Consider the following 288,358-nt stretch of genomic DNA (forward strand, 5'->3'; position numbering starts at 1 on the left):
TCCTGTGTCCCCTGCATTGGCAGGCAGATTCTTTACCACTGAGGCTGGGAAGCACCTGTCACTGCCTGATAAGATCAATTTCCTCAACACTCCAGGGGGCACTTGTGGTAAGGAATCTGCCTGCAACTATAGGAGACCCAAGAAATGCAGGTTTCATTCCTGGGTCAGGAAGATCCCCTGGAAGAGGAAATAGCAACCCACTCCAGTATTCCTGCCTGGAAAATCCCATCCTCTGTCCATGGGGTCCCAAAAAGTCGTCAAGATTGAACACACACACCCCTAAGACCTCAGGCACAGGAAGACTCTATTCACAGCCTGTTATAGACTCATGCTTGGCCAGTGGCCCGGAGCTCCTTGAGCTTCCATGTGCAGGAGAGACTCCTGAAGTTACTGCTGAGCTGCTCATCCTGTACAGTTCCCAGGATTTCCCTCCCAGCAAGCCACACCTTGGGACTCAGGCTCAGGTTTGTGATGAACTAAGGCTGTGGTGGTTTAGTCACTAAGTCATGTCCGACTCTTGTGAATCCATGGCCTGCTAGGCTCCTTTGTCCATATGGGATTCTTCAGGCAAGAATACTGGAATGGGTTGCCATTTCCTGCTCTAGGGGATTTTTCTGAACCAGGGATTGAACCTTGCACCTTCTGTATTGGCAAGGAGATTCTCTACCACCAGAGCCACCAGGGAAGCCCAACTAGGCTGGGCTGGTATGAACCTCCAAGGACAATTGTGTTATACTGAACATCACCACCAGGGGGGCAGAAGAATCCATGTATCCAGGTGAGCAGCGTGGAAAGGCCATGGAATGAGGGGCCAGGAAGACCTCTCAGCGGGCAAGAGGTATCACAGGCCCCCACCTCACCAACCTCATCTACACCCTAGACACAGAAGTACACACTCCTGCTCCTACAGAATCACCTGATTTGTTTACTCTCTTCCTCGTCCAGATAGAATCCTTATAGCTTAAACATGGCAAAGGCTTGTGGTTTGTAAAATCACCAGGGGAGCTCTGTAAACCCCAGTGCTGAAGCCTCATCTCAGTTAAATCAGAATCTCGGGAGAAGGAAGGCAGAAGGCAACGCTTTTTAAAACCCCACAGATAATTCCACCCTGCAGCCAAGAGAAGACCTCTGTTAGAAGCAAAAGATCTCATTTCTTCCCAAATGGCAGCGGCTTTCATTGCTAGAAAACGTTTGTCACTCAGACTTGTCTGACTCTTTGGAACTCCATGGACTATCAGTTCAGTTCAGTTCAGTCACTCAGTTGTGCCTGACTTTTTGCGACCCCATGAATTGCAGCACACCAGCACGTCATCCACCAGAATTCCATGGAATTCTACAGGTAAGAATACTGAAGTGGGTTGCCTATTCCCTTCCCAAGGGGATCTTCCCAATCCAGAGATCAAACCCGGGTCTCCTCCATTGCAGGCCAATTCTTTACCATCCGAGTCACCAGGAAAACCAAAGATGGCTTGATTTCTTCCTACTTTGTTACTGACCCTCCCCAGTCAGACCCAAATGGGGGGGCTGGGCGTCCTTTAACCAGGTTTGTGTGTGTGCTTAGTCACTCAGTCATTTCTGACTCTTTGTGACCCCATGGACTGCACCCCTCCAGGCTCCTCTGTCAGTGGGATTTCCCAGGCAAGAATATTGGAGTGGGTTGCCATTTCAAGGGATCTTCCTGACCCAGGGATCAACGTGAGTCTCCTGCACTGGCAGGCAGGTTCTTTACTGCTGAGCCACCTGGGAAGCCCCTCTGCCAGGTGTGGCTTGTCCCAATAGAATGTGCTCTAGAGGACACACTCACTCCTAAAAGCACTCCTGGGACTGCTGTGTGTGATTCCTGTCAGGTGGGGGATTGAGGGGTTCTCACAGGACAGTCTCAGCTGTGCTGCTCGTGGCTCCAGGTCATAATGCTGGGTCAGCATCTCTGCACATGGCCCCTTTGCCACCATCCTGAATCACAGAGCTGGGCTCAGTGTATCTGCACTCGGCCCTGGGGCCGCCATCTTGAATCACAGTGCCGAGCACAGAGACACACGGCCCTCAGAGCTGAGGTGTCAGCGCAGCCTTTTCACACCAGGGAGTCTCGTCTGAAGGGCCACATGTGAGGCTTCTGCACGAGGTGCCCTGTGAGCAAGTGAAACAAGACTCAGCACAAAGGGAGAGAAAAAAGGTGACACTTTATTTCATTATCCAGATTCTACTTTTACTCCCAGGGAATTGATGGGCTTTGTCAGTGACTGTTCCATTACAGCCCAGCCTCCCTGAATATTAAAGGCCCCAGCTTACCTTTAATGTGTGTTTCCTTTGTTACCTGTGGAGATAATCTTGATGAAGAGAAAGAGACCAATTTCTCTCTATGCCTGAAGGTTCAATAGGAAACGTATTGATATAATCAGTTTTGTTTTCTTTAATGCATAAGGTAACTCCCTCTTGGCTGGGGCTTGATGTTGCGCCTGAAATAAGTGGGAGTCCCTGGTGCCCTTCATGTGAGGAAGACAACCTGGTATTGCCTAAATGGGAAAGGGAAGGACGTAGACATCAGGGTACACATAGAACCCTGTGTAACCCCATATACAGATATGGACTTCAAGATGACAGGCTAAGATGGCCTTGTCACTATAGAAACAATGTGTCCATGCTGTTGAGACAGGAAGGAAGAGGGGCACATATATTGAGAAAAACAGGATCCCACAGAAACTGGCTTGAACCAGCTAATCAAGATGGTGTTGACCGTGGTCTGGTCTCTGATCCTGCATTATAACACTAAAAGTCACTTACCTCTCACCATGGCTGGTGCTGTGATAGTTCAAAGGCTGACCATAGAAGGCCAAAAAGTGATACTGAAGGGGTGGGGGGCATCTGGCTGCTCTCGGCTCAAAAGCCAATAAACAGACCAGGTTGGTGGAAAAGAACTTTATTTTAGATGCCAGTATATATAAGTGGTGGGAGGGTGGGCACCTGTCCAAAGTCTGACTGTCCCCACTGTTGATAGTGGACAAGAGCTTTTATAGACAGGGAGAGGGCTATGAGTATAAAGAGCAGAGTCAGTGCTGACAGTCATCTTGAAATTAGTTATTGGTGGTCTGACCAGCGTCACCTTGATTGTTTTAAGTACAGCTAATCTTCAGTTTTCTGTGATTGTGGTTTTCAGTCTGTCAAGATTGCCAGGAGAAATATCAATCACCTCAGATATGCAGATGACATCACCCTTATGGCAGAAAGTGAAGAAGAACTAAAGAGCCTCTTGATGAAAGTGAAAGAGGAGAGTGAAAAAGTTGGCTTAAAGCTCAACATTCAGAAAACTAAGATCATGGCATCCTGTCCCATCACTTCAAGGCAAATAGATGGGGAAACAGTGGAAACAGTGACAGATTTTATTTTCTTGGGCTCCAAGTCACTGCAGATCATGACTGCAGTCATTAAATTAAAAGACCCTTGCTCCTTGGAAGAAATGTTATGACCAACCTAGACAGCCTATTATAAAGGAGAGACGTTAATTTGCCAACAAATTAACATCTAGTCAAAGCTATGGTTTATCTATTAGTCATGTATGGATGTGAGAGTTGGATTATAAAGAAAGCTGAGTGCTGAAGAATTTAAGCTTTTGAACTGCGGTGTTGGAGAAGACTCTTGAGAGTCCCTTGGACAGCAAGTAAATCCAACCAGTCCATCCTAAAGGTAATCAGTCCTGAATATTCATTGGAAGGACTGATATTGAAGCTGAAACTCCAATACTTTGGCCAGCTGATGCAAAGAACTGACTCATTTGAAAAGACCCTGATGCTGGGCAAGATTGAAGGCAGGAGCAGAAGGGAATGACAGAGGATGAGATGGTTGGATGGCATCACTGACTCAATGGACATGAGTTTGAGTAAACTCTGGGAGTTGGTGATGGACAGGAAGGCCTGGTGTGTTGCAGCCCATGGGGTCACAAAGAGTCGGACATGACTCAGTGACTGAACTGAACCAGTTCTCATACTATAAGACACAACTGTGTCCCACAATTAAGTCAATTCTGACGCTGTCTGCCTGGAGTTTTTGCTAGACCTTGTATAGGTCAAGGACCCAGTCCCACAATACTACCCCTTCTTCTCAACTTCAGAAGCCAGTGGTGAGTCTAGGTGGTTACCTGTTTTTCTTACAGACTGATCACAAATCAGGCTTCCCATAACCTCCTCCTTGGGTTTGGTAATTTTCTAGAGTGGCTTACAGCTCAGGAAAACAGCTTACTCAACTAGATCACTAGTGTATTATAAAAGGATTCAACTGCAGAACTGCCAGATGGAAGAGATGCAGAGAGCAAGGTAGGGGGAGGGGCAGGGGCTTCCAGGCCTCTCCAGGTGAGTCGCCCTCCCCGCACCTGCACAGGTTCACTAGCCGGGAAGCTCTGTGAACCCCATCCTATTGGTTTTTTTATTGAGGCTTCATAGAAGCATACTTTAGGCAAGACTGGTTAAAGCATTGGCCATTGGTAGTTCAACTGTTTCCAGTCCCTCTCCACCCTGAATGTGGAGGGTGGGGCTGAAAGCGCCAACCCTTTAATCAGGTGTTTGGTTTTTCTGACAAACAGATGAATTCACTAAAACTCAGGTGTAGTTGAAAGGGGCCTGTTATAATTTTCAAAAGACACTTTTTCACTCTTACCTTAGAGCACCTAAGGGTTTTAGGAGTTCTGTACCAGCAACATCATGAAGACTAAATACATATTCTAATTATAAGTCACAACATCACAGTCTTCAAGGTTCATCCACGCTGCGGCGTGTGTCAGAATTTCCTTCCTTTTTAAGGCTGAGTGATATTTCATTGTATGTTTATACCACACTTTATTCATTCCAGAAATATTTCTTTGAATGCATTTATTTTCTTCATATATATTCATATGAGGTTCATGTATGGGAAAAACATCTGAAGTTATTCATTTCCCTCTTGAACTCATACCTGCTTATTGGCTGATTCAAAATTTATTTATTTGAGGGATAAACAAAGTTAACCTTGACTTCTTGCTTATGTACTTTTCTCTGTGCATCAGTTCACTGCTGAGTAACTGTCCTTCATGCCAGGAGAAGGATGTGCTGTGGTCTTTCCTTTTCCCTCCTCTTATCAAAACAGGATTCCTCAGGGCCAGCCTAGCAGTAGAACAGGCACTGGGGAGCCTGTGGCTGTCATCTCAGTAGCCTGGCAGCTTTGTGCCCGTCATCTGTGCTCACCTCCACTGACCAGTACTGGCCACTAGCTCAGGGTATCCGCGGTGGGGTGGGGTCTCTCCCAGGAAGGCCACCCAGGGTCCTGCTCCATTCCAGTTGGAGACCTTCCCACAGCGCCCTTGTTTGCTCCTGATGAGGGCAGCGTGCCTGGAGGGCAGACTGCTATCTCCTTCTGCCAGCTTTCTCTGGTCTTCACCACAGCTGAGGGGCGTTTCTGTTGCAGCCTGCCCCTCCTTCTCCATCTTCTGGGTGGGGACCCGAGCTCAGAGCACGCCTTCTGGTAGACTTTGCAGCCCAGGGCGGGAACGAGGGCGCCTAGGGTCCTGCTCCCCGCGCCCTGCGGTTCCCCCACCGCCTCCATCAGCGGCGCCTGCGGCCTCGCCTCTCACCTGCGTGTGGCCCCCGGTTGCCCCCCACCCCACGCCCCCGGCCCGCGCGGGTCCAAGCTGGCAAGATGCGGCCGGTGTCCCTGGAGGAGAAGCCCAACCCATTGCAGGACGCGAACTTCTGCTCCCGGCTGTTCTCCTGGTGAGAGCCCGCCTGGGCTGAGACACCGCGCCCCCTCAGGGCCAGTGCCTGACGCTGCTGCGCCTTGCAGGGGCTGAGGGTCGAGGGTCAGGGCGAGGGAGCGCTTTCCGATGGCTGCTTGTAGCGAGTGGGGTCTCCCCACGCCGGCCGCGGGGGTCCCCGTCTGCGCCCTCTGGGTGAGGCTGCGGGAAGGGGTAGCAGGAACGGGAAGAAGGACCTGGTGGCAGGGCGCAGGGTCTCTGTGCCTTGCAGCTCACTGCCCAGTGAGCGTCTTTAGTTCCTGGGAGCAGGAGGGGCAGAGGGAGCAGGAGGCAGGGAGGCTGAGAACCCAGGGTGCCCAGGGGGGTCACCGCCAGCGAGAGAAGGACCGGACCCCGCACGCCATCCTTAGCCGACTTCCCCAGTACAGCTCTGGATTCATAGTTCTGAACTAATTCTTACTTTCCCCGCTAAGCAAACAGCTCTGAACAGCTTCCTTTATCTAATTAGTGCTTTGCTCCTGTTGCCATCTTCCAATAATGTCCCCTCCTTTCCCCACATTCCTTAGGTGACAGCTGAGTCCAACTGCACTGGGTTCCCTTGTCCCTGTGTCTGTGACCATGTCTCCCTGCCTCCCTCTTTCTCTCCGTGTGCATCTCTCACTGTGCATCCTGGTATCTAGTTGTGACACATTTCATGTGTGTAAGAACGCTGTTTTTTATTTAATGAACGGAGACATGATTCTTGAACCCATTTTGCTTTTACCTGGGATACACTGAGAAGACTGGAGGATGTATTTGACCAACCCCTTACCTAACTGTGAATGTCTCTGCTTCCACCTTTGAGAGTCACCCTGGGAATGGGGTCCCTGAAGCCTATGGGGTCTTATCTGCATCTCTAGCCTTTCCAGAAGCAGTGCATGGTCTTGATGCAGGTGGTCCTGCCCAGGAGTCCTCTGGTCCTGAAACCACTGAAGGGTCCCTGGGCTGGGAGGAAACTCACAGATGAGAAGGGGCTCAGAGAGATGAAGCTCTTAACTGAAGTTTTCCATCTGGTAGCTGCTGCTGCTCCTACTGCCAAGTCGCTTCAGTCATGTCCAACTCTATGCGACCCCATAGACAGCAGCCCACCAGGCTCCCCCATCCCTGGGATTCTCCAGGCAAGAACACTGGAGTGGGTTGCCATTTCTTTCTCCAATGCATGAAAGTGAAAAGTGAAAGTGAAGTTGCTCAGTCGTGTCTGACTCTTAGTGACCCCATGGACTGCAGCTAACCAGGCTCCTCCAGCCATGGGATTTTCCAAGAGTACTGGAGTGGGGTGCCATTGCCTTCTCCACCATCTGGTAGCTTGGACCACTAACTAGGTGGGGTGGAACCTTTGGGTTTAATCACACTTGAGTGATTATTATATCTTTTGTTCCTGGACCCTAAACCTTCATCTTTCCCACACATTCTGGTATTTCCTTTGTTGTTATGTGGGAGGGACTTGGGGATCCCCAGGAAACAGAAACTCCTGTGCATGTTTTGATGGTGGTGTATTCAGTGTGTGTGGCTACATCTCTTAGCCGTTTGATAGCCCTTAAGGAAAGAGGGTCAAGAACGAAAAATATGGGTGTGGGATTCCTTGTTGACTCAATGGTAAAGAATTCGCCTGCCATAGCAGGAGCCCAGGAGACGTGGGTTTGATCTCTGGGTGGGGAAGATCCCCTGAAGGAGGAAATGGCAATCCACTTTGGTATTCTTGCCTGAGAAATCCCATGGACAGAGGAGCCTGGCAGGCAATAGTCCATGGGGTTGCAAAAGAGTTGGATATGACTGAGTGACTAAATAGCAACAACTGTAAATGATCCCAAAGTAGAGACACCTCTCCTTAACTTCAGGCAGGGCAAGGAACTCTCCAGGGATGTTCTATTTGTGGATTTTCAAAAGGTGTGTGTATAGAAATGGGAAGATGAGGACTTCTCATTGATTTGGGTAGACCCCCATTTCCAATTTTCCTGCTGAATTGGAAGAAGCTAGTACCTCTTATTTCACATGTGAAGTCACTTAAGCAGAGAGTTTGAGTAATTTTTTTAAACTTTATTTTATATTGGAGTATAGCCAATTTACAATGTTATGATAGTCTCATGTGGACAGGAAATGGACTCCATCATAGTTGCTCAGTTGTGTCTGACTCTTCACGACCCATGGACTGCAGCCTACCAGGCTCTTCTGTCCATGGGATTTTCCTGGCAAGAGTACTGGAGTGGGGTGGCATGGCCTTCTCCGATACATGTATGCATTCTCCCCCAAATTCTAAGAGTTTGAGTAACTTGTCTGCATCACACAGCTTAATAGCGAAAGTTGGACCCCAAATCATGAGTCTGGCTCCTGAGTTTGTATCGTCCTTTATGTAACTGCTATTCTGAGCTGCTTCTTTTTGGATACTTGTTCTTAAATGCAGGGAGAAAGCAAATGCAAACACACCTTTGATCTTGTAGGCAGGAGTTTCTCAAGGGAAGTTCTTAAAGTTCTTGATGTTGGAGATGATGCTCGTGAAACATCTTTATAATCAAGCTTTAGGGCAGCTGTTCTCAGAGTATGGCTCTCAGACCTGCGGCATCCTTGTCACCTGGGAGCTTGTTAGAAATGTAAATCTTATCAAGTCCTTTAAGACCAATTCTGTAAATTTAGAAATGGTGGGGGTGGGGTTAAACAAGCTCCAGGTGATTTTGACGGAAGGTGGAGGCTGGCTTCTGCTTTAAGCCTCTCCTCCCACTGGCATTGTTCCTTCAGTGCTAACTTTTAAAAGGGGTCCAGACTTTGTGAAGTTAATTGGTGACCACAATTGCCATCCTGTTTGCAAAGTCTGAGGTACCCTTGTGATTTCCTTGTGTCCCCCACTCACTGTCCTGGGAAAGTTGAAATGAGCCCAGGCAGGAAGTGCTGCCCAGAGACAAGGCCCACCTTGTAGAGAAACTGAGTTTTCATCTTCTCATAGGGTGTTTGCTTCTCTTCTCACATTTTATCTGCTTTCTCAACTTGTAAATGATGCCAGTAACTAGCTTACTGACTTTATACAAATGACCACACTGAGATTTTAGTGTTTTCACAGCACAGGTAGGACTGAGAGTTTAAGAGAAAGAATACATTTTGACTATTGGTAATTGTGGATCATGGAAAAAGGAAGAGAGTTCCAGAAAAACATCTATTTCTGCTTTGTTGACTATGCCAAAGCCTTTGACTGTGTGGATCACAATAAACTGTGGGAAATTCTGAAAGAGATGGGGATACCAGACCACCTGACCTGCCTCTTGAGAAATCTGTATGCAGGTCAGGAAGCAACAGTTAGAATTGGACATGGAACAACAGACTGGCTCCAAATAGGAAAAGGAGTACGTCAAGGCTGTATATTGTCACCCTGCTTATTTAACTTATATGCAGAGTACATCATGAGAAATGCTGGGCTGGAAGAAACACAAGCTGGAATCAAGATTGCTGGGAGAAATATCAATAACCTCAGATATGCAGATGACACCACCCTTATGGCAGAAAGTGAAGAGGAACTAAAACGCCTCTTGATGAAAGTGAAAGTGGAGAGTGAAAACATTGGCTTAAAGCTCAACATTCAGAAAACAAAGATCATGGCATCCAGTCCCATCACTTCATGGGAAATAGATGGGGAAACAGTGGAAACAGTGTCAGACTTTCTTTTTCTGCGCTCCAAAATCACTTTAGATGGTGACTGCAGCCATGAAATTAAAAGACGCTTACTCCTTGGAAGGAAAGTTATGACCAACCTAGATAGCATATTCAAAAGCAGAGACATTACTTTGCCAACAAAGGTCCATCTAGTCAAGGCTATGGTTTTCCCTGTGGTAATGTATGGATGTGAGAGTTGGACTGTGAAGAAGGCTAAGTGCCAAAGAATTGGTGCTTCTGAACTGTGGTGTTGGAGAAGACTCTTGAGAGTCCCTTGGACTGCAAGGAGATCCAACCAGTCCATTCTGAAGGAGATCAGCCCTGGGATTTCTTTGGAAGGAATGATGCTAAAGCTGAAACTCCAGTACTTTGGCCACCTTATGCGAAGGGTTGACTCATTGGAAAAGACTGATGCTGGGAGGGATTGGTGGCAGGAGGAGAAGGGGATGACAGAGGATGAGATGGCTGGATGGTGTCACTGACTCAATGGACATGAGTCTGAGTGAACTCCAGGAGTTGGTGATGGACAGGGAGGCCTGGCATGCTGCGATTCATTGGGTCGCAAAGAGTCGGACATGACTGAGCGACTGAACTGAACTGAATTGTGAATTTTAGTAAAGAATATATATATATATATATTTTCTATTTCTATAAAAAACTTAAAACTATAGAAGAAGAAGGGCCTCCCAGATAGGTTGCACAGAGGTAAAGAATCTACCTGCCAGTGCAGGAGACACAAGAGAGGCAGGTTTGATTCTTGGGTTAGAAAGATACCCCTGTGTAAAAAATGGCAACCCACACCATTATTGTTGCATAGAGAATCCCATGGACTGAGGAGCCTAGTGGGCTACAGTCCATAGAGTCGCAAAGAGTTGGACATAACTGAGCACATACAAGAAGAAAGGAATAAGGATTTGTTTTTATTAGCCAGGTCTACCTGCTGATATTTTGGTTATTTCTCAGTCTTTCCCCTAGAATATCTACACATGCACAAATTTTTTTTTTTAATTAAAATTATAGTTCATGATTTTTTAGACTTGATTTTTATTGGAGTAAGTTGCTTAACCATGTTGTGTTAGTTATGCACCACAATGAGACACCAACTCACACATGGGGAAAAAAAGGAAGAAACAATAGTGTTGGCAAGGATGTGGAGAAACTGGAACCCTGCACACTGATGGCAGGGTTGTAAAATGTGTATCACAAAGGACAAACATTTTATAATTTGATTTACATGAAGTCCTCAGAGCAGTCAAATTCAAAGAGAACATCACCTTGTTGTTGCCAAGGGCTGGGGGTAAGGGAAGTAGAGTTAGTGTTTGATGGCACACCGGTACAGGATGAAGAGAGTTCTGGAAACTGGTTGCACAGTAATGTGAAGATAGTTACCAATAATGAACCATGTGCTTGAAAAATTGTCAATATGGTAAATTTTATATTGTGTCCATTTTCCACAGTTTTAAAAAGCTTAATACAAAACAAAAATGGTACCTGATGTGCCTCATTTGGAAGTGTTCCTGTGTTAGAGTCTAGATTTTGCCATTTCCTGGTTATATGACTGTGAACCAGCCAGATAACCTCTCAGTATGGCCTCAGGAAAGTACGGAGAAGACCTGGAGAGAACACCTCCCTGGGATGCTGAGAGGGTCAGTGATGCTCTGAACAGGGCAAAGTCCCCCCAGACAAAGAGCAGTCATCACCACCACAGAGTGCAAATCCCATGTGGTTCCCAGTAGAAAGCCTCTGATAACTTTGATAGATGAGGTTACAACAACAGCAGCCCCCAACAGGAAGAAGAGAGACTCCTCTCCTTTCCTGGCAAGGACACAGGCAATGAAAACCCATGGACTCTGTAGGAGCCCTCCCAACCTCCTCTTCCCCTCTGTAAAAGTGCTCTCCAGCCCTGGCACTTTGGGGACTTACACTTGGCTCTGCACAAATGCAGACCTCAAACTGCCATCCTCTGCTGATTCTGAATAAGCCCATCTTTGCTGAAGAAATATCTGACAGTCTGTTTGTTTCAGGTCAACAGACGGTAGGGAATCAACACACTGGGGGACCCATGGAAGACTCTGGGCAGAAAATTATTCACTTGATACCTCTGAAAGGATACTAGTCTCAGGCTGATCAGGTGCAGAACAACAAAGACCAAAAAAATCAAGAGTAAACTACATAAGATAAATTTAAATTTGTTAGGCAGTTTGTTTTGTTGTAAGGACATATCAGTAAATTTGACTGTACCTTTGGGATGTTCTATTTCTTGCTTGAGGCTCTGGTTATTGTATAAAATTACCAAAACTCATCAAGCTAAACATTCATTGGGAACAGGTCAAGGTCAGAGAAAGAGCCCTGGAGAGCTCACCCAGCCTCCATCTACAACATGTGGATTTCTGACTGTTAATGAACAATAACAGATGGTATTCTGAAAATGGTGCAAAGAATCATAGTTTGAAATTAAACATTTCTATCTATTCACAATCGATAGTTACTGAGGGCCTAGCAGGACCAACCTCCCTAAATCATCTCAGCACTCGGCCAGTTCACATCCCCCCTCATGTCATCAGCTTCTCTGAAAAGTGTCTCCAGGGAGTCTGTCTTGATACCAGACAGTTTTCACATCCACACTCCCTTTGCAAGGGGACAGTTCACTGAGATGTGGCCAGTGTCAGGGGAGCAAGGATTTAACAGCTTCCTGATGGGCCAAGTGCATCTAGTCCAAGACCCTGCCCCAGCCTCATCACTGGGGACAGGTCCTGCACTCACCCCCAACCTGCTGGCCTCTGGGACGAGGCTGGAGAGAAATACAGAGCTCACCCCAGAGGCTGCAGTGAGGACAGAGTCTCAAGGAATTAGACAATCCAGTCCCCAGCTGGACACGCTTCATTAACTGTGCTTCTTATTTCCAATAGTGAGGAATAAGAAAAATTCAGTAAACCATAATGGGAGAATGGACTGTTTTAAGAAAAAATGGGGCCTATCCTATATCAAAAACTAAAAAAAAAAAAAAAAAAAGGAAAAATTCTAGCTGCCTTTACTGTTAGAAATAAAATAAGAAAAAAGCTATAATAAACACAGAGATTTAGATGATGTAAGGATATACTACAGAAGACATACTACAAAAGCAGCAGGAGAAATGAAAAAGAAAAGCTTGATTTTATTTAATGATATATAATTTAAAACCTCTAAAGAACAAATGAAAATCTGAAAAAGTATTATATGCACTACTACAAGTTATTTCAAAAATATAAATACTCTATAGAAAATATATTAATAGACATTTGAAGAAAGACAAATGATCAAGAGACATAAGTGTTCCATCTTTATGAATCAAATGGCAACCCACTCTTGTATTTTTTCCTGGAAAACCCCATGGACAGAGGAGTCTGACAAGCTACAGTCCATGGGTTTGCAAAGAGTGGAACAGGACTGAATGACTAAGCACGCATAAGTCAAATAAATTCAAATTAAAACTCTCTGAATTATTTTTAACTTTAGGCCCAGAAAAACTGTAATTCAGGTACTCAAACTGCTGCTACTGCTAAGTTGCTTCAGTTGTGTCCAACTCTGTGCAACCCCAGAGACAACAGCCCACCAGGCTCCCCCATCCCTGGGATTCTCCAGGCAAGAACACTGGAGTGGGTTGCCATTTCCTTCTCCAATGCATGAAAGTGAAAAGTGAAAGTGAAAAGTGAAAGGTACTCAAAGGTGACAATGAAATAAGCTCACAAACAACTGTTAAGAGGGCAGATTGGTCTGAACCTAATGGAAAAGAATTCAGCCCTTCACTAATTATTCTACTTCTGGGAATTTGGAAAAAGGAAAGATGCACCAAAATATATGGTCATAGATGTGCATCACATCCTAATTATACATTTTAATTAAATACCACATTTTGACAGAAACAGACTCTCAGACTTTAGAGAACGAACTTATGGTTGCCAGGGAGAGTGAAGGGGGAAAGGGATAGTTAGAGAGTTTAGTAGGGACATGTATATACCGCTGTATTTAGGATGGATAACCAACAAGGGCCTACTGTGTATTTAGGATGGATAACCAACAAGGGCCTACTGTATAGCACAGGGAACTGCTCAATGTTATGTGGCAGCCTGAATGGGAGAGGGGTTTGAGGGAGAATGATACATGTGTATGTACGGCTCAGTCCCTTTGCTGTCCTCCTGAAACTATCATGTTGGCCATTGGATATGCTCCTATACAAAATAAAAAGTTTAATTAAAAAATAAATGCCATGTTTTGCACATTAGATAATGCTCTAAATAAATGTTAAACTTTCCCATCAAAAGTTGGGAAGGAATCTGGATCCAAAGATATTTTGATGTTGAGTATCTTTTCCTCTTCAAGCAGAATTTTAAAGAGAATCTTTTGTGGGCTTCCCCTGTGGCTCAGATAAAGGTAAAAAAATCTGCCTGGAATGCAGGAGAACCTGGTTTAATCCCTGGGTCAGAAGGATCCCCTGGAGAAGGGAATGGCTACCCACTCCAGTATTCTTGCCTAGAGAATTCTGTGGACAGACCATGGGGTCCCAAAGAGTCAGACACAACTGAGTGACTAATACTTTTACTTTGGGGGCAGGGTGTCATCATCTCGGTAAGTCCCAGTGCTAATTCCCTGAGCATTTTCTGTAGGGGACAAGTGTGGAATAAATCACCTAACATGTTTCAAACGTGCTTAGTGGTTAAGCTCCTAGATGTACACTGTTGTTTTGGAAGGAAACTGAGACCTAGAGATGTTAAAGGTCATGGAGCTGCTGAACTGGAGTGGAGATGTGGAGCACAGGACAGCTGAGGCCCTGGGTGCTCAGCACCACTGCTGAGACTAGAGTCCAGTCTTCTGACTCCTGGACTGGGGTTCTTTAGGGGTGCCAAGTTACCCTGATTAGCAAAATCTGAAGTTCAGTCTATCTTATCGCTTCTTTAATGAGTCATGGATATTCATACTTCAACAAATAGTTCTTAAGCATCTGTACCTGTGTTGTCCTGGGAATAACAGGAGAGAAGAAACGTAATCTCTGTTGTTGCTATTATTCAGTCATTCAGCTGTGTCTGACTCAGCGACCCCATGGACCAGCACACGAGGCTTCCTTGTCCTTTACTCTTTCCCATAGTTTGCTCAAGTTCATGTCCATTGAGTTGGTGATGTCATCTAACCATCTCATCTTCTGCTCTCCTCTTCTCCTTTTGCCTTCAATCTTTCCCAGCATCTGGGTCTTTTCCAATCAGTCAGCTGTTTGCACCAGGTTGGCCAAAGTATTGGAACTTCAGATCAGGCCTTCCAATGAATATTCAGGGTTGATTTCCTTTAGGACTGACTGGTTTGATCTCTATCCATGGGTTATTATGGTCTGGCCTTGGAAATTTCCTTACCCTGGCAAAATCAGTAAAATGGTGTTTACCTATGGGCCGTCTCTGCATTCTAACTATTATCATTTAAATAATGCATAATCAATCTGAATAGGTTTTTTTGGTGAGATCATCTGTACAGTTACTGGTTTTTTCCCTTTATAATAAATACTTGCAGAGTGATAAGTTGAGATTATGTAAATATCATCTTTTGCTTCAAACTTTCAGCCAGTTTTTAATTTCCATTGATGATTTTCTTGACTTGATTGTTCTTTTTTAATTTTTTTTGAATTGTTAAACATTTTTATTGTCCAGACTTATAACTTTATGGGACATGCAGGATAAAAAAGTGTAAAATATCAGTAAGCATATAAAATTTCAGCAGTCTTTTGGACCAGCACTTGATTTGCACATGGGACTAAGCATCTGTCTAGAATAGACATGTCTTGGGACACATATTTTACAGATTGACTCACAAAACAATTTCCCAAGGGCTTTTCCTAATGTAAAGATAAAAAATATCTTACACTTGAAAATTATTCAGTACAGTACATTTTCAGTTATGTACATAGCTTAAAATAACTGATTACTCCTTTTATGTTTGTTGGATTTGTTTGCAAGAGCTTTCATTTCTCTCCTGTTTACGAAGCAGTACGGATTCATGGATTCTTTCATTATTTACTGGGTTAAGGTTCATTGCCATTTGTTTGTCTTGATGCTCTAAGTATCTCAGATTTGTTTAGCAAGAGCCATTCAAGCTTCTCTGTCCTTCTACACATCCTCATGATTCCTTGAGCACTTTCTTATTTTATGGCACAGGATGTCCCAGACCCATCTTGGACTTTCTCTGCCTGTTGATCTTGTCCTGTAGACAGTGAGGCTTTTGCTGGGATTGCCTGGGGCTCTGCTCACCAGGGCTCGTACTAGCTATGAGCAGCCCCCACAGAAATTCTCCTTTTACAGTCAGTGTTGTGGCTGGACTGGCCCTTGTGGTTCTTAGGATTGTGAGACACATCTCAGCAACAACCAACCATCAGCGAACTTTGAAATGCCAAGGTGTATCACTCACATGCCCTGGAGGGTACAAGGCACCTCTGGGGTGACACAGCGAGGTTCTGGGTGGAGAGAGAGGGAGAGCTCCTGAGCAAGCTTGGACTTGGGATTCTGCCTTTTTGAAGTTAAGAATGGGGTGTCTAGGATTTTAAAGGTTCACTCTTTATTAATGAATTAAAAAAATAAGAGCGGGAATTAAAGTGCGGGAAGGGAGAAGCAAGCAGTCAGTGAGATGGTCTGTTATCAGGTCAACCAGAGCTTTCTGAAAGAGGGAACTTCACGGGTGGGGTGGCCTGGCTCTTTATCTCGTTGTGTAGCTGTTATGTGTTCACTGGAGATGGATGTCTTTGACATGGATGTCTCCAAAGCTTCATGACAGGCACTTATATCGCTGTTAAAAAACAAAAAACAAAAAACCAGAATTATCAGTGCTGACACACACAGCCCCAACCTTGGAACCAGTCATTTCTTCATTTGGTTCCTTTTTGGGAAAAAGGATATTAAAAAGCCAAGACCTGGGTGAAGGGGGCCAAAAGACACAAACTTCCACTGTAAAATAAGTTATACAGTAGGATTAACTATAGTCACCAGACTGCACGTTACATCCTCGTGAAAGTGAAAGTCCCTCTGTCATGTCCGACTCTTTGCAACCCCATGGACTATACATTTCATGGAATTCCCGCCTACAACGCGAGAGACCCGAGTTTGATCCCTGGGTTGGGAAGATCCCCTGAAGAAGGGAAAGGCTACCCATTCCAGTATTCTGGCCTAGAAAATTCCATGAACTCCATAGTCGACCGGGTCGCAAAGAGTTGGACACGACTGAGCAACTTTCACTTTCATGAAGGTGTAATATCCAGTCTGGTGACTATAGTTAATCCTACTGTATTGAATACTTGAAAGGTGATAAGAGAGTAGACCTTAAAAGTCCTTCCCACAAGAAAAAAATCGTAATTGTGTATGTTAAACAAAACCCCCAGAAAGTGGGGCTGGAATGCTCTTTGCTACCAGTGTGTCATTGCTTCTGGGGCCTCTCAGCCTACAGAATTAGGGAGTGTGTATGTGTCTGTGTGTGAGTGTGTAAATACATGTCTAATTATTAACAAAGCCCATCACTGTAGGATTCTAATTAGAGCTGTGTAATTTAGATATGTCATTGTCCTCTTACTTTTTAACAGGTGGCTAAACCCCTTGTTTAAAATTGGTTATGAACGGAAATTAAAACAAGATGACTTGTACTCAGTGCTTCCAGAAGATCGCTCCCAGCGCCTTGGAGAAGAGCTGCAAGGGTGAGCACAGGCAGCAGGGAGAAGGAGAGGGACAGTGAGAATTTCCACATGGGGCTAAAAGTGTGTGTGTTGGGGGGTGTGCTTTGTCTTCCACTGTGTTCTCTGGAGCCTTCTCCCCTGACACTGCACACACACCTCCTCAGGCTGACCCCAGGCTTAGCCCACTTTGGAGGCTGGGGGAGCCCATGTTCCCTGTGCACCTGTGGACATGGAGGGAGCCCGAAGCTATGGCCCTGGAGGCTGAGCTCTGTCCCTGGAGGTGGGGCCCCTGGAGGAGGGTGTCTGCCCCCATGAGCTGCTCATGATCTGTGAGTCCAGCAAAGCTTGGCAGAAACTTGTTTTCTGAGACTGGGACTTTTCCCTCAAAACCTGGTCTGGTGCTTTTACTGGTGCTTCAGTCTACACTGCTCATCCTTCAGGCGCCCTGTGACCCATTAGCCAGCATCTATGGGGCAGCTGCAAAGCGCCCTGTAGTGAAGGCTTGTCTTCTGCTCTGCCCTCTCCCCTGTTTTACCTGTAGCAGGGCTCTTCTTCACTGTGCTCTGTTTCTCATCGCAGGTACTGGGATCGAGAAATTTTGAGAGCCCAGAAAGACGCACGGGAGCCTTCTTTAATGAAAACAATCGTCAAGTGTTACTGGAAATTATATTTTGCTTTGGGACTACTTATATTTCTTGAGGTAAAAGTTTTTACTTAACTGTGCATTAACTTCTCAGTGTATGCAGATCAGTACTGAGATGGATGAGATGGGGACAAGAGAGGACAGAGCTTTCTTGTCTGAAGTTAAAACTTCTCTGTGAATCAGGATGTAGTTCAGCGGTTGTATTTACTTTTAGAATGGACAGGTGCTTAAAAACAAATTCTCCAGGGGATTACTATTGGGTTGGCAGAAAAATTCTTTCAGATTTCCCATAACAGCTTTTGGCAAAACTTGAATGAACTTTTTGCTAAGGCGATATTTTTCTTTTAACCAGTTAAAACATAGTATTGTGGAAGGATGGCACTGACATTTTATACCATACTAGGACATTGTTAGTGCTCAGTAAATGATATAAATGCTAAAAGTGATCCTTGAGAAAAAGAAGATCCTACAACCTCAAGGAATATTTGCCTCCTGGTTTGGAGGAAGTAAACTTGGACCTGAGCTGAAAACCTAAGACATTTTATAGTCACTCAGCAAGCAATTGTTAGCTTGCCCAGGACACATCTGAAAAATGCTCTCCCAAGAAGGGATCATTACCTCTCCCATTCCAGTGGAACAGGACCCGGGGCCCTTCATCTGGGCAGGAGCTGCCAGAGCTCCAAGAGCACACCATTCCCTGGGCTGCTCCCTCCCCATGGGCCAAGTCATCCAGGTCAGAGACCCCTGTGGGGAGGAGCTCCAGCTTCACCATGAATCGTGGAGAATCCATGCACCATCTGTGCTGGTTTCAGTCCTGACTGTTGAGGTGGTTTGGTGTTTGAAAGGAGTGTCTTAGTATCCTGGCATTGGCAGAGGGTCTAGGAGAGGATGTGCAGGAGAAAACCAAAGGCAGAAAGCTGTGAGGTCAGTGACCTCCATGACCCTGAACATCCTGGGTCAAGATCCCCCAGTGAAACAGTCCACCTGGGGACACAGTGCCATCAGCGCCCTGTTCTGGCTGAGCCTGCTGGAGGTCTGCTGCAGACCCCCCTGGGTGGCTTGTGCTTTCCGTGGTCCCTTAGTGCTGCCTTAGGGACACGGGTGGCGTGTGAGTGTGTGAGGGCAGGAGGGATGGAAGATGCAGTTGCTGTGAAAGGGGTGTTTTAGGTGGAGAAGGTGTGAGCTGTCATCAGTCCATTGTGTTGGGGGTGAGGTGGGGGGCCAAGTGGTTTAAAGGTGGGTGGCATGGCTCTTATTTAAAGGCTGTGTTGTACTGAAGGGCACTGCGGGCAGTGGGCAGGTGGGCAAGTGAAGTCTGACGCACACAACTGGAGAGACAGAATCTGTCAGCTCCCAGGTGACTGGGTGGTCCTGGGAGATGGAGTTCTTGTTGATGACAAAGATGGGTTGACCATTGTGCCAGAGGGTGGGGCAGGTGTGTGGGGCAGAGTGCCACCTTAGACAGGGCTCTGGCCACCGAGATGCTGCAGTGCCTTGTGAAGGGCGTGCTCGAGTGTTTATTTCAAAGTTGTCCAGCCCTAGTAACACTTCCTGCTGCGGATCCAGGAAGGCCAGGCCTGGGGCCTGTGTCAGGTGTCAGTTGGTAGAGCCCCAGCCCCTGGGGCTGGTTGTGGGGTGGTCATGGCAGAGAAGTGGGGAGTCGAGGACCTTGAAAACAAGGTCATTTCAAGGGAGCTCATGCTCTGTAGTACTAGAAGTTCCAGTAGCAGTAACAGGGGCTCCTACTCAGTACTCATGGTGGTGGCAGCAGCAGTAGGAACAATGGTAAGTACTCAAAATACGTTATGTATCAGGAACTGCTGTGGGCACGGTATGTGTAATATCACTCTTATTCTTTGGGCTAACTCAATGAAGTTGTAGGTTTCATTTTACCCCCATTTTAGAAGAGAGGACTCTAAGTCCAAGTAGTTACATAGGATGCCCCTGGTCACACGGAGCATAAAGAACAAATTGAGGTTCCACTTCGGGTACTCTGACTTATGAGCCTGTTCACCTCAATGCCTGAGAGCTCATCCAGGGTCAGAAAGGCTTGTCTTTAGAGCTTTGTATTCATAGTGTCAGACACATGCATCCTGAATATTGTCTAAAGATAATAAATAGGATGCTAAGAACTTCCTGGAGCAGGAAGTCAGATTTGGGATCATAAATGAGGGTAGAGTTCAGGTGACCATGTCGCCTGGGTGCCAGATTTGACTAGACTGTTGATGCTAGAAGCAACATCATGCTGTGTTCAGATAGACCAGGAACCCTTTAACCTTGCCCTCATTACCATCCCTAAGTGGTGATAATTTTAGATAGCAGAATATCTAAACTCAGCTCAGGACTCTCTAAAACATGGACACATTACTTTTGACCTCCTGCCCTCTTTTAATTCCTCTGGTGCACAGAACGACTCATGGGTTACCCATGGTTCCCAGACAGTGCTGTGACCCACCATAGCGCAGGCACTCCTGGCAGCATCAGTGGGAAGAGGCAGGGTGAAACCAGTCTAGGGTGAGGCTTTAAGGGTTAGGATTTCAAAGTGTGAAACCTCTGTCCTGTGAGAATTGAGGAGTGCCCATAATGCTTGGAGAAGCAAGTACCAGGCTAATGTTCAACCTGGAGCATGTGCAGGTCACCCCTAATTAGAACAGAACAGCCATCGAGTTCCTAGCATGCCTGGCCCCTGTGTGTACTTTCATGGGGATCTTGGGTGAGGAGAAGGAGAACAGGTCTCTGCCTGCTTGGGGCCCTCAGGGTGGAGAGGAGTATCCTAAAGACTCTTTCTGGACCAGAGACACAGAGACCACCCCCCAGGTCATCAGGGCTTCTCTCTGAGAGATGAGGTGTCCACTTGCTGGTGTGTAAATGGGGTTACCTTGAAGTGCCAACAAAGGTCCATCTAGTCAAGGCTATGGTTTTTCCAGTAGTCATGTATGGATGTGGGATTTGGACGGTGAAGAAAGCTGAGTGTCGAAGAACTGATGCTTTTGAACTGTGGTGTTGGAGAAGACTCTTGAGAGTCCCTTGGACTGCAAGAAGATCCAACCAGTCCATCCTAAAGGATATTAGTCTTAGGTATTCATTGGAAGGACTGATGTTGAAGCTGAAACTCTAGTACTTTGGCCACTTCATGTGAAGTTGACTCATTGGAAAAGACCCTAATGCTGGGAAGGATTGGGGGCAGGAGGAGAAGGGGATGACAGAGGATGAGATGGCTGGATGGCATCACTGACTCAATGGACATGGGTTTGGGTAAACTCCGGGAGTTGGTGATGAACAGGGAGGCCTGGCATGCTGCGGTCCATGGGGTTGCAAAGAGTCAGACATGACTGAGTAACTGAACTGAACTGAAGAGCCTCAGTGGTTTCACTCACTCCCTACCCTGAGTGGGGAGGAGTGACCAGGGTTTATGTCCTCTTTGTGGGAACCTTAGAAATGGCTGGCCTTGTCTAATCACTGACCTTTGTCCAAGGCCACTTTTGCTGGTTGTGTCGGTTTTAGGTAGAGGCTATAGGAAGGCACATATTTGTGTAAATCTTCACTTGGGAGCTCAACTGATGGGCAGGGAGTAAGCAGAATCCTCTGTGTTCCAAAGTGAGCTTTGTGCCTGGACTCAGGGCTGGTTCCCCCAAGAGCTGGGTGGTCTTCGCATTTATTTCCCAACCCTTTCTTCCATGTGTCCCTCACTTCTGCTTAACCCGGGAGGCTGAGGAGTGGCTGCTAGTGGCAGAGATACTGTGAGCTCAAAGCAACCACCAAGGATCACGCAGCAAGGGAGAGGAGGAGGGGGCATTGAGCCAAGCAGACAGGGACCTGCAGAGCAGACCTGCTGTGTGCACCCTGCTGGTTCCTGAGAGCGTAGCATTAGCCATTAGGTGTCAGTAATATCCACAGTGAAGACCTTGAGACATATATGAGGGTGGTACTTTTCAATTCATTAAAGAAAAAAAAAAACAAAAAACACTGTATTTTTACTGTCTCATTGAAAACTTTTTTTAAAAAATTGAAGGATGATTGACTTAAAATATTATATTAGTTTCTAGTGTATAGCATAGTAATTCAATATTATTTTTACATTATAAAATGATCACCCTGATCAGTCTAGTTACCCTCTGTCACCATACAAAGTTATTCTAGTGTTATTGACTGTATTTCCTATGTTGTAAATTACATACCCATAACTGGAAATTTGTGCCTCTTCATCTCCCTCACCTATTTCACTCATTCTCCAATCCCCCTCAATCCATTATCTTTAATAAGTCAAGGAAATAGGTGACTCCATTAAAAAGATTACTTTCATAATGGTGACAAATTCAAAATTCTGCTTAGAAGTGAAACTTTTAATTACTGTACAGGAAAGTTGGCTTCTAGAAGTGACTTTTCTTAAGAGTTCTTGTTCTGCCATGATGGCCTGTAAACAGCAGTGAGTTTTCTAAGCCCTTTGTGAAACAGCCTCTGCCATTAAGAATAGAATAGGTCTCTTCCCAGGACTCCTGTCTTTTGTGCAAACTGTAGAAATCTTTGCTAATTTTTCACTTTCTGGTGTGATGAGAAGGTTCTGATTTATGGTTACACAAAAGAAGCTGTGCATCTTTAAGTACAAATTTGGCCCAGCCCTGGAATCTCCATTTCTCCAAGCAGCCATGTCTCCTTCTCATGGGAAATGGTATTTAGAAACTATGGTCTGGGCACTAGGGGTGTTCACTGCTGTTGAGTTGGCTATTGTTTCTCAGCTTTTTCACTGGACAAAGATATTATACATTTTTTGTAGTAAACAGACCTTGAGTTTATATGGATATTTCCAGTTGAAGTCAGATTCAGGGCAGTAGTGCTTGTACTTTATCTTTTTACTCTTAGATTGGTATCTCTTTTCCTCTCATCATCTTTTCTCTTTTCTGCCATGCCTAATGGTGGCTCAGATGGTAAAGAGTCTCCCTGCAGTGTGGGAGACCTGGGTTCTATCCTTGGGTTGGGAAGGTGCCCTTGAGGAGGGCATGGCAACCCACTCCAGTATTCTTGCCTGAAAAATTTCAAGGATAGAGGAGTCTGGCAGGCTATAGTTCCTGGGGCCACAAAGAGTCAGACACGACTGAGCAACTTCAGCGAATCCCAGTTCTCAATGATACTGACATAATTATTCATTTAAAAATCTTATAATATCAACACTATTAACCATAATGTGACTTTTGAAAGCATATTGTTGTTGTTGTTGTTGTTGCTGTTCATATTGTTCTTAGATAGGCATATCACACAGGGAATGTGTTTTCAATTTTTTTTTAAACCACTTTTAACAGTTCTTTATTGTATAACTGCCAGAGAAGGCAATGGCACCCCACTCCAGTACTCTTGCCTGGAAAATCCCATGGACAGAGGAGCCTGATGGGTTGCAGTCCATGGGGTCACTAAGAGTGAGACGTGACTGAGCGACTTCACTTTCACTTTTCACTTTTTTACTTTCATGCATTGGAGAAGGAAATGGCGACCCACTCCAGTGTTCTTGCCTGAAGATTGCCAGGGACGTAGGAACCTGGTGGGCTGCCGTCTCTGGGGTCACACAGAGTCGGACACGACTGAAGCGACTTAGCAGCAGCAGCAACATTGTATAACTGCCAACCTACTGGATGGATATAGTTTTTGTTTTATTTTACTCTGAAATTTTATGAATTGATTTTGAAAACTTCATTGTTTTATAATTATAATTCTGTATAATGTTTTCACAATTCCAAAGTCAAATCAACAGAAGAGGCTATTTTTAAAGAAGACGGGTATCCTTGTTCCATACTAATTCTTCTCCCTCATTAGATATAACATTAAAAATTTGATTCATATTTTAATTTTGTAAATACTTATTTTATAAACATTTATTTTTTTCCCGTGTTTCGAATGAAAGGTCTGAATTTCATATTTGGAGTCTCAAGAATTTGGGTTCATAAGGAATTTTCTTAGAAGTATGATATGTAACACGGAACTCAGCATAAAACCTTCTGTGGTACTTGTAAGTCCTTCAAAGCAGGTTCATGGCTCCTCGAGGCCCAGATGCCATGATGATGCAGGATAATAGCAGATGTTTCCATGGGATGAGATTCTACATCCAGAATCTTCCAGGCAGAGGGAACTTCAGGGTCCATCCTTAATCAGTTGACCTAACCCAGTTTCTGGAGGCTTGGCTTTAGGCCTCAGAGTGCTCTTAACCCCTCCTAGGTGATGCTAAGGTACAGTCAGGATGAAGACCACTGTGTCAGGAGGAGTAAAGTTATATTTAGCATCCTAATGTTATTATTTTCCCAGATTCACTGATTTTCATCCTTAGCTCTGGATCTGTCTCAGCTCCGCTGTTTGTCACCTGTTCTCCCATTTCTGAAGGTAAATTGCCCCTTCATTTTTCCCACAAGCTCATTTTTCCTGCTTATATATTTCACTCAAGCATTTTTTCTTTGTCTGATATAGCTTGTTTCTGTTTTCTGTGTTTTTTAATTTTTCTTGTGAAGCAGAATTGGTGGAGTTGGGTAAGAAACCTTTTAAGTATGTGTGGAAATGTAATGGAGAAACTATAATGAGTAGGGAAATTTTAGCACTTAATCCTGTGAGAAGTTCCCCTAAGAAGCAGGAAATGGGGCCCAAAGTCAAGTGCTTTCAGGAGGCTGAATACCAAGGACTCTACCAAGAAATGTCTGCCCCAGAGACTCTCAGATTCTTGTAGAACCTTTATCAAATGTTGTATTATAATAGACTCTTTTAAAAAATCTTTCATGATTTCATAGTTGTGAAGAATTCCTATGAAGATGTAATAACTCTATTCTGAATTGGTTTGTGGAAAGAATATTCACAAATCAAACTTAGACTGATGTTAAAGATGAAGAGTTTGAGGGAACAACTTTTGATCTTGTGCCTGTTTATCCAGAACGTTTTAATTTGGTTAGTTTCAAGTTTGATAGGGAATATTTTCTCAGCTGTTTTATTCCTCACTAGTTGAGGATTAGTATCCAGAATAGACAGAAGAGTAGAAGCTATAGGCCATGGACTGGCATTACTCCTTAGTGAGGCTGTTTGCTCACCTGGATTATTAAAGACTGTCTCTCAGCAGATAAACCCAGACACTTAGGCAGTAATGACCTGCCTTTATTTTGCACTCTTTTTTGCTGAATTTCTTGCATTTATTAGTATTCTTTTAGATGGGTGATATTACTCCTTATTCCTCCTGTAATTGAAATGATATTAGGATCAAATAGATGAGTAACAGACAGCTGAGTAACACCCAACAAAGGTCCATCTAGTCAAAGCTGTGGTTTTCCAGTAGTTATGTATGGATGTGAGAGTTGGACTATAAAGAAAGCTGAGCACTGAAGAATTGATGCTTTTGAACTGTGGTGTTGGAGAAGACTCTTGAGAGTCCCTTGGACTGCAAGGAGATCCAACCAGTCTATCCTAAAGGAAATCCATCCTGAATATTCATTGGAAGGACTGATGCTGAAGCTGAACTCTAATATTTTGGCCACCTGTTACGAAGAACTGACTCATTTGAAAAGACCCTGATGCTGGGAAAGATTGAAGGCAGGAGGAGAAGGGGATGACAGAGGATGAGATAGGTGGATGACATCACCGACATCAGTTTGAGCAGGCTTAAGGGTTGGTGATAGAAAGGGAAGCCTGGCAAGCTGTAGTCCATGGGGTCACAAAGAGTTGGACATGACTGAGAGACTGAACTGAACAGACAGCAGTGATTTCCAAAGAGAATCACAGTTTTAGGGCATTTTGGGATGGCAGGTGTTACCACTGGGCTTCTGGTGGAGAGCCCCAGGTTTGTAGCCTGCAGCACTGGGCTTCCCTTGATCATATCTGGGCTGGGACTGCCATGTGTAGTTTGACTTTTTGCTTCTCTGTATAAGTCTCCAGACTTCTATCTCAGTAAACTGTATCAACAGTGTGTTTTACAATCTATGAGGGGCTCTTCTTAAGCTCTTAGTGCCTCCAGGGGTGAATGATGAGGCTTCCTAGAAATGTAACATTGAGCCTTTGTGTTCTTGAGAACTGGTCATCTTCCTCTGATATGGTCATCTTACTCATAATTCTTCCAATAAAGAGTCTTCTCTTCTCTGGAGTAGATGAAAGCTCCTATGACCTTGTGGGAGGTAAGGCAGGTATTAAGGCCTGTGAACATGTGCGTGTAGAACAAGACAGACGTTTAGGACTTCAGTGTCACATCCTTTTGAGAGATGGAGTCAGCTTTCTGTAAATAATCTGATCAGGCACTAGTTAGTTGAGCAGAAAATGCTTTTTAGTTATGCTTTGTGATTTGAGTTTGGGATTCTTCTCCTTCTCTTCCTCTTGTGGGTTCCTCAACATTTTACAGACAGAAGAGAGCTATCAAAAACAAACCTGTCAGGGGACTTCCCTGGTGGTCCAGTGGTTAAGAGTCTGCCTTCCAATGCAGGGGTCACGGGTTTGATCCTTGATCGCGGAACTAAGATATCACATGCCTCAGGGCAACTATGCTAGCGCTTTCCAACTAGAGAAGCCTGCACACTGCAATGAAGACCCAACGCAGCAAAAAAAGAAAAAAAAAATAGGTTTGTGTTGGAGATTTCTTGGTGGATGATGTTTTACTGTCGAGTAGACCAGTTAAAGTTGATAGAGATCAAATCTAGACATTAATTGAGATTGATTGAGAACAATCAATGTTATGTCCTGTGGGAGATAGCCAACATACTCAAAATATCCAAAAAAAAAAAAAACCCTTGAAAGTCATTTCACCATCTTGGTTATATTAATCACTTTGATGCTTGGTTTCCACCTAAGTTAAGCGAGGGAAAAAAGGAAAAATCTTCTTGACTGTTATTTCTGCATGCAATTCTCTACTGAAATGTAACTGTTAAAAAAATGCTCCTTTTTAAAAACAAATTGTGATGGGCAATGAAAAGTGGATACTGTACACTAATGTGGAATGAAAGATATCACTGGGTAAGTGAAATGAACCACCACCAACCACACCAAAGTACAGTCTTCATCAAGAGAAGGTGGTGTGTATATGGTGGGACTGGAAGGGAGTCCTCTATTATGACCTCCTTCCAGAAAACCAAACAGTTAATTCCAATGAGTACTTCTCCCAGTTAGGCGAACTTAAAGCAGCACTTGATGAAATGTGTTGGAGTTATTCAACAGAAAATGAATCATCTTCCATCAGGATAATGTAAGACCGCATGTTTCTTTGATGACCAGGCAAAAACTGTTACAGCTTGGCTTGGAAGTTCTGACTCAACTGCCATATTCACCAGACACTGCTCCTTCGGGTTTCTGTTTATTTTGTTTTTTACAAAATTCTCTTAATGAAAAAAGATTTAATTCCCAGGAAGACTGTAAAAGGCACCTGAAATCGTTCTTTGCTCAAAAAGATATAAAGTTTTGGGAAGATGGAATTATCAGGTTTCCTGAAAAATGGCAGGAGATAGTGGAACAGAATTTTGAATACGTTGTTCAACAAAGTTCTTGGTGAAAATGAAAAATGTGTCTTTTACTTAAAAACTGAAAGAACTTGTTGGGCAACCCAATACTAAGGCTTTATTGTCTTTGAATGTAAGATTTTGACTTATGTTAAAACTGTTGTCTGCTTGTCTTACTGGAGAGAGTAGATCTGTGTATTTTTCTTTTAGGTTAGCCATGAATGTAGCATTTTGTTAAGATGGCTTTTTAACATGCTAACAATAAAAGTACAGCTTGTGTTAAGAAAAACTGGCATGACTTGTATTTCTAATTAAGGCTTTTTTTCTTTCAGGAAGGCACCAAAGTAGTTCTGCCCATATTTTTGGGCAAAATTATTAGTTATGTCGAAAACTATGATCCCGACAATTCTGCCGCTTTGCACGAAGCCTATGGCTACGCGGCGGGGCTGAGCGCCTGCGTGCTCGTGTGGGCCGTTCTGCACCACTTGTGCTTCTACCACATGCAGCGCGTGGGCATGAGGCTGAGAGTAGCGGTGTGCCGTATGATCTACCGCAAGGTGAGTGTCGCTCGGTACCACAGTGTGTTCCTCTCCTGAAGCATCAGGAACATTTAGTTCTCTGTAAATTAAACATCTTGTAACTGGGATAATTTACACCTTCCTAGAGAAGCTTGCTATTTGCATCAGGCCAATTTTGTTGTTGTCATTTAAGTAAAATTTACCAGTAAATAATGAAAAGTTTTGTACTGAGATCGGGTCAGAGCTGCCTTTGATAAATTTTATCCACAGGTTTTTATGTAATATCCACGCAGCTTGTAATGGAATCTAATTAAAAAATAAGTATAAGAAGTGTCAAGTTGGTTTTCAGTGTTTTCATGCCTTAATCTTGTAGCTGTATTTGTGGCAATTTGTTGTTCATTAAGACCATCTTTTACATCAACTTTGTATTTAAAAGTAAACTTCATTGATCGGATTTATGAAATTAAATCTAGGAGCACAAAATGTATTTGAGAAAGGGAATGATTATATGTTTAAATGACCCATCTAGACATATTGAATGTAATTGTGTGAACTAAAGAAAAATATAAATGGAATCCATGCCAAACATAGATTCTCTCGCTATATTCTATAGCTATGATTTTTTATAATGGTATTAAAGAATAGAGCTGAATGTTGGGATGAAACTTGAAATCTTATGCAGCTTTTAGTAATTTTGGTGGGAATTTGTTGCTATTCATTCAAGTTATTTTCTTAATTCAATATTTCCTTTTTCTTTAGTATGCATTTTAGCACTTTTAATAAGACCTGACTTGGTGTGTTCAGTAATTTTGTGTTGAGAATCGCCATGGAATTATTCTATAGTTTAACCTAGTCTTAAGTAGTTTAAAAGAATTAAGGATTTTAGCTGTTTTCACAAGGGAATTGCCACAGTGTTAAGAACTGAAGGGCTCTATATAAAGTTGACCCTGCATATCTCTTTGCCCTGGGCTGTTCGTTTTTTTCTAGGAAAAAAATTTTATTTAGCTGTATTTTATTCTTGAAATTTGCTGAGAGAATAGATTTTAAGTGTTCTCACCACACACACAGAAGAATAACTATGTGCGATGATGGGTTCGTTCATTTGTTTTCCTACTGTAACCATTTCCCAATGTTTATTTACATCAAAACATCAAATTGCACATAGTAAATATATTTAATTTTATTACAAATGAGTAAAATCCTCAATGAAAGCTAAAACCAGGCGATTTAAATGAAAATTATTGATTCTTTTCCTATTTGTTACTTATCTAGAGCTCCTATTTCTTGGAAATACATTACTGGGGAAAATGTAGAATGTCTTCTCCCATCTTTGCTTGAGCAGACTCTTGTTAAATCTCGGGACTGTGTGGACTCAGAGGCCTGGCATCTCACTGTCTGTGTTTGGCACATGAGCCCAGTTTCTCCTTGGGTAACATATCTTCCAGTTAAGGGTCTTCATTGTCAGCCTTCATCATTTTTGTTATTCTCTTGCACCTTCTGCCATTTAGTAGACAAATACTCAGATGTCCCCACAAATTAGCTAGATGTTCATCTTTCCAGATCATACTTAGCTCCCATAAGTATGCAGGAAATTTCACCAGAACTGCAGTGTGAAAACCTTAAGTTAGATTTGAGATGATGGTTTAGTCAAACAAAGCTCTTTCTTTGCTGCACAAGTGAGCCACTGTCCTGGTTTTTTCCCTCTTCCCGCTAACACTTTGGAATGTCTCCTTTGGGGAATCTGATCTGACCTTGTATGTTGCTTATGGGAATGTAAACATCTCCCAAAGTGTTCATTTACTGGCTTAATTAGCCTAAAACAATTGTTTCTTTACAAAGTCAGAAACTGTATACATAACCTGAAATTCCAGAAACATGGGAATTTCCTCGTGCACAGCCTTACATGTAGATTTCTACTGAGATGCAGAAATAAGACCCTTCTTGCAGGTCACAGCTGGACCGATTCTTTAGGGTAAACCTGGTGCTGCCGAGCGGCTCTGAAAGGCCCCTGTGAACGTCTGTGGTTCATGCTGAGGCCCTGCCTCCTGATGCCTGGTCCTGAGAAGAAATCAGGTCGGGTGTTGGAAATGGAATGGCTGCTAAGCTCAGAGTCATAGTTTGTAATTTTAAACAGGTATCATATATAGTGGAGAAGGAAATGGCAACCCACTCTAGTATTCTTGTTTGAGGAATTTCATGGACAGAGGAGCCTGGAGGGCTACAATCCATAGGGTCACAAAGAATCAAACGTGACTGAGCGACTAGTACACACATCATATATAAGATGACTTGTCATTTATTTACCTTTCTGCAGCTTTGATAAAATTGCTTTTGGCTTTGGTTCATTCATTTTAAAAAATTGTGGTAAAATATACACAACATAAAATTTACCATTTTAACTGTTTTTAAGTGCACCGTTTGGTGACATTAAGTACATTCACATTCTTGTGCAGCCATCACCACTCTGCATCTCCAGAATTTTTTCTCCTTCCCATACTGAACCTCTGCACTCATTAAACCCTAACTCCCCAGTCCCTGCCTCTTAGTCATTATCCTTCTACTGCTTCTTTCTATGAATTTTACTCCTCTAGGTCCCTCATATAAGTGAAATCATACAATGTTTGTCATTTTATTTATGCCATGTAAGTACACTGTCTTTAAGATTCATCTGTCTTGGAACAAATGTCAGAATTTAAGTCCTTTTTAAAGATCGAATCATATTCTTTTACATGTATATACAACATTGTATGTATCCATTCATCTGTTAGTGGACATTTGAGTTGTTTCTACCTTTTGACTATTGTACATAGTGCTGCTATGAACATGGTGCACAAATAATCAGTTCAAGTTTATGCTTTAATTTGAATACATTCTCAGAAGTGAAATTGCTTTACTATATGTTAATTTCATGTTTGGTCTTTTGAGGAACTGCCATAGTCTCTTCCATTGTGGCTGTATCAATTTTAACTTGAGGACTAAATGGAACATTTTTATGAACCATGACATTTTGTTTGGATCGATGGCTACAGCTGGTGGTCTGTTGAAACAGCTCAAGGTGGTCTGTTCCGATTCCTCAGATCTCTAGGGAATTTTTCAGAGCCTTTTATCAAATGAAGGAATTATACAGCATAGGCTGTGCTTTTTGTCAAGTCAGCAGACTGGCATTAAGAACATAGGTTCCTCACAGGATTAGTGTTTTGAATATTATACTGGTTAGTTTTAGAATGAGGAAATTAATACCAAAGTGTTTAAATGATGTCACACCTCGTATTAATCTCTTTCCTTGAGGCAGGCTCTCCACTCTCATCTTGTTGTTGTTGTTCAGGCACTCAGTCCTGTCCAGCTCTTTGTGACCCCGTGGACTGCAGCACACCACCCTTCCCTGTCCTTCAGTGTCTCCTGGAGTTTGCTCAAACTCATGTCCATTGAGTCAGGGATGCCATTCAACCATCTCATCCTCTGTTGTTCCCTCTTCTTCCTGCCCTCAATCTTTCCCAGCATCAGGGTCTTTTCCAGTTTGTCAACTCTTGGCATCAGTTGGCCAAAGTATTGGAGCTCTAGCTTCAGTATCTGTCCTTCCAGTGAATATTCAGGGTTGATTTTCTTTAGGATTGAGTGGTTGAATCTCCTAGCTATCCAAGGGACTCTCAAGAGTCTTCTCCAACACCACATTTCAAAAGCATTAATTCTTTGGTGCTCAGCCTTCTTTATGGTCCAACTGTCACATCTGTACAGGCCACTGAAAAGACCATAGCTTTGACTATATGGACCATTGTTGGCATAGTGATGTCTCCGCTTTTTAATATGCTGTCTAGTTTTTGGCTCAAAATTGCTTTGGTTGATCCCTAAGTCTATATCTATATTTCTTTATCCTTCAGGCAGGTCCAGGTTCACTGAGAAACAGGGTAGAGGGTTTTGCTTCTGTCTCCTGCTCCTCCCTTTGCTGTCCTTGTGGGCAGGGCTGGCGCCACATTGAATCATCAAAGGATGAACAAGTGTCCCTAGAGCCCTGCTTTCAGGCATCATACTGCTCATCCTGACACCACACAAGACCCCATGAAAATACAGTCCATTTTGCTATGTTCTCAGACTGACTTGGTATCAGTGCAGAAATCTGATTCTCTATATCTTTCTCTCATTTCAGTCACTTCATCTGAGTAGCTCAGCCATGGGGAAGACCACCACAGGCCAAATAGTCAACCTGCTGTCCAACGATGTGAACAGGTTTGATCAGGTAAGCTGCCTGAGGGATCCTCTTCCATTCCCTATCGTTCTCACTGGATTTAGCTTATTGGGATGCCAGGTGCCAGGGTTTGGTGTCAGCCAGGGTTCGGTTGAGGACATAAGACAAGGGTTCTCTTTATTCAATGCTTATTTTCTGTGTGCAGCTTAGATGTGATAATATGTGTTGTCCTGTAGATGAGGGTTTTATTTTTCTGACATTGTCTGTAACATACCTTAGTAATAGACAGGCAGCAGTGTTCTTGCCCAGCTTGGTTAGTATTCCTAGGGGTCCTCCTGGAGTGGCCCTTCTTGGTACATGGTGTTGGTGTTGCGGGATTGTCTTCCTCCTCCTCTGGATGATGTAGGCCTGGTGGGAAGGGATTGTTCTTTCTGTGTGCCCTGTACAGTGCCTGCTGCCTAGGGAGCCTTTGAGGAATATGCCAAGTGTGTGGTCCCCAGTCAGACACAGCCTCCTCTCTGCTGTCCCATCGTACCCATTTCACACTTACTTTATGAATAAATCATGTTACCCAGAGTGTTGTAGCTGTTGGTCAGATCTGTATAGACCACTTCTCTTTCCTGGATGATCCTGACCTTTAAGTCTGGGGGCTTCCCTTGTGGCTCAGGTGGTAAAGAGTCTGCCTGCAATGCAGGAGGCCTGGTTTCTATCTCTGGGTCAGGAGATTCCCTGGTGAAGGAAATGGCAATCCACTGTAGCATTCTTGCCTGGGAAAATCCCATGGACAGAGAAGCTTGGTGGGCTACAATCCATGGAGTTGCAAATTGGGCATGACTAAGAGACTAACACTTTCACTTCTCCTTCAATTATTTATTCATTAAGCATGATGTAAGGCCTCTACTTAATTTGAAGGTGAATAAGCATTAATTTCTGCACTGGAAAGGCCACAGCCTGTCTGGAAGGTAAATGCACAAGTAGATATCGGAGAGTGTGGTAGGTACCATAATATAGGCTTTTCTATGGAGATGGGGGCTGAATTTTGGGACAGAGAGAGTTTGGGGAAGCCCTGAGCTCATCTGTGTTGTGGACAAAATCAACATCTTCCTTCAGTGCTACTGGTCGGGTTCTCCCTGGCACGTCCCTGAGGCTGGCCCTGTGCTGCCCCAGAACAGCATCATCTGGGGGGGACACTTGGATTTCTGCTTCATCATGAGGTATAAAACTCACTGATATCATTTCTGTTTAGATTCCTGCCTGTTTCTTTAGAACAGATTGTTCTACACGTTGTTCTTATTGGTTTTGATTTTATATAGTTCTAAGAAGGCTTTGTGTTTCTCTTCTAAGGTTACAATGTTCTTGCACTATCTGTGGGTGGGGCCACTGCAGGCTATCGCAGTGACTGCCCTGCTCTGGATGGAAATAGGAATATCTTGTCTTGCTGGGATGGCGGTTCTCATTATTCTTCTGCTTTTGCAAAGCTGTGTTGGAAATTCGTTCTCGTCACTCAGGTAAGAGAAACACTGGTTTAAAAACTAGGTGATATGTGCTTGGTAACATTCACCATTTGCTCGATGCTTCTCTTCAAAAACAAAACCAATGCCTTTTCTAGTCTCTTCTTTATGTGGATTGTAGGGCCTTCAGGCTTCGTCAGTGGAGGCTCCAGCCCTAAGCTGAAGGCTTATCGTGAAGAGGGAAAGGTGACGGCGCTCACTGGCTCCTTCCAGCACCATACCTGTATAAGTCGAGTGTCCTTGAGCAGAATTTACCTATATTGAAGTTATTTAAGTATTATTAAATAGTAACAATCCTATATGCTCAAGTTTAGCTGCATGTATTTTTGTTATGCAATTTTCAGGTATCTATGTTCATGTCTTGGTTTTAATTCAGTGTTTCCATTAACTTATATGAGCCTCAAGGACAAGGTCAATCTTAGTTAACTTTGTCTTTATACAGCCACACAGTCCCAGCAGCATATGTGATAGAACAGTGGCTGGTGATGAAGGGCCTAATGGTGATGATATAGACCTGAAGCAGGTCCCAGAGGGTTGGAGGTGGGTCATTGTCCAGGTTGTCAGGTGATGGGGGTATTGTGCTGTTTGAAGGTTTTTTTTCTTCTTTTTTTTTTGGTGACTTTACATGTGATATTTTTGTCTATTTTAAATTCCCTTTCCTGTCTTGCTGTGGAGAGATGTTTCTTACCCTTCGAGGCCCTGTTGCAGTGCTGCCAGGTCTCCTTTCCCAGTGGAATTAACAGCCCGATCTTTTCTGCTCACTGGCACTTCATTCCTATTTTATTACCACACAGACACTGTCTTCCCGTTAGATTCAGTGTCTTTTTGCTTTCCCTGCCCAACTGCGACCTTAGGTGGAGAGTTCGTACCTGACTTACTTCAGGTCTTCCTCAGCCAGTACTGTGAGTTCTCCAAGTTACTCCTTGAATTGGACTGAATGGTTGACTTCCTAGAAGTCTTTTTCTCCATTTGCACTTTGAGAAGGACCTGCCTGTGATGTCAGCACAGAAGAGCTGTAGGGTATCATGGATCCCTGGTCCCTCCCTGTGCCCCCTGCTGCTGCTGAGGAAAGTTGGGCTGTGGTCACTATGGCTCATCTCACGTCTGTCCCCTCAGGAGTAAGACTGCAGCTCTCACAGACGACAGGATCAGGACCATGAGCGAAGTCATAACTGGCATCAGAACAGTAAAAATGAATGCTTGGGAAAAGTCATTTATAGACCTTATTACCAGACTGAGAAGGTAAGTTTTTGTATGTATCACACCATATTTTTTACTTTCCCCCCTGCTTTTACAGACTGAAATTAAAAGTCTTACCACTTTTCACATGAAGATGAGCTTAAATACTATGAATCCACACCTCACATGTGGCAGGCGGGTTAAGTGAAAGAGGGGAGATGTCATTTTAATCTGCTGTTCCATTTATGATCTTCTTAAAGGCAAAATTACATATGCTTCTGAAGTCAAACAGTCAATAAACACATGAAAAAAATGTTCAACATCACTCTTTATTAGAGAAATGCAAATCAAAACTACAATGAAGTATCACCTCACACTGGTAGGAGTGGCCATCAAGAAAACATCTACAAACAATACCCTTTTGCTCTGTGGTGGGAGTGCAACTTGGCACAGCTATTATGGACAACAGTATGGAGATTCCTTAGAAAACTAGGAATAAGGCTACATATGACCCAGCCACCCCACTACTGGGCATATGCCCTGAAAAAACCAGAATTCAAAAAGACACATGTACCTCAGTGCTCATTGCAGCACTATTTACAATAGCCAGGACATGTGCTTCCAGAGGGGCCATGGTGCCTGCCTCTGTTTGATGTCTTGGTGTCTCACAATTTTGGGGTGTCTTATTCTCTTCCCCCACAAGTTCATGAGCTCCTGGAGGGGATGGACTGTGTCTTTCTGTCATCATTGGGGAGCCCCACCCAGGACTTGTGGTTATGAATGCTTGTTGAATGAATATTCAAACCCAGTCTGATTGACCCACAGTGTTTAAAAGGGTGACAGGAAGCCTCTGCTTAGTTGGAAGAGTGAAGCAGTGATGAAGTGTGTGGTCCTGGTGTCGGGATGGAGCCCTGGAGGTGGACTTGGATATCGATGCTTCTTTTAAAACCTATTCCGTTCTCTCTTTTCCAGGAAGGAAATTTCCAAGATTCTGGAAAGTTCCTACCTTCGGGGCATGAATTTGGCATCATTTTTCACTGTGAGCAAAATCATGATTTTTGTCACCTTCATCACCAATGAGCTCCTTGACAACCTGATCACAGCCAGCCAAGTGTTTGTGGTGGTGATGCTGTTTGAGGCTCTGCGGTTCTCGAGCACCCTCTACTTCCCCATGGCTGTTGAGAAGGTGTCAGAGGCCATTGTCAGCATCCGAAGAATCAAGGTTTGGGGACAAATAACTTTTTAAAGTTATAGGCAGATTTTACCTAAAATAGCTCCTTTATGTGGTCTCACTGTGTGCCAGTTAGGTGATAGTTAACTCTCCCAGTGCCAAAGCTGGCAGACTTCCCAGAATGTTGTAGGTACTCTCTTCTTTTATTAGGTAGAGTGTGTTACAGATATCCTAAGACTGGTTCTCATGTAGGGCCAGTAGTATATATAGATAGCAGTGGCACAGGGCTCTTGTGTAGTGATGCCTACAAAGTGACTAAAATGTCTAAAAGCAGGAGAAGCAAGCAGATTGCATCTCCTGTGCTGACTCCAATGACTAGGCAGTGACTGCACAGTCCTGGGGTACAGAGTTCCTCTCTGGGCTGGGAGGGGAGGAACTTGCTGAAAGCTCCATGCTGCTTGGACAGGAAGAGTGGCCTCAGATTCACTTAATTCTCTGTGTTCAAAAATGAGTTCTTTCCTCCACAGATGTTTTGCTTGTTGGTGTCTGAACCTGCCTTTTGTTTCTGCCTTTTCATCCCTGCACCCTTTTAATTACTGCTTAATCCTCTCTCTAACTGCCCTCTGCTTTTCAAATTTGTAATTACCACCATTATGTGAACTAAGAACTTCTACATGCATGAAATGGATTTAGAAAGGCATAGGAACCAGAGATCAAGTTGCTAACATCCATTGGATCATAGGAAAAGCAAGATAATTCCAGAAAAGCATGTACTTCTCCTTCTTTGAATACACTAAAGTCTTTGACTGTGTGGATCACAATGAACTGTGGAAAATCCTGAACGAGATGGGAATACCAGACCATCTTACCTGTCTCCTGAGAAAACTGTATTCAGGTCAAGAAACAACAGTTAGAACCGTTGCTGGAACAGGAATGGAACAAAGACTGGTTTCAAATTGGTAAAGGAGTATGTTAAGGCTGTATATTGTCACCTTCTCTCAAGGCTCAGTCAATAAAGAATCTGCCTGCAATGCAGGAAGCCAGGGTTTGATCTCTGTGTTGGGAAGATCCCCTGGAGAAGGGCCTGATAACCCACTCCAGTGTTCTTGCCTGGAGAATTGCCATGGACAGAGGAGCCTGGAGGGCTACAATCCATGGGGTCCCTAAGAGTCAGACACGACCAAAGCAACTAAGCACAGCACAGCATATCAAGACTGTTTATTGTCACCTTGCTTATTTAACTTATATTCAGAGTATATCATGTGAAATGCCAGGCTGGATGAAGCTCAAGCTGGAATCAAGATTGCCAGGAGAAATATCAATAACCTCAGATATGCAGATGACACCACTTTAATGGCAGAAAGTGAAGACAACTAAAAACCTCTTGATGAAAGTGAAAGAGGAGAGCAAAAAAGTTGGCTTAAAGCTCAACATTCAGAAAACTAAACTCATGACATCTGGTCCCATCACTTCATTGCAACATATGGGAAAACAATGGAAGCAGTGACAGATTTTATTTCCTTGGGCTCTAAAATCACTGTAGATGGTGACTGCAGCCATGAAATTAAAAGACACTTGCTCCTTGGAAGAAAAGCTGTGACAAACCTAGACAGCATTATTAAAAACCAGAGACATTATTTGCTGACAAAAGTCCGTATAGTCAAAGCTATAATTTTTTCAATAGTAATGGACAGATGTGAGAGTTGGACCATAAAGAAGACTGAGTGCCAAATAATTGATGCTTTGGAATTGTGGTACTGGAGAAGACTCTTGAGAGTCCCTTGGGCTGCAAAGATTTCAAACCAGTCAACCCTAAAGGAAATCAAATCCCAAGTACTCAGTGGAAGGACTGATGCTGAAGCTGAAGCTGAAGCTCCAATACTTGGCCACCTAATGCTTAGAGCCGACTCACTGGAAAAGACCCTGATGCTTTTTGAAGATTGAAGGCAGGAGGAGGCAGCAACAGAGGATGAGATGGTTAGATAGCGTCACTGACTCAGTCAGCATGAATTTGAGCAAACTCTTGGAGATAGTAAAGGACAGGGGAGCCTGGCGTGCTGCAGTCCATGGGGCTGCAAAGAGTTAGACACTACTTGATGACTGAACTGCAACAAATGCAGTATATTATATGATTTTATTAATATATACCATGAGGTGTAATAACAATAAATATTATTCCATATGTTATTTAGTATGTTCTGATGTGAACTAATACTTTAAGTACAGTTGGTAAAACATTATTTAGATTGTACAAAGGTTTTTATTGCAAATCCCAGGAAAGCAGTTGTTTTTATTTGTGCTTTCTTCCACAGTTTAACAATCTGTTTTTTTGTTTGTTTGTTTTGTTTTCTGTAGAATTTTCTATTACTTGATGAGATACCAGAGCTCCATCCTCAGCAGCCATCGGATGGTGAAAGGATGGTGGACATGCAAGATTTCACTGCTTTTTGGGATGAGGTAACAAGTCCTCCATTCCAGGATTCTGACTTCTAACAGACAACTGTGACATGGATTTACTGGAGAATTTTTAGATTTTATGCGTGGTGTAAACTGTGACTTGCTCATTTACTGAAAGTATGTTTTAAAAATTCTCAAAATTGGGACTAAAGTTGTATCTAATGGAGATTAAGTATAAAATCAACCTAAGACCTTTGACTTATTGCTTGCTCTCTATCTCATTTTCAAGAGAGTTTTCAAAGTATTAGCACCTTTTGAACTTAAAGTACATACATTTGTAATGTTCGCATTTATAGGAATGGACAGAAAATGCTGCAGTGTAGAATGGGTTAATTGCACAACTGGTTGTTTAAGAGGCTTTGGGGAGTTAGTGTACAATTTTGCCTTGATTATCAGATCACATTATTAAACATAGAGTGAAGCTGTGATCTGGATTTTGGCTGAGGTAGGGTGGGGGCTCCCCCATCCTGAGCTTCTGGATGATTCTGTACACTTTGTTGGCAGCCAGGGGCAGGAGGAGACAGCAGGTGGGCATAATGAGCACCAGTGATTCCCAGTTAAAGGATTGCACTTGATGACAAGTTGACAGAGTTGTTGACAAGATGATGACAAGCTGGTGGTTTCCAACACTTGGTTTATTTGTTAGTTGCAGGCAAAGAGAAAAAACAACCGGGTCTGGTCTCAAGAAGCTGTCAGTATTGCATACCCAGAGCAGCCCCTTTACCAATGGAAATGCTCCCCTCACCCCAGGTTTCATGGTCCTCTGTGCTCACCCTCCTGCATCAGTGTGGATTAGTCAGGAAAACTCAATCCCACAATGGGAGAGGGAGTTCCATGCAGGGAGTTAGTTACGTAGGTGATAAAAGAGGGAGGAAAAATTAGAAAGGGTTAAACAGTGGTGCATGAGACAACCCAGAGATTAGCAATGGCAGGAAGCTGCCCTCACGTCCAGCGCTGGAGGGACTCAGGGAGGTGGCACCTCCACCACAGGGTCCACCTTCCAGAGCAGAGCCCAGGAGCCGGGCTGTCAGAGTGGGGACCACAGAACATGGGTCCTAACTGTAGACTCACCCTGTCTTTCATGCCTGTGACTCTGTGGTGCCTCCTGCATTGTGTTCACCTGCTTCTGACTCAGCACCTGCCTTCCCCACCATCGACACAGTGGTTTGTTCCCAGATACATGAAACCACATCCCTGCACCTTCTGTCCATGGAAACTCACACACGGTGCCTGACCTTCCCTGATGGTTTCTCCTACCTTAATATAGTAGATTTATCTCCTGCTTGGTGTTTCTCGGCATAGTGCTCTTGAAGCATTTATAGAAAGCACCACTAAAATTCCATTTTAAAGGCTACTCTATGTGAATGCTAACACATCCTTTATATGACTCATTAGCAGATTTCTTTTTTTCCCAGTAAACACATAGATTTATTTTATCATTTATTTATTTTTTGTAGATTTATTTTAAATCAGTTTGATATATGATGCAGATTGGTTCTGTAGTTTTTAATGAACTGAAATAAAAGTATCTATGTACAACAGTATCTGCCTGTGCAACAGATATCTGTAAGGTAAAATAAAGGATTTTAGTTGTACTACAGTCTATGTGAAAAAATCAGGTGAAAAATCTGAAAAGGTTTCTATATACCCTCTAGAATAAAAAAAAAATCAAATTATTAATAACTCAAGGTACTAAACTGCTAAAGGAAGAGGAGCAAGGCCTTGAGGCTTTTCTTGTACACTCTAATTCCATATTATGGTTTTGTCAGAGCAGCATTCAGAATTACAGGAGAGGCTTCATCAGCTACATTTTCACAGAAATAGCTACAGTGTTAACATTACTATGTGGCAAGGTGTTCCTGTCTACCTAAATGACAATGATGCCATTGCAGCTAATATTTACCACTTTGGGAGAAGGGAAATTCTATGTATTCTCAACTGAATCTTGTATCTTATAGCACTCACTTAAATCTAACACTCATCGCACTATTGTGAGGTACCTAGCTGCTAAGTTGCTTCAGTCGTGTCCGACTCTGTGTGACCCCAGAGACAGCAGCCCACCAGGCTCCCTGTTACTACTGACGGAAACACAAAAATGTAAGCCTGCCTTTCCCCAGAAACCTCTGAAGCCAGAGATTTTAAACAATTAAGGCCCTTGAAAACACTAGGGATATGTACAGATTTGCAACAAAAAGAAACTCTAGCTGTACCAGCAAGTAATGAAGAAATAGTAAATCTTCATTTTATGAACCTTTAATTATCTAAATGTAAGGAAATTTGGCTTAAGAAATGGACAAAAGCAATTTGTCATTTCTTACCATAAAATATTGAAAACCAAGTGCTAAATTCAACCACTATAGATTAAAGAAACTAAAACAAAAAAGCCTTAGTAATTGGAGCCTTAATGAGCAAAAGCTCATTTTAAATTGGTTTGAGCCCTTGAACTAATCCTGTGTGTCAAAGTCAGGGAAGAGGGATCCCTCTAAACCTGAAAAAACTAGTGCTTTATAAGGAAACTAAAGAAATGAAAGTATGCATGTTATCACATCACAGGAATTGAAACTGGTAAAGGATGGGAGAGAAGAAAGAAAAAGTATGATCTGTTTACCCAGGGCAATCATCATTAAAAATCCACAGTAATCTGACCAACTTAATTTTTTCTGAAATTACACTGCTCACATTTACTGTGTTAAAACTTAAAATGATTGTCTAATTAAACAGTAAATGATTCTAAAACAACTTCTTTCTTGCCTCATAGAAGTTACTTTTCAAGAAAGCTTGGTGGAAATCTTTTTAAGGCACAACAGTGTTAGGATAATTTTTTAAAGTACAGAGGAAAATAAACTTAAATCAACTTTATACTTTTTATTAGCCATAAGAAAACTTTTGGGTGGTTCAATAGATGAAGGCTTTTGACTTTGCATAAAATCGTTTAAGTCACTTGGGTTTTGAATAAAATAGGGATGTTTTCAATTAAATGCTAACACTTAAGTATCTTAAAGCAGGTTTTTTACTGCCCACATCAACAGTTACATCCTCAGACCAACTTTTTCCTTCTTTAATGTGAAATATCGAATCACCAAAATTTTAGGTTAAGTTTACCTTTCAGGCTGTCTTTAAGGCACTGTTTTTTAATTTCTCAAACATATAAGGTGCTTTACAAGTATGAACAATATGCTGCTATACTTTACTATTTTTCTTGTTTCTATGTAGAATAACTGTTATTAAGCACAGAATTTTGCTCTAAGGCTACTAAATTTATAAATCTATTCCACTTTGGAAATGATAGCCAACAATGCACCTGATTGATGCTGCTTCAGCATATTCTTCTGAATTCTGGTCACTAAACTACATCCTGAGTTCACATAAAAATAACGCAGCTTTCAGGCTTTAAAATGACAACATTTAAACTGTCAAGAGAGTCATGAGGTTGTTTGCACAGGACAGTGTTTTCCATCGCTTACAGAGTCACAGCTGACACGTCAAGAAGAGAGAACCAGTACCACAGCAGCAGTCATTTAAGGTAAAAGAAGACACAAGGATTCATGCAGAATGTTTTAAATATTCCCTTGAACAAAGTGATTTAACTGATTCTTCTTCAAGGGTGATGCTCATATGGGAACAATTAAGGGTAGTAGAATAACATCTTCCACATGGGACATATTGAAATAAAATATTGTTTCAGTTAGTTACACACCAGTCCTTGTTAATTTAGCAGGTCTGTTTTCACAGTGTAGTAGTTTTGTTTTTTAGATCTGTAGAATTTATAGAGAAAGAAAATGACACCCTGCACACCCAAGATGAAGACATTTTCTCCCAAGAAACTGGATGTGTCAAAGGCAGACTTTGGCACAGGTTGGGAGGTCAGAGTTACAGTGGCGTTAGTTGTACTTGACATGGTCGCTGTGGTGGGAGCTGAGGAAGGGAAGGCAGAGTTGTGGTTTTAGAATTGGTTGGCGATGCTTGGCAGTGGGCACAGAACAGAATTCAGCACCTGGCAGTCACTAATGTTGAGTTATCTGAACAGTAGCTTTTACCTTTCATTTTTTCCCAAAGAAGTTAGTATTAGCAACCTTAGCATCAAAACAGGAAACACAGCTATTGTGGTTTCCCAGATTTCTGGTGCTGAAGAGGTGCCTCTGAGGAGTGGCGGTACTGGGGCTCTCGTGGTGATGCTCAGTAAAGCCGGGCTGTAGTCACGTCAGGGCCAGGGGGGTGCCCTGAGCCGGTCATCACACAGGGTGTGGCCAGGCAGCCTGCAGCCCAGGGCAGCGGGTGGGAGAGCCTGGACATGGCGTCCTCCATGCAGAAGTTCAAGTGGACCTGGGGCGCCCAACGCTGTCTGTCCTTCTGTCCCCTGCACCCTCCCCCCACAGTGTGTGCAGGTATCCACTGAATTGCTTTTGTGTCAAACTATGCAGCATTTTAAAATGAACTATCTTGTTCTTTTAAGAGCTTAATAACATGGTCACAGACTTCTGTGTAAATTGCACTGTAGTCCAGAACACCCTGTTCTGTGGCCCTGACCTTGCCTATGGAAGGACTGTGCCCCTTGCTGGGGTCATTAGTAATTAGGGCTGTCAGGTTAGGTCATGGGTGAGAGAGCCCTCAGAGGGGAAGGGGAAGACATTGGGGTTTTGGAGAGAAGCTGAGTCTGAATGAAGCCCCTGCTGGGCTGGGAGGCAGGAGACAGATGTGAGCTCTGTAACCTGTTCCCCTAGACAGCCAGTTGGGCAGGTGGGGGCAGGTCTCAGGGACCCAGGTCTCATTCATGGAATGATGGAACTTGATCTCAATCTTTATGCTTTAAAATAAATAGTCCCAGGACTTCTCTGGTGGCCCAGTGGTTAAGAATCCACCTTCCAGTGCAGGGGATGTGGGTTCCACCCCTGGTGAAGAAATAAGATCTCACATGCTATGGAGTAATTAAGCCCACACACTGCAACAAAGACCCAGAGCAGCCAAAATAAGAAAAATGGTCCTGTGGGAGCCTGCGGATCTCATGGGACCGGGATTTCGAATTGCGTCTGCACAGAGTCCAGGTTCAGATGATAATCCTTGAGTCAGTGTCCCCCAACCTGGATAACCAGTGGGGGAGGGTACCCAGCAGCCAACGACTGTTGAGTGCTGCCCGCTTCTGGTCACCGCGGAGCAGTGCCGGATCCTGAAGCCTGAACAGGGAGGGAACCCTGTCTGGCCCTGACAGATGGTTCAATTCAGTTGAGTCGCTCAGTTGTGTCCAACTCTTTGCGACCCCATGGACTGCAGCACACCAGGCTTCCCTGTCCATCACCAACTTCCAGAGCTTACTCAACCTCATGTCTATCGAGTCAGTGATGCCATCCAACCATCTCATCCTCTGTTATCCCCCTTCTCCTCCCACCTTCAATCTTTCCCAGCATCAGGGTCTTTTCAAATGATTCATTTCTTTGCATCAGGTGGCCAAACTATTGGAGTTTCAGCTTCAGCATCACTCCTTCCAGTGAATATTCAGGGCTGATTTCCTTTAGGATGGACTGGTTGGATCTCCGTGCTGTCCAAGGGACTCTCAAGAGTCTTCTCCAACACCACAGTTCAAAAGCATCAATTCTTTGGCGCTCAGCTTTCTTTGTAGTCCAACTCTCACATCCATACATGACTCCTGGAAAAATCATAGCTTTGACTAGATGGACCTTTGTTGGTAAAATAATGTCTCTGATTTTTAATATGCTGTGTAGGTTGGTCATAGCTTTTCTTCGAAGGAGCAAGCATCTTTTAATTTCATGGCTGCAGTCACCATCTGCAGTGATTTTGGAGCTCCAAAAATAAAGTCTGTCACTGTTTCCATTGTTTCTCCATCTATTTCCCATGAAGTGATGGGGCCAGATGCCATGATCTTAGTTTTCTGAATGTTGAGTTTTAAGCCAGCTTTTTCCACTCTCCTCTTTCACTTTCATCAAGAGGCTCTTTAGTTCTTCTTCACTTTCTGCCATAAGGGTGGTGTCATCTGCATATCTGAGGTTATTGATATTTTTCCCGGCAGTCTTGATTCCAGTTTGTGCTTCATCCAGCCTGGCATTTCGCTTGAAATGACAGACTGATGGGCTGCAATAGGAAGCTGATGTTTGTAGGTGGTTCACTATTTTGTAGTCATAACTGAGTGAAAAGTATTAAAATAGGAATCCCAAGCGTCAGGCAGGAAGAAAGGAGTGGAGAAGCTTAAAAAGCTTAAAAAATATTTCTCCTGTATTAAAATCTAGCTTCTTGTTGATAATTTGTCATTCCCGAAATCTGAAGCTATTTTTTTTAGTGATGAAAAATCATTGTCATTATTTTAGTATGTGAATGTTGTATAATCAGTTCAGTTCTTTCCAGAAAATATTTTCAGTTTGAAGATTATCCAGATTTTTAATCCAGACTCTGTGCTTTTAGTCTTTAGGGCATTTTACTTAATCAGGTGTAACTACTATTTTTTTTTTTCTTGACACAGCAGTTAAAGGCAATTTTATTAACACTTTGAATATGTAGACACACACACACACACCCTTAAGTCTACCAGGAATACAACCTGTGATTGGCTTGATGAGTACTTTGTTCTTCTCCCTCACATTGGAACGAGTGTACCTTCATGTTTTATGTTTTTCTTATAGTACAAGTACTTTATTGCTCCTATTTAGCCAGGACAGGTAATGCATGTAAGACGTAGGAAACTGAGGCTTTATCACTTTATCCCATAATGTCATAATTAATTTCTTTATTCCCCAATTTTTGTTGTTGGTGGTGCTACATTAGAGCTCTCATTAAATGAGAGCTTTGACTGTTACTTATAAGAATTAATTTACCAAGAGAGTGACTTCTTCATATAAAGTGCCCCTTTGCTTGCTGAGCATTACTGAGATTCATTCTATATCTAATGAAAATGGATTGTGGAGATTTCAAATTATTTATTGAAGGGCTAGGCACACCAGGTACTTATGCTGCCACCTTGTGGATTAATGAGATAGACAGTTAAAACCAAGGGTCATGATGAAAACTTGAAAAGGAAGTGAAAGTGTTAGCCTTTCAGTTGTGTCCAACTTTTTGCGACCCCACCGACTATAGCCCGCCAGGCTCCTCTGTCCCTGATATTCTCCAGGCAAGAATACTGGAATAGGTTTCCATTCTCTTCTCCAGGGGATCTTTCCGACCCAGGGATCGAATCCAGATCTCCTACATTGCAGGCAGATTCTTTACAATCTGAGCCACATGATTAAAAACCTCCCACACTGAATATTGTATTAAGTACATTATTTTAATAAACTAGTGTGCATCCTTCAGTTTGCATTTCAGGCAGGTGCTTTGTCATCTCTGCTATTTAAAATCTGTGGGTGTCTAGAGCTGTGTCCGGAAATCTGGTAAAAGAAGGAGCCTTCCTAAAGGCAGCTAAAACTTCTTCAACACCCTAAAGAGATAGGATTGGATGAAAAGGCCTCTTGGGCATAGTATATTGAAACAGGAAGGAGAAAAATGTTGGTTAATGTTAGCATATCAATAACTATTACATTATTTTCTCTGTTTTCTAAAGTAAGGTATGTGTTACTTTATTGAAATGGGTACATTTTTATAAACTTTAATTTGCAGGAATCAGAAACCCCAACTCTACGAGGCCTTTCCTTTACTGTCAGACCCGGTGAACTGTTAGCTGTGGTTGGACCCGTGGGAGCAGGAAAGGTAAGTTGTGATGCCCTTGATGCAACACCACAGCCCCTGTTAAATTCTCAAGAGTGGAACCTGGAGCTGAGTGTGACACAGTTTGAATTGGCTGTATCTAGAATGGTGTTTCTCTAGGTGTGTTCCATGCAATATTAGTTTTGTGAGAAGGTTTCATGGCCACATAAACCTGGATAAATGCACACTGTATTTTCCTTATTGGTGCTTCATGTTGCACAGTTGGGAACTGGTGTCAGGAATTTGGACGTCTCAGTGAAGGAGATTATTTATGTGACAGCTGTTCAGGTTGGATAGAGACAATGGGGGCTTCTTTTTGTCACGGTGACCCCTCCAGGAATTCTGGAGGTGGTAAAAGCTCTTCTGGGAAGCTCTGAGCATTTCCTCATGTGACTTGACTTGGTCCCATCAGTGCACATGTAGTGAAGGTGCAGCCACTTGCTGGAGATAAAGGTACAGACTTGAGCAAGATCCCAACTCTGCCTTTCAGAGGCAACCAAGTTCCAGGGCAAGACAGATACACAGGCAGGTTATTTCAGCCCAGTGTGGTGAGTACTCTGATGGTGTGGACACGGATATGTCATTTCTGTGTGTTACAGGAGATTTGAAGGGCATGTGTAGTTACACTTAGTGTTCTGTGTTTTGTATGACAAAATATAGGAACCTAAATGTGGGATGTGTACAGGAGAGGGTGATTTCCTCCATGAAGGGCTTTTAAAATGTTTATTGTTTTTAATTGGAGAATAATCGCTTTACAATATTGTGTTGGTTTCTGCCATACATCAACATGAATCAACAGCCATAGGTATACAGATGTTTCCTCTCTCTTGAATCTCTTTCCCACCTCTCACCCTGTCCTACCACCCTAGGTTGTTGCAGAGCACAGGATTTGAGCTCCCTGGGCATGATGGACTTCTATTGTTCAAATACAACTAGCTCAGAGTTCTTTTAAATAATAATCTTTGGATATAGTCTTCACACAAAGCTTTAAGTTTTTTTTAAAAAATATATTTTAAAATTTACTTGGTTGCATTGGGTCTTGGTTGCAGTGCATGGGGTCTCTAATTGTGGCATGTGGGCTGAGTTTCCCTGGGGCATGTGGGATCTTAGTTCCCTGACCAGGGGACCAGGGATCTGACCAGAGCCTCTGTCATTGGAAGGTGGATTCTTCTTCTTCTTTTTTTTTTCAGTGTTTATATTCTGAATGTAGTTATTATTTTTTTAACTTTTTATTTTATACTGGGTTGTAGCCAGTTAACAATGTTCTGATAGTTTCAGGTGAACAGTGAAGGGTGTATGTCAGCCATGCATATACATGTATCCATTCTTCCCCAAACTCCCCTCCCATCCAGACTGCCATGTAACATTGAATAGAATTCCATGAGCGATAGAGTAGGTCCCTGCTGGTGATCCATTTCAAATACAGCAGTGTGTACCTGTCCATCCTGAACTCCCAAACTGTGCCTTCCACCCATCCTGGAAGGCGGATTCTTAATCACTGGACCACCAGGGAAATCCCCACATAACTTTTTTCTTGTTGCAAATTACGTTTATTGATGATAACTTTATATAATTTACTCCCTATATTTGATGTTACAAACTTTAGGGTCTTTGAGATAGGCAGGATCCTTGTATGTAATTGGCATAAACCCCGAAATTTGAGCTCTCTTAATTGCTTTTATGATTTCTTTTTGTTTGTTCCCACAAAGACCTGTTATATGCCTTCCATAAATGCATCCAGTAAATGGAGAAATAAACTGGGATAAAAGCTGTAGATTCTTATGATCTACACATTTTTCATACAAGATACATTTTTTCAGAGGCTCCTTATAAGGATTTTCCATTGGGATAGGCAGGTCCCTGTTGCTGGTTACCTGTTTATATTGTGAACAACTTCTCCACAGCACTGCATGAATCCCAGGATTTATGAGGCAGACAACAGCTGTTGTAAAACGTGTCAACTTTCTCTTCCCTAGCCCACTGCAAAGAGCTACCATAGCAGCCATGGTTCCTTGCTCCTCTCCTCCCCACACTGCTTTTTAAGAAAAAGTATTTGTCAAGTAAAAGATACCCAGATGCAAGAACAACTGCATTAAACATCAGATACAGAAAGTACACATCATGCTGGTCTGCTCTGCTAGTGAAAGATGTTAAACATTCTTAGTCTTTGCTGAGTAGAGCACTTCATTTGGGGGAAACTCTGGCAGAGTGGATTGTTACAGTATTAACATTCCTTACCAACCTTTAGTCTACGTTGACCAATAGTGCTGTTTTCCACTTTTTCCTGCAACTTCCAGAGCTATACTTTATCCTGTTCTGATATCATTGATCAAGCACCAGGGTGGGGTCCGCTGTGCTGTGGGGCATGTTAAATCCTGAGTGCTGCCTGTTCATACATGTGTGTTGCCTTCTGTTTCAGTCCTCACTATTACATGCTGTGCTGGGGGAGCTGCCCCCCAGACAGGGGAAGGTCAGCGTGCACGGGAGGATCGCATATGTTTCTCAGCAGCCCTGGGTGTTTCCAGGAACTGTGAGGAGTAACATTTTATTTGGGAAGAAATATGAAAAAGACCGATATGAAAAAGTAATAAGGGCTTGTGCTTTGGAAGAGGTAAGTAATCACTCTTGAGTTGCATGTACTCAAATTTCAAATAATGATAATATTGGTTTAAGCTCTAAGATTTGTTGAAAGTTCTTTTTATTTGATTTTGAAAGGTCTTTTATTTGTTGCTTTAAGCTGGACTTCTGCTTAAGTATGCAGTCATATGCGTTGTTGTTTTAATTCTGGTGTGATAATGATGGTCACAGAATGCCTTTGTTTCATTTAGTGGTTTCATTCACTTTTAGATTCTTTTTTTAATGGACAATTAACAAAAATTTGTAAGAATAGAGAGCACTGTGTAATGAACCCTCATGTTCCTACCTCCAGGTTCAGCTGGGTCAGCTGAACCTGGTCACCAGGTCAGCTGGTGGCCAGTCTTGCTGGGTCTTTACCCTTGCCCTATGCCACCCCTCCACCCAACACCCCGTGCCATCCCCTGGTATTCCAAAGCAGATACTAGACCTCAGGTTAGTTCATCTGTAGACATTGTTGTTCAGTCACTAAGTCCTGTCCAGCTGTTTTTGACCCCGTGGAGTACAGCACTCCAGGCTTCCCTGTCCTTCACCATCTCCTAGAAGTTGCTCAAACTCATGTCCACCAAGTCGGTGAGGCCATCCAACCATCTCATTCTCTGTCGTCCTCTTCTCCTCCTGCCCTCAGTCTTTTCCAGTGTCAAGGTCTTTTCCAATGAGTTGGCAGTTTGTACAAGTGGCCAAATTATTGGAGCTTCAGCTTTAGCATCAGTCTTTCCAATGCTAAAGCTGAAACTCCAGTACTTTGGCCACCTCATGCGAAGAGCTGACTCATTGGAAAAGACTCTGATGCTGGGAGGGATTTGAGGCAAGAGGAGAAGGGGACGACAGAGGATGAGATGGCTGGATGGCATCACTGGCTTGATGGACGTGAGTCTGGGTGAACTCCAGGAGTTGGTGATGGACAGGGAGGCCTGGCGTGCTGCGATTCATGGGGTTGCAAAGAGTCAGACACGACTGAGCGACTGATCTGATCTGATCTGATCCTTTAGGATTGACTGGTTTAATCTCCTTGCAGTCCAAGGGACTCTCAAGAGACTTCTCTAGAACCATAATTCAAAAGTATCAATTCTTTGGCACTCAGCCTTCTTTATGCTCCAACTCTCACATTCATACACGACTACTGGAAAAAACCATAGCTTTGACTATATGGACCCTTGTCAGCAAAGTGATGTCTCTGTTTTTTAATATGCTGTCTAGGTTGGTCATAGCTTTTCTTCCAAAAAAGCAAGCATCTTTTAATTTCATGGCTTCAGTCACCATCTGCAGTGATTTTTCTTTTTTTCATCTGCAGTGATTTTTGAGCTCAAGAAAATAAAATTTGTACACTGTTTCCACCTTTTACTCACCTATTTGCTGGGAAGTAATGGGACCAGATGCCACATAAATCAACAGTAAACATATTCTGTTACCATAAGCAATATAGTATGTAACATTTGACTGTCTATTATCTTTAACCACTTTTAAAAACTTTAAATTTTTTGTTTTATAAAAAGCTTTTAAGGATTTAAAAAAATTTTTAGGCATTACATTAAGGTATTATGCTGATAAATTCTAGTTTGATGTTTTCCCACATAGATTGCTTGACCTTACAAATCCCTCTGGGATGCCTGTAAGTTTGTACTTTCATCTAATATTTACACATTCCTGCCAACTTGGACATTTTCTTTTCAGACTGCCTTAACAATCATAGGATAATAAGTTAACTGATCATTCTGTGTCTAGGTATAGAGGCCTTTGAGACTTGAGTTATTTTAGCGTTGCCTTCATTTCAAATATAATCTTCTGTCACCACCTGGGCAGCGTGATGTGAAAGAGCATAAGGCTATGAACTGGTTCAAAAGGACATGATCTGGTTCAGATTCCAGCTCTTCTGTTTAGCAGTTGACAATCCTCAGACCAGTGATATGGCCTTACTTCGTCTAAGTTTCCTCATCTGTGAAATGGGGCCAGGACTTCCTGTGAGGTTGTGAGGATTAGAAATAATCAGCGTCAGGGTCCAGCACAGAGCTTGGTGCACAGATCTTGCCCCCCAGGAGCTGAGAGAAGCTGTGTGCACATGTACAAATGATGGAGCAGAATAAGATTGTCCTTCATGAGAGATGAGAGATGTAAACAGAGCCTTAGGAACCCAGCAGGAAGGGATGAGTCCAGGATGGTTCCATGGGAGGGTGCTTGGGATGAGCCTGGGAAAATGGGCAGAATATTGACAGGCCGTGAGAGGAGGGGTGATTCCACATGGAAAAAAAGCTGTGAAGGAAAGCAGGGCTCCTGCTGCTCGACTCTAGAGTCTAGCCCTCTTCTGCTAGGGCCTTATGTCCAGACCCACATTTACCATTTCAGCAGTTTGCTCTGTGGTGCTTCTACTGTAAGTCTCCACCATCGCTGAAGGGCCCTAGATGTGCTTCTGGATGGATGGCACCAAACCAGCATCACCATTTCCTAGTTTGCCTCTAGTTTGTGTGTCTGCTATTCTAAAGGTGGAATAACCTGACTTGGATTTTATTTCAAATTCTGTGAAATATTTTTCCCATTTGGGGCTGGTTCATAAATAATTGTCAGAGTCAATAACATGCTTATAGTACTGCTACCAGATTCAGAGAGAGCCTGTTCTTGTGCCCTAACTATGCTAAGTGAATAAGTGGATTTAGGTGCCTTTTCTAGATCATGATTAAGATTGCTGTGTTATGATGTGTTACTATTTTGAGAAACAAAATGAAACAACATAGAATCAAAGCATAAAAGCTAAGTGGAATAGTTTGCAAGGATTTCAACAGTGAAATAGAGGCCAACAACTCTGTGTGTGTGTGTGTGTGTGTGTGTGTGTGTGTGTTTAGGGCTGGGAACCTGTCTTAAAATGGCTCACTGTTGTTCATGAAAACCAAAGCAATGGATGGTAATAACTTCTGAACTCAACAAAGAAAGAAGGTGAAATAATGATGAATTTTCATGACAGACCAATTGCTGCCTTTCATTGGATGTACCCCAGTTAAGCTTTGAGTGAGCAGGGAACCTGTGTGTCTGTGTGCCTGTCAGGGAGGGTTACGATGAAGACACCTTCTTTCTTCTCTTTATGGTCATGTGCTTTGCATATTATTAGCCACAGTGTGAATGTGGTCCCACTGTTGGTTTGATGGGAAAATAGGCATCAGCCACCAGTAGCAAGTTATAATCAATTTCAGTCATTTTTCCATTGATAGAGGGTGTTCTCACTTTTGAATCTAGTGACTTTCGTTTTTTAGCACATTCTGTAGAAGAGGAATGTGAGACTTAGGGAGATCAAAGGACTTGTTTATCATGCAGACTCCAGGGTGCTACCCACTTTCTCCCCAAATTTGCTAAAGTAGAGACAGAGAGTGAGGGCGTCATCTGCAGAAAGGTACTGCTGTGTATCTTAGGTTGATGCCTGAGGGGTTTAGTAGATAATTCAAAGACTTCTGACATAATGATCTCTGTTCGTTTCCAAGGCAAACCATTCAATATCACAGTAATCCAAGTCTAATCCTAATCAGTAACACTGAAGAAGTTGAAGTCGAATGGTTCTATGAAGACCTACAACACCTTTTAGAACAAACACCCAAAAAAGATATCCTTTTCATTATAGGGGACTGGAATGCAAAAGTAGGAAGTCAAGAAACACCTGGAATAACAGGCAAATTTGGCCTTGGAATATAGAATGAAGCAGGGCAAAGACTAATAGAGTTTTGCCAAGAAAATGTACTGATCATAGCAAACACCCTCTTCCAACAACACAAGAGAAGACTCTACACATGGACATCACCAGATAGTCAACACCAAAATCAGATCCATTATATTCTTTGCAGCCAAAGATGGAGAAGCTCTATACAGTCAACAAAAACAAGACCAGGAGCTGACTATGGCTCAGATCATGAACTCCTTATTGCCAAACTCAGACTGAAATTGAAGAAAGTAGGGAAAACCACTAGACCATTCAGGTATGACCTAAATCAAATCCCTTATGATTATACAGTGGATGTGAGAAATAGGTTTAAGGGACTAGATCTGATAGATAAAGTGCCTGATGAATTATGGACAGAAGTTCATGACATTGTACAGAAGACAGGGATCAAGACCATCCCCATGGAAAAGAAATGGAAAAAAGCAAAATGGCTGTCTGAGGAGGTCTTACAAATAGCTGTGAAAAGAAGATAAGTGAAAAACAAAGGAGAAAAGGAAAGATATGAGCATCTGAATGCAGAGTTTCAAAGAATAGCAAGAAGAGATAAGAAAGACTTCCTCAGCAATCAATGCAAAGAAATAGAGGAAAACAACAGAATGGGAAAGACTAGAGATCTCTTCAAGAAAATTAGAGATACCAAGGGAACATTTCATGCAAAGATGGGCTCAATAAAGGACAGAAATGGTATGGACCTAACAGAAGCAGAAGATATTAAGAAAAGGTGGCAAGAATACACAGAAGAACTGTACAAAAAAGATCTTCAAGACCAAGGTAATCATGATGGTGTGATCACTCACCTAGAGCCAGAAATCCTGGAATGGGAAGTCAAGTGGGCCTTAGGAAGCATCACTATGAATGAAGCTAGTGGAGGTAATGGAATTCAGCTGAGCTATTTCAAATCCTGAACAATGATGCTGTGAAAGTGCTGCACTCAATATGCCAGCAAATTTGGAAAATTCAGCAGTGGCCACAGGACTGGAAAAGGTCAGTTTTCATTCCAATCCCAAAGAAAGGCAATGCCAAAGCATGCTCAAACTACCACACAATTGCACTCATCTCACATGCTAGTAAAGTAATTCTCAAAATTTTCCAAGCCAGGCTTCAGCAATATGTGAACCGTGAACTTCCAAATGTTCAAGCTGGTTTTAGAAAAGGCAGAGGAACCAGAGATCAAATTGCCAACATCCACTGGATCATGGAAAAAGCAAGAGTTCCAGAAAAACATCTATTTCTGCTTTGTTGACTATGCCAAAGCCTTTGACTGTGTGGATCACAATAAACTGTGGACAATTCTGAAAGAGATAGGAATACCAGACCACCTGATCTGCCTCTTGAGAAATTTGTATGCAGGTCAGGAAGCAACAGGTAGAACTGAACATGGAACAACAGACTGGTTCCAAATAGGAAAAGGAGTAGTCAAGGCTGTTTATTGTCACCCTGCTTATTTAACTTAAATGCAGAGTACATCATGAGAAACACTGGGCTGGAAGAAGCACAAGCTGGAATCAAGATTGCTGGAAGAAATATCAATAACCTCAGATATGCAGATGACACCACCCTTGTGGCAGAAAGTGAAGAGGAACTAAAAAGCTTCTTGATGAAAGTGAAAGTGGAGAGTGAAAAAGTTGGCTTAAAACTCAACATTCAGAAAACGAAGATCATGGCATCTGGTCCCATCACTTTATGGGAAATAGATGTGGAAACAGTGGAAACAGTGTCAGACTTTATTTTTTTGGGCTCCAAAAGCACTTCAGATGGTGACTGCAGCCATGAAATTAAAAGACACTTACTCCTTGGAAGAAAAATTATGACCAACCTAGATAGCATATTGAAAAGCAGAGACATTACTTTGCCAACAAAGGTCCATCTAGTCAAGGCTATGGTTTTTCCAGTGGTCACGTATGGATGTGAGAGTTGGACTATGAAGAAAGCTGAGCACTGAAGAACTGATGCTTTTGAACTGTGGTGTTGGAGAAGACTCTTGAGAGTCCCTTGGACTGCAAGGAGATCCAACCAGTCCATTCTGAAGGAGATCAGCTCTGGGATTTCTTTGGAAGGAATGATGCTAAAGCTGAAACTCCAGTACTTTGGCCACCTCATGTGAAGTGTTGACTCATTGGAAAAGACTCTGATGCTGGAAGGGATTGGGGGCAGGAGAAGAAGGGGATGACGGAGGATGAGATGGCTGGATGGCATCACTGACTCAATGTATGTAAGTCTGAATGAACTCCGGGAGTTGGTGATGGACAGGGAGGCCTGGCGTGCTGCGATTCATAGGTCGCCAAGCATTGGATATGACTGAGCGACTGAACTGACTAACTGAACTGAAACTTGATTGTTGTTTTGTCATTTGGGGGATATTGTTGTCATTTTTTTTTTTTTTTAATTTCCCCAGATGCGGGAAATTAGACTGATTTGTCTATTTACTTCTTAAATAGCATTCAAATATAACTTATGGTAGAGTCCCAGATCCTCAAGTCAAAGCTTCATATCCTTCTTAACTTTGAGTTTTTCCTACTTTCACAGACAAGCATCTACTTAGTCCAGCTGATCTGCTTGGTGTACGTCAAACACACTGTTTCTTTCCTTTTGGTTTTCCTGCCTAGCCTACTCTTTCTGGTCCCATTTCTTGTACAGACCTCGTCTATCACCCTATGACTTGCCTTAAGTATTACTGTGAAGACCTTGGTCAGGTGTTATTCCTTCTCTGAAAGTGAGAAGCAGAGACCAAGATCAGCAAAAGTGATAATTTAAGATACAATAAATCCTGTGCCTTCACCAACTTTGGCCACCAGCTCTCACACCTGTGTCGCTGGCACAGACCTTCACACCTGCATGTCCAGCTGCACTGGTGGCACTCGGTGGCATCACCAAGAGGTCATCTCAGCTTGTCCACAAGAAAAGCCTCCTAAACCTGCATCTGCTATCTTCCTCAAGTCAGTAAATGGAGACCCGGTCTTTCCCCTTCTTCAACCCAAACACCACAGTCCTCTTCTCTTAGAGCAAACACCTATCCTGTCAGTAGGTCTTACAGACTCTGCCTTCCAAATGTCTCTGCAATGTGACCCTGTCTCTCCATTCCCACTGTTTTCTAGCTTATTTCAGTAATGTCCTCACTTGTATCTGCCCTCATCCTTCCCCACTTACTTCCTCGTTTCTGCAAAGCACAGGAGTTTCTTTGTAAACCTCAGACCATGTCAGTCCTCCCCTCCCCCTCCTCCTTACCAGGCTCCTCCTGCTCTGTCTCTGCCCTCACTCCCCTCATTCTTACTGCTCTCCTGGCCTCCTTGCTTGTCCTGAACCCCTTGTGAATCTCCCTGTGGCCCCTGCACCCGCCCCTCCCTCTTTGTGGAGCAGCCTCTCCAGGTCTGCCTGAGCCCCTCCCCCTCCCCAGATTTGCTCACAGCTCCTCTGAGCAGAGCCCTCACACCCCAGTGTGGACTCACTTCTTCCTTCACTTTCCATCCCCCTGAGCTGGTTTGCTTTTCTTTCTTGTCCTCAGTTCTTGTGCTTGGGTTAGTTTTCCATACCATCATCCCCCACCATGGAAAGAAATTCTAGGGGTCTGTTTCCTCACGGCTGAATTCATTGTGCCCAGAACAATGCCTGATGTGTAGTCAGTCCTCAATAAATACCTGTTAAAGTGGTCAAATGCATAAATGCTTCGAAAAAATACAGAATGAAAACAAATGAAGAGCCCTAAGAGGTTTTATTAAATTTCCTGGTTACAGTTTAGTCACTATGAAATAAGCCCATTGCTGTTGATTAAATACTTATATGAAGAAATGATGCTAAAATGTTAGGGTGGTAGAAGAAGAGCACATTTTAAGTCATTTTCTTTTTTCCTTTTCTATCTCCATGCAGGATTTGCAGAATTTGAAGGAAGATGAAATTGTGAGAGGAGATGGAGGAACCCCACTGAGTGAAGGAGAGAAAGCCCGGGTCAGCCTCGCCAGGTAAGTGGGTTTCAGTTGCCATCCTGCTCCTCCTCCTCCGCGGCTCCTAGTGGACGTGAGCATGCAGACCCAGCTCACCGGGTGGGCCTGTGTGAAGCAGGGTCTTGGTCTTTTCCTTGGGCTCTTGGAATGAACATGGAGTTGTTGGATGCCATCATGATTCAGAGACGAGACCCAGGGAGTGTGAAGTGTCCTCTCCTGACGTCTCTCTGTTTCCTAGAGCCGTGTATCAGGATGCGGACATTTACCTCCTGGATGATCCATTCAGCGCAGTGGACACAGGAGTCAGCAGGCACTTGTTTGAACAGTGAGTTTGCTTCTGTTTTCTATCATTTCTGCTTTCCAAGAACGCTGTAGAGAAGGGAGCTCAGGAAAGCCTTTGTGCTTTAGGAGTTTCAGCTCTCTCTGCCTTGGTGTTCCTCCCTCCCCTCCCTTCCCTCCACACAAGATCCATCATAGAGAAGTTTTGCATCATGATGAAGTTAGGACAGGAAAATACAGCAGGTGCTTCGAGTGTGTGGAGGAGAGTGGGGTCGGTGCTTTAGGGAGTAAGGGATAGATGGCTGATTCCCCCATGACTTGCAGGTAATGGATCCAGACCCTAGGGATAAGAATGATGTAAAAATTTTAAATCAAAGAGTAGGCCTTGGGAACCTGATAACTGGATGCCAATCCTTTTCCTCCATCATGTGTTGAAGACACATTAGAAGTGAAGTTTTCAGTACCAACATAGGGCTTCCATGGAAAGACTGTTGGTTTATTAATCCATTGGTTTGGAAATACTTAATAAAGTCTAGAATTTACAGATGATTTATTTCACATCTGAGTATGACTCAGGTGTTTAACATTGATTCATGGGTCCTTACTAGAATTAATATTTAGACCCTCGTGTGGGGTTACCTTGAATTTGAAACTAGGTATCTTGGTTGAAGTCCTGACTCTCACTTTGTTCTGCAATTTGTTGTCAGTGGCTCTTTCTTGGCCACAGAACTCCTGAAAGTGGACAGCTCTGATGCCTCTCTGTCCTAACACATGCTGACCGAGGCCTCTGGTGGAGTCTAGACTGACCTCTTTGAAAGCCTCATGAATTTGCTCTTTCTGAAGCAGCCTCCACATCTACCCCACAGTTAGTTCTCTTGCTGTTGTTCACCTTGTTAAAGCCAATGAGCCTTACAGCTGCACTTATTAACACCCTACTGTGTGCACTGAGATCGATGCCCTTACAGATGTTACTGCACAAAACCTTTCAGTTTACAAGGAACACAGTGAGCCAGGAGAGAGGAAGGACCACACACCGAACAAGGGAGACTAGGATGCCCAGCTGTCATTCTTGCCTCTGAGGAACCTGTCTCTATGTGGCGCTTGTTAAGACAGATGCCTGTGGAAAGGTCAGCTGAGTCAAGGTTTAGAGAGTTTCTATACAAGGTAGGAAATAACAAGTGGAAGTGTCAGCTGGAGGCTTTCACTGAAGTTGGAAAGCTCCTTGTGCCTGGGGCTGGGTGGGCAATGCCCTGGGGTCCTGCAGGCTGGGCAGGTGTGTGGAGGCTGAGAAGAGGACCCAGTTCTTTGCTGAAGGAAGGGTAGAAGCTCAGGTGTGGAGGGAGGAGGAAGCAGGGCTGTGAGGAGGACAGCAGGCACGTCCTCACCTGGAGGAGGCAGGGTGTTTGGCAGAGAGAAGCTGTTTGGAAATTCTTGCTGTGAGGTCCTGTGTCAATTTGCTGGGGCTGTGTCCGTCCAGGCTGCTCTCACAGGAGACCAGAACCTGGGCGGCTTAGAAATAATGGAAGTTTATCTCTCTTGGTTCTGGGGGCTGAGAAAGTCCAAGGTCAGGGTGCTGAGAGATTCAGCGTCTGATGAGGGTCTGATTCCTGTGTCCTCACGTGGTGGAAGGGTGAGGGAGTCATGTAGTTCCTTTTATCAGGACACCAATCCCATGTATGCAGGTTCCACCCTCATGACCTAATCCTCCCGATGGCCCCACCTCCTAATACCAACACAATGGGAATAGCTTTTAATGCATTAATTTTGAGGAGAAAAAACATTCAGTCTATAGCAAGTTGTCACAGATGGGGGTGCTTGAAGAATAGAAATTGATTCTCTCACGGTTCTCGAGGCTGGGAGTTCAGTGTGCGGGCAGCTTTGGTCTCTGCTGAGCACACTCTCCTTGCCCACTGGCAGCGGCCACCACACGGTGTCCTCAGGTGATCTCTCCTCTGTCCTCGAGAGCCCCTGTATCTCTGTCCCTTTGTTTTAATGTTTCTATTGAGATATAGTTGATATTGTGTTAATTTCTTTGTACAGCAAAGTGGTTCAGTTATACACATATATACATTCTTTTTAATACTTTTTCATTCTGGTTTATCTCAGGGTATTGAATATAGTTCTCTGCACTATACTGTAGGAACTTGTCCATTATACACGTAACAGTTTGCATCTGCTAACCCCAAATTCCCAGTCCATCCCTCCCCAACACCCCCTCCACCCATGCAACCCTGTCTGTTCACTATGTCTGTGAGTCTGTTTCTGTTTTGTAGATAGGTTCATTTTTGCCTTATTTTACATTCCACGTATAAGTGATACATGATACCTGTCTTTCTCTTTCTGACTTACTTCACTTAGTATGATAAAGTCTAGGTCCATCCACATTTCTGCAAATGGTATTCTTTCTTTCTTTTTATTTTATGACTGAGTGGTGTTACGTTGTCTATATGTATCATATCTTCTTTATCCATTCATTTGTCTATGGACATTTAGGTTATTTCCATGTTTCGGTTATTGTGAATAGTTTTGCTATGAACATAGGGGTGCATGTATCTTTTTGATTTATAGTTTCCTCCAGATATATGCCCAGGAGTGGGATTACTGGATTATAAGGTAATTCTGTTTTTAGTTTTCTGAGGAACCTCCATAGTGTTTTCCATAATGGCTGCGACAGCTGATATTCCCACCAGCAGTGTAGGAGGGTTCCTTTTACCCCACTCTCCCTCAGCCACTGTTATTTTAATGATGACCATTCTGAATGGAATGAGGTGATACCTCATTGCAGTTTTGATTTGCATTCCTCTAATAATTCAAAATGGTGAGCTTCTTTTCATGTGCCTATTCACCATCTGTATGTGTCCTTTGGTGAAATGTCCATTTAGTTCTTCTGCCCATTTTTTGATTGGATTTTGTTGTTGCTGTTGCTGTTAAGTTGTATGAGCTGTTTGTATATTTTAGAAATTAAGCCCCTGTTGGTCACATCATTTGTAGTATTTTCTCCCATTCTGTAGGTTGTCTCTTCATTGTGTAATTTCCTTTGCTGTGAAAAGCTTGTGAGTTTGATTACATCCCATTTGTTTACTTTCTTTAATTAAAAATAATTATTTGTTTATGGCTGTGCTGGCTCTTTGTTGGTGGGGGTTTCTCTCTGTTGTGATGAGCAGGGGCTTCTCTCTAGTTGCAGTGTGTGGGCTTCTCATTTCAGTGGCTCCTCTTGAGCAGAACACCGGCTCTAGGATGTGTGGGCTCAGTAGCTGAGGCTCCTGGGCCCCAGAGCACAGGCCCAGTAGTTGTGGTGCGTGGACTTAGTTGCTCTGTGGCATGTGGGACCCTCCTGGACCAGGGATCGAAACCATGTCCCCTGCATTGGCACACGGGTTCTTTACCAGTGTGCCACCAGGGAGGCCCCCATTTGTATATTTTTACTTTTATTTCTATTGCCTTAGGAGACTGACCTAAGAAAACATTGGTATAATTTTGTCAGAGAAAGTTTACCTCTAATCTCTTCTGGAGTTTTATAGTGTCACATCTTGTGATTAAGTCTTTAATCCATTTTGAGTTTATTTTTGTGCATGGTGAGAGGGTGTGTTCTAACTTCACTGATTTACATGCCTGTGTCCATGTCCTTATGTCTTAGTCTCCTCTTCATCTAAGCACACCAGTCAGATTAGATTAGGTCCAGTATAATTAAGGGTAATGGTTACCTTTTAAAAGTCTCTGTCACTGAATTCTACAGTACCGATGGTTAAAGTGTCAAGTGAATTTGAGGGGACTTATTTACAGCAGGTCCAGAATATCAAAGTGAAGAGACTTCAGCAGAGTCCAGTGTGTGAGAGGAAGATGTGTGAGGAGCTCTGAGCTCTGGAATCGAGGAGCTGGGATTCCACATCCACTAAACAGGGGTCGTTAGTCTTTGATGGGACCTGTCCGTATGTAAAATGTGCTGAGTGTTGAGGTGATGAAAGAGTTGTGGAGATGGATGGTGGTGATGGCTGCACAACTATGTGAATGTACTTAATGCCACTAAGCTATATGCTTAAAATTGTTAAAATGGTGAATTTCATGTTAGGTATATTGTAACACACATACAAACCTGAATAGTAGCACAAAATCCTTGAGAACAAGAGGGAACAGGGCAGATGACACGTGGCAAGGTCTCTAGCTCTCTGATCTGACCCCTCTTTCCCAGCCTCTCCTGTCCATGGCTTGATGAATTTTCCCTTAGAGAAGTGCCTGTGTCTTGTCATGAGTTCAGGGACAGGAGCTAGTGCTGTGACAGGGATTCCCAACCTCCATGCTCCTGGCATCTCAGCCTCTTTGTTCCCAGCGCCCCACCCTGAGCTCACAAATGTCTTGTTTGCATCTGCACAAGTTCCCCATCAGGGCAGGAAGATTCTACTGGCTGTTGCATCCGTGTCACAGGGGAAGGCATTTGGTGTCAAATATAGTGTGCTGATCATAGAAGTTCTCCTGAGCTCTTTTTCAAACACAGGAGATATTTATAAAATCCTCTCAAATATTTTGGGCACACCACTTTGGATATATATTTGATAGAAGCAGGCTTAAAACTGTTGTTTGCTAATCAGAACCACATTCTCTAGGGTGACTTAAAGCAAAAGCAGAGAGCATGAAAGCAAATTAGGAACTCACTCAGCAGCAGCTGGAGAGTGTTCTCAAGTTAGAGAACTGGACAGAACAATATGCTGTGAGAGATGGTGGTCACGTGGAAGCTTAGTCATGTGAAGGGTTTTGTATTAAAAGTGAATGAATCACACTTTTACTTATGATTAGAAGATTCCTTCAGTAATGGAGGATGGTCATTAAGGTTCGTGAGTTTTACATCATGCTGTGAACAGTAAATGGGTTCTGTCACCCACAGAAGATGAGTGGCCTTGGGTGAACTGATGCTGTCCCACCTGTGTCCAGCTGTGGATTCTGTCCTGGTTCAGCCCCACATCCCAGACCCCTGCCTCCTGCATTATCAAGTCTTCAGTTCTGTGCTGATCAGACTCCCACGCTGCTGTCTACACAGCTCACCCTCCTGCTCCAGCCCTTCACAGACCCCTCTTCACATTCAGGGAGCAGCTACAGGTCCTCAAATAGAGAATAGGCTTCTTCTGCCCCCATAAGCATTTCTAGCTCATCCCCATATTCACTCAGTATCCAGCTGTGCTGGCTCTGTGGGGGTCCATTCTCACCTGGTCTGTCTGTGCACACTAGTCCCTCTGTCCCACAGCCAGGGAGCAGTGTGCCAGGACCCAGAAGGAAGGTGGAAGATGGGCCCTGCTATTCCCTCCCGCTCCTCCAGGAGTTGCCCCTGCCTTCCATCTTCTCACAGCCCTCAGTGGGTGCTCTTGGCCATTTATGAGTGCCCCCAAGCTGTGAATGCAGGAAGGCGCCTTAGCCCAGCGTGTTCAGTCCCAGAACCCCTGCACCTGCTTTGTCTTCTTCCAGGATGTTTCCCCAGAGAGTCTCAGGGGTCCCGTGTCTCCCTATCTAAGACAGCAGCCCCCCTTGCTTTTTTTTAGAGCACACATCACGGCCCATTAGTGCATTTTCAGTGGTCCCCCTATGCACGGTGCAGAGTATTGTCTTCTATCTTGACTTCAGCGTATCTTCAGCACCTAAGACAGTGCTTGGCTCCTCAACAAACCTCTGCCCATTGAATGAATGGAGGTGGGGCCTCTGTCTGTTTCATTTGTGTCCCCTCCACCACAGGATGTGTCCTGTCTTAAAGTGAAAGTTGCTCAGTCGTGTCTGACACTTTGCGACCCCATGGACTGTAGGAATTCTTCAGGCCGGAATACTAGAGTGGGTAGCCTTTCCCTTCTTCAAGGGATCTTCCCAACCCAGGGATCAAACCAAGGTCTCCCTCATTGCAGGCAGACTTTTTACCAACTGAGCTATCAGGGGCCAGCCCTTATATATGATTATATGTAAGGTTATAGGATTAACACAGTCTTTATATCAGAATAACAGCTAAACAACTGGTTGCTGACTCAGTAATTTCTATGTCATGACTTGGAAATTTTTAATCTACAAACTTGGAAAATAGTGTATCTTCCTAATGATTTGGATAAAAGCATTTTTTTAGGAAAAAATATAAAGCCACCAATTGATCACTTCATTAAAATTATGTAACCTCATCTGTGATGGGCTGTTGAGAAAACATTTTAAAACTTTTGTGTTGGTCCATCTTGGACGTAACAGCCCATTGGATTTGATTAACAAATCCAATCTTCTAACAATTAACGAATCATCTGAGACTGCTGGCAAGTAATTATGAATTAAGGAGAAAAAATTCTATTTAAATGCTTTAGTACGATATCTGAAAAAAGTGTTAGTCAAGAAACTTAGTATGAACGCTGAACTAACACATGTTAAAGGGTAAAAATGAATCCTTTTGGACTTAATGAAGCAATGGTTTGTGTGTCTGAGTCCTGGGGTCCTGATTCTGATCATAGACCCAGTGTCCAGAGTGTCCCCTTAGGACTCTTCTGTACTGAATCCAAAGCACGGGACCACTTTTGGTTAGGGAAGAGCAGAGAAGGGGGCTGACGTTTACTGAGTGTGTTGGTGGTTTGATTTCTCAGAACGTGTGGATGACGTTATCATTGACATTCTGAGATGAAGAAACTGAGGTTTAGTCTCTTGTCTGATGTTGTCAGGCTCCTGAGAGGGACTGAGCTGCAGTCTGCTGCCTCCAGACTCTCCATCTGACTCACTCACAGGCTGAGCTCTGGCCCAGGTTCCTGAGATTTTCTCTATGAGGGGCTGGGGCACTCAGACCTGCCTGGGATCACTTGGGCCTGGACCTGGGGCACTCAGACCTGCCTGTGATCACTTGGGCACTTGCTTCCCTAGAGGGGTTGTTGTGGACGCTTTGGGGTTAGGCTGGGCTGAGTTCCTAGGGGTCTGCATTTAAAATGTAGGAGGAGGTTTTTTTTTTTTTTTTTCTCCTGTAAAAAAAAATTAAGGTTGAGTAGTAAGGGGGATCTTGACTATAGAGAACTGGCACGTGCTCTGAGACCTTGGGTGATTTCCACTGCCATTTGGATTCCATTCTTTTATGTTCATGTTTGGAAAGTGTTCAGTCCTAATGGAAGAAGACTTGCTTCCTGGATGGAATATTCCTCTGGAATATTGCAGAGACTAATGGAGGCCATGCTGGCATTCATTTTTTATCTAACATTCTTTGGGAACAAATGTCTAGCAAATGCACTGTGGCAAAGATTACTTAGAATCTATTAGTTTTTTTTTGTTGTTGTTGTTAATATTTGCATCATTAATTATAATCACCTAGAAAGCTGTCTAAGAATGTACACATTTTTATATTACATAGATCCCTCTCCTCCCATTCCTACATAACAATAGAATAGTGTTTTAGTTCAGTAGAATTCGGAATCTCAGTATTACTCAATTGTTTTTCTTTATGAAACATGTATATAATTGTTAAGCTGAATTTTATTAAAAAACCGTAGCTATTTGTGCCTCCTTCAGTGGACTGCTTTTTAAAATTTTTTAAGCAGAGTTAGGTTCAAATTTCCTGCTGATAAATTTAAGACCCTAGTCGGATTAATGGATTTATGTTTACTTAATATTTATTATCGATTAGGTATTTAAACTGCAGATCTTTGACTGCTGTGTGGTCTTTGTCTTATTCTTTTCAAAATATAAGTTTCCAGTTTGAAGCACCCCCATTAACGTGCTTTTGCATACTGTACCTTTTACATTTGTAGGTGTACTCGTCAGGCCTTGAAGGAGAAGATCACAATCTTAGTGACTCATCAGCTGCAGTACCTAAAAGATGCAAGTCATATTCTGATACTGAGAGATGTAAGTAGTTTATAGAAGTCTGTGGAATTGCTAGCACTCAGGTGTGTCCAAGGACAGACATCACTACAAGTCACTCTCCTTGCATTCATGGTAAACACCTTCTTCTCAATGAGTTTTATGCCCTCTTCTCCCTGAGTTTTATGCCCTCTTCTTCTCAGAGCTGCTGTTCATGCCTTGAAGGATGAATCCAAAGACCTGTAGCCCACCTGGCTCTTCTGTTCTTGGGATTTCCCTGGCGTGAATACTGGAAGGGGTTGCCAAGCCCTCCTCCAGTGGATTTTCCCGACCCAGGAACTGAAACTGCGTCTCTTATCATCAAACACTGTCTCATTGGCAGACAGGTTCTTTACCACTAATGCCACCTGGAAAGCCCAGAAATATCACTACTACACTCTAAGCCTACACTCTAGGGCTTCCCTTGTGGCTCAGTTGGTAAGGAATCCTCCTGCAATGTAGGAGACCTGGGTTTGATCCCTGGGTTGGGAAGGTCCCCTGGAGAAGGGAAAGGCTACCCACTCTAGTACTTTGGCCTGGAGAATTTCATGGACTGTATAGTCCATGGCGTCGCAAAGAGTCGGACATGACTGAACGCCTTTCACTTTATTTCACACTCTAAGCCACATAAACCCTAGGTTACTGAATCATCACTCTTCTAATGAAATCTGTTAAGTGTAATGTTTATTTAGAATTTTTTATTTTCTTCTTCCATGACTTAAGTCAAAGTGTATTACTTATAAATTAGAGATACTAATACCTGTTTGTATCTAGGTGATTGTTATACCTAGTTTGCTTCAAGAGCATCTACCATTAACACGAGAAGCGAGCTTGGGCCCAGATCAGAGATGCCCACTCTGCTGGTGTCTCCAGTTGCTGGTCTCCCTGCCCAGGTCTCTATGTGTCCAATATGTGTGGGAATCTGTGCAGCAGGAGGACAAGGCCCTACCTTCACAAGGCTTATGGGGAGGATGAGACAGAGAGAGAGGTGGGTGGGCTGACATCCTGGCTGCCTCCCTGAGGAGCTGATGCCTCATGGGGTCTGAGTAACATGAAGGTAGGGGGACCATGCAGTCACCTGGGGGAGGGGGTCTGAGGCAGGGGGTCCTCAGGAGGGAGTGACCTGGCAGGTTGGAGGAACAACAGGAAGACCAGTGTGTCTGACGAGAGTGAGCTGAGGAGCGAAAGGGAGGTGGTCTCCAGGCAGGGAGCTGGGACCAGAAGTAGGATGAAAGCCTTGCACAGTCCAGAGCAGAAAAGGGATGTGGTCTGATGTGGGAGTTATGAGATTCCTCTGATGCACTGGAGGGGCAACAGAAGAAGCAGTTAGGAATCTTAGTAAAGCTGAGAAGACAGAAGTGTGGGCTCAGGCTAGAATATCAGTTTTTAGAACTACTGTAACCTAGTACTGCAAATTGAGTGACTTATAATAGCAGAAGTTTATCGTCTCCCTGTTCTGGAGGCTACAGATCCCAAATCCAGGTGCTGGCAGGGCCGTGCTCTCCCTGAAGGCTTTAGGGGACAATCCTTCCTTCCAGCCTCTGGTGTTCACGGGCCTTGCTTGGTGTTCCTTGTCTTCCAGTTGCAGCACTGTGGTCTCTGCCTCTGATGTCACATGGTCATTGTCCCTGTGTCAGTCTGGGTCTCTTCTCATAAGAACATCAGTCATATCGGATGTAAGGTCACTCTGCTCCAGTGTGACCTCATCTTAACTTGATTACATTTGCAGAGACCCTGCTTCCAAATAAGGTCACATTCACAGGTGTCATGTCTGAACATATCCTTTTGAGGAGGGAGCACCATCCAACCCACAGCTCCTAGCATGGTTGAGAGTGGGGTGGAGATTAGTGAGAAGTGTTCAGACTTAGTGGTCGTTTGATGCTTCACTCCTTGGCTTTTTTACTTCTAGGTCTCAGCACCTTTGTTGTTAACCCCTGAGTGCTCCACAGGCCCTTGGTCAGATCCCTGACTTTTGAAATGAATCTCTGCTCCAAGAAAGATTATTGAAATACAGAACCCCTGCCTCTCTGGAAGCAGTTCCATGTGTCAACTCTTTCTCCACTCCTCTAGAAGGGGCTAAGGTTTGCAAGGTTGAGAGCAGTTGATTTCATGTGCAGAGGGGGCGACTCTAGTGTGTAAACCCCAGTGTTGACAGTGTTATGAACATAGGATCAATAAGGAGGAGTATAACCTATTTACCCTATCCCTAGATGTTTTGGGGCCCCCTTATTGCTTCCTTTGAGGACACTACCCCCCAATTTTAGTACTAATAAAACAACTATTTGTCCACTGGTGAGCACTCCTGGATGAGTTGGGAACCATCTTTACTGTTTGTCAGGTCCCTCTCTCACAGCAGAGAGGGGATGGCTGCCCCCTTGTCCCTTGGAATTGCCAGCGCTTGACTGCTGAGAGAAATTGCTGTCTTTGTACTACCAGTCACTTAATTGTGCATATTACAGATTTGATGTGGTGAGTGGTGATTTCATTAAAGAGGTGTGTGAATTTTGCCTCCCAAGTGGAACAAGACACAGTACATTCTGCATCATTTTCTAGTTCTCCAGTATCAGATGGTACTCAGATGCTTCCCTGCATTTCTCCCAGTGGACCCCTTTGGGGAGAGGGTGAAAGGGGTCCCAGCAAGAGTCCTGGGCCAGCTCCCTCCGCCTGAGGTGCCTCAATCAGAGCTCCTCTCATTTGATGAGTTTTGCATCCTGACATTTTTTTCCTCTGATGTTTTATTTGCTACTAAATGAATCAGCTGAGGTTGGTTTCATGGGGTCAGAAAATAGCAAAAAATTTTCACATTATTTTATATGACTTTGGAAGGGAGGGAAACTGTGCAAGGATGTGTCACATGTGTTCAAAGAAAGTGATTTGGTTAGCTGTAGCTTAAGCAGTTGCCTGATTTGGGGAAACCTGGTTGGCTGCTTGTGGTTGGTTGTTCCTAAGTTTTTTCTTGGATCTGAGTGCATTGATTCTGGCTGAGGTTTTGGTTTGTGGGCACAGACTGCCAAGGCTTTAGAGCCACTCCAGCCCCATGGCCTCCTTGTTTAATTACTTTATCAGGTGGAATATTGACTTTTCAGTTGGGAACTTGCTGAGTGTGTGGGGGAAGTTGTAGACCAAGGAGAGGCCTCTCATGGATTTTCTGTCCGGGGCTGGCTCCTATTATCGCAGCCGGGCACATGATAGTGTGACAGTGACAGTGGTCAGTGAAGATTTAATGAGTGACTCTTACCCATATGCAGATGTGCTTGTGCCCACCTCTGGGTTAAGTTTAAATTCCTTTCCTGGAATTGTCACATGAGGCTTCTCTCAATTCCCATGTTGTCTAAAAAGACTGTGCCGATCCTCCCACCAACCTCTGTACTTCTTGCTTTCCTAAGTGCCCAGGGTAGTTGTGTCAGTGGCCTCCATTTTAACACATGAGAACACGTTTCTTTCACATCCCCCAGCACCTGACACAGGGACAGGGTTTGGCAGAGAATACAATGCTCAGTTGTGTACTGAGCTGAGTGAACTAGATTTCTTAACAAGAATTCTAGACCCAGGCATCATTTTTTTTTCTTCAAAAATCATAATTTAAGACCAGATAACTTTTTTGATTAGTATTTAGGTTGGTTTAATATTATCAAATATAAATTAATTTCTCTCAATTTTTTTTTTAATTTTAGGGCAAAATGGTGGAAAGAGGAACTTACTCTGAATTCCTGAAATCCGGGGTAGATATTTTTTCCCTTTTTGAGAAGGGGAATGAGCAGTCTGAACCATCTCCAGTTCCAGGAGCTCCCACTGTGATCTCTGAGTCTTTGGTTCAGTCTCTCCAGTCTCCCAGACCCTCATTGAAAGATGCAGCTCCAGAGGACCAAGATGTGAGTTTCTCATCCTGCAGTGTGCCCGGGTCTGTGTGCTCTTGGTGGCCTCGTGGACCTTCAGTCTGCTTGTGACATCTTCATTTGTCCCAAAGTAGACCCTAAGTTCCCAAAGTCTTGTTCAATGGAATTAGTAGAGTTAGAAGAGCATGAGGGGAGCAAGCCTGCTTGGGGTTCCTCTTTGGGTGTAGGATGGAGAATCTTATGGAGAGTAGTAGCAGGTGCTGTGCTATGAATTTCGGAGTGCATGTGGCTCACACTGATTGTAAGCCACTTCAGTTTACCTTAGTAAAGGTATCCTAGTCATGCTGGTGGCCCCTGGCTTCCCTTATGTATCCAGAGGCTTAATGTGAAGACCCTCTTAGACTGAGTCCTGCTGTTGCCATGTTAAATTAGCTACTTTTCCTATATGTTGGAATGTTCTGGCACTGCAGGTGACTGATGGTAGTGTTTTGCCTCAATGTCAGATGGTTTGTGATAGGTCAGAGGTAATGTGGGCAAAGGACCTGACACATGGTAAACACTTTGGTGTTAGTTCCCATCCTCCTTTCTTACCCTTCATGACTAAGAATCACGTCTTATCAACCTTGAACCCCAGTGGCCAGGGCAGAGCCGAGGACACACTAGGCTCCTGTGATGTTGTAATGCATTCTAAGTCCTCCAGACAGAGATGAGGAAATGCACTAGATCTCCCATAAAAACATACACAGATATTCCCTTGATAGCCAAACCCTCAACATCCAAACCCAGGAGCCTGGAATGGTTCTATAAGTATTCAGATTAGCTGTTCACTTTCTAAACTCAGGAATCACTCTCTGAAACTTAGGAACCAAATAGATTCAGATCATATGCTTGCAATGTGCTATTCAAACTCATATTACTCCAGCTCTCTCTGTGAACTCAGTTTACTGTACTTGGCTAGTATTTTGAGCCCCAAGAGTGTTTTATGTTTCTATCATTGAATGACACAAGTCATCTAGAGGGGTACATTAGCTCCATATCATTTTGTGTGTTATCTTAGATCAAACTTCTGCATTTATATGTTAATTGATTTTGTTGTGTGTTAGTTGAGAGTCATGATGTATTTTAAGCAAAACTACCCAACGCTGAATGAATGAACTCATGCGAATGACATTTCCTTATTTCTAACGGATTCCTAGAAGTAGGATGGCTGAGTCCAAGTGTAAACACATATGTGGTTTGGCCAGATATCCCCCCACCTTTCTCTGTAGGAGGTGGACCATCCTGCACTCCTACCAGTGTATGAGATGTGTGTTTCCCACAGCTTTGCAGTGGAGGACATTGCTGAGCTCTTGAAATTTGGGATTCATTTTTTAAAATTTCATCTCTTACTGCCATTTTTTCCATTCTAGACTGAGAATATACAGGTTACACTACCTCTGGAGGACCATTTGGAAGGAAAAGTTGGTTTTAAGACATATGTGAATTATTTCACAGCTGGTGCTGACTGGCCTGTCATCATCTTCCTTATGCTAGTCAACATCACAGCTCAGGTACGTAAGGGCGTTTATTTTGGTTTGTGCACTCAGCTTGATATTTATATACTATTTATACTGTGTTTTATAATTATTTATTTATATACAATGGGGAACACGTGTACACCCATGGCAGATGCATGTTGATGTATGGCAAAACCAATACAGTATTGTAAAGTAAAAAAAAATAATAATAATAAATTAAAAAAACAAAAACAAACAAAAAAATAAAATATAATATAATTATTTTTAAATATATATATTAAGAAATTTATCTCAAAGACTTTGCTCATGCAGTTGTGGGCCTATCTGGGCAAATGTGAAATCTGAAAGGCAGGCCTGCAGACTGAAACCTTAGACAGGAGCTGACCCTGATGTCTTGAGACATAATTTCTTCCTCCTCTAGGAAGCCTCAGGGTTTGCTCTTCAAGCCTTCATCTGACTGGACGAGGCCACCACAGTGTTGAGGGTGGTCTCCTCTCCTGAAGTTCTGATGATGGATGTGAACCACATCCACAAAATACCTTCATAGCAACATCTAGATGGGTGTTTGGTTGAATCACTGGAGACTGACCTAGCCAAGCTGACACCCAGAACTGACCATCACTGTACCTGTCAAGCTTTTTCTTTGAAAAAAATCCGAACATATGTACTGTTATTACTGCCTTTTGCAGTCCACTTGGATTTGCATTGATGTACATTATATTTGGGGAGCAAAGTCTTCTAGGGAAAAGGGGATTTCTTTTAAAGATATTAACGTGTAAGATGCCCTCCCCTGACCTGTGGTCATCTAGGGTATGGGGTTTGGTGCAGACCTGAGGCGGAAGGACCGTCTCCGTGTTCTGGAGCCTTTCCATCCCCCATCCTAGTGAGTGGGGTGTGAGGTTCAGTGATGTCAGTGTGTGAGTGACTGCTGTTTCCTGCTCCAGGTTGCCTACGTCCTGCAGGACTTGTGGCTTGCATTCTGGTGAGTGATTCCTGGTCTGACCCAAAGTGCTGTGAAATCTACACAAAGCCCCCTTTCCCACAGAGTCAGGGGGAGAGATGGGGCAAGTTCAGCCTCCTCTTCTGACCCTCATGTAGTTTGCCTGAAGAAAGATGAAAGTTCCTGTGGGTGGTGTGTGATCCCCTCATGGTCTCTCCCCATGTCCCTCCCTTTAGCAGCTTCTTCACAGACAATTCCTTTTCTTTTTTTGAACTTTTAATATTGTATTGGGATATGGCCAATCAACAATGTTATGATAGGTTCATATGAACAGTCAAGGGATGCAGCCATACATATATATGTACCCATTTTCCCCCAAACTTCCCTCCCATACAGGCTGCCGCATAACATTAGGCAGAGTTCCATGTGCTATACAATAAGCCCTCGTTGGTTACCTGTTTTAAACATAGCAGTGTGTGCATGAGCATCCAAACATTCTATCTATCCTTCCCCTCGGCAACCATAAGTTCATTTTCTAAGTCTGTTTTCACAGATAATTTTGAAAACTGAAAGTCATGATTCAGATTTTTAAAAGGGAGACACACAGAGGGCATTGTGAGCTGGGAAACACCTTACAGCATAAAATACATTTCTTGAATTGAGGTAATTTTTTGTGATATTTGTATAAATTCTATGTATATCTATAGTGTATTATTTTTTATTTCCTCTTCCATAGGGCGAATCTACAAAGTGAGCTGTATTCTGGGACATTAGTAAAAGAAGATGAATATGTAGTGTTTGCTCTGAACTGGTACTTAGGAGTTTATTCAGGTAAAGTTGAGTCATCTGCTCTATAATACCAGAGTTTAAGATGCTTACAATGAGTCTGCATGAGCAAGAGGGCTTCCAGAGTAATTCAGTAATGTCTTAATAGATTAAGTATATGAATCATGTTTACTCTGTGAATTAATTAGAATAGTTATTTTAAAGATCTACTAGAAGAAAAGAGGTTGAATGGAGACTCTTAAGTTGGTCCATACTGGGTTGTGGTAGTTAAACCAGGATTGAATATTGAGAAAATCAGCCACTGGAAATATGTAGCTACTGTGTATTCTAAAAGGTGCTTTAACTAAATCTTATATTGCTGTATGGATGGGTAAGGGGATTAGAAATGGATCCCCATCCCGTTGTTCTGATTATGTATGAATAAACTTTGGCTTTTATTGATGTTGGATGAAATCATCTGGCAGCATGGACCCCAGATAAAAGCATTATTCCCTCCCAGGTATGCAAAGCTCCCATTTCAATACTGCTCATCTCCTGAGCTTCACTAATAACTTGAGAAGCTAAGCAGGGGAAGTCCAGTGTCTGGAATTAGGATTCTGTCTCTTTCTTACTCTGAGATCACAGTGTTATCTCCTCCCCAACTGTGTGATTAATTCAAAATTTGGCTTGCCAGACTAATATTATCATGACTGTCTCTATTCACAAGAGTATTTAGAATATATATAGCATAGCATTCAGTTCAGTTCAGTTGCTCAGTCATGTCCGACTCTTTGCGACCCCATGAATCGCAGCACACCAGGCCTCCCTGTCCATCACCAACTCATGGAGTTCACTCAGACTCACGTCCATCGAGTTAGTGATGCCATCCAGCCATCTCATCCTCTGTCGTCCCCTTCTCCTCCTGCCCCCAATCTCTTCCAGCATCAGAGTCTTTTCCAATGAGTCAACTCTTCGCATGAGGTGGCCAAAGTACTGGAGTTTCAGATTTAACATCATTCCTTCCAAAGAACACCCAAGGCTGATCTCCTTCAGAATGGACTGGTTGGATCTCCTTGCAGTCCAAGGGACTCTCAAGAGTCTTCTCCAACACCACAGTTCAAAAGCATCAGTTCTTCAGCGCTCAGCTTTCTTCACAGTCCAACTCTCACATCCATACATGACCACTAGAAAAACCATAGCCTTGATTAGGTGGACCTTTGTTGGCAAAGTAATCTCTTTGCTTTTGAATATGCTATCTAGGTTGGTCATAACTTTCCTTCCAAGGAGTAAGCCTCTGTTAATTTCATGGCTGCAGTTACCATCTGCAGGGATTTTGGAGCCCCCAAAAATAAAGTCTGACACTGTTTCCCCATCTATTTCCCATGAAGTGATGGGGCCAGATGCCATGATCTTCATTTTCTGAATGTTGAGCTTTGAGCCAACTTTTTCACTCTCCTCTTTCACTTTCATCAAGAGGTTTTTTAGTTCCTCTTCACTTTCTGCCATAAGGGTGGTGTCATCTGCATATCTGAGGTTATTGATATTTCTCCTGGCAATCTTGATTCCAGCTTGTGCTTGTTCCAGCCCAGCATTTCTCATGACGTACTCTGCATATAAGTTAAATGAGCAGGGTGACAATATACAGCCTTGACGTACTCCTTTTCCTGTTTGGAACCAGTCTGTTGTTCCATGTCCAGTTCTAACTGTTGCTTCCTGACCTGCATATAGGTTTCTCAAGAGGCAGGTCAGTTGGTCTGGTATTCCCATCTCTTTCAGAATTTCCCACAGTTTATTGTGATCCACACAGTTAAAAGCTTTGGCATAGTCAATAAAGCAGAAATAGATGTTTTTCTGGAACTCTCTTGCTTTTTCCATAAACCGGCAGATGTTGGCAATTTGATCTCTGGTTCCTCTGCCTTTTCTACAACCAGCTTGAACATCTGGAGTTCACGGTTCATGTATTGCTGAAGCCTGGCTTGGAGAATTTTGAGCATTACTTAAATTAGCTACTTGTATAATTATCTGTCTTATAAGTTTTATTAGAACTTGTAATTGAATTAGGCAAGCCTAGAATGAAACTGTAGTTTACACTTATTTTTTTTTGCCTGTGTTATTTCTATTTAGTGAGAGGAAAACAGTGATTTTTACACTTTTCTTTAGAAATGTATTTTTTGAAAGCATTAAACTCTTAGAGAATATACTTTATACATATATATATATATATATATAAGTTTTATATTCTGTATTTTATATATGTAACCCTCTATACAAATTAGATTTATAGAATAAAATACACAGTATCTTTTTAAACTGACTGCCATGCTTTAGCATGGTTTGGGATCAGACAGAGATCTTGTGCTGAGTGATGTTTCTTTATTTCAGGGTTAACTGTGTCTACTCTCCTTTTTGGCATCACACGGTCTCTGTTAATATTCTACATCCTTGTTTATTCTTCACAAACTTTGCACAACAAAATGTTGGAGACCATTTTAAGATCTCCGGTATTGTTCTTCAATAGAAATCCAATAGGTAAGTCAGACACCATATTTTTTAGTGAATATATCTTGTTAACACATTAAGTGCCTGGTTACATTTTCATATTTGAAAATGGAAGAGATGCTTTCAAGAAAATCACTGTGTATGTTTATTCGTTTTCTACAAAAAGCTTCACTGATCATTTTTCCTGCCAGAGAAAATCTGAATATAGGAGCATATAAGCTTTTATTCCAATTTATACATGTCTGTAAAAATACATGACTGTTTACTTTGCAGGATGATTTAGGAGTCCATTTGTTATGTGGCATATGAAACACCTAACAGATGATGCAAATGTGTTGAAATGTTTTTGACTAGTTGTTGAAACGTTGGCTATGTTACATAGTGTTAAGCTAACTAGGAAGGACCTTCTTCCAGGAAAATTTCTACTGAAGACAGGCTGTGTGTTTCTTTCATTGTCCATCCATTTCTGGGACCACAGAACTCTGACATGTGCCCTTATTTTGAGTTTTACCTAAATGGTAATGTAAGATTAATTAAAATACAAGATCAGTGAAATGTAAACATCCTCTTCAGTAAAATCAACCCTCTTGTTTTACAATGGACTTTTGGTTATGTTTAAGAGGTCTTGTGGTTTATAGCAGGTGGATCTTCAGTGTTAAGAGTGTCCCTGAAGGTTTCGCAGTGATTGCTTCCTCCTCCCTGAGGCCTTCGACCTGTCTTGCTTCTGAAGGTAGTCTCGTGACCTAGGTTCCTATGAAGAGTTAGTTCATCAGCCTACATGCCCACTCAGTTCATTTGGTTAGACTTGTGCTGAGGCACAGGGTGGCTTTGTTTTTGCAGGTGATGATTGACAGGGCCTGTTGAGGCAGGAATGTGACTGGAGAGAGGACAGCAGTAGCCTTGGCCTGGCCATCAACTAGCTGTGTGATCAAGGCCAGAGTAGGTGGATACTACTGGGCAGGCAAATCTCCAGGCAGGACGTTGTCATGGTTATAAGTACGGACCCTGGAGCCAACTTCCTGGGTTCAATCCTAGTGCTAGTTATTAATAGTGGTAGCCAGTTATAGTTATGTTAATACTTATATGCTAGTTATTTAATTTTTCTGTGTTTCAATTGTCTTACGTATAAAATGAGGATACTATTCACACACTTACCAATATCTTGACGTTGTGGGCATTAAGCAGGTTAATACATTCACAGCACTTAGCACAGGGTCAGTGCCTAATGAACCTCAGTGAGGATGATGGCATGGTGTCTGGGAACTTCTCTCCTGTGAAATGGGAATAACTGGTGCCCTTCCTGTTTCACAAGACTGTTGTGAGGATTAAATAAGACTGTTTAGTGCAGCATCTTGTGCAGATTTATTCAACACATGTTCTTTAGTCCAGGCACTGTGAGGAGCACAGGATGGTAAACTGCAGAGGCCCACAGAATCTCATCTTATAATGAAGCTGGAGTGAGGAAGTGATTGGAAGAGTCTTTGCTATTACAGCTGCGAGGTCTCTCTACTTTGCCTGTTGATGTGAAAACTACAGTCATAAATTTGGGAGCATCAAGTGGGGCTGAATTTCTGTTATAACAGCCTCTGAGTGGTTGTGACCACTGTTAACCAGGCTCTTGATGGCCTGTAGGCTTCTCCAGATGCTGATTTATTATTCAAGGATTTGGAACCAAGTTTAAATCTTTAAGATCACTCATCCTAGAGCAGCAGGCATAACAGTGTGTATCTTGTTTCCCCCTCCTGTGTCTATTATCAGAAATTCATTCCTTCAAGAAAATAGAAGCCCAAATAAGTACTGCAAAGATAGGACCAAAGGTTTAGGGGCATCAGTTATTTACTCTTTTAGCGGTATATTAAATTGAACTCTTTTCTGTGTTTATTTTCAAAAGTAGAATTTCTAACAAATGATTTATGGTTATCTTTGTTTCTGGTATGTGATGGCATGAAGAGAAAAACCACATATAGTGGTATTACTTGTTACCAAGTTCAAGCTCACTCTGCTTGTCTCACAATGCCAGTAAATCTTACAGACGACATGTTAAGGCAAAGAATAATGACTTTATTTGGAAACCTGGCAGACTGAGAAGATGATAGACTGATATCTCAAAATAGCCATCTTACTGGGGTCTGGATGCCTGGTTCTTTTACAGAACATAGGGGAGAGGAAGCGAGGAAGTGAAGTCAAAAGGCCAGTTATCTTGCACAATAAGAGGGCAATTTTTCTGCAGCCATTCACAGGTGGTGAAAGTCAGATTGTCTCCCTATGAGCTGATAAAAGCCACTTTAGTTTAACATTCAGGCAGGAGGGCAGTGTTCCCTGACAAAAACAATGCATAGCAATGGTCAAAGAAACAGATCCAGCATGGAGTCAATATTAGCTCCTCCCTGCTACAGTTCCTTTGGTGTGCACCTCCCCTGTCTGGGGCCAGCGTCCTGTTCTTTCTCATCCTGAGTCTCCTCAGGGTGCATCACCCTTGCAGGGGTGGCTGCAGAGTCCTGATGGCTGCAGCATCCTTTGTTTAATGATGTAACAGGTGACATTTTTAGTTCACACCAGATATTTACCAGAAATTCTCATATTCTATCCTGCAGCCTTAAGGATATACTATTATTGTGGAATCTGAGAAGGGAAGTAAAATCAATGATAAGTGATTCTTGGTCATTTAGTAATATTTCACTTTTTCTGCCTACATCCCTCTGGTCTTCTTAGAAGCTTATTCATAAGTCTGTGCTTGTCACATCTGGTATACCTCTGAAAATAACAGCTTATTACCCAAGTAGTAAACTTACAACTTGGAAATGGCCACAAGCCATAATTTCCCAAAATGTGAGCTGCTGTGAGCCATCTGGAGGGGAAAAAAAAGAAATTGCAGAGAGGTTATAATTATGTTTATTTAAAAAGTATCACTTGGCAAAATTAATTGTGATAATTAAAGCAAAATTGGTGTAACAATTAGGATTAACTTAGGTATTTTGCAACTATTTATTTACCAATTTAGCACTTGGAGTAAGTCTTAGATGGGATGGATCTAAAGGGAGGGAACATTCTCAAATCCACCAACCCTTCCTGTTACTGCCACAAGATTCCCTCATTATTGTAGAAATCAGGACTCAATTTCAATTTCCCACCCACTGCCATTTGGTGGTATTTTTGTTTCTCTTTAGGTATCATCCTATTTTGTCTTTCTTTTTACCATTGACATTGGCTTATTTCATATGAATTTGTAATATATTTAATTTGTTGTTGTGTTACCACTAAATCATGTCTGACTCTTTTGTAGTCCCATGGACTGTAGCCTGCCAGGCTCCTCTGTCCATGGGATTTCCCAGGTAAGAATACTGGAGGGGGTTGCCATTTCCAACTCCAGGGGATCTTCCTGACCCAGAAATTGAACCCCTGTCTCTTATGTCTTCTGCACTGGCAGGTAGACTTTTAAAAAAAAGAATTATTTATTTGTTTTTAGTTGCATGGGTCTTTGTTGCTGCACACTGTGGTCGCTTTTTCTGCTGCAGAGCTCAGGCTCTAGGCACATGGACTTCAGTAGTTGTGGTGCACAGGCTTAGTTGCTCTGTGGCATGTGGAATCTTCCTGCACCAGGGGTCAAACCCATGTCCCCTGCACTGGGGACACTGTATTACCAGGAAAGTAAATACATATACTTCAAAAATATTGTTTTGATTTGTTCATGAATTATTTCTCTTAAAGCTCCTATCTGAGGAAATGAGTAATTTTTGTATCCTATTCTTGCAGGAAGAATTTTAAATCGTTTCTTCAAAGACATTGGGCATATGGATGACTTGCTGCCCCTGATATTTCAAGATTTCATCCAGGTAGTGTACCAGTCCTGCCAGAGTTCTCACAGGGAAGAGCAGAGTGCCTGTTTCTTAAGGATTTTTCACAGGGACTGGAGGTGGGCCTTTCAGCCTGGTGATGTGTCCTGTTATCTTCTGTAAGAGGCTGTGTTTTTGAGAGAGAGGTGTGGCTGTGACCTGAGTAACTCCTGGGGTAGGAGTGGCTACACAATCATGTCAATGTTCCTCTGAAGCAGCGACATGCTGGGTAAATGGTTCTCCCTCTGCCTTCCAGGTGTCTGGTGTGCATTCCCTTTACTGTGAGCACATTTCATAACAGAGAGACAGTCACCTCTCATGGAAAGATAACCTAGATTAACTAAATTATGCACTGTATTGGGCTTCCCAAGTAGCTCAGTGGTAAAGGATTTAACTGCAAATGCAGGAGATGCAAGAGACATGGGTTCAATCCTGGGTTGGGAAGATGCCCTGGAGAATGGAATGGCAACCCACTTCAATATTATTGCCCAAAAAATTCCACAGACAGAGGAGCCTGGCAGGCTATAGTCCATGGGGCTACAAAGAGTTGGACACAATTGAGCATGAGCATGATGCATTATAGTCCCACAGGGGACAAATATCTGCTGCACCATTTTATTTGGATAAAGCCAAATAAAAGATTGGTTAAAAATAAGGTGAAAATAATACTTTAACAAGGACAATGTTGTTTAGTTGCTAAATTGTGTCCGACTCTTCTGTGACACCATGGACTGCAGCACACCAGGCTTCTCCATCCATGGGATTACTCAGGGAAGAATCCTGGAGTGGGTTGCCATTTCCTTGTCCAGGGAATATTCCTGACCCAGAGATCAGACTTGTGTCTCCTGCAGTGTAGGCAGATTCTTACCACTGAGCCACCTGAGAAGTCCAACAAGTTTAATAGAGAGAAGCTTTGAAGATATGAAGGCTTTTAAGCCAGTAATTTGATTATGGGATCAAAGTCATCTCAGAAAATGTCTTTTGTTTTTGTAGACAGTTTGTCTTATCACAGGCTGATTGCTCTGTCCTAAGGTGTCTTACTGCCAAATTCAGACTTAAATTGAAGAAAGTAGGGAAAACCACTAGACCATTCAGGTATGACCTAAATCAAATCTCTTATGATTATACAGTGGAAGTGAGAAATAGATTTAAGGGACTAGATCTGATGGACAGAGTGCCTGATGAACTATGGATGGAGGTCCGTGACATTGTACAGGAGACAGGGATAAAACCATCCCCAAGAAAAAGAAAAATGACTGTCTGAGGAGGCAAAAAAGCAAAATGACTGTCTGAGGAGGCTTTACAAATAGCTGTGAAAAGAAGAGAAGCAGAAAGCAAAGGAGAAAAGGAAAGATATACCCATTTGAATGCAGAGTTCCAAAGAATAGCAAGGAGACATAAGATAGCCTTCCCCAGTGATCAGTGCAAAGAAATAGAGGAAAACAATAGAATGGGAAAGACTAGAGATCACTTCAAAATTAGAGATCCCAAGGGAACATTTCATGCAAAGATGGGCTCAATAAAGGACAGAAATGGTATGGACCTAAAGAAGCGGAAGATATTAAGAAGAGGTGGCAAGAATAAACATAACTGTACAAAAAAGATCTTCACGACCCAGATAATTACGATGGTGTGATCACTCACCTAGAGCCAGACATCCTGGAATGTGAAGTCAAGTGGGCCTTAGAAAGCATCACTACGAACAAAACTAGTGGAGTTGATGGAATTCCAGGTAAACTATTTCAAATCCTGAAAGATGATGCTGTGAAAGTGCTCAACTGAATATGCCAGCAGTGGCCACAGGACTAGAAAAGGTCAGTTTTTATTCCAATCCCTAAGAAAGGCAATGCCAAAGAATGCTCAAAGTGAAGTGAGTGAAGTCGCTCAGTCGTGTCCGACTCTTCGCTACCCCATGGACTGCAGCCTACCAGGCTCCTCCGTCCATGGGATTTTCCAGGCAAGAGTACTGGAGTGGGGTGCCATCGCCTTATCCAAAGAATACTCAAACTACCACACAATTGCACTCATCTCACATGCTAGTAAAGTAATGCTCAAAATTCTCCAAGCCAGGCTTGAGCAATACATGAACCATGAACTTCCTGATGTTCAAGCTGGTTTTAGAAAAGGCAGAGGAACCGGAGATCAAATTGCCAACATCCGATGGATCACTGAAAAAGCAAAAGAGTTCCGGAAAAACATTTATTTCTGCTTTATTAACTATGTCAAAGCCTTTGACTGTGTGGATCACAATAACCTGTGGAAAATTCTGAAAGAGATGGGAATACCAGACCACCTGACCTGCCTCTTGAGAGATCTGTATGCAGGTCAGGAAGCAACAGTTGGAACTGGACATGGAACAACAGACTGCTTCCAAATATAAAAGGGACTGCGTCCAGGCTGTATATTTTCACCCTGCTTATTTAACTTATATGCAGAGTACATCATGAAAAATGCTGGGCTAGATGAAGCACAAGCTGGAATCAAGATTGCCAGGAGAAATATCAAAAACCTCAGATATGCAGATGACACCACCCTTATGGCAGAAAGTGAAGAAGAACTAAAGAGCCTGTTGAGGAAAGTGAAAGAGGAGAGTGAAAATGTTGGCTTAAAGCTCAACATTCAGAAAACGAAGATCATGGCATCTGGTCCCATCACTTTATGGGAAATAGATGGGGAAACAGTGGAAATGGTGTCAGACTTTGTTTTTTGGAGCTCCAAAATCACTGCAGATGGTGATTGCAGCCATGAAATTAAAAGATGCTTACTCCTTGGAAGGAAAGTTATGACCAACATAGACATCATATTAAAAAGCAGAGACATTACTTTGCCAACAAAGGTCCGTCTAGTCAAGGCTATGATTTTTCCAGTAGTCATGTGTAGATGTGAGAGTTGGAGTATAAAGAAAGCTGGGTGCCAAAGAATTGATGCTTTTGAACTGTGGTGTTGGAGAAGACTCTTGAGAGTCCCTTGGACTGCAAGGAGATCCAACCAGCCCATCCTAAAGGAAATCAGTCCTGAATGTTCATTGGAGGGACTGGTATTGATGCTGAAACTCCAATATTTTGGCCTCCTGATGCAAAGAGCTGACTCCTGGTCCAGGAGGTAGGAAAAGCTTCTAGGAGGTGACCTTTGATCCTGGATGAGAGGGAAAGGCCACTGTGAATGGTGGGGCAAAAGGTGCTGGTGGAAACCAAATTCCTGTGTGGGACCCAGTCTTTCTCTCTATCACCAGCTGAGGGGAAGGGGCTGGAAGGTCCTTTTTCAGCAATGTTAGCATACCTGTGTTCAAACTCATTTTTGATGATTTTGCTTATCCCTGTTGTATTTGATAAACCTTAGAAGATTCTTGATCATTTTTATTTTTATGAGATGGCTGGATGGCATCACCGACTCGTTGGACGTGAGTTTGAGTGAATTCCTGGAGTTGGGATGGACACAGAAGCCTGGCGTGCTGCAATTTATGGGGTTGCAAAGAGTTGGACATGACTGAGCAACTGAACTGAACTGAAAGTGTTTATTCCATATACTTTCCCTCATCTAATTCCTTCTCATTCCCTTATATGAAATTTCAGATAATTTAATATTTTGTGATAGTGATGCCAAGTGTGGCTAAGGAAAACCCTGGACTCTGAGTAGTGGTCTACACTGCAGGACAGTCCACCCCCTCAGGTGATTTCACTCAGAGACCACATTCCAACAGAGAGACGATCATGAGTTTGTGCACCATCCTGTACACTGACTCTTACAGCCACCAGCCTGTTCAGTCACATTATATAAGTGGTTGGGCAAATTGGATCTGTCCACCATTTCAAAGGATGAAGGAGAGCAGCATAAAAAAGTCAATTTATGTGGTGTGATTGCACCTGATAATTATTCATGATGTCAACAGCCTTAAAGTGTGGCAGTGCAGAGCCCCACCGTCTCCCTTTCCAAGCCTCCATCCGAGCTCTCCCTCTTACCATTTCTGCCCCACAAAGCCACACTGTCCTTTCTGTAAAATGGAGAAAATAACACCCACTTCCTAAGTTTGTTGGAAAGATAAAATGAAATTCATTTTAATATTATTTTTTGCATAACACATAAATGCATGTTGAGCACTAAGTATCTATTTTTAAAATACCACATGTGTGTTTTAGGTAAGAGAAATAGTCTGATGACAGTGGTATTTGTTGTAGTTTAGTTGCTAAGTCATGTTCAACTCTTTGTGATCCCGTGAACTGCAGCACACCAGGTCTTCCTGTCCCTCACTATCTCTTGGAGTTTGCCCAAGTTCAGTGTCATTGAATCAGTGATGTTATCCAACCATCTCATTCTCTGCTACCCTCTTATCCTTTTGCCTTTGGCAAAGTGGCATTATTTTGCATTAAAGTTATTATCAGAGACAGTTTCAAGGCCCATAAATATCATCTCATGAATTTGTATCACAGAGATTCCAGGTTTGTAATCCTTGAATATTTTGATGGATACTTTCTTGTATAGACTCACAAAATAAAAATAAGTTGTTTTCAAGATAGACCATTGAGCATTAACTATTTCAGAGTAATGTAATTTTCAAACAATTTGCTGAAGTCCCAAATAACACTGAGTAAGAAGTCTAAATTATCTACAATTCTTGTCATTGAAATCATCATCTCCAAGGAGTCTTCCTACTGCTAAAACAAGTGAAAATGAAGGTGAGATGTGGAAGTTAGGTTTAGGCATTGTAATTTTCCAAAGAAAAGGTTTAGGACTGCTCTGAGCATGTGAACTTGCACACAGCTGCTCTCAGCAAAATACTGTAATTTATTGAGGAAAACTAAGTTGCAAAACGTTATTCCCCACACATCCCTCATTCAGGGAAAAAAAAAAAAAAACAAAACAGCAGCTTGGCAGAGCTGAACTAGTCTTCATGTCCTTTCATGGTCACAAAAGGCTAATCCTGAGGGCACTTGGGTGACCAATGGCAACCATGGTGGGACCACCAGGGACCGTGTCATTCCCTCCTCAGCACACACAGAATGCACTGACTGCAGTTTTATAAAGTGAAAATGCCCAAGAAAAATAAAATGTGAAGGAGGTGTCCTCAGTCATTTCTTTCCAGAGAGGGAAGTTCAAAACAACAGGCCACTGCATCTGGATATTGAGAATGAAGCCTGAGACTCAGTGTGATAGGTTATTATGGGTCACTTGCTTTTGCAGCCTTTACTTGTCTCAGCACCACTGACCCTTGCATTTCATTGCGTGGAGATGTCAGGGAAAGTGTGTACAGAGTATTCCCAGCCTCTCCCACTGAACAATGACTTTGTCATTTTGGATCTCTGTGGGTGTTGATCCCTTTCCCAACCCCTTTCTCAAATTCCCCTTGGGGATGTTTATTTTTAATATATATTTAATGCTAGTCCTTTGTGGATATTTTCTTCCTGTCAGTGGCTTGCCATTTATATCCTTAGTGGAGATCAAGGTTTAATTTTGATGAAGTCTAATGTTTACCTTTTTTTTTTTCTTTCGTAGTTGGTGTTTTTGTATCCTAAGAAATCTTTGCATATCCTTAGGAGTGTGAAGATAATTTTCTGTGTTCTAACTTTTTTGATATTGATGCATCTTGCACTAATTTTTATATGTGAAAGAGTAATTAGTGGTTGAGTTTTATTTTTTCCAATTATTCTGGACATGTTTGCTAAAGACTTTTATGCATTGGATTAAGGAAATCTGCATCTGTAGTTGCAGGTTATGCCAATATTTTGATCCTTATGCCAATACTGCATTCTTAGTTACTGTACATTTTAATAAGAGATGAAACCCGTAGTTTAAATTGTCTAACTTTGTGCTTCTTTGTCAAGTTTGCTTTGATCATTCTGGATTCTTTACTTTTATGTGTCAGTTTTAGAAATCTTTCAATTTGTTTTTAAATAAAAGCCTGAAAATTTTATTAATGTTTCCTTTTAGCTATAGAATATTCAAGAAGTCTGAGTCTTAACAATGTTGGATCTGCAATTACTAATATTTGTCTCTCTATGCTTATTTAGGTCTTCTTTAATTTTAGAAATATTTTGTAATTTTTAGTATAGACATATTACACTTCTCTGGTTAAATTTATTCATGCATATTTGTTTTTCATAGTATTATTGGATTGTTTTTTTAAATTATTTATTCATTTATTTTGGATGCACTGGGCCGTCTTTGCTATGTATGGGCTTTCTCTAGTTGTGGTGAGTGGGGGTGACTAGTTGCTGTGGTGAGCTTCTCATTTAGCTTTTCCTATTGCAGAGTATGGGCTCTAGGGCGCATGGGTTTCAGTAATTGTGGCACATGGGCTCGGTAGGTACAGCTGTTTTGTTCTAGAGCCTGGGCTCAGTGACTGTGGCACATGGGCTTAGCTGCTCTGCACATGTGGATTCTTCCCAAACCAGGGATCGATCCCATGTTTCCTGCATTGGCAGGTGGATTCTTAACCAGTTGGACCACTAGGGAAGTCTTGTTTCTGATACCATTATTCACTTGCTTGTTGCTAGTTTATAGAAATATAATTGATTTATTTGTGAATTAACTTTGCATTGCCTGGAGTCAATAGTGGCATGTTTTTTATTTTTTTTAATTCTATAGGATTTTGTCCATATGCAATCATGTCAGCTGTAAATAATGGCAGTTTTGTATCTTCATTTCCAATATCTATGACCTTTATTTCCTTTTCTTGACTTGTTGTGGCTAGAGTTTCCAGTTAGTGTTAAAGAGAATTGGTTAGATAAGATAATCTTGTATTCTTAGGACAAAATCTTTCAGTAATTTTTCATTACAAATAATATTAATTGCAATTTTTTAAGTAGGTATCTGTTATCAGATTGAAAATGTTTCTTTTAATTTCTCAATTGTCAGGAATTTTACTTTTTTAAAAAAATGAAGAATAGGTATTGAATTTTAACAAATATTTCTTCTACATCTCTTCAGCTGGTCATACAATTATTTATCTTTACTCTTTTAATGTGAATTATAGTGATTGGTATTTGAAAGTTAAACTTAACATTCCTGGAAAAGAGTTTACTTGGTCATAATGTAGCATCTTTTTTCTGTATTGCTGTATGTAGTTTGTCAAGAATTTCTGGAGCTGTTGTTCATGAAGGATATTGGTCTATAATTTGCTTTACTTAAAATATTTTGTCACCTTTTGTTATCAGAAGTATGTCACTCAGTTCAGTCGCTCAGTCATGTCCGACTCTTTATGACCCCATGTACTGCAGCATGCCAGACTTCCCTGTCCATCACCAACTCCCGGAGCTTACTCAAACTCATGTCAATCGAGTCAGTGATGCTATCCAACCATCTTATCCTCTGTCATCCCCTTCTCCTCCTGCCTTCAATCTTTCCCAGTATCAGGGTCTTCTCTAATGAGTTAGCGCTTTGCATCAGGAGGCCAAAGTATTGGAGTTTCAGCTTCAACATCAGTCCTTCCAATGAATATTTAGGACTGATTTCCTTTAGGATGGACTGGTTGGATCTCCTTGCAGTCCAAGGGACTCTCAAGAGTCTTCTCCAACACCACAGTTCAAAAGCATCAATTCTTATGTATCTTCATGAAAATACATGGGAAATATTTCCATTGTTAATGGTAAGTTTAATGTCAGCTTGACCAGACTACATTCCTCAGTTATTCAGTCAAAAGGTGATCTGTGTGTGGCTCTGTAAGTATTTTGTAGATGTGATTGAAGTCCATAATTAGTTGATTTTAAGTAGGGACAAAGCCTCCCTAAAATAAAAAGAAATTCTGCTTGTAGAGAACAGTATCAGCTCCTGCCAAAGGGTTCCACCCTGTCCTTTGTAACAGGTGACCCTGAGTATTTTGGACTTGCCCAGTCAAGTTAGATTGTGGAATATTACCTTTTTATATTGCTAGATTCAGTTCATTGGTATGTCGTTTAATATTCCAAGACAGTTTGGTTTGCAATTTTTCTTTCTTTTAATGTCTTTATCTGGTTTTTATATCATGATAATGCTGGACCCTGGAAAAGTACTGGGAAAAGTTCGGTAAAACTTTTCTGCACAGTGTTTTTGTGAAGCCCTCTGGACTTACAGTCTTTTCTTTGAGAAATTTAAAAATTATGTATTCAGGGAATTCCGTGGTAGTCCAGTGGTCACGACTTGGTGCTTTCACTGCTGCAGGCCTGAGTTCCATTGCTGATAGGAAAACTAAGATCCCACAAGCTGCATGGAATGGCCAAAACAATAAAATAAAGTAAAATTTAAAAAAAGAATTCTAATTCTTAGATCAATATGCATTTATTATGATTTTCTATATCATTATGTTAGTTTTATATGTCATTTTTTAAGACATTTGTCCTTTACATTAAAATTTAAAAGTTTATCTGCACAATGTTTATTATAGTCTCTTTGTAATGCTTATGGTATCTTTTGTATTAAAATGAAAGCTGAAGTGTTAGTTCCTCAGTCATGTCCGACTCTTTGTAACCCCATGGACTGTAACCTGTCAGGCTCCTCTGTCCATGGGATTCTCCAGGCAAGAATACTGCTATAGGTTGCTATTCTTTTTCCAGGAGATCTTCCCAACCCAGGGATCAAATGTGGATCTCCCCTATTGCAAGCAGATTCTTTACCATCTGAGCCACCAGGGAAGCCCAGTCTTTTGTGTTATTCTCTTTTAATTCATGTGAATTGTAAATTTTCTCTCTCTCTCTTTTTTTCCCTTTTGCATTTTGTGGTGATTTCAAAGAACCACGCTTTGTGTTTGTTGATTTTTCTGCTTAGAAGTTAGTTTTCTTTTTCATTCAGGTCTTTTGTCATTTAGTTACTTAGTTGTGTCTGATTTTTTGTGACCTCATGGACTGCAGCACGCAAGGCTTACCTGTCCTTCACTATCTCCCAGAGTTTGTTCAAACTCGTGTCCATTGTGTTGATGATGCCATCCAACCATCTCATCCTCAGTCGCTCCCTTCTCTTCCTGCCCTCAGTCTTTCCCAGCATCAGGGTCTTTTCCAGTGAGTCAGCGCTTCACATCAGGTGGCCAAAGTATTGGAGCTTCAGCATCCAATCTTTCCAATGAATCATCACCATTGATTTCCTTTGAGATTGACTGGTTTGATCTCTTTGCTGTACCAGGGACTCTCAAGAGTCTATTTTTTTTTTCTATTTTCATTCTTCTACATACTTTAATATGCTGTTTTCTTTCTTTTATTTATAAGATGGATTTCAAAACCCTTGATTTTAGCTTTTTTTTAAAGACTTTTTTCTTTTTAAAAAATTATTTTAATTTTATTGGAATATGGTTGATTTGCAATGTTGTATTTGTTTCAGATGTACAGCAAAGTGATTTAGTTATACATGTACCTATATTCATTCTTTTTTAGGTTCTTTTCTCATATAGGTTATCACAGAATGTTAAATAGATTTCCCTGTGATATACTTTTACAGTGCTTTTCTTTTTAAGGTGTACCATGATAAAAATAAGAGGACTCCGGTCTTAAATTTTGTAATATCGTTGAACTCTGACAAAAGTGGAAAGGAAACTATTGATCAGTGAGATACACTAAACATGAGGGAAGAGATACAGCATGTTTCCCTAAAGCTTCCTATCATGCTGGTTAGCAAACTGTGAACCAAACCCCACTATTCACTCTTCAGTGGAGTTAGCTATGACTCTATGTTGGGAGTGAATTGAAGGATATCCAGGTCCCAGAGCTTATGTGGTTGTGAAAAGACCCAAGGCAGTCAAATGAGGGATGAAGAATATGATTAATATATCCCAAGCAAAGGCCAGGTTTAGAAAAGCTTAGTCTTAGGGTTTGTACGTGGGTGTATACACTTGTTAGTCACTCAGTTGTGACCGATTCTTTGCAGTCTCATGGACTAAACTGCCAGCCTCCTCTGTCCATGGAATTCTCCAGGCAAGAATTATGGAGTGGTGTGCCATTCTTTTTTCTAGGGGATCTTCCCAACCCAAGGATTTTCTGTGAATTTTTCTGAATTATGAAAAATCACCATTTTCTCTCAAGTGAAAGATTTCATCTAAGAATTTTTTATTTGATTATGTGGATTCATAGACTTTGGATAGAATTTCCCAAATGGTGTAGTCCAAATGGGAAATATATAAAAATAATGATTCTCCTTATCTGGGGAATATCAGGACTTGTGTCACTTGCTTCTGGGTCAATATGCTTCTTTCTATATACCCATCACTCTCTCTGTTCCATAGTGTGACAGATGCAGAAGCATAGGCCGTGGTGATGTGGTCCATCAGATGGGCCTGGAATCCAACCAGGTGGGAGTAACTGTGTGTGTAGCTTGAATTGGGCATTTTGACATTCCTGAGAATGTAGGAGAAAGAAATGAGGTTGGCTACAAGGAAGGGATTTATTGTGTGTTTATTGTACACTAGGATCTTTTGTTTCCTTCTTCACATGTTAACTTCTTGCTTAGATACTATTTTCATCTTCTACAAACTTCTATAAAGGGTTTGAGATGGCTGGCAATAAAAGATTCACAAATGTACATAAATATAAAAGTAAAAGTTCTCAGTCATGTCTGACTCTTTGGGACCCCATGAACTGTAGCCTGCCAGGCTCCTCTGTCCATGGGATTTTCCAGGCAGGAATACTGGAGTGGGTTGCCCATCCCTTCTCCAGGGGATCTTCCAAACCCAGGGGTCAAACCTGGATCTCCTGCATTACAGGCAGATTCTTTACCATCTGAGCCACTTGGGAAACCAATACATTGTGTGTGTGTGTATGTATAATAAAGCTGTTAGAGGCACCCTCTTTGAACTGCTTTAGAATTTAGGGCCATGAAATTTGAACCTAACTCCAGAGTTTCTGAGAGCATTAGTAATGGGTCTTCACTGGGTACCTAAGGAAAAAGCATTGGCACAGCTTCCATGGAGCCCTTCATTTTGATCTTACCTCTGCTTCCCAGGCTACATGCCAGGCTGGGTTAGTCATCAAAGGCCCTCACCTGGAGTGGTTTAGTCACTCAGTCTTGTCTGACTCTTTTTGACCCCATGGACTCTAGCATGCCAGGTTCCTCTGTCCATGGGATGTTCCAGGCAAGAATACTGGAGTCAGTTGCCATTTCCTTCTCCAGGGGAACTTCCTGACCCAGGGACCAAACCTGGGTCTCCTGCATAGCAGTCAGATTCTTTAATGACTGATCCACCAGGGAAGCCACCTGGGGAGAGCCAGATTATTGAAACGGATGAATGTTGTTCATCAAATGATGCAAGTCTGCTAAAAACCAGTAATTTTGTTTTGTTTTGTTTAATAATTAACACTTTAGGTGTAGTTTTTTGTTTTTAACAAACAACAATAGCAAGGCAAGTGACCTAAAGGCTAGACATAGAAGGAGCTGGAAGGACCCCTCCCTATGAACATGAAGGTTGTAGCCTGGTAGGATGCACAGTCAAGCCAGTGGCTGAAAGAAAATGTTTTCTGCAGGTCTAATAGGAGGGAGGTCAGACAGCCCTATTTTTCTCCACTTATGATTAGCATTTATTCCTTCAGAACTCCATGCTCTTCACTCTGAGTTTTCTTTTGATACCACAGCAGAGACAGGGAGAAACAGGAAAAGCATGTGGGTCTCTATCCAGATCATGCAGTTTGCTTCCCAAGGGCTCCTGGCCACAGAGTCACAGTTCTGGTTGTTTGTTCCTCCTGCCTGCAGCTGTGGCTCTGGGATTCTCTGAGTACAAACAGTTCCTCTCTATCTCCAGGATAAGCAATGCCTTCCTGGGAAACTTTAGGACAACCACTTACCCTCGAAACTTCATTATTTCTTATCTGTAAAGAATAGCCAGTGTTAACTCAGACAAGCATCTCAACCTTTGCATCCCAGCTCCTTTTTGGTCAAAATTTCCATCAACTGTGATTACTGCCTGCAAGTCATTCACACCATTCTTTATATTTGTTAAACAAGCCTATAAAATCAGTCATGAGTCTTAGAATTGTCTAAAAATATTCAGATATTCTTCCCTATGTTTCCCCATCCCCCTGTGCAGATCACCATGGATTTGTATCCACCTGAGATCATAAACTTCAGAGGCCTTGGCCAAGACTGGGTGAATCTGCTAGTCCCTACCACCTCACCCGACTTTTATAGCAGGCAGACACTAAGTGTTGATTGCATTCTTATTGCCTGATCCTGTCCTCCAGAGTATCATCATACTTTTCCTGATAAAGATGGATGCTTAAATCAGCATCAACCAATGATTTCATTTTCTATTCTACCTGCTGTCTTTTTTAGACCAAGATCATTTCCTAAGAGAAAATCATCTCAGGGGATAATGTGATGATTAAGAGAATGTTCATGGAACTCAGCACAGGGCCTTAAACACAGTATACACATTGTAAATGGAATCTGGTGTTGTTATAATAGTTAACCTTTGGAATGGGCATTTTAAATACTTAGTAGTATAATGATAGAAAGATGGTTGTGTGTTGGGGGCAAGCTTAAATATGTCATAATGGCTCATGACATGGGGTTCCCAGCTCCGTGACTTAGGCTTTGCAGTTTCCATCAAATTGCTTTTCCTCTCCCTGTGCCTCACTGTCTCCATTTGTAAAATTAGATAATACTATTGCTATATATGTTACACTGAATTTGTAATTAACCACTTCTTTATCCCTACATGGATAGCTGAAGCATCTGGATTCCTTATCTGTAATGCCTGCTCACTCCTCTCTCTAATAACACCTGCTGACTCCTGATAGTTTGAGATACAGCTTCTACTCTCTGAGCCTCAAATAGTTTCATCTGTTAAAAATAATAATTCCTGCCTCAAATGGCTACTGAGTGTATCACAAGAGCTGATACCTAGAAAGTCCTTATCAGAGTGTTTGGTGCATGCAATAAACATCATGAGGACCACCTATAATTCTGTTTCTTTGGAAGGGAAAGCATTCCCTGGTGTTTCAACAAGTTTGAAGGAAAGGAGTTTAATCCTAACAAATCAATAAAATTTATCTTTGAAAAGTATCCTTGACATGAAGGCCTCTGTGTTTTCGCTATTTCAGACATTTCTACTTTTGATTGGTGTGGTGGGCGTGATGGTGGCTGCAATTCCTTGGACTGCTATACCTGTGATTCCCCTTGGCATCATTTTCTTTTTTCTTCGGCGATATTTCTTAGAGACATTACGAGATGTGAAACGCCTGGAATGTACAAGTGAGTACCAGGGCTCTCAGGTTGGGATGGCAGTGCAGTCTATCTTCCATTTATGCCTCAATTAACCAGACCCCTGAAATTCTGAAGACTGTTCTGTGGAATTTCTCACTGTTAACATTAGGTGATTGAAAGTAATGGCCCCTGAGAGTAGGTTTGGCCCTTAAGACAAATGGAGCTGGTGGAGGGTCAGCTGCCCTTTGCATTTTATCCCAAGGAGGATGGATGTGAGCACCATGAGGACAGGGACCATTTCTGTCTTGTTCATGACCTATGTCCTAACACAGAGTATCCACTCTGTTAATACTATTCTTGAAAGTATTTTATCATGTTGGAACTAATGTAGAAGGAAAATAAATAATTGTTCTTCAAAAGAAAGCTGAGCGCCGAAGAATTGATGCTTTTGAACTGTGGTGTTGGAGAAGACTCTTGAGAGTCCCTTGGACTGCAAAGAAATCTAACCAGGCCATCTTAAAGGAGATCAGTCCTGAGTGTTCATTGGAAGGACTGATGTTGAAGCTGAAATTCCAATACTTTGGCCACCTGATGCGAATAGCTGACTCATTTGAAAAGACCGTGATCTCCATAGTGGCTGTACTAGTTTGCATTCCCACCGACAGTGTAACTAGTACAGCCACTATGGAGAACAGTGTGGAGGTTCCTTAAAATACTGGAAATAGAACCGCCTTATGATCCAGCAATCCCACTGCTGGGCATACACACTGAGGAAACCAGAAGTGAAAGAGACACGTGTACCCCAATGTGCATCACAGCACTGTTTATAATAGTCAGGACATGGAAGCAACCTAGATGTCCATCAGCAGATGAATGGATAAGAAAGCTATGGTACATATACACAATGAAGTATTAGCCATTAAAAATAATACATTTGAATCAGTTCTAATTAGGTGGATGAAACTGAAGCCTATTATACAGAGTGAAGTAAGCCAGAAAGAAAAACACCAATACCGTATACTAACGCATATATATGGAATTTAGAAAGATGGTAACAATAACCCTGTATACGAGACAGCAAAAGAGACACAGATGTATAGAACAGTCTTTTGGACTCTGTGGGAGAGAGAGAGGGTGGGATGATTTGGAAGAATGGCATTGAAATACGTATGATATCATATATGAAACGAGTCGCTGGTCCAGGTTCGATGCACGATACTGGATGCTTGGGGCTGGTGCACTGGGACAACCCAGAGGGATGGTATGTGGAGGGAGGAGGGAGGAGGGTTCAGGATGGGGAACACAAGTATACCTGTGGCGGATTCATTTCGATATTTGGCAAAACCAATACAATATTGTAAAGTTTAAAAATAAAATAAAATTTAAAAAAAAGAAAAGAAAAGACCCTGATCCTGGGAAAGATTGAGGGCAGGAGGAGAAGGGGACGACAGAGGATGAGATGGTTGGATGGCATCACTGACTCAATGGACATGAGTTTGGGTAAACTCTGGGAATTGGTGATGGGCAGGGAGGCCTGGCGTGCTGTGGTTCATGGAGTCACAAAGAGTCGGACACGACTGAGCAACTGAACTTAACTGAACTGAAAGTTACCAGAAATGACAAGGAAAGGAAAAGATTAGGGAAAGGAAAGGAGACTTCAGGAAATATATGTCAAAAGTGATGTATTTGAAAAAAATATTCTTTCACACGTTCTAGTAAGTTGCAGTTGTTGAAAGTATTGGAAATTGTGTGTTAGTCGCTGAATCATGTCTGACTCTTTGAGACTGTATGGTTTGTAGCCCACCAGGCTCTTCTGTCCATGGAATTCCCCAGGCAAGAATACTGGAGTGGATAGCCATTCCCTTCTCCAGAGGATCTTCCTGGCCCAGGGGTTGAACCCAGCTCTTCTGCATTGCTGGTGGACTCTGATATCTAAGTCACCAGGGAAGCCCTATTGAAAAGATAAGCCCTTTTATTTTCATGTCTGCTCTTTGTCATTTTCAGTATTTGGGGTGATAACCACACTGTTTGAAAGCTGAGTGGTGAAGAATTGATGCTTTTGAACTATGGTATTGGAGAAGACTCTTGAGAGTCCCTTGACTGCATGGAGATCAGTCCTGGGTATTCATTGGTAGGACTGATTTTGAAGCGTTTGAAACTCCAATACTTGAGCCACCTGATGTGGAGAGCTGCCTCATTTGAAAAGACCTTGATGCTGGGAAAGATTGAGGGCAGGAGGAGAAGGGGACGACAGAGGATGAGATGGTTGGATGGCATCACCGACTCAATGGACATAGGTTTGGGTGGACTCTGAGAGTTGGTGATGGACGGGGAGGGCTGGCGTGCTGCAGTTCATGGGGTCACAAAGAGTCTGACACGACTGAGCGACTGAACTGAATTGAACCACACTGTTTGTGTTCCCCTTTCTCAAAGCTATTCATAGAAATGATGCTGAAAATAATCCCCTAGGAGAACACAGGAGGGGGATCGGTTCAGTATGTATTTAGTTGATAACTCCATTCACCTTCCTAGTTTTAGAATAATGGGGACCAGAGGTGTCCCTGGTAGTCCTGTGATTAAGACTCTATGCTTCCACTGTGGGGGCCACCATTTTAGTCCTGGTTGGGAAACCAGATCCTGTAAGATGCAGCGAAAAAGCAGAATAATGGGAAACACATTCTATGATTAATTATTCTATTCAACAGGTAATCACAGATAGTGAAATAATTAAATGTTTCTCTTATTATTGCACACACTTCATCAGTATTAAAACAAAAATAAGGAAAATAGATTGTTATATATTTTTAAAAGTTATAAAAATAACAAAAAGTAAGGAGAGAAAATGTTTGCATCAGAGACCTCAACTGTGAATAATTATTGGAGATTAATACCAACTTAACCTTCGAGAAACCAAGCCAAGAACAGACGCATGTTGAGTCTCATGCTTCTCTGTATCTACTAAGTGGAAAAAAATCTCAGTTCATCCAGTCAGAGGACTTGTTTTATTGTGGCATTTGTATGTTTTGTTTTTAATAATAAACACTTGAGGTAATTACCTTTATTTGCAAAAAGAATAGTGATCATTAGTTTCATAAAATCTGTAGAAGACATTTTCACTCATCAAGAGAAGCAGCTAACCTCCTGCGAGGTCGAGTTTGGCGAGGTGTTTGGATGGATGGGGAGCAGTAGAGTCCAGGTGTGTGTGTGCAGATCTACCTATATGACTCAGTAGGATGGTAGGACCTGGGGAGGCAGAAGAGGAAGTGATGAGCTCCATCCAGTCTTCTATGTAGACAGGGTTCAGACGTTTTATGGTTTGAGACCACTCATGAAATGGAGACATTCAGTAGTCTTGTTGCAAAGCAGGTCTCTGGTACATTGAGAGAGGGATTGTTCTAGAAAAGAATATTTGATCAAATTTTTGCATAGGGCAAGGGCTATTTCCCATTCACATGGAAGTGGAGAGAAGGGCTCCTCCTGAGGCTTTTGTCAAGAAGCAGTACAGGATTTTCTCAGTATTTGATCTGGAGAGTCTGAGAACTTCAGCACCATCACTGTGGATTATTTAGATTTTTTGCACCTAGTAGGCTGAAACAAGTTAAGTTCAGTTCATTTCAGTCGCTCAGATGTGTCCGACTCTTTGCGACCCCATAAATTGCAGTACGCCAGGCCTCCCTGTCCATCACCAACTCCCGGAGTTCACTCAAACTCATGTCCATCGAGTTGGTGATGCCATCCAGCCATCTCATCCTCTGTCGTCCCCTTCTCCTTCTGCCCCCAATCCCTCCCAGCATCAGAGTCTTTTCCAATGAGTCAACTCTTCGCATGAGGTGGCCAAAGTACTGGAGTTTCAGCTTTAGCATCATTCCTTCCAAATAACACCCAGGACTGATCTCCTTTAGAATGGACTGGCTGGATTTCCTTGCAGTCCAAGGGACCCTCAAGAGTCTTCTCCAACACCACAGTTCAAACGAATCAATTCTTTGGCACTCAGCTTTCTTCACTGCCCAACTCTCACATCCATACATGACTACTGGAAAAACCATAGCCTTGACTAGATGGACCTTTGTTGACAAAGTAATGTCTCTCCTTTTTAATATGCTATCTAGGTTGGTCATAGCTTTCCTTCCAGGGAGTAAGTATCTTTTAATTTCATGGCTGCAGTCACCATCTGCAGTGATTTTGGAGCCCCCAAAAATAAAGTCAGCCACTGTTTCCACTGTTTCCCCATCTATTTCCCATGAAATGATGGGACCACATGCCATGATCTTCGTTTTCTGAATGTTGAACTTTAAGCCAACTTTTTCACTCTCCTCTTTCACTTTAATTAAGAGGCTTTTTAGTTCCTCTTCACTTTCTGCCATAAAGGTGGTGTCATCTGCATATCTGTGGTTATTGATATTTCTCCCGGCAATCTTGATTCCAGCTTGTGCTTATTCCAGCCCAGCATTTTTCATGGTGTAATCTGCATATAAGTTAAATAAGCAGGGTGACAATATACAGCCTTGATGCACTCCTTTTCCTATTTGGAACCAGTCTGTTGTTCCATGTCCAGTTCTAACTGTTGCTTCCTGACCTGCATACAGGTTTCTCAAGAGGCAGGTCAGGTGGTCTGGTATTCCCATCTCTTTCAGAATTTTCCCCAGTTTATTGTGATCCACACAGTCAAAGGCTTTGGCATAGTCAATAAAACAAGTTAGACAATACATTTAATCCAGGTACCCCATCCTGCACACCTCAGATAACCATATGCGGTAGCCAGTTGATTAGAATGTTTATGTTCTCTATCTAGGTGGTGGTGGTGGTTGTGTTCAGTCCCTCAGTCGTGTCTGACTCTTTGAACCTAGGGACTACATGCAGCATGCCAGGCTTCCCTGTCCTTCACCATCTCCCAGAGTTTGCTCAAACTCATGTCCATTGAGTTGGTGATGTCATCCAACCATCTCATCCTAGGGCTGAGTGGATGGTCACCTGGCCCCTAGCCCAGGCTGTCCTTCCCCAGCTGAGGGCTTCCCATTCTCTCTGAGCCCCAGGGTCTCACAAAGGGAAGCCTGCTCCTTCCTTCCTTATAGAATTGGGAACACTAAACACAAGAGGAGGTTCTGTGTCTTTACCTGTTGGTACCTCAACCTCTCTAAATGTGCAGTGCCCAAATGCATGTTGGTACTGACTGAACTGTCATCAGACAGGCATTCAGATACTAAAGAGTGAGGACCTGAAAACAGTTTGGAGTTTCACCCTTGATTCTTTCCCCATCATTTTATAAAATCTCTGAATCTTCCTGTAAGATGCATTACTAACTTCCCATAAACAATCTAATTGTACTAACAGGTCTTCTCTAGGAGACACACAGGTAACAAAGTTATATCAGTATTTCCTGCTGATACAGCACAAGTTATCACTCACCCCAGACAAAGGTCACAGGCTCACTATGTGCCCCTGACAACAGCAAGTTACAGCCTCATTCATGGTGAGGAATGAAAACCTCACCAGAAGTGTCCTCCGTGCTTGGCAGCCTGCAGCCCATCTGTTCCCTGATGGGCAGAAGCCTGACCTTGGTGCTTGTGGTCAGTGTGCTCTTAGAGAAGAAGGCAGGAAATGAATGGTCAGTCATGTGACACCAGGCCCAAACCCACATGAAGTCACTCAAAAGAGAATGGTCACTAAGGCCACTGTCAGATTCTAAAAGATTGATGTGAGTGTCACACGCCGCAGTGACCTCAGAGCACCAGGACATGTATCTAGCAGGCAGTTAATAAAATGTCCATCAGGTTCCTGGAATGTAAGTCAAGACTGTTCAAAGGCTCCTCGTCTGCTGGGTCCTGTGGTCACAAGGGCGGGGCAGTGCCAGGTGCTCTGTGACCCGCACAGAGGCTCCTGGCGCAGGTGCCAAGAGAGGCCCATGACGGGGGAGGCTGCAGACTGTCCCCTCCCCTTACTCGTCTCACCCTGTCTTGTGTCTGGCTCTGGTGCAGGATGGGGGATGTACTGACTCTATCCCAGCCCTTAGGTTACTCATCTAAGGAGGAGATGGCCACAAAATTCAGTGTGGTGAGGACTCTAATTAGGAATTAAATTTTAAAAGGCTACTGATTCAAAAATTAGTGAACAGTAATTACTCACCCATGAAAAATAATGAAATATTACCATTTGCAGCAGCATTGATGGACTTAGGGAATATTGTTATTAGTAAAGTCAGTCCGAGAAAGATAAATACGATATCACTTATATATGGAATCTAAAAATAATACAAATCAATCTGTACACAAAATAGAAATAGATTCAGAGACATAGAAAACAAACTTACAGTTGGCAAAGGGGATTGGGAGAGAGGGAAGAACAAGTTAGAAGTATGGGATTAATACACATACTGCTATTAATATGTCAAATAGACAACAACAAGGAATTACTGTAAAGCACAGGGAATTTTATTCAGTATCTTGTATTAACCTGTAATGAAATATAATCCAAAAAAAATAACTGAATGACTATACTATATACCTTAAACTAGCACATTATTGTAAATCAACTGTACTTCAATATATTTTTAAAAAATTGTCAACAATTTCCACCTGGTGAGATGCCAGAAAAATTTGTAGGGAGGCGTGTGTGACAGGGTCTTGATGAAAGAACAAGAATTTCTTTATCTAAATCTAGCTGTGATTTGAATTTGATCAAAGATAGTTTCAAGGAGAATCTTTCATTCCCAGGTCATTAAAGTGAAGCTTGATGTGAGCAGGACTTTGAGGGTCACATGGAGGATTCCCTTTGGCGGGATGTGTGACCACAGAGCCCGGGAGGCAGTGGGTTTCCTTGCATCCAGCCTCCCTGATGGTCTCTGTTATGTGTCTGTCTCTGCTTCCCCAGCACGGAGCCCAGTATTTTCCCACTTAGCATCTTCTCTCCGGGGACTCTGGACCATCCGAGCATACAAAGCTGAACAGAAGTTTCAGGAACTGTTTGATGCACACCAGGATTTGCACTCAGGTCTGTAAGTTTCTGGAGATGATTTCAAAGGATGGGATGTGCTCCCTTCTGAGGCTGGCCTCCCTCTCAGGTGGCCTAGTAGGCCAGCACCTCTCTCTGTGTCACTCCTCATCCCCCTCTGCACACCTGCCTCCCCCACCCCTTTCTCTCAGCATCCCCTCAGTGCTCCCTTCTTCCCTGTCATCCCCTGCTTTTCTCCCCTGACTGGCTCATACTGTCCTTGCATCACTGTGCCCTGTAGACTTCTGTCTCTTTAGGGTAAGATTCAGCAAACTTCTTTTTTGTGAAGATCCAGATAGAAAATATTGTAGGCTTGTGTGCTGTACTGTGTCTGTTGCAACTACTCACCTTTGCTGTTGTAGCACAAAGATAGGCAAAGATAATACATCAGAAAATGGTGGTTTCTGTGTTCCAATAAAACTTTATTTACAGAACCAGGTGGTGGCTGTTCTAACCCTCCAGACTGTGGTTTGCTAACTCTTTTCAGAGAGTGGAGGGTGGCAGATGTGATTGAGGAAATAATTTCCTGATTTGCTACCCACTTGATTATGTTGTTATCAGTGAAATTTTTTCCCTAGGTAGAAAATTCAGGATTTCCTCTAAGTCTATAAAATCCAAGCCAAACTTTCCAATAATTATTGTATTTTGAAGATATAAATGGCATTTTGAAAGTCACATGCAGATTCTGTTAGCTGATGGTCATATAGACACTGGCTCCTAAGAATAAACACTGTAGGGCCCTGTAGTGAGGACAGAAGGTGCTGGAAACAGTGTGAGCTGTGCTCTCTGCTATGTGAGAGCTGGTAGCAGTCGGCCCTGTGAGAGGATGATCTTCACGCTGAGGCCCAGCACTGCAGGGAATGCACAGATGAGACGATTTTCCATCTTCCTTCTTGTGATCCTGTTTCTGTTGATAACCTGTGGGTTGAAGTTTTCAGTGCATGCTTCCTGGACTGATTCCTGTGTGTCCCATACATTGTCTTGTGTTAGAACCTAGTTTTCTGGAATCTTCAGGTTCCTTGGGTATGTAACTTTGCTGTCCTACCTGTGTAAAACCTTCTGTAGCTCAACTGAGAAAATACTCTCCCTCATGAGAAGCAGCTAACATGGTTTTTCTGTTTATATATTACACTTATTATGGTTCCAAATCCAGAGGCTTGGTTCCTGCTTTTGACGACGTCCCGATGGCTCGCTGTGTATCTGGATGTCATCTGTGCCATCTTTGTCACTGTTGTTGCTTTTGGGGCCCTGATTCTGGTAGAATGTAAGTACAGATATGAATAATTGTGGTATGTTTACACTTTTTAGCTTTTTTTGGTAGTTATTAAACTCTTGTCATCATGTCTAATATATACTCTTTGGTTTTAATGAATTGTATTAAAATGTCTGCAATATGTGACTCCACAGTGTGGTCCATGTGAAGTTGTTTGTGTCTTATTGAGAACTTTTATCTTTTTTTTTTTTCATTTATTTATTTACAGTAGGTCTTTTTGAGGCCATTAAAAAATGATTGGCATATGGTTGATTTACAATGTGTTAGCTTCAGGTGGACAGCCAAGTGACTCTGTTATACATATATCCACTTTTTAAAGATTCTTTTTCCATACCCCATGAACATTGGGGTGAATGTATATTTTTTTAGTAATTTGCATTTGATTAATACTTCAAATGAACTGTCTTTTAGAAAAGAATTTCTATTTTTCACTTTCAGAATCCTTAGGAACAAAGTCCAGGTATAACATGCCTGCTCCAGCAGACCTTTGGTACCTTGGGCCCCTGCTTTGGCTCTCTCAGGCCATTCTCTGGTTTTTATTTTAAGTTTTATTGGGGTATAGTTCATTTACACTGTTGTCTTAGTTTCCGATGTACAGCAAAATCAATCTGCTGTACATATACATGTATCCACTCTTTTTTAAGTTCTTTCTCATGTATGTCATTACTGAGTTCTCTGTACTTTACAGTAGTTTCTTGTTAGTTATCTATTTTAATATTTTATATATAGTAGTATGTATGTGTCAATCCCAGTCTTCCAATTATCCCTCCCCTCCCTTATCCCCTGTTAACCGTAAGTTTATTTTCTACATCGATTACACTACTTCTGTTTTGTAGATAAGTTCATTTGTAGCCTTTTTTATATTCCATATATAAGCAATATCATATTCTCTTTTTCTCTGTCTGACTTACTTCACTCAGTATGAAAATCTCTAAGCTGAGTAATATTCCACTATATGTATGATGGCGCATCTTCCTTATCCATTGCCCTGTTGATGGACATTTAGGTTGCTTCTATGTTCTGGCTTGGAGAAGGCAATGGCACCCCACTCCAGTACTCTTGCCTGGAAAATCCCATGGATGGAGGAGCCTGGTAGGCTGCAGTCCATGGGGTCGCTAAGAGTCGGACAAGACTCAGCGACTTCACTTTCACTTTTCACTTTCATGCATTGGAGAAGGAAATGGCAACCCACTCCAGTGTTCTTGCCTGGAGAATCCCAGGGACAGGGGAGCCTGGTGGCTGCCGTCTATGGGATCGCACAGAGTCGGACACGACTGAAGTGACTTAGCATAGCATATGTTCTGGCTATTGTAAATAGTGCTATAGTGAACATAAGGGTGGATGTATCTTTTGGAATTATGGTTTTCTCTGGATATATGCCCAGGAGTGGGATTTCTGGATCATATGGTAGCTGTCTTTTTAGTTTTTAAAGGAACCTCCATATTTTTCTCCATAGTGGCTTTACCAGTTTACATTCCCACCAACAGTGTTGGAGGGTTCCCTTTTCTCCACATCCTCTCCCGTATTTATTATTTTGATGATGGTCATTCTGACTGGTGTGAGGTGAAACCTCCCTGTAGTTTTTTACATTTTTTTTCATTTTTTTTCACTGTAGTTTTGATATACATTTTCCTAATAATTAGAGATGTTGACCATCTTTTCATGGCTTTTTTTTGGCCATCTGTGTTTCTTCTTTGGAGACTGTCTCTTTTAATCTTCTGCTCATTTTTTGGATTTTTTTTTTGCTTATTGATTTATTTGGTATTGAACTGCATGAGCTGTTTGTATATTTTGGAGAGTCATCCCTTGTAAGTCACTTGTTTGCAAATATTTCTCCCCATTCTGCAGATTGTCTGTGGTATTTTTATGGGTTTCTTTGCTGTGCAAAAGCTTTTAAGATTAATTGGGTCCCATTTGTTTATGTTTTATTTTATATTCATTACTCTATGAGGTGCTGCAATTTATGTCAGAGAGAGTTCTCCCTATGTTTTCATCTAAAAGTTTTGTAGTGTCTGGTCTTACATTTATGTCTGTAATCCATTTTGAGTTTATTTTTGTGTATGGTGTTAGGGAAAGTTCTAATTTTATTCTTTTACATGTAGCTGTCCAGTTTTCCAAGCACCAACTATTGAAGAAACTGTCTTTTCTCCGTTGTATATTCTTGTTTACTTTGCCATAAGTGGTCATAGGTGCCTGGGGGTTATCTCTGGGCTTTCTGTCCTGTTCTGTTGATCTGTATTTCTAATTTTGGTGCCACTTAGCATTTGGTGCCACTTTCAGTTACTGTAGCTTTGTAATATAGTCTAAAGACAGGGAGTGTGATTCCTCCTAGCTTCATCATTCTTCTTTGTTTTTCTCAAGATTACATTGGCTATTCATGGTATTTTGTGTTTCCTTTTAAAATGTAAACTTTTTTGTTCTAATTTTGTGAAAAATGCCATTGGTAATTTGATAAGGATTGCACTGAACCTGTAGATTGCTTAAGTAGTTTATTTGTTTGTTTGCAGTAGGTCATCATGGAGATCTTTTATCTTTTTATCTTTCTTTGAATGGGTTGAGGTCTACATAACTGTAGCAGGGTGATCTTCTGAACATCCCAGGTAGTGTCCTGTAGTTGGATGGAGAGAACCAAGTTTACAATTAAGCTTTCTTACAGCTTAGAAAAGGCAGAGGAACCAGAGATCAAATTGCCAACATCTGCTGGATCATGGAAAAAGCAAGAGAGTTCCAGAAAAATGTCTATTTCTGCTTTATTGACTATGCCAAAGCCTTTGACTGTGTGGATCACAATAAACTGTGGAAAATTCTGAAAGAGACGGGAATACCAGACCACCTGACCTGCCTCTTGAGAAACCTATATGCAGGTCAGGAAGCAACAGTTAGAACTAGACATGGAACAACAGACTGGTTCCAAATAGGAAAAGGAGTACGTCAAGGCTGTATATTGTCTCCCTGCTTATTTAACTTCTATGCAGAGTACATCATGAGAAACGCTGGGCTGGATGAAGCACAAGCTGGAATCAAGATTGCCAGAAGAAATATCAATAACCTCAGATATGCAGATGACACCACCCTTATGGCAGAAAGTGAAAAAGAACTAAAGAGCCTCTTGATGAAAGTGAAAAAGGAAAGTGAAAAAGTTGGCTTAAAGCTCAACATTCAGAAAACTAAGATCATGGCATCTGGTCCCATCACTTCATGGGAAATAGATGGGGAAACAGTGGAAACAGTGTCAGACTTTATTTTTGGGCCTCCAAAATTACTACAGATGGACTGCAGCCATGAAATTAAAAGACGCTTACTCCTTGGAAGAAAAGTTATGCCCAATCTCGATAGCATGTTCAAAAGCAGAGACATTACTTTGCCAACTGAGCAACTGAACTGAACTGACAGTTTAGGTTATAGGTTTTAGCTTTAGGGCTCCTTGGATCTCTTGGTTGTAGGGGTCCAGTGTAATGGTGTTAGAAAGAGTCTCTGTAGCAAAAACAGTATCCTCACTGCTGTGTGGGTCACAGATGAGCAGTTGTTGGAATGTGAGGCATGAATTCACCATCCCTCAATATTCCACAGCAATAACCCTGAATCACAGTCTTTAATGCAAAAATGAGAGTAATTTTTTAGATTTAAAAGCATTGCCTTGTTTTGCAAAACCCATCGCCTTGTTTTTGTGATTTCAACTGCAGCTACATTGGACATAGAAAGTGAAATTACATAATGATAATGAAGCATAAGGATAAAAATCTGAGCAATGACATCCTCACCTATATTGTACTGTCAAGTGTATCTCAATCCAGGTGGGATTAATATGATAAAGGATGAAAATGGTAAGGACCTAAGAGAAGCAGAAGAGATTAGGAAGAGATGGCACAAATACACAGACGAACTGTACAGAAAAGATCTTAATGACCTGGATAACCATGATGATGTGGTCACTCACCTAAGCCAGACATCCTGGACTGTGAAGTCAAGTGGACCTTAACTTCAAAGCATTACTACGAACAAAGCTAGTGAAGGTAATGGAATTCTAGCTGAGCAATTTAAAATCCTAAAAGATGATTCTGTTGAAGTGCGGCACTTAATATACCAGCAAATTTGGAAAATTCAACAGTGGCCACAGGATTGGAAAAAGTCAGTTTTCATTCTAATCCCAAAGAAAGGCAATGCCAGAAAATGTTCAAACTATCATACAATTGCACTCATTTTGCATGCTAGCAAGGTTATACTCAAATCCCTTCAGCAAGCACAAAAGAAGACTTCAGCAGTACATGAACCAGGAACTTCCAGTTGTACAAGCTGGGTTTACAAAAGGCAGAGGACCCAGAGATCAAATTGCCACTGGATCATAGAGAAAGCAAGGGAATTCCAGAAAAACATCAGCTTCATTGACTATGTGAAAGGCTTTGATTGTGTAGATCACAACAAACTGTGAAAAATCCTGAAAGAGATAGGAATACCAGGCTATCTTACCTGTCTCCTGAGAGACTTGTATGCAAGTCAAGAACAAACAGTTAGAACTGAATGAGGAACAATGGACTAGTTCAAAACTGCAGAAGGAGAATGACAAGGCTGTATATTGTCACTATGTTTATTTAACTTCCATGCAGAGTACATCATGCAAAATGCTGGGCTGGATGAAGCACAAGCTGGAATCAAGATTTCTGGGAGAAATATAAATAACCTCAGGTATGAAGATGATACCACTCTAATGACAGAAAAGGAAGAGCCTCTTGATGAAAGTGACAGGGCAGAGTGAAAAAGCTGGCTTAAAACTCAACATTCAAAAAACTAAGCTCATGATATCTGGTCCCATTTTGGGAAAAACTGAAAGCAGTGACAGATTTTATTTTCTTGGTTCCAAAAAGCACTTCAAACTGTGACTGCAGCCATGAATGAAAAGATGTTTGCTTCTTGGAAGGAAAGCTATGACAAATCTAGACAGAATATTACAAAACAGAGACGTCACTTTGCCAACAAAGATCCATATAGTGAAAGCTATATTTTTTACAGTAGTCATGTAAGAGTTGTCAACGGATGTAAGAGTTGGGCCATTAAAAAGGCTGAGGGCCAAAGAATTGACGCTTTAAAGCTGTGGTGTTGGAGAATACTCTTGAGAGTCCTTTGGACTGTAAGGAGATCAAACCAGTCAATCCTAAGGGAAATCAGCCCTGAATATTCACTGGAAGGACGGATACTGAAGCTAAAGCTCCAGTACTTTGACCACCTGATGCGAAGCACTGACTCACTAGAGAAGACCCTGATACTGGGAAAGATTGAAGGCAGGAGGAGAAGCGGGTGGCAGAGGTTGAGATGGTTGGATGGCATCACTAACTTGATGGACATGAGTTTGAGCAAGTTCCAGGAGATAATGAAGGGCAGGAAAGCCTGGTGTGCTGCAGTCCATGGCAACACAGAGTCAGACATGACTTAGTGACTGAACAACAACTTTGTTCAGTTCAGTTCAGTTTAGTTCAATTGCTCAGTCATGTCTGACTCTTTGTGACCCCATGGACTGCAGCACACCAGGGCTCCCTGTCCATTGCCAACTCCTGGAGTTTACTCAAACTCATGTCCATTAAGTTAGTGATACCATCAAACCATCTCATCTTCTGTCGTCTAACAACTTTGTTAATTCTTTCTAAATTCATAGTTTTTTAAAAAAATTACTTATTTATTTGGCTGTACTGGGTCACAGGATCTTCAGTCTTAGTTGTAACAGGCAGGACTTTAGTTGCAGCATGTGAACTCTTAGTTGTGGCATATGGAGTCTGTCTAGTTCCCTGACCAGGGATCCAACCTGGGCCCCCTGCGTTGGGAGCTTGGAGTCTTAGCTATTGGACCACCAGGAAAGTTCCTCATAGTGTTTTTTTTTTTTTTTTAACCTTATTATTGTTTCATACAACAGAAGTAATATTATGAGTAATACTATCATTACATGTGAATGATTTAAATATTATAAAGGAGTCTTCTCACTACTGTATATAAAATAGATAACTAAAAAAGACCTACTGTATAGCACAGGGAACTCTATTTAATACTCTGTAATGACGTATGTGGGAAAATAATTTTAAAAGAGCAGATTACATATATGTCTGGCTAATTCACTTTACTGTACACCTGAAACTAACACAACTTTGTAAATCAACTATACTCCAATAAAAATAAAAATAAAGGAGTCTTCTTTGTAGAGCGACAGAAGGACCTGTGTGAGGGGTTGAGAAGGAGACTGACTTTATTCCTCTTCTTCCTCATTTAGCTTTGGATCTCGGGCAGGTTGGCCTGGTCCTGTCTCTCACTCTCACACTCACGGGGATGTTCCAGTGGTGCGTCAGGCAAAGTGCCGAAGTTGAGAACATGGTGATGTTTATCTTTCTGTTCTTAGCCTTTTCAAGTCTCCTTGCTGTTATACGACATAAAAGCAATTCTTATGTAAAATAATAAAACTGTTATTTTTACATCATTTTACAAAGTTTTTTACATTCTTCTCTATCTTCTTAAGGGCTTCCCTGCTGGCTCAGATGGTAAAGAATCATCCTGCAGTGCAGGAACCACAGGAAACTCAGGTTCGATCCCTGGGTTGGAAAGATCCCCTGGAAAAGGAAATGGCTACTCCAGTATTCTTGCCTGGAGAATCCCCATGGACAGAGGAGCCTGGCAGGCTACAGTCTATGGGGTTGCAAAGAGTCGGGCATGACTGAGCAACTTTCACTTTCACTTTCCATGTGCTTAAAGTTAATGTAAAATAAAATATATACATATTTTTCTCAGTCATGTGTATGCCATGTCAGAAGGTTTTGTATTCATCACAAACTGTCTTCAAATACAATAAATGTCTCTGTAGGTGGAAAGTTTTGAAATTCTGGAGACAATATAAGCTAATTTCTTAGCAGGTTGTTTGTACTTGTTTCTTAATGGATAATTCCTCATTTTTGGTAAAAGAAAATAATCCAGTATTTTGAGATTTAGTTAATTATTATGTTCCTCCACCCATCCCCCATTTTATCATTTATTCTTGTGTGTGTTGAACACCAAATTTGCTGGTGGTCCTTCTTCCTGGTAGGATAGGCTCCCTCTCAGAATGTACTCTCTAAGGTATGGAGTCCTGGTTGTTTAGAAGACCTTAATAAATGTGTAAATTATACACCTTTGAATATTTGTACCTTTTCCTAAAGGGAAAAAACAATAAAAATGAAAAATTTCCATACCTTTCTTCTAACAGAATAAAAGTAGTGAAAGTTGCTCAGTTGTGTCCAACTCTTTGTGACTCCATGGACTATACAGTCTATAGAATTCTCCAGCCCAGAATAATGGAGTGGGTTGCCTTTCCCTTTTCCAGGGGATCTTCCCAACCCAGGGATCAAACTAGGGTCTCCTGCATTGCAGATGGAGTCTTTACCCACTGAGCTATCAGGGAAGCTCATAACAGAGTACAAAATGACTGATTGTTAAAATGAGGTTTGATGACCATCCAGTTCTGTTCATCTGTAACATATGGCCCTTCTGTGGCCACACATTACTCATTGGTGTCCAAAAGTATTCTTTTCTTTGAAAAAATTCTTTTTAAAAAAAAATTCAGATGTGAAAGGAGAATCAATAAATTTTACCATGCATTTCTTTAATTTTTCAACTTTAATATAAAATTGAAGGAAGTAGTCATATGTAACAGAGAAGGCGATGGCACCCCACTCCAGTACTCTTGCCTGGAAAATCTCATGGACGGAGGAGCCTGGTAGGCTGCAATCCATGGGGTCGTGAAGAGTCAGACACGACTGAGTGACTTTACTTTCACTTTTCACTTTCATGCATTGGAGAAGTAAATGGCAACCCACTCCAGTGTTCTTGCCTGGAGAATCCCAGGGACGGGGGAGCCTGGTGGGCTGCCGTCTATGGAGTTGCACAGAGTCAGACACGACTGAAGTGACTTAGCAGCAGCAGCAGCAGTCATATATAAAAGTGTTGAAGATGATGAATAAGTTTTCAAATCATCCAACATCTCATCAGACTCCTACTTCTGTCCTTTGTAGATGCTGAGACCTGGGATGTTCTGAACCATATAAAAGCAGAAGGTTTCATTTACAATGTCTGAACATCAATAAACAAGACCCTCTGATACTAACTCATGAAATGTCATATGTGTTTCAGATGATTTCAGTTGAAAGGGTAATTGAATACACAGACCTTGTGAAAGAAGCACCCTGGGAACTTGAGTATCGTCCACCGCCATCCTGGCCCAATAGAGTGGTTTCTTTTATCAATGTGAACTTCAGGCATAAGTCAGGCGGGCCTCTGGTATTGAGGAACATCTATGCAGACTTTTACCTGGGACAAAAGGTTAGTTTAAGACATTTGCCTTTTTAAAATCCAGCTAAGGATTTAGCACCACATCTGCTCTTGGCTTCTTTGTCAGTGTGTCAGGGAGACTCTGTGGTGCTCTGACACTGTTTCCACTGTTTCCCCATCTATTTCCCATGAAGTGATGGGACTGGGTGCCATGATCTTCATTTTCTGAATGTTGAGCTTTAAGCCAACTTATTCACTCTCCTCTTTCACTTTCATCAAGAAGCTTTTTAGTTCCTCTTCACTTTCTGCCATAAGGGTGGTGTCATCTGCGTATCTGAGGTTATTGATATTTCTCCCGGCAATCTTGATTCCAGCTTGTGCTTCTTTCAGCCCAGCATTTCTCATGATGTACTCTGCATATAAGTTAAATAATCAGGGTGACAATATACAGCCTTGACGAACTCCTTTTCCTATTTGGAACCAGTCTGTTGTTCCATGTCCAGTTCTAACTGTTGCTTCCTGACCTGCATATAGGTTTCTCAAGAGGCAGGTCAGGTGGTCTGGTATTCCCATCTCTTTCATAATTTTCCACAGTTTATTGCGATCCACACAGTCAAAGGCTTTGGCATAGTCAATAAAGCAGAAATAGATGTTTTTCTAGAACTCTCTTGCTTTTTCCATGATCCAGAGGATGTTGGCAATTTGATCTCTGGTTCCTCTGTGTTTTCTAAAACCAGTTTGAACATCAAGAAGCTCATGGTTCACATATTGCTGAAGCCTGGCTTGGAGAATTTTGAGCATTACTTTACTAGCATGCGAGATGAGTGCAATTGTGCGGTAGTTTGAGCATTCTTTGGCATTCCCTTTCTTTAGGATTGGAATGAAAACTGACCTTTTCCAGTCCTGTGGCCATTGCTGAGTTTTCCAAATTTGCTGGCATCTTGAGTGCAGCACTTTCACAGCATCATCTTCCATGATTTGAAATAGCTCAACTGGAATTCCATCACCTCCACTAGCTTTGTTCGTAGTGATGCTTTCTAAGGCCCACTTGACTTCACCTTCCAGGATGTCTGGCTCTAGATGAGTGATCACACCATCGTGATTATCTGGGTTGTGAGGATCTTTTTTGTACAGTTCTTCTGTGTATTCTTGCCACCTCTTCTTAATATCTTCTGCTTCTGTTAGGTCCATACCATTTCTGTCCTTTATTGAGCCCATCTTTGCATGAAATGTTCCCTTGGTATCTCTAATTTCTACCAAAGAATAATTCCTCTTAAATAAATAAAATATCCCTGAGAAAGTGAGTACTTTTTTGTGTATAACACTTTTGACTTGATTTGTCGACATCTCTGTAAAATTACCCATGTAAGTCTCAAGGTCAAATTACCTAGGGAGTAGGAATAAACCTAATTTAAAAGCTGACTTCTTATGGACCACTTAGGAGACTACTGGTTTTTCACTGCAGTCAGGTTATTTTTTTTTAATCACCTTCTTCCTTTATTTATGAATGTTAGTTATACACACACATACACATGCACACACATACACCACATAAACATACATGGCTCCTCCTTTAACATACCATATAATGGATACTATGTGATAATTATAGAAAATAATATTCAGCATATTAAGCATTTATTCAGGGAAATCTGAATAAAATTGCCTGACATTTTTAAAAGGCATGAAAGTCACTATAGTTTATATTGTGTATTCTTGGGATGATAGTAGTCTCAATCAGGGACATTTGTGAATTTCTGCCATTTTTGGTTATCCCAATTTTGGGGGTTGCATCTGGTATCTAGTGGGTTCATGGCTACTGTTAATCATCCTACAATATACAGGACAGGCCCCGGACCCTCAACAGTGAATTATCTGGTCCAAAATGTCAGCAGGGCCTTGCTTGAGAAACTTACAGACTACTCTTTACATATAATTGAACTTTTAAAAATCATCTTCAACAATCAGGGTTCTCCTGGGTTTTGTGCATCCTGTTGATTCTTCATCCCCCTGGGTCTCTTTACAGTATGGCATCGTGGGAAGAACAGGAGCTGGAAAAAGTTCCCTCACTGCTGCCCTTTTTAGATTGTCAGAACCTGAAGGTGGCATTTACATTGATGGAATCTTAACAACGCGTATCGGACTTCACGATTTAAGGAAGAAAATGTCAGTTGCACCTCAGGTATGCATAGCAGAGAACTCTCATATATTCTTTTTATAAGGTATCTAAGTTTGCTTCTACTTCTGCTAAGTCGCTTCAGTCGTGTCCGACTCTGTGCAACCCCAGAGACAGCAGCCCACCAGGCTCCCCTGTCCCTGGGATTCTCCAGGCAAGAACACTGGAGTGGGTTGCCAGTTCCTTCTCCAATGCATGAAAGTGAAAAGTGAAAGTGAAGTTGCTCAGTCGTGTCCAACTCCTAGCAACCCCATGGACTACAGCCTACCAGGCTCCTCCATCCATGGGATTTCCCAGGCAAGAGTACTGGAGTGGGGTGCCATTGCCTTCTCCGATCTAAGTTTAAGTGCTTTTAATTTTATTTTTTTTTTTTTTTTTCAAATTAAGTGAAGAAGTTTATCCTTTTTTTCCCAATAGAGCATATTTTTAGCAGCAGGTATTTTTAACAGACACTTTCATTGGATACCAGGTTTTGTTTTTTTGTTCATTTGTTAGTTTTGTGTGCATGTGAATTAATAACTTACCGAGATAGATTTCTGGACTCAGAGTTCCTCAGTTTCCACAATTTTATCCACTGATAATCACATAACTCTGAGAACAGAAGGATACACTGTTTGTTTAGCACTGGAGAGGTTCCTATATATATTCCTAAATTCATAATAAACATGAATTTTATTAATAAGTGTCTTACATATGTAATTTTGCTGTAGAAAATGAAATATTTTCAAAGATGACTATCTCCTTGGAGAACTTTCTGTGAAATTGTGGGCTTTGAGAATTATAGGATACATAAATGCTTTGGGAAGACTTTGACAATTTAGTCATTAACGAATAATTTTTACCAGGGAGGCAATACAGAACAATGAGGAAGAGCAGGGAAGTCAGAATTCTGTCCCTGTGTACCTTGGTTTTCTCTGTCTTACAAGGCAGGTAACAGTATCATCCCCTCAACCTGTTGTGAGGACAAAAGAGGTCATTGTGAGTGAGTGTGGAGTGCTTTGTATAGACCCATATGTGCCTGCTGTGATGGTGGAGTGTTGAGTTGGCCGTCTCCTCCTGAGCTCTGATTCTGTTCTCTTTTCTTCTTCTTTGTAAAGTAGTATAATTTTCAGGGAGAGTTTTGGAGACTGGATTATATGTAGGGTAGACACTCCTGTCATTCCTTGTGGTTCATTCACTCAACATAATTCTGTGATATTTACTGAGAAATTACTATCTTCCAGGTATATAGCCAAGGGGAACATAGGCCCTGTGTCCTCATCTATCATCCTGACCTCTGCTTTGACAGACTTGCTGATTAAAAAAAAAAAAAAATTGAGTTTTTATTTATATACTTAGTAATCATCTGCCCATCAGAGGAAGCTAAGAAAAATACCCTTTGGAGATAAGAAACAGAGAGGAGATGAGATAGAAAAAAACAGGGAAATGTGCTTCCTGGAATGTGGGTGCAATGTGTCCTGAAATACCTGTTTATCAGGAAGCATGTACAACATGGCACCCAAAGAAAGGTGAATGTGGACTTGGGGACAGCTGTTGCTACCTACCCATGGCCTCAAAAATACCTGGAATTACTCTAAGTAATTTTGAAAGCAAGATATTCTTTTCAGACTCTAGTGAAATGCCACCTCACACCCTTTAAGATGCCTGCTATCAAACAAAAGAGAGAGAAAAAAGAAAATGACTAGTGTTGGCAAGAATGTAGAGAAATTAGAATCTTTGTTCATTGCTGATAGGGATGTAAAATAGTGCAGCCACTATGGAAAACCAAGTTGATCATTTCTTGAAAAAGTTAAAGATAGAATTATTATATGATCTAGAGTATAAACCCAGAATAATTGGAAGAAAGTTCTTGAAGAGATACTGGAATATGCATGTTATAGCAGCATTATTCTCAATAGCAAAAAGGTGGAGGCACCCAAGGGTCCATTGGCAGATGAATCAACAAACAAAATGTGGTGTGTATACATACAGCAGAATATTATTCAGCCTTAAAAAAAAGAACATTCTGACACATGCTACAGCACAAATGAACCTTGAGAAAATTAAGCTAAGTGAAATAAGCCAGTCACAAGGACAAATAATGTATGATTCTACTAATAGGAGGTACTTAGAGTAGCAAATTGATGGATACAGGAGGTAGAATGGTGGGTGCCAGGAGTGGCCAGAAGAGGGGACTTATTTTTTAATTGGTACAGAGTTTCAGTTCTTCAAGATGAAAGGACATCTGTGGCTGGGTGGTGGTGATGGCTGTACAACAATGTAAATGTATTTAACACCACTGAACTGTGCACTTACAGTGGTTAATCTAGTAAATTTTATGTATATTTTGCCACAATTAAAAAAAATTTTTTTTCAAAGGTATCCCTTTCAGGAAAAATGGGAAGAACTTTTTAGTACATTCAGTCTCCATATTTAAAGATTTCCTCTGGCTATTAGATTTATGACTTGTGGTTACAGTAGAAAATAAATGAGCTTAGATCCTCAAGTTTTATGTTTTGATGGTATTCATCTCTGAAATGGCCATGTGAGATTAGTTAGTAGAAATAAAGAGCCTATCTGTAAAATCCTTTCATATCCTTGGATGCAAAGCTGTAGAAACATGCCCTGCATTGTATTTAATGCTTCTTAATTGGAAAAATTTGTGTGTTTGTGTACATAAAATAACGCTGTAAATAAATAATGATAGATGATTCTTGGCTCTGCCAATAATATTTGGAAGCACATCTGAGCAAAGACTAAACACACCTTGATATCAGCATGTTTTGGTTCTGTCCTGTTGGTGTCCATCCTTCCTTTTGAGCATGTTCTAGGTACACACTCCTAGAGTGTGTTTACAAAATAGTGTTAAGCTTTGTATCCATGTAGATTCCACTTGATATGCCTTTGTCTCCAAGGTGAAGTGTTGGTTGATTAAAGAGAGAGAATCTGGAGAGAACTTGCAATGTGCAAAGGTTCCCAGGAAACCATTCAGGAGGCATACAGGGGTAGATTGTTTAAGGGCTAGTGCACTGGGATGACCCAGAGGGATGGTACAGGGAGGGAGGTGGGAGGAGGGTTCAGGATGGGGAACACGTGTATACCCGTGGCAGATTCATGTTGAGGTATGGCAAAACCAATACAATATTGTAAAGTAATTAGCCTCCAATTAAAATAAATAAATTTATATTAAAAAACAGTGTAGCCCGAGTGTCAACATGACCCACCGTTTTATTCCTGCTCTGCCTCATATGACTGTGGGGCCTGGATGAAATCACTCGGCTGCCAGGCTTCAGCATCCTCATCCTTAAACCAGGTCTGGGAATCATTGCTACATAGATTTGTTGTGAAGATGTAACTGGGTGAGATAATGTTTGTGCCCATGTCTGTTTCTTGGGAAGGCTCAGTCATTAGGAACTCTTATTATTCATAAGGGTCAGGGCACTGGCCTTTGGGTATTATTTCTGCTTAAGTAAAAAGACTAACACCTTCTGGAGTGACTTTACTTTTTAATTTCTGCTTATGTGTTCATGGTCCTTGGTGATTTTCTTTATATTTATTGTTACCATATAAACTAGGTTGTTTTTTATAAATTTAAATAGTAAAGCAAGTAAACAAAAAACTAAAACAAAAAATACAATAGGAATTTTGGGGAAAAGTGTAAGAGAGAAATGTATCTAAATTTCCACCAAGAGCAAGAAGACAGACTAACAGTTTATTTATTTATTTTTCTATTTTGATTTCTGACTCCCATCTTACCAGCTTCTTTCCTAACCGCCACCTTGTACACACTAGTACTTTCTTACTTACTTAATTACACACCAAGACCTGTGGCCTTTTTCTCAGCCCTTCCCACACTCTCAACTATTTTCTTCCTCTCCTTGAGGACAGGGCCTGTATCTCTCATTTGTGTTCCTCTATTGCTTGTTACAGTCCCTGACAAATTACACAAGTATTGACAGTAATTTCTAACATTTGTGGAATCATTAACATGTTTTAGTCCCTTATCCTACCATTCCCTGCTTAATCCTCTCAATTCTGTTGTTATCTTTGACTGATAAATTTAAAAACTGAGGCACTGGGAGCTTATCTCACTTATCAAGAGCCAGGATTCAAATTTTGAGTGTGTCTGTTTATTTTTTTTAATTGGAGCATAGTGGATTCACTGTTTCAATTGTACAGCAAAGTGGTTCAGTTTTATATGTATATATACTTTTCCAGAGGCTTTTATTATAGGTTATTGCACAATATTACACATAATTTCCTGTGCTATACAATAGGTCCTTTTTAATCTATTATATATATAATAATGCATACCTATTAATCATAGATTTCTATTAATCCTTCCCTAGCATTTTCCACTTTGGTAATCATTAGTTTTATTTGATGTCTCTGAGTCTATTTCTGTGTTATGAATACGTTCATTTCTATCATTTCTTTAAGATTCCACATATAAGTGATCTCATATGATATTTGTATTTCTATGCCTGACTTATTTAATTTATTCTGATAATCTCTAGGTTCATTAATGTTGTTGCAAGTGGCATTATTTCATTATTTTTTATGGCTGAATAATACTCCATTGTGTGTGTGTGTGTGTGTGTGTGTGTACACACATCTTCTTTATCCATTCATCTGTCCATGGACATATTTTGGCTATTGTAAGTAATTCTTCTGTGAACACTGAGATGTGTGTATATTTTTGAACTGGGTTTTTGTCTTTTCTGGACATGTGCCTAGGAGTAGAATTGCTGGATCACATGGTAACTCTTTTTTTTTTTTTTTTAAAGGAACCTCCATACGTTTTTCTTAAAAGCTGCACCAGTTAAAACTTCCACCAAGAGTGTAGGAGGGTCCCCTTTTCTCCATATCCTCTCCAACACTTATTATTTGTACACTTTTTAATGATGACTATTCTGACCAATGTGAGGTGATAACTCATCATAGTTTTGATTTGCATTTCCCTAATAATTAGTGATGTTGAGTATCTTTTCATGGGCCTATTGGCCATCTGTATGTCTTTCTTGGAGAAATGTCTATTTAGGTCTTCTGCCCATTTTTTGATTGGGTTGTTTGTTTTTTGATATCATGCTCTATAAACTATTATATATCCAGAAATCTATTGCACCTATATAGACTAAAACAAAGTATCAGGAAGGAAAATTAAAAAAACAATCTAATTGACCATCATATCAAAGAAAAAAAATTGGAATAACAGTTTGGAATAACTTCCAAAAACAGTAAGACACTGATGAAAGAAATTAAAGACAACACAAACAGATGGAAAGATATACTGTGTCCTTGGATTGAAAGAATCAGTGTTGTTAAAAATGACCAAACTACCCAAGGCAGTTTACAGATTCAACACAATCCCTATCAAAGTACCAATGGCATTTTCCACAGAACTGGAATAAAAAGTGTTTAATTTTGTGGAAGCAGAAAAGACCCCAAATAACCAAAACAGTCTTGAGAAAGAAGAACAGAGTTAGAGGTATTACAGTTCCTGACTTCAGAATATACTATAAAGTTATAGTAATAAAAAAGTATGTTACTGTCACAGAAACCAGACACATAGATTAGTGGAATAGAATAGAAAACCCAGAGGTAAACCCACACACTTATGGTTAATTAATCTAAGACAAAGAAGGTAAGAATATTTAATGGAGAGAAGAGAGTCTCTTTAATAAATGGTGCTGGGAAATTTGGACAGCTACATGTAAAAGAATGAAATTAGAACATTCTCTAATACTATGTATAAAAATAAAGTCAAAATGAATTAAAGACCTAAATGTAAGACAAGATACTTTGTAAGACTAGAACTTAGAGGAAAGCATAGGCAGAATATTCTTTGACATGAATCACAGCAATGTTTTCTTGGATCTGTCCCCTAGAGTAACAAATACTGCCATCAACTGTCCCACTGTTGGGCTGGGCTCCTGGTCCATGTTAGCATCATACCAGCAGCTTAATTGTTGTTCTAGATTCTCACAGCAGCCCCAAAATACTAACTGCAGTTTCCAATAAGAAAACTAGGGCTTGGGAAGATTAATAACTTACCCTGAGTTTAATAACTAATGAGTAGTAGAATCTGAACTTAGAAGTGTTTGACTTCAAATTTACTTTTTAATCAATAAATGTTAGTTGATCTGAATGATGTTCTCATCAGATTTTCCCTATTTTTTCTACTACCCGACTCAAAAGGATTCCACAAACCATAACAAGAGTGAGTAAGTATAAACCAAAGCCAGAAGATTCTACTCTTACTCCTATTTCCCTCATTTGGACACTGTCAGCTTAAAAATTGGTTTATCCCATTTCTAAATGGGCTATAAGTGGGCTTATCATGGGCTGACAAGTGTCAGGAGAAAATACTCAAAATCTTACTCCTCCCCAGCCAACAGCCCTTTCCCTTCACAATGTCTTGCTGTCTGCGAAGGGGGAGAAAGTCTGTTGGTTTCGTTAGTTGAAGTGGTAAGTGCAAAGAGCTTGCATCCCTTTTCTCCTAAAATGAGTAGGAAGCAGTGATGCTTATGTCTCAACACCCTGATTTAGGGAACCTAGGAAGCTGAGCAGAGAAGGCAATGGCACCCCACTCCACTATTCTTGCCTGGAAAATCCCATGGAAGGAGGAGCCTAGAAGGCTGCGGTCCATGGGGTTGCTGAGGGTTGGACACGACTGAGTGACTTCACTTTCACTTTTCACTTTCATGCATTGGAGAAGGAAATGGCAACCCACTCCAGTGTTCTTACCTGGAGAATCCCAGGGACAGGGGAGCCTGGTGGGCTGCCGTCTATGGGGTTGCACAGAGTTGGACACGACTGAAGCGACTTAGCAGCAGCAGCAGCAGCAGGAAGCTGAGAGCAGACTCTGCAGAAGGGGAGCCCAGTGCTGCTTTTTTGAGTTGCCCTGCTTAGGTGAGCCAGGTCCATATCATCTTCCTGGCTCCCTGTGATTGAGGGAGCAGCAATGAGCTTCCAGGGTGGTCTCTCTCTCTCCCAAGTTCATCCCCATTACTCTTGATTCCACCGTGATCAGACCAGAAGTGGAGGTATGTGATAGGAGCAAGGACCTGCATAGGAGCCAGAGGCAGGGAAGTGGTGACATGGACCATCAGTCCTGGAGTCTTGGAGGAACTTTCAAAAATAAATACTGTAAACTTAGGAAGGTACTCCTCAATTTGTGCTCATAATTTTGGGAATATCATCAAAGGAAACTATTAGCAAGGTGAAAAGACAGCCTTCAGAATGGGAGAAAATAATAGCAAATGAAGCAACCGACAAACAACTAATCTCAAAAATATACGAGCAACTCCTACAGCTCAACTCCAGAAAAATAAATGACCCAATCAAAAAATGGGCCAAAGATCTAAATAGACATTTCTCCAAAGAAGACATACACATGGCTAACAAACACATGAAAAGATGCTCAACATCACTCATTATCAGAGAAATGCAAATCAAAACCACTATGAGGTGCCATTTCACACCAGTCAGAATGGCTGCGATCCAAAAGTCTACAAATAATAAATGCTGGAGAGGGTGTGGAGAAAAGGGAACACTCTTACACTGTTGGTGGGAATGCAAACTAGTACAGCCACTATGGAGAACAGTGTGGAGATTCCTTAAACAACTGGAAATAGAACTGCCTTATGATCCAGCAATCCCACTGCTGGGCATACACACTGAGGAAACCAGAAGGGAAAGAGACACGTGTACCCCAATGTTCATCGCAGCACTGTTTATAATAGCCAGGACATGGAAGCAACCTAGATGCCCATCAGCAGATGAATGGATAAGAAAGCAGTGGTACATATACACAATGGAGTATTACTCAGCCATTAAAAAGAATACATTTGAATCAATTCTAATGAGGTGGATGAAACTGGAGCCTATTATACAGAGTGAAGTAAGCCAGAAGGAAAAACACCAATACAGTATACTAACGCATATATATGGAATTTAGAAAGATGGTAACAATAACCCTGTGTACGAGACAGCAAAAGAGACACTGATGTATAGAACAGTCTTATGGACTCTGTGGGAGATGGAGAGGGTGGGAAGATTTGGGAGAATGGCATGAAAACATGTAAAATATCATGTATGAAATGAGATGCCAGTCCAGGTTCAATGCACGATACTGGATGCTTGGGGCTGGTGCACTGGGACAACCCAGAGGGATGATATGGGGAGGGAGGAGGGAGGAGGGTTCAAGATGGGGAACACATGTATACCTGTGGCGGATTCATTTTGATATTTGGCAAAACTAATACAATTATGTAAAGTTTAAAAATAAAATAAAATTAATTAAAAAAATAATTTTGGGAATAAGCAAAAAAATGGAAAGACTTCCTAGGTAATTTCCTTAAACAAAACAGGTAGCTGAAGCATGTGTGTCCTTTGTGCTCAGGATCTGAAGTTTTTGAATATATTCCCCAGACAGAACACCAAGGTGAGATTATATTCAGGAAGTAGCCTGCTTATCTGAAAGGATCTGAAAAATGGATTTCAAAATCTCTTTGGATGATTCCCTACACCTAGAGCCCCTTTTTCTCTTGGCATGAAGAAAATGTTTGCAGCTGAAAAAGGATTCCATGCAAATTCAGTATTTATGATTGTATCCCAATGACTGGCACAGATCAACAGCCATCATCTTTATCATCATTAAACAGATTCATTTTTTTGTACTTAATAGGTTTTTTTTTTTTCTTTTTTTTCTTTCTTTTAAATCACAGAAAAAGCTAGGTATTTGTGAAATAGCCCACTCTGCTGTTTGGTGTTTCTATTCCCTGAGTTTTCTTGAATAGGTTGAAGAAGGTGAACCAGAGCTGTTCTGACTTCTCCCTGATTATCTGGTTTTCTTTCCCTTTTTTCTTGTTGAAAACAAAATTTAAAGAAGAGGTGGCTATGTTGTTACTAGCAAAGAAATACAACCAGGTTCTAGCTTAATGCAGTCTGCCCTTTGTTTCTGAAAGGGAGGGCTTCATTAAACCCTCTTGGAATTGCTCCCTGGAGTCTCCGAAAGAGAATTTTACATGACTTAAATTCTTTTTCCTTTATTAGCACACAATGTCCTTTTATTCTGAATGTGGATATTGATCATTCAGAGGCTGCTGCTAAGTTGCTTCAGTCATGTCCGACTCTGTGCGACCCCATAGACGGAAGCCCACCAGGCTCCCCCGTCCCTGGGATTCTCCAGGCAAGAGTACTGGAGTGGGGTGCCATCGTCTTCTCTGATTCAGAGGCTAAAGTGTTTTAAAAAAAGGAAACCAAAATTTACAGTGACCTCAGGTGATTCTTTTTCTTGAAACAGGCAGGTGAGCTGCCTTTTAAGAAAAATTCTCAGATTAGGAATGAAAATATAGCTTTAGGACTGGAGCATACAGTAGCAGTAGCTACTCTAGAGGATTAGAGGGCAGTTTCCTGGTTTGGGACTGAAAGGATTAAGTAAAATGAAGATTGTGTTTTATATGCCTCCTTTGTAACCACTTGTATGGTGTTTGTCTTGGCCCAGGGTCATTTTAAGCTTCAGAAGGCTGGTAGGTAGAGTTTCTTTGTAAGATAATGAGAGTCTTGTCTTCCAGCAGCCTGTGCAGAAGGTCCAGTTTTAAGTTTTCACTATTGCAGTTGTGTTGAGGAATTAACAATTCACTACACTAAATGCTCTGATTCATAGTGGCTGTATTTGGGTCACATGCCTAATATGAACTTGTGCTATGTTAAGTGACAAAGGAAAGTTTTAGTGCTCAATATGGCACAAAGGATTAAATTTTAAAAGTATCAACTTCAAATTATGATAAAAAACAGTTTTCAAACTAATGTTCCATTTAAAGTATTACATTGAATATTACTTTGAGTATTTTTCTTTCCTGATTCTGCTATGCAAGCTAAGCCTTGTTAAATGAGGTTTAACTGTGTACTTTCAGAAAAAAATATATGTAGGTCAATAAATTCAGTGTATGTTTACATGAAGGTTTGTGTCCTACCATAAATCTCTACACTGAAGTGTTCTGCCAACAAACATTTTTACAACACTAGTTCATAAGATTAGTTTACAAACATCATTGCATGGAGGTTCGTACTTTAATAGTATCCATCATAAAGATAATTAATTTGATCTTATCTGACATTGCCATATGTGTCTACTATGCTCAAACTACAACACAATTGCACTCATCTCACATGCTAGTAAAGTAATGCTCAAAATTCTCCAAGCCAGGCTTCAGCAATACGTGAACCGTGAACTTCCTGATGTTCAGGCTGGTTTTAGAAAAGGCAGAGGAACCAGAGATCAAATTGCCAACATCCGCTGGATCATGGAAAAAGCAAGAGAGTTCCAGACAAACATCTATTTCTGCTTTATTGACTATGCCAAACGCTTTGACTGTGTGGATCACAATAAACTGTGGAAAATTCTGAAAGAGATGGGAATACCAGACCACCTGACCTGCCTCTTGAGAAATCTGTATGCAGGTCAGGAAGCAACAGTTAGAACTGGACATGGAACAAAAGACTGGTTCCAAATAGGAAAAGGAGTACGTCAAGGCTACATATTGTCACCCTGCTTATTTAACTTCTATGCAGAGTACATCATGAGAAATGTTGGACTGGAAGAAGCACAAGCTGGAATCAAGATTGCTGGGAGAAATATCAATAACCTCAGATATGCAGATGACACCACCTTTATGGCAGAAAGTGAAGTGAACTAAAAAGCCTCTTGATGAAAGTGAAAGTGGAGAGTGAATAAGTTGGCTTAAAGCTCAACATTCAGAAAACTAAGATCATGGCATCTGGTCCCACCACTTCATGGGAAATAGATAGGGAAACAGTGGAAACAGTGTCAGACTTTATTTTTTGGGTCTCCAAAATTACTGCAGATGGTGACTGCAGCCATGAAATTAAAAGATGCTTACTCCTTGGAAGGAAAGTTATGTCCAACCTAGATAGCATATTGAAAAGCAGAGACATTGCTTTGCCAACAAAGGTCCATCTAGTCAAGGCTATAGTTTTTCCTGTGGTCATGTATGGATGTGAGAGTTGGACTGTGAAGAAGGCTGAGCGCTGAAGAATTGATGCTTTTAAGTTGTGGTGTTGGAGAAGACTCTTGAGAGTCCCTTGGACTGCAAGGAGATCCAACCAGTCCATTCTGAAGACCAGCCCTGGGATTTCTTTGGCAGGAATGATGCTACAGCTGAAACTCCAGTAGTTTGGCCCCCTCATGCAAAGAGTTGATTCATTGGAAAAGACTCTGATGCTGGGAGGGATTGGGGACAGGAGGAGAAGGGGACAACAGAGGATGAGATGGCTGGATGGCATCACTGACTCGATGGACGTGAATCTGAGTGAACTCCGGGAGTTAGTGATGGACAGGGAGGCCTGGCGTGCTGCGATTCATGGGGTCACAAAGAATCAGACACGACTGAGTGACTGAACTGAACTGAACTGATGAGCACTTTTTAGGTTGGTGCAAAAGTAATTTCAGTTTTGCATTGTTGAAATTCGCCATTTGATATTGGAATGCTGCTGCTGCTAAGTCACTTCAGTCATGTCCGACTCTGTGTGACCCCATAGACGGCAGCCACCAGGCTCCCACATCCCTGGGATTCTCCAGGCCAGAACACTGGAGTGAGTTGCTATTTCCTTCTCCAATGCAGGAAAGTGAAAAGTGAAAGTGAAGTCACTCAGTCGTGTCCGACTCTTAGCGTCCCCATGGACTGCAGCCTACCAAGCTCCTCCGTCCATGGGATTTTCCAGGCAAGAGTACTGGAGTGGGGTGCCATTGCCTTCTCTGATATTGGAATACATTCTTATAAATAAATGTGGTTATGTTATACATCATTTTAACCTGCGTTTCTTGCCTTATGTTTTTTTGCTGGTGACTTATTACTTTCTGTTTATTTTATATGTATTTTAGACTACCGAAATGATGTTAGACAAAAAGCAAATTCTAGTGATTTTAATTAACTTATTTAAATTTGGGGCTAATTACTTAACAATATTGTGGTTTTTGCCATATATTGACATGAATAGCCACAGGTCTACATGTGTCCCCCTGTCCTGAACCCTCCTCCCACCTCCTTCCCCATCCCATCCCTCTGGGTTGTCCTATTGCACCGACTTTGAATGCCCTGCTTCATGCATCAAACTTGGATTGGTCATCTATTTCGCATATGGTAATATACATATTTCAATGCTGTTCTCTCAAATCATCCCACCCTCACCGTCTCCCACACAGTTCAAAGTCTGTTCTTTACATCTGTGCCTCCTTTGCTGTCTTGCATGTAGAGTCATCGTTACCATTTTCTAAATTCCATATATATGCGTTGATATACTGTTTTGGTGTTTTTCTTTCTGAGTTTCTTCACTCTGTATAATAGGCTCTGTATAATAATAATGAGTTTCATCCACCTCATTAGAACTGACTCAAATGCATTCTTTTTTATAGCTGAGTGATATTCCACAAGTTCCACAGCTTTCCTATCCATTTGTCTGCTAATGGCATCTAGGTTGCTTCCATGTCCTAGCTATTGTAAACAGTGCTACAATGAATATTGGGATACACATGTCTCTTTCAATTCTGGTTTCCTTGGTGTGTATGCCCAGCAATGGGATTGCTGGGTTGTATGGCAGTTCTATTTCCAGTTTGTGAAGGAATCTCCACACAGTTCTCTATAATGGCTATACTTGTTTGCATTCCCACCAACAGTGTAAGAGAGTTCCCTTTTCTCCACACCCTCTTCACTATTTATTCTTTGTAGACATTTTGATGGCAGACATTCTGACCAGCATGAAATGGTACCTCATTGTGGTTTTGATTTGCATTTCTCTGATAATGAGTGATGTCGAGCATCTTTTCATGTGTTTGTTAGCCATCTGTATGTCTTCTTTGGAGAAATGTCTGTTTAGTTCTTCAGCCCGTTTTTTGATTAGGTTCTTATTTTTCTGGTATTGAGCTGTGTGAGCTGCTTGTATATTTCAGAGATTAATTCTTTCTTAGTTGTTGCATTTGATATTATTTTCTCCCATTCTGAAAGGTGCCTTTTCATCTTTCTTATAGTTTTTTTCATTGTGCAAAAGCTTTTAAGTTTAAGTAGGTCCAATTTATTTATTTTTGCTTTTATTTCCATTACTCTGGGAGGTGGGTCATAGAGAATCTTGATGTGATTTATGTCAGAGAGTGTTCTCCCTATGTTTTCCTCTACGAGTTTTATAGTTTCTTGTCTTTCATTTATAGCTTTAATCCATTTTGAGTTTATTTTTGTGTATGGTGTTAGAAACTGTTCTAGTTTCATTCTTTTACAAGTGGGTGACCAGTTTTCCCAGCACCACTTGTTAAAGAGATTGTCTTTTCTCCATTGTATATTCTTGCCTCCTTTGTCAACTATAATATGTCCATAGGTGTGTGGATTTATCTGTGGACTTTCTATTTTGTTCCATTGATCTATATTTCTGTCTTTGTGCCAGTACCATACTGTCTTGATGACTGTAGCTTTGTTGTATAGTCTGAAATGTGGCAGGTTGATTCCTCCATTTCCATTCTTCTTTCTCAAGATTGCTTTGGCTATTCGAGGTTTTTTTGTATTTGCATACAAATTGTGAAATTATTTGTTCTAGTTCTGTTAAAAATACCATTGGTAGCTTGATGGGGATTGCCTTGAATCCATAGATTGCTTTGGGTAGTATACTCATTTTCACTATATTGATTCTTCTGATCCATGAACATGGTATATTTCTCCATCTATTTGTGTCATTGTTGATTTCTTTCATCAGTGTTTTATAGTATTCTATATAGGCCTTTTGTTTCTTTAGGCTAAGAGTCCGGCACGACTGAGTGACTTCCCTTTCACTTTTCACTTTTATGCATTGGAGAAGGAAATGGCAACCCACTCCAGTATTCTTGCCTGGAGAATCCCAGGGACAGAGGAGCCTAGTAGGCTGCTGTCTATGGGGTTGCACAGAGTCGGACACGACTGAAGCGACTTAGCAGCAGCAGCAGCAGCAGCATTCCTAAGTATTTTATTATTTTTATTGCAGTAGTGAATGAAATTGTTTCCTTAATTTCTCTGTTTTCTCATTGTTAGTGTATAGGAATGCAAGGGGTTTCTGTGTGTTAATTTTATATCCTACAACTTTACTATATTCATTAATTACCTTTAGTAATTTTCTGGTGGCGTCTTTAGGGTTTTCTATGCAGAGGATCATGTCATTTGCAAACAATGAGAGTTTTCCTTCTTCTTTTCCAATCTGAATTCCTTTTATTTCCTTTTCTTCTCTAATTGCTCTAGCTAAGACTTCCAAAACTATGTTTAATAGAGTGGTGAGAGTGGGCACCCTTGTCTTATTCCTGATTTTAGAAGAAATGCTTTCAGTTTTTCACCATTGAGCATAATGTTTGCTGTGGGTTTATCATAGATGGCTTTTATTATGTTGAGGTATGTTCATTCTATGCCTGCTTTCTGAAGAGTTTTTATCTTAATTGGGTGTTGAATTTTGTTTAAGACTTTCTCTGCATCTATAGAGATAATCATGTGGTTTTTATCTTTCAATTTGTTAATATGGTGTATCACATTGATTGGTTTGTGAATATTGAAGAATCCTTGCATCCCTTGGATAAAGCCTACATGGTCACGATGTATGATCTTTTTAATATGTTTTTGAATTCTGTTTGTTAGTATTTTGGTGAGAATTTTTGCATCTATGTTCATTAATGATATTGGCTTATAGTTTTCTTTTTTTGTGGCATGTTTGGTTTTGGTAGTAGGGTGATGGTGGCCTCATAGAATGAGTTTGGGAGTTTACCTTCCTCTGAAATTTTCTGGAAGAGTTTGAGTAGGATAAGTGTTGGCTCTTCTCTAAATTTTTGGTAGAATTCACCTGTGAAGCCATCTGGTCCTGGGATTTTGCTTGCTGGAAGACTTCGGATTATAGTTTCAATTTCCATGCTTGTAATGGGTCTGCTATGATTTTTTATTTCTTCCTGGTTCAGTTTTAGAAGGTTATACTTTTCTAAGAATTTGTCCATTTCTTCCAAGTTGTCCATTTTATTGTCATATAGTTGTTGATACTTGTCTGTTATGATCCTTTTTATTTCTGTGTTGTCTGTTGTGATTTCTCCATTTTTATTTCTAATTTTATCGATTTGATTTTTCTCCCTTTTTTTCTTGATGAGTCTGGCTAATGGTTTGTCTATTTTATGTATCTTCTCAAGGATCCAGCTTTTACTTGTGTTGATTTTTCTGTAGTCTCCTTTGGTTCTTTTTCATTTATTTCTGCTCTGATTTTTATTATTTCTTTCCTTCTACTAACTTTGGGATTCTTCATTTCTTATTTTTCTATTTGCTTTAGGTATAAAGTTACATTATTTCTTTGATGTTTCTATTGTTTCTTGAGGTAAGCTTGTATTGTTATAAACCATCCTTTTAGCACTGTGTTTACTGAATCCCATAGGTTTTGGGTTGTCGTGTTTTCATTTTCATTTGTTTCTATGCATATTTTGACTTCTTCTGTGATTTGTTGGTTATTCAGAAATGTGTTGTTTAGCCTCCATATGTTTGTATTTTTAATAGTTTTTTTTTTTCCTGTAGTTGACATCTAATCTTAGCACATTGTGATCAGAAAAGATGCTTGAAATGATTTCAGTTTTTTTTTAATTTACCAAGGCTAGTTTTATGGCCCAGGGTGTGATCTATCCTGGAGTATGTTCCATATGTGCTTCAGAAAAAGGTGAAATTCATTGTTTTGAGGAAATGTCCTATAGATGTCAATTAGGTCTAACTGGTCCATTGTATCATTTAAATCTCATGTTTCTTTTCTAATTTTCTGTATGGCTGATCTATCCATAGGTATGAGTGGGGTATTAAAGTCCCCCACTATTATTATGTTACTGTTAATTTCCCCTTTCATACTTGTTACCATTTGCCTTACATATTGAGGTGCTTCTATGTAGGGTGCATATATATTTATAATTGTTATATCTTCTTATTGGATTGATCCTTTGATCATTATGTAGTATCCTCCTTTTTCTCTTTTTGTGGTCTTTATTTCAAAGTCTATTTTATCTGATATGAGTATTGTTATTCCTGCTTTATTTTGTTCTGCATTTGCATGAAATATCTTTTTCCAGCCCTTCACTTTCAGTCTGTATGTGTCCCTTCATTTGAGGTGGGTCTCTTGTAGACAGCATATATAGAGGTTTTGTTTTTGAATCCATTTGGCCTGTCTGTGTCTTTTGATTGGGGCATTTAACCCATTTACATTTAATGCAATTATTGATAAGTATGATCCCATTACCACTTACTTTGATTTTGGGGGGGTTTTATTTTATAAACCTTTCCTGTGTTTCCTGTCTAGAGAAGATCCTTTAGTATTTGTTAAAGAGCTGGTTTGGTGGTGCTGGATTCTCTCAGCTTTTGCTTGTCTGTAAAGCTTTTGATTTCTCCTTCATATCTGAATGAGATCCTTGATGGGTATAGTGATCTGGGTTGTAGGTTTTTCTCTTTCATCACTTTAAGTATGTCCTGCCATTCCCTTCTGACCTGAAGATTTTCTATTGAAAGACCAGCTATTATCCTTATGGGGATCCCTTTGTGTGTTATTTGTTGTTTTTCCCTTGCTGCTTTTAATATTTGCTCTTTGTGTTTGATCTTTGTTAGTTTGATTAATCTGTGTCTGGGGGTGTTTCACCTTGGGTTCATCTTATTTGGGACTTTCTGGGTTTCTTGTACTTGGATGGCTATTTCTTTCCCCATTTTAGGGAAGTTTTCAACTATTATCTCCTCAAGTATTTTCTCATGACCTTTTTTTTTTTTTTTCTTTGTCTTCTTCTTCTGGGACTTCTATGATTTGAACGTTTGGGCATTTAGCATTGTCCCAGAGGTCTCTGAGATTTCCTCATTTCTTTTAATTCTTTTTTACTCTCTGCTTCATTTACATCCACCGTTCTGTCTTCCAGCTCACTTATCCTATCTTCTGCCTCAGTTATTCTACTGTTGGTTCCCTCCAGAGTGCTTTTGATCTCAGTTATTGCATTATTCATTATTGATTGACTCTTCTTTATTTCTTCTAGGTCCTTGTTAAACATTTCTTGCATCTTCTCAGTCCTTGTCTCTAGTCTATTTCTGTAACTCCATTTTATTTTTGAGATTTTTGGATCATCCTTACTATCATTATTCTGAATTCTTTTTCAGGTAAACTCCCTATCTCTTTCTCTTTGGTTTGGTGGGTATTTATCCTGTTCCTTTTTCTGCTGAATATTTCTCTGCTTTTTCATTTTGTTTAGATTACTGTGTTTGGGGTGCCCTTTCTGTAGGCTCAAAGTTCGTGGTTCCTCTTTATTGTGGAGTCAGCTCCCTGTGGGTGGGATTAGACTAGTGGCTTGTCAAGGTTTCCTGGTTGGGGGAGCTTGCATCTGTTCTGGTGGGTGGAGCTGGATCTCTTCTCTCTAGAGTGCCATGAAATGCCCAGTAGTGAGTTTTGGGGTGTCTATGGGTTTGGCATGGCTTTGAGCAGCCTGTCTTTTAGTTTTCAGGATTGTGATGCCGCTTTGCTGAAGAATTAGCATGATATGTCTTGCACTGGAACTTGTTGGTTATTGAATGGAGCTTGGTTTTAGGGTAGGTATGGAGACTTTGGGGTGAGCTCTTATCTATTAATGTTCCCTGGAATCAGGAAATCTTTGATGTTCTCAGGTTTTGGAGTTTAGACTCCTGCCTCTGGCTTTCAGTCCTTCTCTTATAGTAGACTCAAGACTTTGCCATCCATACAGCACAGATGATAAAACATCTAGGATACCGGTGAAACAATTCTTCACAGTGAGGAACACCTAGAGAGATTCACAGAGTTACATAGAGAAGAGAAGGTGGAGAAGGGAGATATAGGTGACCAGGAGAAGAGGGTGAGTCAAAAGGAGATAAAGCAGTCTAGCCAGTAATCAGTTCCCTAAGTGTTCTCCATTTCCCAGAACACCCAGAGAGATTCACAGAGTCAAGTAAAGAGAAAGGGGAGGGAGGATATAGAGCTGACCTGGAGGAGAAAAGGGAGAGTCTAAAGGGGAGAGAGCAATCAAGTCAATAATCCAATCCCGAAGTGAAAATGGATACTGAAGATTAGATTCTTAAAGTACGAAATTGATAACAAGTACCCAAAACTTAAAAATCTAGAGGTTAAACTATAAAAAATACAATATAAAAACACAAAACAAAATCAATCACAACATATATATGTATATATATATGTGTGTGTGTGTATGAAATTTGCTTTAAAATAGGGTCTTTTTTTTTGCAAGGTAATGCTGCTGCTGCTGCTGCTAAGTCGCTTCAGTCGTGTCAGACTCTGTGCAACCCCATAGACGGAAGCCCACCAGGCTCCCCCGTCCCTGGGATTCCCCAGGCAAAGAATACTGGAGTGGGTTGTCATTTCCTTCTCCAATGCATGAAAGTAAAAAGTGAAAGTGAAGTCGCTCAGTCGTGTCCGACTCTTAGCGACCCCATGGACTGCAGCCTACCAGGCTCCTCGGTCCATGGGAGTTTCCAGGCAAGAGTACTGGAGTAGGGTGCCATTGCTTTCTCTGTTGCAAGGTAATAGTATGTTATAAAAATGAAAATTAGAGGAATAATAAAGAATTTAAATTAAAAAAATTAAAAAGTGATAGTAGTAAAAATATATCACTAGTTTAGTTGTGTTGTAAGGAGGGAGGAACACTGCAAACAAATACCACTGGCATGTGTAGGGAGTGCTCAGAGTGTATGGACCACATTGGGTTTGCCACAGCCCAAGGCAGCATGTGCTCCCTGGATCTACATTGCTTAGGCTCCGGGGTGCTCTGCAAGGGCACTGTCCCAAGTGGACCCTATGTTTCATGCATTTCCCAGATCTAAGCCGCTCAGGTTCTCGAGTATTCCTCAAGGCCACAGACATGAATGGGCTATGCGTTTTGTGCCCTTATCAGGTCTGAGCAGCTCAGGTGAACTGGTGCATGGCAAGTGCACTGTCCCAGTTGGGCCACGCATCTTAATCACCTCCCCATTCCCATCCACTCGGTTTCCCGGGTACGCCATGAGAGCACTGTCTCAGGTGTATCATGTGTCTCCTCTGGGGAGCTGATCTCAGGCTGCGACACTCCTTGAAGATGTCAACCTTCCAGGTTCCCAGGAGGACGTGTTTTGCAACTGGGAGCCTACTCACAGTTTGGTGGTCTCTAGAGCCAAGATTGCAGCAGCCCCTTGCCTTCTGGCTCTGATTGTGGTTCACCTGCCTCTCTGCCTCCGGGGATAGAGGGTTCTACATGCAGTTGGTTTGCTCTCCTTTGGTATTCACTCAATCCTTTGTTCTGTGATCACTCCAGGGGTCACTGTGCTGTATTAGAGCCTTTCCCTGGAAAGGTCTTTTTTTATTTTTTAAATTTTTATCTCTCTGGTGATCCCATGATTTGGGTTGGTATCACACGTTAGCTCCCTCAGATTGTCTTCAGGGCATTCAGTCCCAGTCCTTACCCTAAGAATCAATGTTGCAGCCCGTGCCTTCCCGCCCAGCTCCTACTCACTGGTGGTGGTGAGCGTCTGGACTACTTCTCCGCTGGCACTTGTGGTTAGGTGCATATTCTGTGATGCTCCCCCACCCCCCTCCTTCAGTTTATGTTGCTCTCTTAGATTCCAAAACTCCCCACAGACCCACCTGTGAGAGGGTTTCCTACTGTGTGGAACCTTCTCCTTCTTCATGACTCCCTCCCCAGGATGGTCTCCATCCCTAAATCTTTGGTCTTTGTTTTGGTCTTTTATATTTTGTTCTACCTCCTTTTGAAGAGAATGGGCTGCCTTCCTGGGTGCCTGCTGTCCTCCACCAGTGCTCAGAAGTTGTTTTGTGGAAGTTGCTCAACATTCAAATGATCTCTTGATGAATTTGTGGGGGAGAAGGTGGTCTCCCCATCCAGTCTGCCATCTTGGGACTGCCTCTTGAGTGATTTTCTTACTCGAGTTCAAAATGTGTCGTAAAGCTGTGGAGACAATTCACATTAACCCCAGTAGTTGATATTCCCTTTGCATGTATGGAGATGTTTGTTTCACACATGTGAGGAGATTCCAGATTCTATAAGACAGTTTGACCAATGGAGAAAATATCCTAGTTTTTTTTTCAGTGCCAATGTGAAAATAGTTAATAGTTTTGCTTTGAGGTACAGATATCAACTAATCATGCTATTGGTATTTCCCAGCATCACACCATGACTGACAGTTAATTTATGTAGATCTTGATGTAAACTATCTCAAGTAATTGTATCCTCAGTTTGTGTGTGTGTTTAAGCAGGTCTTTATTACCTGGAAGGCATTTTTTTAAAAAATAAAATCTTCCTTTCTCTTCTTCAGTTTTTTTCTTAAGATGAAAAAACTTCTTCAACACTTCCTTCTGTTAATGTTCAATAGTGTGGAGGATATTATGTAGCATACTTTGTACAATGGGAAATTATTTTAGAAATATTGTTTTAGAGGTTTTGTAAACATATATTTGCAACTTAATTATTAATAATTACAGTGAATTTTCATATTTTATATTTTAATTCTGTTCTATAAGCACTGAAATAAAATGAAAAGAGGTTAAGATAATGACATTACCTATTTTGTGGGTATTTAGGAACCTGTTTTATTTACTGGAACAATGAGGAAAAATCTGGATCCCTTTAATGAGCATACAGAGGAAGAACTGTGGAATGCCTTAGAAGAGGTAATTTATTAACTGTAATTAACTTGATAGCATCAGTGTCTATGTGTGTACATTTATAGCACTGCATGTAATTAAGAGGAACTTATCAGTTTAACTGATACTGTTAACTGTTTACTTCCTAGAAGAAGATGGATGACATTAGTACACTTACAGTGTGCATATTGATGATGGTGAAAACTAATAATATAGTGCCATGTTTCCATTTTAGTTTTTCCCCTAGAGCTCCAAACAGTTAGATCCATTATCTTGTCCTCAGAAGAGGACACAACTCAGATGTTAAAACAGTGTGTTCAAATTCTACTAGTGACCTCATGAATTAATTACCCTAATTACCTTCCAATGTTCATTTTATTCCTCTTGTCTTAAGGAATATCTACTAAGTAGAGACAATAGTAGTTTTTCATTATTAACTGAAAGATGCAAATGAGATCATACTAATAAAACTCTATATGTTCCATAGGAAAGTGTTTACAAAAGTAAATTATACAGTTGGAATGTGATGATGATTGCTTATTGGTGATTATATCGTTTTAATGCTGTAGCTAGAATGCAGTTAACAGAACCTTGGAGCATTTGAACAGTTTTTATAAGGATAGGTTCATTTCTAGAGAATTTTCTATTATTTGCATCATATTTCCCTTTGCCCCACTTTGAATTTCCTCACCCTTGCATGAAAAAGTTTTTGACTATTAAGTTGCTGTTGGTTTGTATATTTTAATACAAATTATTTTGTGTATTTGCCCTCATTTTGCAAATTGATACTACTGATGACAGAAATTTTACACTTCTAAATTGTAGACAGACTTCTAATTTCTCATAGGAGCTAGCTCAGTCTTTTGCTTTTAAAAAGTAAGCATGTGCATCCCTATACACTAACAGTGAAAGATCAGAAGGAAAAATTAAGAAAACAATCCTGTTTACCATCACAATAAGAAGATTAAAATACCTAGGAAAAAACCTACCAAGGGAGGCAAAAAACTAGCACTCAGAAAAGTATAAGGTACTGAGAAAAGAAATCAAAGATGATGCAGACAGATGGAGGGATATACCATGTTCTGGGGTTGGAAGAATCAATATTGTGAAAATGACTATACTATCCAAAGAATCTACAGATGCAATACAATGCCTGTCAGACTACCAATGGCATTTTTCATAGAATTAGAGCCCTGAATTTTACAATTTGTATGGTAATACAAAAGAATGAAAGTAACCAAAGCAATATTAAGAAAGAAAAAAAAAAAGAGAAATCAGGTTCCCTAATTTCAGACTACATTATTGAGTTGGCCACAAAGTTCACTATGTAAGATGTTACAGAAAAACCCAAATGAATTTTTTAGCCAACTCAATGCAGAGCTACAGTCATCAAGATGGTATGGTACTGGCACCGAAACAGAAACATAGACCAATGGAGCAGGCTAGAGATCACACAGATAAACTCACACATCTACGGTCACCTAGTCTATGACAAAGGAGGCAAGAATACACACTGGAGAAAACACAGTCTCTTTAATAAGGGATTTTGGGAAAACTGGACAGCTACATGGAAATGAATGAAATTTAGAACACTCCCTAATACCATATACAAAAATAAACTCAAAATGGATTACAGACCTAAATTTAAGACCAGATACAATGAAACTCTTAGAGGAAAACACAGGAAGACACTCTTCTGACATTCAGTTCAGTTCAGTTCAGTCGCTCAGTCGTGTCCCACTCTTTGTGACCCCATGAATCGCAGCACACCAGGCCTCCCTGCCCATCACCAACTCCTGAAGTTCACTCAGATTCACGTCCATTGAGTCAGTGATGCCATCCAGCCATCTCATCCTCTGTCGTCCCCTTTTCCTCCTGCCCCCAATCCATGCCAGCATCAGAGTATTTTCCAATGAGTCAACTCCTCGCATGAGGTGGACAAAGTACTGGAGTTTCAGCTTTTAGCATCATTCCTTCCAAAGAACATCCAGGGCTGATCTCCTTTAGAATGGACTAGTTGGATCTCCTTGCCATCCAAGGGACTCTCAAGAGTCTTCTCCAACACCACAGTTCAAAAGTATCAAGTCTTTGGTGGTCAGCTTTCTTCACAGTCCAACTCTCACATCCATACATGACCACTGGAAAAACCATAGCCTTGACTAGACGAACCTTTGTTGGCAAAGTAATGTCTCTGCTTTTCAATATGCTATCTAGGTTGGTCGTAACTTTTCTTCCAAGGAGTAAGCGTCTTTTAATTTCATGGCTGCAGTCCATCTGTAGTAATTTTGGAGGCCCAAAAATAAAGTCTGACACTGTTTCCACTGTTTCCCCATCTATTTCCCATGAAGTGATAGGACCAGATGCCATGATCTTAGTTTTCTGAATGTTGAGCTTTAAGCCAACTTTTTCACTCTCCTCTTTCACTTTCATCAAGAGGCTTTTTACTTTCTCTTCATTTTCTGCCATAAGGGTGGTGTCATCTGCATATCTGAGGTTATTGATATTTCTTCTGGTAATCTTGATTCCAGCTTGTGCTTCTTCCAGCCCAGCCTTTCTCATGATGTACTCTGCATAGAAGTTAAATAAGCAGGGTGACAATATATAGCCTTGACGTACTCCTTTTCCTATTTGGAACCAGTCTGTTGTTCCATGTCCAGTTCTAACTGTTGCTTCCTGACCTGCATATAGGTTTTTCAAGAGGCAGATCAGGTGGTCTGGTATTCCCATCTCTTTCAGAATTTTCTTTTGACATTAATAACTACTCAATGTGTGGTTGATCTCTTCATTTCAGAGAAGTGTGGCAGTTTCTTTAAATTTTTTTGTTAAACAAACCTGAGTGGCTAATTTTTCGAGTTGGTGTGTTTGTCATTTGATGTCACCCTTCCAGAGAAGCTCTGAAATCTGTAATATACAGATGATCCTTGACTGTGAGCAGACAGATTTGGAGGTCATACAATTTTAAGGGAGTAATTCTGGTCTCTGAAGGATGTCAGCACTGAGTCTTTACATACCCACTCAGATTTCCAGCCATTTGGGGATTTTGTTTTCCTAAATTGGGCAAATTGCTTTACCTTCTCCTTCCCAAAAAGAAGTGCATCTCTCATTTCATTGAAGTTTGTGAGCCTACAGTGAAATTCTAGAAGAGAAGAAGGGAGAGCAGTAACCATAAAATGTAATAAACAATAGGAAGATCCACTGATCTTGAATTCACAGGATGGATTTAATAGTGAAATTATGACATCTTAAAAATAAAACGGGAAGTACTGGTAAATTATTTTTCTATTTGTTTCCCAGCTGATATATTTTTTCACAGATTCTCAGGTAGAAAAATTATTCTAGAATTTTAGAACATATCATTCCATGGACAGAGAGGCAACGTTAATCTAAATTCTAAAAAATGAAGTGGTAGAAGGGGTAGATAATACTAAGATCTACCTTTATTTAAACTATATTTGGAGCTTTCTATAAAAAGAAATAGATGTGAGTTTATTTCAAAAGTGAAGTATGTGGTTTCCATGTATTGCTTCTGTAATTGATCCTGTTAACTTTGGTGATATCACTTAGAGAAATCATCCCAACATTGTGTTTCTTTAGGATCTGCTTCTTTATGACTGTTTTAAAGAAAACCTACCAAATCTTTCATTGAAAACATACATAAGTGATAAAGAAAAATTCCTAAAGAAATAGAATAATTGGTTGATTTATCACGCTAAGTGTGTGTGTGTGCATGCTCGGTCATGTCTGACTTTTTGTGCCCCACTGTGGAACTGTATCCCACCAGACTCATCTATCCATGGAGTTTTCCAGGCAAGAAATACTGGAGTGGGTTGCTGTTTCCTACTCCAGGGGATCCTTCCAAACCAGGAATTGAACCCTCATATCTTCCATCTCCTGCATTGGCAGGAGGATTCATAACCACTGTACCACCTGGAAAGCCCATTACTCTAAGAGGTATCACTAAATCAGTAAGGTCAGTTTTTAAGTGAACTCAAAACCCTAGTTATTAGTTTGTAAATGGTGCCAAACTGGACATGTGAACCCAAACTTACAGAGCTGGCCTGAGAGTGCCAGGGGACCGCTAGAAGGGAACTGCTATGTTTTCCTCTTTTAAAGTCCTCTAGTTCTGTTTCCTCCTTCTTCCTTGGAAGAGATGGACATTCAGAAGGGAGGCAGTCCAATGGATGCTGCCCATCTCGGTTATTTTTCAAAATATGCTGAAAATACATTTTTATTGAAAACTAGCCACTTTATTATAAACTGACAAAAGTTCATCAAAAATTAGTGGTGATTGGGGTGCTAAAAAGTAAAGGCAAATCCACACATATAGCATGAGTTTACCTGAAAATAAAGCACTTTATCACTCAAAGGTTAGAAGAGCACAGTAGATAAAACTCTCAAAATGAATCACCAATGTGTTGCTTCTGTTAAAAAAATGAAAACGAAACAGCTTAAATTCTGGGATGTGAAGTTAAGCATATTGTCTGTCCTGTAAAAACTGGGGAAGAAATCATGCAGTCAAATGTTCGATATTGACAGTGTCTCTGTTTGGACGGAAGCGTGTCTCATCACACAGGAAACCGAGATACAGAAACCTGGGTGTCAGAAGCCTTTGCATCAGGAACCACGTGGTTCAGTCCTTATGGTGGAGACAGGTCACATGTCCACTACCCGGGGCCTTGTATTAGGTGAATGGGCTCTCCTTTTTCTTCATTTACTGCTGGTCCTGCTTTAGTAAAAGCTCTTCCCCATCTGTTGATTGCATTTCCCTGTCTCCTTCCAGCCCAGACCAGCCTTTCTTTTTGAAAAGTAAGAAGATTCCACAAAATATAGAAACCATCTGATATCTGTGTTGACCTCCTGTGAGGGATGTTGGTGCCTGGTTGGTAGATAGAGTACATGTAGTAGGTTACATTTAAGATGTTTATTTTAAATGTAATAGAAATAAAAATGTAATAGAAATATGATAGAAATAGGGTGCCTTCAATTTCAGTGTATTATTTTTCAATTTTTCTATATTATTTTCCTAAACTCAAAAACAATCTAAAGGATTCTGTACTGAGATGTATAGTTTTTTTTTTTTTTTTTCTAATTTTATTTTATTTTTAAACTTTACATAATTGTATTAGTTTTGCCAAATATCAAAATGAATCCACCACAGGTATATATGTGTTCCCCATCCCGAACCCTCCTCCCTCCTCCCTCCCCATACCATCCCTCTGGGCCGTCCAGTGTATAGTTTTGAATAGTATTATTTATTCCATTTTCCTCAAATCATAACTTTTTCAGTGCTTTCCACTGTTTAAAGTGTGATATTGTCATATCTTTGAGCCAGTTAATTGTTATAAGAATATATTCCTTTTACACTTACATGTAATAAGAAAATGGTGTTGTATATAAATTATCTATCTATGTAGATTTAGTTTCTAATTTATAGGAACAGATATGTCGCACGATGGGATTCACTTATGCCGTCATTCATACAGCCAACAAATATCTCCTGAGAGCTTGTTAGACAGCTCAGATTCTGGGGCTATCAAACTCATCAAAAGACAATGTCTCTACCCTTTTGGAGCTTAAATTCTCTTGAAGAAGATGGAAAACAAACCAGTGCATATGTAACAAGGTCTCAGTGTTGATACCTGCAAAGGAGGAAAATGGAACAGAACATGAGAGGCACTAGCTGATAGCATTATTAATATTGCTGCTGCTACTGCTGCTAAGTTGCTTCAGTCATGTCCAACTCTGTGCGACCCCATAGATGGCAGCCCACCAGGCTCCCCTGTCCCTGGGATTCTCCAGGCAAGAACACTGGAGTGGGTTGCCATTTCCTTCTCCAATGCATGAAAGTGAAAAATGAAAGTGAAGTCACTCAGTCGTATCCGACTCCTAGCGACCCCATGGACCACAGCCCACCAGGCTCCTCCGCCCATGGGACCCTCCAGGCAAGAGTACTGGAGTGAGGTGCCATTGCAATATTGGGCAATATCTATTGATCTGTCGTAAATTCTACATGTACTGATTCATTTTATATTGTATCAATTTTAGGAGGTGCCCGTCTTTATAATTATGATATTATAGTCTTAGAGTTTAGGAATCTAAAGTAATGTAAGTTTAGTAACTTGCCCAGTTGGCAGAGCCAGGCAGGACTTATGCCCAGGCTGTCTGGCTTCAAGTCTCCTTTTTTTTTTTTTTTTTGGTTGTGCTGCTTCTTCATTGCTGCTTGCAGGCTTTCTCTAGTTGTGGCAAACAGGGGCTAATCTTCGTGGCAGTAAACAACTTCTCACTGACATGCCTTCTCCAGGATTCTAGAGCACACAGGCTCCAGTAGCTGTGGCCTGCAGGCTCAGGAGTTGCAGCTTGTGGGCTCTAGGGTGTGGGCTCAGTAGTTGTGTCACTTGGGTTCACTTGCTCCTTGCCATGTGGGATCTTCCTGAACCAGGGATGAAACCCATGTCCTATGCATTGGCAGGTAGATTCTTAACCACTGGACCACCAGGGAGTCCCAAGCCTCTGATTTTTTGTTTTTAAATTTTCAAATCACAAGAACATGGAAGGAATAGTATGATGAACACATATACACCTTCACCTGGTTCATCAGCTGTTAGTGTCTTCCCATGTTTTCTCCATCTATTCTATAATCTGTATTTTGCTGAATTGTTTGTAAGTTGTAGAAATGTTTATTAAAAGTTGGATTTCACCTTTAAATACATAAATGTACACCTTGTAAGAACAAGGACATTCTCTTATATGTCCTAACCCAGTTGTCTCAATCAATAAATTTCATAGTAATATTATTACTGAAATGAACTGAAGTATGTTTTCAGATCCTCTAGTTGTAACTCCTAGTTATTATTGTCTCTGCTTCTATTGTCCTTTTTTCTCATTTTAATACTTAAGTATAACTTGATTTTATCATTACACTACAGAAGGCTTTCATATTCACATATTCTCATAACCATCCCTGACTTATAAATGAAGACAAAGTCTCAGAAAACAGAATTTTCTGAAAAACATGTCCCTTCACAACCATTTTTCCTCATGAAGCAGATATGGACAGACTCAAAGAAAAGTATAAAATGGAATTAGTTATGAGATTTCATCCAAGTCAGAGGCAAGTGTGAGTCAGAATGTAAGTCTTAAGCAAGTCCAACCATTTGCACCACAATCCAAATCTTACCCTTTAGATTTTGTATACTTTTCATGTTAATGCTACATAACAATATCATATTTAATACTAACTCAGAATTCCCCTTTCATGGGATTGGACTCTATCAGGAGCACAATTCAGTTCACATTTATAGACGTGCTCCAGCATTTAGAATGCCTGAAAAATGAAAGCTGCTCACTCACCCTTGGTGTGTTGTTATCTGACTTTATAATGTGTCAAATAACTTATCAGCCATCACTCATCAATCTGTTAGTCTCTTAATTTGAAGTTTATTTCTTCTTTTTTCTTCAACTTCAAATATAGCCTGAGTTTGGTTCTTACTCTATAAAAATTTTCCAAAACAAATATTTATTAAACTTAACCCTACCACCAAATGTACTTTCAGATATTTGGAAGTTACAGTTTTGTTTTTTTTCTAATCTTCTGAGTACAATTTTATGAAGATAGATTAATATAAACATCATACATGTCCATATTCTGGGGGAAATAAGATGTGTCTTATTTTTCATGAGTTTTCATTCACTGCAAGACATTTATGACACTGAGCAAAATGCACTTGATTGGTCCACTATTTACAGAATTAAACCTGAGATAGAACCATCACCAGAGCAGGTTCCAGGATTACTGATATATAGGGTGCAGTTTGCCATTGTTTGAATTTGTGTATTTTAAACTTCACCAAGTGTGCTAGTAAGATTGTATCTTCAGAAAAAAAGACTTAATATAAAATTTTTTGAAATTTTTCTTTAGTGTACCAACTCCTATGCAAAATGAAATTTGGGAAACTTGACTCAACCATAAAGATTGTTTTAACTTTTCTGTTTAAACCATATTGGGAGAAATAGCTTCATATTTTCAGTGGCTTCCTTAACTAATCCCTCGGTGGGGTTTCTGGAGGCTGTCCTGTAGCAGGGATGGGGGACATTGATATCTTTCTCAGTGAACACTCTCTGGAAAGAGTTCTCCCCATCACCTGGCTGTACATTTAAGATACATAAGAAATCCTGAGGACCTCAAAGTTCTAATGTGTAAGAGGCTTGTCTACTTCAGTAACAGTTTGCTTAGGAAAATGTCATTCTTTCTGTTTTTATCCACAGGTGCAACTTAAAGACACCATTGAACATCTTCCTGGTAAAATGAATACTGAATTAGCAGAATCTGGATTGAACTTGAGTGTTGGACAGAGACAACTGGTGTGCCTTGCTAGGGCTATTCTAAAGAAAAGTCAGATATTGATTATTGACAAAGCCACATCAAACGTGGATCCAAGGTATGGAGCTGAGACCCAGGAATCCTTGAATCTGACTTCTAAATGTGGTAATTGGAAAGCATTTGGTGATGCTTAGAAATGTTTCTAAGTGTTCTCTTGGCCCCATGGATATTTCCTGATAATATTAATTCCAGAAAACAAAGGAAAGATGAAGACATGTTATATGGGGTTAATGTCGTTATGAGGCATCCTAAGAGAGCTAGATTCCTAAATCCAGCTCCTTATAGTTTTAAGCAATTTTGAGGGAAGACTATTTTCTATCATTTTGTGAAAAACACTAAATTTATAAACAGAAATTTTATACTTAGTTTTTTAGGAACAAGAATATATGTTAAGATATTAATTTTTAAAAACATTATAAAAGTATCATGGTATTTTTAAGTCTTAAGTATGCTTTTCCTGCCTTTACTGAACTAAATAAGTTTGTTTGATTCTAGAACTGATGAGTTAATAAAAAATAAAATTCATGAGAAGTTTGCCCAGTGTGTTGTGCTAACTATCACACACAGGTTGAGCAACATCACTGACTGTCGATGGATATCGGTAAGACCCTCACCATTTTAATTGTATTCATTTATGTTCAATTTCTAAACATATCATTCCTTGTAAAACTTGATAGAAACTTCTAGTAAAGTAGTTTTCTCTTAGTTTCTCCTCTCTTTCCTGAAAATCATTGTTGTTTAGTGGCTCACTCATGTCTGATTCTTCCCAACCCCATGGGGTTCAGCATACCAGGCTTCCCTGTCCTTCACTATGTCCTAGTTTGTTCAAACTCATGTCTGTTGAGTCTCTCATGCCATCCAACCATCTCATCCTCTGTCATCCTCTTCTCCTGCCTTCAATCTTTCCCAGCATCAGAGTCTTTTCCAATCAGTCATCTCTTCGCATCAGGTGGCCAAAATATTGGAGCTTCAGCATCAGTCCTTCTAATGGATGTTCAGGGTTTATTTCCATTAGGATTGACTGGTTTGATCAGTCCAGGGGACTCTCAAGAGTCTTCTCCAGCACCACAGTTTGAAAGCATAAATTCTTTGGCACTCAGCTTTCTTTATGGTCCAACTCTTACATCTTAACATCTATTGGAAAAAACGTATAGATTTGACTAGATGAAACTTTGTCGGCAAAGTAATGTCTCAGATTTTTAATATGCTATCTAGGTTTGTCATGGCTTTTCTTCCAAGGAGCAAGTGTCTTTTAAATTTATAGCTGCAGTCACTGTCCACAGTGATTTTGGAGCCCAAGAATATAAAGTCTGTCACTGTTTCCATTGTTTCCCCATCTATTGCCATGAAATAATGGGACTGGATGACATGATCTTCATCTTTTGAATGTTAAGTTTTAAGCCACCTTTTTTCATTCTCCTCTTTCACCTTCATCAAGAGGCTCTTTAGTTCCTCTTTGATTTCTGCCATAAGGGTGGTGTCATCTGCATATCTGAGGTTATTGATATTTCTCCCGGCAATCTTGATTCCAGCTTGAGCTTCATCCAGCCCGACATTTAGCATGATGTATTCTGCATATATGTTAAATAAGCAGAGTTACAGACAATATACAGCCTTGACATACTCTTTCCCAGTTTGAACCTTATTTGTATTTCTTGCTTTAGAAATAGACATATCATGTTTTATTTTACTTCCCAGATACTGTATTTTAACAAATTGAGAGTTTATCATAAACCTGCATTGAACAAGTGTATGGGTGCCATTTTTCAAAAACAGTGTTTCATCATTCCATGTCTCTGCCTCACCTTTTGTTAATTCTCACTATATGTCAAACTTTTTCACAATCGTTATTGTTGCTCTGGTGATCTGTAACATCAGTGTTACTGCTATGACTTGCTGAAGTCTCCTCTGTTGGTTAGTATTTTTTAGCAATGCATTGCTTTTGGGTTAAGGTCTGTATGTGTTTTCTCAGACATAATGCTATTACACATTTGATAGGTTCAGTTCAGCTCAGTTCAGTCACTCAGTTGTGTCTGACTCTTTGCGACCCATGAATTGCAGCACGCCAGGCCTCCCTGTCCATCACCAACTCCTGGAGTTCACTCAGACTCACTTCCATAGAGTCAGTGATGCCATCCAGCCATCTCATCCTCTGTTATCCCCTTCTCCTCCTGCCCCCAATCCCTCCCAGCATCAGAGTCTTTTCCAATGAGTCAACTCTTCACATGAGGTGGGCAAAGCATTGGAGTTTCAGCTTTAGCATCAAGACTTCCAAAGAACACCCAGGACTGATCTCCTTTAGAATGGACTGGTTGGATCTCCTTGCAGTCCAAAGGACTCTCAAGAGTCTTCTCCAACTCTGCAATGCAAAAGCATAAATTCTTTGGCACTCAGCTTTCTTCACAGTCCAACTCTCACATCCATATATGACCACTAGAAAAACCATAGCCTTGACTAGACGGACCTTTGTTGGCAAAGTAATGTCTCTGCTTTTGAATATGCTATCTAGGTTGGTCATAACTTTCCTTCCAAGGAGTAAGCATCTTTTAATTTCATGGCTGCAGTCACCATCTGCAGTAATTTTGGAGCCCCCAAAAATAAAGTCTGACACTGTTTCCACTGTTTCCCCATCTATTTCCCATGAAGTGATGGGACCAGATGCCATGATCTTAGTTTTCTGAATGTTGAGCTTTAAGCCAACTTTTTCACTCTTCTCTTTCACTTTCATCAAGAGGCTCTTTAGTTCCTCTTCACTTTCTGCCATAAGGGTGGTGTCATCTGCGTATCTGAGGTTATTGATATTTCTCCCAGCAATCTTGATTCCAGCTTGTGCTTCTTCCAGTCCAGCATTTCTCATGATGTACTCTGCATAGAATTTAAATAAGCAGAGTGACAATATACAGCCTTGATGTACTCCTTTTCCTATTTGGAACCAGTCTGTTGTTCAATGTCCAGTTCTAACTGTTGTTTCCTGACCTGTGTACAGGTTTCTCAAGAGGCAGGTCAGGTGGTCTGGTATTCCCATCTCTTTCAGAATTTTCACAGTTTATTGTGATCCACACAGTCAAAGGCTTTGGCATAGTCAATAAAGCAGAAATAGATGTTTTTCTGGAACTCTCTTGCTTTTTTGATGATCCAGCAGATATTGGCAATTTGATCTCTGGTTCCTCTGCCTTTTCTAAAACCAGCTTGAATATCAGGAAGTTCACAGTTCATGTATTGCTGAAGCCTGGTTTGGAGAATTTTGAGCATTACTTTAATAGCATGTGAGATGTGTGCAATTGTGTAGTAGTTTGAGCATTCTTTGGCATTGCCTTTCTTTGGGATTGGAATGAAATCTGACTCTTTCCAGCCCTGTGGCCACTGCTGGATTTTCCAAATTTGCTGGCACATTGAGTACAGCACTTTCACAGCATCATCTTTCAGGATTTGGAATAGCTCAACTGGAATTCCATCACCTCCACTAGCTTTGTTTGTAGTGATGCTTTCTAAGGCCCACTTGACTTCACATTCTCAGGATGTCTGGCTCGAGGTTAGTGATCATACGACTGTGAATATCTTGGTCGTGAAGATCTTTTTTGTACAGTTCTTCTGTGTATTCTTGCCACCTCTTCTTAATATCTTCTGCTTCTGTTAGGTCCATACCATTTCTGCCCTTTATCGAGCCCATCTTTGCATGAAATGTTCCCTTGGTATCTCTAATTTTCTTGAAGAGATCTCTAGTCTTTCCCATTCTGTTGTTTTCCTCTATTTCTTTGCACTGATCGCTGAGGAAGGTTTTCTTATCTCTCCTTGCTATTCTTTGAAACTCTGCATTCAGATGCGTATGTCTTTCCTTTTCTCCTTTGAATTTCACTTTTCTTCTTTTCACAGCTATTTGTAAGGCCTCCTCAGACAGCCATTTTGTTTTTTTTACATTTCTTTTCCATGGGGATGGTCTTGATCCCTATCTCCTCTACAATGTCATGAACCTCCGTCCATAGTTCATCAGGCACTCTATCTATCAGATCTAGTCCCATAAATCTATTTCTCACTTCCACTGTATAATCGTAAGGAATTTGATTTAGGTCATACCTGAATGGTCTACTGGTTTTCCCTACTTTTTTCAGTTTAAGTCTGAATTTGATAATAAGGAGTTCATGATCTGAGTCACAGTCAGCTCCTGGTCTTGTTTTTGCTGACTGTATAGAGCTTCTCCATCTTTGGCTGCAAAAAATATAATCAATCTGATTTTGGTGTTGACCATCTGCTGATGTCCATGTGTAGAGTCTTCTCTTGTGCTATTGGAAGAGGGTGTTTGCTATGACCAGTGTGTTCTCTTGGCAAAACTCTATTAGCCTTTGCCCTGCTTCATTCCGTATTTCAAGGCCAAATTTGCCTGTTACTCCAGGTGTTTCTTGACTTCCTACTTTTGCATTCCAGTCCCCTATAATGAAAAGGACATCTTTTTTGGGGTGTTAGTTCTAAAAGGTCTTGTAGGTCTTCATAGAACCATTCAACCTCAGCTTCTCCAGCATTACTGGTCATGACATAGACTTGGATTATTGTGATATTGAAAAGTTTGCCTTGGAAACAAACAGAGATCATTCTGTCGTTTTTGAGATTGCATCCAAGTACCGCATTTCAGACTCTTTTGTTGACCATGATGGCTACTACATTTCTTCTAAGGGATTCCTGCCTGAAGTAGTAGATATAATGGTCATCTGAGTTAAATTCACCCATTCCAGTCCATCTTAGTTCACCAATTCCTAGAATGTCGAAATTCACTCTTGCCATCTGCTGTTTGACCACTACCAGTTTGCCTTGATTCATGGGCCTAGCATCCCAGGTTCCTATGCAATATTGCTCTTTACAGCATCGGACCTTGCTTCTATCACTAGTCACATCCACAACTGGGTATTGTTTTTGCTTTGGCTCCATCCCTTCATTCTTTCTGCAGTTATTTCTCCACTGATCTCCAGTAAGCATATTGGGCACCTACCGACCTGTAGAATTCCTTTTTCAGTGTCCTATCATTTTTCATTTTCATATTGTTCATGGGGTTCTCAAGTGGTTCCTGAAGTGGTTTGCCATTCCTTTCTTCAGTGGACCACATTCTGTCAGACCTCTCCACCATGATCTCTCGCCTTGGGTGGCCCCACATGGCATGGCTCAATTTCATTGAATTAGACAAGGCTGTGGTCCATGTAATTAGACTGACTAGTTTTCTGTGATTATGGTTTCAGTGTGTCTGCACTCTGAAGCCCTCTCACAACACCTACCATCTTACTTGGGTTTCTCTTACCTTGGGCGTCGGGTATTTCTTCACAGTTGCTCCAGCAAAGCACAGCCACTGTTCCAGCAAAGCACAGCCGCTGCTCCTTACCTTGGAGGAGGGGTATCTCCTCACCGCTGCCCCTCCTGACCGTGAATGTGGAGCAGCTCCTCTCGGCCCTCCTTTGCCCGTGCAGCCACCACTCCTTGGATGTGGGGTTGCTCCTTTCGGCCACTGCCCCTGGCCTTGGGCAGGGGGTAGCTCCTCCCAGCTGCTGCCCCTGACCTTGGACATGGGGTAGCTCTTCTTAGCTGCTGCCCCTGACCCTGAGCGAGGGGTAGCTCCTCTTGGCCACGCTTTTGTGCGGTCCATCACAGCCGGACCTTCATGGCTGCGATTAGAACATTTGAGAAGAGAAAAACTCCTTCAAAAACATGCCAAGAAATTTCATTCAGGTTTTCAGAGGAGAGATAACTAACACTGAGGTTGAAAGCATAGTTGGGGAGAAGAAATACTTTATGAGGGGGTCGCTTACATGCAAACACAGTAGTTTTGAGAGAGCAGATGGGGAGGTGACTATGACCCAGCCTTCATTATTCCCTCGGTAGGAGAATGATTTATTATTTCAAGACCTAGGAAATGATTTTGAGTTAATACCTCCCACATTGTCTAGTCACTGAGAAAATCACAGGTACCATTTTACCAATGAGGGACTCACCTTCCAGGGTTGGACAGTTGTCCCGTGTCATCACCTGGTGGCCAAAGACAGAGGTCTGACTCTCAGGTCTTTCCCCTCACAACTGTACATATTGCTAAGTGGAATCCATCTCTATTGTTTGTCATCATTTCCCAGCGTCTTTCTTATCAGGCTTTTTCTCCACCCTCTCTTGTCCCCCATCTCTCCACGTACTCATCTATATCACTGATGACATCATGCCACTGAAAATGGATGAAATTATCTCACAGTGGGTCCATTTCATTGCCATGTCTAGGACAGCTACTGGGAATATATGCATATAAACAGCTTGATGAACTCATCTTCATTGAGCTTATGTAACTGACTCATCCAACATAATGTATTTTTACTTAACCTACTAGAGCTTTATAAGCAATTCAAGTTTGGGGTTCCAGGAGAGGTCCTGGGGTTCAGGGATTGTTATCATACAAACTAAATGTGTGATTTAGTTTATAGTTTAACTTGGGTTACAGGAAGAGTGGGGACAAAGGAAAATTATAGGAACCTTTTCTTATAAAAGATGTTAAAAATTCAAAATTGTACCTATTTTTCTGTACATAAAGAGAATTTGGATTTGCTTTATGTTTATTTGTTCTGAAATATCTATAATCTTTGATCAAACCAGTAAATGTAAAGGCTAAGTTGATAAATTTCTATTTCTGGCCTTTTCTCTGTCTGTGTCCTATCTCAGCTCTTGTAGCCCCTGATGTGAGCCTTGGCTTTTAAGTTTGGTTGAGTCCCATTTGTTTTTGTTTTTATTTCTTTTGCTTTTGGAGAGTGATCTAAGAAAATATTTGCTGCTATTTAGTCAAAGAGTCTTTTGCCTGTGTTTTCCTTTAGTTTTATAGTGGTCAGTCTTATATAAGGTCTTTAAACCATTTTGAGTTTATTTTTGTGTATGGTGTGAGTGATGTTCTAATTTCATTCATTTTCAAGTGTCCATCTTTCCCAGTACTATTTACCAAAAAAAAAAAAAAAAAAAAAACAAAAAACTGTATTTTTCTCCATTCTTGTCTACTATTTCATAGATTAATTGACCATAGATGTATGGAGACCAGTGTTTTAAAACTGCAGTTTTTCTTATTTAACATGAGGAAGAATAGTTATGTTCTATTATGCTTAAGTAAAATTGCACATTTGGGGGACCTAAATTGGTAAGCCAAGTTACAGAACATTTAAATTATTATGTGGATAAGAAAGTTTAAATGACTCTTGGACTGGTTTGAGAAAGCTCCCCTTAGAAATGACTCACAGTAGTAAACAAATGATTAATGGGAAAATAGCCTTCATGAGACTTAATAAATGTTTCCAATGAAATACAAAGGATGAAATTAATTGAAATACCTAGATGTGGAAAAACAACCTTTATCTCATTTAGAGTTCCAGAATATTCTCTTCTTTTTAAGAAAGTTATTTTTTTTTTAATTTATTTATTTTAGGCTGTGCTGGGTCTTCCTTGCTGCACAAGCATTTCTCTAGTTGCAGTGAGTGGAGGTACTCTTTGAGCGGTGTGAAGACCTCTTATTTTGGTGGCTTCTCTTGGTGCAGAGCACAGGCTCTAGGCATGTGGGTTTCAGTAGTTGTGACACATGGGCTCAGGAGTTGTGGCTCCCAGACTCTAGAGCACATGCTGTATAGTTGTGGCCCACAGACTTAGTTGCTCTGCATCACTTGGGATCTTCCAGGACAAGGGATCAAAGGCATGACTTCTATATTGTCATGCAGATTCTTTTACCACTGAGCCACCAGGAAGCCCATCCAGCATATCCTCTTCAGTTCAGTTCAGTTCAGTCGCTCAGTCGTGTCCGACTCTTTGCGACCCCATGAATCACAGAACGCCAGGCCTCCCTGTCCATCACCAACTCTCAGAGTTCACTCAAACTCATGTCCATCGAGTCGGTGATGCCATCCAGCCATCTCATCCTCAGTTGTCCCCTTCTCCTCCTGCCCCCAATGCCTCCCAGCATCAGCGTCTTTTCCAATGAGTCAACTCTTCGCATGAGGTGGCCAAAGTACTGGAGTTTCAGCTTTAGCATCAGTCCTTCCAATGAACACCCATGACCGATCTCCTTTAGAATGGACTGGTTGGATCTCCTTACAGTTCAAAGGACCCTCAAGAGTCTTCTCCAACACCACAGTTCAAAAGCATCAATTCTTCGGCGCTCAGCCTTCTTCACAGTCCAAATCTCACATCCGTATATGACCACTGGAAAATCATAGGCTTGACTAGACGGACCTTTGTTGGCAAAGTAATGTCTCTGCTTTTGAATATGCTATCTAGGTTGGTCATAACTTTCCTTCCAAGGAGTAGGTGTCTTTTAATTTCATGGCTGCAATCAGCATCTGCAGTGATTTTGGAGCCCAAAAAATAAAGTCTGGTACTGTTTCCACTGTTTCCCCATCTATTTCCCATGAAGTGATGGGACCAGATGCAAGATCTTAGTTTTCTGATTGTTGAGCTTTAAGCCAACTTTTTCACTCTCCACTTTCACTTTCATCAAGAGGCTTTTTAGTTCCTCTTCACTTTCTGCCATAAGGGTGGTGTCATCTGCATATCTGAGGTTATTGATATTTCTCCCAGCAATCTTGAGTCCAGCTTGTGCTTCTTCCAGCCCATCGTTTCTCAGGATGTACTCTGCATATAAGTTAAATAAGCAGAATGACAATATACAGCCTTGACATACTCCTTTTCCTATTTGGAACCAGTCTGTTGTTCCATGTCCAGTTTTAACTGTTGCTTCCTGACCTGCATGTAGGTTTCTCAAGAGCATATTCTCTTAAGATACAGGTACTCTAAACATGACCTAAGTGAAGACTTGAATACTGCTTTACATCACAAATGTTTTTATAATTATCTCATTTGGGCCATTTATTTCAGACACTTTTTTCTCTCCAGAACCATTAACCAAAGTCACTAATAAGTAGAAAGGCAGAGTTAAGAACCCCTTCCTCTCCCTTTCAGTTTCCAATTAACAGACTTTTTAGGAGCAATAAAAGAGGTGAAAGGCAGGCAGTTTAAGAGAGAAAGAGAAACAAAGAAAGAAAAATATTAATAATTTTTGAAAACAGATCCAGATCCTACAGATTCAGATCCTAGGCAATTAGACTGGGCTGCCCCATGTGCTCTGCAGGCTGAGATCACTGGAATTCAGAGCTCAATTTCTTACTTACTTCTTTAGTTGTACCAAAGAGAAAACTGGATTTCTAGAGATTTCTTCTGTGCAGAGCAATTCTGTAAAAGCTGCTTCTTTACCGGGTCTTTTTGCCAGCCTTCCATTCTCAGAAGAATAAACCACAACCACAGCCAACTGCTAAAAGCATCTCAACCTCTCAGACAAGGGATTCTCTTCCTCTTAGCAGCTGACATAATCCAGGACCCTAAAGAAATTCTGAAAGCATTTTCATTTTTTTCCTAAATATTGCGCAGATTCTCAAATCAACTTGACATTTAATTTGTGGTCAGGGCTCTGCCCTCTGGTTTGTATGATGTCAGCCTACTTTTAAGATAAATGCAGTTTCATTTTTTTTAATCAAAATATTTCCCAACTCTGTGTATCTGTATAAGTTGCCTCAAAGCTCAGAGCCTGAGAGCTAAAAGCACTAAATAATGATAACAATCCCATATACCCTGGGCAGAATATAAGATGCTACAGAGTGCCAGTAATCCTAGTTTAAAACTCATTTTCTTCCTTTCTGATAATATTGTAATATTAGAAGGTCAAGTTAGGCCTTTGTCTGCCCAGTAAAACAGAGTAATCAGACCATTTAAACACCAGCCAGTCCTACCAACCACACAGATTCTGTCTTTTCTTCCTGTCCTGACCCTTTTGGAAATATTGTCTGGGCTATAATATGGTACTGAGAGATACTGTGTACTAATGGATTTCTTTCTGCTGTTAACAGGTTTTGGATTCAGGGAGACATAGAGAATTTGGAGGGCCATATAGTTTGCTGCAGAATAAAAACACTTTATTTTACAAGATGGCACGACAACTGGGTGAGGCTGAGGTCACTGCCCTCACTGAAAGGGCAAAATAGGTGAGCCCGCTGTGGGGAATTGTAATTAAAGTTTGACTCCAGGGTTCAGTCTTCACAATATCCACCGGGGGTCTGATAACAAGCACTGTGTGCCCTTATAAGTCTCCATAAAGGAAGTCTCATGACTGTGTCTTAACAACACACTGCAGGTTGAAGGCAGGTCTGCTGAAATTCTGCAGCAGATTTAGGGGTGGGGTGGATGTGTTTGCTCCTCTGTGTGTGCACAAATGGGCCTGAGAGAGAGAGATGTCAGATTGGACTTTCCACACTTTGGACTCTGGGTTCAAATCCTCATAGAGCACAGAAAACTCATTTTGCAGACCCTTCACATTCATTCTGATTGGTGGTCAGCACATTTTTACTAAAAGTGCTATCAAGGAATATTCAGGAAATTTGAGAGTTTAAAGGAAAACAGTTTAGAATATTTTGGCTCTAGGAAGATCTACCAGGGAAAGGTATGGGTCTCTTCTGTTTTCTAATCTGTCTACCTAATATTGTCACTTTATCCCTAATTCTTTGCTGTTTAGAATTAGGTCCAGTTGCCCCCCTATGCTTTCTCTACCTTCTAGAAGGTGAAATTGTCATCAGGACAAATCAAGAATTCACAAATCAAGAACTTTATAGTCAGAATGGTGCTTGAAGGTTTACAAAGCACTTTCTCAGAGATCGGGTGTGTGAAGCACTAAGCACTGTACATGATGTAAGGAAGGTTCTCAATGGGTAACATTCAGGACATATGACACCTTCCTAACAAAGGTGAAATGGTAACTGAGGTCTGGTTTAAGAGACTTAGCCATTGTCATACAGCTGCCTGTAATTCTTTCTGGAACAAGATGGGAGTGGGTTGATGAGAAGATAGAGGGAGGAAAGAAAGGTTTGGTGTTCTTACCCCTTGACATTTGTGGTTCATGGTGGGATGAGGATTCCAGCTGCATGCTATGAGGCTTACCCATCAAAAATTTATTTCTGGGTATTAAATTATGGGTGTATTTCCCTTCTTCATGCTTTTCTGAATTTTCCAGATTTTCACTTGTGAGTAGAATAAGATTACTAGTGTAGTATTAAAAATATGTCTTAAAGAAAACATGTCCCAATATCTTAAGTACTTCTATATTAAAGATTTATCTAAAATGTGGTCTAAGTTCCCTCTGTCACGTATCTTCTCAATTCTCCTTAGAAATAGAGGAAATGCAGAGCAGGACCTTCCACTGCTCATAAGATAGGAAATTGCCTGGATCACAGAGCAGGCTGAAGAGCTGGTGGAGTTGGAGTTCATACCTAGGTTTAGAAACTAGGAAGTCTGTGTTCTGAACTTTTCATAAGTACTATATTGTGTGCAAATGTTGAGAAGTTGAACAAAGAACTCTGTAATTTTTATGCCTGAAATTCACAGAGTACTTTCATCTACTAGAATGTCTCCGAGTCAGACCTTCCTTCCTAAGACCTAGAGACCCAGGAATCTCCAAAACCCTTTTGATCTTTTGACCTCAGACATTTCATATCAAAAAGAGATGTACCCACCTATGTGTCACAGTCTTCATTTAAAACCTATGTTATCATTATATATTATCATGACATAGGTAATAAGAAATGAGTAATGAGAAATAGATCACAGAATTTTAGATCAGTTCAGATCGTATAAGATGATAGGATTCAACACCCTCATTTGACAAGTGAGGAAACTACAACCCCTTAGAAGGAACATGGCCCTATCCATAAAACTGGTGTTAAGCTAATTTGCAGCAGACTCAGAAATCTGTTCTTTCAGTGAATGTTTTAAATCAAGTGTAACATACACACGGAAGCAGACTTACATCATAGAATTAGAAATCTTGTGCTTCCTGCTTTAGTAATCCTGTACTTACTCTAACAATCCTAAAGATAAGTTACATTTGTGTAGTTCTTTATAATTCATTTTATATTGCTCTCACATGTATGATTTCACATAATCTCATGGTGGTCCATTTTTATCCATGCCGTGGATGAGGAGAGTAGGTCCAGGCTCACCTAAGGTCACAGAGCTGGTCCAGGGAGCACAAAGGGCAATTGCTAGGGGAGGCTGCATGCTGTCCTATGTACTGTGTTCTGTGTTGAGTCTGAGAACACTGCACCTTTCATATGGTAGCCAAGGTGGGCCCATCACCCAAGTTCACAGTGTGAAAAAACATTACTCTTGGATTTTAGTCCTGCCGCTGGGTCAGGTCACCTCTAAGGAAAGAAATACATTTCTTGATTCTTATCCTGGTTGAATATCTTCTTGATATTATTTCTGCATCCTCTTAGGTAAGCTGTCAGATTATCAATTTTTTAAATGTGCAAGCATCAGGTGTCAATGCATTGTTGAGAGCTGTAACCCTGGGAACATTAGCCTAAGTCAACAAGGTTTTCACTCTAATAGAGCAAAATTCATTCATCTGAAAGGAAAACCCAACGTCTGGGAAAGGTGCTTCCAAGTCACAGTTTTTAAACACACAGTTCAGGTGAGCTGATCACTGTTTGATTGACCCCTTTAGATGATCCATGAAATAGCAGAGAAAGTGCCTTTTAGATACATAAAGCTGAAGGGTACATTAGTTTGCTAGGACTGCCATGCAAAGTACCACAGAGTAGGCGACTTAACAGAAACCTATTTCATCACATCCCTGGAGGCTGCAAGTCTCAGGTCAAGGTGTCAGCAGGGTTGGTTTCCTCTGAGGATGCTCTCCTTGGCTTGGAGATGCCGTCTTCTCTCTTTGTCCTCACATGGTCTTCCCTCTGTGTGCATCTGTGTCCTGATTTACTCTTATAAGAACCCCAGTCTATTAGATTAGGACCCAGCTGTATGGCTTCATGTTAACTTTATTGCCTCTTTAAAGACCCTGTCTCCAAATAGTCACATTCTGAGGTACTGGCAGGTTTAGGACTGAAACATGTAAAATTGGATGGGACAGTTCAGCCCATAACAAAGGATAGATGCCTTCCATTCATTCTGTTCTGTGATGAAGCAGACCTGGTTGAATTTTCTGAAGTTTCTTTGTTCCCAGTGTGTAACAGAGCTGTCATGTTGTCTATTCATGAAATCACCTAATACAACCCAGCAGTTATAAAATCCTAATGTGCTAGCTCTAGCAGCCTGGACCAGTTTGAATAGGTGGAGGAGGTACTTACCATCCACGTGACCTTGTGCCCCCAAGGTCTCTGAGCCTCAGGTCCTCACCTGTGTGTAGAGCAGGGATTACAGCCCTGCCAGCTTCTTCACAGTTATTACGAGGATCAGATGAGACAGCAGATGCTTAAGTGCTTTGAGAATATAGTGTTTTACGTTGTAAAAGTGGCGTCATTTTTTAAAAAGACTGTAGACAGAGGCCTTGTCTCCCAATAATAAAACAAATATACCCATAGTTCTTCTAGATAGCTTTAGAAACTCTAAATCAGGGATCCCCAACCACTGAAGTTCCATTACAGTATTCAGTTCAGATATTTCAGACCATGAAGCAAAGTTCTTTTCAATTAAAAGTTGCTAAAAATAATATTTTTCTTTATAAAAATTATATTGAGAAGGGTTATGGAGAAAGGAACCAGATGATTTTAGAAAGAATATCAAGCAGTAGAAAATGAAATGAATTTTCTTTTTTCCTTTTATTTTCACCAAAAGAGTACATAAGGATATAATCACAAAATATGGCTAGCTTAATAAAATGGAGGAGGGTGATGATATGCCATTAACCCCCCTCCCAACCCCCACCAAAAGTATTATTTTTAAATGTTTCCATTACAATGGAAATAGCTTCAGATTTCAGCCAGTGGGGCTCAAGCATTCTTGGAGGGTTTATTTTTCTCCTTAAGTGACATTTAAATATATAGCATGTCCTGTGCAGAGCTGCTTTGGGAGTAGCTAGCACCAGTACTCTTGCCTGGAAAATCCCATGGACCGAGGGCCTGGTGGGCTGTAGTCCCTGGGGTCGCTAAGAGTTGGACATGATTGAACGACTTCGCTTTCACTTGTCACTTTTATGCATTGGAGAAGGAAATGGCAACCCACTCCAGTGTTCTTGTCGGGAGAATCCTAGGGATGGGGAAGCCTGGTGGGCTGCTGTCTATGGGGTCCCACAGAGTCAGACATGACTGAAGCGACTTAGTAGCAGCAGCCACAGCAACAAGAAAGTAAGAAAGTGCACTTACTATGAAGGTAGGTGTCCTAGTGCTTTTCTGTTTCGTGTGTGAAATTTATTCTCTCTCACAATAACTTTGTTTACAGAACCCACACATGCACTTGCAGTCAGGTTTTATAAAAGAGATCTGAATCATATGTCTAAACAACCCAGTTTGTCACAGGAGTCAGCCTCTGACAGACGAAATATTTTCTGTTTTAAAGACTCAAATGAAACTTTTCACATTCTTCTTTGAGGAAAAAGAGTTACACTTGAAATTGTTTTTTGCCCAAACACATTCAGGGATAAGGCTTCACAAGCCCTGACATTATTTTGTTATGTGCATCTGTTAAGGAACCGAGATACAATACAGCTACTGAAAACTGATGACTGTGGACCTTGACAGCACTTCACTTCCTCTGTGTTCTGATTACCCTTAGAAAACCTGTATCTCTTCCAGTTCAGCTAGAAACTGGTAGAGTTCAAGAACTCCAAGGCCTGGCAGAGAACTGTCCTATTATTGGGTATCATCTTCCATTTTAGAGAAGTCACTTGGTTAATTCCTTGCTAAAGCTTCTGATTCCTTTTCATTCTTGAAAAGAATCCACAGATCACATTTCTATAGGCTCTATAACTGTTTTGCCACACAAATTAAACACCAGGATATTTCATACATATATGCCAGTGTTTCACTGCTTGTTAGTCAGAGTTTTTAAAATACAAAGATTACAACCTGATATTAGCATCCAAATCTGTTGTGCTCCTTTTATGTGTGAAAATGGCAAACCCTGTTCAGATGATAGTTTTCCTAGCCTCTTTGTTATCCTGTTTTTAATTTATTCCAGGGAGTAAAATGATTTTGCTTATCAATTTACTATAGTGATAAAGCATATCTGTGAATCAGAATGATCAGAAATCTAGTAAATCTACAGGTTGTTTGGCATTAAGTCCAGCCCCACTGAGGGTTTTAGTGGGGCTACTTCCTCCGTAGAATAAATACAGCCCTGGTTTTTTAAACTGTGCCTCCAAAAGTGATATGATTGCTTCACATGAAGAGGAAACCTAGAAATGTGTTGCCTTAGGAGGAGGACTTTAAAACTTTTAAACGTATTGTTTTTGTCTTTTTCTCTCTCAGGTGTACTTCAAAAGGAGATAGCCAGATGTTACTCACAGCGACCTTGTGGTTATGAATGTTTCCAGTGGACAGCCCTCAGCCTTCACAATTTTTGAGTCAGCACTGTGATTCTACCATGAGTTCATGTCTATTCCAAAGGCTTTCTTTCCAATAGGTTTTGTACTTCGTAAACTATATTCTTTTTTTATACCAGTAACAAATATTTACACATTACAAGATGTTAGTTCTTCAGCTTCACTCAAGATTTCAAGCTCTTGAAAAAGGATTTATTCTATTTATTTATATGTTATATTGTTTTCTTTCTTATGCAAATGAAAGGCGCAGGCCACCCAGATTTTGTGTCTTGAGAGACTCCAAAGCCAAACTAATTTTCTAAGATTTGAGACAAAGTTGTCACAGATGGTTTTTTACTGTTCCCAGAATTACATATTACTTTCCAGTTATATCAGGGATTCTGTTTACTTGAAGACAGTGTGAAGTTGCTGTTTTGTGTCACCACTTCCTTTAACATGACTAGGATCCATTTTTCAAACCAAAAGATCTCTAGTTAAAATACTACAGAGAAAACTGATAGGAAAAACATACAATATACTATAGTTTAAGTGATATCATAGGAGAGAGAGGTGTTCCCTTAAAAAAAAGATATATGGTTAAAATACAGAAGGACAATATTATATGTTCTAAGAGAGAAGGAAGAGAAAATATGCTTTCTCAAAATAGGAGCCCTTCTAGGGGATTTGCTAATGAAGGACACATGTGTGCTAGACTGTCTTCTAGATAGTGGATTTTATTTTTTTACATTAAAATTGTGATAAAGTATATATAACAATTTGCCATATAACCATTTTTAGTGACATAATTCAGTGTCATTAATCACATACACAGTGTTGTGCAGCCATCATTGTCTGGGTAACTTTTGTTAATTATGTGCTTCCTATTCAGTGTGTTATTTCTGCAGAGTCATTTTGATAAGTTTCATTTTTCTTGGCGTGGCTCTGTTTCCTGTGAGTTTTTGAGCTTGATTGGTATAAATTTATTCACAATACCTTATATGTTTAATCTTTGCAGCATCTCTGTGTTCTTTTGGCTTTCTAATTTTCTTTGAGCCTTCTTTTTTAATGAATAATCTTGCATGAATTTTTCCTGTTTTCAAAGAATCAACTTTTTGTTTGATTGCTGCTCTTTCTTTTTTCCCCAGTTCATTGTATCATTCTTTATTTCCTTCAACTTTTCCTTTACTTTGAGTTTTTTTCCTATAAATTCTTAAATTGGAAATATTAATAATGTCATTATTTTTGTAATGTAAGTATATAAATCAAACTCCCCCTGCCTAAGATCCACTTTAGCTGCAACCTGCAAGTTTTGGTACTCACCACTAATCAATAGCCATAGTATTATATATTTTCTAATTCCTAATTTAATTCATTAACTATATCTTTTATCCATAAGTTATTCATAAGCATAATGTTCTATAAATTTCAAATGCTAATTGATTTTTTCTGTTAGATTGATGCATGTGGAACTGCTAACATTCAGCCTTTTTATAAGCCATACAGTAGCACTTTCATGTGGTTCAAACTAATAGTTTTCTTTTGTTATTAATAACATAACGTCATTTTCGTCAGACAACATTAGATTGTGGATTTTAAATTAAAGGTAACCATATTCACACAAAAAGTCCTTGTTACCCCCGTTTTGTATTTTATTTGGGGGGTTTAAAATGTAATAAATATGTGTGTAACCAGTAATTTTCAAATAAAAGCCCTCCCCAAGTACTGGAATGTTTTCTGACATGTGTTGCAGGCTGGTTCTTTGGGATGCAGACTGGGATGGAGATTAGTGCTGGGATGTGTATCAGAGGTGCCTTTGGGGTCATCACTGTGGAATCAGGAGGGAAGAAACAGGATAGAGCAGAGGGAAAGATCAAGATGCATCACTGGACAGATGACCTGAGCTGACCCCATGGAGAGCTGGAGTGAAGATAGCACTTCAGGGTTATCCTGACATGTCCAGTGGCCAGGATGGGACCTCCACCTGGATGGGACATTGCATAGAAGCTACCCCCAGAAGACCTGGTGGCTGAAAGCATTTCCAGCAACTGGAGAACGAGTCCTTGAAGGGAGGTCTGGGCAGCCCATCTCCATATTACACAACAGCATGTGACACAGTTCCAAACATGGGTGATTAGGCTGTGCTGTGGGGGAAACTCTTGATGACTGACAAGGAAGTCAAAATGATGATTTATTGATTCTTCTCAGTGCCCTTTGGTCTAAAAAAAGTAGAAGGTCCATGTAGATGAGATAGCCTCATTTCTAGGGTCAGCCCAGTTGTCACCTCTGCTAGGAAGTCACCTTAAGATTAATCCTTATCCTAGGTAACCTGGATTTCTGTAATACCCTGACCACCTCTCATTTGTTAAAATGAACCATATTTGGTTAGTGTCTTGTTGTCACCATCATGAGATACTTCATTTTTAAACAAGGGCCTCTGTTCTTTCTGTTTTGCACTGGGTCATATAAGTTATGTAACCTGCCCTAACTATGAGTATTCATAAGCATTCTGTTTTCTTATAAAAGTAAGTGAGAAAAAGACTTTAAATTGTGCCTATTCACTTTTTAATTCCATCTCCTAGCACAGTATGTGTTACATAGCAGGTGCTCCATAAATGTTTGCTGAATGCATGAATGAATGAATGGTAACTGAGAACAAACCTTCCTTCACAGCTTCATAATTTTGAAGTTTTAAGAGGTAGCCTGGGATAACAGAAAGCCCTGGTTTTGGAGTCAGTCACAGATCTGCATTCCAGTTCTTTCTCTACTACTAGCAGTGTAAATGCCCAAAGAATGTACTGTCCAGAGTGGGACACTTGAGAGTGAAAGGAAAGTGATAACCAGCCAAAGTGCCAGGAAAATAAACTGGCACCATCCTTGACAAAATGGGCTCTGGTCACCCCATAGCCATGTAGCTAGCCATAGTTACATGCTTGGGTAAGTGTCTCAACCTCTGAATCTCAGCTTCCTCTGGAAAATGAATATAATTTCTGCACTTGAACAGTTCTTTGGTTGGGATGATGGATGGACCAAGAGCATCCAAAGGCACAAGGTGGAATCATTGACCTTGGTGATTCCTAGGCACCAGGAGAGGAGAGCAAGATGGATGTGGATGAAGGAGGTTTGTAGACTACAGAAGATGTATTTGAGGAGGTCCTCATTTAATCACCTAAACCAAACTGTTCCTCCTTCACATATAAAAATGAAACATGCACATGAGGAGCACATGCTCTGGAGTCAGGCTTTCAGGGACAATTACTGGTTCCTCTGGGCACTGACTGGGATTGGTTACAATTCTGCTACCAGCTAATTGTGGGCTCTTAAGATTAGGAAGCCCACTGTGTCTCAATTTCTTTGATAGTGGAAGTGAGTTTAGAACAGTTCTCAGAGGGTTGTTGCAAAGGTAACTGTGACAGTGATACTCACAGCATGGCCTATGGGCTAGTGCCAGTCTATGGCCTGTTTGTAACTATGTTAGAAATAAGTACAGGAAATTCAAGAAAACTAGACACGTGCAGCCATCTGTTATTGCTGTGACATCTACTCTAAGGAGGGGTGGGATCCTGAACAGCCCAGAGACCACTGTGACTGTTGCGCTTGCAGAGGGCAGGTGCACACGATTGAGCTGAGCACTAGCCTTTCTCAGTGGGTCATTGATTAGGTTGTGATGGGCTGAAAATGTAAAATTAAATAAAACTGATTCTTAACCCCAGACAGGTGTGAAACACTGCTTTTGAACTATGCTGGATTTGTGATTAGTGCCCCATCAGTACTACCCTCTCCAGCACTGCCTTCTTTATTAAATGTTCCCATCATATTTATGTTTAAAATTAGACCACACAGGCTTTCAAAAGGCCCTATTATACATTATCAATATTTTTAATAGCATTAAAATGTTAGAAATAATTAAATTTCTGTTCAAGTTTGGAGGGCTTTTTTTTTTTCCAAGTCTAAAAACAATACATGCTTATATTTATATTGATGCTATTCTTGAATCAGCAACATGGTCCTAATGTTGAAGAAGTTCCCAGGAAACACAACAGACATTTTAAAGCCTTCAGTTTTTTAAACACAAGGTTTTATATGCAACCTGTTAATTTTCCTTTAAAAACAGAAATAATGTGGATTAACTGAGCTTTTGTTTTTTAAACATGATGTAGTAAGGAAAAAAAAAAATTCCCCAGAAACTAAAACAGCAATGTGTGCTGAAAAGCTGGGAGAAATACATAGTTTTTTGAATTTAGAACTAAAAAATAACATTACTAGAAGGAATACATGTCTGAGTTCAATGAGACCTCCATCTATACTCCAGGCCCAAATGGCTTGCCTTAGGAGTCAAAATTGGGATTGTGTGAATTTTTAAGAAGAACAAAAATTAAGACTTAGATACACTGAGCATGTTTTACAGGAAGTTTACTTTGGATGATTCTGACTAAATTCACTCTTCACTCAGCAAACATGCTCACAATTATCCATTCCAATTGGTGGAAGCTTTGGATATTCCAAAACAATGTTTACTTCAAAAGCTAATCATAGGGGAGGAGCCAAGATGGCGGAGGAGTAGGACGGGCAGAACACTTTCTCCCCCACAAATTCATCAAAAGAGCATTTAAACGTCGAGTAAATTCCACAAAACAACTTCTGAATGCCGGCAGAGGACATCAGGCACCCAGGAAAGCAACTCAACTCTTCGAAAGGAGGTAGGAAAAAATATTAAAGACAAAAAAAAGAGACAAAAGAGGGAGGGACGGAGCTCCGTCCCGGGAAGGGAATCTTAAAAAAAGAGAAGTTTCCAAACACCAGGAAACCTTCTCACTGCCGAATCTGTGCTGAGCTTTGGAAGCACAGAGGGCAACATAACAGGGAGAAAAATAAACAATTAAAACTCTCAGATTGAGAGCCCTACGGTAACTCCCCCAGCGGAGAAGCAGCGCAGACGCCTGCATCCGCCATTAGCAAGCGGGGGCTGGGCAGGGAGGCGCGGCACGGGCTGCATCGCTGAGAGTAAGAATCTGGCCTGAATACCCTGAGCGCTATCTGAGCGAAATAATTTGGGCTAGCAAACCAGACTGTGGGATATCTACCACGCGAAAAGCCAGCCCTAACCTAAGACTGCCAGGCCTGTGCACGAAACAAAGGACTGAACAGAGATAGCCGGCTGCAGACCTTCCCCCTCCGGTGACAGTCAGCCAGAGCCGGAAGAGGACAATTGCAGCCCCAGAGAGACATTATCTATAAAACTGTAAGCAGGCTCCTTTGCTAACTAAAACTTCTTGGGGGTCTGGACGGTCAACATCTGCCTGAGAAGGTGCGCCGGTTTTACACCCAGATAACAGAGTGGCCGGGAGGCGATAAGTCGCAGCATTGGCGCTTGCCAAACACCTCATCACCTGAGCTGCTCGGACCTGGGAAGAGCACAAAACGCAGGCCCAACTGAGTCTGCACCTCTGAGGACTACCCGAGTGCCTGAAGCTGAGCGGCTTGGACCTGGGAGGTGCATGCAACCCAGGGCTGGCCTCGGATTGTTCCCGGCGGAACAACCTAGAGCCTGAGCAGTGTGGGCAGGGTGGCTACATGCGCCGTGAGCGGGGGCAGACCCAGGGTGGCTGAGGCACTGCGAGCCCACGCCAGTGTTATTTGTTTGCAGCATTCCTCCCTCCCTCCCCACAGCGTGACTGAACAAGTAAGCCTAAAAAAAAAAAAAAAAAAGTGTCCTCAACCGTCCCCTTTGTGTCAGGGCGGAAACCAGATACTGAAGAGACTAGCAAACAGAAGAAGATATAACAGAGGGAAACGCCTTGGAAGCTACAGGCAATAGACCAAAACCCTGTGGTTACTACGGACTACATAGGAAGGGGCCTATAGATCTTGAGAAATATAAGTCTGACCAAGGAACTAGCCAAAAATGAACTGAACCAACAACACCAAGAAAGTCCTAAATATATTTTTATTATTTTTACGATCATTCTTTCTTTTTTTTTTAATTAAAAAAAATTTTTAAGTCCTCTATTCTTCCTTTAATTTTCACTTTTATAACCTATTACTTTGCAAAAAAAAAAAAAAAAAAAAGACCTTATCTTTTTCTTCTTCAGCAAACTTCATATATATATATTTTATAATTTTTTGACCTTTTTTTTTTTTTCTTTTCTTTAACACTGTATTTTTGAAATTCCAAACTCTACTCTAGATTTTTAATTTTTGCTTTTTGGTATTTGTTATCAATTTTGTACCTATAGTTTTTTTGTATATAATTTCTGTGACTTCTTTTTTTCTTCTTCTCTGTTTCTTTCTCTTCTTCTTTTATATAACATTGTATATCTGAATGATATCAATTTTGTACCTGTATTTTCTTTATAATTTTTGTGACATTGTTTGTTTTTGTTTGTCTGTTTTCTCTCTTTATTTTTCTTCTTCTTCTTCTTTTTTCTTTAACATTGTATTTTTGAAATTCCAAACTCTACTCTAGATTTTTAATTTTTGCTTTTTGGTATTAGTTATCAATTTTGTACCTGTACTTTCTTTACAATTTTCGCGACCTTGTTTGTTTTTGTTTGTTCGTTTTTTCTCTCTTTCTTTTCCTTCTTCTTTTCTTTAACATCATATTTTTGAAATTCCAAACTCTACTCTAGATTTTTAATTTTTGCTTTTATGTATTTGTTACCAATTTTGTACCTTTAAGAACCCAATCTTCAGGGCCCATTTTTCACTAGGGAGCGAGATTACTGGCTTGACTGCTCTCTGTCCCTTTGGACTCTCCTTTTTCTCCACCAGGTCGCCTGTGTCTCCTCCCTAACCCCTCTACTCTACCCAATTCTGTGAATTTCTGTGTGTTCCAGACGGTGGAAAACACTTAGGGAACTGATTACTGGCTGGATCTGTCTCCCTCCTTTTCATTCCCCCCTTTTATCCTTCTGGCCACCTCTGTCACCTTCCTCCTTCTTCTCTTCTCTGTATAACTCCGTGAACATCTCTGAGTGGTCCAGTTGTGGAGTGCACATAAGGAAGCGACTACTGGCTAGCCCACTCTCTCCATTATTGATTCACCTCATCTCATTTGGGTCACCTCTAACTCCCTCCTCCCTCTTCTCTTCTCCATGTAACCCTGTGAACCTCTCTGAGTGACCCTCACCGTAGAGAAACTTTTCATCTTTAATGTAGATGTTTTATAAATGGTGCTGTATAGAAGGAGAAGTTTTGAAACTACTGTAAAAATAAGACCGATAACCGGAAGCAGGAGACTTAAGTCCAAACCCTGACTCCAGGGAACTCCTGACTCCAAGGAACATTAATTGACAGGAGCTCATCAAATGCCTCCATACCGACACTGAAACCAAGCACCACACAAGGGCCAATAAGTTCCAGGGCAAGACATACCCAGCAAATTCTCCAGCAACAAAGGAACACAGCCCTGAGCTTCAAGATACAGGCTGCCCAAAGTCACCCCAAAACTATAGACATCTCATAACTCATTACTGGACATTTCATTGCACTCCAGAGAGAAGAAATACAGCTCCACCCACAAGAACACCGACACAAGCTTCCCTAACCAGGAAACCTTGACAAGCCACCTGTACAAACCCACACACAGTGAGGAAACACCACAATAAAGAGAACTCCACAAACTGCCAGAATACAGAAAGGACACCCCAGACTCAGCAATTTAAACAAGATGAAGAGACAGAGGAATACTCAGCAGATAAAGGAACAGGATAAATGCCCACCAAACCAAATAAAAGAGGAAGAGATAGGGAATCTACCTGATAAAGAATTCCGAATAATGATAGTGAAATTGATCCAAAATCTTGAAACTAAAATGGAATCACAGATAAATAGCCTGGAGACAAGGATTGAGAAGATGCAAGAAAGGTTTAACAAGGACCTAGACGAAATAAAAAAGAGTCAATATATAATGAATAAAGCAATAAATGAAATTAAAAACACTCTGGAGGCAACAAATAGTAGAATAACAGAGGCAGAAGATAGGATTAGTGAATTAGAAGATAGAATGGTAGAAATAAATGAATCAGAGAGGACAAAAGAAAAACGAATTAAAAGAAATGAGGACAATCTCAGAGACCTCCAGGACAATATTAAATGCTACAACATTCGAATCATAGGGGTTCCAGAAGCAGAAGACAAAAAGAAAGACCATGAGAAAATACTTGAGGAGATAATAGTGGAAAACTTTCCTAAAATGGGGAAGGAAATAATCACTCAAGTCCAAGAAACCCAGAGAGTCCCAAACAGGATAAACCCAAGGAGAAACACCCCAAGACACATATTAATCAAATTAACAAAGATCAAACACAAAGAACAAATATTAAAAGCAGCAAGGGAAAAACAACAAATAACACACACGGGAATTCCCATAAGGATAACAGCTGATCTTTCAATAGAAACTCTTCAAGCCAGGAGGGAATGGCAAGACATACTTAAAATGATGAAAGAAAATAACCTACAGCCCAGATTATTGTACCCAGCAAGGATCTCATTCAAGTATGAAGGAGAAATCAAAAGCTTTTCAGACAAGCAAAAGCTGAGAGAATTCTGCACCACCAAACCAGCTCTCCAACAAATACTAAAGGATATTCTCTAGACAGGAAACACAAAAACGGTGTATAAATTCGAACCCAAAACAATAAAGTAAATGGCAACGGGATCATACTTATCAGTAATTACCTTAAATGTAAATGGGTTGAATGCCCCAACCAAAAGACAAAGACTGGCTGAATGGATACAAAAACAAGACCCCTACATATGTTGTCTACAAGAGACCCACGTCAAAACAGGGGACACATACAGACTGAAAGTGAAGGGCTGGAAAAAGATTTTCCATGCAAATAGGGACCAAAAGAAAGCAGGAGTAGCAATACTCATATCAGATAAAATAGACTTTAAAACAAAGGCTGTGAAAAGAGACAAAGAAGGTCACTACATAATGATCAAAGGATCAATCCAAGAAGAAGATATAACAATTATAAATATATATGCACCCAACACGGGAGCACCACAGTACGTAAGACAAATGCTAACAAGTATGAAAGGAGAAATTAACAATAACACAATAATAGTGGGAGACTTTAATACCCCACTTACACCTATGGATAGATCAACTAAACAGAAAATTAACAAGGAAACACAAACTTTAAACGATACAATAGACCAGTTAGACTTAATTGATATCTATAGGACATTTCATCCCAAAACAATGAATTTCACCTTTTTCTCAAGCCCACATGGAACCTTCTCCAGGATAGATCACATCCTGGGCCATAAAGCTAGCCTTGGTAAATTCAAAAAAATAGAAATCATCCCAAGCATCTTTTCTGACTACAATGCAGTAAGATTAGATCTCAATTACAGGAGAAAAACTATTAAAAATTCCAACATATGGAGGCTGAACAACACGCTGCTGAATAACCAACAAATCACAGAAGAAATCAAAAAAGAAATCAAAATTTGCATAGAAATGAATGAAAATGAAAACATAACAACCCAAAACCTGTGGAACACGGTAAAAGCAGTCCTAAGGGGAAAGTTCATAGCAATACAGGCACACCTCAAGAAACAAGAAAAAAGTCAAATAAATAACCTAACTCTACACCTAAAGCAACTAGAAAAGGAAGAAATGAAGAACCCCAGGGTTAGTAGAAGAAAAGAAATCTTAAAAATTAGAGCAGAAATAAATGCAAAAGAAACAAAAGAGACCATAGCAAAAATCAACAAAACCAAAAGCTGGTTCTTTGAAAGGATAAATAAAATTGACAAACCATTAGCCAGACTCATCAAGAAACAAAGGGAGAAAAATCAAATCAACAAAATTAGAAACGAAAATGGAGAGATCACAACAGACAACACAGAAATACAAAGGATCATAAGAGACTACTATCAACAATTATATGCCAATAAAATGGACAACGTGGAAGAAATGGACAAATTCTTAGAAAAGTACAACTTTCCAAAACTCGACCAGGAAGAAATAGAAAATCTTAACAGACCCATCACAAGCATGGAAATTGAAATTGTAATCAAAAATCTTCCAGCAAACAAAAGCCCCGGTCCAGACAGCTTCACAGCTGAATTCTACCAAAAATTTAGAGAAGAGCTGACACCTATCCTGTTCAAACTCCTCCAGAAAATTGCAGAGGAAGGTAAACTTCCAAACTTATTCTATGAGGCCACAATCACCCTAATACCAAAACCTAACAAAGATCCCACAAAAAAAGAAAACTACAGGCCAATATCACTGATGAACATAGATGCAAAAATCCTTAACAAAATTCTAGCAATCAGAATCCAACAACACATTAAAAAGATAATACACCATGATCAAGTGGGCTTTATCCCAGGGATGCAAGGATTCTTCAATATCCGCAAATCAATCAATGTAATACACCACATTAACAAATTGAGAAATAAAAACCATATGATTATCTCAATAGATGCAGAGAAAGCCTTTGACAAAATTCAACATCCATTTATGATAAAAACTCTCCAGAAAGCAGGAATAGAAGGAACATACCTCAACATAATAAAAGCTATATATGACAAACCCACAGCAAACATTATCCTCAATGGTGAAAAATTGAAAGCATTTCCTCTAAAGTCAGGAACAAGACAAGGGTGCCCACTTTCACCATTACTATTCAACATAGTTTTGGAAGTTTTGGCCACAGCAATCAGAGCAGAAAAAGAAATAAAAGGAATCCAAATTGGAAAAGAAGAAGTAAAACTCTCACTATTTGCAGATGACATGATCCTCTACATAGAAAACCCTAAAGATTCCACCAGAAAATTACTAGAAATAATCAATGACTATAGTAAAGTTGCAGGATATAAAATCAACACACAGAAATCCCTTGCATTCCTATACACTAATAATGAGAAAACAGAGAGAGAAATTAAGGAAACAATTCCATTCACCATTGCAACGGAAAGAATAAAATACTTAGGAATATATCTACCTAAAGAAACTAAAGACCTATATATAGAAAACTATAAAACACTGGTGAAAGAAATCAAAGAGGACACTAATAGATGGAGAAATATACCACGTTCATGGATTGGAAGAAACAAAATAGTGAAAATGAGTATACTACCCAAAGCAATTTATAGATTCAACGCAATCCCTATCAAGCTACCAACAGTATTCTTCACAGAGCTAGAACAAATAATTTCACAATTTGTATGGAAAAACGAAAAACCTCGAATAGCCAAAGCGATCTTGAGAAAGAAGAATGGAACTGGAGGAATCAACCTACCTGACTTCAGGCTCTACTACAAAGCCACAGTTATCAAGACAGTATGGTACTGGCACAAAGACAGAAATATAGATCAATGGAACAAAATAGAAAGCCCAGAGATAAATCCACGCACATATGGACACCTTATCTTTGACAAAGGAGGCAAGAATATACAATGGATTAAAGACAATCTCTTTAACAAGTGGTGCTGGGAAATCTGGTCAACCACTTGTAAAAGAATGAAACTAGACCACTTTCTAACACCATACACAAAAATAAACTCAAAATGGATTAAAGATCTAAATGTAAGACCAGAAACTATAAAACTCCTAGAGGAGAACATAGGCAAAACACTCTCCGACATACATCACAGCAGGATCCTCTATGACCCACCTCCCAGAATATTGGAAATAAAAGCAAAAATAAACAAATGGGACCTAATTAACCTTAAAAGCTTCTGCACATCAAAGGAAACTATTAGCAAGGTGAAAAGACAGCCTTCAGAATGGGAGAAAATAATAGCAAATGAAGCAACCAACAAACAACTAATCTCAAAAATATACAAGCAACTCCTACAGCTCAACTCCAGAAAAATAAACGACCCAATCAAAAAATGGGCCAAAGAACTAAATAGACATTTCTCCAAAGAAGACATACACATGGCTAACAAACACATGAAAAGATGCTCAACATCACTCATTATCAGAGAAATGCAAATCAAAACCACTATGAGGTACCATTTCACACCAGTCAGAATGGCTGTGATCCAAAAGTCTACAAGTAATAAATGCTGGAGAGGGTGTGGAGAAAAGGGAACCCTCTTACACTGTTGGGAATGCAAACTAGTACAGCCACTATGGAGAACAGTGTGGAGATTCCTTAAAAAACTGGAAATAGAACTGCCTTATGATCCAGCAATTCCACTGCTGGGCATACACACTGAGGAAACCAGAAGGGAAAGAGACACGTGTACCCCAATGTTCATCGCAGCACTGTTTATAATAACCAGGACATGGAAGCAACCTAGATGTCCATCAGCAGATGAATGGATAAGAAAGCTGTGGTACATATACACAATGGAGTATTACTCAGCCATTAAAAAGAATACATTTGAATCAGTTCTAATGAGGTGGATGAAACTGGAGCCTATTATACAGAGTGAAGTAAGCCAGAAGGAAAAACATAAATACAGTATACTAATGCATATATATGGAATTTAGAAAGATGGTAACAATAACCTGGTGTACGAGACAGCAAAAGAGACAGTGATATATAGAACAGTCTTATGGACTCTGTGGGAGAGGGAGAGGGTGGGAAGATCTGGGAGAATGACATTGAAACATGTAAAATATCATGTAAGAAACGAGTTGCCAGTCCAGGTTCGATGCATGATGCTGGATGCTTGGGGCTGGTGCACTGGGACGACCCAGAGGGATGGTATGGGGAGAGAGGAGCGAGGAGGGTTCGGGATGGGGAACACATGTATACCTGTGGCGGATTCATTTTGATATTTGGCAAAACTAATACAATTATGTAAATTTAAAAATGAAATAAAATTAATCCTTAAAAAAAAAGCTAATCATATTATGTAAAAAATATTTTTAAAATTAAATTTTGCAGGCTACTTAGACAAAAAATGAGTCTCTGAGATGGAGTTTATATTAGAAATATTGTAAGTTAGTAATGATAAACAGAGGATTGAAGGTTTTTAAACCCTACATTTTACAACTATAAAATTTTTAAAAATCCACGAGTTTATACTGATTCTGATAAGACATAAAATAGACAAGAGGAATGGTAAGTTCTTTTTTGCAATAGAATACCAACTCACAAATGTAGACAGGCTGACAGAAAAGTATCATATGGCAGCCATCATAAATAATTCAGACAAAATTCATCATTGGCTGAATATACAGTGAATGTTCAGGGGCTTGGGGGAGGCATGGCATTTTCATAGACTCAAAGTATCTTCCTGAATTAATTCTTTAGGGAAGAGTTGTATTTTTAAAGTGGAAAAATCTGGCAAATACCAGGCTAAACAAGTGACCCGGAGAAGGCAATGGCACCCACTCCAGTACTCTTGCCTGGAAAATCCCATGGGTGGAGGAGCCTGGTAGGCTGTAGTCCATGGGGTCGCTAAGAGTCGGACACGACTGAGTGACTTCACTTTCACTTTTCACTTTCATGCATTGGAGAAGGAAATGGCAACCCACTCCAGTGTTCTTGCCTGGAGAATCCCAGGGATGGGGGAGCCTGGTGGGCTACTGTCTATGGGGTCGCACAGAGTCAGACACGACTGAAGTGACTTAGCAGCAGCAACAGCATCAAGCAAGTGACCAGAGTAAACACTACTAATAATGAACCTATTGACACCCTTGGCATTTTTTCTTTCTTCTTTAAAAATTTATTTAAGCATAGCTGATTTAAAATGTTGTGTTAATTTCTACTATTCAGGAGTGATTCAGTTATATATATACATACTTTCTTTTTCAAATAAGTTAAATAAGCGGGATGACAATGTACAGCCTTTTCGTTCTTCTTTCCCAATTTTGACTCAGGCAGTGGTTCCATGTCTGGTTCTCTCTGTTGCTTCTTAACCTGCATGCAGGTTTCTCAGGGGACAGGTAAAGTGGTCTGGCACTCACATCTCTTTAAGAACTATCCACAGTTTGTTGTGATCCACAGTCAAAGGCACTAGTGTAGTCAATAAAGCAGAAGTAGACGTTTTTCTGAGCAGAGACCATATGGCCCACAAAACCTGGAAATGTTTTGACTTCCTGACTGTTTACAGGGAAAGTCTGCCCACCCTGCTCTAGGGCTCTGCTGTTCTAAGCATGGACCAGCATTCTTGGCCTGGCCTGGCCTGGGAGGCTGTTACGAACATGGAATCTTGTTTCTACCCCAGACCCACTGACTCAGAATCTCCAGATCCCAGGGGAGTCCTGCTCACAGTACAGTTAGAGAAGAGATGGTTTAGACGCCCTGCTCTGTATTCCTGTGGTTGCACCCTCCCCCAGGTGCAGGCAGAGATGACCAGGGGGCGTGGCCATCTGGAGCCCCGCCCCCTCCAGGCCGTGGTCTGAGCACCCGGAGCCTAGAATCCCTGCTCCCAGCGCTTGTGCCCGCCTCCCTCCTGGGACCCATGCCCCAGCCCAACAGGAGGTCAAGATTCAGCTGTTTATGGGTGGGAAGAGGGCGGCCTGAGCTTGGGCTTGAAGGCTGGGCATGCTCTTGCTTGAGCAGCAGATTCCTCAGGGCACAGACAGGGTCAGAACCAGAGGTGGGAAGAGCAGGGGGAGGGCTGGGGGCTGGGTCGGCCCCGCCCTCTGCTGTCCTACCTTCTAGCTCCAAACTCCAGGGTCCAGGAATCCCAGCCTGCCAGGTGGTTACAAAGGTGTATTTGACAATGTGTTAGCTTGATTTATAACTTTTAAATATTTAAACATATAGGATGTGCTTCATTCTCTACTCAGGGCTCAAAGATGTGAGTGACAGGTCTGTTAAATGCTTCTCAAAGTGTGTTCAGAGACCCCCTGCATCCCAACCCACTAGGCTGTTTTATAAAAATTCAAATTTGCAGGGCCCACTTGTGTGACCCCCTGAATCAGAATATTATTCTGACCCCTCCCCCAGTGACTCTGATCTACAGCAGAGCTACAGGAGCACTTGTAAAGGGGTAGGGGGCATGGAGAGGAGCTCACCCAAGTGGTGGGAAGCATCAGGAGAAGATAGGGAGGTCCCAGGTCAGAGGAAGGTGCCGACCATGAGCTCACACCCTTCCTGCTTCTCTCCTGATTCTCCTCACAACCTGGCCTGACCCCACCCCCAGGAGCTGGCTGCAGGGAGAAGCTGCCAGAACGGGGCAAGGGTGTCCTTCTGCCGACCGTGGGGCTCTCGGGGGCTGCTCTGCAGAAGGAAGGACCTGAGTCAGGGGCAATAGGAGTGAAGGGGCTGCAGGCACCTGGAGGGACCACACAGACCCACCCGGGGGGTCAGGCTGAAGCTGTTGAGCAGGTCTTTGGGCAGGGAGACCTCCTGGTCCTGCCAGGACACGGGAGGAGCTGGGACAGAGGCTGCATCTGTCAGTTAGGAGTTTAATGACGTTGATCAGGGTCCTTAAGCTCTGTGGGGTTTTTTCCTTGTCTGTAAGATGGGGATCCTAATACCTTCTGAGCTTGCGCTAAAATTAAACGTGATAAAGTAAAAATACATCCTGCCACACAGGACAGAATAAAGGGTGGCTGTTATTTATTGGGACGCTCATTACCTTACATCTCTGCACTTCCGGATGCTCGATATCATAGGCACTTGTCACTGGCTGTGCTCAGTCATTCACGACTCTTTGCGACCTTGTGACTGTAGCCCGCCAGGCTTCTCTGTCCATGGGATGTTCCAGGCAAGAATACTGAAGTGGGTTGCCATTTCCTCCTCCAGGTAGTCTTCTGGACCCAGGGATCCAACTCACATGTCCTGTGTCTCCTGCATTGGCAGGCAGATTCTTTACCACTGAGCCGGGGAAGCACCTGTCACTGGAGGATAAGACCAATTTCCTCAAACCCCCAGGGGGCGCTAGTGGTAAAGCATCTGCCTGCCAATGCAGGAGCTCTAAGAGACTCAGGTAGCGGAACAGCCCCTGGAGGAGGAAGTGGCAACCCACTCCAAGTATTCCTGCCTGGGAAATCCCATCCTCTGTCCACGGCGTCCCAGATAGTTGTCACAACTGAGTACACACACACACACCTCAAACCCCAGGCACAGGAATGTTCCAGTCATAGGCATGTGCCAGACCTGTGCTTGGCCAGAGGCCTGGAGCTCCCTGAGCTTCCCTGCGCAGGAGAAGCTCCTGAAGTTACTGCTGAGCTGCTCATCCTGTTACAGTTCCCAGGGTTTCCCTCCCATAGGGTTGTGCTGAACTAAGCACATACTGAGGATATATAAAAAACTGTACCTGGATGAGGAAACAGAGTAAACAGAGTGATTCTTCAGGAGCAGGAGTGTGTGTTTCTGTGTGCAGCGTGTAGATGAGATGCTCATAGGTTTGTGCTGACCTAAGGAGGGGATCGGAGAAGGCAATGGCAAACCACTCCAGTACTCTTGCTTGGAGAATCCCAGGGAAGGCGGAGCCTGGTAGTCTGCCGTCTATGGGGTCGCACAGAGGCGAACACGACTGATGCGACTTAGCAGCAGCAGCAGCAAGGCGGGGATTATGTGAAACCTCCAGGGAAAACTGTGCCACACTGAAAATAACCAGAAGGGGGCAGCAGAATCCACGTGTCCAGGTGAGCAGCGTCCCAAGGCCCTGGAAAGAGGGGTCAGGAAGGCCTCACACGGGGCAAAAGGGGTCATAGGCCCCCACCTCACCCACCTCATCTACACCTTATACACAGAAACGCACACTCCTGCTCCTGCAGAATCACTCCATCTGTTTACTCTGTTTCTTCATCCAGCTACAGTTGTTTATATCCTCAATATGGCAAAGGCCAGTGACTTAGCAGCAGCAGCAGCAGTGGTTTGTAGAGCTGGCTACAAATTTGAATCACCAGGGGACCTCTGTAAAATCCCAGGACTGAAGCCTCATCTCAGTTAAATCAGAATCCTGGGAGAGGGGAGGCAGGAGTCAATACTTTTAAAAACCCCACAGGTGATTCCACCCTTCAGCCAACTGACAACCACTGTTGGAGGCAAAAGATCTCATGTCTCCCCAAATGGCAGCTGCTTTCATTGCTGGAAAGTGTAAAAAAGTGTAAGTCGCTCAATTGTGTCTGACTCTTTGTAACCCCATGAACTATAGACCACCAGATTTCCATGGAATTTTCCAGGCAAGATTACTGGAGCCATTCCCTTCTCCAGGGAATCTTCCCAACCCAGGGATCTAATCCAGGTCTCCTGCATTGCAGGTGGATTCTTTACCATCTGAACTACCAGGAAAACCGAAGCTGGTTTGATTTCTTCCTATTTTGTTACTATCCCTCCCCAGTCAGACCTCAAAGGTGAGGGGGTGGGATGGGTGTTCCTTCTGCCAGGTGTGTGTGTGTGCTCAGTCACTCAGTCACATCTGACTCTTTGTGGCCCCATGGACTGCAGCCCACCAGGGTCCTCTGTCAATGGGATTTTCCAGCAAGAATATTTGAGCAGGTTGCCATTTTCAGCTCCAGGGAATCTGCCTGACCCAGGGATCAACATGAGTCTCCTGCACTGGCAGGCCGGTTTTTACCACTGAGCCACCTGGGAAGCCCCTCTGCCAGGTGTGGCTTGTGCCAACAGAATGTTCTCTAGAGGACACACTCTGTCCTAAAAGCACCACTGGGACTGCTGTGTATGATTCCTGTCAGCTGGGGGATGGGTGGGTTCTCACAGAACAGGCTCAGCTATGCTCCCCATGGCTCCAGATCGCAGTACTGGGGTCAGCATTTCTGCACACGACCCCCTTGCCCCCATCTTGAATCACAGTGCTGGGCGCAGAGACTCTGCACACAGCCCTCAGAGCTGAGGTGTCAGCACAGCCATTTCACACTAGGGAGTCTCGTCTGAAGGACAAGGTGCGAGGCTTCTGCACGAGGCGCCCTGTGAGCAAGTGAAACAAGACTCAGCACAAAGGGAGAGAAAAAAGGTAACACTTTATTTCATTATCCAGATTCTACTTTTATTACCAGGGAATTGTTGATGGGCTTTGTCAGTGACTGTTCCATCACAGCCCAGCCTCCCTGAATATTAAGGGCCCCACCTCACCTTTAATGACTGTTTCCTTTGTTATCTGTGGACATCATCTTGATGAAGAGAAAGAGACCAATTTCTCCTCTATGCCTCAAAGTCCAAAAGGGAAGGTATTGACATAATCAGTTTTGGTTTTTTACCCATAAGATAACTCCCTCTTGGCTGGGGCTTGATGTTGCTCCTGAAATAAGTGGGAATCTGTGGTGCCCTTCATTTGAGGAAGACAACCTGGTATTGCTTAAATGGGAAAGGGAAGGGCCTAGGCATCAGGGTACACAGAGAACCAGGTCTGGACTCCAAGATGACAGGCTAAGAAGGCCTCGTCACTATGGAAACTGTCTATGCTTGTGAGACAGGAAGGAAGGGGGCACAGATATTGAGAAAAACAGGTTCCCATAAAAACTGGCTTGAACCAACTAAAATCAAGATGGTGTTGGGTATGGTCTGGGCTGTGACCTCTAAATCATTACACCTTCATTATAACACTAAAATTCACTCCCCTGTCACCATGACAGGTGCTGTGATAGTTTCAAGGCTTACCACAGAAGGCCAAAAAGTGATACCGAAGGAGGGGATCTGGCTGCTCACCACTCAAAAGCCAATAAAGAGGCCAGGTTGGTGGAAAGGAACATTTACTTTATTTTGGATACCAGTATGTGGTGGGTGGGGGGAAGGTGGGCATCTGTCCAAAGGCTGACTGCTTCCTCCCTTGACAATGAATGGACAAGAGCTTTTATAGATGGAGAGGGTTATGTGTAGAAACAGCAGAGTCAGTGCTGACAGTCATCTTGAAATTGGTCATTGGTGGTCTGACCAGTGTCATCTTGATTGTTTTAATTATAGTTACTGTTCAGTTCCAGGGTTGGTTTGTTCCCATTTCTCGAGGTCAGTTCTTAGGACTGTGGCAGCTTATGTCATGGCTACAGTCTGGTCATTATGTAGTTCTTTACCTGGTGGGGTTTTCAGTACGTGTAAGACAGCTCACAGGATGTGGCTCAGAATATTATTTATAGCCCTTGAGAAGGAATTAAGAGGTCCTTGACTATGCTTAATAACTAAATTATTACTATTGGTCTCCTTTGACTGTTTTCCTTTGCTTCTGCATATTCTCACTTCTGGGATTAAATTTATTCTTTGGCTAAAGATTTTCCACAGACAAAAGGCAGGCAGAGGACATGGCGGGCAAGGCCTATAGGGTCCTGCTCCATTTTAAAAGTGTGCAGTGGTTCAGTTCTTGAAAACCCCTGTCCCTTCCCTGGAATAGCAAGAATATTCATTCCACTTATTATCATATGAAATGATCCAGCTCATGACAACTAACAACCCCATACCCTGGGTTCTTTTGCCTTCTGAGAAGGTCCACAATCTGGCTATGGAGTGTGTGTCTCCATGAATAAGTCCATTTTCTCTCTACTTCAGCTCCCTCTTCAACTTTCTCCTGAAGGAAGCCAAAGACGCTCACTTGAATGCTGGTCCCTGGTACTGCCAGATCTCCCAGGATGAGATATTTCCTTTTCCTGCACCACTTGTAATGTGGAGGATGAAGAATAGGAACTATAGATCTAACTCAGACTGAAAATGAAGAAAGTAGGGAAAACCACGAGACCATTCAGGTATGACCTAAATCTAATCCCTTATGATTATACAGTGGAAGTGAGAAATAGATTTAAGGGCCTAGATCTGATAGACAGAGTGCTGAGGAACTATGGAATGAGGTTTGTGACATTGTACAGGAGACAGGGATCAAGATCATTCCCATAGAAAAGAAATGCAAAAAAGCAAAATGGTTGTCTGGGGAGGCCTTACAAATAGCTGTGAAAAGAAGAGAAGTGAAAAACAAAGGAGAAAAGGAAAGATATAAACGTCTGAATGCAGAGTTCCAAAGAATAGTAAGAAGAGATAAGAAAGCCTTCTTTAGCCATCAATGCAAAGAAATAGAGGAAAACAACAGAATGGGAAAGACTAGGGATTTCTTCAAGAAAATCAGAGCTACCAAAGGAACATTTCATGCAAAGATGAGCTCAAAAAAGGACAGAAATGGTATGGACCTAACCCAGAAACAGAAGATATTAAGAAGAGATGGCAAGAATACACAGAAGAACTGTACAAAAAAGATCTTCACGACCCAGATAATCACGATGGTGTGATCACTGACCTAGAGCCAGACATTCTGGAATGTGAAGTCAAGTGGGCTTTAGAAAGCATCACTACGAACAAAGCTAGTGGAAGTGATGGAATTCCAGTTGAGCTATTCCAAATCCTGAAAGATGATGCTGTGAAAGTGCTGCACTAAATATGCCAGCAAATATGGAAAACTCAGCAGTGGCCACAGGACTGGAAAAGGTCAATTTTCATTCCACTCCCAAAGAAAGGCAATGCCAAAGAATGCTCAAACTACCGTACAATTGCACTCATCTCACACACTAGTAAAGTAATGCTCAAAATTCTCCAAGCCAGGCTTGAGCAATACATGAACCATGAACTTCCTGATGTTCAAGCTGGTTTTAGAAAAGGCAGAGGAACCAGAGATCAAATTTCCAACATCCACTGGATCACGGAAAAAGCAAGAGAGTTCCAGAAAAACATCTATTTCTGCTTTATTGACTATGCCAAAGGCTTTGACTGTGTGGATCACAATAAACTGTGGAAAAATCTGAAAGAGATGGGAATACCAGACCACCTGATCTGCCTCTTGAGAAATTTGTATGCAGGTCAGGAAGCAACAGTTAGAACTGGACATGTAACAACAGATTGGTTCCAAATAGAAAGAGGAGTTCGTCAAGGCTGTATATTGTCATCCAGTTTATTTAACTTATATGCAGAGTACATCATGAGAAACGCTAGGCTGGAAGAAGCACAAGCTGGAATCAAGATTGCCAAGAGAAATATCAATAACCTCAGATATGCAGATGACATCACCCTTATGGCAGAAAGTGAAGAGGAACTAAAAAGCCTGTTGATGAAAGTGAAAGAGGAGAGTTAAAAAGTTGGCTTAAAGCTCAACATGCAGAAAACTAAGATCATGGCATCTGGTCCCACCACTTCATGGGGAATAAATGGGGAAACAGTGAAAACAGTGTCAGACTTTATTTTTCTGGGCTCCAAAATCACTACAGATTGTGACTACAGCCATGAAATTAAAAGACGCTTACTCCTTGGAAGGAAAGTTATGGCCAACCTAGATAGCATATTCAAAAGCAGAGACATTACTTTACCAACTAAGGTTCGTCTAGTCAAGGCTATGGTTTTTCCTGTGGTCATGTATGGATGTGAGAGTTGGACTGTGAAGAAGGCTGAGCGCCGAAGAATTGATGCTTTTGAACTGTGGTGTTGGAGAAGAGTCTTGAGAGTCCCTTGGACTGCAAGGAGATCCAACCAGTCCATTCTGAAGGAGATCAGCCCTGGGGTTTCCTTGGCAGGAATGATGCTAAAGCTGAAACTCCAGTACTTTGGCCACCTCATGCAAAGAGTTGACTCATTGGAAAAGACTCTGATGCTGGGAGGGATTGGGGGCAGGAGGAGAAGGGCATGACAGAGAATGAGATGGCTGGATGGCATCACTAACTCGATGGACGTGAGTCTCAGTGAACTCCAGGAGTTGGTGATGGACAGGGAGGCCTGGCGTGCTGTGATTCATGGGGTTGCAAAGAGTCGGACACGACTGAGCGACTGATCTGATCTGATAGATCTAAAGCAGATGATCTAGATTTAGGAAGAGTTCTTATTTATCTTCCTAGTGTTGTTTCTTAAACTTTGGCAGTCTGGTTTCCACTTTCCTGGGCAAATGTTATCTTAAAATGTATTCTGTTTTTAAAATCAACTCTACTGTGGGATTTTTAAGGAAGGATGTAACTGGGTTCTCATCTGCTCCCCAGCTAGATGGCACATACTTCATCTCCCTCTATGGCATTCTCTCATCCTGGCTCACAGATTCTGTAAACCTGCTGCCTCCCCCTTTCTGAATTTTCCAGACCCCAAATGGGAAATCAGGTTTTTCTATTTTACTTGTAACACAAGATAATGGTATGGGAGTCTACTCTACAAAGAAGCCAACTCCTCTGACTTCTAGCAGGAGGCCTTAAGGCATCATCTGTCCTGTATCCTCCCTATGTTTTCCTTGCCTGGGAGGTTAAGGATGGTGACCATTGGGAACAGGCATCACCAACTTTCTGCCTCTTGTCCCCAGACCTTTGTTCTCCTCTGACATGGGTTTCAATCTCTCCTGTCTGGAGGAAAATTCAGTTGGTTAAGTTTCCTTGTAAACTGTGCTTTTTATGCCAGCACTAGTGGCCTTTAAGCTATAATCTCAAGAATTCCATTTTCATTCCTTTATCACAAACATTCATACCATAGCAAGGACAATTAATATTCTGATAAAACATCTTGCTATAATAACCTCCACTTATTTTACATCCCTTCTGTGTCAGCAATTACAACAAGAACTTTCACATAAACAATAACGCCATGAAACAGATATTACTTTTTGTTTTTTGATTTTGGCTTTGTTGGGGCTTTGCTGTGGCACTCAAGACCTACATTGTGTCATGCGAAATCTTTCGTTGGGGTGCATGGACTCTCTTATATGTAGCAGTCAGACTCAATGGTTGTGGCACTGAGGCTTAAGTGGGCTCTGGGCTCCCTGACAAAGGACTGAAACCAACTCCCCTGCATTGCAAGGCAGATTCTTAACCACTGGACTACCAGGGAAATCCCACATATTACTTTTTAATACCCATTTTACAGATGAGAAACTGAGTTCAGAGAACATGCGTCACTTAACTAGAGGTGGAACAGTCGTCCCTCTTAGGAGGTGGCCTTACTTATTTAGCTGACACAGCTTCTGGGAACCTAAGAGTTTTCAGTTTTTAGAGGGATCAGGTATTTTACTTACAAAGGTGTAATTTTCCAAATTGTTGTAAGTCATAATTAGCTTGAGGGAAAGGATATTCTTATGTTGGGAAAACACTAACTTAAACCAGTAATATTTTAGGGAAAAAAAACAATAATATTTATAAGCATATACTCCAGTTTACTCAGCAACTAGTCCTTTTTGTTCAGATCATGAACTCCTTATGGCCAAATTCAGACTGAAATTGAAGAAAGTAGGGAAAACCACTAGACCATTCAGGTATGACCTAAATCAAATCCCTTATGATTATACAGTGGAAGTGAGAAATAGATTTAAGGGCCTAGATCTGATAGAGTGCCTGATGAACTATGGAATGAGGTTTGTGACACTGTACAGGAGACAGGGATCAAGGCCATCCCCATGGAAAAGAAATGTAAAAAAAGCAAAATGGCGGTCTGGGGAGGCCTTACAAATAGCTGTGAAAAGAAGAGATGTGAAAAGTAAAGGAGAAAAGGAAAGATTTAAGCATCTGAATGCAGGGTTCCAAAGAATAGCAAGAGGAGAAAATAAAGCCTTCCTCAGTGATCAATCCAAAGAAACAGAAGAAAAGAAGAGAATGGTAAAGACTAGAGATCTCTTCAAGAAAATTAGAGATACCAAGGGAACATTTCATGCAAAGATGGGCTTGATAAAGGACAGAAATGGTATGGACCTAACAGAAGCAGAAGGTATTAAGAAGAGGTGGCAAGAATACACAGAAGAACTGTACAGAAAGGATCTTCATGACCCAGATAATCACGATGGTGTGATCACTGACCAAGAGCCAGACATCCTGGAATGTGAAGTCAAGTGGGCCTTAGAAAGCATCACTATGAACAAAGCTAGTGGAAGTGATGGAATTCCAGTTGAGCTATTCCAAATCCTGAAAGATGATGCTGTGAAAGTGCTGCACTCAATATGCCAGCAAATTTGGAAAACTCAGCAGTGGCCACAGGACTGGAAAAGGTCAGTTTTCATTCCAATCCCAAAGAAAGGCAATGCCAAAGAATGCTCAAACTATCACACAATTGCACTCATCTCACATGCTAGTAAAGTAATGCTCAAAATTCTCCAAGCCAGGCTTGAGCAATACATGAACCGTGAACTTCCTGATGTTCAAGCTGGTTTTAGAAAAGGCAGAGGAACCAGAGATCAAATTTTCAACATCCGCTGGATCACGGAAAAAGCAAGAGAGTTCCAGAAAAACATCTATTTCTGCTTTATTGACTATGCCAAAGGCTTTGACTGTGTGGATCACAATAAACTGTGGAAAAATCTGAAAGAGATGGGAATACCAGACCACCTGATCTGCCTCTTGAAAAACCTATATGCAGGTCAGGAAGCAACAGTTAGAACTGGACATGGAACAACAGTCTGGCTCCAAATAGGAAAAGGAGTACGTCAAGGCTGTATATTGTCACCCTGCTTATTTAACTTATATGCAGAGTACATCATGAGAAACGCTGGACTGGAAGAAACACAAGCTGGAATCAAGATTGCTGGGAGAAATATCAATAACCTCAGATATGCAGATGACACCACCCTTATGGCAGAAAGTGAAGAGGAACTAGAGCCTCTTGATGAAAGTGAAAGTGGAGAGTGAAAAAATTGGCTTAAAGCTCAGCATTTAGAAAACTAAGATCATGGCATGTGGTCCCATCATTTCATGGGAAATAGATGGGGAAACAGTAGAAACAGTGTCAGACTTTATTTTTCTGGGCTCCAAAATCACTGCAGATGGTGACTGCAGCCATGAAATTAAAAGACGCTTACTCCTTGGAAGGAAAGTTATGACCAACCTAGATAGCATATTCAAAAGCAGAGACATTACTTTACCAACTAAGGTTCGTCTAGTCAAGGCTATGGTTTTTCCTGTGGTCATGTATGGATGTGAGAGTTGGACTGTGAAGAAGGCTGAGTGCCGAAGAATTGATGCTTTTGAACTGTGGTGTTGGAGAAGACTCTTGAGAGTCCCTTGGACTGCAAGGAGATCCAACCAGTCCATTCTGAAGGAGATCAGCCCTGGGATTTCTTTGGAAGGAATGATGCTAAAGCTGAAACTCCAGTACTTTGGCCACCTCATGCGAAGAGTTGACTCATTGGAAAAGACTCTGATGCTGGGAGGGATTGGGGGCAGAAGGAGAAGGGGATGACAGAGGATGAGATGGTTGGATGGCATCACTGACTCGATGGATGTGAATCTCAGTGAACTCTGGGAGTTGGTGATGGACAGGGAGGCCTGGCGTGCTGTGATTCATGAGGTTGCAAAGAGTTGTACACAACTGAGAGACTGAAATGAACTGACTGATGCTTAGTCACTTCAGTCGTGTCCGTCTCTCTGTGACCCCAGAGACAGCAGCCCACCAGGCTCCCCCATCCCTGGGATTCTCCAGGCAAGAACACTAGAGTGGGTTGCCATTTCCTTCTCCAGTGCATGAAAGTGAAAAGTGAAAGTGAAGTTGCTCAGTCATGTGCGGCTGTTAGCGACCCCATGGACTTCAGCCTACCAGGCTCCTCCATCCATGGGATTTTCCAGGCAAGAGTACTGGAGTGGGGTGCCATTGCCTTCTCTGAAGGTTTTCCATTAGGACTCTGTAATTTCTTACTAAATTTAGCTCTTGATTTGAAACTTACCAGAAGTCTGTACTTGTCAAAAGTCCTTCCCATCAGTCTTCTTAAAAATGAAGCACTTTTACAAACACATCTGAGTAGAGCAACAACTGTTTGTATGAAGAAAGACTTTTTGCATACACATGCATGCCTTACAGGTTAATAAACTGTTTTTTTCTTGTTCATCTGTCTTATATCAATTGAATTTCCCAGCCCCAGCCAAAGAGCCTAGAAAAGTAAAACAAAAAGGAATTTTCTCCTCCCTTACATGGTAAAATATACATAACATGAGTAAACTATTTTAACCATTATTTTAAATTATTTTTTATTGAAGGATAATTGCTTTACATAATTTTGCTGTTTTCTGTCAAACCTCAACATGTATCAGCCATAGGTATACATATATCCCCTCCCTTTTGAAGACCCCTCCCTTCTCCCTCCCCATCCCACCCCTCTAGGTTGACACAGAGACCCTGTTTGAGTTTCCTGAGACACACAGCAAATACCTGTTGGCTATCTATTTTACATATGGTAATGTAAGTTTCCATGATACTCTTTCCATACATTTCACCTTCTCCCCATGTCCGTAAGTCTATTCTCTGTGTGTTTCTCCATTGTTGCCCTGTAAGTAAATTCTTCAGTACTATTTTTCTAGATTCCGTACATATGTGTTAGAGTACAGTATTTATCTTTCTCTTTCTGATTCACTTCATTCTGTATAATAGGTTCTAGGTTCACCCACCTCAATAGAACTGACTCAAATGTGTTCCTTTTTATGGCTGAGTAATACTTCATTCTGTATATATACCACAACTTCTTTATCCATTCATCTGTTGATGGACATCTAGGTTGCTTCCACATTCTAGCTATTGTAAATAGTGCTTCACTAAACAATGGGATACATGTGTCTCTTTCAGTTTTGGTTTCTTTAGGGTATATGCCTAGAAGTGGAGTTGTTTGGTCAGATGGTGGCTTTATTCCTAGTTTTTTGAGGAATCTCCATACCATCTTCCATAGTGGTTGTATCAGTTCACATTCCTACCAACAGTGCAAGAGTGTTCCTCCAATTTCTCCACCCCCTTTCCAGCATTTATTGTTTGTAGACTTTTTGATGAGGGCCATTCCAACTGGTGTGAGGTAATATCTCATTGTAGGTTTGATTTGCATCTAATAAGGAGTGATGTTGAGCATCTTTTCATGTGTTTGTTAGCCATCTGTATGTCTTCTTTGAAGAAATGTCTGTTTAAGTCTTTTTTCCCACTTTTTGATTAGGTTGTTTGTTTTTCTGGTATTGAGTTGTATAAACTGCTTGCACATTTTGTAAATTAATCCTTTGTCAGTTGTTTCATTTGCTACTATTGTCTCCTACTCTGAGGGTTGTCTTTTCACCTTGCTTATAGTTTCCTTTGCTGTGCAAAAGCTTTTAAGTTTAATCAGGTCCCACTTGTTTACTTTTTTTTATTTCCATTACTCTAGGAAGTGGGTCATAGAGGATCTTGCATATTTTAACCATTTTAAAATTAACTATTGTGGACATTGATTATATTCACATTGCTGTGCAACCATCACCACTGTCCATCTCCAGAGCTTTTTCATCTTCCACCTGAAACTCTGTGTCCATTAAACAACTCCTCACCCTCCCCAACCTCCCCAGCAAACACCATTCTACTTTGTGTCTCTATGAATTTGTCTAGTCTAGGCACCTCAAATAACTGGAATCACAATATTTGTCTTTTGGTGACTCAGTACTTCTGGACACCATGTGTGTACTAACCAACACTAACCAATTTTCCAACTCTCCAGACACAACTGTGTTCTGCAGTTTAAGTCAATTCTGACACTATCTGTCTGGAGTTAGTGTTAGACCTTGTCATAGGTTAAGGACTCAGTCCCACAAGACTGCCCCTTCTCAACTTCAGAGCCAGTCATGAGTCCAAGTCAGGTGGTTACCTGTTCTTCTTATGGACTGATCATAAATCAGGGTTCCCATAACCTCCTCCTTGTGTTTGGTAATTTTCTAGAGAGGCTTACCACTCAGGAAAAAAGTTTACTCAACTAGATCACTGCTGCTGCTGCTAAGTCGCTTCAGTCGTGTCCGACTCTGTGTGACCCCATAGACGGCAGCCCACCAGGCTCCCCAGTCCCTGGGATTCTCCAGGCAAGAACACTGGAGTGGGTTACCATTTCCTTCTCCAATGCATGACAGTGAAAAGTGAAAGTGAAGTCGCTCAGTCATGTCCGACTCTTCGCAACCCCATGGACTGCAGCCTATCAGGCTCCTCCATCCATGGGATTTTCCAGGCAATAATACTGGAGTGGGTTGCCATTGCCCTCTCCAAAATAACTAGATCACTGCTGCTGCCACTGCTGCTAAGTCGCTTCAGTTGTGTCCAACTCTGTGCGACCCCAGGATTCAACTCAGGAACAGCCAGATAGAAGAGATGCAGAAAGCAAGGTAGAGGGAGGGGCAGGGTCTTCCAGGCTCTCTCCAGGTCAGTCACCCTCCCAGCACCTGCAAATATTCATCAGCCTGGAAGCTCTGTGATCCCCATCCTACTGGTCTTTTATTGAGGCTTTATAGAAGCACAGAATCAACTTAGGCAAGGTTGATTAAAGCATTGGCCATTGGTGGTTGAACTGTTTTCAGTCCCTCTCCTCCCTGAATGTGGGGGGTGGGGCTGAAAGTGCCAACCCTTTAACCAGGTGTTTGGTTTTTCTGACAAACAGATGCATTCACTGAAACTCAGGTGTAGTTGAAAGGGGCTTGTTACAATTATCAAAAGACACTTTTTCACTCTTAACTTAGAGCACCTAAGAGTTTTAGGAGTTCTGTGCCAGCAACAGCATGAAGACTAAATAGGTACTCTAATTACAAGTCACAACATCAGAGTCTTCAAGGTTCATCCATGCTGCAAGTGTCACAATTTCCCTCCTTTTTAAGGCTGAATGATACTCCATTGTATGTTTATACCACACTTTGTTTATTCATTCCAGAAATAATACTTTTTAATGCATTTTTCTTCATATATATTATATGGGCTTCATATATGGGAAAAAAGTTTGAAATTCTTTATTTCTCTCTTGCACTGATATCCACTTATTAGCTCATTTAAAATTTATTTGAGGGATAAACAAAGTAAGAGTTGACTTCTTGCTTATGTCCTTTTCTCTGTGCTCAGTTCACATGCCTCTTCACTGGCATGCATGTCCTTCATGCCAGGAGAAGGCTGTGCTGTAGCCTTTCCTTTTCCCTTCTTTTATGAAAACAGGATTCCTCAGGGCCAGCCTAGCAGTAGAACAGACACTAGGGAGTCTGGGGCTGTCATCTCAGTAGCCTGGCAGCTTTGTGCCCGTCATCTGTGCTCACCTCCACCAACCAGTACAGACCACTAGCTCAGGGTATCTCGCCGTGGGGTGGAGTCTCTCTCAGGAAGGTCCTCCAGGCTTCTGCTCCATTCCAGTTGGAGACCTTCCCACAGCGCCCTCCTTTGGTCCTGAAGAGGGCAGCGTGCCCGGAGGGCGGGCTGCTATCTCCTTCTGCCAGCTTTCTCCGGGTCTTCACCACAGCTGAGGGGCGTTTCTGCAGCAACCTGCCCCTCCCTCTCCACCTTCTGGGTGGGGGTCCAGGCTCAGAGCGCGCCCTCCGGTAGAGTTTGCAGCCAGGGTGGGAATAAGGGCGCCTGGGGTCCTGCGTCTCACGCCGTTCAGTTTCCCCACAGCCACCATCAGGGGTGCCTGCGGCCTCGCCTCAAACCTGCGTGTGGCCCCCGGCTGCCCCCACCCCACAGGCCGGCAAGATGCGGGCGGTGTCCCCGGAGGAGAAGCCCAATCCGCTGCAGGAAGCGAACATCTGCTCGCGGCTGTTCTACTGGTGAGTGCTCGCCTGGGCTGAGACACCCCGCCGCCTCAGGGCCAGTGCCAGACGCTGCTGAGCTTTCAGGGCCGAGGGTCAGGGCGACGGAGCGCTTTCCGATGGCTGCTTGTAGCGGTTGGGTCTCCCCACGCCGGCCGCGGGGTTCCCTGTCTGTGCCCTCTGGGTGGGATGGCCGAAACGGGTAGCAGGACCCGGGAGGGTCCTGGTGGCGGGGCTTAGGTTTTCCCTGCCTTGCAGCTTGCTGCCCCGTCAGTCTCCTTAGTCCTGGGAGCAGGAGGGGCAGTGGGAGCAGGAGGCAGGAAGGCTGAGAACCCAGGCTGCCCAGGGGGGGCTCACCGCCAGCGGGAGAAGGACCGGACCCCCGACCTCCATCTTTAGCCGGCTTCCCCAGGACAGCTCCGGATTCATAGTTTTAAACTAATTCGCACCCTTTCCCCTCTAAGCAAGCAGCCATGAACAGCTTCCTTTATCTAATTAGTGCCCTGCTCCTGTTGCCATCTTCCAATAATGTCCCACCTTTCCCCACATTCCTTAGGTGACGGCTGAGTTCCAACTGCACCAGGTTCCCTCTGTCCCTGTGTTTGTTACCATGTCTCCCTCCTTCTCTCTTGCCCTCCGTGTGCATCTCTCACTGTACATCCTGGTATCTAGTTGTGACACATTCCATGTGTGTAAGAACACTATTGTTTTTTTATTTAATGAACGGGGACATGATTCTTGAACCCATTTTGCTTTTATCTGGGATACATTGAGAGGATGGAAGGATGTATTTGACCAGCCCCTTTCCTGACTGTGAATGCTTTTTCCTTCCAACTTTGAGAGTCACCCTGGGGGTGGGGTCCCTGAAGCCTGTGGGGTCTTATCTGCATCTCTAGCCTTTGCAGAAGCAGTGCAGGGTCTTGATTCAGGTTGTCCTTCCCAGGAGTCCTCTGGTACTGAAATCACTGAAGGGTCCCTGAGCTGGGAGGTAACACAGATGAAAAGCGGCTCAGAGAGATGAAGCTCGTAACTAAAGTTTTCCATTTGGTAGCTGGGACTGCTAACTAGGTGGGGTGGAAACTTTGGGTTTAATATCACTTGAGTGATTTTTATATCTTTTGTTTCTGGATGCTAATCCATTCATCTTATCCACAAGTTCTGACATTTCCTTTTTTTTTTTTATATGGAAGGGCCTTGGGGATCCCCAGGAAACCGGAGCTTCTATGCTTGTTCTGATGGTGGTGTGTTCAGTGTGTGTAATTATATCTCTTCGCCATTTGGTAGCCCTTAAGGAAAGAGGGTCAAGAAGGAAAAATATGGGTGTGGGCTTCCTGGTTGGCTCAGTATTAAAGCCATAGGAAGAGACCAGGAAACGTGGGTTTAATCCCTGGGTTGGGAAGATCCCCTAGATGAGGAAATGGCAACCCACTCCAATATTCTTGCATGGGAAATCCCATGGACAGAGGAGCCTGGCAGGCTATAGTCCATGGGGTTGCAAAAGAGCTGGACATGAGTGACTAAGCAGCAACAACTGTAAATGATACCAAAGTAGAGACATCTCTCCTAACTTCAGGCAGGGCAAGGAACTCTCCAGGGATGTTCTATTTGTGGATTTTCAAAATGTGTGTACGTGGAAATGGGAAGATGAGGACTTCACATTGATTTAGGTAGACCCCATTTCCAATTTTCCTGCTGAATTGGAAGGAGCTAGATAATCACGATGGTATGATCACTCACCTAGAGCCAGACATCCTGGAATGTGAAGTCAAGTGGGCCTTAGAAAGCATCACTATGAGCAAAGCTAGTAGAGGTGGTGGCATTCCAGTTGAGCTATTTCAAATCCTGAAAAATGATGCTGTGAAAGTGCTGCACTAAATATGCCAGCAAATTTGGAAAACTCAGCAGTGGCCACAGGACTGGAAAAGGTCAGTTTTCATTCCAATCCCAAAGAAAGGCAATGCCAAAGAATGCTCAAACTACCACACAATTGCACTTGTCTCACACGCTAGTAAAATAATGTTCAAAATTCTCCAAGCCAGGCTTGAGCAATACATGAACCGTGAACTTCCTGATGTTCAGGCTGGTTTTAGAAGAGGCAGAGGAACCAGAGATCAACTTGCCAACATCTGCTGGATCATCAAAAAAGCAAGAGAGTTGCAGAAAAACATCTATTTCTGCTTTATTGACTATGCTAAACCCTTTGACTGTGTGGATCACAATAAACTGTGGAAAATTCTGAAAGAGATGGGAACACCAGACCACCTGACCTGCCTCTTGAGAAACCTGTATGCAGGTCAGGAAGCAACAGTTAGAACTGGACATGGAACAACAGCCTGGCTCCAAATAGGAAAAGGAGTACGTCAAGGCTGAATATTGTCACCCTGCTTATTTAACTTATATGCAGAGTACATCATGAGAAACACTGAGCTGGAAGAAGCATAAGCTGGAATCAAGATTGCCAGGGGAGATATCAATAACCTCAGATATGCAGATGACACCACCCTTATGTCAGAAAGTAAAGAGGAACTCAAAAGCCTCTTGATGAAAGTGAAGGAGGAGAGTGAAAAAGTTGGCTTAAAGCTCAGCATTCAGAAAACTAAGATGATGACATCTGGTCCCATCACTTCATGGGAAATAGATGGGGAAACAGTAGAAACAGTGTGAGACTTTATTTTTTGGGGCTCCCAAATCACTGCAGATGGTGACTGCAGCCATGAAATTAAAAGATGCTTACTCCTTGGAAGAAAAGTTATGCCCAACCTCGATAGCATGTTCAAAAGCAGAGACATTACTTTGCCAACAAAGGTCCGTCTAGTTAAGGCTGTGGTTTTTTCAGTGGTCATGTATGGATGTGAGAGTTGGACCGTGAAGAAGGCTGAGTGCCGAAGAATTGATGCTTTTTTTTTTTTTTTTACCAGAAATTGATTTTAATCATCAGCATCTCTTCCATAACACATAATCTTAAAACATTGAAACAAAAGGTTTTTTAACAAAAGTTTTTTAACCAAAATACTTGAAACCAGATTTTTACATTAGAGCTTCCCAACCTTTTTTAACTGTGGTGTTGGAGAAGACTCTTGAGAGTCCCTTGGAGTGTGAGGAGATCCAACCAGTCCATTCTGAAGGAGATCAGCCCTGGTGTTCTTTGGAAGGAATGATGCTAAAGCTGAAACTCCAGTGCTTTGGCCACCTCATGCAAGGAGTTGACTCATTGGAAAAGACTCTCATGCTGGGAGGGATTGGGGGCAGGAGGAAAAGGGGACAACAGAGGATGAGATGGCTGGATGGCATCACCGACTCGATGTGACGTGAGTTTGAGTGAACTTCGGGAGATGGTGATGGACAGGGAGGCCTGTCGTGCTGCAATTCATGGGGTCGCAAAGAGTTGGACACGACTGAGCGACTGAACTGAAATGAACTGATTACCTCTTATTTTACATGTGAAGTCACTTAAACAGAGAGTTTGAGTAATTTTTTTTTTTTTATATTTTATATTGGAGTATAGTCAATTTACAATGTTGTGATAGTTTCATGTGGGCAGGAAAGGGACTCTGTCATACCTACACATGTATCCATTCTCCCCCAAATTCTAAGAGTTTGAGTAAATTGCCTGCATCACACAGCTTAATAGCAAAAGTTAGATCCCAAACCAGGGGTCTGGCTCCCGAGTATGTGATGCCCTGCATGTAACTGCTGTTCTGAGCCGCTTCTCTTTGGATACTTGTTCTTAAATGCAGGGAGAAGGCAAATACAAACACACCTTTGATCTTGTAGGCCGCAGTTTCTCAAGGGAAGTTCTTAAAGTTCTTGCTGTTGTAGATGATGCTTGTGAAACATTTCTATAATCAAGCTTTAGGGCGACTGTTCTCAGAGTATGGCTCTCAGACCTGCAGCATCCTTGTCACCTGGGAGATTGTTAGAAATGTAAATCTCCCCCTCTAGTCCTTTTAGACCAGTTCTGTAAAGTTAGAAATGGTGGGTGTGGGGTTAAACAAGCTCCAGGTGATTCTGATGGAAGGTGGAGGCTGGCTTCTGCTTTAAGCCTCTCCTCCCACTGGCATTGTTCCTTTTTGCTAACTTTTAAAAGAGGTCCAGACTTTGTGAAGCTGGTTGGTGACCACAATTGCCATCTTGTTTGCAAAGTCTGAGATACCCTTGTGAGTTCCTCCTGTCTCCCACTCGCTGTCCTGGGAAAGTTGAAATGAGCCCAGGCAGGAAATACTGCCCAGAGGACAAGGCCCACCTTGTAGAGAAAAAACTGAATTTTCATCTTCTCATTGGATATTTGCTTTTCTTCTCACATTTCATCTGCTTTCTCAACTTGTAAATGATGCCAAAAACTAGCTTACAGACTTTATGCAAATGACCGTACTGGGGTTTTAGTATTTCACAGCACAGGTAGCCCTTAGAGCCTAAGAGAAAGCATACGTTTTGACTATTGGTAACTGAATTTTAGAAAAGAATATATATATATTTTCTATTTCTATAAAAAACTTAAAACTAAAGAAGAAGAAGGGCCTCTCAGATAGGTGGCACAGAGGTAAAGAATCCACCCGGCAGTGCAGGAGACACAAGAGACGCAGGTTTGATTCTTGGGTGTAAGAATCTCGGGTGATTCTCCGGTGTGAGAAATGGCAACTTACACCGTTATTGTTGCCTAGAGAATCCCATGGACAGAGGAGCCTGGTGGGCTACAGTCCATAGGGTTGCAAAGAGTTGGACATGACAGCATGTGCAAGAAGAAAATAATAAGGATTTGTTTTTATTAGCCAGGTCTACCCTTTGATATTTTGGTTAATTCTTAGTTTTTCCCCTAGAAATCTTTGCGTGTCTGCACATGCACAGTTTTTTTTTTTTTTAATTAAAATTATAGCTCATTTTTTTTTTAGAATTAATTTTTATTGGCATATAGTTGCTTAGCCATGTTATGTTATGCAGCACAATGAGAGACCAACTCACACATGGGAAAAAAAGGACGAAACAAGTGTTGGCAAGGGTGTGAAGAAACTAGAACCCTGCACACTGATGGTGGGATTGTAAAATGTGTATCACAAAGGACAAATATTTTATGATTTGATTTACGTGACATATTCAGAGGAGTCAAATTCAAAGAGAAACAAAGTGGCCTCGTGGTAGCCAGGGGCTGGGGACAAGGGAAGTGGGGAGTTAGTGTTTGATGGCACACCAGTGCAGGATGAAGAGTGCTGGAAACTGGTTGCACGATAATGTGAAGGTAGTTAGGAATAATGAACCGTGTGCCTAAAAATTATCAGGAAATTTTATGTTGTGTGCATTTTCCACAGTTTAAAAAAATTTAATGTGAAACAAAAATGGCACCTGATGTGCCTCATTTGGAAGTGTTCCTGTGTTAGAGTCTAGACTTTGCCACTTCCTGGTTATATGACTGTGAACCAGCCACATAACCTCCCAGTATTGGCCTCAGGAAAGTGGGGAGAAGACCTGGAGAGAACACCTCCCTGGGATGCTGAGAGGATGCTCTGAATAGGACAAGTCCTTCCAAACAAAGAGCAGTCATCACCACCACAGAGTGCTCGAGTAATCCCATGTGGTCCACAGTAGAAAGCCTCTGATAACTTTGATAGATGAGGATACAACAGCAGCAGCCCCAACAGGATGAAGAAGGACTGCTCTCATTTCCTGGCAAGGACTCACGCACGCTGAAAAGCCATGGACTCTGTAGGAGCCCTCCCAACCTCCTCTTCCCCTCTGTAAAAGTGCTCTCCAGCCCTGGCACTTTGGGGACTTACACTTGGCTCTCCACAAATGCAGACCTCAAACTTCCATTCTCTGCTGATTCTGAATAAGCCCATCTTTGCTGGAGAAGTATCTGACAGTCTATTTGTTTCAGGTCAACAGAGGGTAGGAATCAACACACTGGGGGACCCATGGAAGACTCTGGATGGCAAATTATCCACTTGACACCTCTGAGAGGACTCTAGTCTCAGGCTGATCAAATGCAGGACTATAAAGACCAAAAAAATCAAGAATAAACTACAGGAGACAAACTTAAATTTGTTAGGCAGTTTGTTTTGCTGTAAGGACATACCAGTAAATTTGACTATACCTTTGCTGCTAAGTCACTTCAGTCGTGTCCGACTCTGTGTGACCCCATGGATGGCAGCCCACCAGGCTCCCCCGTCCCTGGGATTCTCCAGGCAAGAACACTGGAGTGGGTTGCCATTTCCTTCTCCAAGGACTATACCTTTGGGATGTTCTATTTCTTGCTCGAGGCTGTGGTTATTGTATAAAATTACCAAAACTCATCAAACTAAACACTCACTAGGAACAGATCAAAGTCAGCGCAAGAGCCCTGGAGAGCTCACTCAGCCTCCAATACAGCAAGTGGATTTCTGATTGTTAATGAAGAACAACAAGTGGTATTCTGAAAATGGTGCAAACAATCATAGTTTGAAATTAAATATTTCTTTCCATTCACCATTGATAGTTACTGAGGGCCCAGCAGGACCAATCTCCCTAAACCATCTCAGGACTTGGCCAGTTCACATCCCCCGTCATGTCATCAGTTTCTCTGAAAAGTGTCTCCAGAGAGTCTGTCTTGATACCAGACAGTTTCTACATGCACATTCCCTTTGCAAGGGGACAGTTCAGTGACTGAGACGTGGCCAGTGTCAGAGGAGCAAGGATTTAACACTTGGGCCAAGTGCATCTGGTCCAAGACCCTGCCCCACCCTCATCCCTGGGGACAGGACCTGCACTCATCCCAACCTGCTGGGTTCTGGGACAAGGGTGGAGAGAAATGCAGAGCTCACCCCAGAGGCTGCAGTGAGGACAGAGTCTCAAGGGACTGGACAATCCAGTCCCCAGCTGAACACGGTTCATTAACTGTGCTGCTTATTTCCAGTAGTGAGGAATAAGAAAAATTCAGTAAACCATAATGGGAAAATGGACTGCTTTAGGAAAAAATGGGCCTATCCTATAACAAAAACTTAAAAAAAAATTCTAGGTGCCTTTATTGTTAGAAATAAAATAAGAAAAAAGCTAAAATAAAACACAGAGATTTAGATATTAGGATTTTTAAAAGACATATTGCAAAAGCAGCAGGAGAAATGAAAAAGAAAAGCTTAATTTTATTTAATGATATATAATTTAAAACCTCTAAAGAACAAATGAAAATCTGAAAAAGTATTATATGCACTATTACAAGTTATTTCAAAAATATAAATCCTCTATAGAAAAACTATATTAATAGACATTTGAAGAAAGACAAATGATCAAGAGACATAAAAAGTGTTCCATCTTCACAAATCAAATGGCAACCCACTCTTTTATTCATTCCTGGAAAATCTCATGGACAGAGGAGCCTGACAGGCCACAGTCCATGGGGTTGCAAAGAGTCGAACAGGACGGAGTGACTGATGCATAAGTCAAATAAATTCAAATTAAAACTGTTTGCATTATTTTTAATTTTAGGCCCAGAGAAACTGTAATTCAGGTACTCAAACGTGACAATGAAATAAGTTCACAAACAGCTGTTAAGAGGGCAGATTTGTCTGAACCTAATGGAAAACAATTCAGCCCTTCACTAATTATTCTACTTCTGGAAATTTGGAAAAAGGAAAGATGCACCAAAATATATGGTCATAGATATGCGTCACATCCTAATTAGCAATAAACTGTATTAAACAAAAGTAAAAGACTGCATATGTTTCCATTAAATACCACATTTTGACAGAAACAGACTCTCAGACTTTAGAGAACGAACTTATGGTTGCCAAGGAGAATGAAGGGGGAAAGGGATAGTTAGGGAGTTTGGTAGGGACGTGCACACACTGCTGTATTTAGAATGGATAACCAACAAGGATCTACTGTATCACACAGGGAACTCTGCTCAATGTTATGTGGCAGCCTGGATGTAAGAGGGGTTTGGGGGTGAATGGATACATGTGTATGTACGGCTCAGTCCCTTTCCTGTCCTCCTGAAACTATCACATTGTCCATTGGATATACTCCTTTACAAAATAAAAAGTTTAATTAAAAAATAAAGACCACAATTTGAACATTATTTAATGCTATAAATAAATGTTAAACTTTCCCATTGAAAGTTAGGAAGAAATCTGGATATTTTGATGTTGAGCATCTTTTCCTCTTCAAGCAGAATTTTAAAAAGAATCTTTTGTGGGCTTCCCTTGTAGCTCAGATGGTAAAAAATTCTGTCTGTAATGCAGGAGAACCTCTTTCAGTCCCTGGTTCAGAAAGATCCCCTGGAGAATGGAATGGCTACCCACTCCTGTATTCTTGCCTGGAGAATTCTATGAACAGACCATGGGGTCACAAAGAGTAGGTCACAACTGCATGACTAATGCTTTCACTTTGGGGGCAGGGTGTCATCATCAGGGTAAGTCCCAGTGCTGATTCCCTGAGCATTTTCCGTAGGGGACAAGTGTGGAATAAATCACCCAACATGTTTCGAACCTGCTTAGTGGTAAATCTCCTAGATGTGCACCATTGTTTTGGAAGGAAACTGAGACCTAGAGATGTTAAAGGTCATAGAGCTGCTGAACTGGAGTGGAGATGTGGAGCAGAGGACAGCTGAGGCCCTGGGTGCACAGCACCACTGCTGGGACTAGAGTCCATTCTTCTGACTCCTGGACCAGGGTTCTTTAGGGGTGCCAAGGTACCCAGATTAGCAAAATCTGAAGTTCAGTCTTATTGCTTCTTTAATGAGTCATGGATATTCATACATTCAACAAATAGTTCTTGAGCATCTATACCCTTGTTGTCCTAGGAATAACAGGACAGAAGAAATGTGATCTCTGTTGTTGCTGTTATTCAGTCACTCAGCCGTGTCTGACTCTGCAACCCCATGGACCAGCACACCAGGCTTCCTTGTCCTTTACTCTCTCCCATAGTTTGCTCAATTTCATGTCCATTGAGTCGGTGATGTTATCTAACCATCTCATCTTCTGCTGCCCTCTTCTCCTTTTGCCTTCAATCTTTCCCAGCATCTGGGTTTTTTCCAATCAGTCAGCTCTTTGCATCAGGTTGGCCAAAGTATTGGAACTTCAGCATCAGGGCTTCAAATGAATATTCAGGGTTGATTTCCTTTAGGACTGACTGGTTTGATCTCTATCCATGGGTTATTATGATCTGGCCTTGGAAATTTACTTACCCTAGCACATCAGTAAAATGGTGTTTACCAATGGACTCTCTCTGCATGCTAACTATTATCATTTAAATAATGCATAATCAATCTGAATAGGTTTTTTTGGTGGGATCATCTGTAAAGTTACAGTTTTTTTCCCCTTTATAATAAATAATTGCAGAGAGATAAATTGAGATTATGTAAATATCATCTTCTGCTTCAAGCTTTCACACAGTTTTTAATTTCCATTAATGATTTTCTGACTTGATTGTTCCTTTTTGTTCTGAATTGTTAAACATTTTTATTGTGCAGACTTATAACTTTACAGGACATGCAGGATAAAAAAGTGTAAAATATCAGTAAGCATATATAATTTCAGCAGTCTTTTGGACCAGCACTTGATTTGCACAAGGGACTAAGCATCTGTATGGAACAGACATATCTTGGGATACATAGTTTACGGATTGAATCACAAAACAATTTCCCAAGGGCTTTTCCTCATATAAATAGAAAAAATATCTTGCACTTAAAAATTATTCAGTATAGTACATTTTCAGTTATGTACACAGCTTAAAAGTAACTGATTACTCCTTTTATATTTGTTTGCATTTGTTTGCAAGAACTTTCTTTTCTCTCCTGTTTACGTAGCACTATGGATTCATGGATTCTTTCATTATTTACTGGGTTAAGGTTCATTGCCATTTGTTTGTTCTGATGCTCTAAGTATCCCAGATTTGTCTAACAAGAGCCATTCAAGCTTCTCTGTCCTTCTACACATCCTCATGATTCCCTATTTTATGGCACAAGATGTCCCAGACCCATCTTGACCTTCTCTGCCTGTTGGTCTTGGCCTGTAGACAGTGAGGCTTTTGCCAGGATTGCCTGGGTCTCTGCTCACCAGGTCTCATACTAGTTATGAGCAGCCCCCACAGAAATTCTCCTTTTGCAGTCAGTGTTGTGGCTGGACCAGCCCTTGTGGTTCTTAGGATTGTGAGACACATCTCAGAAACAACCATCAGGGAACTTTGAAATGGCAAGGTTTATCACTCACATGTTCTGGAGGGTACACGGCACCCCTGGGGTGACACAGTGAGGTCCTGGGTGAAGAGAGCTCATGAGCAAGCTTGGACTTGGGGTTCTACCTTTTTGAGGTTGAGAGTGGGGTGTCTAGGATTTTAGAGGCTCACTCTTTATTGATGGAATTAAAAAATAAGAGGGGGAATTAAAGTGTGGGAAGGGAGAAGCAAGCAGTCAGTGAGATGGTCTGTTATCAGGTCACACAGAGCTTTCTGAAAGCGGGAACTTCACGGGTGGGGTGGCCTGGCTCTTTATCTCATTGTGTAGCTGTCATGTGTTCACCAGAGATGGATGTCTTTGACATGGATGTCTTCAAAGCTTCATGGCAGGCACTTCTATTACAGTTTAAAAAAAAAACAAAGAATTATCAGTGCTGACACACACAGCCCCAGCCTTGGAATCAGCCATTTCTTCAGTTGTTTCGTTTTAGAGAAGAAGGATATTAAAAAGTCAAGACCTGAGTAAATGGGACCAAAGGACACAAACTTCCATTATAAAATAAGTTAAAAAGTAGGATTAACTATAGTCACCAGACTGCATATTACATCCTCGTGAAACTGAAAGTCCCTCTGTCATGTCCGACTCTTTGCGATCCCATGCACTATACAGTTCGTGGAATTCCTGCCTGCAATGCGAGAGACCTGGGTTTGATCCCTGGGTTGGAAAGATCCCCTGGAGAAAGAAAAGGCTACCCACTCCAGTATTATGGCCTGGAGAATTTCATGAACTGTATAGTCCATGGGGTTGCAAAGAGTCGGACACAACTGAGCGACTTTCACTTTCATGAAGGTGTAATATCCAATCTGGTGACTATAGTTAATCCTATTGTATTGAACATTTGAAAGCTGATTAGAGAGTAGACTTTGAAAGTCCTTCACACAAGAAAAAAAAAATGTAATTGTGTAAGTTAAACAAAACCCCAAGATCAGGGGGCTAGAATGCTCTTTGCTACCAGTGTGTTATTGCTTCTGGGGCCGTTCAGCATACAGAGTTAGGGAGTGTGTGTGTGTCTGTGTGTGAGTGTGTAAACACATATCTAATTATTCCACCATATATTTAAAATATAGTTGTTGTTTTTTTTAACAAAGCCCATCACCATAGGATTCTTTTTTTTATTCATTTTTATTTTTTAATTTTATTTTATTTTTAAGCTTTACAATGTTGTATTAGTTTTGCCAAATATCGAAATGAATCTGCCACAGGTATACATGTGTTCCCCATCCTGAATCCTCCTCCCTCGTCCCTCCCCATACCATCCCTCTGGGTTGTCACAGTGCACCAGCCCCAAGCATCCAGTATCGTGCATCAAACCTGGGATTCTAATTAGAGCTGTGTAATTTAGATATTTGTCACTGTCCTTTTAATTTTTAACAGGTGGCTAAACCCCTTGTTTAAAATTGGTTACAAACGGAAAATAAAACAAGATGACTTGTACTCAGTGCTTCCAGATGATTGCTCCCAGCACCTTGGAGAAGAGCTGCAAGGGTGAGCACAGGCAGCTGGGAGAAGGGGAGGGAGAGTGAGAATTTCCACGTGGGGCTAAAGGTTTGTGGTGGCTTTGCTTCCTCTGGGTTCCTCTGAGCCTCCTCCCCTGACAGTGCACGCTTACCCCCTCAGGCTGACCCCAGGCTTAGCCCACTTTAGAGGCTGGGGGAGCCCGTGTTCCCTGTGCATCTGTGCAATTGAAGGGAGCCTGAAGGCCAAGCTCTGTCCCTGGAGGTGGGGGCCCTGGAGGAGGGAGTCTGCCCCCATGAGGTGCTTATGACCTGTGAGTCCAGCAAAGCTTGGCAGGAACTTGTTTTATGAGACTAAGACTTCTCCCTCAAGGCCTGGTCTGGTACTTTTTTTGGTGCTTTGGTCTACACTGCTCATCCTTCAGGTGCCCTGTGACCCATTAGCCAGCATCTATGGGGCAGCCACAGAGCGCCCTGTAGTGAAGGCTCATCTTCTGCTCCGCCCTCCCCTGTTTTACATGGGCAGGGCTCTTCACTGTGCTCTGTTTCTCATCTAAGGTACTGGGATCGAGAAGTTTTGAGAACCAAGAAAGATGCATGGGAACCTTCTTTAATGAAAGCAATCGTCAAGTGTTACTGGAAATTCTATTTCGTTTTGGGACTACTTACATTTCTTGAGGTAAAAGCTTTTCCATACTGTGCATTGCTTCTCAGTGTGTGCAGATAAGCACTGAGATGGATGAAATGGTGGGGAGAGAGGACAGTGGTTTAAGGTCTGAAGATAAAACTTGTCTGTGAATCAGGATGTACTTCAGCAGTTGTATATACTTTCAGAATGGACAGGTGCTTAAAGGACAAATGCTCCAGGGGATTACAGTTGGGTTGGCCAAAAAATTCTTTCAGGTTTCCCATACCAGCTTATGGCAAAACTTGAATGAACTTTTTGCCAAGCCAATGTTTTTCTTTTAACCAGTTAAAACATACTATTGTAGAAGGATGACACTGAAAACAAAACGCCTTTAATACCATATTAGGACATTGTTAATGCTCAGTAAATGATATAAATGTTCAAAGTGATCCTTGAGATAGACAAGACCCTACAACCTCAAGGAATATGTGCCTCATGGTTTGGGTGAGGTAAACTTGGACTTGAGCCCAAAACATAAGATATTTTATAGTCACTCAGCAAGTAATTGTTGCCCAGCAAGTAATTGTTGCCCAGCAAGTAACTTGCCCGGGACACATCTGATAAATGCCTTCCTAAGAAGGGATCATTGCCTCTCCCATTCCTGTGAAACAGAACCTGGTACCCTGCATCTGGGCTGGAGCTGCCAGAGCTCCAAGAGCACACACTTCTCTGGGCTGCACCCTCCCCGTGGGCCAGGTCATCCAGGCCAGATCCCCTGTGGAGAGGAGCTTCTGCTTCACCATGAATTGTGGATAATCTGTGCACCATCTGTGCTGGTTTCTGTCCTGGCTGTGGAGGTGGTTTTCTGGTTGAAGGGAGAGTCTTGGTAGCTGGCACTGGCAGAGGGTGGAGGAGGGGATGTGCAGGAAAAAAAACAGAGACAGAAAGCTGTGAGGTTAGTGACCTCCATGACCCTGAAGGGCCTGAGTCAAAATCCCCCAGAGGACAGTCCACCTGGGGACACAGTGCCGTCAGCCCCCCTGTTCTGGCTGAGCCTGCTGGAGGTCTGCTGCAGGCCCCCTTGGGTGGCTCGTGCTCTCTGTGGTCCCTTAGTGCTGCCTTAGGGACACGGGCGGGCTGTGAGTGTGTGAGAGCAGGAGGGATGGAGGATGCAGTTTCTGTAAAAGGGGTGTTTTAGGTAGAGAAGGTCTGAGTTGTCATCAGTCCATCATGTTGGGGTGAGGTGATGGGCCAGGTGGTTTATAGGTGGGTGGCATGGCACTTGCTTAAAGGCTATGCTATACTGAAGGGCACTGCAGGCAGTGCGCAGCTGGGCAGGTGAAGTCTGCCCCAAACAAATGGAGAGACAGAGAATCTGTCAGCTCCCAGGTGACTGGGTGGTCCTGGGAGATGGAGTTCTCGTTGATGACAAAGGTGTGTTGACCACTGTACCACAGGATGGTGACAGGTAAGTAGGGCAGAGTGCCACCTTAGAGAGGGCTCTGACCACTGAGATGCTGCAGTGCCTTGTGAAGGGTGGGGTAGTGTTGATTCCAAAGTTGTCCAGCCCCAGGAGCAGTTCCTGCTGGGGATCCAAGATGGCCAGGCCTGGGGCTGTGGAAGGTGTCAGTTGGTAGAGCCCTGGCCCCTTCTTCAGGAGGCTGGTTGTGGGGCAGCCATGGTAGAGAAGAGGGGAGTCGAGGACCTTGAAAACAAGGGACCTCATCCTCTGTAGTACTAGAAGTTCCAATAGCAGTAACAGGGGCTCATACTCACTAGTTGTGGTGGTGGCAACAACAGTACTATTAGTAGTGCAGCAGTAACAATAGTAAGTACTCAAAATATGTTATGTATCAGGAACTGCTATGAGCGCTTTATGTGTAATATCACTTTTATTCCTTGGGCTAACTCAATGAAGTTGTAGGTTTCGTATTACCCTCATTTTAGAAGATAGGACATGGTCCAAGTAGTTCCATATGATGCCTGTGGTCACACGGAGCATAAAGAACAACCTGAGGTTCCGCTTCAGGCACTCTGACTTACGAGCCTGTTCATCTTAATGACTGAGAGCTCGTCCAGGGTCAGAAAGGCTTGTTTTTAGAGCTTTGTACTCATGGTGTCAGACACACGCATCCTGAACTTTGTCTAAAGATAATAAATAGGATGCTAAGAACTTCCTGGAGCAGGAAGTCAGATTTGGGATTGTAAATGAGGGTAGAGTTCAGGTGACCATGTCCCTCGGGTCCCAGATTTTCCCAGGATGCTGACACCAGCAGCAACATCATGCTGTGTTCAGATGGACCAGGAGCCCTTTAACTTTCCCCTCATTACCATCCCTAAGTGGTGATAGTTTTAGATAGTGGAAGATCTAAACTCAGCTCAGGATTCTCTAAAACGTGAACATATTTACTTTGTGACCTCCTGCCCTCTTTTAATTCCTCTGGTGCACAGGACAACTCATGGGTTACCCATCCCAGATGGTGCTGTGACCAACCACAGCACAGGCACTCCTGGCAGCACTGGTGGGAAGAGGCAGGTGATGCCAGTCCAGGGCGAGGATTCTGGGGTTAGGATTTCAAAGTGAGAAACCTCTGTCCTGTGAGAATTGAGGACTGATCATAATGCTTGGGGAAGCAAGTACCAGGCTAGTGTTCAACCTGGAGCATGTGCAGGTCACCCCTAATTAGAACAGAACAGCCAGTGAGTTCCCAGCAACCTGGCCCCTGTGTGCACCCCCATGGGGATCTTGGGTGAGGAGAACAGGTTTCCGCCTGTCCACAGCCCTCAGGGTGGACAGGAGGGGCCTGAAGACACTTCCTGGACGAGAGACACAGAGACTACTCCCCAGGTCATCAGGGCTTCTCGGTGGATGATGAGGTCTCCACCTGCTGATGTGTAAATGGGGTGATCTTGAAGAGCCTCAGCAGTAATGACTCTGTTTCCCCTGAGTGGGGAGGAATGGACAGGGTTTACATCTTCTTCCTGGGATCCTTAGAAATGGCTGGAGTTGTCTAATCACTGACCTTTGTCCAAGGCCACTTTTGTTGGTTGTCTTTGTTTTAGGTGGGCTTCCCTGGTGGCTCAGAGGTTAAAGCATCTGCCTCCGATGTGGGAGACCTGGATTTGATCCCTGGGTCGGGAAGAACCGCTGGAGAAGGAAATGGCAACCCACTCCAGTATTCTTGTCTGGAGAATCCCATGGACGGAGAAGCCTGGTAGGCTACAGTCCACAGGGTCACAAAGAGTCGGACATGACTGAGAGACTTCACTTTCCTTTCTGCTGACCCTGCCCTATAAATATTGGGATAGCCAAGAAATGGGTGTGTTTGTTTCACACACACACTGTGTGAAATTTGTTTGTTTTAGGTAGAGGCTATCAGTTCAGTTCAGTTCAGTTGCTCAGTAGTGTCTGACTCTCTGTGACCCCATGAATCACAGCACTCCAGGCCTCCCTGTCCACCACCAACTCGTGAAGTTCACTCAAACTCATGTCCATTGAGTCAGTGATGTCATCCAGCCATCTCATCCTCTGTCGTCCCCTTCTCCTCCTGCCCCCAATCCCTCCCAGCATCAGGGTCTTTTCTAATGAGTCAACTCTTCGCATGAGGTGGCCAAAGTATTGGAGTTTCAGCTTCAGCATCAGTCCTTCCAGTGAACACCCAGGACTGATCTCCTTTAGGATGGACTGGTGGGAGCTGCTTGTAGTCCAAGGGACTTGCAAGAGTCTTCTCCAACACCACAGTTCAAAAGCATCAGTTCTTCGGTGCTCAGCTTTCTTCACAGTCCAACTCTCACATTCATACATGACCACTGGAAAAACCATAGCCTTGGCTAGACGGACCTTTGTTGGCACAGTAATGTCTCTGCTTTTTAATACACTATCTAGGTTGGTCACCGGAGAAGACAATGGCACCCCAGTCTAGTACTCTTGCCTGGAAAATCCCATGGACGGCAGAGCCTGGTAGGCTCCAGTCCATGGGGTTGCTAAGATTCGGACAGGACTGAGCGACTTCCCTTTCACTTTTCACTTTCACGCATTGGAGAAGGAAATGGCAACCCACTCAAGTGTTCTTGTCTGGAGAATCCTGGGGACAGGGGAGCCTGGTGGGCTGCCGTCTATGGGGTCGCACAGAGTTGGACATGACTGAAGCGACTTAGCAGCAGCAGGTTGGTCATAACTTTCCTTCAAAGGAGTAAGCATCTTTTAATTTCATGGCTGCAATCACCATCTGCAGTGATTTTGGAGACTCAAAAAATAAAGTCTGACACTGTTTCCACTGTTTCCCTATCTATTTCCCATGAAGTGATGGGACCGGATGCCATGATCTTCGTTTTCTGAATGTTGAGCTTTAAGCCAACTTTTTCACTCTCCTCTTTCACTTTCATCAAGAGGCTTTTTAATTCCTCTTCACTTTCTGCCATAAGGGTGGTGTCATCTGCATATCTGAGGTTATTGATATATTTCCCAGCAATCTTGATTCCAGCTTGTGCTTCTTCCAGCCCAGCATTTCTCATGATATACTCTGCATGTAAGTTAAATAAGCAGGGTGACAATATACAGCCTTGACGTACTCCTTTTCCTATTTGGAACCAGTCTGTTGTTCCGTGTCCAGTTCTAACTGTTGCTTCCTGACCTGCATATAAGTTTTTCAAGAGGCAGGTCAGGTGGTCTGGTATTCCCATTTCTTTCAGAATTTTCCACAGTTTATTGTGATCCACACAGTCAAAGGCTTTGGCGTAGTTAATAAAGCAGAAATAGATGTTTTTCTGGAATTCTCTTGCTTTTTCAGTGATCCATCAGACGTTGGCAATTTGATCTCTGGTTCCTCTGCCTCTTCTAAAACCAGCTTGAACATCTGGAAGTTCACGGTTCATGTATTGCTGAAGCCTGGCTTGGAGAATTTTGAGCATTACTTTACTAGACTGTGAGACAAGTTTAGTTATGTGGTAGTTTGAACATTCTTTGGCATTGCCTTTCTTTGGGATTGGAATGAAAACTGACTCTTTCCAGTCCTGTGGCCACTGCTGAGTTTTCCAAGTTTGCTGGCATATTTAGTGCAGCACTTTCACAGCATCATCTTTCAGGATTTGAAATAGCTCAACTGGAATTCCATCACATCCTCTAGCTTTGTTCATGGTGATGCTTTCTAAGGCCCACTTGACTTCACATTCCAAGATGTCTGGCTCTAGGTGAGTGATCACACCATTGTGATTATCTGGGTTGGTAGAGGCTATAGGAAGGCACATATTTGTGTAAATCTTCACTTTGGAGCTCAACTGATGGGTAGAAAATAGAGTCCTCTGCGTCCCAAAGTGGGCTTTGTGCCTCGACTCATGGTTGTTTCCCCAAGAGCTGAGTGGTCTTTGCATTTATTTTCCAACCCTTTCTTCCATGTGTCCATCACTTCTGCTCAACCTGGCAGGCTGAGGAGTGGCTGCTGGTGGCAGAGATACTGTGGGCTGAGAGCAAGCACTGAGGACCCCACAGCAAGGGAGAGGAGGAGGGGGCACTGAGCCAAGTGGACGGGGACCTGTAGAACAGACCTGCCATGTGCACCCTGCTGGTTCCTGACAGCATTGCATGAGCCATTAGATATTAGTAGTATCCTCAGTGATCACCTTGAGACATATATGAAGGTGATGCTTTTCAATTCATTTTTTAGAGAAAAGCTGTATTTTTACTGTCTCTTTGAAAAATTATTTTTTATTGACTTACAATATTATATTAGTTTCAAGTGTATAGCCTAGTAATTTAGTATTTTTATACATTATAAAATGATCACCCAGATTAGTCTAATAACTCTTTGTCACTATACAAAGTTTTCCAATGTTATTGACTATATTTCCTATGTTGTACATTACATTCCCATGACTTATTTATTTTATAACTGGAAGTTTGTGCCTCTTAATCTCCCTCATCTATTTCACTCATCCTCCAATCCCCTTCAATCCATTTTCTTTAATAAGTCAAGGAATTAGGTGACTACTTTTTTAAAAAAGATTGCATTCATAATGGTGAAAAATTCAAAATTCTGCTTAGAAGTGAAACTTTCTAGAAAACTGTCTAGAAAACTTGGCTTCTGGAAGTGACTTTTCTCAAGAGTTCTCATTCTGCCCTAATGGCCTATAAACAGCAGTGAGTTTTCTAAGCCCTTTGTGAAACTGGCCTCTACCATTAAGGATAGAATAGATCTCTTCCCAGGACTCCTGTCTTTTGTGCAAGCTGTAGACATCTTTGCTAATTTTTTGCTTTCTGGTGTGACAAGTTTCTGGTTTATCTTTACACACAAAAAAGCTGTGCATCTTTAAGTAAAAATTTGCCCCAGCCCTGGAATTTCCATTTCTCCAAGCAGCCACGGGTCCTTCTAGTGGGAAATGGTATTTAGATTCTATGGCCTGGGCACTAGGGGTGCTCATTGCTGTTGGGTTGGCTATTGTTCCTCAGCTTTTTCATTGGACAAAGCTAGAATACATTGTTTATAGTAAACAGACGCTGAGTTTATATGGGTATTTCCAACCTAAATCAGATTTAGGACAGTAGTGCTTTTACTTTTATCTTTTTACTCTTAGATTGGTATCTCTTTTGTTTTTGTTTGCTTTTTTTATTTTTTTATTTTTAAACTTTACATAATTGTATTAGTTTTGCCAAATATCAAAATGAATCCACCACAGGTATACATGTGTTCCCCATCCTGAACCCTCCTCCCTCCTCCCTCCCCATACCATCCCTCTGGGTCGTCCCAGTGCACTAGCCCCAAGCATCCAATATCGTGCATCGAACCTGGACTGGCATCTCATTTCATACATGATATTTTGCATGTTTCAAAGCCATTCTCCCAAATCTTCCCACCCTCTCCCTCTCCCACAGAGTCCATAAGACTGTTCTATATATCACTGTCTCTTTTGCTGTCTCATACACAGGGTTATTGTTACCATCTTTCTAAATTCCATATATATGCGTTAGTATACTGTATTGGTGTTTTTCCTTCTGGCTTACTTCACTCTGTATAATAGGCTCCAGTTTCATCCACCTCGTCAGAACTGGTTCAAATGTATTCTTTTTAATGGCTGAGTAATACTCCATTGTGTATATGTACCACAGCTTTCTTATCCATTCATCTGCTGATGGACATCTAGGTTGCTTCCATGTCCTGGCTACTATAAACAGTGCTGCGATGAACATTGGGGTACACGTGTCTCTTTCCCTTCTGGTTTCCTCAGTGTGTATGCCCAGCAGTGGAATTGCTGGATCATAAGGCAGTTCTATTTCCAGTTTTTTAAGGAATCTCCACACTGTTCTCCATAGTGGCTGTACTAGTTTGCATTCCCAACAGTGTAAGAGGGTTCCCTTTTCTCCACACCCTCTCCAGCATTTATTACTTGTAGACTTTTGGATTGCAGCCATTCTGACTGGTGTGAAATGGTACCTCATAGTGGTTTTGATTTGCATTTCTCTGATAATGAGTGATGTTGAGCATCTTTTCATGTGTTTGTTAGCCATCTGTATGTCTTTTTGGAGAAATGTCTATTTAGTTCTTTGGCCTATTTTTTGATTGGGTCATTTATTTTTCTGGAGTTGAGCTGTAGGAGTTGATTGTATATTTTTGAGATTAGTTGTTTGTCAGTTGCTTCATTTGGTATCTCTTTTCTTGTCATCATCTTTTCTCTTTTTTCCCATGCCTAATGGTGGCTCAGATGGTGAAGAGTCTGCCTGCAGTGCAAGAGACCCATGTCTTTGGGTTGGGAAGTTCCCCTGGCGGAGGGCATGGCAACCTACTCCAGTATTCTTGCCTGTAAAATTCCATGGACAGAGGAGCCTGGCAGGCTACAATCCATAGGGTCGAAAAGAGTCGGACACACCTGAGCGGCTTCACTTAATCCCAGTTCTCAATGACACCAACATAATTAGTCATTTAAAAATCTTATAGTATCAACACTATTAACCATAATGTGTCTTTTGGAAGCTTTTGTTGTTGTTATTGCTGTTCACATTGTTCTTAGATAGGCATATCACACAAGGAATGTGTTTTCAAATAATTTCTTTAAAAACCACTTTTAATAATTCTTTTTGGTATAACTTTGCCAATCTACTGGATGGCTAGAGCTTTTGTTTCATTTTATTCTGAAATTTAAGAAATTGTTTTTTGAAAACTTGATTGTTTTATAATTATAATTCTGTATAATGTTTTCACAATTCCAAAGTCAAATCAGTAAAAGAGGCTATTTTAAAGAAGATTGGTATTCTTGTTCCATTCTAATTCCTCCACCACTTTAGATGTAACATTACAAATTTTGATTCATATTTTTATTTTGTAAATATAATATTTTATAAACATTTATTTTTTTTCTGAATTTCCTCATTGAAGTCTCAAGAGTTTCGGTTCATAAGGAGTTTGCTTAGAAGCATGATATGTAACATGGAACTTGAGTTAAAACCTTCTGTGGTACTTGTAAGTCCCTCAAAGCAAGTTCACGGCCCCTCTAGGTCCAGATGCCCTGATGATGCAGGAGAACAGCAGATGCTTCCATGGGATTAGTTTCTACATCCAGAATCTTCCAGGGAGAGGGAACTTCAGGGTCCATCCTTTATCAGTTGAACCTAAACCAGTTTTTAGAGGCTTGGCTTCAGGTCTCAGAGTGCTCTTCACCCCTCCCAGGTGATGCTAAGGTGCAGTCAGGATGTGAAGGAGGAGTGCAGTTATATTTAGCATCCTAATGGTTATTATTTTCCCAGATTCACTGCTCTTCCTCCTTAGCTCTGGATCTGTCTCAGCTCTGCTGTTTGTCATCTGTTCCCCCATTTCTTAAGGTAAATTGCCCCTTTATTTTTCCCACAAGCTCATTTTTTTCTGCTTATATATTTCACTCAAGCATTGTTTTCCTTGTCTGATATAGCTTGTTTCTGTTTTCTTCATTTTCTTAATTTTTCTCATGAAGCAGAGTTGGTGGAGTTGGGCAAGAAACCTTTTAAGTATGTGTGGAAATGTAACAGAGAAACTATATATGGAAATTTTAGCACTTAACCCTGTGAGAAGTTCCCCTAAGAAGCAGGAACTGGGGTCCAAAAGTCAAGTGCTATCAGGAGGCTGAATACCAGGACTCCACCAAGAAATGTCTGCCCCAGAGACTCTGAGATGCTTGTAGAATCTTGATCAAATGGTATCGTTTTATATTAGACTATTTTAAAAAATCTTTCACGGTTTCATAGTTGTGAAGAATTCATACGAAGATGTAAGAACTCTATTCTCAACTGGTTTGTGGAAAGAATATTCACAGATCAAACTTAGACTGATGTCAAAGATGAAGAGTTTTGGGGCACAATTGGTGATCTCATGCCTGCTTATCCAGAAAGTTTTAATTTTGGTTAGTTTCAAGTTTGATAGTGAATATTTTCTCAGTTGTTTTGGTTCTCGCTAGTTGAGTATTAGGATCAAGAATAGACAGAAGAGTAGAAGCTATAGACCATGGACTGGCATTACTCCTTAATGAGTCTGCTTGCTCCACTGGGTTATTAAAGACTGTCTCTCAAGAGATAAACCAAGACACTTAGGTGGTAATGGTCTGCTTTTATTTCACACTCCTTTTTTTATTATTATTTTTGCTGGATTTGTTGCATTTATCAGTATTCCTTTAGGTGGGTAACATTACTCTTACTCCTCCCATAATTGCAACAATGTTAGGATCAAATAACTGAATAACAGACAGCTGAGTAACAGTCAACAAAGGTCCATCTAGTCAAAGCTGTGGTTTTTCCAGTAGTCATGTATCGATGTGAGAGTTGGACTATAAAGAAAGCTGAGCAGCAAAGAATTGATGCTTTTGAACTGTGATGTTGGAGAAGACTCTTGAGAGTCTCTTCAACAGAAAGGAGATCCAACCAGTCAATCCTAAAGGAAATCAGTCCTGAATATTCACTGGAAGGACTGATGCTGAAGCTGAAACTCCAATATTTTGCCATTTGATGGAAAGAGCTGACTCATGAAACTGGAGCCTATTATACAGAGTGAAGTAAGCCAGAAAGAAAAACACCAATACAGTATACTAACGCATATATATGGAATTTAGAAAGATGGTAACAATAACCCTGTATACGAGACAGAAAAAGAGACACTGATGCATAGAACAGTCTTTTGGACTCTGGGAGAGGGAGAGGGAGAGGGTGGGATGATTTGGGAGAATGGCATTGAAACATGTATAATATCATATATGAAACTAGTCGCCGGTCCAGAATCGATGCACGATACTGGATGCTTGGGGCTGGTGCACTGGGATGACCCAGAGGGATGGTACGGGAGGGAGGAGGGAGGAGGGTTCAGGATGGGGAAGATGTGTATACCTGTGGCGGATTCATGTTGATAAATGGCAAAACCAATACAATATTGTCAAGTTAAAAAATTAAATTAAAAATAAATAAAGAAAGAAAAGATCCTGATGCTGGGAAAGATTGAAGGCAGGAGGAGAAGGAGATTACAGAGGATGAGATGGTTGGATGGCATCACTGACTCGATGGACGTGAGTTTGAGCAGGCTCCGGGGCTTGGTGATGAAGAAGGAGGCCTGGCATTCTGCAGTCCATGGGGGTAACAAAGAGTTGGACATGACTGAGCTACTGAACCAAACAGACAGCAGTGATTCCTAAAGAGAATCACAGTTTTAGGACACTTTGGGATGGCAGGTGTTACCACTGCGCTTCTGGTGGAGAGACCCAGGTTTGTAGCCTGCAGCACTGGGCTGCCCTTGATCATATCTGGGCTGGGACTGTCATGTGTAGTTTGACATTCTTGCTTCTCTGTGTAAGTCTAGACTTCTGTCTCAGGAAACTGTATAAACTGTGTGTTTTATAATCTATGAGGGGTTCTTTTTCAGCTCTTAGTGCCTCCAGGTGTTATTGATGGAGCTTGCTGGAAGTGTAACAGTGAGCCTTTGTGTTCTTGACAACTGGTAATCAAACTCTGATGTGGTTATCTTATTCATAATTCTTCCAGTAAACAGTCTTCTCTTCTCTGGAGTAGATGAAATCTCCTGTGACCTTGTGGAAGGTAAGGCAGGTATTACAGCCTATGAACATGTGTGTAGAACAAGACAGAAGTTTAGGGCTTCTGTGTCACAGCCTTTTGAGAAATGATTTCAGCTTTCTGAAAATAATCTGATCAGGCACTAGTTAGTTGCACAGAAAAGGCATTTTAGTTATGCTTCATGTTTTGAGTTGTGAATTCTCTTTCTCTTCCTCTTGTGGGTTCCTCAAATTTGTACATACTGAAGAGAGCTATCAAAAGCAAAACCATCAGAGGACTTCGCTGGTGCTTCAGTGGTTATGACCCCTTCCAATGCAGGGGTCAGGGGTTTGATCCCTGTTTGGGGAATTAAGATATCACATGCCTCAGGGCAACTAAGCTGGTGCTTCTCAATTGGAGAAGTCTGCATGCTACAATGAAGACCCAACACAGCAAAAAAAAAAAAAAAAAAAGATTCATGCTGGAGATTTCTTGGTGGATGATGTTTTGCAATCAAGTAGACCAGCTAAAGTTGATAGAGATAAAATCTAGACATTAATTGAGAACAGCAATGTTATATCTCAGTATATCATGTGGGAGATAGCCAACATACTTAAATTATCCAAAAACAAAAACAAAAACAAAACATTGAAAGTCATTTCACCATCTTGGTTATATTAATCACTTTGATGATTGGTTTCCACTTAAGTACAGTTCAGTTCAGTTGCTCAGTTGTGTCTGACTCTTTGCGACCCCATGGACTGCAGCACACCAGGCCTCCCTGTCCATCACCAACTCCCGGAGTTTACCCAAACTCATATCTATTGAGTCGGTAATGTCATCCACCATCTCATCCTCTGTTGTCCCCTTCTCCTCCTGCCTTCAATCTTTCCCAGCATCAGGGTCTTTTCCAATGAGTCAGTTCTTCCCATCAGGTGGCCAAAGTATTGGTTTCAGCTTCAGCACCACTCCTTCCAAGGAACACCCAGGACTGATCTCCTTTAGGATGGACTGGTTGGATCTCCTTGCTGTCCAAGGGACTCTCAAGAGTCTTCTCCAACACTACAGTTCAAAACGTTAATTCTTTAGCGTTCAGCTTTATTTATAGCTCAATTCTCACATCCAAAAATAACTACTGGAAAACCAATAGCCTTGACTAGACAGACATTTTTTGGCAAAGTAATGTCTCTGCTTTTTAATATGCTGTCTAGGTTGGTCATAACTTTCCTTCCAAGGAGTAAGTGTCTTTTAATTTCATGGCTGCAGTCACCATCTGCAGTGATTTTGGAGCACAAAAAAATAAAGTCAGCCGTTGTTTCCACTGTTTCCCCATCTATTTGCCACGAAGTGATGGGACCGGATGCCATGATTTTAGTTTTCTTTTTTTTTTATCAGTGAGAAAGACAATGAATTATTTATTACAAAACATTATGATAAGAACTGTGAGTAAACAGAACATGAGGAGAAGAGGTAATCTAGAGAAGGTGGGTTTAACCTAAAGGATCCATGCACAGAAGTTAGGGGTCTGTGGTCTTGTAGGGAAAAACTCTCATGTTATTTTCACTAATCTCTTAAAAATATCATTCCCTTCAGTTTATTAGTATAGACAATATATCAGAGTAGCATCTCTGTTTTAACAGTATCTCTGTTTTGTCACCAACATGGATCACGGGCCCTTTCATATCACATAAAATTTTGAAATATTATTGGGACATTTCCTTATTTTTATTTTATTTTTAAAATATAAATTTATTCATTTTTATTGGAGGTTAATTACGTTACAATATTGTATTGGTTTTGCCATACATCAACATGAATCCACCACAGGTATACACGTGTTCCCCATCCCGAACCCCCCTCCTTCCTACCTCCCAGTACCATTCCTCTGGGTCATCGCAGTGAACCAGCCCTAAGCAACTAGTATCATGCATCAAACTTGGACTGGCAATTCGTTTCATATATGATATTATACATGATTCAATGCCATTCTCCAAAACCATCCCACCCTCTCCCTCTCCCACAGAGTCCAAAAGACTGTTCTATACATCTGTGTCTCTTTTGCTGTCTCGCATACAGGGTTATCGTTACTATCTTTCTAAATTCCATATATATGCATTAGTATACTGTATTGGTGTTTTTCTTTCTGGCTTACTTCACTCTGTATAATAGGCTCCAGTTTCATCCACCTCATTAGAACTAATTCAAATGTATTCTTTTTAATGGTTCCATTGTGTATATGTACCACAGCTTTCTTATCCATTCATCTGCTGATGGACATCTAGGTTGCTTCCATGTCCTGTCTATTATAAATAGTGCTGCGATGAACATTGGGGTACACGTGTCTCTTTCAATTCTGGTTTCCTCGGTATGTATGCCCAGAAGTGGGATTGCTGGATCATAAGGCAGTTCTATTTCCATTTTTTTAAGCAATCTTCACAGTGTTAAGATTTTAGTTTTCTGAATGTTGAGCTTTAAGCCAGTGTTTTTCACTCTCCTCTTTCACTTGCATCAAGAGGCTCTTTAGTTCTTCTTCACTTTCTGCCATAAGGGTTGTGTCATCTGCATATCTGAGGCTATTGATATTTCTCCCAGCAATCTTGATTCCAGCTTGTGCTTCATCCAGCCCAGCATTTCTCATGATGTACTCTGCATGTAAGTTAAATAAGAAGAGTAACAATATACAGCCTTGATGTATTCATTTTCCTATTTGGAACCAGTTTGTTGTTCCATGTCCAGTTCTAACTGTTGCTTCCTGACCTGCATACAGATTTCTAAGGAAGCAGGTCAGGTGGGCTGGTATTCCCATCTCTTTCAGAATTTTCCACAGTTTATTGTGATTCACACAGTCAAAGGCTTTGGCATAGTTAATAAAGCAGAAATAGGTGTTTTTCTGGAACTGTCTTGCTTTTTCGATGATCCATCGGATGTTGGCAATTTGATCTCTGGTTCCTCTGCCTTTTCTAAAACCTGCTTGAACATCTGGAAGTTGACAGTTCACGTATTGTTGAAGCCTGGCTTGGAGAATTTTGAGCATTGCTTTACTAGTGTGTGAAATGAGTACAATTGTGCGGAAGTTTGAACATTCTTTGGCATTGCCTTTCTTAAGGATTGGAATGAAAACTGACCTTTTCCAGCCCTGTGGCTACTGCTGAGTTTTCCAAATTTGCTGCCATATTGAGTGCAGCACTTTCACAGCATCATCTTTTAGAACTTGAAATAGCTCAACTGGAATTCCATCCACTCCACTAGCTTTGTTCATAGTGATGCTTCCTAAGGCCCACTTGACTTCACATTCCAGAATGTTGGTTCTAGGTGAGTGATCACACCATCGTGATCATCTAAGTTAAGTGAGGAAAAAAAAAAAAACCTTCTTGATCATATTTCTGCATGCAATTCTCTACTGAACTGTAACTATTAATAAAGTGCTCCTTTTCAAAAACAAATTATGATGGGTGATGAATAGTGAATACTGTACACTAATGTTAAATGGAAGAGATCCTGGGGTAAGTGATATTAACTACCGCAAACCACACCAAAGTCTGGTCTTCATCCAAAGAAGGTGATGTTGTGTATATGGTGAGACTGAAAGGGAGTCCTCTATTATGAGCTCCTTTCAGAAAACCAAACAGTTAATGCCAATGAGTACTTCTCCCAGTTAGGCCAACTTAAAGCAGCACTTGATGAAAAGTGTTGGAATTAGTCAACAGAAAATACATAATATAAGACCACATGTTTCTTTGATGACCAGGCAAAAGCTGTTATAGCCTGGCCTGGAAATTCTGACTCATCTGTCATATTTACCAGACATTGCACTTTCAGGTTTCCATTTATTTATTTATTTATTTATTTATTTACAAAATTCTCTTAATGGAGAAAATTTTACTTCCCCGTAAGACTGTAAAAGGCACATGAAATAGTTCTTTGCTCAAAAAGATATAAAGTTTTGGGAAGATGGAATTATGAATTTGCCTGAAAAATGGCAAAAGATACTGGAATAGAACTTTGAATACGTTGTTCAACAAAGTGCTTGGTGAAAATAAAAAATGTGTCTCTTATTTTTACTTAAAAATAATAAGAACTTTTTGGCCAACCCAATACTAAGGCTTTGTCATCTTTGAATGTAAGATTTTGGCTTATGTTAAAACTTTGTCTGCTTATGTTACTAGAAATAGTGGATCTGTGCATTTTTCTTTTAGATTAGTCATGAATGTAGCATTTTGTCAAGATGGGTTTTTAACATGCTAATAAAAAAGTTGGCTTAAAGTTCAACATTCAGAAAATGAAAATCATGGCATCTGGTCCCATCACTTCATGGGAAATAGATGGGGAAACAGTGGAAACAGTGTCAGACTTTATTTTTTGAGTCTCCAAAATCACTGCAGATGGTGACTGCAGCCATGAAATTAAAAGACGCTTACTCCTTGGAAGGAAAGTTATGGCCAACATAGATAGCATATTGAAAAGCAGAGACATTACTTTGCCAACTAAGGTCTGTCTAGGCAAGGCTCTGGTTTTTCCAGTGGTCATGTATGGATGTGAGAGTTGGACTCTGAAGAAAGCTGAGCACTGGAGAATTGATGCTTTTGAACTGTGGTGTTGGAGAAGACTCTTGAGAGTCCCTTGGACTGCAAGGAGATCCAACCAGTCCATTCTGAAGGAGATCAGCCCTGGGTGTTCTTTGGAAGGAATGATGCTAAAGCTAAAACTCCAGTATTTTGGCCACCTTGTGCAAAGAGTTGACTCATTGGAAAAGACTCTGACGCTGGGAGGGATTGGGGGCTGGAGGAGAAGGGGACAACAGAGGATGAGATGGCTGGATGGCATCACTGCCTTGATGGACATGAGTCTGAGTGAACTCCGGGAGTTGGTGATGGACAGGGAGGCCTGGCGTGCTGTGATTCATGGGGTCTCAAAGAGTCTGACATGACTGAGCGACTGAACTGAACTGAACTGAATAAAAGTAAAGTTTGTGTTAAGAAAAACTGGCATGACTTGTAGTTCTAATCAAGGCTTTTTTCTTTCAGGATGGCACCAAGGTGGTTCTGCCCATATTTTTGGGGAAAATTATTAGTTATTTTGAAAACTATGATCCTGCCAATTCTGCAGCTTTGCATGAAGCCTACGGCTATGCAGCAGGGCTGAGCGCCTGTGTGCTCCTGTGGGCTGTTCTGCACCAATTGTGCTTCTACCACATGCAGCGTGAGGGGATGAGGCTGAGAGTAGCTGTGTGCCATATGATCTACCGCAAGGTGAGTGTTGCTAGGTACCACGGTATGTATCACCCCTGAAGCATCAGGAACATTTAGTTCTCTGTAAATTAAAAATCTTTAACTGGAATCATTTACGCCTTCCTAGAGAAGCTTGCTATTTGCATCAGGCCAATTTTGTTGTTGTCATTTAAGCAAAATTTACCAGTTAATAATGAAAAGTTTTGTATTGAGATCTGGTCAGGGCTGTGTTTGATCATTTTAATCCACAGGTTGTTGCATAATATCCACTCAGCTTGTAATGGAATCTAATTAAAAAATAAGTATAAAAAATATCAAATTGGTTTTCAATGTTTTCATACCTTGATCTTGTAGCTGTATTTGTGGCAATTTTGTGGTTCATTAAGACCATCTTTTATATCAAAGTTGTATTTAAAAGAAAACTTGAGTGATTGGATTTATAAAATTAAATCTAGGAGCACAGAGTAGATTTGAGAAATGGAATGATTATATGCTTAAATGACCCATCTAATCATATTGAATGTAATTGTGTGAAATAAAAAAAAATATAAATGGAATCCATGCCAAGCACAGATTCACTTGCTATGTTCTATAGTTATGATTGTTTATAATGGTATTAAAGAATAGAGCTGAATGTTGGGGTGAAACTTGAAATCGTATGCTGTTTTTAGTAATTTTGCTGAGAATTTGTTGCTATTCACTTGAGTTATTTTCTTAAATCATTATTTCCTTTGTCTTTAGTATGTATTTTAGTACTTTTAATAAGACCTGATTTGGTGTGTTCGGTGATTTTGTATTGACAAATGCCACAGATTTATTCCATAGTGTACCCTAGTTTAAAAGAAATAAGGATTTTAGGTGTCTTTAAAAAGGAATTGCCACAGATACACCAGTGTATCTAGTTTAAAAGCAATAAGCTAGTTTTAAAAAATAAGGATTTTAGGTGTTTTTACAGAGAAATTGCCACAGATACACCAGTGTTAAGAGCTGAAGGGCTCCTTATAAACTTGATCCTGAATATCTCTTTGCCCTTGGCTGTTTGCTTTTTCCTAGAAAAAAATTTTTATTTAGCTGTGTTTTACAGTTGAAATTTGCCGAGAGAGTAGATCTTAAGTGTTCTCACCACAGACACAGAAGGATAACTATGTGTGACAATGGATATGTTCATTTGTTTTCCTACTGTAATGGTTTCCCAATGTTTATTTACATGAAAACATCATGTTGCAAATATTAAATATATTTAACTTTTGCAAATGAATAAAATCTTCAATGAAAGCTAAAACCAGGAAATTTAAATGAAAATTATTGCTTCTTTTACTATTTGTTACTTATTTAGAGCTCCTGATTCTTGGGAATACCTTTCTGGGCAAAATGTAGACTGTCTTCTCCCATCTTTCCTTGAGTAGACTCTTGTTAAATCTTGAGGCTGTGTGGACTCAGGGGCCTGGCATCTCACTGTCTGTGTTTTTGGCTATGGCACATGATCCCAGTTTATCCTTGGGTGACATACCTTCTAGTTAAGGGTCTTCATTGTCTGTCACCATCATTTTTGTTATTCTCTTGCACCTTCTACCATTTAGCAAGCAAATAGTCACATTTCCCCACAAATTAGCTAGATGTTTATCTTTTTAGAACATGCTTAGCTCCCATAAGTATGCAGGAAATGTCACCAGAACTGCATTGTGAAAACCTTTACTTAGATTTGACACGATGGTTTAGTCAAACAAAGCTTGTTCTTTGCTTCATAGGTGAGCCACTGTCCACTTGGTTTTCTTCCTCTTCCTGCTAACACTTTGGAATACCTCCTTTGGGAAATCTGATCTGACCTTGTATATTGCTTATGTGAATGTAAACATCTCCCAAAGTGTTCATGTACTAGCTTAATTAGCCTAAAATAATTGTTTCTTTACAAAGTCAGAAACTGTATACATAACCTGAAATTCCAGAAACATGGGAATTTCCTCGTGCACAGCCTTGCCTCTGGATTCCTACTGAGATGCAGAAATAAGACACTTCTTGCAGGTCACAGGTGGGCTGATTCCTTAGGGCAAACCTGGGGCTGCCGGGTAGTTCTGAAAGGCCCCCGTGAGCATCTGTGGTTCATGTTCAGGCCCCGCCTCCTGACACCTGTTTCTGGGGAGAAAGCAGGTTGGGTGTTGGAAATGGGATGGCTGCTAATTTCAAACTCATAGTTTGTAATTTTGAATATGTATCATGTATAATGGAGAAGGAAATGGCAATCTACTCCAGTGTTCTTGCCTGGGGAATTCCATGGACTGAGGAGCCTGAATGGCTACAGTCCATAGGGTCACAAAAAGCAAACGTGACTGAGTGACTAATACACACATCATATATAAGATGACTTGTCATTTATTTACCTTTCTGCAGCTTTGGTAAAATTGCTTGTGGCTTTGGCTCATTCATTTAAAAAATTGTAGTAAAATATACACAACATAAAATTTACCGTTTTAACTGTTTTTAAGAGCACCATTTACTGACATTAAGTACACTCACATGCTTGTGCAGTCATCACCACTGTCCATCTCCAAAATTTTTTCTTCTTCCCAAACTGAACCTCTGCTCCCATTAAACACTGACTCCCCAGTCCCCTCCTCTTAGTCATCACCCTTCTACTGCTTCTTTCTATGAATTTGACTCCTCTAGGTCCCTCATATAAGTGAAATCATACAATGTTTGTCATTTTGTTTATGCCATGTAAGTACAATGTCTTCAAGATTCATCCATCTTGGAGCAGATGTCAGAATTAAAGTCCTTCTTAAGATTGAATCATATTCTTTTATATGTATATACAACACTGTGTGTATCTATTCATCTATTAGTGGACATTTGAATTGTTTCTACCTGTTGACTATTGTACATAATGCTGCTATGAACACGGTGCACAAACAGTCAGTTCAAATTTGTGCTTTAATTTGAGTACATTCCCGGAAGTGAAATCGCTATATTATATGTTATCACGTTTGATCTTTTGAGGAACTGTCATACCCTCTCCCATTGTGACTATATCATTTTATAGTCTCACCTGATCATTGAATTTTTTGTTTAACTTTAGGACTAAATGGAACATTTTTATGAACCATAACATTTTGTTTGGATCCATGGCTCCAGCTGCTGGTCTGTTGAAACAGCTCAAGGTGGTCTGTTCAGGTTCCTCAGATCTCTAGGGAATTTTTTAGAACTTTTTATCAAATGAAGGAATCATACAGCATAGGCTGTGCTTTTTGTAAAGTCAGCAGACTGGCATTAAGAACACAAGTTCCTCACAGGATTAGTGTTTTGAATATTGTACTGGTTAGTTTTAGAATGAGGAAACTAAGACCAAAGTGTTTAAATGATGTCACACCTGGAATTAATGACTGATCACATATGTAGTCCAAGTCCCCTAATCTCTTTCCTTGAGGCGGCCTCTCCACTCTCATCTTGTTGTTGTTGTTCAGTCACTACTCAGTCCTGTCCAGCTGTCTGTGACCCCATGGACTGCAGCACATCAGCCTTCCCTGTCCTTCAGTATCTCCTGGAGTTTGCTCAAACTCATGTCCATCAAGTCAGGGATGCCGTTCAACCATCTCATCCTCTGTTGCTCCTGTTCTTCCTGCCCTACTCTTTCCCAGCATTAGTGTCTTCCAATTTGTCAGCTCTTGGCATCAGGTGGCCAAAATATTGGAGCTTCAGCTTCAGTATCAGTCCCTCCAATGAATATTCAGAGTTGATTTTCTTTAGGATTGAGTGGTTGGATCTCCTAGCTGTCCAAGGGACTCTTAAGAGTCTTCTCCAGCACCACATTTTAAAAGCATCAATTCTTTGGTGCTCAGTCTTCTTTATGGTCCAACTCTCATATCTGTTCATGGCCACTGAAAAGACCATAGCTTTGATTATATGGACCTTTGTTGGCATAGTGATGTCTCTGCTTTTTAATATGCTATCTAGTTTTTGGATCAAAATTTCTTTAGTTGACCTCTAAGTCTAAATCTATATTTCTTTATCCTTCAGGCAGGTCCAGGTTCATTGAGAAACAGGGTGGAGGGTTTTGCTTCTGTCTCCTGCTCCTCCCTTTGCTGCCCTTGTGGGCAGAGCTGCCGCCACATTGAATTGTCTAAGGATGAACATGCGTCCCTAGAGCCCTGCTTTCAGGCATCGTCCTGCTCGTCCTGACACCACACAAGACCCTATGAAAATGCACTCCATTTTGCTATGTTCTCAGACTGACTTGGAATCACTGCAGAAACCCGATTCTCTGTATCTTTCTCTCATTTCAGTCACTTCGCCTGAGTAGCTCAGCCATGGGGAAGACCACCACAGGCCAGATAGTCAACCTGCTGTCCAATGATGTGAACAGGTTTGATCAGGTGAGCTGCCCTTGAGGGATCCTCTTCCATTCCCCATCCTTCTCACTGGGTTTAGCTTATTGGGATGCCAGGTACCAGGGTTTGGAATCAGCCAGGGTTCTGTTGAGGACATAAGACAAGGGTTCTCTTTATCCAATTCTCATTTCCTCTGTTTGCAACTTAGATGTGATATATATGTTGTCCTGTAGATGAGGATTTTGTTTTTCTGACAAGGTCTGCAACATACTTCAGTAATAGACAGGCAGCAGTGTTCTTGCCCAGCTTGGTTAGTATTCCTAGGGTCCTCCTGGAGTGGCCTTTCTTGGCACGTGGTGTTGGTGTTGCTGGACTGTCTTCCTCGTCCTCTAGATGATGAAGGCCTGGTGGGTAGGGATCGTTCTTTCTCGGCACCCTGTTCTGTGCCTGCTGCATATGGAGCCTTTGAGGAATATGCCAAGTGGGTGGTCTCCAGCCAGACACAACCTCCTCTCTGCTGTCCCATCATACCCGTTTCACACTTATCTTATAAATAGATCACATTACCCAGAGTGTTGTAGCTGTTGGCCAGATCTGCATAGACCACTTCTCTTTCCTGGATGATCCTGATGTTTAAGTTTGGGGGCTTCACTTGTGGCTCAGGTGGTTAAGAGTCCCCCTGCAATGCAGGAGGCCTGGTTTCTATCTCTGGGTCAGGAAAAGTCCCTATAGAAGGAAATGGCACCCCACTCCAGTATCCTTGCTTGGGGAATTCCATGGACAGGGGAGCCTGGTGGGCTACAATTCCTGGGGTTGCAAAGAGTCAGACATGACTAAGCAGCTAACACTTTCACTTGTCTTTCAATTATTCATTCATCAAATATAATGTAAGGCCTCTACTTAATTTGAAGGATGAATAAGCCTTAATTTCTGCCCTGGAAAGGCCACAGCCTGTCTGGAAGGTAAATACACAAGTAATTTTTGGAGAGTGTGGTAGGTACCATAATATAGGCTCTTCTGGGGAGATGGGGCCTGAAATATGGGACAGAGAAAATTTGGGGAAGCCGTGAGCTTATCTGTATTGTGGACAAAATCAACATCTTCCTTCATTGTTGCTGATCGGGTTCTCCTGGTACGTACCTGAGGCTGGCCCTGTGCTGCCCCAGAATAGCATCATCTGGGGTGGATGCTTGGATTTCTGCTTCATCAGGTGTAAAACTCACTGAGATCATTTCTGTTTAGATTCCTGTCTGTTCCTTCAGAACAGATTGTTCTACACTCTGTCCTTACTAGTTTTATTGCATACAGTCATAAGAAGGCTTTGTCTTTCTCTTTTTTATTTTGTATTTTTTAAAATTTTATTTTATTTTTATACTTTACAATATTGTATTAGTTTTGCCAAATATCGAAATGAATCCACCACAGGTATACCTGTGTTCCTCATCCTGAACCCTCCTCCCTCCTCCCTCCCCATACCCTCCCTCTGGGTCGTCCCAGTGCACCAGCCCCAAGCATCCAGTATCGTGCATCGAACCTGGACTGGCGACTGAGGTACCATTTCACGCCAGTCAGAATGGCTGTGATCCAAAAGTCTACAAGCAATAAATGCTGGAGAGGGTGTGGAGAAAAGGGAACTCTCTTACACTGTTGGTGGGAATGCAAACTAGTACAGCCACTATGGAGAACAGTGTGGAGATTCCTTAAAAAACTGGAAATAGAACTGCCTTATGATCCAGCAATCCCACTGCTAGGCATAAACACCGAGGAAACCAGAAGGGAAAGAGACACGTGTACCCCAATGTTCATCACAGCACTGTTTATAGTAACCAGGACATGGAAGCAACCTAGATGCCCATCAGCAGATGAATGGATAAGAAAGATGTGGTGCATATACACAATGGAGTATTACTCAGCCATTAAAAAGAATACATTTGAATCAGTTCTAATGAGATGGATGTCTTTCTCTTTTAAGGTAACAATGTTCTTGCACTACCTGTGGGTGGGGCCACTTCAGGCTATTGCAGTGACTGCCCTGCTCTGGATGGAAATAGGAATATCATGTCTTGCTGGGATGGCGGTTCTTGTTATTCTTCTGCTTTTGCAAAGCTGTGTTGGAAATTTGTTTTCATCACTAAGGTAAGAGAAACTCTGGTTTAAAAACTAGGTCATATGTGCTTGGTAGCATTCACCATTTGCTTAATGCTTCTGTTCAAAAACAAAACCAATGCCTTTTCTAGTCTCTTCTTTGCATGTGTTGTAGACCCTTCATGCTTAGCCAGTAGAGGCTCCAGCCCTATGCTGCAGGCTGATCTTGAAGAGGGAAAGGTGACTGCACTCACTGGTTCCTCCCAGCACCATACCTGCATAAGTGGAGTGTCCTTGAGCAGAAGTTATCTATACTGAAATTATTTAAGCATTATTAAATAGTAATAATCCTATAGGCTCAATTTTAGCTGCATGTATTTTTGTTATGATTATGGTAGAGCAATTTTCAGGTATCTATGTTCATGTCTTGATTTTAATTCAGTGTTTCCATTAACTTATATGTACCTCAAGGGCAAGGTCTGTCTTAATTAACTTTGTCTTCGTACAGCCCCACAGTTCAAGCAGCATCTGTGATAGAACAGTGGCTGGTGATGAAGGGCCTAATGGTGATGAGATAGACCTGAAGCAGGTCCCAGAGGGTTGGAGGTGGGTCATTGTCCACATTGTCAAGTGATGGAGATATGCTGTTTGAAGTTTTTTTTCCTTGAGGTTTTTCTTTTTTTTTTGTTGTGATTTTACATGTGATATTTTTGTCTATTTGAAATTCCCTTTCCTGTCTCGCTGTGGAGAGATGTTTCTTACCATTCGAGGCCCTGTTCCAGTGGTACCAGGTCTCTGAAGCTCTTGCTCTCCTTTCCCAGTGGAATTAACAGCCCTATCTTTTCTGATCCCCAGCACTTCACTCCTGTTTTATCACAGCACAGACACTGTTTTCCTGTTAGATTCAGTGTTTTTTTGCCTTCCCTGCCCAACCGCGACCTCCTTGGGTGGGGAGTTTTTACCTGACTCACTTCAGGTCTTCCTCAGCCAGTACTGCAAGTTCTCCAAGTTACTCCTTGAGTAGGGCTGAATGGTTGACTTCCTAGAAGTATTTGCACTTGGAGAAGGTTCTCCTGTGATGTCAGCGCAGAAGAGCTGTAGGGAATCATCGATCCCTGGTCCCTCCCTGTGCCCCCTGCTGGTGCTGCAGCTGCTGAGGAAAGTTGGGCTGTGGTTACTGAGGCTCATCTCACGTCTGTCCCCCTCAGGAGTAAGACTGCAGCTCTCACAGACGACAAGATCAGGACCATGAGCGAAGTCATAACTGGCATCAGAACAGTAAAAATGAATGCTTGGGAAAAGTCATTTATAGACCTTATTACCAGACTAAGAAGGTAAGTTTTTGTACATATCACACCATATTTTTGTATTTTCCCCTCTATTTTTACTGACTGAAATTAGAAGTTTTACCAAGTTTTAACATGAAGATGAGGTTAAATACTATGAACTCCACACCTCACATGTGGCAGGAGGGTTAAGTGGAAGAGGGGAGATGTCGTTTTAAACTGCTGTTCCATTTACAGTCTTCTTAAAGGAAAAATTATGTATGCTTCTGAAGACAAACAGATAACCAATAAACATGAAAAAATGCTCAACATCACTCTTTCTTAGAGAAATGCAAATCAAGACTACAATAAAGTATCACCTCACACTGGTAGGCATGGCCATCAACAAAAAGTCTATAAACAGTACCCTCCTGCATTGTGGTAGGAGTGCAAATTGGCACAGCTATTATGGAAAATAGGCCAGATATTCCTTAGAAAACTAGGAATAAATCTGCCATATGACCCAGCCATCCCTCTACTGGGCATATGCCCTGAGAAAACCAGAATTCAAAAAGACACATGTACCTCGATGCTCATTGCAGCACTATTTCCAACACCCAGGACATGTGCTTCCATAGGGGCCATGGTGCCTGCCTCTGTCTAATGTCTTGAGTACCTCACAATTTTGGGGTGTCTTATTTTCTTCCCCACAAATTCATGAGCTCCTGGAGGGTATGGACTGTGTCTCTCTGTCATCAGTGGGGAGCCTGGCCCAGGACTTGTGGTTATGAATGCTTGTTGAAAGAATGTTCAAACCCAGTCCAGTTGACCCACAGTGTTTAAAATGTGACACTAAGCCTCAGTTTAGTTGGAAGAGTGAAGAGTGAAATGGTTATAAAGTGTGTGGTCCTGGTGTTGGGATGGAGCCTTGGATATGCACTGTGTAATACCTCCATGTGAAGACTTGAATATCGATGCTTCTTTTAAAACCTCTTTCTTACTCTCCTATTCAGGGAGGAAATTTCCAAGATTCTGAAAAGTTCCTTCCTAAGGGGCATGAATTTGGCATCATTTTTTGCTGTGAGCAAAGTCATGATTTTTGTCACCTTCATCACCAATGAGCTCCTTGACAACCAGATCACAGCCAGCCAAGTGTTTGTGGTGGTGACGCTATTCGAGGCTCTGCGGTTCTCAAGCACCCTCTACTTCCCCATGGCCATTGAGAAGGTGTCAGAGGCTGCCGTTAGCATCCAAAGAATCAAGGTTTGGAGACAAATAATTTTTTTTTCAGTTGTGGGTGGATTTTTTGTAAAATGCCTCCTTTTGTTTGGTGTCACTGTGTTCCAGTTAGGTGATATTTAACTCTCTCAGTGCCAAAGCTGGCAGTCTTCCCAGAATGTAGTAGGTACTCCCCTTTCTTCTTAGGTAGAGTGCATTACAGATATTGTAAGACTGTTTCTCATGTAGGGCCAGTAGTATATATAAGTAGCAGTAGCACAGGGCTCTAGTGTAGTGATGCCTGCAGAGTGACTAAAATGTCTAGAAGCAGGAGAAGCATCTCCTGTGCTAACTCCAGTGACCTGGCAGTGACTGCACAGTCCTGGGGTACAGGATTCCTCTCTGGGCCTGGAGGGGAGGAACTTGCTGAGAGCTCCCTGCTCCTTGGACAGGAAGAGTGGCCTCAGATTCACTTAATTCTCTGTGTTCAAAATTAGTTCTTTCCTCCACAGATGTTTTGCTTGTTTGTGTCTGAGCCTGCCTTTTGGATCTGCCGTTTTGACACTGTACCTTTTTCATTTACTGCTTAATCCTTTCTCTCTAGTTGTCCCTCTTCTTTTCAAATTTGTAATCCCCACCATTATGTGAACTAAGAACTTCCACATGTACAAGCTGGATCTAGAGAAGGCAGAGGAACCAGAAATCACACTGTTAGCATCCATTGGATCATTGAGAAAGCAAGAGAATTCCAGAAAAAACATCTACTTCCTCTTCATTGACTATGCTAAAGCTTTTTACTGTGTGGATCACAACAAACTGGGAAACTCTGAAAGAGATGGATATCAAACCACCTGACCTGCCTCTGAGAAACCTTTATGTAGGTAAAGAAGCAACAGTTAGAACCAGACCTGGAGCAATGGACTAGTTCCAAATTGGGAAAGGAGTATGTCAAAGCTGTTTATTATCACCTTGCTTGTTTAACTTATATGCAGAGTACATTATATGAAGTGCGGGGTAACCCTAGATGAAGCTTAAGCTGGAATCAAGATTCCTGGCAGAAATATCAATAACCCCAGATACACAGATGATACCACCCTTATGGCAGAAAGTGAACTAAAGAGCCTCTTGATGAAAGTGAAAGAGGAGAGTGAAAAAGCCGGCTTAAGACTCAACATTCAAAAAACTAAAATCATGACATCTGGTTTCATCACCTCATGGCAATAGATGGAGAAACAGTGGAAACAGTGGAAGACTTTATTTTTTAGGGCTCCAAAATCACTGCAGATGATGAGTGCAGCCATGAAATTAAAAGATGCTTAGTCCTTGGAAGGAAAGTTATGACCAACCTAGATAGTATATTAAAAAGCAGAGACATTGCTTTATGACAAAGGTCCGTATAGTCAAAGCTATAATTTTTCCACTTGTCGTGTATGGATGTGAGAGTTGTAACATAAATAAGGCTGAGCATGGAAGAAATGATGCTTTGGAATTGTAGTGCTGGAGAAGATTCTTGAGAGTCCCTTGGGCTGTAAAGAGTTCAAACCAGCTAATCCTAAAGGAAATCAACCCTGACTATTCAATGGAAGGACCGGTGCTGAAGCTGAAGCTTCAATACTTTCTTTGGCCACCTGATGCCAGGAACAGACTCATTGGAAAAGACCCTGATGCTGAGAAAGATTGAAGGCAGGAAGAAAAGGGGACAACAGAGGATGAGATGGTTAGATAGTGTCACTGACTCAATCAACATGAATTTGAGCAAACTTGGAGATAGTGGAGGACAGGGGAGCCTGGAGTGCTATAGTCCTTGGGATTGCAGAGTCAGGCACAGCTTAGTGACTGGACAGCAAGAAATACACTATATTATATGATTTTATTGATATATACTATGTGTTGCCCTAAAGGTCTGGGAGTGAGTGACAAGAATGAAAACAGAACACGAAATCTGGTACAATCGCTCAGGGGACCTGCAGCATCTATTGGACTGAGGTGCAGAGTCCACTCTGAGTCCAGCTTTTATTTCTAATTGCAGACTACAAACCTTCTTTGATCTTTCTTTCCCAAGACACTACACTGACATAGCCCAGATCTCCCTGTTTTTACTCCAGGCTGTTCCCTTCTGGGAAAGTCTCGGGAACAATCAGCAAATGCATAGGCAATGTTCATACCTGACTTTGACCTGGTGTTCCAAGGTCCATGCTTTCATGATCCCAGTCACACTCCCTTCTGGGTCTGGCCTTGGGGTCTGTAAAAAGGCTATTATTCTAAGAAAAACATGAAGAATAATCATAATACAGTTTCTTAACATACGCTGTTTTTCCAAGTGCTATTTCTGTTTAATTTCTCGAGACTGTGAAAGCACATTGTTAGGAATTCCCACTGCAACCATGAGCTATAATAATAGTGTATGTTATTCCATATATTATTTAATATGTTCTGATACGAACTAATACTTTAAGTACAGTTAGTAAAATAGTGGACTGTTCAAAGTTTGTAAATACCAGGAAAGCAATTCTTTTTGTTTGTGCTTTCTTCCTGAAGCTTAACAATCTGTTTTTTCCCTCTTTTCTGTAGAATTTTTTACTACTTGATGAAATACCACAGCTCAACACTCAGCTGCCATCATGTGGTGAAATGATGGTGGACATGCAAGATTTCACTGCTTTTTGGAATAAGGTAAGAAATCTTTCATTCCAAGATCCTGAATGCCAGAAGACAACTGTGACATGAATTTATTGGATAATTTTTAGATTTTACCCATGGTGTAAAAAATGTGACTTCTTCATGAACCAAAAGTGTTACAAAAATTTTCAAAATTTGGACTAAGTTTTGTATCTAATGATTAAATATAAAATCCACCTAAGATGTTTGACATGTTGCTCTCGCTGTCACTTTCAAGAGAGCTTTCAAAGTGTTAGCACATTTTGAACTTAAAACCCATACATATGTAATGTTAGAATTTATGGAATTGGACAGACAAAGTGCAGTGTGGAATGGGTTAACTAACAAATACACAACTGATTGTTAAAGGCACTTTGGGGAATCAGTGTACATTTTTGCCTTGATTATCAGACCACTGTATTATACATAGAATGAGGCCATGATCTGGATTTTGGCTGTGGGGTAGGGTGGGGTCTCCCGCATCCTGAGCTTCTGGATGGTTCTGGATACTTTAGTGGCAGCCAGGGTAGGAGGGGACAGCAGGTGGGCATAGTGAGCACCAGTGATGCTCAGTTAAAGGACTGCACTTGATGACAAGTTGACAGGGAGAGCTGGTGATTCCCAACACTTGGCTTATTTGTTAAGTTCAGGCAAACAGAAAAACCAGGTCTCTGCTCTCAAGAAGCTGTCAGTATTGCACACCCAGCACAGCCTCTTTACCAATGGAAATGCTCCCCCCATCCCAGGTTTTGTGGTTCTCTGTGCTCATCCTCCTGTATCAGTGTGGATTAGTCAGGCAAACAGAACCCCACTGCGGAAGAGGGAGTTCCATGCAGGGAATTAATTACTTAGGTGATAAAAGTGGGAGGAAAAAACAGAAAGGGCAAAATGGTGGTGCACCAGACGACCCAGGGGTTGTCAAAGGTGGGAAGCTGCTCCCACCGCCAGGGCTAGGGGGACTCAGGGAGGCGGCACCTCCACCAGAGGGTCCACCCTCCAGAGCAGAGCCCAGGAGCTGGGCTGTCAGAGTGGGGACCACAAAGCACGTGTCCTGACTGTAGACTCACCCTGTCTTTCATACCTGTGACTCTGTGGTGCATCGTGCATCCTGTTCACCTGCTTCTGACTCAGCAGCTGCTATCCCCACTGACAACACAGTGATTTGTTCCCAGATACATGAAACCATGTCCCTGCACCTTCTGTCCATGGAAACTCACACATGGTGCTTGACCTTCCCTGATGGTTTCTCCTACCTTAATGTAGTAGATTTATCTGCTGCTTGCTGTTTCTCGGCATAATGCTCTTGAAGCATTTATAGAAAGCACCACTAAAATTCCATTATACAGTCTGCTCTGTGTGAATGCTAGTACATACTTTGTATGACTCATTAGCAGATTTCTTTAGTTCCCAGTAAACACATAGATTTATTTTAAATCAATTTGGTATATGATACAGATTGGCGCTGCAGTTTTTAATGAACTGAAATAAAAATAAATACAACAGTATCTGCCTGTGCAGCAAATGTCTGTAAGGTAGAATAAGGGATTTTAGTTGTACTACAGCTTATGTGAATAAATCAGATGAAAAATCTGAAAAGGTTTCTATATACCTTCTAGATTTAAAAAAATCCAAATTATTAATAACTCAAGATACTAAACTGCTAAAGGAAGAGGGGAAAAGACTGAGTTCTGTTGTAAGGCTCTTGTAAAACCTAACTAATTGCATATTATGATTCTGTTAGAATAGTATCCAAAATTACAGAAATGAGAGGCTTCATCAACTGCATTTTCACAAAAATAGCTACAATGAGCATTAATGTGTGGCAAGGTTTCCTTGGAAAAGGAAATGGCAACCCTTTCCCATATTCTTGCCTGGAGAATCCCAGGGACAGAAGAGCCTGGCGGGCTACAGCCCATAGGGTCACAGAGTCAGACACGCCTGAAGTGACTTAGCAAAGCAACACAAAGGTATTCCTATCTAGGTAAATGATAATTATGCTATTGCAGCTAATTTTTACCACTTTGGGAGAATGGAAATTCTAAATATTTTCAATTGAATGTTATCTCTTGTAATACTCACTAAAAACTAACAGCCATGGCATTATAATAACATTTTTCATGTGGTACCTAGATTGTTACTACTGCTGCTGCCACTAAGTCGCTTCAGTCGTGTCTGACTCTGTGCGACCCCATAGACGGCAGCCCACCAGGCTCCCCTGTCCCTGGGATTCTCCAGGCAAGAACACTGGAGTGGGTTGCCATATCCTTCTTCAATGCATCAAGTGAAAAGTGAAAGTGAAGTCACTCACTCGTGTCTGACTCTTAGCGACCCCATGGACTGCAGCCTACCAGGCTCTAGACACAAAGATGTAAGTGTACCTCTTCCCAGAAACCTTTGAAACCAGAGATATTAAACAGTTAAGGCACTTGAAAATATTAGGGATATGTATAAACTTTCAAATAAAACGGACTCTAGCTGTACCAGAAAGCAATGAAGAAATAGTAAATCTTCATTTTATGAACCTTTAATTATCTAAATGTAATAAATTTTGGCTTAAGAAATGGTCAAAAGTGACTTGTCATTTCTTACTATAAAATATTGAAAACCAAGTGCTAAATTCAGCCACAGTAGGCTAAAGAAATTAAAACAAAAATCTCTTTAATGACCTGGAGACTTAGTGAACAAAAACTCACTTTAAATTGATTTAAGCCCCTGAACTAATCCTGTGTGTCAAAGACAGGGAAGAAGGATCTCTCTAAACTTGTAAAAACTAGTGATTCATAAGGAAACTAAAGAAATGAAAGTATGCATGCTTATTATACCACAGGAATTGAAACTGAAAAAAGATAGAGAAGAATGAAAAAGTCATCTGTTTACCCAGGGTAATCATCATTAAAAATCAACAGTAATCTGATGAACTAAAATTTTTTTCTGAAATTATACTTCTCCCATTTGCTGTGTCAAAACTTAAAATGATTGTCTCATTAAAGAGTTAGTAAATGATTCTAAAACAACTTCCTTCTTGCCTCATAGAGGTTACTTTTCAGGATATCTCGGTGGAAATCTCTTTAAGGTACAACAGTGTTAGGATATTTTTTTTGAAGTACAAAGGAAAAGATAATTAAATCAACTTTAAGCTTTTTAGCAGCCATAAGAAAAACTTAGGGTCATTCGATAGATGAAGGCTTTTGACTTTGTATAAATCTTTTAAGTTATGCAGGCTTGAAATAAAGTAGCTAAGTCTTCAGTTAAATACTAACAGTATGGTATCTTAAAGCAGATTTTTTATTGCCCACATCAACAGTTATATCCTCAGACCAACTTTTCCCTTCTTTAATGTGAAATAATGAATCACCAACGTTTTAGGTTGTCTAGACTTTAAGGCATTGTTCTTTAATTTCTAAATGATATAAGGTGCTTCACAAGTATGAACAATAATCTGTTATACTTTGCTATTTTTGTATCCTTTCCATTCATTTCTTTAAATCTGGAACATGGCATCTTTTTTTCCACATAGAAAAAATAACTATAATCAAGCATAAAATTTTACTCTAAGGGTACTAAATTTTAAAATTTATTCTGCTTTTGAAATGATAGCCAAAAATCCACCTGATTGATGCTCATTTAGCACCTTCTTCTCAATTCTGGTCACTAAAGTACATCCTGAGTTCCTATAAAAATAATACAGCTTTCAGGCTTTAAAATGACTACATTTAAATTGGACTTCCCTGGTGGATTAGTGGTAAAGAATCTTCCTGCAATGCAGGAGACCCAGGTTCGATCCCTGGGTTGGGAAAATCCCCTAGAGAAGGGAATGGCAAGCCAACCAGTATTCTTGCCTGGGGACTGCTGAGTGACTTTCACTACAACTGCAAAAGGGTCATGAGGTTGTCTGCACAGGACAGTGTTTTCCATCACTTACGGAGTTACAGTTGGCATGTCAAGAAAAGAAAATCTAATCCCACAGCAGCAGCCATTTAAGGTAAAAGAACACAGCCACAGGGATTCATACAGAATATTTTAAATATTCCTTTTGAGCAAAATGATTTAACTGATTTTTTTTCAAGGGTGATGCTTCTATATGCATCCTTTGAAAAATTAAAGATCCTGGAATAGCATCTTCCATATGGGACATATTGAAAGATAATATATTGGTTTCAGTGAGTTACACTCCAGCCCTTGTTAATTAATAGGTCTGTTTTCAGAGGGTGGGGTTAGTGTTAGTTGCTCAGTCATATCCGACTCTTTGCAACCCTATGGACTATAGCCTGTCAGGCTCCTCTGTCCATGGGATTCTCCAGGCAAGAATACTGGAATGGGTTGCCATTCCCTTCTCCAGAGGATCTTCCCCAGCTGGGGATGAAACCTGGGTCTCCCACATTGCAGGCAGATTCTTTACCATCTGAACCACCAGGGAAGCCCACAGAGTGTGGTCATTTTGTGTTTTAGATTTGCAGAATTTATAGAGAAAGAAGATTACAGCTTGCACACCCAAGACAAGGACAATTCCTCTAAAGAACCTGGCTGCATCAGAGGCAGACTTTGGTTCAGATTGTGAGCTCGGAGTTAGTGGTTTTAGTTACATCTGATGTGGCAGCTGTGGTGGGAGCTGCAGAGGGGAAGGCAGAGTTGTGGTGTTAGCTGTAGAATTAGTTGGAGATGGTGTGACAGCAGGCACAGAAAGAACTCTGTGTTCACCACCTGGCAGTCACTAAATCTGAATTATGTAAACAATAGCTTTTACCTTCCATTCAGTCCAAAAGCAGGTAGAATTAGCAGCCTTAGCATCAAAACAGGAAACATAGCTGTTGTGGTTTCCTGGATTTCTGGTTCTGGAGAGGTGCCCCTCAGGAGTGGCGGTACTGGGGCTCTTGTGGTGGTGCTCAGTAAAGCCGGGCTGTAGTCATGTCAGGGCCAGAGTGGTGCCCTGAGCTGGTCGTCACACAGAGCGTGGCCAGGCAGCCTGTGGTCCAGAGCAGCAGGTGGGAGAGCCCGACGTCACGTCCTCCATGCAGGTGTTCAAGTGGACCTGGGGCACCCATTGAATTGCATCTGTCCCTCTGTCCCCTGTGCCCTCCCCCAGTGTGTGCAGGTGTCCACTGAATTGCTTTTGTACCAAACTATGCAGTATTAATGAAAGAGGAGAGTGAAAAAGTTGGCTTAAAGCTCAACATTAAGAAAACGAAGATCATGGCATCTGGTCTCATCACTTCATGGGAAATAGATGGGGAAATAGTGTCAGACATTATTTTTTGGGGCTCCAAAATCACTGCAGGTGGTGACTGCAACCATGACATTAAAAAACGCTTACTCCTTGGAAGGAAAGTTATGACCAACCTAGATAGCATATTCAAAAGCAGAGACATTGCTTTGCCAACAAAGGTCCATCTAGTCAAGGCTATGGTTTTTCCAGTGGTCATATATGGATGTGAAAGTTGGACTGTGAAGAAAGATGAGCACCGAAGAATTGATGCTTTTGAACTGTGGTATTGGAGAAGACTCTTGAGAGTCCCTTGGACTGCAAGGAGATCCAACCAGTCCATTCTAAAGGAGATCAGTCCTGGATGTTCTTTGGAAGGACTGATGCTAAAACTGAAACTCCAATACTTCAGCTACCTCATGGGAAGAGTTGACTCATTGGAAAAGACTCTGATGCTGGGAGGGATTGGGGTCAGGAGGAGAAGGGGACGACAGAGGATGAGATGGCTGGATGGCATCACTGACTCGATGGACATGAGTTTGGGTGAACTCCAGGAGTTGGTGATGGACAGGGAGGTCTAGCATGCTGCAATTCATGGGGTCGCAAAGAGTCGGACACGACTGAGCGACTGAAATGAACTGAACTGATGCAACATTTAAAATGAACTATCTTGTTCTTCAAGAGCTTAATAGCATGGTCACAGACTTCTGTGCAAATCACATTGTCGTACAGAACACCCTGTTCTGTTCTTCAGACCTTGTCTATACAAGGATGGTGCCCCTTGCTGGGGTCATTAGTAATTAGGGCTGTCAGGTTAGGTCATGGGTGAGGGAGCCCTCGGAGGGGAAGGGGAAGACTTTGGGATTTTGGAGAGAAGCTGAGTCTGAATGAATCCCCTGGTGGGCTGGGAGACAGGAGACAAACGTGAGCTCTGTAACCTGCTTCCCTAGACAGCCAGGTGGGCAGGTGGGGAAGGGCTCAGGAACCCAGGTCTCATTCATGAAATGATGGGACTTGGTCTCAGTTTTTAAGGTTTAAAATAAATGATCCAGGGACATCTCTGCTAGTCCAGTGGTTAAGAATCCACCTTCCAATACACGGGACTCTGGTTCCATCCCTGGTTGAGGAACTAAGATCTCACATGCTGTGGAGAAACTAAGCCCACACACCACAACAACGATCCAGAGCAGCCAAACAAAACAAAATAAAACAAAACAAAAAACAAGCAAAACAAACCTTCCTGTGAGAGCCTCCAGAACTCACGTGTCTGCACAGAGTCCGGGCTCAGATTATGATCCTTGTTCAGTCAGTGTCCCCTGAGCCTGGATAACCAATAAGGGAGGGGACCCTGTAGCCGTGAGCTGGCAAATGCTACCCCCTTCTGGTCACCCTGGAGAAGTGCATGATCCTGAGGCCTGAACACGGAGGGAACTTTGTCCTTGACAGACTGAGGGGCTGCAATAGGAAGCTACTGTTTGTAGGTGGTTCACTATTTTGCTGTCATAACTGAGTGAAAAGTAGTAAAATAGGAATCTCAAGTGTCAGACAGAAAGAAAGGAGTGGAGAAGCTTAAAAGGCATTAAAAAATGTTTCTTGTACATTAAAATCTAGCTTCTTGATTTTTCATTCCTAAAATCTGAAACTAGTTTTTTTTGGTAATGAAAAATCATTGTTATTTTTTTAGTATGTGAATGTTGTATAATCAGTTCAGTTATTTCTAGAAACATTTCAATGTGGAGATTTTTCAGACTTTTAATCAGACTCTGCATCTAGTCTTTTGGGCATTTTATCTAATTACATGTAACCACTTTTTTTTCCTTTTTGACTTAGCAGTTACTGACAATTTTCTTAACACTCAAGATGTGTAAAGACACACACATACCCTAAGTCTCTCAGGAATGTGACCTGTAATTGGGTACGTTGTCTTTCACCCTTGAGCTGGATTATGCGTTGTCACATGTACCTTCATGTTTTATATTTTTCTTACAGTAGAAGTACTTTATTGCCCCTGTTTAGACAGGAAAAGTAATGCACATATCACATATAAAATTGAGGCTTTATCACTCTGACCCATGGTGTCATAATTAATTTCTTTATTCCCCATTTTTTTTTGGTTGTTTGTATTGAATTAGAGCTCTTGTTATAGTTTTGACTGTTACTTATGAGTTAATTTACCAAGAGTGACTTCTTCATATAAAGTGCCCCTTTGCTTTCTGAGCATTACTGAGGTTCATTCTATATCAAATGAAAATGGAGAGATTTGTGGAGATTTCAAATTATTTAGTCAGAGAAGGCAGTGGCGCCCCACTCCAGTACTCTTGCCTGGAAAATCCCATGGACGGAATAGCCTGGAGGGCTGCAGTTCACGGGGTCTCTGAGGGTTGGACACGACTTCACTTTCACTCTCATGCATTGGAGAAGGAAATGGCAACCGACTCCAGTGTTCTTGCATGGAGAATCCCAGGGGCGGGGAGCCTGGTGGGCTGCCGTCTATGGGGTTGCACAGAGTCGGACATGACTGAAGTGGCTTAGCAGCAGCAGTAGCAAATTATTTAGTAAAGGGCCAGGCACACCAGGTACTTATGCTGCCACTTTGTGGAGATTAATGAGATAGTTAAAACCTGATGAAAACTTATAAATGATTAAAAACTTCCCACACTGAATATTCTATTAAGTATATTATTTTAATAAACCAATGTATATCATTCAGTTTGCATTTCAGGCAGGTACCTTGTCATCTCTGCTTAAATTCTGTGGGTGTCTAAAGCTGTGCCCATATGTAAATCTGATAAAAAGAAGGTGGCTTCCTGCTGCTGCTGCTGCTGCTGCTGCTAAGTCGCTTCAGTCGTGTCCGACTCTGTGGGACCCTATAACCAGCAGCACACCAGGCTCCCCCACCCCTGAGATTCTCCAGGCAAGAACACTGGAGTGGCTTGCCATTTCCTTCTCCAATGCATAAAAGTAAAAAGTGAAAGTGAAGTCGTTCAGTTGTGTCCGACTCTTTGCGATTCCATGGGCTGCAGCCCAGAGGCAACTAAAACTACTTAAAACCTCCAAGAGATAGGATTGGATGAATAAGCCTCCAGGACACAGTATCTTAAAATAGGAAGGAGAAAATTATGAATTAATGTTAGCATATCAATAACTATTATGTTATTTTCTCTACTTTCAGAAGTGATGTGTGTTACTTTATTGAAATGGGTACATTTTTATACACTTTAATTTGCAGGAATCAGAAACCCCAACCCTACAAAGCCTTTCCTTTACTGTCAGACCCGGGGAACTGTTAGCTGTGGTTGGACCTGTGGGTGCAGGAAAGGTAAGTTGTGATGCCTTTTGTCAGCTTGATGTAACACCACAGCCCCTTTTAAATCCTCAGAGTGGAGCCCAGAGCTGAGTGTGACTCAGTTTGAATTGGGTGTGTCTAGAACAGTATTCCTCTAGGTGTGTTCCATGGATATTAATTTTGCAAGAAGATTTAGTGGCAAATAAACCTGGATAAATGCACAGTGTTTTCCTTCTTGGTGCTTCACATTGCACAGTCAGGAATTTAATCCTGTACTCCAAGGCCAAATTTGCCTGTTACTCCAGGTGTTTCTTGACTTCCTACTTTTGCATTCCAGTCCCCTATAATGAAAAGGACATCTTTTTTGGGTGTTAGTTCTAGAAGGTCTTGTAGGTCTTTATAGAACTGATCAACTTCAGCTTCTTCAGCCTTACTGGTCGGGGCAGAGACTTGGATTACAGTAATATTGGTTTGCCGTGGAAACAAGCAGAGATCATTCTGTCATTTTTGAGATTGCATCCAAGTACTGCATTTCAGATTCTTTTGTTGACTCTGATGGCTACTGCATTTCTTCTAAAGGATTCCTGCCCATAGTAGTAGATATAATGGTCATCTGAGTTAAATTCACCCATTCCAGTCCATCTTAGTTCGCTGATTCCTAGAATGTCGATGTTCACTTTTGTCATCTCCTGTTTGAGCACTTCCAATTTGCCTTGATTCATGGACATAACATTCCAGGTTCCTATGCAATATTCCTCTTTACAGCATTGAACCTTGCTTCTATCACCAGTACCATCCGCAACTGGGTGTTGTTTTTGCTTTGGCTCCATCCCTTCATTCTTTCTGGAGTTATTTCTCCACTTATCTCTAGTAGTATATTGGGCACCTACTGACCTGGGGAGTTCATCTTTCAGCGTCCTATCTTTGTGCCTTTTCATACTGTTCATGGGGTTCTCAAGGCAAGAATACTGAAGTGGATTGCCATTCCCTTCTCCAGTGGACCACATTCTGTCAGACCTCTCCAGAACACCTCCACAGAAACACCTAGAGTAATAGGCAAATTTGGCCTTGGAGTACAGAATGAAGCAGGGCAAAGGCTAATAGAGTTCTGCCAAGAGAACTCATTGGTCATAGCAAACACCCTCTTCCAACAACACGAGAGAAGACTCTACACATGGACATCAACAGATGGTCAACACCCAAATCAGACTGATTATATTCTTTGCAGCTAAAGATGGAGAAGCTCTATACAGTGAGCAAAAACAATACTGGAAGCTGACTGTCTCTCAGATCATGAATTCCTTATTGCCAAATTCAGACTTATATTGAAGAAAGTTGAGAAAACCACTAGACCATTCAGGTATGACCTAAATCAAATCCCTTAGGACTATACAGTGGAAGTGAAAAATAGATTTAAGGGCCTAGATCTGATAGATAGAGTGCCTGATGCACTATGGACGGAGGTTTGTGACGTTGTACAGGAGACAGGAATCAAGAACATCCCAAGAAAAAGAAATGCAAAAGAGCAAAATGGCTGTATGAGGAGGCCTTACAAGTAGCTGTGAAAAGAGTGGAAGTGAAAATCAAAGGAGAAAAGGAAAGATATTCCCATTTGAATGCAGAGTTCCAAAGAAGAGCAAGAAGAGATAAGAAAGCCTTCCTCAGCGATCAATGCAAAGAAATAGAGGAAAGCAACAGAATGGGAAAGACTAGAGATCTTTTCAAGAAAATCAGAGAAACCAAGGGAATATTTTATGTAAAAATGGGCTCAATAAAGGACAGAAATGGTAGGGACCTAAGAGAAGCAGAAGATATTAAGAAGGGGTGGCAAGAATACACAGAAGAACTGTACAAAAAAGATCTTCATGACCCAGATAATCACGATGTTGTGATCACTCACCTAAAGCCAGACATCCTGGAATGTGAAGTCAAGCAGGCCTTAGGAAGCATCACTACAAACAAAGCTAATGGAGGTGATGGAATTCCAGTTGAGCTATTTCAAATCCTGAAAGATGATGCTGTGACAGTGCTAGACTCAATATGCCAGTAAATTTGGAAAACTCAGCAGTGGCTACAGGACTGGAAAAGGTCAGTTTTCATTCCAATCCCAAGGAAAGGAAATGTCAAAGAATGCTCAAACTACCACAGAATTGCACCCATCTCACACACTAGTAAAGTAATGCTCAAAATTCTCCAAGCCAGGCTTCAGCAATACGTGAACCGTGAACTTCCTGATGTTCAAGCTGGTTTTAGAAAAGGCAGAGATCAAATTGCCAACATCTGCTGGATCATGGAAAAAGCAAGAGAGTTCCAGAAAAACATCTATTTCTGCTTTATTGACTACGCCAAAGCCTTTGACTGTGTGGATCACAGTAAACTGTGGAAAGTTCTGAAAGAGATGGGAATACCAGACCACCTGACCTGCCTCTTGAGAAATCTGTATGCAGATCAGGAAGCAACAGTTAGAACTGGACATGGCACAACAGACTGGTTCCAAATAGGAAAAGAGTATGTCAAGGCTGTATATTGTCAATCTGCTTATTTAACTCATATGCAGAGTACATCATGAGAAACTCTGGGCTGGAAGAAGCACAAGCTGGAATCAAGATTGCCAGGAAAAATATCAATAACCTCAGATATGCAGATGACACTACCCTTACGGCAGAAAGTGAAGAAAAATTAAAGAGCCTGTTGATGAAAGTGAAAGAGGAGAGTGAAAAATTTGGCTTAAAGCTCAACATTAAGAAAACTAAGATCATGGCATCTGGTCCCATCACTTCATGGCAAATAGATTGGGAAACAGTGTCAGACTTTATTTTGGGGGGCTCCAAAATCACTGCTGATGGTGATTTCAGCCATTAAATTAAAAGACGCTTACTCCTTGGAAGGAAAGTTATGACCAACCTAGATAGGATATTAAAAAGCAGAGACATTACTTTGCCAACAAAGTTCCATCTAGTCAAGGCTATGGTTTTTCCAGTGGTCAGGTATGGATGTGAGAGTTGGACTGTGAAGAAGGCTGAGCGCTGAAGAATTGATGCTTTTAAACTGTGGTGTTGGAGAAGACTCTTGAGAGTCCCTTGGACTGCAAGGAGATCCAATCATTCCATCTTAAAGTAAATCAGTCCTGGGTATTTATTGGAAGGACTGATGTTGAAACTGAAACTCCAATACTTTGGACACCTCATGCGAAGAGCTGACTCAATGGAAAAGACCCTGATGCTGGGAAAGTTTGAGGGCAGGAGGAGAAGGAAACGACAGAGGATGAGATGGTTAGATGACATCACTGACTTAATCAACATGGGTTTGGGTAGACTCCGGGAGTTGGTGATAGACAGGGAGGCCTGGCGTGCTGCGGTTTATGGGATCGTAAAGAATGGGACACAACTGAGCGACTGAACTGAACTGTCGGGAGTTTAAATGTCTCAGTGAAGGAGATTATTTACGTGACAGCTGTACAGGGTGGATAGAGACAGTTAGTGGGTCCTCCTTTTGTCACAGGGGCCTCTCCAGGAACTCTGGAGGTGGTGAAATCTCCTCAGGGAAGCTTTGAGTGCTTCCTCACGTGACTTGATTCAGTCCTGTTAGTGCACGTGTAGTGAATGTGTAACCATGTGCTGGAGGTAAAGATACAGACATGAGCAAGACCCTGATGCCTCTGCCCTCCAGAGGCAACCAGTTTCTGGGGTGAGACAGAGAGGCCGGCAGGTTATTTTAGCCCAATGTGGTGAGTGCTCTGATGTTGTAGACACAGATATGTCATTTCTCTGTGTTACAAGAGATTTGAAGGACTTACTAAGTGTATGAGTACTTAGTTTCCTGTGTTTTGTACCACAAAATACAGAAACCTAAATGTGGCATATGTACATGAGAAGGTGATGATTTCCTCCATAATGGACTCTTTCAAAAATTTATTTATTTTTAATTGGAAGATAATTGCTTTAAAATATTGTGTTGGTTTCTGCCATATATCTACATGAGTCAGGCATAGGTACATATGTCACCTCCTTCTTGAACCTCTCTCCCACCTCCCACCCCATCCACCCATCTAGGTTGTCATGGAGCACTGGATTTAAGCTCCCTGGGCATAATGGACTTTTGTTCTTTAAACACAACAACTTCAGAGTTCTTTCAATTAATAATCTTTGGATATATTCTTCACACATAGCTTTTTAAAAATTAAAAAAATATGTATTTATTCATTTGGTTGTTTTGGGTTTTGGTTGCAGTGCATGGGATCTCTAATTGTGGCAGGTGGGCTTAGTTGCCCTGGGGCATGTAGGATGTTAGTTCCCCCACCAGAACTTCTGGTGTTGGAAGGCAGATTCTTTTTTTTTTTTTTTCCTTTCAGTGTTTATTATTTAGATGTAATTATAATTTTTTAACTTTTTATTTTGTATTGGGGTATAGCCAATTTCATGCATTGGATAAGGAAATGGAAACCCACTCCAGTGTTCTTGCCTGGAGAATCCCAGGGATAGGGTAACCTGGTGGGCTGCCATCTATGGGGTCGCACAGAGTTAGACACGACTGAAGTGACTTAGCAGCAGCATAGCCAATTAACAATGTTTTGATAGTTTCAGGTGAACAGAGGAGGGAATATATTAGCCATACATATACCTATGTATCCATTCTCACCCCAAATCCCCTCCCATCCAGGTTGCTACAAAACATTGAACAGACTTCCCTGTGCTATACCGTAGGTCCTTGTTGGTTATGCATTTTAAATATAGCAGTGGGTACCTGTCTGTTCTGAACTCCCTAACTATCCCTTCCCCCCATCCTGGAAGGCGGACTCTTAAACACTGGACGACCAGGGAAGTCCTTACATAACTTTCTTTTTTTTTTTCTCACAAAACTTTTTAAGAACACATGTTTGTCAAGTAAAAGATACCCAGATGCAGGAAAAACTGCATAAACATCTGATACAGAAAATACACATCCTGCTGGGCTGTCTGCTAGTTCAGTTAAGTTGCTCAGTCATGTCCAGCTCTTTCTGACACCATGGACTGCAGTATGCCAAGCTTCCCTGTCCGTCACTAACTCTCTGAGCTTGCTTAAACTCATGCCCATCGAGTTGGTGATGCCATCCAACCATCTCATCCTCTGTAGTCTTGCCTTCAAATCCCTCCTCCTCCTGCTGTCAATCTTTCCCAGCATCTTTTCCAACGAGTCAGTTCTTCGCATCAAGCAGCCAAAGTTTTAGAGTTTCAGCTTCAGTATCAGTCCTTCTAATGAATATTCAGGACTGATTTCCTTTGTTTTATGAATGTTGAGCTTTAAGGCAACTTTTGCACTCTCCTCTTTCACTTTCACCAAAGGCTTTTTAGTTCCTCTTCACTTTCTGCCATAAGTGTGGTGTCATCTCCATATCTGAGGTTATTGATATTTCTCCTGGCAATCTTGATTCCAGGTTGTGTTTCTTCCAGTCCAACATTTCTCATGATATACTCTGCATATAAGTTAAATAGGCAGGGTGACAATATACAGCTTTGATGTACTCCTTTCCTGATTTGGAGCCAGTCTGTTGTTCCATGTCCAGTTCTAACTGTAGCTTCCTGACCTGCATACAGATTTCTCAGGAGGCAGGTCAGGTTGTCTGGTATTCCTATCACTTGAAGAATTTTCCACAGTTTGTTGTGATCCACACAGTCAAAGGCTTTGGCATAGTCAATAAAGGAGAGACAGAATGATCTCTGTTCGTTTCCAAGGCAAACCATTCAATATCAGAGTAATCCAAGTCTATGCCCCAACCAGTAATGCTGAAGAAGCTGAAGTTGAATGGTTCTATGAAGACCTACAAGACCTTTTAGAACTAACACCCAAAAAATATGTCCTTTTCATTATAGGGAACTGGAATGCAAAAGTAGGAAGTCAAGAAACACCTGGAGTAACAGGCAAATTTGGCCTTGGAATATGGAGTGAAGCAGGGCAAAGACTGACAGAGTTTTGCCAAGAAAATGCACTGGTCATAACAAACACCCTCTTCCAACAACACAAAAGAAGACTCTATACATGGACATCACCAGATGGCCAACACTGAAATCAGATTGATTATATTCTTTGCAGCCAAAGATGGAGAAGATCTATACAGTCAACAAAAACAAGACCAGGAGCTGACTGTGGCTCAGACCATGAACTCCTTATTGCTAATCTCAGACTTAAATTGAAGAAAGTAGGGAAAACCACTAGACCATTCAGATATGACCTAAATGAAATCACTTATGATTGTACAGTCAAAGTGAGAAATAGATTTAAGGGCCTAGATCTGATAGATAGAATGCCTGAGGAACTATGGACTGAGGTTCGTGACATTGTACAGAAGACAGGGATCAAGACCATCCCCGTGGAAAAGAAATGCAAAAAAAGCAAAATGGCTGTCTGGGGAGGCCTTACAAATAGCTGTGAAAAGAAGAGAAGAAAAAAGCAAAGGAGAAAAGGAAAGATATAAACATCTGAGTGCAGAGTTCCAAAGAATAGCAAGAAGAGATAAGAAAGCCTTCTTCAGTGATCAATGAAAAGAAAGAGAGGAAAACAAAAGAATGGGAAAGACTAGAGATCTCTTCAAGAAAATCAGAGATACCAAAGGAACATTTCATGTAAAAATGGGCACAATAAAGGACAGAAATGGTATGGACCTAACAGAAGCAGAAGATATTAAGAAGAGATGGCAAGAATACATAGAAGAACTGTACAAAAAAGATCTTCACGACCCAGATAATCATGATGATGTGATCACTGACCTAGAGCCAGACATCCTGGAATGTGAAGTCAAGTGGGCGTCAGAAAGCATCACTACAAACAAAACTAGTGGAGGTGATGGAATTCCAGTTGAGCTATTCCAAATCCTGAAAGATGATGCTGTGAAAGTGCTGCACTAAATATGCCAGCAAGTTTGGAAAACTCAGCAGTGGCCACAGACTGGAAAAGGTCAATTTTCATTCCAAACCCAAAGAAAGACAATGCCAAAGAATGCTCAAACTATCACACAATTGCACTCATCTCACATGCTAGTAAAGTAATGCTCAAAATTCTCCAAGCCAGGCTTCAGCAATATGTGAACTATGAACTTCCTGATGTTCAAGCTGGTTTTAGAAAAAGCAGAGGAACCAGAGATCAAATTGCCAACATCCACTGGATCATGGAAAAAGCAAGAGAGTTCCAGAAAAACATCTATTTCTGCTTTATTGACTATGCCAAAGCCTTTGACTGTGTGGATCACAATAAACTGTGGAAAATTCTGAAAGAGATGGGAATACCAGACCACCTGATCTGCCTCTTGAGAAATTTGTATGCAGGTCAGGAAGCAACAGTTAGAAGTGGACATGGAACAACAGACTGGTTCCAAATAGGAAAAGGAGTACGTCAAGGCTGTATATTGTCACCCTGTTTATTTAACTTATATGCAGAGTACATCATGAGAAATGCTAGACTGGAAGAAGCACAAGCTGGAATCAAGATTGCCGGGAGAAATATCAATAACCTCAGATATGCAGATGACACCACCCTTATGGCAGAAAGTGAAGAGGAACTAAAAAGCCTCTTGATAAAAGTGAAAGTGGAGAGTGAAAAAGTTGGCTTAAAGCTCAACATTCAGAAAACGAAGATCATGGCATCCGGTCCCATCACTTCATGGGAAATAGATGGGGAAACAGTGGAAACAGTGTCAGACTTTATTTTTCTGGGCTCCAAAATCACTGCAGATGGTGACTACAGCCATGAAATTAAAAGATGCTTATTCCTTGGAAGGAAAGTTATGATCAACCTAGATAGCATACTCAAAAGCAGAGACATTACTTTGCCAACAAAGGTTCCTCTAGTCAAGGCTATGGTTTTTCCAGTGGTCATGTATGGATGTGAGAGTTGGACTGTGAAGGAGGCTGAGCGCTGAAGAATTGATGCTTTTGAACTGTGGTGTTGGAGAAGACTCTTGAGAGTCCCTTGGACTGCAAGGAGATCCAACCAGTCCATTCTGAAGGAGATAGGCCCTGGGATTTCTTTGGAAGGAATAATGCTAAAGCTGAAACTCCAGTACTTTGGCCACCTCATGGGAAGAGTTGACTCATTGGAAAAGACCCTGATGCTGTGAGGGATTGGGGGCAGGAGGAGAAGGGGACGACAGAGAGTGAGATGGCTGGATGGCATCACTGACTTGATGAACGTGAGTCTGGGTGAACTCCGGGAGTTGGTGATGGACAGGGAGGCCTGGCGTGCTGTGACTCATGGGGTTGCAATGAATTGGACATGACTGAAGACTGCTCTGATCTGATGTGGTCTGAGATGTTTTTCTGGAACTCTGTTGCTCTTTCGATGATCTAACAAATGTTGGCAATTTGATCTCTGGTTCCTCTGCCTTTTGTAAAACCAACTTGAACATCTGGAAATTCATGATTCACATATTGCTGAAGCCTGGCTTGGAGAATTTTGAACATTACATTGTTAGCATGTGAGATGAGTGCCATTGTGCGGTAGTTTGAGCATTGTTTAGCGTTGCCTTTCTTTGGAATTGGAATGAAACCTGACCTTTTCCAGTCCTGTGGCCACTGCTGAGTTTTCCAAGTTTGCTGGCATATTGGTTGCAGCACTTTCACAGCATCATCTTTTAGGATTTGAAATGGCTCAACTGGAGTTCTATCATTTCCACTAGCTTTGTTCGTAGTGATGCTTCCTAAGTCCACTTGACTTTGCATTCCAGGATGTCTGGCTCTAGGTGAGTGATCACACCATCATGATTATCTGGGTTGTGAAGATCTTTTTTGTACATTTCTTCTGTGTATTCTTGCCACCTCTTCTTAATATCTTCTGCTTCCGTTAGGTTCATACCATTTCTGTCCTTTATTGAGCCCATCTTTGCATGAAATATTCCCTTAGTATCTCTAATTTTCTTGAAGAGATATCTTGTCTTTCCTTCTATTGTTTTCCTCTATTTATTTGTACTGATCACTGAGGAAGGCTTTCTTATCTCTTCTTGCTATTCTTTGGAATTCTGCATTCAGTTGGGTATATCTTTCCATTTCTCCTTTGCCTTTTGCTTCTCCTCTTTTCTCAGTTATTACTAAGGTATCCTCAGACAACCATTTCAAAAGAAAGAATTTTGCATTTTTTTTATTATTATTATTTGTGTGTGTGTGTGTGGTGGTCTTGATCTCTGCCTCCTGTACAGTATGATGAACCTCTGTTCATAGTTCTTCAGGTACTCTATTTATCGAATCTAATTCCTTGAATTTATTTGTCACTTCTACTGTATAATCATAAGGGGTTTGATTTAGGTCATACGTGAATGGTCTACTGTTTTCCCCTACTTTCTTCAATTAAAGTCTGAATTTGACAATAAGGAGTTAATGATCTGAGCTACAGTCAGCTCCAAGTCTTGTTTTTCCTGACTGTTTAGAGCTTCTCCATCTTTGGCTGCAAAGAATATAATCAATCAGATTTTGATATTGGTCATCTGGTGATGTCCATGTGTAGACACGTGTTGTTAGAAGAGAGTGTCTGCGCTGATCAGTGCATTCTCTTGGCAAAACTCTATTAGCCTTTGCCCTACTTCAGTTTGTACTCCAAGGCCAAACTTGGCTGTTAATCCAGGTATCTCTTAACCTCCTACTTTTGCAATCCAGTCCCCTATAATTAAAAGGACATCTTTTTTGGGTGTTAGTTCTAGAAGGTCTTGTAGGTCTTCATAGAACTGTTCAACTTCAGCTTCTTTAGCATTAGTGGCTTGAGCATAGACTTGGATTACTGTGGTATTGAATGGTTTGCCTTGGAAACAGAGATCATTCTGTTGTTTTTGAGATTGCACCTAAGTACTGCATTTTCAGCTTTTTTTGTTGACTATGATGGCTACTCCATTTCTCCTAGGGGATTCTTGCCCCCAGTAGTAGATAAAATGGTCATCTGAGTTAATTTGCCCATTCCAGTCCATTTTAGTTCACGTATTCCTAAAATGTCGATGTTCAATCTTGCCATCTCCTGTTTGACCACTTCTAATTTACCTAGATTCATGGACTTAACATTCCAGGTTCCTATGCAACATTGCTCTTACAGCAGTGGACTTGACTTCCATCACTAGGCACATCCACATCTGGGCCTTGTTTTCACTTTGGCTCTGTCTCTTCATTCTTTCTGATGTTATTTCTCCACTCTTCTCCAGTAGCATATTGGGCACCTACTGACCTGGGAACTTCATCGTTCAGTGTCATATCTTTGCCTATTCACACTGTTCATGAGCTTCTCAAGGCAAGAATACTGCTAGAAGATGTTAAACATTCCTAGTCTTTGCTGAGTATAGCATTTCATCTGGGGGAACTCAGACAGTCAGTTCAGTTCAGTTGCTCAGTCTTGTCTGAGTCTTTGTGACCGCATGGACTGCAGGCAGAGTAGATTGTTATCATGTTAATATTCCTTATCAACCTTTTGTTTACATTCACCAATAGTGCTCTTTTCCACTGTTTTCCTGCAACTTCCAGAGCTGTTCTGATGTCATTGATCAAGCACCAGGGTGGGGTCGGCTGTGCTGCAGGGCATGTTCCATGCTGAGTGTACCCTGTTCATGTGTGTATGTTGCTGTCTGTTGCAGTCCTCACTGTTACGCGCTCTGCTGGGGGAGCTGCCCCCGAGCCAGGGGAAAGTCAGTGTGCACGGGAGGATGGTGTATGTTTCTCAGCAGCCCTGGGTGTTTCCAGGAACTGTGAGGAGTAACATTTTATTTGGGAAGAAATATGAAGAAGAACGATTTGAAGAAGTAATAAAGGCTTGTGCTTTGGAAGAGGTGAGTAATGGCTTTTGAGCTGCATATACTCCAATTTCAAATAATGAGAGTGTTGGCTTAAGCTCTAAGATTTGTTGATAGTTCTTTTTTATTTTTTTGAATTTGAAAGGTCTTTGATTGTTGCTTAATACCTTAAGCTGGTCTTCTTGGTAAATGTGCAGTCATATATGCTGCTGTTTTAATCCTGATGTGATAATAATGATCACAGAAGGCCTTTGTTTCATTTGGTGAAGTTGCATTCACCTTTAGGTTCTTTTTTAATGGCCAGTTAAAAAAATCTGTGCTCACTTCCCTATGCTATTAAGGTTATTCTCAAAATCCTCTAGCCAGGCTTCAACAGTACTTGAATTGAGAACTTCAAGATGTACCAGCTGGATTCAGAAAAGGTAGAGGAACTAAAGATCAAATTGCCAACATTCTCTGGATAGAGAAAGAAAGGGAATTCCAAGAAAGCATCTACTTCTGTTTCATTGCCTGTACTAGAGCCTTTGACTGTGTGTATCATAACAAATGGTGGAAAAGTCTTAGAGAGATGAGAATACCAGACCATCTTACCTGTCTCCTGAGAAACCTGTATGCAAGAAAAGAACAGTTAGAATCTTATGTGGAACCACTGACTGGTTCAAAATTGAGAAAGGAGTAGGACAAAGCTGTATACTGTTACCCTGTCTATTTAACTTATATGCAGAATACATCATCCATCCAGGCTGGATGAGTTTCAGTTCAGTTCAGTTGCTCAGTCATGTCCGACTCTTTGCAACCCCATGAATTGCAGCATGCCAGACCTCCCTGTCCATCACCAACTCCCGGAGTTCACTCAGACTCATGTCCATCGAGTCAGTGATGCCATCCAGCCATCTCATCCTCTGTCGTCCCCTTCTCCTCCTGCCCCCAATCCCTCCCAGCATCAGAGTCTTCTCCAACGAGTCAACTCTTCGCATGAGGTGGCCAAAGTACTGGAGTTTCAGCTTTAGCATTATTCCTTCCAAAGAAATCCCAGGGCCGATCTCCTTCAGAATGGACTGGTTGGATCTCCTTGCAGTCCAAGGGACTCTCAAGAGTCTTCTCCAACACCACAGTTCAAAAGCATCAATTCTTCAGCGCTCAGCCTCCTTCACAGTCCAACTCTCACATCTATACATGACCACTGGAAAAACCATAGCCTTGACTAGACGAACCTTTGTTGGCAAAGTAATGTCTCTGCTTTTGAGTATGCTATCTAGGTTGATCATAACTTTCCTTCCAAGGAGTAAGCATCTTTTAATTTAATGGCTAAAATCACCATCTGCAGTGATTTTGGAGCCCAGAAAAATAAAGTCTGACACTGTTTCCACTGTTTCCCCATCTATTTCCCATGAAGTGATGGGACCGGATGCCATAATCTTCATTTTCTGAATGTTGAGCTTTAAGCCAACTTTTTCACTCTCCACTTTCACTTTCATCAAGAGGCTCTTTAGTTCCTCTTCACTTTCTGCCATAAAGGTGGTGTCATCTGCATATCTGAGGTTATTGATATTTCTCCTGGAAATCTTGATTCCAGCTTGTGTTTCTTCCAGTCCAACGTTTCTCATAATGTACTCTGCATATAAGTTAAATAAGCAGGGTGATAATATACAGCCTTGACGTACTCCTTTTCCTAGTTGGAACCAGTCTGTTGTTCCATGTCCAATTCTAACTTTTGCTTCCTGACCTGCATACAGGTTTCTCAAGAGGCAGGTCAGGTGGTCTGGTATCCCCATCTCTGGTCCTAGCACTTCATGGCAAATAGAGGGAGAAAAGGTGGAAGCAGTGACAGAGTTATTCTTCTTGGGCTCTAAAATCACTGTGGATGGTGACTGCAGCATCAAATTGAAAGACAAATTGATGCTTTGAAATTGAAATTTGAAATACAGTTGCTTCTTGGAAGGAGAGCTATGACAAACTTAACATATTAAAAAGGAGAGACATCACATTGCCAACAAAGGTCCATGTAGTCAAAGCTGTGGTCTTTCCAGTAATTATGTATGCATGTTAGAATAGGACCATAAAGAAGGCAGAACACTGAAGAATTGATGTCTTTGGAATGTGGTGCTAGAGAAGACTCTTGAGAGTCCATTGGACTGCAAGGAGATCCAATCAGTCAATCCTAAAGGAAATCAACTCTGAATATTCATTGTTAAGACTGATGCTGAAGCTGAAGCTCCAATACTTTGGCTACCTGATATGAACAACTGACTCACTGGAAAAGGCCCTGATACTGGGAAAGTCTGAGGGCAGGAGGAGAAGGGTGTGACAGATGGTTGGATGGCATCATCAATTCAGTGTTCATGAACTTGGGCAGACTCTGGGAGATAGTGACAGAGAGGCCTGGCATGGTGCAATCCATAGGGTCATAAACAGTCAGACACGAATTGGAGACTGAACAACAAAAACAACAAACATTTGTAAAAATAACACAGTGTAATGAACCCTCATGTACCCACCCCCAGCTCCAACCAGGACCAGCTGGTGACCAGTCTTGTTGCATCTCCACCCCTGCCCTCTGCCAGCCCCACCCCCACCCCAGATTATTCTGGAGTAGGTCAGAGACCTCAAATTAGTTCATCTGTAAACATTTCATTGAAAGTGAAAGTCGTTCAGTTGTGTCCGACTCTTTGCGATCCCATGGACTAAACAGTTCATGGAATTCTCCTGGCCAGAATACTGGAATGAGTATCCTTTCCCTTCTCCAGGGGATCTTCCAAACCCAGGGATCAAACCCAGGTCTCCTGCATGCCCCAAGAGAAGTGAAAACATTTGATTAGTATTATCTAAAAGATAGGAAACCCTTTGGAAAAAGGCTCACCACATTATTTCACCTGAAAATTTACCCAAATTCCTGAATATCATCAACTTTCTCATCATCTCACTGAGATCTCCTTCAGCAGTGGTTGAATCAGATTCCATGTGAGATCTGCCCCCTGCACTCTGTTGGTACCACTTCAGTCCATTTTAGTCTCCAGGCTTCCCTTTCCACTTGATTTTGACTTGTAATTTATTACTTATAGAAAATAGAATCCTTTAAAATTTATTCTTAATACTGCCTCATTTCATTGGGGAAGAGATGGTTTCAGAAATGGCATTGAGTTTTACAGAAAATGGCAAGGTGAAACATTTAACTCCACCTTGGGATTTAGATGAAGTTAGTGAATAAATGATGAAATCTGAACTTACTTTATAGGAGAATGCAATTTGACAAAAATTACACAAAAAAATATAAATACTGATTAAATGGTATGTTATTCTCTTGGATTACACACATCCATGAATAGAAGCATTAAAGAGCTACCCCTGTGGTCTGTTCAGTCTGAACATGTTTTTATACTGTGAGGAAGAGGCTAGGACTGTCTTTCAGAGGATCGGCAGGATATTGACAGGTGTGAGAGGAGGGACAATTCCACATGGAAGAAAAGCTGTAAAGGAAGGCAGGGCTCCTGCTGCTTGACTCTCAAGTCCAGCCCTCCTCTGCCAGGTCCTCAGGTCCAGCCCACATTAATCATTTCAGCAGTCTGCTCCGTGGTGCTTCTATTGTAAGTCTCCACCATCGCTGAAGGGCCCTTGATGTGCTTCCGGATGGATGGCATCAAACCAGCGTCAGCATTTCCTAATTTGCCTCTAGCATGTGCGTCTGCTTTTCAGTAAGAATTGGTGAAATTTAACTTAGACAAAACTAACATGAATAAGAACACCTTCCTGTCACTGGGAGGAATTGTAATATATGTTCAGGTCAGGCTTTCCCCTTTAACCTAATCAAAAAGTGCTCCCTGGGAAATTAGCCTGACTTGGATTTTACTTCACACTCTCTGAAATGTTTTGCCCACCTGGGGATTGTCCATGAATAATTTGCAGAGTCAGCAACATACTTGAACTCCTACCACCAGACTCAGAGAGAAAGAGCCTGTTTCTTGTGCCCTAACTGTGCAAAATGAAAGAGTGGATTTAAGTGCCTTTTCTAAAACATGGTTAAGATTGCTATGCTATGACATGTTACTCTTTTGAGAAACAAAACAAAATAATGTAAAATCAAAGCATGAAAGCTAAGTGAAGCAGCTTGCAAGGACTTCAACAGTGAAATGGACGTCTAGCAACTGTATGTGTATATATGTGTGTGTAGGGCTGAGAACCTATGTTAAAATGCCTCATTGTTATTCTTGAAAGCCAAAGCAAGGGATAGTATTAACTTCTGAGCTCAACAAAGAAAGAAGGTGAAATAACAATGAATTTTCATGAGAGAGCAATTGCTGCCTTTCATCAGATGTACCCCATTTAAGCTTTGAGTGAGTGGGGAACCTGTGTCCCTGTGTGCCTGTGGCTGTCACTGTGGGTTATGATGGAGACAGTCTCCTTCTTTTGGTCGTGTGCTTTGCATATTGTGATCCACACTATGAATGGGGCCCCACTGTTGGTTTGATGAGAAAATAGGCATCAGTCACAAGTAGCAAGTGACAATCAATTACTGTCCTTTTTCCAGTTATGAAAGGTGTTCATACACCTTTCATAAAAAGGTGTTCTTTTTATCCCCATAGCATCCTTGAGTTCAGTGATTCCTGTTTCCACAGCACATTCTGCAGAAGAGGAAAATGAGACTTAGGGAGATCAGAGGACTTGTTTATCATACAGACTCCAGTGTGCCACTTCCTTTCTCCTCAAATTCGCCAAAGTAGAGACAGAGAAGTAAGGGTGTCATCTGCAGAAAGGTACTGCTATGCATCCTAGGTTGATGCCTGAGGGGTTTAATAGGAAATAAACTCCCTGTAGGCTCTACTTGTCTATGGCAGCGTCTGTCCAGTGATAATTATAGGCAATCAAAGTAAATATTTCTAATATAATAACTATGTAAGTTAAACCTGATTGTTATCTTGTCATTTTGAGTATGTTCTTTTCGTCCATTTGTTATATTTCCCCAGATACTCTGGGGAGGAAAAAAAAACAGTTTGCTTATTTACTTCTTAAATAGTATACAATATAACTTCTGATAGATTCCAAGACCCCCAAGACAAAACTTTGTATCTTTCTTAACTTTGAGTTTTTCCTGCTTCCATCAGCAAGTATCTACTTTGTCCAGCTGATCTATTCAATGTTCCTTGAATATTGAATATTCAATGTTCCTTGAGCACACTGTTCCTGTCCCATTGGTTTCCCTGCCTAGCTTGTTCTTTCTGTTCCCATTTCTTGTACAGACCTTGTCTGTCACTCTATGACTTGCATTAAGTATCACTATAAAGACATGGGTTAGGTGTTATCCCTGCTCTGGATATGGGAAACAGAGGCCAAGAGCAAAACTGGTAATTTAAGGTAGAACAAGCCTTGTACCTTCACCAGCCTGGGACACCAGCTCTGACACTTGTGTCTCTAGCATGTCCAGCTGTAACATGATGTCACTGAGAGGTCATCTCAGCTTGTCCACAAGCAGAGTCTCCTAAACTTGCCTCTACCATCTTCCCCAACTCTGTAAATGGGGACCCTGTCCTTCTCCTTCCTCATATCCCAGACACCACAGTCCTCCTCTTCTCTCATTCCCACACCCATCCCATCAGCAGGCCTTACAGACTCCACCTTCCAAATGTGTCTGGAGTGTGATCCCATCTCTCCCTTCCTGCTGCTCATACTCTGGTCCTGGTCACCATCATGTCTCACCTAGATTATTCCAGTAGCCTCCTCACTTGTATCCACCCTCACAATTCCAAGCTTACTGTCTGTTTTGTGCAAAGCACAGGAGTGATTCCTTGAAAACATTAGAACATGTCAGACCTCCCCTCCCCCTCCCCCTCTTACTGGAATGACACAGGCTCCTCCTGCTCTGTCTCTGCCCTCACTCCCCTCATTCTCACTCTGCTCTCCTGCCTCCTTGTCCTGAACCCCTGGGGCATCTCCCTGTGGCCCCTGCACCTGCCCCTCCCTCTGTGAGGAGCAGCCAGAGGTCTGCCTGAGTGCTCCCCACAACCCAGATGTGCTCATCCCTCTCTGAGAAGAGCCCTCACACCCCAGTGTGGACTTCCCTCCTTCACTCTTCATCCTCCTAAGCAGCTTCCTTTTCCTTCAAATCCTTAGTAATTGTACTCAGGTTAATTTTCCATATCATCATCTCCCACCGTGGAAAGAAATGCTGGGACTTTGTTTCCTCATGGCTGAATTCCCTGTGCCCAGAACAATGCCTGGTGTATAGTCAGTCCTCAATAAATATCTGTTAAAATGGTCAAATGCATAAATTCTGTGAAAAGCTACAGAGCAAAAACAGATGAAAAGCCTGAGAGGTTTGTTATTTAATGTTCAGAGTTACAATTTAATCACTATGCAATTTGATCATTGTGGTTGATCAAGTGACAGTGAAAGTGGCTCACTTGTTTTCAAATCCATGGACTATCCAGTCCATGGAATTCTCCAGGCCAGAATGCTGAAGAAGATAGCTGTTCCCTTCTCCAGGGATATTCCCAACCCAGGGATGAAACCCAGTTCTCCCACATTGCAGGCAGATTCTTTACCAGCTGAGCCACAAGATAAGCCCATTGTTGATTAAATACTTGTATAAAGAAATGATGCTAAATGGTTAGATGCTAGAGTTGGACGAAACTTAGCAACTGAGCAGTAACAACAACAAGATGGTTAGGATGGCAGGAGGAGAACACATTCTAGGTCCATCCATGTTTCTTTTTTCCCTTTTCTGTCTCCATGCAGGATTTGAAGCTTCTGCAGGATGGAGATCTAACTATGACAGGAGATGGAGAAACCCCACTGAGTGAAGGGCAGAAAGCCCGGGTCAGCCTCGCCAGGTAAATGGGGTTTCAGTTGTCATCCTGCCCCTCCTCCTCTGCAACTCCTAGTGGACGTGAGCACGGAGACCCTGATTACCAGGTGGGTCTGTGTGAAGTAGGGTCTTGGTCCTTTCCCTGAGCTCCTGGAAGGAACCTGGAATTGTTGGACACCGTCATGATTCAGAGATAAGACCCAGAGAGTGTGTAGTGTCCTCTCCTGACGTCTCTCTTCATTTTCTAGAGCCGTGTATCAGGATGCAGACATTTACCTCCTGGACGATCCACTCAGCGCAGTGGATGCAGGAGTCAGCAGACACTTGTTCCAACAGTGAGTTTGTGCCTGTTTTATATCATTTCTTCTTTCCAGGAACCCTGTAGAGATCAGGGAAGAGAGCTCAGGAAAGCCTTTGTGCTTCAGGAGACTCAGCTCATTCTGCCCTGGTGTCCCTCCCTCCCCTCCCTTCCCTCCACAGAAGGTCCATCGTAGAGAAATTTTGCATTGTAATGAGGTCAGGACGGGAAAATACAGAAGGTGCTTCCAGTGTGTGGGCCAGTGGGATCTGTGCTTTAGGAAGTCAGGGATAGATGGCAGATTCCTCCATGACTTGCGGTTGATGGATCCAGACCCCAAGGATAAGAAGGATGTTGTAAAGTTTTTAAATCAGAGAGTAGGCCTTGGGAACCTGGTAACTGGTTGCCAGTTCTTTTTCTCCATCATTTGTTGAAGGCACGTTTTAAGTAAATATTTCAGTACTGACATAGGGCTTCCATGGAAAGACTATCAGTTTATGCATATTCTTTTGGTTTGGAAATACTTAATAGAGTCTCAGAGAAGGCAATGGCACCCCACTCCAGTACTCTTGCCTGGAAAATCCCATGGATGGAGGAGCCTGGTAGGCTGCAGTCCATGGGGTCGCTAGGAGTCGGACATGACTGAGCAACTTCACTTTCACTTTTCACTTTCATGCATTGAAGAAGGAAATGGCAACCCACTCCAGTGTTCTTGCCTGGAGAATCCCAGGGATGGGGGAACCTGGTGGGCTGCCATCTCTGGTGTCACACAGAGTCGGACACGAGTAAAACGACTTAGCAGCAGCAGCGATAGAATCTAGAATTTATAAATGATGTATTTCACATCTGAGTATGACTCAATTATTTAACACTGTTTCATGGATCCTTACTAGAATTAATACTTAGGCCCACGTGTAGGGTTACCTTGAATTTGAAACTCAGTATCTTGGCTGAAGTCCTGACTCTCACTTTGTATCTGGAATTTGTTGTCAGTGGCTCTTTCTTGACCACAAAGGTCCTGAAGGAGAACAGCTCTGATGCCTAACACATGCTGACCGAGGCCTCTGGTGGAGTCTAGACTGGCCTCTTCAAAAGTCTCATGAACTCGCTTTTTCTGAAGCAACCTCCAAGTTTTGCCCCATGGATAGTTCCCTTGCTGTTGTTCACCTTGTAAAGCCAATGAGCCTTCCAGCTGTGCTGGTCAACACCCTGCTGTATACACTGAGATCAATGCCCTTACAGATGCTATTGCATGAAACCTCTTAGTTTACAAGGAGGATGGTGAGCCAGCAAAGGGGAAGGACCACACTGGGCAGAATAAGGGAGACTAGTACACCCAGCTCTCTTTCCTGCCTCTGAGAAACCTGTCTCTACGTGGAGCTTGTTAAGGCAGATGCCTGAGGAAAGGTCAGCAGAGTCAAGGTTTAGAGGTTTTGATACAGGATAGGAAATGCTAAGTGGAAGCAGAAGTGTCAGCTGGAAGATTTCACTGAAGTTGGAAAGCTCCCTGTGCCCAGGGCTGGGCGGGAAGTGCCCTGGGGCCTTCAGGCTGGGTGGGTGTGTGGAGGCTGAAAAGAGGACCCAGTCCTTTGCTGAAGGAAGAGTAGAAGTTCAGGTGTGGAGGGAGGAGGAAGCAGGGCTGTGAGGAGGACAGCAGATATGTCCTTGCCTGGAGGAGGCAGGGTGTTCAGCAGAGAGAAGCTGATTGGAAATTCTCGCTGTCAGGTTCTCTGTTAGTTTCTAGGACTGTGTCCATCCAGGCTGCTCTCACAGGAATCAGAGCTAGGCATCTTAGAAATAACAGAAGTTTATCTCTCTCAGTTCTGGAGGCTGAGAAATTCCAAGTTAGGGTCCTGACAGATTCAGTGTCTGTCTGATTGAGGGTCTGATTCCTGTATCCTCACATGGTGGAAGGGTAAGGGAGTCATGTAGTTCCTTTCATCAGGACACTAATCCCTTTTATGGAGGCTCCACAATCATGACCTGATCACCTCCTGATGGCCACACCTCCTAATACCAATACAGTGGGGTACTGGGGTCCAGCCCCAGATGGATCCAGGGGGATTCCCTTGGGATGACGGCATTGACGATTAAACGATAGATAAAAGGAAAAAGAGGTGAACTAACTGGTTTACACAGAAAGCCAATAAAACCTGTGACATCAGGTTTGCTCTGACCACAGAGGTCGCAGGTGCCCTCTTGAATAGCAGAAGGTGTCCCACCTTAGGCACCTTCTCAAGTGGGTCCTAGAAGCCCGGGCAAGTAAGTGGTCTCAGAGAGCCCCCACGCTCCCATCAGTCACCCTGAAGGAAGAACAGAGAAGAAAAGGAGAGAAAAGGAAGCAAGAAAGAACAACACTGGGAGACCAAGCTTTGAGCAAGGCCTGTAGCTTTATTTTCAAAGGGAGCTTATATACCTTAAGTTGTGCATAGAGGCTAATAGGGGGTGTGAAATCTTGCAAAGTCAGTAGTCTTTGATCCTTATCGAGACCAGGCTTTCTTTTCTGCAAACTTATCCTATACAAATGGTTTAGGTGATTTACATCAACTTCTGGCCAGAAGGCCTGTTAACCTTTTATGACTCTGATAAAGGTTTGTCAACCATAAGACTTATTTTCTCTAAGAATAATTATTTTAAAGTTTGGCACCATCCTCTGAAGGTTTTAGATAAAGTTGCATGCCTATAGGGCAAAGGTGCAATGGGCTTACAACAAAGGAAATAATTTATTACCTTAAGGGTCTAAAGTTGTTAACACCAAGGCCACTACTTATTTTTTCTATATACCAACTATATTAATTAATACACTTCCAAGGATACAATACAGGGGGTGTGGAAACTTGGCAGCAAGCATTGGCCCAACAATGAAATCTTCTACTAGTTCTATTCTAACAATTTCTAATTCTCCGAGAGGCTCTATACTAGTTGAATATCTTAAGCTTCCCATGCCTCTCGCGGTTGGGAGACTGTAAACAATCGTATTCGTAGCTATAGGAGTCCGGGTAAACCTGTCAGGCAAGTTAGAAAGCCATCTAAGGGGTTTGGATTGAAACACTCCTATTATGCCCAGGAGGCTAATTAACTAGAGCTTTAAGTTGATTTCCTTCAGAGAAAAGTGGTTGGGGATAGCCCCCCGTTAATGTCAGAAGAGTTGGTGAAAAATCATAAAATAATAAAACAGACAGATTCTGGTTTTGGGGTAGACGCTCAGGCAGATCCAAGGGGGGCCCCTCGAGCTCTGACTTGCCTTGCCCATCAGGGCTCTCCCGCGTGACCTTGTCATGGGTGGGAACTCCCGTGCTGGCTCCCGGCAGTGGGGATTAGGTTTTAATGCATAAATTTCGAGGACAGAAACATTCAGTCTATAGCAAACTGTCACAGATGGGGTTGCTTAAAGAATAGAAATTAATTTTCCCACAGTTCTTGAGGCTGGGAGTTCAGTGCGTGGGCATCTTTGTTCTCTGCTGAGCACGCTCTCCTCACCCACTGGCAGTAGCCACCACACTGTGTCCTCACATGGTCTCCCCTCTGTCCTTGAGCAGCCCTGTGTCTCTGTCCTTTCTTATAAAAAAGCTTTTTATTGAAATATAGTTAATTTACAGTATTGTATTAATTTCTTTATATAGCAAAGTGACTCAGTTATAGACATATATACATTCTTTTTAATACTCTATTCTATTATGATTTATCTTAGGGTATTGAATATAGTTCATTATACTATACTGTAGGAACTTGTTTATCCATTCTACAAATAATAATTTGCATTTGATAACAGCATATTAAAAAGCAGAGACATTACTTTACCAACAAAACTCCATCTAGTCAAAGCTATGGTTTTTCCAGTAGTCATGTAAGGATGTGAGAGTTGGACTGTGAAGAAAGCTGAGCGCAGAAGAATTGACACTTTTGAACTGTTGTGTTGGAGAAGACTCTTGAGAGTCCCTTGGACTGCAAGGAGATCCAACCAGTCCATCCTAAAGGAGATCAGTCCTGAATATTCATTGGAAGGACTGATGCTAAAGCTGAAACTCCAATACTTTGGCCACCTGATGTGAAGAATTGACTCATTGGAAAAGACCATAATGCTGGGGAAAATTGAATGTGGGAGATTAAGGGGACAACAGAGGATGAGATGGTTGGATGGCATCACTGACACGATAGACATGAGTTTGAGTAAACTCTGGGGATTGGTGATGGACAGGGAGGCCTGGCGAGCTGCATGCAGTCCATGGAGTCGCATAGAGTCAGACATGACTGAGTGACCAAACTAAACTGAACCATAATTTCCCAATCCAACCCTCTCCTACACCGTCTCCACCCATGCAACCCCAAGTCTGTTCATTAGTCTGTGAGTCTGTTTCTGATTTGTAGATAGGTTCATTTTGCCATATTTTAGATTCCACATATAAGTGATACATGATATGCATCTTTCTCTTTCTGACTTACTTCACTTAGTATGATAAACTCAGGGTCCATCCATGTTTCTTCAAATGGAATTCTTTCTTTTTTCTTTTATGGCTGAGTAGTATTGCCTTGTCTATATGTACCACATTTCCTTTAGCCCCTCATTTGTAGATGAACATTTAGGTTGTTTCCATGTTTCGGCTATTGTGAATGGTGCTGCTATGAACAGAGGGGGACATGTGTCTTTTTGATTTATAGTTTCCTCCAGATATATGCCCACAAGTGGGATTACTGGATTATAAGATAATTCTATTTTTAGTTTTCTGAGGAAACTCCATACTGTTTTCCTTAGTGCCTGCAACAATTTCTATCCCCACCCTCAGTGTAGGAGGGTTCCCTTTATGCCACAACTTCTCAGCCATTGTTATTTTAATGATGGCCATTCTGACTGGTGTGAGGTGAGGGCTCATTGTAGTTCTCATTTGCAGTTCTCTAATAATTCACAATGGTGAGCTTCTTTTCATGTGTTTGTTGGCTATCTGTATATGTCCTTTGGAGAAATGTCTATTTAGTTCTTCAGCCCATTGTTTGATTGGTTTTTGTTGTTGTTGTTGTTGTTGATGGTGTTGTTGTTAAGTTGTATGAGCTGTTTGTATATTTTGAAAATTAAGCCCTTGTTGATCACAATTAGAGAGTGCAAATATTTTCTCCCATTCTGTAGGTTGTCTCTTCATTGTGTTTATGGTTTCCTTTGCTGTGCAAAAGCTTGTAAGTTTGATTAGATTCCATTTTTTAAAATTTTAAAATATTTTATTTATTTATGGTGTGCTGGCTCTTTGTTGCTGTGGGGGTTTCTCTCTAGTTGTGATGAGCAGGGGCTACTCTCTAGTTGCAGTGGCTTCTCACTGAGGTGGCTTCTCTTGTTGCTGAGCAGCAGCTCTAGGGTGTGTGGGCTCAGTGGTTGAGGCTCTTGGGCTCCAGAGCACAAGCCCAGTAGTTGTGGTGCATGGACTTAGTTGCTCTGTGGCATGTGGGACCGTCCTGGACCAGGGGTAAAACCCATGTCTTCTGAATTGGCACATGGGTTCTTTACCAGTGAGCCACCAGAGGAGGCCCCATTTGCGCTTATATTTTTATTGCCTTAGTAGACTGATCTAAGTAAACCTTGGTATAATTTATGTCAGAGAATGTATTGCCTCTAATCTCTTCTAGGAGTTTTATGGTTTCATGTCTTATGATTAGGTCTTTAAGCCATTTTGAGTTTATTTTTGTGCATGGTGGGAGGGTGTGTTCCAACTTCATTGATTACAAGCCTGTGTCTCTGTCCTTGTGTCTTAGTCTCTGCCTCATCTAAGCACACCAGTCAGATTAGATTAGGTCCAGTATAATTAAGCGTAATGATTACCTTTTTAAAGTCCCTGTCACCATATTCTAAGGTACTGATGGTTAAAGTGTCAAGTGAATCTGAGGGGGACATGATTGATTTACAGCACGTCCAAAATATCAAAGTAAAGAGACTTTAGCAGAGTCCAGTGTGTGAGAGGGAGACGTGAGAGGAGCTCTGAGCTCTATACATGAGGAGCTGGAATTCCATGTCCACAAAGCAGGGGTCGTTAGTCTTTGCTGGAACCTGCCTGTATGCAAAATGTGTTTATTGTTGGCGTGATGAAAGAGTCGTGGAGATGGATGGTGGTGATGGCTGCACAGCAATGTGAATGTACTTAATGCCACTGAGCTGTGTGCTTAAAATGGCAGAAATGGTAAATTTCATGTTCGGTGTATTCTACTACAATTAAAAAAAAAAAAAAAAAAGCCTGTATAGTAGCACTAAATCTTTATGAACACAAGAGATAAAGATTGTGTGCCAAGGCCTCTAGCTCTCTGTTCTGATCCCTCTTCTCTCCACTCTACTCATCATGACTTGATAAGTTTTCCCTCAGAGAAGTGCCTTGTGTCTTGTCATGAGATCAGTGACAGGCACTAGTGCTGTGATATGGAATCCCCACCCTCCTGGCATCATAAGTATCTCAGCCTCCCTTTTCCCAGCACCCTGCCCTGAACTCACAAACAGCTGTTGCCCCATTTTGTGTCCATCTGCACAAGTTCCCCATCAGGACAGGAACAGATTCTCCTGGCCATTGCATCCATGTCACAAGGAAGGGAGAGGGAGGCAATTAGTGTCAAGTACTGTGTGCTGATCACAGAAGTTCTCCCGAGTTCTGTTTTGAGCACAGGAGGTATTTATAAAATCCTCTCAAATATTTTGGATGTACCACTTTGGATATATACTTGATAGAAGCAAACTTAAGACTGTTGTTTGCTAATCAGAACTGCATTCTCTAGGGTGACTTAAAGCAAAGAGTATGAAAGCAAATTAAGTAATCACTCAGAAGCAACTGGAGGGTGTTCTCAAGTTAGAGAATTGGATGGAACAGTATGGTGTGAGAGATGGTGGTCATGTGGAAGCTTAGTCATGTCAAGGGTTTTGTATTAAAAGTGAATGAATCACACTTCTACTTACGATTAACAGATTCCTTCAGTCATGAAGGAAAATGTTCATGAGTTTTACATTATGCTGTTGAAATGGGTTCTACCACCTGCAGAAGGTGAGGGGCCTTAGGTGAACTGATGCTGTCTCACCTGTGTCCAGCCATGGATCCTATCCTGGTTCAGCCCCATATCCAAGATCCCCGCCTCCTGCATTATCAAGTCTTAGGGTCTGTCTTGATCAGACTCCCATGCTGCTGTCTACACAGCTCACCCTCCCACTCCAGCCCTTCTCAGATCCCTCATCACATTCAGGAAGCAGCTCCAGGTCCTCAGACAAAGAACAGACTTCCTTGCCATCTGCCCCCCTCAGCCTTTCCAGATCCATCCCCACTCAGTGTCCAGCTGTGCTGGCTCTGTGGGGTCCTTTCTCACCCCGTCTGTCTGTGCACACTGGTCCCTCTGTCCCAGAGCCAGGAGCAGTGCACAGGATACAGAAGGAAGGTGGGTCCTGCTGTTCCCTCTGGCTCCTCCAAGGGGCACTGGTGCCCTCTGTCTTCCCACAGCCCCAGCGGGTGCCCTTGACCATTAATGAGTCCCCGCACCTGCCCCCAAGCTGTGAATGCAGGAAGGCGCCTCAGCCCAGCATCTTCTGTCCCAGGACCACTGCACTTGCTATGTCTTCTTCCAGGATGTTTTTCCCAGAGAATCTCAGGGCTCCTGTGTCTCCACATCTAAGACAGCAGCTGCCCCACCCCCCCACTTTGTTTTTCTTTAAAGCACAGGCCACAGCTCAATGGTGCATTTTCTGTACTTGTTCAGTGTGTCCTCCTGTGAATAGTACAGAGTATTGTCTTCCATCTTGACCTGTGGGTGGATCCTCAGCACTTAGGACAGTGCCTGGCTCCTCAGCAAACCTCTGCCAATTGAATGAATGAAGGTGGGGACCCTGTCTGTTCCATTTGTGTCCCCTCCACCACGGGATGTGTCCTCTCTTAAAGTAAAAAGTGAAAGTGCAAGTCACACAGTCACGTCCAACTCTTTGTGACCCCATGGACTATACAGTCCCTGGAATTCTCCAAGCCAGAATACTGGAGTGGGTGGCTTTTCCCTTCTCCAGGGGATCTTCCCACCCCAGGGATCGAACCAAGGTTTCCCACATTACAGGTGAATTCTTTACCAACAACTGAGCTGTCAGGGACCAGCCCTTGTATATGATTATATGTGGGAGTATAAGATTAACACAGCCTTTGTATAGAAATAACAGCTAAACAACTGATTGCTGACTCAATAATTTCTATAGCATGACTTGAAAATCTTTACTCTGAAAACTTGGAAAATAGTGTATTTTCCTCATGATTTGGATAAAAGCATTATTCAGGAAAAATTCGAAGTCATCAACTGATCACTTCATTTTAATTATTTAGGTTGCCTCATTTGTGATGGAATGTTAAGAAGAAAACATTATTTTTTTTTTTCTATTCTCATTTTTATGTTTAAATATAAATTATTTATTTTAATTGGAGGCTAATTACTTTATAATATTGTATTGGTTTTGCCATACATCAACATGATCCAGCACAGGTGTACACGTGTTCCCCATCCTGAACCCCCCTCCCACCTCCCTCCCCATCCCATCCATTTGGGTCATCCCAGTGCAGTAGCCCCAAGCATCCTGTATTATGCATTGAACCTGGACTGGCAATTCATTTCACATATGATATTATACATGTTTAAATGCCGTTCTCCCAAATCATCCCACCTTCGCCCTCTCCGACAGAGTCCAAAAGACTGTTCTATACTTCTGTGTCTCTTTTGCTATCTCGCATACAGGGTTATCATTACCATCTTTCTAAATTCCATATATATGTGTTAATATACTACATTGGTGTTTTCCTTTCTGGCTTACTTCACTCTGTATAATAGGCTCCAGTTTCATCCACCTCATTAGAACTGATTCAAATGTATTCTTTTTAATGGCTGAGTAATACTCCATTGTGTATATGTATCAGAGCTTTCCTATCCATTCATCTGCTGATGGACATCTAGGTTGCTGCCATGTCCTGGCTATTATAAACAGTTTTGCGATGAACATTGGGGTACACGTGTCTCTTTCAATTCTGATTTCCTCAGTGTGTATGCCCAGCAGTGGGATTGCTGGATCATAAGGCAATTCTATTTCCAGCTTTTTAAGGAATCTCCACACTGTTCTCCATAGTGGCTGTACTAGTTTGCATTCCTACCAACAGTGTAAGAGGGTTCCCTTTTCTCCACACCCTCTCCAGCATTTACTACTTGTAGACCTTTGGATCACAGCCATTCTGACTGGCATGAAATGGTACCTCATAGTGGTTTTGATTTGCATTTCTCTGATAAATAGTGATGTTGAGCATCTTTTCATGTGTTTGTTAGCCATCTGTATGTCTTCTTTGGACAAATGTATGTTTACTTCGCTAGCCCATTTTTTGATTGGGTCGTTTATTTTTCTGGAATTGAGCTACAGGAGTTGCTTGTATATTTTTGAGATGAGTTCTTTGTCAGTTGCTTCATTTGCTATTTTGTCCCATTCTGAAGGCTGTCTTTTCACCTTGCTTATAGTTTTCTTTGTTATGCAAAAGCTTTTAATATTAATTAGGTCCCATTTGTTTATTTTTGCTTTTATTTCCAATATTCTGGGAGGTGGGTCATAGAGGATCCTGATGTGATTTCTGTCGGAGAGTTTTACCTGTGTTCTCCTCTGGGAGTTTTATAGTTTCTGGTCTTACGTTTAGATCTTTAATCCATTTTGAGTTTGTTTTTGTGTATGGTGTTAGAAAGTGTTCTAGTTTCATTCTTTTACAAGTGGTTGACCAGTTTTCCCAGCACTGCTTGTTAAAGAGATTGTCTTTTCTCCATTGTATACTCTTGCTTCCTTTGTCAAAGATAAGGTGTCCATAGGTGCATGGATTTATCTCTGGGCTTTCTATTTTGTTTCACTGATCTATATGTCTGTCTTTGTGCCAGTACCATACTGTCTTGATGACTGTGGCTTTGTAGTAGAGCCTGAAGTCAGGTAGGTTGATTCCTCCAGTTCCATTCTTCTTTCTCAAGGTTGCTTTGGCTATTTGAGTTTTTTTTGTATTTCCATACAAATTGTGAAATTATTTGTTCTAGCTCTGTGAAAAATACCATTGGTAGTTTGATAGGGATTGCATTGAATCTATAGATTGCTTTGAGTAGTATACTCATTTTCACTATATTGATTCTTCTGATCCATGAACACAGTATATTTCTCCATCTATTAGTGTCCTCTTTGATTTCTTTCACCAGTGTTTTATAGTTTTCTATATATAGGTCTTTTGTTTCTTTAGGTAGATATATTCCTAAGTATTTTATTCTTTTTGTTGCAATGGTGAATGGAATTGTTTCCTTAATTTCTTTTTCTATTTTCTCATTATTAGTGTATAGGAATGCAAGGGATTTCTGTGTGTTGATTTTATATCCTGAAACTTCACTATATTCATTGATTAGCTCTAGTAATTTTCTTGTAGAGTCTTAAAACTCCACATTCAGAAAACGAAGATCATGGTATCTAGTCCCATCACTTCATGTGAAATAGATGGGGAAACAGTGTCAGACTTTATTTTTTGGGGGGCTCCAAATCACTACAGATGGTGACGGCAGCCATGAAATTAAAAGACGCTTACTCCTTGGAAGAAAAGTTATGACCAACCTAGATAGCATATTGAAAAGCAGAGACATTACTTTGCCAACAAAGGTCCATCTAGTCAAGGCTATGGTTTTCCAGTGGTCATGTATGGATGTGACAGTTGGACTGTGAAGAAAGATGAGTGCCAAAGAATTGATGCTTTTGAACTGTGGTGTTGGAGAAGATTCTTGAGAGTCCCTTGGACTGCAAGGAGATTAAACCAGTCCATTCTGAAGGAGATCAGCTCTGGCATTTCTTTGGAAGGAATGATGCTAAAGCTGAAACTCCAGTCCTTTGGCTACCTCATGTGAAAAGTTGACTCATTGGAAAAGACTCTGATGGTGGGAGGGATTGGGGGCAGGAGGAGAAGGGGACGACAGAGGATGAGATGGCTGGATGGCATCACTGACTCGATGGACGTGAGTCTGAATGAACTCTGGGAGTTGGTGATAGACAGGGAGGCCTGGCGTGCTGCAATTCATGGGGTCATAAAGAGTAGGACACAACTGAGTGACTGAACTGAATTGATGTAGAGGATCGTGTCATCTGCAAACAGTGAGCGTTTTACTTCTTCTTTTCCAATTTGGATTCCTTTTATTTCTTTTTCTGCTCTGATTTCTGTGGCCAAAACTTCCAAAACTATATTGAATAGCAGTGGTGAAATTGGGCACCTTGTCTTGTTCCTGACTTAAGGGGAAATGCTTTCAGTTTTTCACCATTGGGGGTAATGTTTGCTGTGTGTTTGCATATATAGCTTTTATTGTGTTGAGGTATGTTCCTTCTATTCCTGCTTTCTGGAGGGTTTTTATCATAAATGGATGTTGAATTTTGTTACAGAATTTCTCTGTATCTATTGAGATAATCATATGGTTTTTATTTTTCAATTTGTTAATGTGGTGTATTACATTGATTGATTTGTGGATATTGAAGAATTCTTGCATCCCTGGGGTAAAGCCCACTTGATTTTGATGTATGATCTTATGTATGTTTTTGGATTCTGATTGTTAGAATTTTGTTAAGGATTTTTGCTTCTATGTTAATCAGTGATATTGACCTGTAGTTTTCTTTTTGGTGGCATCTTCGTCAGGTTTTGGTATTAGGGTGATGGTGGCCTCATAGAATGAGTTTGGAAGATTACCTTCATCTGCAATTATCTGGAAGATTTTGAGTAGGATAGGTTTTAGTTCTTCTCTAAATTGTTGGTAGAATTCGGCTGTGAAGCCATCTGGACCTGGGCTTTTGTTTGCTGGAAGATTTCTGATTACAGTTTCAATTTCCGTGCTTATGATGGGTCTGTTAAGATTTTCTATTCCTGGTTCAACTTTGAAAAGTTGTATTTTTCTAAGAATTTGTCCATTTCTTCCAAGTTGTCCATTTTATTGGCATATAATTGCTGATAGTAGTCTCTTATGATCCTTTGTATTTCTGTGTTGTCTGTTGTGATCTCTCCATTTTCATTCTAATTTTATTGATTTGATTTTTCTCCCTTTGTTTCTTGATGAGTCTGGCTAATGGTTTGTCAATTTTATTTATCCTTTCAAAGAACCAGCTTTTGGCTTTGTTGAATTTTGCTATGGTCTCTTTTGCTTCTTTTGCATTTATTTCTGCTCTAATTTTTAAGATTTCTTTCCTTGTACCAACCCTGGGGTTCTTCATTTCTTCCTTTTCTAGTTGCTTTAGGTGTAGAGTTAGGTTATTTTTTTTACTTTTTTCTTGTTTCTTGAGGTATGCCTGTATTGCTATGAACCTCCCCCTTAGCACTGCTTTTACAGTGTCCCACAGGTTTTGGGTTGTTGTGTTTCCATTTTCATTTGTTTCTATGCATATTTTGATTTCTTTTTTGATTTCTTCTGTGATTTGTTGGTTATTCAGCACAGTGTTGTTCAGCCTCCATATGTTGGAATTTTTAATAGTTTTTGTCCTGTAATTGAGATCTAGTGTTACTGCACTGTGGTCAAAAAAGATGCTTGGAATGATTTCAATTTTTTTTTTTTTTTTTAATTTACCAAGCTCACACGTTAGTAAAGTAATGCTCAAAATTCTCCAAGACAGGGTTCAGCAATATGTGAACCGTGAACTCCCAGATGTTCAAGCTGGTTTTTGAAAAGGCAGAGGAACCAGAGATCAAATTGCCAACATCTGTTGGATCATGGAAAAAACAAAAGAATTCCAAAAAAACGTCTACTTCTGCTTTATTGACTATGCCAAAGCCTTTGACTATGTTGATAACAATAAACTGTGGAAAATTCTGAAAGAGACAGGAATACCAAACCACCTGACCTGCCTCTTTAGAAACTTGTCCGCAGGTCAGGAAGCAACAGTTAGAACTGGACATGGAACAACAGACTGGTTCCAAATAGGAAAAGGAATACGTCATGGCTGTATATTGTCACCCTGCTTATTTAACTTATATGCAGAGTTCATCATGAGAAACACTGGGCTGGAAGAAGCACAAGCTGGAATCAAGATTGCTGGGAGATATATCAATAACTTCAGATATGCAGAAAGTGAAAAGGAACTAAAAAGCCTCTTGAAGAAAGTGAAAGTGGAGAGATAAAAAGTTGGCTTAAAGCTCAACATTCAAAAAACGAATATCATGACATCTGGTCCCATCACTTCATGTGAAGTAGATGGGTAAACAGTGGAAACAGTGGCAGACTGTATTTTCTTGAGCTCCAAAACCACTGCAGATGGTGAGTGCCACCATGAAATTAAAAGATGCGTACTCCTTGGAAGGAAAATTATGACCACCCTAGATAGCATATTTAAAAGCAGAGACATTACTTTGCCAACAAAGGTCCGTCTAGTCAAGGCTATGGTTTATCCTGTGGTCATGTATGAATGTGAGAGTTGGACTGTGAAGAAAGCTGAGTGCCGAAGAATTGATGCTTTTGAACTGTGGTGTTGGAGAAGACTCTTGAGAGTCCCTTGGATTGCAAGGAGATCCAACCAGTCCATTCTAAAGGAGATCAGCTCTGGGTGTTCTTTGGAAGGACTGATGCTAATGCTTAAACTCCAATACTTTGGCCATCTCTTGCGAAGAGTTGACTAACTGGAAAAGACTCTGATGGTGGGAGGGATTGGGGGCAGGAGGAGAAGGGGATGACAGAGCATGAGATGGCTGGATGACATCACCGACTTGATGGACATTAGTTTGAGTGTACTCTGGGAGTTGGTGATGGACAGGGAGGCCTGGTGTGCTGTGATTCATGGGGTCGCAAAGAGTTGGACACGACTGAGCGAATGAACAGAACTGAAGGCTAGATTTATGGCCCAGGATGTAATCTATCCTGGAGAAAGTTCCATGTGCTCTTGAGAAAAAGGTGAAATTCATGGTTTTGTGGTGAAATGTCCTATAGATATCAATTAGGTCTAACTGGTCTATTGTTTTATTCAAAGTTTGTGTTTCCTTGTTAATTTTCTGTTTAGTTGATCTATCCATAGGTGTGAGTGGGGTATTAAGGTCTCCCATTACTATTGTGTTATTGTTAATTTCCCCTTTCATACTTGTTAGTTTTTGTCATACATATTGTGGTGCTCCTATGTTGGGTGAATATATATTTATAATTGTTATATCTTCTTCTTGGATTGATCCTTTGATCATTATGTAGTGTCCTTCTTTGTCTCTTTTCACAGCCTTTGTTTTAAAGTCTATTTTATCTGATATGAGTATTGCTACTCCTGCTTTCTTTTGGTCTCTATTTGCATGGAAAATCTTTTTCCAGCCCTTCACTTTCAGTCTGAATGTGTCCCTTGTTTTGAGGTGGGTCACTTGCAGACAACATATATAGGGGTCTTGTTTTTGTATTCATTTAGCCAGTCTTTCTCTTTTGGTTTGGTCATTCAACCCATTTACGTTTACCATAATTATTTATAAGTATGATCCCATTGCCATTTCCTTTATTGTTTTGGGTTCCAGTTTATACACCATTTTTGTGTTTCCTGTCTAAAGAAGATACTTTAGCATTTGTTGGAGAGCTGGTTTGGTGGTGCTGAATTCTCTCAGCTTTTGCTTGTCTGTAAAGCTTTTGATTTCTCCTTCATATTTGAATGAGATCCTTTCTGGGTACAGTAATCTGGGCTGTAGGTTATTTTCTTGCATCACTTTAAGTATGTCCTGCCATTCCCTCCTGGCCTGAAAAGTTTCTATTGAAAGATCAGCTGTTATCCTTATGGGAATCTCCTTGTATGTTATGTGTTGTTTTTCCCTTGCTGCTTTTAATATTTGTTCTTTGTGTTTGATCTTTCTTAATTTGATTAATATGTGTTGGGGTGTTTCACCTTGGGTTTTTCCTTTTTGGGACTTTCCGGGTTTCTTGAACTTTGGTGATTATTTCCTTCCCCATTTTAGGGAAATTTTCAACTATTTTCTCATGGTCTTTCTTTTTGTCTTCTTCTTCTGGGACTCCTTTGATTCGAATGTTGAGACATTTAACATTGTCCCAGAGGTCTCTGAGATTGTCCTCATTTCCTTTAATTCATTTTTCTTTTTCTCTCTGATTCATTTATTTCTACCATTTTATCTTCTACCTCACTAATCCCATTTTCTTCTTCCGTTATTCTACTATTTGTTCCCTCCAGAGTGTTTTTGATCTCATTTATTGCATTATTCATTATATACTGACTCTTTTTTATTTCTACTAGATCCTTGCTAAACCTTTCTTGCATCTTATCAATCCTTGTCTCCAGGCTATTTATCTGTGATTCCATTTTGATTTCAAGATTTTGGATCATTTTCACTATCATTCTTTGGAATTCTTTATCAGGTAGATTCCCTATCTCATCCTCTTTTGTTTGGTTTGGGGGGCATTTATCCTTTTCCTTTACCTGCTGGACATTCCTCTGTTTCTTCATCTTGTTTATATTGCTGTGTTTGGGGTGTCCTTTCTGTATTCTGGCAGTTTGTGGAGTTATCTTTATTGTGGAGTTTCCTCACTGTGGCTGGGGTTGTACGGATGGCTTGTCCAGGTTTCCTGGTTAGAGAAGTTTATGTCGGTGTTCTGGTGCGTGAAACTGAATTTCTTCTCTCTGGAGTGCAATGAAGTTTCTAGTAATGAGTTATGAGATGTAAATGGATTTGGAGTGACTTTGGGCAGCCTGTATATTGAAGCTCAGGGCTGTGTTCCTGTCTTGCTAGAGAACTTGCGTGATATGTCTTGCTCTGGAATTGTTGGCCCTTGGGTGGTGCTTGGTTTCAGTGTAGGTATGGAGGCATTTGATGAGCTCCTGTCGATTAATGTTCCCTGGAGTCAGGAGTTCTCTGGTGTTCTCCTGATTTGGAATTAAGCCTCCTGCTTCTGGTTTTCAGTCTTATTTTTACAGTAGCCTCAAGACTTCTCCATCTATACAGCACCATTGATAAAACGTTTAGGTTAAAGATGAAAAGTTTCTCCACAGTGAGGGACACCCAGAGAGGTTCACAGAGTTACATGGAGAAGAGAAGAGGGTGGAAGGAGATAGAGGTGACCAGGATGAAATGAGGTGGAATCAAAAGAGGAAAGAGCAAGCCAGCCAGTAATCACTTCCTTATGTGCGCTCCACAGTCTGGACTGCTCAGAGATGTTCACGGAGTTACACAGAGAAGAAAAGAGGGAGGAAGGAGACAGAGGTGGCCAGGAGGATAAAGGGGGGAATCAAAAGGAGAGAGACAGATCTGGCCAGTAATCAGTTCTCTAAGTGTTCTCCACTGTCCGGAAAACACAAAGAGATTCACCAAGTTGGGTAGAGAAGAAAAGGGGGAGAAGGAGATAGAAGCTACCTGGTAGAGAAAAAGGAGAGTCCAAAGGGGAAGAGAGCAGTCAAGCCAGTAATCTCGCTCCCAAGTAAAAATGGGTACTGAAGTTTGGGTTCTTAAAGGTACAAAATTGGTAACAAATACCAAAAACTGAAGATTAAAAGTCTAGGGCAGAAGTTCGATGTTCAAAAATGCAATATTAATGGAAAAAATACCCACAAAACAGAGTCACAAAAATTATTTTATATATATATATATATATATATATGAAGTTTGCTTTAAAAAATAGGGTCTCTCTCTTTTTATTTTTGCAAAGTAGTAGTAGGTTATAAAAATGAAAATTAAAGGAATAATGGAGGACTTAAAATTGAAAAAAAATAAAAATTAAAGAATGATAGTAAAAATAGTAAAAAAAAATATATATATATATATATATATCTAGGACTTTCTCTGGTTTTGTGGGCAGTGTGGGGTCAATTCATTTTTGGATAGTTCTTTGATCTGGCTTATATTTCTCAAGATCTATAGGCCCCTTCCTATGTAGTCAGTACTAACTACAGGGTTTTAATCTATTGCACCTGTCACTTCAAAGGAGGTTCCCTCTGTTTTAGCTTCTGTTTGCTGGTCTCTTCAGTGTCTAATTTCTGCCCTGACACAAGGGGGCAGTAATGGACACTTTTTTAGGCTCATTTCTTCAGTCATGCGGTGGGGAGAGAGGGATGCTGCAAACAACGCTGGTGTGTGCTCGCAGTGTCTCAGCCACACTGGGTTTGCCCCCACTCGCAGCGTGTGTGCTTTCCCAGTCTACATTGCTTAGTCTCTAGGTTGCTCTGCTGGGAACTGTCTGAGGCCGGCCCTGGGTTGTATGCACTTCCCAGGTCTAAGCCGCTCAGGTTCAGGTACTCAGGTGGTCCTCAGAGGCACAGATTCGGTTGGGCCTACGTTTTGTGCCCTTCCCAGGTCCAAGCAGCTCAGGTGACCAGGTGTTTGGTGAGCATGATCACTGAGACTTACCGCCTCCCCTGTCCCTGCTGCTTGGTTTTCTGGGTGTACAACTGGTGCACCTTCTCAGGTGGATGTTGACTGTCCAGAACCCCAAGAAGTCTTAGTTAGCAAAGTAGCCTGCTTGCAGTTTGGTAGATAATGCCTCTCTGGGGCCGTGATTGCCCCCTTCCGGCTCTGGCTGCCCTTGCTTGCCTGTCACTGGAGGAGGATAGGCTGGTCTGCAACCGGCTAGCTCTGCTCAGTCCTTTGTTCTGTGAGTGGGCCTGACGGTGTCTTAGGTTAGGGCTTTTTGCGTGGTAGCTATCCCATAGTCTGGTTTGCTAGCTCAAGTTAGGTCCCTCAGATTGTCCTCGGGGCATTCAGGCCCAGTCCTTACACTAAGCAATGCAGCCCACGCCCCCCTGCCCAGCCCCTGCTTGCTAGTGGCGGGTGCAGGCGTCTGTGCTGCTTCTCCGCTGGGGGAGTTACCACTGGGCACATAATCTATGGGGTTTAAGTATTTATTTATTTTTCCTCCTGGGTATGTTGTCCTCTGTTCCAAGGCTCGCCACAGACTCCGCAGTGAGAGTGTTTCCTGGTATTTGGAAACTTCTCTCTCTTTTAAGACTCCCTTCCCGGGATGGAGCTCCATCCCTACCTCTTTTGTCTCTCTTTTTGTCTTTTATATTTTTTCCTACCTCCTTTTGAAGACAATGGACTGCTTTTCTGGGTGGCTGATGTCCTCTGCCTGCATTCAAAAGTTGTTTTGTGGAATTTACTCAGCGTTCAAATGTTCTTTTGATGAATTTGTGGGGGAGAAAGTGGTCGCCCTGTCCTATTCCTCTGCCATCTTAGGACCTCCCCCCAAGGGAAAAAAAAAAAAAACATTTAAAAACGTTTGTGTTGGCCCATCCATCTTGGATGTAACAGCCCATTAAATTTTATTAACATCCACCTTTAGAGACTACTGGCAGGTAATTATGAATTAAGGAGAAAAAAATCTATTTAAAAGCTTTAGTACTATATCTGAGAAAAGTGTTAATTAAGAAACCTAGTATGAACACTGAACTAACACATGTTAAAAGCTAAAAATGAATCCTTTTGGACTTATTGAAGTGATGGTTTGTGTGTCTATGTCCCAGGGTCCTGATTCTGATCACAGATCCAGTGTACAGAGTGTCCTTTTAGGATTCTTCTCTCCTGAGTCCAAAGCACAGGACCACTTCTGGTTAGGGAGGAGCAGGGCCTGATGTTTACTGAGCGTGTTGGTGGTTTGAATTCTCAGAATATGTGGGTGAGTTGTCATTGACGTTGTTCTGAAATGAAGAATCTGAGGTTTAGTCTCTTGTCTGATGTTGTCAGGCTCATGAGAGGGACTGAGCTTCAGTCTGCTGCCTCCAAACTCTCCATCTGACTCACTCACAGGCTGAGCTCGGGCCCATGCTCCTGAGATTTGCTCTGTGAGGGGCTCGAGCTCCCAGAGTACCTGCCTGGAGCCCTGCCCGACGTCACCAGGGCCCCAGACCTGGACACTCGCTTCCTTAGAGGGTTGTGGATCCTGTGAGATGAGACTGGGGCTGAGTTCCTTGGGGTCTGCTTTTAAAATGTAGGAACAGTTTTGTGTTTTTATTTTCTGTGGAAAAAATTTAAGGTTGAATAGTGAGGGGGGATCTTGACTATAGAGAGCTGGTGCATGCTCTGAACCACTGGGTATTTCCACTGTGATTTTGTCTACTTGGATTCTGTCCTTTTATTTTCATGTTTGGAAAGTGTTCAGTCCTAATGAAAGAAGACTTACTTCCTGGATGGAACTGGGAATATTGCAGAGACTGATGGAGGACACACTAGCATCCATTTTCTATCTAACATTCTCTGGGAACAAGTTTCTGGCAAATGCACTGTTGCAAAGATTACCAAGAATCTATCAGTTTTTTTGTTGCGAACATTTGCATCATTAATTATAATCACCTTGAAAGCTGTCTAAGAATGTACACATTTTTATATGACATATATTCCTCTCCTCCCATTCCCCCATAGCAATAAAATAATATTTTAGTTCAGTCGAATTTTGGAATCTCAGTATTACTCAGTTGTTTTTGTTTATGAAACATGTACATAATTGTTAAGCTGACTTAGAAAAAAAAAAAAAGTGAAGGTACCTCCTTCACTGGAATTTTTGAGCAGAGTTAGGTTCAGATTTGCTGTTGATAAATTTAAGAACCTAGTCAAATTAATTGATTTATGTTTATTTAATTTTTATTATTGATTTGCTATTTAAACTGCAGATCTTTGACTGCTGTGTAGTCTGTCTTACTGTTTTCAAAATATGTTTCTAGTTTGAAGCACCCCCATTAATGTACTTTTGCATACTGTGCCTTTTACATTTGTAGGTGTATTCGTCGGGCCTTGCAGGAGAAGATCACAATCTTAGTGACTCATCAGTTGCAGTACCTAAAAGATGCAAACCAGATTCTGATACTGAAAGATGTAAGTAGTTTCTAGAAGTCTGTGGAATTGCTAACACTCAGTTGCGTTGAAGGACAGACCTCCGTGCAGGTCACTCTCCTCGCATTCATGGCAAACACCCACTTCTCCCTGAGTTTTATGTTCCCTTCTGCTCAGAGCTGGTGTTGATGCCTTGGAGGATGACTCCAAAGACCTGTAGCCTGTCAGGCTCTTCTGTCCATGGGATTTCCTGGGTGAAACTACTGGAGGGGGTTGCCATGCCCTCCTCCAGGGGATCTTCCTGACCCAGGAACTGAAACTGAGTGTCTTACCATTGAACACTGTCTCATTGGCAGGCAGGTTCTTTACCACTAGTGCCATCTGGAAAGCCCAGAAATATCACTACTACACTCTAAGCCTACACTCTAGGGCTTCCCTTGTGGCTCAGCTGGTAAGGAATCTGCCTGTAATGTGGGAGACCTGGATTCAATCCCTAGGTTGGGATGATCCCCTGGAGAAGGGAAAGGCTACCCACTCCAGTATTCTGGCCTGGAGAATTCCATGGACTATGTAGTCCATAGGTTTGCAGTCAGACATGACTGAGTGACTTTCACTTTCTTTCACATTCTAAGCCACATAACCCCTAGGTTACTGAATCATCACTCTTCTAATGAAATCTGTTACACGTAATGATGCAATTTTATTTTGAACTTTTAATTTTCTTCTTCCACGACTTAAGTCAAAGTGTATTATTTAGAAATTAGAGATACTAAGACCTGATTCAGAGAAGGAGATGGCACCCCACTCCAGTACTCTTGCCTGGAATATCCCATGGATGGAGGAGCCTAATAGGCTGCAGTCCATGGGGTCGAGAAGAGTCAGACACGACTGAGCGACTTCACTTTCACTTTTCACTTTCATGCATTGGAGAAGGAAATCGCAAGCCACTCCAGTGTTCTTGCCTGGAGAATCCCAGGGACGGGGGAGCCTGGTGGGCTGCCGTCTATGGGGTCGCACAGAGTCTGACACGACTGAAGTGACTTAGCAGCAGCAGCAGCAAGACCTGATTGTATCCAGGTGATTGTTATACATAGTTTGCCTAAAGAACATTTACCATTAACACCAGAAGCGGGGTTGGGTAGCTGAGCACCCGGGTCAGAGATACCCACTCTGCTGGTGTCTCCAGATGCTTGTCTCCCTGCCCAGGTCTCTATGTGCCTGATATGTGTGGGAGCTTGTGCGGCAGGAGGACAAGGCTCTGCCCTCATGGGGCTCCTGTTCTTATGGGGAAGATGTGACAGAGAGAGGTGGGCTAACATCCTGGCTGCCTCCCTGAGGATCTGGTGCCTCACGGGGTCTGAGTGACATGAAGGTGGGGGTCACACAGTCACCTGGGTGAGGGGGTCTGAGGCAGGGGTCCTAAGAAGTAGCTAACCTGGCAGGTTGGAGGAACAGCAGGAAGACCAGCGTGTCTGAGGAGAGTGAGCAGGGGGATGGGAGAGAGCTGGTCTTCGAGCTGTGGGCAGGGACCGGAAGTGGGATGGAAGCCTTGGATGGTCCAGAGCAGAGGAGGGATGTAGTCTGATGTGGGAGCTAAGAGAGTCCTCTGATAGTCACTGGAGGGGGGACAGCAGAAGCAATTACAAGTCTTAGTAAAGCTGAGAAGACAGAAGAGTGGGCTCAGGCTAGAGTATCAGTTTCTAGAGCTGCTGTAACAAAGCACCACAAACTGGGTGACTTAAAACAGAAGAAGTTTATCATCTCCCTGTTCTGGAGGCTACAGGTTCCAAATCCAGGTGCTGCCAGGGCCGTGCTCTCTCTGGAGGCTCCAGGGGAGAATCCTTTCCTCCAGCCTCGGGTGTTCACTGGGTTTCCTTGTGTTCCTGGGCTTTCAGCTGCAGCACTGTAGTCTCTGCCTCTGATGTCACATGGCCCTTGTACCCGTGTCTGTCTGGGTTTCTTCTCATAATGACATCGGTCTTATTGGATGTACAGTCACCCTGCTCCTATGTGACCTCATCTTAACTTGATTACATCTGCAAAGACTCTGTTTCCAAATAAGGTCACGTTCCCAGATGTCATGTTTGAGCTTGTCTTTTGGAGAAGGGGCCACAATCCAACCCTCAACTCCTAGCATGACTGGGTGTGGGGTGGAGATTAGTGAGAAGTGTTCAGACATGGTGGTCATTCGATGCTTCACTCCTTGGGTTGTTTGCCTCTGGGTCTCAGCACCTTTGTTGTTAATTCCTGAGTGCTCCACAATCCATTGGTCAGATCCCTGACTTTTGAAATGAATCTCTGCTCCAGGAAAGATTATTACGATACAGAACCCCTGCTGCTCTGGAAGCAGTTCCATATGTGTACTCCTCTCCTCTCCTCTAGGAATGGGAGGGAGGGACTAAGGTTTTTAATCTTGAGAGTAGTTGATTTCATGTGTAGAGGGGGCGATTCTAGTGTGTAAACCCCAGTGTTGACAGTGTTATGAGCATAGGATCAGTGGCAGGAGAATAACTTATTTAGCCAGTCCCTAGATGTTTTGGCATCCCTTTATCTTTTCCTTTAAGGACACTACCTCCAATTTTAGTACTAACAAAACAATTATCTGTCCACTGGTGAGAAGCCCTGCATGAGTTGGGGACCATCTTCACTGTCTGGTCCCTCTCTTACAGCAGATGGGGGATGTCTGTCCCTTCATCCCCCTGGAATTGTCAGTGCTTGACTCTTGAGTGAAATTGCTGTCTTTGTACCACCAGTCATTTCAATTTGCATATTACAGATTTGACATGAGTGGTGATTTCCTTAAAGAGGTGTGTGAATTTTGCCTCCCAATTGGAACACGACACACTGTATCCTGCATCATTTTCTAGTTCAGTATCAGATGGTACTCAGATGCTTCCCTGCATTTCTCTCAGTGGACCCCCTCAGGGGAGAGGGTGGGAAGGGTCCCAGCGAGGCTCCTGGTCATCTCCCTCCACCTGAGCTGCCTTAACCATAGGTGCTCTTAATTGATAAGTTTTGCATCCTGACATTTTTTTTTTTTTTCCTCTGATGTTTTATTTGCTGCTGAGTGAATCAGCTGTGTCTGGTTTCATGGGGTCAGAAGATAGTGAAACATCTGCACATTATTTTATGTGACTTTGTAAGGGAGGGGAAACTGTGCAAGGATGTGTCACATGTGTTCAAAGAAAATGATTTGATTGGCTGTAGCTTAAGCAGTTGCCTGATTTGGGGAAGCCTAGTTGGCTGCTTGTGGTTGGTTGTTCCTAAGTTTTTTCTTGGATCTGAGTGCATTGATTCTGGCTTAGGTTTGGGTTTGTGGGCATAGACTGCCAAGGTTTTAGAGCTACCCCAACCTCATGGCCTCTTTGTTTAATTACTTTATCATGTGGAATGTTGAATTTTCAGTTGGGAACTTGCTGTGTGTGGTGGCAGGTGTAGAGACCATGGAGATGCCTCTCATGGGTTTGCTGTCTGGGGCTGGTTCCTATTATCCTGGCCGAACACATGGTAGTGTGACAGTGACAGTGGGCAATGAAGATTTAATGAGTGACTCTTACCTATATGCAGATGTACTTGTGCCCACCTCTGGGTTGAGTTTAAATTTCTTTCCTGGAATTGTCACATGAGGCTTCTCTCAATTTCCATGTTGTCTAAAAAAAAAAACTGTGCTGATCCTGCCACCAACCTCTGTACTTCTTGCTTCCCTAAGTGCCCAGGGTAGTCATGTCAACGGCCTCCATTTTTAACATATGAGCACACCTTTCTTTCACGTCCCCCAGCACCTGACACAGGGCAGGGTTTGGCAGAGAACACAATGCTTAGTTCTGTCCTGAGTTGACTGAACTAGATTTCTCCACAAGAATTCTAGACCCAGGGATCGTTGTTTTTCAAAAATCATAATTTAATCTGGATAACTTTTCTTGATTAGTATTTAGATTGGTTTAATATTATCAAATATAAATTAATTCCTCTCAACTTTTTTATTTTAGGGCAAAATGGTGGCAAGAGGAACTTACTCTGAGTTCCTGAAATCCGAGGTAGATATTTTTTCCCTTTTTGAGAAGGGGAATGAGCAGTCTGAACCATCTTCAGTTCCAGGAACTCCCACACTGATCTCTGAGTCTTTGGTTCAGTCTCTCCAGTATCCCAGATCCTCAGTGAAAGATGCGGCTCCAGAGGACCAAGATGTGAGTTTCTCATCCTGAAGTGTGCCCGGGTCTGTCTGCTCTTGGTGGTCTCACGGGCCTTCAGTCTGCTCTGCTCATGACTTCTTCATTTGTCCCAAAGTAGACCCTAAGGTTCCCAAAGTCTTGCTCCATGGAATTGGTAGAAGAGCATGAAGGGAGCAGGCCTGCTTGGTGATCCCCTTTCGGTGTAGGATGGAGACTCTTATGGAGATCAGTAGTGGGTGCACTGCTGTGAATTTCTGAGTGAATGTGGTTCACACTGATGGAGGACTCTTATATTTACATCCTATTCATGCTGGTGGCCCCCGGCTTCTTTTATGCATCCAGAGGCTTAATGTAAATACCCTCTTAGATGAGTCTTGCTGTTGCCATGTTAAATCATCTACTTAACCTGTATGTTGGAATGTTCTGGTACTGCACGTCACTGATGGTAGTATTTTGCCTTGGTGTCAGATGGTTTATGATAGGCCAGAGGTAACATTTGGAAAGGACCTGACACATGGTAGACACTTTGGTGTTAGTTCCTGTCCTCTTTTCTTATCCTTCAAGACTGAGAACCACATCTTATCGACCTTGAATCCCAGTGGCCAGGAGAGAGTCATGGATATCCTAGCCTCCTGTGACTCTATAATGCATTCTAAGTCCTCCAGACAGAAATGCACTAGATCTCCCTTAAAAATATACACAGATATTCCTTGATAACCAAACCCAGGAGCCTAGAATGATTCTGATAAGTATTCATATTAGCTATTCACTTTCTAAACTCAGGAATCACTCTCTGAAATTTAGGAACCAAGTAGATTCAGATCATATGCTTGAAATGGGCTATCCAAACTCCTATTTACTCTAACTGTCTCTGTGAACTCAATTTACTATATTTGGCTAGTGTTTTGAGACCCAGTATGTTTTATGTATCTATCACTGAATGACACAAGTCAGCTAGAGGGATACATTAGCTCAATATCGTTTTGTGTGTTATTTTAGACTAAGTTTCTGCATTTATACTTTAATTGATTTTGTTATGTGTGTGTTGAGAGTCATATTCTATTTTAAGCAAAGCTCCCCGACAGTGAATAAGCTCATGTGAGTGACATTCAATTATTACTGATAGATTCCTCCGAGTGGGATGGTGGGGTCCAGGGGTAAGCACATACATGGTTGGCCAGATATTTCCACACCCTTCTCCATAGGAGATGGACCATCCTGCACTCCTACCAGTGTATGAAATGTGTCTGTTTCCCACAGCTTTGCAATGAAGGACATTGTAGAACTCTTCACTTTTGGGGTTCATTTTTTAAAATTTCATGTCTCACTGCCATTTTTCCCTTTTAGACTGAGAATATACAGGTTGTACTACCTCTAGAGGACCATTTGGAAGGAAAAGTAGGTTTTAAGACCTATAAGAATTACTTCACAGCTGGTGCTGACTGGTCTGTCATCATCTTCCTTATTCTAGTAAACATCGCAGCTCAGGTATGTAAGGGTGTTTATTTTGGTTTGTTCAGTCAACTATTTATATTATATTTTATAATTATTTTTAAATATTTGTATTAAGAGATTTATCTCAAAGACTTGGCTCATGCAGTTGTGGGCCTAGGTTGGTGAATGTGAAATCAGAAAGGCAGGCCTACAGACTGAAACTTCAGGCAGGAGCTGACCCTGATGTCTTCAGGCAGAATATCTTCCTCCTCCTGGAAGCCTCAGGGTTTGCTCAAAGGGCGTTTGACTGACTGGATGAGGCCACCACAGTGTTGAGGGTGATCTCCTCACCTGAAGTTCTGATGATGGATGTGAACCACATCCACAAAATACCTTCACAGCAACATCTAGATGAGTATTTAGTTGAATCACTGGAGACTGGCCCAGCCAAGCTGACACCCAGAACTGACCATCACTGTACCTGTCAAGCTTTTTGCTTTGAAAAATCCCAACATTTTTTTTGTTATTACTGCCTTTTGCAGTCCACTTGGATTTGCATTGAGGTACATTATATTTGGGGAGCAAAGTCTTCTAGGGAAAAGAGGATTTCTTTTAAAGATATTAATTTTGTAAGATGCCCTCCCCTGATCTGTGGTCATCTGGGGCGTGGGGCTTAGTGCAGACCTGAGCCAAAAGGACCGTCTCCATGTTCTGGAGCCTTTCCATCCCTCATCCTAGTGAGCAGGGTGTGAGGCTCAGTAATGTCAGTGTGTGAGTGACTGTTGTTTCCTGCTCCAGGTTGCCTATGTCCTGCAGGATTGGTGGCTTGCATTCTGGTAAGTGATTCCTGGTCTGACCCAAAGTGCTGTGAAATCTACACAAAGCCTCACTTTCCCACAGAGTCAGGGTTGGAGAAGGCAAGGGCACCACACTCCAGTACTCTTGCCTGGAAAATCCCATGGATGGAGGAGCCTGGTAGGCTGCAGTCCATGGGGTTGTGAAGAGTCAGACACGACTGAGTGACTTCACTTTCACTTTTCACTTTCATGCATTGGAGAAGGAAATGACAACCCACTCCAGTGTTCTTGCCTGGAGAATCCCAGGGATAGCAGAGCCTGGTGGGCTGCCGTCTATGGGGTCGCACAGAGTTGGACCCATGACTGAAGTGACTTAGCAGCAGCAGCAGCAGCAGGAGAGGTGGGGCAAGTTCAGCCTCCTCTTCTGACCCTCACGTAGTTTTCCTGAAGAAAGATGAAAGTTCCTGTGTGTGGTGTGTGATCCTGTTGTCATCTCTCCCTATGTCCCTCCCTGTAACAGCTTCTTCACAGAAAATTCTTTTTCTTTTTTTTTTTTTTAACTTTTAATATTGTATTCCAATATAGTCTATCAACAATGTTGTGATAACTTCATATCACAATGAAGGGATGCAGCCATACATATACACATACCCAAACTCCCCCAAACTTCCCTCCGATCCAGGCTGCCACATAACATTGGGCAGAGTTCCATGTGCTGTACAATAAGACCTTGTTGGTTACCTGTTTTAAATATAGCAGTGTGTGTATGAGCATCCAAACATTCTAACCATCTTTCTAACCTCGGCAAACATAAATTCATTTTCTAAGCCTGTCTTCATATATAATTTTGAAAACCCAAAGTCATGATTCAGTTTTTTAAAAGGAAGACACACAGAGGGACTTGTGAGCTGGGAAACACTTTCCAGCATAAAATACATTTCTTGAATTGAAGTAATTTTTTGGTGATATTTGTGTAAATTTTATGTATATCTATAGTGTAATATTTTTTATTTCCTGTTCCATAGGGCAAATGTACAAAATGACCTGTATTTTGGGAGATATGTAAAAGAAGATGAAGATGTAGTGTTCACTCTGAACTGGTACTTAGGAGTTTATTCAGGTAAAGCTGAGTCATCTGCTCCATTATAGGAGAGTTTAAGGCACTTACAATGAATCTGTGTGAGCAAGAAGGGCTTCCAGAGTAATTCAGTAATGTCTTAACAGACTAAGTGTCTAAATCACATTTACTGTATGAATTAACTAAAATATTTTAAAGATCTACTAGAAGAAAAGAGGCTGAATGGAGACTCTTAATTTGGTCCATACTGGATTGTGGTAGTTAAACTAGGATTGAATATTGAGAAAATCAGCCACAGGAAATATGTAGCTATTGTGTATTTTTATAGGTGCTTTAACTAAATTTTATATCGCTGTATGGATGGGTAAGGGGATTAGAAATGGCTCCCCACCCTGTGGTTCAGGTTGTCCAATTTTGTCTTTATAAACCCTGGCTTTTATTGATCTTGGATGAAATCCTCTGGTAGCATGGGCCCCAGATAAAAACATTATTCCCTTCCAGGTATGCAAAGCTCCCCTTTCCACACTGCTCATTTCCTGAGCTTCACTAATAACTTGAGAAGCTAAGCAAGGGAAGTCAATTGTCTGGAATTAGGATTCCTTCTCTTCTTACCCTGAGATCACAGTGTTATCTCCTCCCTAACTGTGTGATTAATTCAATTTTGGCTTGCTAGACTAATATTATAATGACTGCCTCTATTCACAAGAGTATTTAGAATATATATAGCATAGCATTACATACTATTTAAAGGATGTCTTTAACAAAAACTTTAAATGCCTTCTTTATCCAACCATCTGTTTATGAACATTTAGGTTGCTTCCATGTCCTAGCTTTCGTAAATGGTGTTGCTATGAACCTGGGGTGCATGTGTCTTTTTGAATTATGATTTTCTCAGGATATGTGCCAAGTAGTGAGATTGCTGGGTCGTATGGTGGTTCTGTTTTCTATTTTTTAAGGAACCTCCATTAAGAAAGCTGAGTGCTGAAGAATTGATGCTTTTAAACTGTGGTGTTGGAGAAGACTCTGGAGAGTCCCTTGGACTGCAAGGAGATCCAACCAGTCCATCCTAAAGGAGATCAGTCCTGGGTGTTCATTGGAAGGACTGATGTTGAAGCTGAAACTCCAATACTTTGGTCACCTGATGCAAAGAGCTGACTCATTGGAAAAGACCCTGATGCTGGAAAAGATTGAGGGCAGGAGGAGAAGGGGATGACAGAGGATGAGATGGTCGGATGGCATCACCGACTCAATGGACATGGGTTTCTGTGAACTCCGGGAGTTGGTGATGGACAGGGAGGCCTGGCATGCTATGGTTCATGGGCTCACAAAGAGTCAGACACAACTGAGTGACTGAACTGAACTGAACTGATACTGTTCTCCATAGTGACTAGCAATTTACATTCCTACTAACAGTGCAAGAAGGTTCCCTTTTTCCACACCTTCTCTAGCATTTATTGTTTGTATATTTTTTGATGATGGCCATTCTCACTGGTGTGAAGTAATACCTTATCAGAGTTTTGATCTGTATTTCTATAATAACAATATTGAGCATCTTTTCATGTCCCTCTTAGCCATCTGTATGGCTTCTATGGGGAAAGGTCTCTATATAGATCTTCTGCCCATTTTTTCATTGTTTTTGTTTCTTTTTTTTAATATATATATTAAGCTGCTGAGCTATTTGTATATTTTGGAGATTGATCCCTGGTCAGTTACTTTTTTTGAAATTATTTTCTCCCATTCTCAGGACTGCCTTTTTATTTCATTTATGGTACATATATACACTGGGGGGAGAGGGGGTCTTCCTGGGTAGCTCAAATGGTAAAGAATCTGCCTGCAATGTGGGAGACCTGGGTTCGATCCCTGGGTCAGGAAGAACTCCTGGATAAGGGTATGATAACCTACTCCAGTATTCATGCTTGGAGAATTCCATGGACAGAGGAGCCTTGCAGGCTACAGTCCATGGGGTTACAAAGAGTTGAACATGACTAAGTGACTAACATGCATGTACACTGGAGTATTACTTATCCATAAAAAGGAATGAAATTGGGTCATTTGTTGAGATGTGGATGGACCTAGAGTCTGTCATACGAAGTAAAGTAAGTCAGAAAGAGAAAAACAGAAAAAAAAATACTTGAATTAATGCATATATATGGAATCTAGCCTAGCCTCTTCGTGGATCACTGCATGGTGAAGGGCCTGGCATAACTCAGTGAAGCTATGAGCCATGTAGGTCCACCTAAGACAGACGGGTCGGAGTTGAGAGTTTTGAAAAAAATAGAATCCACTTGAGGAAGGAATTGCAAACCACTCCAGTGTACTAGCCATGAGAAACCCATGAACTGCATAAAAAGTCAAAAGATAAGATGCCTAAAGATTAGCCCCCAGGTCAGAAGGTGTCCAATATGCTACTGGGGAAGAGCAGAAGACAACTACTAATAGCTCCAGACAGAATGAAGTGGATGGGTCAAAATGGAAACGATGCTCAGTTGTGGATGTGTCTGGTGGGGAAAGTAAAATCTGATGCTATAAAGAACAGTATTGCATATGACCCTGGAATGTTAGGTCTATGAATCCAGGTAAATTGGATGTGGTCAAGCAGGAGATGTTAAGACTAAATATTGACATCTTAGGAATCAGTGAACTAAAATGGACAGGAATGGGTGAATTTAATTCAGTTGACCATTGTATCTACTACTGTCGGCAAGAATCACTTTGAAGAAATGGAATAGCACTCATAATCGACAAGAGTCCAAAATGCAGTTCTTGGGTGCAACCTTAAAAATGACAGAATGATCTAGATTCATTTCCAAGGCAAACTATTCAACATCTCACTAATCCAAGTCTATAAACCAACCCGTGATGCCAAAGAAGCTGAAGTTGACCAGTTCTATGAAGACCTAGAAGACCTCCTAGAACTAAATGCAGAGTTCTAGAGAATAACAAGGAGAGACCGGAAGACTTTCTTCAATGGACAATACAAAGAAATAGAGGAAACAACAGAAAGGGTAAGGTAGAGATCTTTTCAAGGAAATTGGAAATATCAAAGGAACATTTCATCTGAAGATGAACACGATAAAGGACAGAAACGGTAAAGACCTAATGGAAGTAGAAGCGATCAAGAAGAGATGGAAAGAATACACAGAAGAACTGTATAGTAAAGATCTTAATGACCTGGATAACCACAATGATATAGTCTCACGCAGAGCCAGACATTCTGGAGTGTGAAGTCAAGTGGGCCTTAGGAAGCACTGCTGCCTATAATGTAGTGGAGGTGATGGAATTGCAGCAGAGCTATTTAAAATCCTAAAATATGATGCTATTAAAGTGCTGCCCTCAATGTGTCAGCAAATTTCGAATACCCAGCAGTGGCCACAGGCCTGGGAAAGGTCAATCCTCATCCCAGTTCCAAAGAAGGGCAGTACTAAAGAATGTTCAATCCACCAGACAATTGCACTCATCTCCCATGCTAGTAACGTTATGCTCAAAATCCTTCAAGCTATGTTTCAGCATCATGTGAACTAAGAACTTCCAGATGTCCAAGCTGCATTGATAAAGGCAGAGGAACCAGAGATCAAATTGCCAACATTTGCTGGATCATAGAGAAAGCAAGGGAATTCCAGAAAAATATCTACCTCTGTCTCACTAAGCTAAACCCTTTGACTATGTGGATCATAACAAACTGGGGAAAACTCTTAAAGAGATGGGAATACCAGACCATATTACCTGTCTCCTGAGAAACCTGTATGTGGGTCAAGAAGCAACAGTTAGCACCTTGTATGGAACAACGGATTAGTTCAGGATGGAGAAAGAAGTATGACAAGGCTGTTTGTTGTCACCCCGTTTATTTAACTTATACACAGAGCACATCATGTGAAATGCTGGGCTGCATGGGTTACAAGCTGGAGTCAAGATTGCTGGAGAGTATCAGTCTCAGGTATGTGGGTGATACCACTCTAATGACAGAAAGCGAAAAGGAACTAAAGAGCCTCTTGATGAGGGTGAAGAGGGAGGGTGAAAAAGCCAACTTAAAACTGAATATTAAAGAAAGTAAGATCATGGCATCCAGTCCCCTTACTTCATGGCAAACAGAAGGGGAAAATGTGGGAACAGTGATGGATTTCCTTTTCTTGGACTCTAAAATCACTGCAGATCATGACTGCCACCATGAAATTAGCAGAAAATTGCTTCTTGGCAGGAAAGCTATGACAAATCTAGATAGTGTGTTAAAAAGCAGAGACATCACTTTGCCGACAAGGGTCTATATACACAAGGCTATCTTTCCAGTAGTCATGTACAAATGTGAGAGCTGGACAATAAAGAAGGCTGAGCACCAAAGAATTGATGCTTTCAAACTGTGGTGTTGGAGAAGACTCTTGAGAGTCCCTTGGATTGCAAGGAGATCCAACCAGCCCATCCTAAAGGAGATCACTCCTGGGTGTTCATTAGAAAGACTGATGTTGAAGCTGAAACTCCAATACTTTGGCCACCTGATGCAAACAGCTGACTCACTGGAAAAGACTCTGATGCTGGGAAAGGTTGAATGCAGGAGAAGAGGGTGACAAAGGATGAGCTGGTTGGATAGCACCACTGATTCATGAACTTGGGCAAACTCCAGGATATGGTGAGGGACAGGAAAGCCTGGTATGCTGCAGTATATGGGGTTGTGAGGAGTTGGACATGACTTAGTGACTGAACAACAACATGGAATCTAGACAAATGGTACAGATGAACCTATTTTCAGGGGATGAATAGAGTTGTAGATGTAGAGAATAGATGTTTGGACACAAAGTGGGAGTAGCGAGGTGAGAGAGGTGAATTGGGAGATTAGGATTGAAACATATACACTACCACGTGTGAAACAGATAGCTAATGGGAAGCTGCTATATAGCACAAGGTGCTCAGCTCAGTGGTCTGTGATGACTTAGCGGGGAGGGATGGGGGAAGGGAAGTCCAAGAGGGAAGGGATATATGCATATATATAGCTGATTTACTTTGTTTAACAGCAGAAACTAATACAACATTGAAAAGCAACTATACCCCAATAATTTTTAATAACTAAAAATTGAAATATTCTCATAGGAAACACTTGTAGAAGCTTTCTACAAAGAGTAAGTTATGTAATAATCCACTCATTGAAATTTGATATTTATTTTATTGATCACTTGATAAGAAAGTTGAATCTACCAGCAGTTTACCTTCCAAATTAGTGGACAGTAAGGGCTGAGAGAAGAAGGAAGGGATTCTGTTACACATTCATATAGGATGGTGGGCCAAGGCAAATTCCTGTTGATGGAATTCAGGAATTTGAGCAGCTTTCAGAAATTAAATAACACTGACGTCGTAGCTGAATGGAAAAAAAGTACTTGATGGTCTATACATTGCCAAAGTTATCCCCACTCTATATAGTATTGTGAGTTGAAGAGATGTTTGGAGGGATATTTTAATTTTTATATGCTCTTTTATGTCATTAATAAGACATAAATTTAAATAATTAAATTTATTTATAAATGCTTTGGGGTTCTATAAAATAGTGAGAGATTAGTTTAGATTATCTTGTTTAGTTTATCTCATGTTAGAATATAATTTGTAGTTTCTTGCAGTTTAATTATTTAAGACATTGTCCACTTGCAACTTAACATGGTCTTTTCATACTCTTTATAGCTACTGGGGCATAGAAGTAGCTAGTTTATTTGTATTATTTTAAATTTTTATTAATTTTTATTATAGTTGCTTTTAATGTTTTAGTTTCTGTTGTACAGCTAAGTGAACAATTGAACATATATCCTATCTTTGGATTTCCTTTCCATTTAAGTCACCACAGAGCATTAAGTAGAGTTCCATGTGCTATATAGTAGGTTCTTAAAAAGCTACTTTACATGGAAGTAAATTTCCTTGTAAATTACAAGGAAATGGTATATCATGTCTCCTTTTCCCTGTTAATTCTTGTGTTGGTAGCAAAGCACTGGAGAAGGGAATGGCAACCCACTAAACTCCAGTATTCTTGCCTGGAGAATTCCATGGTTAGAGGAGCCTTGGGGCTACAGTCCATGGGGTTGCAAAGAGTATGACATGACTCAGCACTTAACAATTTCACTTTCACCAAAGCATACCTTACTTTTACATTATGGGACGTGCTGTAAATAATGAGATTTGAAATGTGGAGAAAGAAAGATCAGGTACTTGTATAATTATCTTTCTTATAAGTTTTATTAGAACTTGTAATTGAATTAGGCAAGCCTAGAATGAAGCTGTAGTTTACACATTTTCCCCCATGTTGTTTTCATTTAGTCAGAGTAAAACAGTAATTTTTATACTTTTCTTTATAAATGTATTTTTGAAGGCATTAAACTTTAGAGAATCTACTTTATATATATATGTATATATGTGTGTATGTGTGTGTGTTTTATTCTGTATTTTGTATATGTAAACCTCTATACAAATTTTCTTTATAGAATAAAATACACAGTATCTTTTTAAACTGCCTGCCATGCTTTAGCATGGTTGAGAATAAGAGATCTTGTGCTGAGCGATGTTTCTTTATTTCAGGGTTAACTGTGTCTACTGTCCTTTTTGGCATCACACGGTCTCTGTTGATATTCTATATCCTTGTTAATTCTTCACAAACTTTGCACAACAAAATGTTGGAGACCGTTTTAAGAGCTCCTGTATTGTTCTTCAATAGAAATCCAATAGGTAAGTCAAACACCAAATTTTTTAGTGAATATGTCTTGTTAACACATAAAGTGCCTGGTTTGTATGAAATACAATTTCATATTTGAAAATGGAAGATATGCTTGGAAGAAAATCACTGTGTCTGTTTATTCATTTTCTACAAAGGCTTCGCTCATAATTTTTCCTGCCAGAGAAAACCTGAATATAGGGGCAAATAAGCTTTTATTCCAATTTATGCATGTCTGTAAAAATACATGAATGTTTACTTTGCAGGATGATTTAGGAGTCCATTTGTTATGTGGCATATGAAACACCTAACAGATGATTCAAATGTATTGAAATGTTTTTGACTAGCTGTTGAAATGTTGGGTGTATTATGTAGTGTTAAGCTAACTAGGAAGGACCTTTTTTCAGGAACATCTCTACAGAAGACAGGCTGTGTGTTTCTTTCTTTCATTGTCCATTCATTTCTGGGACCACAGAGCTCTGACACATGCCCATATTTTGAGTTTTATCTAAATGGTAATGTAAGATTAATTAAAATACAAGATCAGTGAAATGTAAACATCCTGTTCAACAAAATCAACCCTCTAGTTTTACAATGGACTTTTGGTTACATTTAAGAGGTCTTGTGGTTTATAGCAGGTGGATCTTCAGTATTAAGTAAGAGTGTTCCTGAAGGGTTCCCAGTGGTTACTTCCTTCTCTCTGAGGCCTTCAACCTGTCTTGCTTCTGAAGGTGGCCTCCTGACCTGGGTTTCTATGAAGAGCTAGTTCATCAGCACACATGCCACTCTATTCAGTTGGTTAGACTTGTGCTGAGGCCCAGGGAGGCTTTGTTTTTGCAGGTCATGATTGACAGGGCCTGTTGAGGCAGGGCAGAGAAGGCAATGGCACCCCACTCCAGTACTCTTGCCTGGAAAATTCCATGGAAGGAGGAGCCTGGTAGGCTGCAGTCCATGGGGTCTCGAAGAGTCGGACAGGGCTGAGCGACTTCACTTTCACTTTTCACTTTCATGCATTGGAGAAGGAAATGGCAAACCACTCCAGTGTTCTTGCCTGGAGAATCCCAGGGACAGGGGAGCCTGGTGGGCTGCTGTCTCTGGGGTCGCACAGAGTCGGACACGACTGAAGCAACTTAGCAGCAGTAGTTGAGGCAGGGATGTGACTGGAGGGAGGACAGCAGTAGCCTTGGCCTGGCCATCAACTAGCTGTGCAATCAAGGCCAAAGTAGGTAGATACTACTGGAGGCAGATCTCTAGGCAGGATGTTATCATGGTTATAAGTATGGACTCTGGAGCCAACTTCCTGGGTTCAGTCCTAGTACTAGTTATTAATAGTAATAGCTAATTATAGTTATGTTAATACTTATATGCTAGTTATTTAATTTCTCTGTGTTTCATTCTCTGTTTAATTTTCTTACTTATAAAATGAGAATACTGTTCACACATTTACTGATATCTTGATGTTATGGCCATTAAGCAGGTTAATATTTCACAGCGCTTAGCACAAGGTCAGTACCTAATGAACCTCAGGGAGGATGTTGACATGATGTCTGGGAACTTCTCTCCTGTGAAATGGGAATAACCACTGCTCTTCCTGTTTCACAACACTGTTGTGAGGATTAAATAAGACTGTTTAGGGCATCATCTTGTGCAGATTATTTCAACAGATGTTCTTTAGTCCAGGCACTGTGAGGAGCACAGGATGGTAAACTGCAGAGGCCCACACAATCTCATCTTATTATGAAGCTGGAGTGAGGAGTGATTGGAAGAGTCTTTGCTATTACAGCTGTGAGGTCTCTCTACTTTGCCTGTTAACATGAAAACTACAGTCATAAATTTGGGAGCATCAAGTGCGACTGAATTTCTGTTATCACAGCCTCTGAGTGGTTGTGACCACTATTAACCAGGCTCTTGATGACCTCTCCAGATGCTGATTTATTAATCGAGGATTTGGAACCAAGTTTAAATCTTTAAGGTCACTAATCCTGGAGCAGCAGGCATACACAGTGTGTATCTTGTTTCCCCCTCCTGTGTCTATTATCAGATCTTCATTCCTTCAAGAAAATAGAAGCCCAAATAAGTACTGTAAAGATAGGCCCAAAGGTTTAGGGGCATCAGTTATTTATACTTTTAGCGATATATTAAATTAAACTATTTTCTGTGTTTATTTTCAAAAGTTGAATTTTTAATAGATGATTTATGGTGTTCTTGGTTTCTGGTATGTGATGGCATGAAGAGAAAACCACATAGAGTGGTGTTACTTGTTACCAAGTTCAAGCTTACTCTGCTCATCTCACAATGCCAGTAAGTCTTACAGACGATGTGTTAAGGCAAAGAGTAGTGACTTCATTTGGGAACCTGGCAGACTGAGAAGATAGCAGACTAATATCTCAAAATAGCCATCTTGTTGGGGTCTGGATGCCTGGTTCTTTTACAGAACATAGGGAAGAGGAGGCGAGGAAATGAAGTCAAAAGGCCATTTATCTTGTGAAATAAGAGGGTATTTATTCATTTTTTTTTTCTTTTCTGCAGCCATTCACAGGTGGTGAGGGTCAGATTGTCTCCCTGTGAGCTGATAAAAGCCAATTTAGTTTAACATTCAGGCAGAAGGGCAGGGTTCCCTGACAAAAGCAATGCATAGCAATGGTCAAAGAAACAGATCCAGCATGGAGTCAATATTGGCTCCCCCCTGCTACAGTTCCTTTGGTGTGCCCCTCCCCTGTCTGGGGCCAGTGTCCTGTTCTTTCTCATCCTGAATCTCCTCATGGAGCACCACCCTTGCAGGGGTGGCTGCAGCATCCTTTGTTTACTGAAGTGACAAGTGACATTTTTAGTTTATGCCAGATATTTACCAGAAATTCTCATATTCTATCCTGTAACCTTAAGGATATACTATTATTGTGGATTCTGAGAAAGGGAGTAAAATCAATGATAAGTGATCCTTACTCATTTAGTACTATTTTTGTTTTCCTTCCTATATCGCTCTGATCTTCTTAGATGCTTATTCATAAGTCTGTGCTTGTCACACCTGGTATACCTCTGAAAATAATGGCTTATTACCCCAGTAGTAAACTTACAACTTGGAAATGGCCACAAGCCATGATTTCCCAAAATGTGAGCTTCTGTGAGCCATCTGGAGGGGGAAAAATTGCAGAGAGGTTATAATTATGTTTATTTAAAAAATATCACTTGGCAAAATTAATCTTGATAATTAAAGCAAAATTGGTGTAACAATTAGGATTAACTTAGGTATTTTGTAACTATTTATTTACCAATTTAGCACTTGGAGTAAGTCTTAGATGGGATGGATCTAAAGGGAGGGAACATTCTCAAATCCACCAACCCTTCCTGTTATTGCCACAAGATTCCCCCATTCTTTTAGACATCAGGACTCAATCAATGTCATTTTCCCACCCACTACCATTTGGGGGTATTTTTTTTTTCTCTTTAAGTATCATCCTATTTTGTCTTTCTTTTTACCACTGACATTGGCTTATTTCATGTGAATTAGTAATGTATTAAATTTGTTGCTGTGTTACCACTAATTCATGTCTGAATTTTTTGTAGTCCCATGGACTGTAGCCTGCCAGGCTCCTCTGTCCATGGGATTTCCCAGGTAAGAACACTGGAGTGGGTTGTCATTCCTGACCCAGGAATTGAACCCCTGTCTCTTATATCTCCTGCATTGGCAGGTGGATTCTTTAGCATAAGCCTCTCGGGAAGCCCAATATATTAAATATTTAACACATGTACTTTTTAAAAAGATTTATTTATTTATTTTTAGTTGCATTTGTCTTTTTTTTTTTTTTTTGCTGCATGTGAGTGTTCTCTAGTTACAGCGAACAAGGGTTACTCTTCATTGCACTGCCTGGGGTTCACATTGTGGTGGCTTTTTCTGTTGCAGAGCTCAGGCTCTAGGCACATGAGCATCAGTAGTTCTGGCACACAGGCTTAGTTGCTCTCCAGCATGTGGAATCTTCCTGCACCATGGATTTAACCCATGTCCCCTGCACTGGGGACACTGTACCACCAGGGAAGTCCCTAAATACATATTCTTCAAAAATATTGTTTTGATTTGTTCATGAATTATTTCTCTTAAAACTCCTATCTGAGGAAATAAGTAATTTTTTGTATCCTATTCTTGCAGGAAGAATTTTAAATCGTTTCTTCAAAGACATTGGACACATGGATGACTTGTTGCCCCTGATATTTCAAGATTTCATCCAGGTAGTGTACCAATCCTGCCAGAGTTCTCACAGGGAAGAGCAGAGTGCCTGTTTCTCAAGGATTTTTTCACAGGGATTGGAGGTGGGCCTTTGAGCCTGGTGATGTGTCCTGTTATCTTCCATAAGAGGCTGTGTTTCTGAGAGAGAGGTACAGCTGTGATTTGGAGGCTGAGTAAACATGAGTAAAATCAGGGGCAGAAGTGGCTACATAGTCATGTCAAGGTTGGTCTGAAGCACTGACATGCTGGAAACGTGGTTCTCCCTTTGCCTTCCAGGTATCTGGTGTGAATTCCCTTTACTGTGAGCACATTTCATAACATAGAGACAATCACCTCTCATGGAAAGATAACCTTGATTAACTAAATTATGCATTGTATTTGGCTTCCCAAGTGGCTCAGTGGTAAAGAATTTACCTGCCAATGCAGGAGATGCAAAAGATGTGGGTTTGATTCCTGAGTTGGGAAGATGCCCTGGAGAATGGAATGGCAAACCACTTTAGTATTCTTGCCTAGAAAATTTGTGGACAGAGGAGCCTGGAGGGCTGTAGTCCATGGGGCTGCAAAGAGTCAAACACAACTGAGTATGAGCGTGATGCATTGTATTCCCACAGGGGACAAATATCTGCTGAACCATTTTATTTGGATAAAGCCAGGTGTGGTTACTTACAAAGAAAAGATTGGTTAAAAATAAGGTGAACAAAGGTCCATCTAGTCAAGGCTATGGTTTTTCCAGTGATCATGTATG

General features: G+C 41.6%; 1 protein-coding gene and 2 pseudogenes across 2 annotated transcripts; 1 reads left to right on the top strand and 2 right to left on the bottom strand.

Moving 5' to 3' along the window:
- Nucleotides 1-5,536: 5,536 nt before the first annotated feature.
- LOC147361877 (ATP-binding cassette sub-family C member 4-like) lies at nt 5,537-183,147 on the top strand. The gene is made up of 27 exons (XM_086328421.1): nt 5,537-5,735; nt 16,983-17,093; nt 17,652-17,772; nt 27,488-27,712; nt 31,818-31,907; nt 33,201-33,364; nt 34,484-34,609; nt 35,519-35,768; nt 38,073-38,174; nt 45,774-45,863; nt 48,280-48,471; nt 56,059-56,150; nt 56,371-56,457; nt 64,151-64,247; nt 67,916-68,113; nt 69,487-69,627; nt 70,539-70,576; nt 71,271-71,365; nt 73,682-73,828; nt 77,552-77,631; nt 90,621-90,771; nt 97,591-97,710; nt 98,864-98,974; nt 105,237-105,337; nt 107,123-107,311; nt 109,287-109,442; nt 182,992-183,147. The coding sequence occupies exons 1-27, from the start codon at nt 5,662-5,664 to the stop codon at nt 183,145-183,147; spliced, it is 3,504 nt and encodes a 1,167-aa protein (XP_086184547.1). The 5' UTR covers nt 5,537-5,661.
- On the bottom strand, nt 47,388-47,875 carry LOC147361878 (small ribosomal subunit protein bS18m pseudogene; annotated as a pseudogene). The gene has a single exon (XR_015137690.1). The product of XR_015137690.1 is annotated as a small ribosomal subunit protein bS18m pseudogene (transcript).
- A 43,668-nt stretch (nt 183,148-226,815) lies between the features above and the next one.
- Nucleotides 226,816-228,219, bottom strand: LOC147361879 (sialomucin core protein 24 pseudogene; annotated as a pseudogene).
- Nucleotides 228,220-288,358: the final 60,139 nt, after the last annotated feature.

The sequence above is a fragment of the Bos grunniens genome, chromosome 12, assembly GCF_055505025.1.
Source record: "Bos grunniens cultivar Pamir isolate PY7600 chromosome 12, Bosgru_T2T1.0, whole genome shotgun sequence".
NCBI lineage: Eukaryota > Metazoa > Chordata > Mammalia > Artiodactyla > Bovidae > Bos > Bos grunniens.

Excerpts from the sequence above, each read along its gene's own strand:
- LOC147361877 (XM_086328421.1), top strand. The coding sequence starts at position 5,662 with ATGCGGCCGGTGTCCCTGGAGGAGAAGCCCAACCCATTGCAGGACGCG. Across the intron at positions 17,773-27,487 it reads GACTACTTATATTTCTTGAG|GAAGGCACCAAAGTAGTTCT; the intron begins GTAAAAGTTTTT and ends TTTTTCTTTCAG. Across the intron at positions 33,365-34,483 it reads AATTCGTTCTCGTCACTCAG|GAGTAAGACTGCAGCTCTCA; the intron begins GTAAGAGAAACA and ends CTGTCCCCTCAG.